A 288,358-nucleotide genomic window follows, 5' to 3' on the forward strand; every position below is an offset into this window, starting at 1 on the left:
GGCTTTGCTACAGAGAAAGCCATGTTAGATGTACCCATGTTACTTCTCAAAGTATTGGGACGCACAACAGAGCTTCATCTGAAGATCACAAATTTCTAGCAGGCTTTTATGGGAGGAGGCAATTTTTCAGATATCTTGACCCCAAGTCATTTAATGGTGTGTAGGTCAACAGCAGCAGCCTGAATTGAACTTGGAAGTCAGTGCAGTTCTTGCAAAACTGATATTATAAGGTCTCTAAAATTCACACCTGACACCAGTCTGGCTGTTGCATTTTGCTCTAGCTGTGGCTTCTAAGTACTTTTCAAAGGCAGCCGTACATAAAGTGCATTACAATAGTCTAATTGAGAGGTAACTGGGGCATGAACCACCGCAGTTATATCTATCTTCCCCAAGGAAGGAGGCAGCTGGTATATCAACAGAAGATGAGCAAGGGTGCTTCTGGCCACTGCAGCAATCTGGCTTTCCAGACGTAGTGCTAGGTCCAAGTGTACCTCTAACTAAAAACCGAATCTTTCAAAGGAAGAAAAATCCCATCATAGAATCATAGAGTTGGAAAAGACCTCATGGGCCATCCAGACCAACCCCCAAATAGGCTGCCTGGATAGTTTTTCCTAGTTATTAATAGCACTTCCATCCTACCTGGATGAAACTCAGTCCATTCACCCACATCCAGTCCTTTACTGCTTTCCAGGTAATAATTTAATGGCTACTACAGCCTCCTTGGCATCAATTGTAAAGAAGAGAGAAAACTGGGTATCTTCAACTCTGAATGACCTCTCCCACAAGCTTTAAGTAGATGTTGAAGAGTGCAGAAGACATTATCAATTCCTATGTAACCCCACTAGATAATGGCCCACATTCAGCCAGGAAAGACTGGAACCACTGCAAAGCAATGCCCCCAAGTCCCATATCAGCCAGGTGACTCAAAAGGAATACCATGATTGATGCTGTCAAATGCTGATGCAAGAACCAGGAAGACCAAGACAGACTCACTTCACCTGCCCAGTCCCCAGTGTAGATCATCCACCAAGGTAACCAAAACTGCTTCTGTCCCATCACCATGTCTGAATCCAGATTGGAGTGGGTCCAGGTAATCTGTTTCATACAAACATCCTAGAGTTCTGTTGCCACCACTCACTACAGAGCTTACTTAAAATTTAATTATTTTTTTAAAAAATTAAATAACATTTATATCCCACCTTTCTCAACCCTGAAGGGGACTCAAGGTGGCCTTACAAAGGCAACAATTTAATGCCTTTGTAAGATAATAAATATAAACATTAAAATTTAACCCATTAAAAGATAGCATTAAAACCTCATTTAAAATCACATGCTCCAAATCATATTCCAGGGCTGGTCCGAGCTGTCATTATGTTGATTTTTAGTCACATATTGCACTAGTTCCATTACTGACTGAAAGCCTGATTCAAGAGCCATGTTTTCAGGGTTTTTTCCTGAAGGTCAGAAGGGATGGGGCATTTAACTTCACTGGGGAGGGAGTTCCAAAGATTAAGGATCACCACTGAGAAGGCCCTGTCTCTCATCCCCACCAGTCGTGCTTGCAAGCGGGGTGGGAATGGGAGCAAGGTCTCTCCAATGATAAAACCTCCAAGGGGAGATTAGAGACTGGCCAATAGTTATCTATGGAGGTGGGGTCCAATGAAGGTGTTTTTTTTATTTAAAAAAAGCATAGCACTTTTTCAAGAAAGCATCAGTACTTTTAAGACAGCTTTAATTAACAAGGATGGACATGAGTCTAACAGACAAGTGGTTGACCTTACTTGTCCAAGCAGTTTGTTCACATAATCAATCATGTTGAACAAACTGAAACTAATTCATCCAGACTGGACAGGTGCATGCCACAGTTACTCTCCCTTCAATGCAGAGTCCAATAGTGAATGATGAGTTAACTTTTAGGTGAATCCCATTCATCCAGTGGGCCTACTCTAGAAAAGACTACCAACAGGATCCAAATCACTAGTTTTAAAATCTCAATATGTGCAACCTGAGAGGGATTGTAGCTTGGTTATCAAATATATGTGCAAAAACTCCATAGTTCAATCTCAACAACTCTGGGTAGGACTAGTAGAGAATCCTACATGAGATTTGGAAAAACGTTTCCAGTCACTGTTGACAATCCTGAACAACACAAACCAATAGTCTGACTCACTGTAAGGCAACTTCCTATGTTACAATAATTTACCAAGAATGAGTGCAGAAAACAGGGACAGCTGGAGTGTTTGGCTTTCTGGAGTGGAGTATCAAATTGGAGATTATTATTTCTGGCAAAATGGACACTCTCTTCCTGCCATTAAAGCATTTTCTCCTTTATTTTTGTTCTGAAGAAACTGGGTTCCCATGTCAAAAAAAATGTCCACTTATTCATTTGGCAGGCCGAGGAACAAAGAACCATCCTCTCATGATCAACAGGAAGAGAAGCACTCTTGCCATTCTGATATCATCTGCAAAGTGTTATTGTTGCTGTTGCTCCAGATAATAGGATTCTGGTAGCAAGACTATAAATCTTCAATGCTTTGCATTGTCTCATGCTCGGATCAAGGTCCTTGTTGCTGATTGACTCATGCATTTTTCATTCGCCTACCTAACCAATATGCTTCATGTGAAATAGACAGAAAAGTGCTGAAACTCCAGCTGATCTTCTCCCTTCCCTTAACAGGATCTTAGCCTCTGAGCTGTAGAAATTACTCATCCCGTAGGAAGTGCCGTTGATTGAAACCTGTGATCTTTATTCAGTTCAAGAATAATTTCCCTTTTCAGCAAATGGAAAGGTGTTGAGTGCACTCTAGCCGAGAGGCTGCCTTACACAAAGAGGTTTCTTGTGCTTGGAAATAAATGAGAAAAATTCAAATAGCAAAGTACAGGATGAGTGAAAGTCCTGTGCTGTTGTTAGTGACTAGTATGAAACTCCTGCACTATTCTAATGTCCCCAAAACTGCAACAAGAAAAGCATTGTATATAGCAATGCTAATTAGATAAGAAACCTTTAATTATATTCATGCAATTAACACTTTAATTACATTCACACAATTAATGTCATGATTAGTTTAGCTCATAAATTGATATCTTATTTTCCGGAAAATATTTTCACTACATTGTGTCTCACTATAATGTCTCGTAATTTAGAAACATGTTCCCTGTACAACTGAAAGTACTTCATTTAGGAACTCTTCCCAAACCACTCAAATCTCCAAAACATTTCCCTATTTCGGTGGATTTGGCCTTCTGGTCGATTCAGAAGTAACTGTAACTAGATGGTGGAAAATTGAAATACCTGTGTTTGTATGTTAGCTATGTAATTGTGAATCCAATGTAGTTGCATAGAATCTGTATGTCTGAATGTCTAATGTCATTCTTTGTATAAAAGTTCTGTAATCTAATATACCCTCTCACACTGGAAATTGCAATAAAAATAATCTATGCTTTAAAATTATTGAAAAGTTATTCATGACAAATTGGTGTCAGATGTGGGATATTCTTGTCTAGTGTGGGAAGTTATTCATAACAAGAGGAGGTCCATAGGTGGTGACGCAATGAACTTCTGCAGTGGGTGACACCAACCCTAGTGACGCCATTATTAATAATGCTTGAATAGGACTACAGGCTCTAGTTTCATTCTTCATCAATATTATGAAGAAAGACGGGCCCTCTCAAAACATTTCTCTGCCTGAAGCAGAGCATAAAATGGCTTCTCCTGTCCTAGTGTGCACAGAAGTGAAGGCTAGAGTTGTTTCTAGATTGGTTGAGAGACCCCAGGTGCCTTAAACCTATACAAAATCTGGATCTCTTTTCTAGGATGTGCCAGGTGCCACCTGGTATGTGTGTGTGTCTTTTTTTCATCCATGCTTACTCTTGTTTTATTTATTCTTTTCATCACTCTCCTGCTACATGCTTAGCTTTAAAAAGGCCCAGGGCTGCAGAGCTAGAGAGCTCTTCTATTACCGTACAAAAGCTTAACACTGTAGGAGACAGCCTGGCAGCAAACAACCTGATGAGGCTGTTTCTATTGAGATTTGCTCATCACTATTAATTTCTCCCCTGCTTCTGACTGATTCAAGAGCGACTTATTGAAATTCTTCTTCTCCCGCCTTAGTGGAATCCAGCTCAGCTGCTGTCAAACCTGCCAACAGACGCAGCAATGCCACTGTGATAAAATAGGTCCAATTCTCTCCCAATCTTACTTTCCTGGGAAAGAACAGAACTCATTAAATAATTATCAACTGTGACAAGAAAGTAGCCAGCCAAACACTTGCCGCTAATCTAAGCATGACAGCAGGACTATACCTTTCAAAACGGTAATTAGCTAGATGAACAACAACATAAGTACCAGACAATGACATGGAAAGAACTGTCCCTAAAGGACAGATTCATTATACATAGGGTTTAGTGTTTGCATGACTTATGAATAGTATTTTGCATTACACAATGACACTTTATCTCCCTCCCCCCTCCAACCTTCTGTGTTTCTACCTGTTCAGTGTATGCAAAGGAGGAAAGGCAGAATATGGAGCTATAGGTGAGACCAGACATCAGGAGAAGTGACCCAGGTTCATCACATTTATGATGGGACAGAGAGCAATCACCGGTCATGCAATGATGTACCAAAAAAGTACTTAACTATCAACTTTCCAAAATTAATTATTGCTTCAAAAAGGACTGAGGCCAAATGCAACTCCTAATGTCAACTGGCAAAGATCCACAAAGTGAATGAAGGGTAATGCCAGCAGAAGACTTTCCTTAATAATTCATATGATATTTACTTTTAGTTTATGGGGCATTCACATCTATATTGCAGTGATTTACTTGTGTCCGTTTCCTTGTTAAGTTCCATTTTTGTTTGTGTATCTCAGCTGATTTTGGACAACTGTAAACAACCGGAAAGGTTGATGTAGCTACTCTCTGGTCAAAGAATCAAACATAATATCAGATAGTTTCCAGAGATTCCTTTTTAAAAATAAATCTTTATTGGATGTATATTCCACTCCCCCCCCCCCACCCCCATAGATGGGATTCAAGGTGAGTTCAAGCATTAGCTTGTTAGTATAATTTTTTTTTCAGCAGTGTGACCTCAGCTTCATCTATTCCTGGTTGAGACACACTGGTCTCTGGAAGGGGTGAGCACCTGCCATTAGCCGCAGCTCACCTCCCAACCTAGCAGGTTGAAAGCAGAAATGCGAGTAGATAAATAGGTACCTCTTTTAGCAGGGAGGTAATAAAGAGGCCCTTAAGGATATCAATTGGAGGAGAGCTCCTCCACGTGGAAGATGGAGCGGCAGCACACACACACATGTGGCTGAAGTCGAACACAGCCTCCAAGGTGCCAGAAATAAGATGGGAAAACTGCCTTTATCTCTGTTTTTGTTGTCTGTCCTTGTTAATTGAATAATCAGTATTGAATGTTTGTCATATGTGTGTTCTGTAAGCCACTCTGAGTCCCCTTTGGGGTAAGAAAGGCGGGGTATAAATACTGTAAATTATAGATAGATAAACAAACAAATAAATAAATAAATAAATAGTAGGCTATTCCCTGAGATTTCAGGGTCCAAAGCTGAGACAAAAGGTTGGACTTTGTGAAATCACAGGTGAAGGTCTTTGGGATGTCATATTTGAGAGTGCTTATGAAGTCACAAAAGAGAAACAGGAATGGTCAGGAGACATGCTGAGACTGCTTTTTGTGGAAACAGGTATCACGTAAACATCAGAATCTACGTAAAACTTGGCTAATCAAGAATTATAGCACCCATGATAGGTAAAAGCTAAAGTTTTCCCCTGACATTGAGTCCAGTCATGCCTGATTGGAGGTTGGTACTCATCTTCATTTTTAAGCCAAAGAGCCGGTGTTGTCTGTAGACACCTCCAAAGTCATGTGACCGGCATACTGCATGGAGCATCGTTACCTTCCTGCCTGAGAGGTTCCTATTGATCTACTCACATTTGCATGTTTTCAAATTGCTAGGTTGGCAAAAGCTGGGGCCAATAACGGGACCTCACGCCGCTACCCGGATTCAAACCTGTGACTTTTCGGTCAGCAAGTTCAGCAGCTCAGTGCTTTAACTCACTTCACCACCGGGGGCTCCAGCACCCATAGTGAAATGGACAATATTTTTCTAATACCCACCCAGGTAGCAAAATGTGGCCAATAGCTGCAGCAATCGCAACTGTTATTGCTTTGAGTCTCCTAGCCACTTTGAGATTCCTTGTGAGGAGAAAAGGTAAGGTATAAATAAAGATCATCATCATACTGTTTGGTTAGGGCTTGCATTTCACATATCTTAATTACAGCATATATGGCAAATAGGGAATATTTCTTTTCGCTATGTTGTGGCTAAGGCTTGTGCAAAGCTCACTGTTCAGGCCTCAGGGAGCTTTCTCCCTTGTTCTCCATGGCTTTGTGTTACCATTGTCCGGCTTGTGCAATAAGAAGGCCCAATCCCTTCCTTCTTCCAAAGGCACAGAAGATCTAAAGGCATGTAACCACCAATAACCCTTTCCCTGCTCCTCTACCCTGGCTCCTTGCTTTGTGGTGCACTGATGTTGCACAAGAGCAACACATATATAAGCACCTTTGTACTGACTGAAACATCCTAGAAGTAAGCAGAAAATGGGTAAAGATAAGTAAACAAAATTAAAATCCATTAGATTTATCAAAAGAGGGGGAGGGGAAAGGAATGGGGGCGGGGAGCAGCAGCTATGGCAGTTTCTTCACTTCCAGTGTTCCTTAGCTTGAAGTTTCTGTCTCTCGCTAGAGGCCAAGAGAATGATCACAATTCTCTGACCTCTGTTAGTGCCCTGATGCCTGGCAAGCCTAGCTGCATCTCCATTTGTTTTGATGCTTGGCCATAAAAATAACAGTGATAACATGAGAAAATAGCCAGGCAAACCCAGCTCAAAGGCTGAAATCCTTATATGTCTGCCTCCTTTTCCCTCCTCTGCCCCTGAGTCATAGCAATACCAATTACATCCTTTTTTCTGTTCACAAAATCAAAATTAAATGCTGCATAAATATTTGCCTAACTGGAATGGTTGGGGTGAGTCTAGGAAGGATTCATTTGTTGTGTTTGAATAAACCCAAGTTGAGATGGATTAGCCAGCGAAAGAGACCAAGAGACATATACAGTTTATCACACAAACCTGGTTATTTATCATATGATTATCACAAACAAATATTTGGTACAGAGATATAGATACACACATGCACGCAGATCCGGAGAGAGCCAAAGTTTTCCTGGCATGTGAGCCATGCATTCATTGCAAATTGTGAGTCTGTGGCCTGTGCTTGTTCCAGAATTGCTTCTCAGCTGCCAGCGCACTGAAGCGCCTATGGCTCCGGCCTCATCCTTTGTTTGCTTGCCCATTAAAGTTCTTATCCCTCACTCCCTTTTGGCAGAAGATGCCATTATTTCCGCCTTATGCTGGCCTAGGTCCTTCTCCTGCCTTGGTTTCTATTAACCTACAGCAGCAATAGCCAAGAGTAAACTGAAGCAGCTGGTTACAGATTTCTGCTATCAGTTTGTAAAATGGCCGTTTTTGTAGAAGGGTGTCCTGCAAAATGTACACTGTTTAAAGTTGGGTCATATTGTAAAGATCTGCCTAGATGAAGGATAAGCAAAAGATGGGATTTTTTCACGTTTTTCTATTCTGTTGTTGGTCTGTATGCCATTTAAGTGGCATAAATCACTCTTCTTGGATGCCATGCCCAAGTTGTGCTTTCCAGGTATGTTCTTGGCATCGCATGCTAGCATTATCTATCTGTGCACCAGTGTCCATTGGCTTGCTTTCATTACTTGGGGTGAAAATGGTTTCAGGATTTTCAGTATAAATTAATATTTACTGGTTGGTTATTTTTGGCAAGATGGTCTCTTTGACAGCATTTAATAGAAATGGCAAACAGGGGAACCAGATTCAGGGCTGTGAACATTTACACTCAAATAACTTCATTTAGGTGAAGGTAATTGAGAATAAAATCAGATTCAGAGTTGGCTAGTTGTTGTTTTTAATTCTCTTGCAAAATCTCCCTTTTTCATCCTTTATGAATTACAGCCATGACACCATCAGCTCCTTGTGTTTCAGATTGCTTAATAAACAATTGAACTGAGAAGAAAAAAAATAACCATTTCAACTCTAAGCATGTATAAATCTTATAATGTTATCACACAATTATCTAGTCATTGTGCCACAGTAACCTTCTGCTGAATACTAATATTGTACAAACAATTATTTGCCAGTGTACATGCCTATTGCCCTGTCATGCAAAAAGGGAGAGGACTGTAGCTGTTTCTCTGCTCCCACTGAATAAGATGGTACAGTAGGTTCTCGGTATCCACTGGTTCCAGGACCCCTGTGGATATAAAAATCTGTGGATGCTCAAGTCCCATTACAGTCAGCCCTCCACATTTACGATTGTGACATTTGCAGATCTGTTTTTTCATGGATTTGATTAAAACCCGTTTAGATTGATTGCATTTATTGATTCTATTTATAGTTTGCCTTTTCTGAGTGAACTCAAACTGACAGAACTTGAACTCAAGGTCATATGACTCCCGAGTCTCCCAAATGTCAGCTGAATGTGAATTTGAATCTGTGTCATGGTAGTCCTGTTTTGACATTCTCACCAATTCACCACTTTGGCTCAGATGTAAGGCAAAATAATGATGTATAAAGCGTAAGAAAAGTTGCCAAGCTGCTCATATTACATTCCAATTCTTGCAGTTTCTGTGAGAACTGTCTTCAGCCTATAAAAAATGCAAAGAACCTTGACCTGTTTACTCATTGTACAAGAAGCAGATTTTTCTTCATTTAAGCAGGACATTAGGCTATTTTTTCAGTAAAACTGGATGGAATACATAATTTGAATTTGAATTTTTGTTCAAATAAAGTGCAGTAATACAAAGCCAACAGTCTTGCCAGTTATTCTAGTTTTATATAGGAAGCTCAGTTCTTGGAAGGTTTACCTTCAACAGAGTTGCCAGGTCACTTGCTGAAATTTTAATGCCTGAAACTGAGGGCAGGTCCTTATGAGGTCATAGGGCCAAGATAGGTGGTTCCCTTGATATGTGGTAAGAATGCTCTTCCTCTAGTAGCTTGTTCTTGGTCTTGCAGCTCCTCTGATATCTGTTGTATAATACTCATGGACCTGTAGAGCACATTTTGGTGGTTCAGTTCACCTTGGAGGTGGTGGTGTTGGAAATGACAACCATCTTCAAGCCTTCTCTGGTAATGTTTATCTAATATCCTGTTGCTTACTGCTTGTATGTATGTTCTGCTATGCAGCTTCCTTTACTCTATCATTCCTGAGAAGTTAAAGAAGGGGCTGCTGACCACATGATCAAAGGCAGACTACTCCAGACTGCAGAACACATGCTTGCTCTTTTTTTTGTAAGAGATGTCCTGTTCAGATAGCATAGAGAATTATGTCAAACATATCTGAAACTGGACTGATAAGTTTTGCACCTGTGTATACTGAACACATGAAGGTTGTGAGTAAACCAAAGTTTTTTTTTTCAAAGCCTGGTTCATTTTTGTCTCTTCAGTGCATGCTACAAAACAAGTTGTTTTGTGTGTGTGTGTGTGTGTGTGTGTGTGTGTGTGTGTATAGAGTTGAAAAACACTTTTAAAGCTCTGTTTTCACACACTGGTAAATCTCTGTTTTCCTAACAGATCAGAGATAACAGGTTATTCAGTCTAACAACTGAAACCATTGCCTAGCATAATTATATCTGGTTGTATACCACAAGAGAGGATTCTACTCTAAAGGATTTTTGGCTCTTCTCTGAAAGGTCATGCTTTTCTAAAAGTTATGATCTCCAAAAGGTTATAAATGCGATTTTCCAAAAGTGGGGTGGGCAGATCTGGTTTGCACAGTCTTCCAGGGCTTTGATTGATTCTCTAGTTCACTGCTTACAACACCATGCCCTCTTACTCTCCAGATCTGACAATTGCAGTTCTGATTAATTGTCTCCTGTTCCACTTTTTATCTACTTTTAAAATGTCCCAGTTTCTCTCACCTCCTCCTACCTCCTTTGTATTCAGCTTACTTCAATTGCTGCAAACTGCATTTAAAGTGTGGCTTCCATTTTTAAAAAAAGCACAATAAAACTTTATTTTTTGAAAATGTTAAAACTTTAAAAATCAGCCAACTTCCAAAGTAATAAATCTACCATCAGGAGTCACATCACTGAACTCCAGCACTTAGCCTCAACTTTTGCAGTCCACATTCAGGTGAAGTGGTCTTCCCATTGCCAATAGTTTGATGAGCCCCATTAGATTACAAGTGCAGAAGCAGCACTCGTGAAAGTAACCTGCAAGACGAATAGTCCTCCCGAGGGAGAGAAAGAGAAAGAGGTGTATTACACTAAGTGCCTTCATCATACTGAGTTGGATTATAATCACTTAGGAAACCCTTCAGTCACTTCTAAAATGAAAGAAATGTAATTGTTCAGCAGGACCAAGCATGGAAGGAATGACTACCTCATACAAATTCATTGCACAAAAGCAGCCCCAAGAATGTCACTCTCTTTCAAATGCTTTTGTGCAATGTAACAACTCCAAGTTACTTCCTCCTCCTCTTGCTATTATAACAAATGCTTATTTGTATCTCTGTTGCCCTGCTGTGTCAACACTTGGAAGCAACAAGTCACAAATAATGTTTCTATCCATGTCAAATTGTTTTTCCTGGTGATGTGGGTGTCACAAAGTTACATTCCCATATCCTCCAACACTTCACAGATGAAAACAAGCCTGGCCAAGCAACACCAGATTGTGTTCAAGAAGGCAAACATTATAAATGAAGAAGATGCAAGGTAGGACAGACAGCAGCAATTTGCTTTTCATGCAGGGTGCACCTATACTGTACAATTATTGCATGACCCAATCCTATAGAATCATGGGAGTTGTAGTTTGACAAGGTTTTTAGTCTTCTGGTATGTCACCAAAGTACAAATCCCAGGATTCCATAGCAGGCAGCCATAGCAGTTAAGGTGTTGTCAACCTGCATTAGCATAAAAGGTAAAGGTTTTCCCTTGACATTAAGTCTAGTTGTGTACGACTCTGAGGGGTGGTGCTCATCTCCATTTCTAAGCTGAAGAACTGGCTTTGCCCATAGACACCTTGCAAGGTCATGTGGCTGGCATGACTGCATGGAGCACTGTTACCTTCCTGCTGAAGTGGTATCTGTTAATCTATTCAATTTGCATGCTTTTGAACTGCTAGGTTGGCAGAAGCTGGGGCTAACAATGGGAGCTCACCCTGCTCTCTGGATTTGAACCGGCATCCTTTCAGTCAGCAAGTTCAGCAGCTCAGCAGTTTAACCGGCTGTGTCACCAGGGGCTTTAGAGTAGATGCAATTAAGTCTACTGGGAAGGGGAAAATTCCATCCCTTTCTGCTTTCCTCTTTGTTTTGCTGAGTTGGGTACAATTTTGCACTATAAGCCACTTTGACACAATTGAATTAAACTAGGCCCAAAGAGTAAAAGGAGAAAGGGAGAGAGAAGCTGGGATATAGAAGCAGTTGAAAAATGGGATGACATTTTCATTTGTTTTTCAAAACGAATGTAATGAGTTGAACTGCACTTTTTAGTGCAATATATGTATAATATTGGGAAATATATGTATAATATGTACAAGATTGGGAAAGGCGTACAGCAGGGTTGTATACTCTCACCCAACCTATTCAACTTGTATGCAGAATACATCATGTGATGTGCGGGGCTTGACAAATGCAAGGCTGGGGTAAAATTGCTGGAAGAAACATTAACAACCTTAGATATGTAGATGATACCACTTTGATGGTCAAAAGTGAGGAGGAGCTGAGGAGCCTTCTAATCAAGGGGAAAGAAGAAAGTCCAAAAGATGGGTTGCAGCTAAACATAAAAAAAACCAAGATTGTGGTAACAAGAATGATTGATAACTGGGAAACAGAGGGAGAAAACTTGGAGGCCGTGACAGACTTTGTATTTCTAGGTGCAAAGATTACTGCAGATGCAGACTACAGCCAGGAAATCAAGAGATGCTTACTACTTGGGAGGAGAGCAATGACCAATCTCAATAAAATAGTGAAGAGTAGAGACATCACACTGTCAATGAAGGTCCGCAATATAAAGCCATGGTATTCCCCTTAGCCACCTATGGATGTGAGAGCTGGACCATAGGGAAGGCTGAGTGAAGGAAGATCGATGCTTTTGAATTGTGGTGTTGGAGGAAAGTTTTGAGAATGCCTTGGACTCAGGAAATAAAGCCCAACTGCTCATTGGAGGGAAGGATATTAGAGGCAAAGATGAAGTACTTTGGTCACATCATGAGAGGAAAGGAAAGCTTAGAGAAGACAATGATGCTGGGGAAAATGGAAGGAAAAAGGAAGAGGGGCTGACCAAGGGCAAGATGGATGGATGGCATCCTTGAAGTGACTGGATTGACCTTGAAGGAGTTGGGGGTGGTGACGGCCGACAGGGAGCTCTGGGGTGGGCTGGTCCATGAGGTCACGAAGAGTCAGAAATGACTGAATAAATGAACAACAAAAGTATAATATTTTTAAGATAATTTTTAAAGAACACTTTCAAGTCAGCCCTTATCTATCTTTTTAAAGGCATATAGTGAAGTTGAAAACAATGAAAAGTAACAAAGCAATGAAAAGGAACCTGCAAATTAAAGAATACTTTTGCAAACATCAATACACCCCATCACACCATACACATATAGTACTATAATTCCATTTCAACTGTAATGGTAACATCCTATAGAATTCAGGGATTTGCAGTTTAGGGACAGAAATTTGTAAGTATCAGCCAGATAGTTCTAGTACTGCCTAAAGTGATAATCCATAGGATGTAGTCCTTTCAGTTAAACTGGAATGATGGTGTGAAATTTTAGCAAGCAGAAACCACAGATTATTTTGTCTACACCATGATGAGAAATAAGAATGAATAAATGAGGTTGATAAAATGACTTTCTGACCACAGCTTTACCACTAAAATAATATTTCACTGTAAGAGATCCATAATCACATGTCCACACATGTGAGGCCTTTCACATGCAAACCAAGTGTACTCTAGTTTTTGTGCCATTTTCCTGTTTATCATCTTCAAGGCAGGGAAACTTAGCAACTGAAACAAGGTCGCTGAGCTCATAGTGACACTGATAAATATTCAAGCCCATGTCTTTCAAATGTTATTGTGATTCACCTTCCCCTCCTTCCTTCCCCTGCTTCAGTCATCTTGCTGGCTCAGAATTTTTGACTTTTGTCTCAAACCTCAGCTGCCTTCGGTTTATTGCAGATGACTGCTATTGTCTTTGTCTCTTTTATCCGCTTCGCTGTGTCTCATTTTCCTAAAGTACCTGGCACCCATTTTTCCATAACATTGTTCCTTTGTTTCAGGAAGAGCATAATTTCAGGAGACAGCAGAAATACGGTTCCAAAGGCCGGGAGGTGACTTCCTCTCTCACCTGATCTTTATTCATATCTACTTTTAATTGCATTCTTTTTTATTTTCCATTTCTCAAGCACCTTGCAACTCCCTTCCTCCCTGACAGGAAGATGCGTTTTTTTTGTTTCTCATCAAATTGCTTTCCAACAGCTTTTCTCCTCTTCAGAGATTCAAAACCCACCCGGTCTCCCTGAACTATTAGCCTTACTGTTATAACTTTTGAGATTCTTCACTTTCTTCCATTGCACAGCTTTTGCAGCCTGCCACAGTTCTCTTCAGGGCTCTGGCTATTCTGTTCAAATGAATCTTCCTCATCTATACATTTGGGGGGGGGGGGGGGGACAGTGTTGAAAAAACATAGAGTTTGGAGATTTTGTGTGTGTGTGTGTCAAGTTTATAATTCTTTATCCAAGCAAACTTCCTCTGAATTACCATATAAACTCATATATAAGTTGACTTCATGTATAAGTCAGGGGCAGGTTTGGGGGCCAAAATTATGGATTTTGACATTAGTTGAGGGTAATTCTACAAAAATGAGAAAGTACCAATGCTGCCTCAGTTGGCCAGCTGTCCCTGGCCATCACCATCTTCTCCTCATGCAAATATTCAAAAAGGCCAGATGTGATGCCACACCAGAGAGGATAGATGAACATCTGAAAGAGCTGGGTTTGTCTAACATGCAGTAAAGAAGGTTGAGAGGGAACATGCAACCTCATCAGATGGCTGTTGACATTGCTTTACTTCATAGAGGGGCATCGGGAATCCGGTGTCCCATGCTATGCGCATCACTTGGATCCAAGTGAGGGCAGTCAGATGGGGGGAAACTTTAGTGTGCATGGTGTGCGTGGCTTCCGCCCATGGATTCTACAGCAAGATGGGAGCCCTCCCGTGTTGCCCTAGTGGCGGCATGCACTGGCTCCAACCTCCTTCATCAAAGGAGCTGTGCAGACATTGTCTGATAGGAGCCAATTTTAGCCCTTAGTGATGAGGTAGATGATAGCCATGTATAAATATGTGAAAGGATGTCATAAGGAAAAGGGAGCAGGGTTGTTTTTTGCTGCCCAGTAAACAAGGAGCAGTGGCTTCAAATTACAGGAAAGGAGATTCCAACTGAACATGAGGAAAAACTTCCTGACAGTAAGAACTATTCAACAGTGGAGCTCTCTGCTTCAGATTGTGGTAGAAGCTCCTTCCATGGAAGCTTGTAAACAGAGGCTGAATGGCCATGTGTCAGGGATACTTTGATTATGTTTCTCCTGCATGGCAGGGGGTTGCATTAGATGACCCATGTGGTCTCTTGCAACTCTATTATTCTATGATGCTATGATTCAAAGCTAAAGGATATACATTTTTGGCTGGAGTTACACTTTAAAAAATCACATGTTCTGACTTACATAAAATTCAGCTTAAGAACAAAATCTATCTTGTTCATAACTTGGGGACTCCTGTATTTAATATATGATCTGCCCTCCTCAAAGGGCACGGATGACATCTAGAAATCTGAAGCTACCATTGGATGGAATCCTTGTATACATCTTATTGTGCCAGTCTTGAAAGAATTGAATTGGCTGCCAATACATGTCTTGGCTGAATCCAAGGTGTTTGTGATGACAATTAATGTTCTAAGCAGTTTTGGACAAAGATATTTGAGAAAGTGCCTCTCCTTATATGGGCCTGCCTCAGGATTGAAGTTTTCTGGAAATGGTTCTTCCTTTGCACCCCACCTGGGAGATTGATACATTGTGTGAGAATATATCAAAGGGCTTCATCAAGTATACCACCTAAATGGAAATGCAGTGGTTGTCATGTTTAAACCTGTTTTAACCCAGGACCTCATCACATTGTTTTCTGGCTCCATTCTAAGATGCTTCAAGGGTAGAGCCAGGACGGAGACCTCTGGAGCTCTTCACATAATGCAGGGCTGCTTCCTGTGAGGCTCCATCCTGGACGTGTCCTAGGACAGAGTCCAGAGAACTTGTTTTCCTTTCAATTATGGTAAATAAATGTTCAAGTTCAGTCAGTGGCAGCTGGTAGCTTCCATCTCAGCAGTTTTGTGAATCTGCTGCAGATTTTAGTCCAAATCTTAGATAAGCTACCCAAGGAACCAAATCTAATTTGCAGATGGAGTTCCATATCTTGAACAGGTTTTTCAAATGGAACAGACTTAAACAGGGAAATAATGGTATTTCAGATAGTCAGGAACTAAGTAGATATGTCTACTGATTCTTACAAGGCAGTTTTCTTTTTGGCTGCTCCTTTGCAGGGGAACTCAGGTTCGGGTCCAGGCTCTTTGGCCGACTGCATCCCCTTGTATGAACCTGTCCGGGCCCTGGGATCTTCAGGAGAGGCTCTTCTCTCAGTCCCTTCATCTCAAACTCTTTTGGTTGGAATGAGAGGGGGCCTTTTCAGTGGCCACCTCACAACTTTGGAACGCCTTGCCCAGGGAATCCCTGCTATCCTTCCAGTGGCAGACTAAAAAAATTTTTTTATTCAGACAGGCTTTTAAAGAAGGTTTTTAAGATCAAGTCAGGGGGCGCTGTGATTTTTAACTTTGAATATGTTTTAATGGATTTTTAACTGTGAATGTTTTAGTGCTGTTTGTGTTTAATTCTGTTTTAATGTTTGTATATTGTAAATTGTATATTAATGCTTTTATGTCAAGCAGCTTTGAGTCCCCTTTGGGGAGATAAAGCAGGGTATAAATAAGTAATAAATAATAACTCACTCCCATGGGAATCTTGGTTACCTCCCTTCCCCCCCCCCCCCCCCCCACTTATTTCTTTTTACAGCCAAATAAAAATCTTCATATTTAAATATGCTTTTACATTGCTGCACACCTTGGCCTTATGTCTGGGTTTTAACATGAGTTTTATTCCTTGTCTATGGTTGAGCTAATCATGCCAACACAGCTCCTAATGATTATCTAGAATTATTGTGTTTTCCATTCTATAGCTCCTTGTATTAGCTAAGAATCTGTGGATGACACTGGTACCAGCTTTCTATTATGTGTGACTCTTTGTTTGTGATGGAGATGGGAGATTGTATCATGTCAACAAGAAGATCTGTCTCTCTGACCACCAATTCTTTACACAAAGAGACACCAGCTTTTGTGGTTTGCACTTAATGTATCACATCATCTTAGAAATCTCAGGCAGTGTGAAAGTGATTCAAAGATGAATAAAGCAAATGGTAGCTTAAAAGATGCGCCCTTGAAGAAACAACACAATAAAATGCCAAATACCCATCAGTATGGTTGCCTAGAATAATCAAGAGCTTTCCCTCTTAATGGAGCTGTCCTTGACAGAGATAAAGTGCTATGTGTAAGGAATGTCATGCTAACCATGACCTACTCATTAATATCCCCTCATTTTTTTCCTAAGCAACTAGCAAGTGTGAAGCTAAGTAGAAGCTCCTCAGTATATTATGCCATTCTACACTCATCTATAACAGATTTTTGAAACAACAACAATAATGCAGCATTTCAACACCATAGCACACAGAAAGAGTATGGTACATGAGTAAAATGACTGTAACGATGCACTCCTCTGCAATTATTTTGTTTATAAAGTATCCTATAACATTACATATTTATTATTATTATTATTGACTGGCATCCTATTTAGTAGTTAGGATATTGTAAACTAGACTCTAGATCTCATAACTATTGGGGAATTCACATTTATAGTTATTAATGAATAAACATGACTCCCAACTCCCACTTTTTTAGCATCTTAAATGTTTTTTGATTGGGGGTACTGGGAAGACAACTGCAATGTTCTCCCAGCCATAGGATGCATTGAGACAAGCAGTTGGGCAGGACAAGGATCTTTCCAGCTGCTTGTTCACAAAGTGTTTTGTGACTGGTAGAACACAGCAGGTCCCATTTGTCACTACCCTGTAGTTCCTGACAAACCCTTTGGTTGGTGTGCTGCCAGAATGAAAAAGAGTGGTTTCATCAGCATAGCAACAAAGGTGGAGCTCAGCCCTTGTAACTGTGTCTGACACTTGCATTGTCATCACTGTCATCATCATCATCATTATTAGTAATATTACCATTGATTAATAAGGAATCAAAAATATATCAGATTATTTCCAAGAATTAAAAAATAATAATGGGGGGGGGGGGGAGAGGGAGAATGGAGGCAAATTGATGATTTTCAAAACTGAAAAATAATATGAGTTGATAAATTGAAAAGTGATAAAATCTAGATTGCAGAGAGAGTGGATGGAATGTAGGAGATCAGTCAGTACTTCACATTCATTTGGGTTAGGGGCATATACTCCCGTGAAAGTGAAAAACTGAGATTTGTAAAATTTGCTCTTTACCCTTTCTATGTTCTCCAGCATAACTCTATAGGCAATGCCCACTGGAAACCAATCATAGAATTGCACTGGAAGATCTAGGGATTCCTAGAGAAAGCATTTAAATCAAATCCATGAATAATCAAATCTGAGATAGTAAAACTCACATGTGTGGAGATAAGGAGATGGAAAAGGAAGGAAAGAAACAGCGATGAAGAAATAACTAGCGAGGAGTCACTTTTACATATAATAGCATTTTAATTTGCAGACTTTTTGTTTATTTTTGTATTTTTGGTGTGTGTTTTTTCTTGTGTATTGCTTCTTTTGACTTTTTTCTGTGCATGTTTTGCTTTTACAATATCTATGTAATTTTTTAACAGAAATCTCTTTCAAAAAGAAAGCAAGAGAGAGCAACAAACAAGCAAACAGGGCAAATTATGTTGGTACCTAGTGCAGAAAATCCACTACCTCTCCCTCTTTCTATACATATTGATAAATTATAATTGAACATTTGCTGCTTTTTCAAAACAATGAACAATTGATGTCTGAGTTGAACACATAACTCTGGGTAGATCTACACTTCCATATAATGCAGTTTCAGAATGCAGATAGTCACCCTGTGTCCCTTCAGGGAGAGGGGTGGGATATAAATAAAGATTATTATTATTCTTATAACTGAATTTGGATGGATTATATGAGTCTACACCTTCATATAATCCAGTTCAATGCAGTTAATCTTCATTCTATAACTGCATTATTATGGCAGTGTGGATCCTGCCTCAGTCTAAATGTAGGGCCAGCCCCGTCGAAGAGGATTTATGACAGTCCAGTTTCTCAGCCAAATGCTGTCAGAGGCTTCAACAGCGATTATATTCCTTAGCAGCATGTTGCTTTGCAGATAGGACCCCACTGAAATAGCAGCATTAAGGTGTCCTCTATAAAATGTGTGCATTCGAAGGAAAAGTGACCATGGTGCAATTTTGTCTATAGTGCCTGGTATTTTCTGCAATTTTCATGGGCTTTATAGCATTTTGTTCATCAGTTTTATCTTTATGATCCTGTTTTTAATGCTTTTATATTGCGAGAAAACTTGGAGGCACTTCTGAGATGCTTGTTAAAATTTAATTTTAATGAGATGTTAAAACAGACAACTTTATTAGATTGGAACTCTTTGTTCAGGGGCTTTTAGAAAACAAAGCCACCATGCCCAGTCCTGCTCATCTATATTTCCCCAACTTTTAACAATCCCTGTCTCTGTTAATTATGACCATGGGTAGGTAGTCAAACTAATGACTCAGGAGATTTGACATGAGTAATACAATTAGTGGTATTTAAGTTGATTTAATAGCATTAATGGAAAAAAGTAAACAATAACAGAAGACTAGCTGATTGACTATGACCTCATTCATACTTTGTTCTAGTATGAATAAGGTGTCTGATTATTCTAATGTTGTGCTAACATAGTTTGAAAAATCTAATTTGTTTGGGGAAAGGTTTACTGACCTAGATAATAAGACCTTCCACCTGATTTTTATATAATTTTAATATAGTTTAATATATTAATTAAATTTGAATTCCCTAAATTCAACCAGAGTGAATTCACATATACACAACCTATGAACATGGAAGCCACCGGCTGCCACTGGCTTTTGGTGAACACTGATATTGAGCACCAACCTTCTCCCCCCCCCCCCCCCAGGGGGGTCAAATTAATAATAAAATTATATTGCTGGAACCACAGCAGGAGAAGCTACAGAGAGTGGGAGCCTGGAGACCCACAGGAATCGGTTCTATGAAGGATCGGAGATATGAAGGAGTCCAGCAGCAGCTACCAGCACCTTGGATACATTCTATCCTCCCCATTTTATTACAAAACAACCCTTTAATAAATGTGCAGTGTGTTATCTTCTATATTTGATTCTTTGTATCTTCTTTGCCTCCTGTGTCTTTTTCTCTCCCTTTCACCTCTCGCAGCCAGCCCTGCTAACCTCACGGCCCCATAGCAACCATGGCCCTTGGAGCACGACTCCCTTCCTTCTTTTCCCCTCTAGATAACCTCCCTGCACCCCTACCAGCCTCTTTGCCAACCCTCGCCTCTGTGGGTACCCTGATTCCCGTGGTTGGGAGTCCCTAGTATCCAAGGACCCCTTTGTATGTATAAAATGATATTTGGTGTTTCCTATAAAATTATTTGAAGATCAATCCACCAATCAAGCTCAGTTAACCTTTCCCCTGCACCCCTTGACCCGGGAGTCACAATCAAAGCTTCCTGATCATCATCACAATTGGCTCCAAGCACCCATCATCACTGGGATCAATCCATAGAATGGCAAGCAATATGTTCAGTGTTTACAAAGCTCAGCTGGCACTAGACTTTTGATATTTTTGATATGTTTTAATCATTTGAAAGACTATTTTAATTGATATATATGTTTTTTTTACAGTTTTATAATATTGTGTTTTACTGATATTGTTATTGTCTGAGTCTGGCATTGAATTATTGCCAGTTTGTAAGCTGCCCTGAGTCCCCCTTTGGGGGTGAGAAGGGCAGGGTATAAGTACAGTAAATAAATAAATAAATATGATTTGGAGAAAGCTATAGGACATATGGGCTTTTGAGTGGCAACTTGCTAGTCATTGGATAAATAAAATGTTAAGCTAGGTAGGCTTCTGGTCATACCCAGCAGGATTCTTATGCATTCATCTAATGAGTTATTAATCAAAGATAAGCCATACTTCTAACAGCTTTCCAAAGGTGGATCATGTAATGACATTTAGAACTGTAAATAAAAGATTCATCCCGACATATTGGCCATATGCACAGTCAGCTGGTCCCAAAGCAAAAAGCAAAAGGCATAGAAGGGAGTGGGTATTCAAATATGGCCAAAGTTAACACTTGAGGGAAGTCTGAAAAGTATTCCATTAATTTAGAATGATTCATGCAGACAAAAGTTTGCAGCCCTCCATTCTGCATAATTGAAAGAAAGTCAAGTCAATGATCTTGAGCTATGCCCTTAGATTATCTTATACTTCAGCAGTACTTCCTTTGTAAATCTTTCTTCTCATGCCTCCAGGCAATAATCAGCAAGTGTAAAATGCCCGCTACTTATAGCCATTGAGAGTTTTTGACATGTTAAGAATATTCCCCCCTGTGATTCATGATTCACATTTGCCTCCTGGGATTTATTTCATCTTCTCTTCCTTTTGTTTTGGCTTGATTAACATCTTACAGCTTTAATAAAATGTCCATATTCAAGTTTTAAGGCCCAAACACATTATCAGAAATTCCAGATGCAAAGGTGCTATGCTGAATATTTGTTCGCACATGTTTACAATGTGAAGCAGGGATCAGCAACTATATTTCCCAGTTGTACAGTATATAATGTATGTATGTAGGTGTGTGTATGATCTCAACACCCATAATCCCTCAGAAATGTATATGCTAACTAAGGCTAATGAGTTTTAGGTGAAAAATATCTGGACAACAAATGCCTTTGCTATAAAATAAGCACTTATTGTGGGCTTGGAAGTAATGTTTTTCCCTGGGTCTTAATAATTACAGACCAATGTATAACGTTCCTTTTTAAGGCAAGGTGATTGAGAAGGCAGTAGTAGTCCAACTTCAGGTAGATGAGCACCACCCCCCAGAGTCAGGCACAAGTAGACTTAATGTCAAGGGGAAATGTTTACCTTTACCATACATAGTAGAATGGGGTTGGACTGGGTGGTCCTTGTGACCTCTCCCAACATTTATGAGTTTATCGGTCTATGAGAATAGAGATGTATTGAAGGGACCCTCATCTATTCTCCCAGTAGAGATAATCCATTGAGGGAGAACAAGGAGAAGGCCTTCTCAATGACCTTTTTAAAATGCCTTTGGGCCTAACTAATTCTATCCGGGATGCAAGTCTCATGGTTGCACTGTTTCAAATTGTTGTAACTGGTTTTCAATTATCTGGTTTTAATTGATAAATGATATAATATGTTTTAAATAGTTGCTTTTTAAAAAGTGACCCTGAGAGCATTGAATATAGGGCAGGATATAAATAGCTTAATAAATAACATAAAGTAGGCCAGATAAGTGCAGTTTATATATAGCAAGTCCCTTGAGTCAGGGAATTGTTCTCACATTCTTCATAAAGTACCCACTTGTAATCGTCATGATTTTATTTAATTTTTTTCAGGATACAAATATTTCTGAGGTAGTTTACAACAAAACATATTCAATTCTCTCTTTGCATTTGCAGTTTTGACTTTTGTGCATTTGATTATTCACAAATTTGATTTCTAGTATTCTCTCTAGCAGTTTCTTGATCTTCCAGTGCAACTCTCTGGGAATCTTGAAGTCCTCCAGTGTGATTCTATGGTCATCTTCCACCAGTCATACTGCCAGACCTAGAGACTTCTAAAGAAAACGCTTTGCTAGAAATCTCGAGATCCTCCAATGTGAGTCTATGGTCTGCTTCCAGCCCTGATTAGTACTTGGATGGGAGATTCCTAGTGAATACCAAGTGCTGAAGGCTACTACTATTGGAATTGGTTAAGGTGAGGAGTAACACCCCCCCCCAAATTATAAGGTGTTATGGGTGTATTTGGGTGAATCTCAGCCAGTTAAATGGTAAATGTAGTTAATGCAGTTAAACGGCATTATATCAGTCAATGATATGGGTGCCCTAGTGGTGCCATAAGACAACAATGACTTGAAGGTACATAACAGGGTGTACAATCCACCCTTCACATTCGCTGGGGTTAGGGGATTCCTGTGAAAATCAAAAACATTAGCTAGAAGTGGACTTGTAATAGCATTGGAAGACCTGGAAATTCCTACAGAGGACACCTCTCTTATGTTTCCCCTCATGACTAGAGTAACTTAATCATATAATTGAACTAAAGGACCTAGATTTTCTTAAAGAACATTTTAATGAAATCCATGACCAATCAAATATGCAAAAGTCAAAACCCTAAATGTACACACAGACAAACCCATACATATATACAGGGCAAACTGCTTTCATGCTTTACATTGTTTTTATTATAATATGTATATTTATGCTTGTTTTTCTCTGTTGTTGGCACTGTGCTGTGCTGGTTGTTAGCTGCCCTAAGTCCCCCTGCGGTGGTTGAGATAGGACAGGATATAAATGCCTTAAATAAAATAAATAAATAAATAAAATGTGCCCTAAAATGTATGCAACCTTGTTATTGAATATATTTCTGTGTGTATGTGTGTATATGTGTGTGTATGTATGCGTATGTGTGTGTGTAGATGTGTGTGTGTGCACAGACACATACCTATATACAGATTTATACACTTTGTTATTGTATAACTCCTATGTGTATATGTGAATGTATGTATATATATATATCTATGTATATATAGGATTGTGTACACTGGAATGTATACAACAAGGATGCATACCTTTTAGTGAACACCTTGTATTATGACAAGAGTCCAAAAATGTTGGCAGCTAGGATGACACACACATATACATACATATATACTTATACCTACATACCCACACAGGGCTAGCTGCCCATATTTCTGCACTTTTTGTCCTGTCCCTTTAATTTTTTCCCCCTTATACCACTTGCTTAATGTCAATCTGGTCTCCTTTCTGAGCGAGGAGCTGGACCCCATCTACACAGACCATTTAATTTAGTTTCAAACCAGTATTGAAGAAAGTGGTTTCGCTGTGCAAATGATTACACCAGAAATCCTGGAATCAGTTTGGGGCCCCAGATGGTGATGACATGAGCACCACCTATGCTGCCATATAATGCAGTTTGAAACTACCTTATATGGCCAGTGTAGACTCATAATACTGTTTAAATGGATTGAACCACACTGTGAGCCTACACTGACTACATAATGCAGTTTCAGGTTGGTGTAGATTCATATAATGCCATTTAAATGCACTGAACCACACTTTGAGCATACACTGACTACATAATACAGTTTCAGGTCAGTGTAGACTCATATAATAACATTTCACTGCATTGAATAGCACTGCGCGCCTACACCGACTTCATAAAGTAATTTCAGGTGAGTGTAGACTCATATAATGCAGTTGAACAGCATTATGAGCCAACACTGACTACATAATGCAGTTTCAGGTCGATATAGACTCATATAATGCCGTTTAACTGCATAGAACCGCACTGTGAGCCTGCACTGACCACATAATGCAGTTTCTGGTCAGTATAGACTCATGTAATGCCGTTTAACTGCATTGAACAGCACTGTGAGTCTACACCGATGACATAAAGTAGATTCAGATCAGTTTAGACTCATATAATGAAGTTGAACAGAGTTATGCGCCAATACTGACTACATAATTCAGTTTCAGGTTGGTGTAGACTCATATAATGCCATTCAACTGCATTGAACCACACTGTGAGCCTACGCTGACTAAATAATGGAGTTTCAGGTCAGTGTAGACTCATAAAATGCCGTTTATCTGCACTGAACCGCACTGTGCGCCTATGCTGACTAGACTACATAATACAATTTCAGGTTGGTGTAGACTTATAGAATGCCATTTAACTGCATTGAACGACACTGTGAACCTACGCTGACTACATAATACAATTTCAGGTTTGTGTGGACTCATATAATGCAGTTGAATAGCATTATGAGCCAACACTGACTACATAGCACAATTCCAGGTTGGTGTTGACTCATATAATGCCATTCAACTGCATTGTGAGCCTACACTAACTACATAATGCAGTTTCAAAACTCCATTACATGGCAGAGGAGATGGAACCGCAAACCATGAAGCACTGAAGCGTTTCATTTTGCACTCTTTTGTGGGTGTTTCTTGCTCTGTGGCCCCATCTACAATGGCATATAATGCAGTTGAACAGGACTGCATGAATCTAGGCTGCTATATCGTTCACCCAGACTCAGGGCCCTTCCACACAGCCCTATATCCCAGAATATCAAGGCAAGAAATCCCATATTATCTCAGTGTGGACTCAGGTAACCCAGTTCAAAGCAGATATTGTGGGACTTTCTGCCTTGATATTCTGGGTTATAGGCCTGTGTGGAAATCCCCTCAGGCACCATAGGAAGCAGCTTTGCACAGGAGTTCAGACAATGCGGTTTGCAGCTAGCTTCAAACTGCATTGAATGCATGGTCAGCACAGACGAGGTGGTGATAGTACAATAGCTGGGTCCGAAAGCGCCAAGTGTTATGGAGATGCCCCAATGGCGACTCTGAATAAGGGAAGAGAAGAGGCGGAGTGAGAGTAGGGAGAGCAAAGGATAAAAAGCGGGGGGTGCTTAGGGTAAGGGTTGGGGTAAGGTTTAGGGTTTGGGTTATGGTTAGGGTAAGGGGTTATGGTTTAGGGTAAGGTTTAGGGTTTGGGTTAGCATTCAGAGTAAGGATTTGGGTAAAGTTTAGGGTTTGGGTAAGAGTTTGGGTAAAGAGTTAGGCTTAGGTTTACAGTATGGTCCAGGGTGATAGTAAGATAGCTGGGTCTGGAAGCTCCGAGCATTACGGAGATGCCGCAAAGGCGGCTGTGAATAAGGGAAGAGAGGGGGCGGAGTGAGCATGGGGAGAGCGAAGGAAGGATAAAAAGGAGGGGGTGCTTAGGGTAAGGGTTAGGGCAAGGTTTAGGGTTTGGGTTACGGTACAGTTTAGGGTTTGGGTTAGGGTATGGTTTAGGGCAGGGGTCCTCAAACTAAGGCCCGGGGCCCCTCCAAGGTCATTTACCCGGCCCTCGCTCAGGGTCATCCTAAATTTGAAATGACTTGAAAGCACACAACAACAATCCAATCTAATCAGCCAAAAGCAGACCCACACTTCCCATTGAAATACTAATAAGTTTATATATGTTAAAATTGTTCCTCATTTTACTTTTTGTATTGTTTTTAAGTGGTTTTTGCACTACAAATAAGATAGGTGCAGTGTGCATGCGAATCCTTTTTTTTACTTCAAATTATAATCCGGCCCTCCAACAGTTTGAGGGACTGTGACCTGGCCTTCTGTTTACAAAGTTTGAAGACCCCTGGTTTAGGGTTTGGGTAAAGGGTTAGGCTTATGGTACAGTTCAGGGTTAGGATTAGTGTTATGGTAAGGGTTAGGGCAGGCCCGTAACCAGGATTTTGTTTCGGGGGGGCGGGGGGGGGGGGCTGAGTCTGAGTGAAAGAGGGTCTAGCCTAGCAAACCTTTTGTATCATTACCCCAATACCCCCATGCAAATGGGATATATTGAGTATGGTGGTCAGATCATGATATGAATAAACATAACAGTTTAAATAATGTACCAGTAAGAACGTTTCGCGAACCACCATGAGAATTTGGGGGGGGGGGGGGGGCTGAAGCCGGCTACCCTCAGGGGTCCCGACCACCAGGTTGAGAAACACTGGGTTAGGGCAAGATTTAGGGTTTGAGTTAGGGTTTTGGTTAGGGTAAGGTTTAGGGTTTGTGTAAGGGTTTGGGTAAAGGTTAGGGTATGGTTTTGGGTAAAGGCTTAGGCTTACGGTACGGTTCAGGGTTAGAGTAAGGGTTATGGTAAGGGTTAGGGTAAGGGCTTCACCGGGATTGTGGTGCAGCTGGCTGAGTGTCAGCTGCATTAAGATCACTCTGACCAAAAAAAGGTCATGAGTTCGAAGCCAGCCCGGGCTGGAGTGGGTGTCCAGCCATTGTGTAGCCCGTTGTCGACCTTTGCAACCCGGAAGACAGTTGCATCTGTCAAGTAGGAAAATAAGGTACCACCTTGTGTGGGAGGCTAAATTTAACTAATTTATGAGGCCATAAAGAAAAAAGACTCCGGGGAATGTGGAATGCGGAAGAACTTCATCGGTGTCGTTGATGGATGATGAAAAGCAGCAGCTCCCCTGGCGGCCAGAAAAAAGTTAAATAGCCTCAGTGTATTTGTGTGTTAAATGTTGTTTGTCAAACTGGCATTGAATGTTTGCCATATATGTGTTTACTGTAATCCGCCCTGAGTCCCCTGCGGGGTGAGAAGGGTGGAATATAAGAACTGTAAATAAACAAATAAATAAATAAATTAAAGAACTCCTTCATTCCTTCTATAGTATCTGTCTCCGGCCTGGCTTACATTAGCTAAGGCTCTCTTCCACAAACTGCGCTCCCGAAGGAGCGATGCGGCCTCTCCGTAACGCTCTGCACTTCCAGACCCAGCTATCATACTATTACCGACGAGGCCTACGCTTGACCTAGGCGGGGATGGAAACGCTGGGTCCTAGAGCGCGCATGTCTGCGGACGGGCTCTAGGACCCAGCGGGCTGGCGCGGCCCTCCTTCCCGTGGACGGCTGGCTGTGGTGCTGCTGCTGCTCCGCCTGCCCCTCTCGCTCTCTCTGCCCATGTATGTGCCTTGGGCTCTGGGGCCAGGCGCCGCTGCGGGTGACGGCGCGCCATTAATAGCAACGGGCCAGCCTCCTCCTCCTCCTCCTCTTTCTCTTCCTCGATCTCCTCCTCCTCCTCCTCGGCGGCACCGGCGCCATGCGCTCCTCCGAAAAGGAAGGCGAGGAGCTGGGTCTGGCGCGCTTCCAGAGCCCCGGCCGAGGCAGGGGTCTCCGAGCCCGGCGCCGCTTCGTCCCCGGGGAGCTGCTCTTCGCCTGCCCGGCCTTCACCTGCGTCCTCACCGTCAACGAGAGGGGCAACCACTGCGAGGGCTGCTTCGCCAGGTAAAGGCAAGGAAGGCGAGGAGAGGGAAGGAGCAGAGGCCGGCAGGAAGCCTCGGCCTGGGCGGCGTCAGCGCCCCAGGATTTCCCCCCGGGTCCTAGCGCCGGCATCCTCCATCTCAAGTGAAGGGCTGCTGCGGGATGAATGCGTCCTGGCTGACACTCTTCTTCCCTGCTCAATGCTCTTGGCACCCTGGCCAGTTATAGTTTGGCCTGGTAAAACTGCAACCCCCATAGCATTGAGCCCCATTGGTGTCAAGCTGCATTAACTCCCCAGCAGGCCTGCATAAACTGAAGCCCTTCCAGGTGTTTGGGGCGCCAATTCCCAAACACCCTTGTCCAATAGTGAGGAATTCTGGGAGCGGAAGTCCAGCAAAACACATGGAGGGCTACAAGTTGGGCAGGCCTGCTCTACAGTGTAGATCAGGCATGGGCAATATTCAGCTCTCCAGGTGTTTTTGGACTGCAACTCCCACAATTCCTAACAGCATAGGACAGTGGTTCTCAGGAGCCCCCAGTGGTGCAGTGGGTTAAACCCCTGTGCTGGCAGGACTGAAGGCCGACAGGTCGCAGGTTCGAATCCAGGGAGAGGCAGATGAGCTCCCTCTAACAGCTCCAGCTCTTCATGCAGGGACATGAGAGAAGCCTCCCACAAGGATGATAAAAACATCAAATCATCCAGGCGTCCCCTGGGCAATGTCCTTGCAGACGGCCAATTCTCTCACACCAGGAGTCACTCCTGACATGACCAAAAGTGGTTCTCAACCTGTGGGTGCCCAGGTGGTTTGGCCTACATCTCCCAGAAACCTCAACCAGTTCACAAGCTGTTAGGATTTCTGGGCGTTGAAGGCCAAAACATCTGGCAACCCACAGGTTGAAAACCATTGACCTACACTGTTAGGAATTGTGGGAGTTGAAGTGCAAAACACCTAGAGGACTGAAGTTTGCCCATGCCTGATGTGGAAGATGAATTCACCCTCTCAGCCACAGAAAACTCCATCATAGGGTTGTTCTGAGAGGAGGCACACAATAATATGAAGAACAACACACCCTATGCGGGGTTTGTAAGTGATTGTGTGAGTTCTGCTTCCATCCATTTCCTTTCTCCAACTTCTTTGCCATGTTTTGCATGCAGTTTCTTTGTGTTTTGAATCATCCAATGCGGAATTAAAACCCATCATAATCTTATCATTGATTATTTTCATCTATACACACAGAAACATGGATGAAGCAGGACATGGGTGCATCTACGCTGTAGAAATAATGCATTTTGACACCACTTTAAGTGCCATGGCATCATGCGACGGAATCCTGGGAGTTATAGTTTGGTGAGGCACCAGCAGACTTTGGCAGAGAAGAGTCAAGTCCTTGTAGAACTGTAACTCCATTGATTTCATAACATTGAGCCATAGCAGTTAAAGTGGTGTCAAACTGTGTTAATTCTACAGCGTAGATGCACCCATGTCCTGCTTCATCCATGTTTCTGTGTTGTTGGTTTTTTTTTCATGTCAGGAGCAACTTGAGAAACTGCAAGTTGCTTCTGGTGTGAGAGAACTGGAGACTGCAAGGACATTGCCCAGGGGACACCTGGATGTTTTGATGTTTTACCATCCTTGTGGGAGTTTCCCTCATGGGGAGCTGGAACTGACAGAGGGAGCTCATCTGCACCCTCCTGAATTCGAACCTCCAACCAGTCAGTCTTCAGTCCTGCCGGCACAAGGGTTTAACCCATGGCGCCACCAAGGGCTCCTTACAGTGCAGATGCACTCATGGTTGTTCGAGCTGGTTGTGTCTATTATTTGGGAATGTAGGAGAAAATGTGCACGGAAAACTGCAATTGAGTACTAAAGGCCTTAATATCTCAATAAGATTGTCCTTTCTTCCAGGTGTATATGTATGTGGCAGTGCAGGAGATAGTTTCAGCAACAAGATATTGCCATATTGTGAACTGTAAATACACTAAAAGCAACAAATTCTGTCTGATCTTGGTTCCTAAGCAGGATCAGCTCTGGTCACATCTTGAATGAGAAACTGATAATGAATATCAATGACTGCAATATCTCAGAAAAATAATACACAATCAGCCTGCTGTATCCATGGATTCGACCATCCATAGCTTTAAAATGGAAGCACCCCGTGGCGCAGTGGGTTAAACCGCTGAGCTGCTGAACTTGCTAACTGAAAGGTTGCAGGTTCAAATCCAGGGAGCAGCATGAGCCCCCGCTATTAGCCCCAGCTTCTGCCAAACTAGCAGTTCAAAAACATGCAAATGTGAGTAGATCAACAGGTACTGTTCTGACAGGAAGGTAACAGTGCTCCATGCAGTCCTGCCAACCACATGACTTTGAGCCAGTGTTGTCTACGGAAAACACTGGCTCGGAAACAGCTGGACTTAATGTCAGTGGAAAATCTTTATCTAGCTTGAAAAATATCTTCCCCCCCCCCCCCCCCCCCGGCAAATCCCAAAAGCAAATCTTGATTTTGTCTTTTTATATAAGGGACACTATTTTACTATGTCACTGTATAGTATGGGACTTGAGCATCCACAGATTTTGGTATCAACAGCAGGCCTGGAACCAAACCCTAATGACTCACAGTATTGTGAGTTGTGCATACTGCAAAGGCCCCAGATCCAGTCTCATCTAGGATGCTGAACAGGATCAGCACTGATTATCACTTGGATGGGAAACTACCAATGAATACCAGCTCAAAAAAGCATCTGTCTTCTTGTTTTCACCTTGTAGGTGGTTGTTGAATGTGCATCAGTAGGTGTGTATGCATGTGGCAGTGGGGGAGAGAAAGACATACAGTCTCAGCACCCTAAAGGGTTTGGATCCTATCCGATGTTGGAAGCTAAGCATGGTCAACCCTGGTTCATATTTGGTTGGGGACCACCATAACAGAGCAGATAAATCCAGTGAAACTAAGTGTGACCATGCATTCTAAAAAACTTTTGATTTTCAGGTTTGGAACTGGAGGCAAAAGGATGATGGAAATTCCATCTCAGTAGCATTTGTTTTGCATTTCAACAGAGATATATATAAAAAAACACTCAACGCACTATCTGACCTTGGAAGCTGATCAGGGTCAGCTCTGCTTAGGACTTGGATGGGAGACCCCTAGAGTACCAGGTACACTAGGCTATATTAGAGAGGAAGATTGTGTGCTGAAGGAAGATTTCATGGGGCAGAAGGGACCCTCTCTATTTTACTGTTATTTGTCTCACTCAGTAGCTTAGGGCAATCGTTCAAATGTTACACATCATAAAATTGTTGAGGTCAAATTGTGGCTTCTCCAAGTCCTCATTACCTAATCTCTCAGTCTGTGTTCTTTCCCTCATCCAGCTCCAGACAAGGTGATCTGGACTTTCAGAAGAAAACGTCAGCATTCATAAGGGTTCAGGGTGGTTTGAGACCAGAGCTTAATTCAAAGGTAGGGAGGATATGATCCTTCAAACATTGGACTCCAACTCCCATCAATGTTAGCTATCAGTCAGTTGCAAGGGGTGATGGGAGTTGTAATTCAGCCTGTGAAACATTACCATCTAAATCGGGTCTCCCTTCCTGTCAGACAGTTACTTCCATTGTTTAATTATACATAGCTCCATCACTGTGTGTGGCCTTTGAAATCAAGAAACCTAGGCTTGCTACATTTGCTTTGATCTGGACTGCTAGCTGCCCTAGTAAACACAATTGCTTCCATTTGTTTGCACCATCACATTATTATGGAGGAACATGTGCACCCCAGAAACTACAATTTATGCACTGTTGTCTCATTTCCAATAAGCTTTCTAATTAGTATAAGAAACACAACCACATTTTCTGTTTTCTGCTGTTTAAAAAAATGAGGGTAGGCTCAGTCATTACATGAGACTGTTTTTTTTTTCTTTAGCCAAACTTTGCTTTTGGCTCTCTTGTGACTTACAGTCAGGGCAGTGTGTGTGTGTGTGTGTGTGTGTGTGTGTGTGGTGTGTTTGTGCCTTCAAGTAACCTGTCAATTTATGGTGACCCAAACAATTTATTTATTTATTTAGCATATTTATACCCCACCTTTCTCTACCCCAGCAGGGGGACTAAAGGTGGCTTATAATGGCACATGCACAGTGCCTAAAAACAACAGCATTCACCTAAAAATAGTTTAAAATTACAACATATATGATTAAAATACATTCAAAGTAAAAAACATGCCAGCCAGAGTTCAAGGTCTAAGGCCATTCCAAGGACAAATTGCACATAATTCTATATTCGGAATACTGCATTGCCTTGATTTTCGAAAGCCTGCTCCCAGAGACAGGTTTTGACTCTCTTCCCGAAGGCTAGTAGGCAGGGGGCTGACCTGATGTTGCTAGGGAGGGAGATCCACAACCGAGGGACCACCGCTGAGAAGGCTCTGTCTCTTGTCCCCACCAACCATACTTGTGAGGCAGGCAGGACCGTGAGCAGGGCCTCCCCAGATGATCTTAATTTCTGAGCTGGTTTGTAGAGAAAGATACATTCAGACAGGTAGCCTGGGCCAGAACTGTTTAGGTCTTTATAGGCTAAAGCCAACACTTTGGATTTCATAGGGTTTTCCTTAGGCAAGGAATACTCAGAGATGATTTTGTGAGTTCTTCCTCTGAAATATAGGCTGGTATTCATTGGTAGTCTCCCATCCAACCTCTTAAATCCCTTCTACACTGCCATATAAAATCCAGAATATCTGCTTTGAACTGGATTATATCGCAGGGCAGACTCATATAATCCAGTTCAAAGCAGATAATGTGGACCTTAGTGTGGTAGAAGTGTTGTGGAGTACCTATAGTTTTGTCTTGGAGGATCTATGTGTCTTGAAGGTCCTATATATTACTAGGGAGGTGTTTTCTCATGTGAAAAAATAACACATTTTTATTTACAGTTTTTCACTTTTCAGGGTCTGGTGCCCCAGCGAATATGGAGTGCTGATTGTAGTTTATTGCTAAGCTTGAATTCACATACATTTGACAAGCTACTATTAAGGCTTTTAGTTTGTGTCTAGAGGCTGTTCCACCATAAAAGATGGAAGTGAAGATAAAAATCTGAGGGTTGAGCAGTGGGTGATATCACATGCAGATAAGAGCATCTAAACTGTGATTTGCCTATTATTTGTCTGGAAAATCAAACCACGTCTTGGGCTCTGTAGTTAGCTTAAATCATAGTTCTGCTTTACATCTGAACTCAGCCAGAGCTTGGCAAAACTGTCACTATAAATAGCTGTTCTAGAGAAAAATAGGGCAGGGAGTAATCATAACAAGTGAAAAAACACAATTACTGGTGGCAGCGGGATCAGGAGTAGCAGCAGCACCAACAACTTTTTTGTTTATTTAGCACCATCACTTTGCATGTGTATGAGCCTTCTAGTCACCTGTCTACTTATGGTGACCCCATGAATTTCTTAAGGATTTTTTAGGCAAGGAATATTGAGAGGTGGTTTTACCAGTTCCTTCTTATGCTTGCCATAGATGCAGGCGAAACGTCAGGAGAAATGCCTCTAGAACATGGCCATATGGCCCGAAAAAACCCACAAGAACTTATCCTACAACACATGGTATTCATTGGCAAGCTTCTTCCAAGCACTAACCAGGGCTGGCTTTGCTTGGCTTCCAGGCTCAAAAAAGATCTGACTTGGGATATTCAGGGCCCTGCACAAATCCAATGCTATGCTAGCATCATGAATGGCACTGTGATGAAATTTCCATTTGCTTCATCTTATTGTCCTCTAAGAGTGCATTGATGTTTCCACCCAATTCTACTGAATTCTTCTGCTCTGTCAGTAGATCTCACCTGTTGGATACTGCCAACTGTTGTTACTTGGGTGTTTTTGCTTTCTTCCAAGGAGTATAGGTTGCCCCTGTCTCTATTCTTTTCTTCTCAACAGGCGCTCTTACTGCCTATTACAGGGAAAACCATCTGATCCCTAATCCATCTAAAACACAGACATGCGCCTTTCACCTTAAGAACAGACAAGCATCCCGAGCTCTGAGGATTACCTGGGAAGGAATCTCACTGGAGCATTGCAGCACACCCAAATACCTGGGAGTCACTTTGGACCGTGCTCTGACCTACAAGAAGCATTGCCTGAACATCAAACAAAAAGTGGGCGCTAGAAACAACATCATACGAAAGCTGACTGGCACAACCTGGGGATCACAACCAGACACAGTGAAGACATCTGCCCTTGCGCTATGCTACTCTGCTGCTGAGTATGCATGCCCAGTGTGGAACACATCTCACCACACTAAAACAGTAGATGTGGCTCTTAACGAGACATGCCGCATTATCACAGGGTGTCTGCGACCCACACCACTGGAGAAATTACACTGCTTAGCCGGTATTGCACCACCTGACATCCGCCGGGAAGTAGCAGCCAATAGTGAAAGGACCAAGGCAGAGACATCTCCAGCTCATCCCCTGTTTGGGTATCAGCCAGCACGCCAACGACTTAAATCAAGACATAGTTTTCTTAGATCTACAGAGACACTCGCTGGAACACCCCAGCAAGCGAGAGTCCAAAAGTGGCAGGCCCAAACCCAGCACCTCAATTCATGGGTGATACCAGATGAGAGACTCCCCCCTGGGCACTCAGAAGACTGGGCGACTTGGAAGGCGCTGAACAGATTGCGCTCTGGCACCACGAGATGCAGAGCCAATCTTAAGAAATGGGGCTACAGGGTGGAATCCTCGGCATGCGAGTGCGGAGAAGAGCAAACCACTGACCACCTGCTGCAATGCACCCTGAGCCCTGCCACATGCACGATGGAGGACCTTCTTGCGGCAACCCCAGAGGCACTCCAAGTGGCCAGATACTGGTCAAAGGACATTTAACCAAATACCAAATTTTGCAAAATCTGTATGGTTTTTTTTCTCTTTCTTTCTTCTTTTTCCTTTTCTTTTTAATCTCTGTGTTTGTTTTGCTCTGTTAGAATTGTAATACAATGGTTGCTGATGACACGATAAATAAATTCTCAACATAGGTTAGGTTAGGCTGAAAGACTGTGACTGAAGATTGGTCCTGGTTCATTTTATCATTTTGAACAAATACTTGCTCACACTTTAAACACAGTCCTCTCTACAGTATAATTGATGGAGTTTTGAGATGTACAGTTTAAACAGGTTGTTGCTCCTAATTGATATTATGTGTCAGCATGTAAGAATAGTTAGAATTTCAGTTAGAGTCCTCTGGGTATATTGTGTTGTACACCCTTTCACAAGTACCACTGTAACACTTTAGTACTCCTATAGCAGTAATGCTTTATATTATAATAATGCAGAAACAATTGCAGTTCATTGTGAGGATCCATGTTTATGTCAGGGATGATGACAGAGACTAGATCTATGCTGCCATATAATGCAGTGTAGACCCATATAGGGTCTACACTGCATATAGGGGCCACAGTGGGTTAAACTGCTAAGCTGTAAAACTTGCTGACTGGAAGGTCAGTGGTTCAAATCCATGGAAAGGGGTGAGCTCCCATTGTTAGCCCCAGCTTCTGCCAATCTATTTATTTTATTTACCGTATTTATATCCCACCTTTCTCAGCCCGAAGGTGACTCAAGGCGGCTTACAAGTTGGCAGGAATTCAGTGCCACAACAAACATAAAGCAGTTCAAAACCTAGCAGTTCAAAAACATGCAAATGTGAATAGATAGGTACCGCTTTGGTGGGAAGGTAATGGCACTCCATGCAGTCTTGCTGGCCACATGACCTAGGAGGTGTCTATGGGCAACGCTGGCTCTTCGGCTTAGAAATGGAGATGAGCACCACCCCCCAGAGTCGGATTCAACTAGACTTATTGTCTTATCTTTACCTAGACCCATATAATGCAGTTTAATGCACTTCACACTGCATTATATGGGTCTACACTGACCATATAATGCAGATTCAAACTACATTATATAGCAGTGTAGATCTAGCCAGAGTTATTTTATAATGTTGATTTATGGAAGGAAGGATAGAGCACATCATGCTTTCGGTTTAGAAATTCTTAACTCTGGGTTTTGTTTTGTTTTTTACAATTAAAGTAAAGAATATTGTGGTTGGGAAATGAAAATTTTGCACCCTGGACATCTCAATTCCACATCAAGAAAAGGTGAAAAGTACAACAAATGAATAAATTATGGACTCCTGGCATTCTCCAGAATACAAGCAGGATAAAAATGCCATAAACCAAATACAGAAAATAAATCAGGCAAATTGTCAGGGATGATGACAGACTTGCAGAATACTGTCTTTTGTTACTTTGTGCAACTTACTTTGGTTGAGAAGGAAGAAGAAACATAAGTGTGTGTGTGTGTGTGTGTGTGTGTGTGTATATATATATATATATATATATATTCTTCTCTTTGGCTACTCTGGTTTTATCAGGGATTCCCCATGTCCCTTTAATCATATATTTATAGTCAAAAAAGTGGAAACATGGTTTTTCTTTGTGTATGAATTTTTAAACCAAAAGCGGAAAATCACTAATGTCTGTTGTGACATTCTCAGGCTTTCACAGAACTACCAGAGACCCATTTCCCTGGATAAAGATTATTAAAGACTTTGTGTAATCTAGAGTAGAGCTACTCAAGTGGTGGTCCAAAGACCAGGATCATAATAATAATATAATAATAACTTTATTTTTTATACCTTACCTCCATCTCTCCTAAGGGACTCAGGGCTGCTTACAAAGGGGCAAGCCCAGGGAGCACAAAGTTAAAAACATAACCCAACAAGACAGCATTAAAACAAAACAAAATAAAAACATATCACAATAAAAGTTCTGAGTTCAGAGGGCGTTTGTGCAAATTCCTAGATAGAGCTAAGGGAAAGTGCAAAATTTAGAAGGCAGGGCTGGGAGGACAATGTTCATGGGTCCCGACATTTCATGGGTCACAATCTTTCAGGCCTGGGCATCATAAATGGGTTTGTATTGCGTTATTTATCTACTAAACTGAGACTGTCATACTTTGGACTTATCATGAGACTACACGATTCATTAGAAAAAACAATAATTTTCAGCAAGGTAGAAGGCAATAGGAAAAAAAGATGGGCTGATTCATGTAAGAAAGCCATGGCCCTGAATATGCAGCCTTGAGCTGTTGGGAACAGGGAGACTTGAAGACTTCTCATTCATAGGGTTGCCAGAAGTCAAAATTGATTTCATGACATTTAGTTCAACAATTTATCTCTTGAGGTCATTTTAAAATGTTCTTTCCAAAATGTGCTTAAGGCCTTCCTTGAGTTCACCTAGTTAGAAAGGTCTGTTAATATAATTTCTTGTAGCATTACCATGCCTGTGGTGCATGGGTCTGTTGGTACTGCTTAAAACTCTGTTCATGAGATGCAGTATTTCTCAATGTGCTGTTTCTATTATCACAGAAGGGGTGAGGATGAGTATTGCAGTTTTCTCTCATATTTTTAGAAAATGTGGGTGTGGAGTGCAGCCACTTTTGTTCCATTCTTTCTACATGTAAGAAGTTGATTGATTATGCCGTGAATAGCACTTTCTTCTTATAACACTATGTTACATGATTTTTGTTCCTGGGTTATAAATGCCATTTCCTAATTAGTCTTATCATAAAACATGGGAAAATTTATAAACCATATAAACTTTAGGTTCTTGTGGGTTTTTTCGGGCTATAGAGCCATGTTCTAGAGGCATTTCTCCTGACGTTTCGCCTGCATCTATGGCAAGCATCCTCAGAGGTGTGAGGTCCTCACACCTCTGAGACCTCACACCTCTGAGGATGCTTGCCATAGATGCAGGCGAAACGTCAGGAGAAATGCCTCTAGAACATGGCTCTATAGCCCGAAAAAACCCACAAGAACCTAGTGATTCCAGCCATGAAAGCCTTCGACATATAAACTTTGTTTTTGCGGGACATCCTGAGGCACATTTTGCTATAGTTTTTCAGTAAATAATATCTCATAGAGTCTCAACAAAAAAGGAAGTTCCTGGAGTATGATAACTCCTTTCAAAGTAAGTAAGTAATAATAAACTTTATTCATACCCCACCACTATCTCCCCGAAGGGACTTGGGGTGGCTGCATATTAAACAGGAAATACCACTTTCAAACCAAGAACAGATTTTTTTTTCAAATTTTGTTACATAATGTCATGGAAGAGTTTACTTGCCAGTAAAATGAATCACAAAACCAAATTAAACCTGTATGGTATGAATCTTGCTCTTCACACTCATACAGCATATTCATGGACGTAAGTATATATCGAGAGATATTGCATTGTTGAAATGAATCTTCCAGATATATTGGTCAGTTTCCACTCACATAGGGTTGTACTGATTTTATTTTATCTTATTTATAAAGTATTCTGAATTGCTGCAAATTATATTAAGTAACACAGACCATCTGCTTAAGCTGACAATTTAAGAAATTGAAGGAAATATGACTGTAAACCTATTTAGATAGCAAAGAATCATAAAAATATAGTGTTGCAATGGACCACAGCAGGAGCCCCCAGTGGCACAATGGGTTAAATCCTTGTGCCAGCAGAACTGAAGACCGAGAGGTTGGAGGTTCGACTCTGGGGAGAGTGCAGATGAGCTCCCTCTGTCAGCTCAGCTCCCCATGTGGTGACATGAGAGAAGCCTCTCACAAGGATGGTGAAACATGAAAAACACCTGGGCATCCCTTGGACAGCATCCTTGCAGATGGCCAATTCTCTCACACCAGAAGCGACATGCAGTTTCTCAAGTCGCTCCTGACACACACACACACAAATGGACCATAGCTGTCATTTCATCAGACTCCCTGACTATGGAGTAATCCATGGCTGAAAAATCTTTGACAAATGGCCATCTAACCTCTGTTTAAAAACTTCTGAGAGAAAAAGAATCCAAAAAGAGTTTATAGTTGGTCCTCCACATTTGCAGATTTAACTTTTGTGGATTTGATTATTCATGGATTTGATAAGCATGTTCTCTCTAGAAATCACTAGGTCCTCCAGCATGACCCTATGACCAGCTTCTCACTGATGTTGACTATAGAGTTGGAGGACCTAGAAATTTCCAGAGAAGAACCCTAGGCATACAAATCCCATAGTCTCTAAATGCTTGTGCTTATCATAATCAGAAAGACATCATCCCATGTTTTAATCTTCCAGATGCATTGCACATCAGGAAACTTTACCTTTGATCTGCTTGTCTCTGTTCATTTTTCTTCATTTAGTGTGAAATGTTAAGATAGCATTGCTCATTGTAATGAGATACTGCATTTAAGGTAAACCCATAGTGTTAGTCCCACTGGCAGAAGTCACACAGTAGTTTCACAACAATACCATACATTTAGCAGTGCATTTTGGAGAGAAGTGAGAATGTTTTCTAAATATATCCTGGAGCAAGTGCAGTTCAGCCATTGGGAAATCCTTATACTTGCATTCAAATATAATGTGTTGCATTGCAGATGTTCTGCACAGCACGGTAGCTTTGCTGCAATGCAGTGTGCTTTGCAACTGAACCTGAGCACTTACTTTTAGTAGCCATTCTCTAGAAATGTCCCAAAGGGAGATGGTGCATATCGAAACAGCTGCAGGATTTGACAGTTATCAAAAACTGCTTAGAAGGGGGCTGCAGATTGATGCCTTAAGCTGCAAGAAACATAGTGTGTTAAATTGCTTTCTCTAGCTTTTAGTCTTCAGGGATATAGATTGTTTTAAAGCAGTATCTTGTTTGTCCCCGTATTAGACAGACATAAGAAAGAAGCATTTGAACATATTTCCAATTTAAAGTACTTGTTGAACCTTAAACATATTTGAGGTTCAAATATAGCACACTGTTTATTAGATTTGGCTAATTATGCTGCTCAGAATACAACCAAAAGGACACTATGGAAACTATGGATAACCATGATAATTTGGCAAATTACTTACCTCACTCCATCTCTTGCCCCATTAGTACATGTTAGTATAGTCATTTTTAAAGTACATTTTGAAATAATGAATGACATTCAACAGTTTTTGGCACACCTTTCCAGATTTATTCACTTATTCACTTACAACAACCAAATATTGTTATGGACCTATGCTCACATTGCTATAATGAGAGCATCTCTGTCTTCTCTCTTACACAGTGGGAGGAGCTATGTTATTCCTAGTTTATTCTGAATTCCAAGTCTCTAATTTTGTCTGGGGAATATTGACAAACTACAAATCAACAAACCAGGATAGCAAATTGGAAATGATTTTTTAAATTGTGTCAGAAGTGACTTGAGAAACTGCAAGTCATTTCTGGTGTGAGGGAATTGGCTGTCTGCAGGGACATTGCTCAGGGAACACCCGGATGTTTTATCATCCTGTGGGAGGCTTCTCTCATGTCCCCGCATGGGAAGCTGGAGCTGACAGACAGGCGCTCACCCTGTCTCCCAGATTCAGACCACCTATCTTCATGTAAGCAGTTCAGCTGGCATAAGGGCTTAACCCATTGCATCACTGCAGCTCCTACCAGAAATAATGAATCCATGTTTTGTTGCTATTTCTGAACTGTGGACTTTTCATACTCTTCTGCTTGGGAATTTGTCTGCTACTACTATTATCATCATTTATAATTATTAGATAGATTTTGTGGAAGTTGTTTCAGGCTGTCACAGTTTGATATCTGAAAAGTTCTCACATTTACAAAACAAATTGCGTTTTTGTTTGTGTGCCAATAACAATAGAATTTGATGTCTTGGCCCTCCATTTAAAAATATGACAGGGTGTGTATAATACAGTACTAGAGAGAGGAGATCATGAGAAGAGAAGAAACCTCAAAACATTTTGATAAAGACCTGTGTAAGAAGGCATATAAAATGTGAATAAGGATATGTATTTCAATCCTTATTTGAGTACATATATTCCCAGATTTTGAACTGTTGATAAATAATCTTTATTAAATGAAAAAGGACAATTTTTTAAAATCAAAATTGCTTTGAGATATCACAAATATATGCAATGTAAGTAAAAGGGCAACCCTAGCCATCAAATATGCTAGAATTGCTGCTGTGTTGCATTTAATCTTGAGCAACTTGTAGCAATACGAGGCAGCTAGTAACAGATTTAGAGTTACAATATTTATGATGACAAAGGGATTGAAACAGGGTAACCTTACTTTGTGGTTTATCACTAAACTCTTCACCCTATCAGTGTGCTTACTTGCCTCTGAATCCTCATAAGAATCATTGCCTCTTGATGAAACAGACCACAACTCCCATTAACACTTCACAGTATCACTAATGAAGAGGGATTATTGGGGTTGCAGCCCATTTACATTTTGAGAGAACTTGCTTTGTGTGCTGTATAGCTGAAGACTACCATTTAAAAAAATACATTTATTATCACTAAAAGGCACGAAAATTGTATAATAACAATCTCTCTCTTTTCTCTCTCTCTCTTTCTCTAAAGGAGAGAAGGCTTGTCCAAATGTGGAAAATGTAAGCAGGCTTTTTACTGCAACGTAGAATGCCAGGTGAGTATTTCTCCCACTATGAATGGAAAAGATAACTTCACATATGTTTATAGATTTATTTACATGGGGTGAGACCCTACATTATATTCATAGCTGGATAAATGTAGCTATAGCTTACTTAAAGCAACGGTTCTTAACCCGTGGATCCCCAGGTGTTTTGGCCTACAACTCCCAGAAATCCCATCCAGGGATTAGGATTTCTGGGAGTTGAAAGACAAAACATCTGGGGAACCACAGATTGAGAACCAATGACTTAAGGTATCCACCTCCAAAAGCTATCTTAAACTCCAGAGGACTGGTCGTGTCATCCTGAAGTGTTCACTCAATATGCCATAGACCTCTGTCGTTTACCGCAGCGCCCTGGTTTTTGGATGGTCTATACCAGGGGTCCTCAAACTTATTAAACAGAGGGTCAGGTCACAATCCTTCAAACTGTTGGAGGGCTGGATTATAATTTGGAAAAAAAAACCATGAATGAATTCCTATGCACACTGCACATATCTTATTTGAAGTGCAAAAAAAACCCCACACTTAAAATAATACAATAATTTTAACAAATATAAACTTATTGGTGTTTCAATGGGAAATGTGGGCCTACTTTTGGCTGATGAGATAGGATTGTTGTTGTTGTTGTGTGCTTTCAAGTCATTTCAGACTTAGGTTGACACTGAGCGAGAGCCAGGTAAATGATCTTGGAGAGCTGTATCTGGCCCTCGGGCTTTAGTTTGAGGACCCCTGGTCTATATGATCACAGTAACAGTGCCATGAACATGTAGAACTGAATATGGAACAGTTTTAGATCCACAACTCTAGATTATAAATTGGTCACCACAAAATGCCACCATCCTTTTTATATCGCCCTTCCATGAACAATCATCTTGGTAATTTTAACACAGGGCTTTGAGAAATTACCCTTGAGGGCTGAAACTTCTAAGATCCTACAACCCAGCATGGGCACAAAAAGTATGTATTTCTAGTTCACCATTGATAGAAGCTGATAGATAGCAGTAGGGAAAGGCAGGTGGGGGTCTATTGTGGCTGCAGAATTGGAGTTGTGTACTCAACCATTCTAGGAATTTGGAAATTGCCGTAATGAGAGCCTGCGGATCAGCTGTTCTGGGTCATGCTACTGCTGAGCCATTAGATTAGTAGACTGCTACATGGCCCTAATTGCTTCAGAAGCTCCTGCCTCCTTTTAAGCATACCAGATGGTTAAACATTATTTCACTAAGCTGGTGAAGAAGCCTGTGCCTAGCTGAGCAATCAGAAAGAAAGGCTGGATTTAGCTTTGGGGGTGGGAGAGAGAATCTGTTTGCAAATGTACTGTCACTGCTGCTAATAATAATAGCGTGGGTATAGAAACCAACCGTGCTTCCACAGGGTCGTCGTATATTTTCATTACAGCAGCAAAGGAAACAGCAAGTAGGCTGATTCCAATAATTTATAGTTCCTAAGAAAGCTTTAATGCACACAACAAAACCTTTTAACTATATTTTGTAAGTATGTCTGTGTTTTGCTAAATGGCACCCTTCTAGCTACTGTGGTTAGTCATGTCTAAGGACTTTCTCTGCCATAATGACAGCATGTGCCCATGTTTAAGTTTTCCCCTCCCACACTGTTTTGGAGTTGATTCATCAAGCCGCCCTTAAGGTTAGCAAGATCCCCACAGGGGGGATTGTTCTTAGAAAAGTGAGAAGGTGGCAGTTCTTGGGAAGAGATCACATGTTACCAGCAGGTGAAAACCGAGAAGGGCAAAGTTCCTTAATTGTAACTTGTGTAAAACAAGAATTTTTTAATGTGAACTGCCCTTTATGTTGATATCATGTTTATTTTAATTAAGATCACATGATAAAAATGTCAAAACCAGGTGTTCACAACTAAAGCATAATATGTAAGAATAATCTGAACTTAAGTTGGTTTAGATCATGACTGATAAGGTTTCTGTTTTAAACTAGATGATATGAGTCCGCACTGCCAGATAATTTGGGATAAACAGAAAATCTGGGATCAGATCTTTGGGAATAGGACCTGTCTGGAAGGGCCCTTAGTAGACCACAAGTTGAACATGAGTCAGTGGTGTGATATCAATGCAATGTTTAGTTGCATCAATAGAAGTATAATGTCTAGATTGAGGGAAGTAAACAGTATTGCTCTATTCTGCTTTAGTTAGACATCACCTAGAATACTGTGTCTAGTTCACAGTACCGCAATTCAAGAAGAATGTTGACAAGCAAAAGTGTCCAAAGAAGGGCAACCAAAATGCTAAAAGGTCTAGAAGCCAAGCCCTGTGAAGAGCAGCTTACTGTGCTGGATGTGTTAGCTTGGAAGAAAGTTAATAGAGCACATGTTTACCATGAAAGGATGTCATATTGAGAAGGTGGCAAGATAGTTGTTGTTTATTTTTTGTAGAGACTAGGGCATAGAACAATGGATTCAAATGGCAGGGAAAGAAATTCCAACTAAACATTAGAAGAACCTCTTGATGCTAAGGGCTATAGGTACTTTATTTTGCTTTGTTCAATTAAAATAATGTGTCCAGTTCTGGGCATCACAATTGAAAAGGGGAATTGACAAATGAGAACATATCCAGAGGAAGATTACCAAAGTGGTAAAAGATCTGGAAACCACGCCATGAGAAGCAGCATAAAGCAAGTGTTATGTATGTCTTTAATTGCTTTAGACATTTAATTTGTATACGTATTTGAATTTTTACATTTTTCTGTGGACACTATTTTAGGGACGCATTGGTTTATACATCAGTTAAGTAGTGCTTTGGAGTCTAGTCAAGATCGTCAACAACAGTAACTAAACTAAATTAACGGAATGCTTCTGTCATATGCATTTCTATCAGCCTGTTATACAGTTGTGCAACGTGGTTTTTTTTTTAAAAAAAACCAATGCATTTTATGCTAAGGTAGCAAAAAAAATCTTATAAGAGGGAAAGTAAGAATATCTGGACAGTAAAATTATGATGTATATTTCATTTTAAGATGAGCAGTTATCTAAGGGCTGCCTTCAGGTCATCGTGCAGAACTGAACGCTTTATTCAGTAGGGTTTTGAATGTCTTGATTTTTATATTTTGAATGCACCAACATTGATCCTGCCCTTTTCATCACTCTCTATAAAATGCTTGGGGCTTTTTAGCTCCTCACAGTACAAAATACTCCTCTTCATATATGTGGATATTCCAAAGTTCTTGCGTGAAAGACAGGTGCCTTGCTGAAGCTGAATTCTCATTCAAAGTTACCTTCAAGCATGATGCTCTTTAGAATCTAGTCTCTGCTGACTATATGTGCTTCACAGACAATATGTGTTCACATCTTCATCTTTGTCTTCTTCAAAGACATTTTTAAGTGGCTCAGCATTTCTGTCTAGAAGCTGAGAAGGACATTTGTGCCTTGATACTGAACATGTAGGACTGCAATCCATGATAAATGCTTTTTTGTTCGATTTCTTTGGGTGGGAACATTTCTTGCTTTGCTTTTATTTTACATCAAATCAATAATAACTAGACGTTGATGTAGGGATCTCTTGGGTTTCCTTCTTAACTTTTGGTTCCCTAGCTGAATCAAAATTTATTGGACCAAATCCAATGAAAAGCACAAGTTAAAATTAAAAATATGCTTTATTACTAGAGCTATAGGTACAGTACTTGCTAGCTTCATGTTAGCAACATATGCAAGTGTGACTGGATGTTGTGATGGCATGTTGCGCTTCTTCTGTTGCGCAGAAACAAATTCCATCCATTCCTCATACAATGTCCGAAAGCACCATAGGCACCAAAATAACTTCTTCCTGCTCATCACCTCAGTAGAAATTTAATTGGTGTAATGTGTGTGTGTTGGAGAAGTTTCTGACTGTGTCTTTGTACTCAAAATCAGTATAAGAAAGGCATCTTCCAAGAATCGTAGGAATTGGAAGAGACCACAAAGGCCATCCAGTCCAACCTCCTGCCACACAGGAAAACACAATCTAAGCACCCCAGACAGATGACCATCCATCCTCCACATAAAAACCTCCAAATTATTATTTATTTATTTCTGGTATTTCTATCCTGTCTCTTCTCTACCCCCAAAGAGGGACTCAGGATGGCTTACATATAGTAGTGATGCAATGCCGCTACATAACAATTACAATAGTAAAATCACAATTAAATATAAACATTAAATAGTAAATACATAAAACCAAAGAAGGGGACTTCACCATGCTCCAAGGCAGCTCTAACCATCAGGAAGTTATTCCTGTAAATTGAATCCATTGCTCCATGTCCTAGTCTCCAAAGCAGCAAAAAAACACTCTTGCCCCCTCCTCAATGTGACATCCATGCTATTGTGGCCCCTCTCAGCCTTTTATTCAAGCTAAACATACTCAGCTCCCTATTCCATTTCTCAGAACCAGAATAGAATGGTACTATTACTTCCCTCGATTTAGATATTATACTCATAGTGATGCAGCCTAGAATTGGCTTTTTTAGTTGCCGCGTCACACTGTTGACTAAAGCTCATAGTTTCCTAGGACTCCTAGATCCCTTTCACTTCTACGGTTTTCAGGCTAGGTGTCACCCATCATATAGCTGTACTTTTTGTCCTAATAACTATGTATCTTGTAAACATAATTTGCAAACACTAAAACATGGAAATCAGGAAGGAGTTCAACAGAAATCCAAATTCACACATAACATTTTGTTTATTGGTTTGATGTATAGGACTGGTTTAATCAGTTTTATCACATCTGAGCTTATGAGTTTATGAACATCCCTCATTTGAACCAAGGGCATGATGTCCCCCAGCCATAGTTAGCTTCAGCATGTCATCAAAACTACTTTTGGGTAAAGTCATGGAAAGTGGCCTCCCAACTCCAGGTGTTCTTAGATGAATGGATTATCTAGATCCAGCACAATCTGGCTTTGGGCCAGGACATGGAACTGAAACAACCTTGGTCGCCTTGGTAGATGATCTATGACGGGGAATGTGTGTGCCTGTTGGTTCTCTTTGACTTCTCAGTGGCCTTCAATACCATAGACCATGGTATCCTTATGGGACACCTCATGGGAATGGGGCTTGGAGGTAGTGGTTTGCAGTGGCTCCAGTCCTTCCTGGAGGGTCACTCCCAGAAGGTGTTGTTAGGGGACACCTGCTCGGCCCCACAGCCATTGTCTTGTGGGATCTTAAGGGTTCACTATTATTCCCCTATGTTGTTTAACATCTACATGAAGCCATTGGGAGAGATCATCTGGAGTTTTGGAGTTGGATGTCATCTGTATGCAGATGATGTTCAACTCTATGACTTCTTTTCACTTGCTACTAAGGAGGCTGTTCAGGTCCTGAACCAGTGCTTGGTAGCTATGATGGTCTGAATGAGGATGAACAAATTGAAATTAAAATTAGACAAAACAGAGGTACTCCTGGTCAGTCGAAAGGCTGACCAGGGTATAGGGTTACAACCTGTGTTGGATGGGGTTACACACCCTCTGAAACCACAGGTCCGCAGCTTGGGAGTTATCCTGGATTCATCGTTCAGCCTGGAGCCCCATGTCTCAGCAGTGGCCAGGAGAGCTTTTGCACAATTAAAACTTGGGCACCAGTTGTGTCCGTACCAGGATGCAACAAGACCCATGGTGGTTCATGCTCGTGTTGCATCCTGTATAGATTACTGCAATGGGGTTGCCTTTGAAGACTGTTTGGAAGCTTTAAATGGTCCAATGGGCAGCAGCAAGATTCCTTATTGGAGCAGCATACAGGGAACATACAATACCCCTTTTATGCAAGCTGCACTGGTGCTAGTCTGCTACTGAGCACAATTCAAAGTGCTGGCTTTAGCCTAAAAAGCTCAAATGGTTCCGGCCCAGCTTGCCTCCCTCTATGATCCACCTCGAAGGTTAAGATCTTCTGGGGGGGGGGGGGGCTGTCCTCGGTCCCCACTCCTTTGCAGGTGCAATTGGTGGGGATGAGAGACAACGTTTTCTCAATGGTAGCCCCTGAGCTTTGGAACTCCCTCTCCAGTGAAATCAGAGCAACCCCCTCCCCCTTGACCTTCAGGAAGAAAGTATAAAGCTGGTTATGGGACAAAGCTTTCGGCTAGCAAGTTAGTGCAATATGAGTATACGGAATTGTGAAATGACTAATGGAACAGCCTTGGATTTGACTCTGGATGATGTGATTTTAATAATTGGTTTAATATTGCTGCTGATTTTTAGTTTTAATGTATATGTCTATTTTTACTGTATGTATGTATGTATGTATGTATATGCATGGCATCAAATTTCTGCCTTTTTGTAAGGATGGTCTGAGTCCCCCTTTTAGGGTAAGAAGGGTGGGATATAAATGTCATATATAAATGTATAAATAAACCAGATTTGTGGAAAATATATATGAAAGTGTGTGTATATCTTTTGCCCTTGACTTTGCTAACTCTGTAGATCTGTCCAGCATGGCTGATGTGACTTTGAAGTCTTCTATGGAACATTCTGTTCCCCAGGCTCATCCACCTATTGAAGACTTTGCTTTTTGTTTGAGAATCCTTTAGGCCTCCTTAAGAGCATATCCACTGCTGACACCATCCATTCCCGAACAGCTTATTGTTTATTTATGTTTTGACTTCAGTTTTTTTTATATGAGAAAAGCAGTGTCCTAGAAAACTTCCTTTCTAGATGTTTTCGGATGCTGTCTTTAAATCAGAGAGAAATGTAGTCTGCCTGGTCCATCCATCTCCATCTACACAGTATCATTAATACAGCACTGGGGAGTTGGCTAGAACAATACTGCCTGCTACCAATCAAACAGCTTAGAGAAATTGTGGGAAAGAATGTTAAATGCGATCCTGCTGTGATCACTAAAAAGACCTCTATCAGAGTGTTTCCATGCCAGGTATTACTCAGACGCGGCTCCCCCATTCCTGCAACGTTCCTGGCTTTTATCTTGTTTTGCAAAATTCAGCCATATCTTGTCCCTTTAACCACCTTACTAGTTCACATAACTCAGTCGGATTCTGCCTGAGGAAAAATTTTAATTAACTGTGCTTAAAGAATAAAAGGGTCAGGACAGAATATTGGAAGGACATATTGGCACCGGCAGTTTTGCATCTTTCTTAACTGGGGTCTTTCCCCTTCTTTGGGGTATGAAGACAAGTCTATATGCTACCTTTCAAAATGTTATTTTTGACCTTGCAGGAGTAATAGTTAGATGTTTGATTAGGAATTTTTGTTATTATTTGGCAAGTCTGTTGGTCAGCATTCTTAGTTAGAAATACATGCATATACATATGTGTAGAGATGTTGTAGACATGAAGTTAAGCCTTTTCTATTAAATTTCAGTTGATATTTCCAGCTTTGTTTACTCTTATGATTGCTTTTTTGGCAAATATTAAGAGATTGCTGATAAACAGTTTCCAGTGAATCAGGTTTTTGGATTATCAGCATGTGTATTGAGGATACTTATTCCATGTTGCAAATTGTGAACTTCAGAACTGTGACTTTCAAAATATTGTTTATATTTAATTCTGTTTTAATGTTTGCATATTTGTATATTTTAAATTGTATGCTAATACTTTTATGTTAAGCCACTTTGAGTCTTCTTTGGGAGAGATAAAGTGGGTAATAATAATAATAATAATAATAATAATAATAATAATAATGGGTTGCTATGAATTTTCTGGACTGTATGGCCATGTTCCAGAAGCATTCACCCCTGACGTTTCGCTCACATCTATGGCAGGCATCCTCAGAGGTTGTGAAGTCTGTTGGAGTCCAGAAAACTCACAGCAACCCAGTCATTCTGTCCATGAGAGCCTTTGACAACATAATAATAATAATAATAGCACATTTATTCCAGCATTTCTTATTCTGGGGAAAATTTTCAGAGGGGAACTTAGTTTTTCTGGACATCAGAACGCCTGTTATCACTGTGATGTGAGACTTTTACATGGTAATAGATCTGCCCTTTCTTCAAATTCTGAGTACCAGCTTTAGGGTGGTACTCAGTGCACAATTATTTAAACTAGATAAAGTCCTTGATTTTCTTAATCTAAACTTTACCTTAAACTACAGCTTTATGGTCACAGTAACACAGGAAATTGCCCATCTATTGAACCAGACCATTCTCTAGCTAGCCAAATAGCATCTATGTGGACAGGCAATGACTTTCCAGAAATTCATGCAAGACAAGACTAAAGAAAATGTTTTAGGGTTTGTGGGGGAAGGGGGGTTGCATTTCTTGATTTTCAGGAATTCAGATAGGGCCTTTTCTTAATCCCTATCTGGAGAAAGCTTGAATCTTTACCTGGTTTTTTCTAAACAAAGTATTTGCTCTCACACCTCATCTTCAAAACAGTTTGCCAAGTTTTAATATCATGCTGTCAACACAAAGCTTGCAAATGCAGAGGAGTTTGGAATTTATTTCAGGTTCTTTTTTTTTAGACTTAGGTTTGTGAGGGTCCGAAAGTATTATGGGATTGAGAAAGTAGAGGCAAAGATTATGATTTATGGAGGAAGGAATAGAATGTATGCAGATACATCCTTTGTACTCACACAAGAAGATACATATCTGCTCAACAAAGGTATCAGTTAGGGGGGATACAGCTAAGATGTGTCTAAGATGATTGTATTATTGTTGTTTGGTGTATGGTGTTTGTGTCTAGTCTGAGTCTTGACAGTTTTCTGGTCTTCCAACCTATAACGGTGGCTGTTCTTGACCTCCATCCATTAAGAAAGATGCTGAAATATTATTGAGAGTTCATTTCCAAGCCAACTTTGGCACGTCAGAAACAACCATTCTTATTATTCCTCCTTGTTTTCTCATTTATTTATATAGCATCATGTATGTACATGTTGCTTTTCATGTGCAGTTTACAGTTGTTAATTTGACATTTCCCAGCCCCCTAAAAAGACAGGATACACAAGGGAAAGGGAATGGCAGTGGGCAAGGGAATGATATTCAGCAGATGGCTGCTATTGTTATGGTTTTATTATCCGATTGTGTTATTGTATTGATATTGTATTTTATGGTGTTGGTACCAACTATAAACCATTCCAAGTCGCCTGCAGGCTGAGAGGGATGGTATATAAATATAATAAATAAATATTGTTCTCTTCCTTTGAGACCAGTATAATGGTAGTTTGGATGGAGAGAGGGCCTTTTACCAGCTGCTGGTACCACGAGATGCACAGCCAACCTTAAGAAATTGGGCTACAAAGTGGAGTCCACAACATGCGAATGTGGAGAAGATCAAACCACAGACCACCTATTACAATGCAGCCTGAGCCTGCCACATGCATAATGGAGGACCTTCTTATAGCAACACCAGAGGCACTCCAAGTGGCCAGCTACTGGTCAAAGGACATTTAATAGAATGCCAAGTTCGCAAACTTTGTAGGGTTTCTTTGTATTTCTAAAATACAATACAACTGTTTGGTTCACTCCTGATATGATAAATAAATAACCAGCTGCTGAACCTTGAGATTTGTTCCATGTTTAGTTCACTTTGTTCGCTTCTACCAAGTGTCATCTTATGATTGTAAAGGAAACATATTTTGATTGACCTTCAGTCTTGGGTGAGGCACATGGCATCCTCTTCTCCTTTGCAAAATGCATATTCACAGGTTTTCTTTCTTTCCATGTTTTTATCTTCTAGAAACAGGACTGGCCGTTGCACAAGCTAGAATGTTCTGCGATGTGTGTGTTTGGGCAGAACTGGAATCCCTCAGAGACAGTGAGACTCACTGCGAGGATCCTTGCCAAACAGGTGAGCCAGGTCTAAAGATTTCTGTTTTTGTTAAAAGATTCATAAGAGAAAGCCAAGCAAGAGATTAAATTCTTCATGAACATTTTTTCTGGCTAGTATACTTTGCAACCTGCCATTTTTTTGTTTGTTTGCTTGCTTAATTTGAATTCCAGTATAGGACTCAAAGCAAGTTACAATATAGATCAGAGGTAGGCAAAGTGCACCCCACAGGCCACATGCATTTTTGAGGCCCCTAAGTGCAGCCCTTGAGGCTCCCAAAACATCTCAAACTACATCTTTTAAATATTTTTAAGCCTGAAAATTGCACAAAATCTCCCCAAATTTCTTAAAAATGCAGTCCAAATCCCATCATACCCCCAAAGAACATACAAAAAGAGGAAAATGTCAGAAAATAAGCCAGAATGGTAGTTGATATCATATCATGTCACATCACTTTGAATATGCCAAAATGCACTACATTGAGACAAGTCTAATATGAATACATACATGTATACATAGAGTGCTTATTTGTTTGTATAATATCCCACCTTCCTTCTTTTACAGGATATAAGTTGGCTTAAATGTAGACTAGTGCCATATGTAGTTGTATTAGGAAGAGATGTAGTACAATCCATAGGACTTGACTTAGTGAACTTGAAATGTCAATAGGTGGGCTATGTTTGGATCCAAACCAGTGAAATAATGTCAAAATGAAGAATAAACAAAACAAAACAAAAACATTTATGGGATAATGCAGTCAGAAAGTATAACAAATGTATCCTTGAAAATAGTGGTAGGTTACAGAAACTGGTTACTACAAAAAAGATACAAACTTATGATATCTCCTGGTAGATGCAAGTAGGCATGAAACCTATCATAGTCTATAGTGGTTCCCAACCTTTGCTACTCCAGGTGTTTTGGACTTCAACTCCCAGAGATCCCAGCCATCTTACCAGTTGTTAGGAATTGTGGGAGCTGAAGTCCAAAACACCTGGAGGGCAAAAGGTTGGGAACCACTGGTATGCAGGTTTGAGTGTTCTCTATGACACCAGTGTTAAAATCTCCATTCAAGAATTAAAGCCCACTGGGACACCTTAGGGAAGTCACGTTCTCTCAGCTTTAGAAGAAGGCTGGGGCAAAACTGGATAAAAGTGTCCCATGAAAAACCTATGGTGGGGTCACCCAAAGTTGGAGTTGAAGGCACTACCAGTCATGGCATTATGCCATATGAATACACAGGAGATACCTTCTCTCCTGTCACATCTCAACAGTAAAATACACTCCTCTTGGAGGCTGGATTGACAACAGTATTGTAATAATTCCAGCACCAAGTGAAAATATTGCTGTTGACTAAAACTTTTTGGGATTTCTGCCTTGCAGAAACCATGCACATATTTTAAAATATTTTTAAAACTCTTTTAAAAAGTCTAACTTGCCTTTTTTGCATTTGTTAAATGGTTCAATATATTTTAGCCTTTAAAATCATATTTAGTTTACAGTATTTTAAATGAGTCAGGTTGGTTTTGGCATACACTATCCTGAGGTCTTCAGCGGTGGGAAGGATATATAAAATAATTTTTAATACAGAATATGAAATAAAGCAAGTTGAGACCAAGACATCATGAAATTACTTTTCTTGAATACAATGAGTAAAATCCCTCAGGCAGGATGACCAAAGGGTATAAAAGAGACAGATTGAATATGCCTTATCCGAAATGCTTGGTACCAGAATTGTTTTGGAATTCATATTATTTTGGATTTTAGATTACTTGCATTTGCATATTTGTCCATCAAATCCTAACTCAAAAGTCATTTATGTTCCATATGTTATATTTCATATATTGCACCTTATACACATAACCTAAATGTAATTTTATACACAAGATATTTACTAATTTTGTGCATGAAACAAAGTTTGTGTACATCAACCCATCAGAAAGGAAAGGTGTCATCTGTGTGGACAATTTCGGATTTTGGAATGTTTCAGAATTCAATATAAGTAATATTCAACCTGCATTAAGAGTCTTTAGGCCCTGTGGTAGATCTGCTGATATATGTGTATGTGTGTGTGTGTGTGAATCCATGCTTGCTTTTGCTCCTGCTTCTTTGCATTGTATGGGAGGTTTCGCAGTGCTGGACCCCATCCCTTCAGTGGTTCAACACTGGCAGAATTTCCATTCAGTGTGAAGCAGGTGAGGGATGACTAGTGATAAAGAGTGGAGCAGATCCACTGGCTGCATGCAAAATGTTGGTTTATAGGAAGCGTGTCCCAGAAACGATTTACAGGGGAACAAAGTGGGAGCGGCAAGTTTCAAGGTCATTGAATCATATGCTATTGTAATGCTCTAACTTCTCTCCTGCTGCAATTAAAAAAAGACCCTAGCCCCCTCCCCCCAAACAATGGCCTTTGAAGAAAATCTGTACACTTGAGAGCCGCTTATGTGACAAGGGTGACCCAGATGCAGTATAGAGAGAGAACTCTGAAGGCCTGCTGGGATGGTGGCCTGCCCGCCTCCCCCGTGCGTCTTTTCTTTCCCCTTTTTTAAAATTAAAGCACAGTCTAGTGGTGATTCACAAACAAAATTAGATGTTTAATGATGAAAAGTCATTGGAATAAATTTGTGCTTTTATAGCTTGCAGGGAAGTGGGAGGGAGTCCTACATGGCATATGAAAGCTAAATATGCAAACCAGAGTCCCTGAACCTCAGCTGTTAGGCCACCTGCAAACCCGCATTTAATGGCCAAGCTTACAAAGAAGTGGCCTTAGGCCAGTGCTGGAGTGTTGCTTTTGAACTCTGTCAACATTGAGATTATTCACTTTCCTCAAAGCAAAGTCGGCCTTCTAACCGCTTGCTACTCTTAGTGGCTTTCAGAGAGTTTGCAGCTAAAACAAATGACAAATTCTAAAACCACTCGTTCTTTGGTGCATGTGTGTACTTATATAAATTTTGAACGAAGTTCTGGATCTAGTTAACTTTGAATTTATAGCACTGTTCATTGAGCTTCCCAAAGTCTTTAAAGGTTTAAGGGATGTATGTGTATTTTAGGAATGAATAAGATAACAAATGTGTGGAATTTTGGAAAAAAAGTGCATTTTCTTTTCTTTTCTTTAGAAAACACAAACAGAAAGAACTGAGTCAGAAAAACTCCTCTCCGTGAAAGAGTTTGAATCCCGTAAGTAGAAATAGTCAGCCCTTCACATTTGCTGCTGTTTGGGGCACAGGATCCCTGTGATGAATAAAGGAATTTGTATATTTTAATGTGAGGGAACACATTTGTAGGAATGTTTGTGTTTTCCAACATGACTCTGTGGTTGACTTCTGCTGGAAGCTGACCATAAAAATCACACCAGAGGACTAAGAGATTTATAGAGATTTATAGATTTCATTAGAAATCTCTAGGTCCTCCAGTGACACTGGAGAAAATTGGCTATGGGGTAACACTGGAGGACCTAAAGATACCTAGAGAAACATTTTAGTTAAATCTGTGAATAATCAAATCTGCAAAAGTTAAAAATGCAATTTGGGAGGGATAACTTTAAATACAACTGTTTCCTGAAGATTGTTCAGAAAGTATTTAGCACATTTTCATTGGATCGTGCCTGGTTTAGAGTGCTTGTGTGTTGTGGTTTGAATCAAGGCATCTTTCTGGGGAAGATGGATGTTCTGCAATCATACTTTCTAGCCCATTTCCACTCAACTGGATCCTAGAACCAACTGTATCAGGAAAACCTGTTCCATGGAGCAGATCATGAGGCAAAAGGAAAAGCCATGGGGCTTTGCATAAACAACTTTTAAAATTGAGCATAAGGTGTTTCCTTCCATTTTCTCAACATCTTCTCATTCCCTCTTAGACACCTTCACTGAGTCTAAGGGCATTTCCAGACAGCACAAAATGTGGGTTTTAAAGGTTGAATAAAGAAACCCGGGACCTGAGAACATGTCCCCACACAGACCTGTAGGTCTTGGGATTTCTTCTTCTGCTGTCCGCACAGCCCTCCATTATGCGCTGAACCATATATGTGCACATGCAAATACCTTAATATAAATAAAAACAGATTCGATTGTGTACATATGAGGTTCAGAACATAATAGTTATTTTTTTAAAAAAAAAATCCACTGGATTTCTCCTTTTACCTAATTATTTAAACTGTGTTCAATATTATACAGTTTAAAATACAGAGTTTCAGAAAGTACTGATTGTTCTCCATTCTTACTTTCTTTAAATCAGCTGTGTCCCATTTGACAGCCCAATCAGCTGATCAGCTGTTTGGGCTTTTTAAAAGTGGGCATGTGCTAGAGCAGTCTCCACAGAGGGGAGGGAAGAAAATCACGTGTTTTCGGTGAGTGCAGGGATATACAGTGATGTGAATATGCACATCTTTTTGGCCAAAATTGGAATAAAAGGGGAACTTTTTATCCTGTGTTTTAGATCCATTGCAGTGAATCAGTCTGCATTTAGTGCTAACTTCAGGTAGCCACCCAATTTTTAACATGGGAAATTCCATATTTTAGGTATTGTGTAGATGGGCCCATAGTCTCCTCTATATCTAGCCCCCTCAAGTCCTTGAAAATAGCAGCTCTCAACATGCCTTACCATTGACCATGCCAACTAAGGCTTCAAGGATTGCATCTGAAGGACCATAGGTGAGATTGAAGTAAATGCTTGGGGAAGCTGTTTTTTTTTAAAAAAACTTACTTTCATCCCCATTACCTTCCCCTCCTTCTCCAAGCCATTCTGTTCTCTGTCTCAACTTTAGAAGAGAGAGAATTAAAATCTGAGCCCATTAATTATGTTGTCTCTGCTGGTTACTTTTCCTGGCAAGTAGGGTGACTTTTGTAGATTCTAATGTTGTAAAATTTTAAAGCAGACAGCATTGTAACCAGGGGCCAATAAAATCAGAGATGGTGTGGTTACGTGATAGTGACAGTGTCTTTGGGGCTAATTGCAGGGCCCTCAGTGTTTGGTTGAGTATCTGTCACTGCCAGTCAAATATGACATGTCCTTCATGATTTCTGCACTCCGATGGTGAACTGAGGAAGGAGAGTAGGCCATTTGGTGTGTGTGTGTGTAAGTAATCCAGAGATGTAGAGAAATGTCAAGAACTTTTTTCTCCCCCTAAGGGCAGAATGAAAAACTGAGCAACTGTTATGAAGACTAAGCATGCTAGAATTATCGCAGCAGCATCACTCCCTTGCATTGCTCCCATTGTCATTCTCCTGCTTGCTGCTGATAAGATGAAAATCAGCTGATCCAATAATACATGTACTTGAAATCCTATAAAGGTTCTTCCCCCGTCCTAGTTGTTTTGCTCTGAACACATTTTTGTTGTGTGCCTTAAGGACATTTCTAGCTTGTGGTAAACCTAAAATGAACTTACGTGGGTTTTTAACAAGATTTGTTCAGAGAGGGGTTGTCTTTGCCTTCCTATGAGATTGAGAGTATGTGAATTACCCATGATCACACATTATATTTCCATGACTGAGTGGAAATTTGATCCTTGATGTTGTTGTTGTTGCCCAACATTCAAACCACTGCACCACACTGGCTGCCTCTGAAAAATACATTTAGTTTGAGCATTGAACTACAGTTGTGGAGAAAGGATTCAAAGCCCTGCTCAGCCCTGGGTGGCCTTGCGCAAATCACACACTCTCAGCCACAGGGAAAGGCAAACACAACCTTCTCTGAATTTTTTTTTGTTGCCAAAAATGCTGTAATAGGGTTGCCAATAGTCAGAAATGAATTTAAGGTGCACAACAACATTGTGTTCAGAGCAAAACTCTCTAAAACTTCACAAATGAAATCCTGGACACACATGATTGAACAACATCTCAGCGGGGCCAAGATGGCAAAAGTTATTAATAAGAAAAAACACACCAGCTAGGGAGACTGCAGCAGTTTGTTTGTGTCTGAGTTTACTGGAAAAGGAAAGATTCTGTGCTGTCTACTCCATGCTAAATGCATTTTGTGCAGACTACTTTTGCATTGAACTTAGTTTACAGCAATTCAGTAAACCAAGGATAAAGGGGGAAACTGACAGGAGAGAGAAACTGAGATATTTCAAAAGCAGCTGAAAATGTTGGAGACAGGATTAATTCACTCTGTTTGGGACAATTGGAGGATATGTGAACTCAACTGATCTCAGAAATTGAGTACAATAGTGTCTCGCTTATCCAACCATCACTCATCCAATGTTCTGTATTATCCAGCATAGTCTACCTCCCACCTGAATCCACAGCATTTCAATACATTGTGATGTTTTGGTGCTAAATTCATAAATACAGTAATTACTGCAAACATTACAGTGTATTGAACTTCTTTTTCTGTCAATTTGTTGTAAAATATGATGTTTTGGTGCTTATTTTGTAAAATCATAACGTAATTTGACATTTAATAGGCTTTTTCTTAATCCCTCCTTATTATCCAACATTTTTGCTGGCCTGTTTATGTTGGATAAGCAAGACTCTACTGTATGATTGGACCTGATTTAAATTTTGATGAGAGGGGATCTCTGTGTGTATATGTTTAAATTAAATTCTAGTTATATTAAGGTGAAAGAGAAACGATTACTGTTACTTTAGCTGTGTTTAACAGTTGAGCAGCCCAGAACCAAAAGGTGAATTCTACCATTGAGTAAGATGAACATGCCTCACAAAGTAATAATGTAATTTATTTTATGTAATCTGAATAAATAATCAAATGTGGCATATCTGAGGGGGCTGCTTAAAAGTAATGATACTATGTTATGCTATACCTTTCTAACATACTTTTTTGTGTGGTGCTCTAATTGTTTGTGGACAACAAAATATGAAGACAGGGGTGTCAAACATCAGTTTTCAAAACAAAAAGAAATGTGTAATGTGGGGAAATATGAAATAGCCATTCTTTTAGGTAATTAATAAAAGCTGTTTATTCTCTCTCTCGATATATATATGCACGCCGTATCTTTCTGTGGGTGAGCACCTTTATAGATTATAATGTTATCTATTTGAAAGCAAATATTATAATGTTATCTATTTGAAAGCAAATATTAGTTCAATTTCATATTCATTTATGAAGTATTAGCAAAAAAAAGCTTATTTTATCCATTTATAAACCCAATGGAATTACCCATCTGAAAGATCAAATTTCCCATATAACAGATGGGTAGAAATATTAGCTGTTATCATTCATTTCCAGAGGCCTTAGGACAGGAAGAATGACACTCGCTACTATTCAAACAAGTGTTCTTGTGCTTGACTTCCTTTCTTAGAAAAATCACCTATCTTGCCATTGACTTAATGGAGTTATTAACAAGCAAAGCAGTTCTTATATTGAAGAAGGATTTCTTTTCTTTTACAGATCTTGATAAGCTCGACAATGAAAAGATGGAATTGATTCAGAGTGATATTTCTGCTCTCCATCACTTTTATTCAAAGCATATAGAATATCCTGACAATGCAGCTCTTGTGGTCCTTTTTGCTCAAGTAAGATGGATGGGGGAAATGGCTTTGTTCTGATTAGGCTGAATTTAGATGGCAGCTCTGGCATTTACAATTTCCCATTGAACTGTTTTGCCTCCAAGTCAATACTGAAAGTGGGGTCACAATAAATAAATGAAGGCATAAACAATGTATTTATTTAACTATTACTTCCCCAAAAGCAGTAAGATAATTTAGATAAGCTAGAAACATTAAATAACATACTATTAGGCTCCACATTCACTGGAGTTAAGAGCACAGGACCTTCATGAAAGTGAAAAATCAGAAAGAAAGAAATTGCTATTTTTAAAACTATGAGATAACATTTCTCTAGGTTTTCTAGGTCTTCTGGTATAATTCTGAAAGTTGGCCATAGAATTGCATTGGAGGACCTAGAAATACCTAGAACCTGATCACACTTGAAAATGAATCAATGAATCCACTTTAAATCCAGTTTCTGCCTCCTGCAGAAATCTGGGGTTTGTAGTTTAGGGAAGAGCCTTTAACAGCCTCACTAAACTACAAACCCCAGAATTATGCAGGAGGCAGAAACCGGATGTGAAGTAGATTCATCCTCTAGTTTGATGAAGTAGCTAGATAGATATTCTCTCTAGAAATATTTAGATCATCCAGCATGACCAGAAAAAGTTGGCCATATAGTCATACTGGAGATTCCTGGAGAGAACATTTTAATCAAATCCATGAATAATCAAATCTGCAAAAGTCAAAAGCACAATGTGGAGGGATGATTAGAAACTTTTTTAAAAAAAATAGTTTTAAAACTATAACTGTATTTGGGTTGTATTAATAATGGCCAAAGGCTTTGTTGAAAAGACAAGTTGTAACGTGGTGATTACATGATTAAAATGTTGACTGGCATCAGTCAGGTCCACAGGGGAAAAGCATTGCACAGTTGTTGGAATGATGATGTTGGAAAGTGGCTAATAATCAAAGCAATATAATACTCAAATTTAGAACCCAAAGAAGTGCAAATATTAAAATAGAATTAAACATGAAACTATTAAAAAACCAGTTAAGACCATTTAAAACAATTAAAATTTACTTTGAACCCCTGGCTCGATCCTAAAAACTTTCTTTTTTTGAAGCCTATCTGAATAAAAAGGTTTTAGCCTGCAGCTGGAATGACAGCAGGGAGGGGGCCATTCTGTCTTCCTAGAAAGAATGTTCTAGAGTTGAGGAGCAGCCACCGAGAAGGCCCTCTCTTGTGTTCCTACCACATTATGGTGGGACTGAAAGAAGGGCCTCTCCTGAGGATCTCAGGACCCAGGTGGGATCGTACCAGGAGATGTGATCAGCCAAATACCTGGGATCTGAGTTGGAGTCCCACACTTGCAAGACCACTCTCCCAAATTCCAGTACAGTATATGGACCTTAGTTATCAGTAGAATGTCCTTATCTTGCCATAAACAAGCAGTTTCCTTGGCATTCCAAACAGCTTCAGAGTGATATTTCTGCTCTCCATAATTTTTAGTCAAAGCATATAGAATATCCTGACAATGCAGCTCTTGTGGTCCTTTTTGCTCAAATAAGATGGACAGCCAAACAGCTCAAACGGGCCATCAAGCTAAGCCAAATGCAAAGCTCAAAGCTTGCAAGTTCAGTGCCTTGTTATATGCTGTATCAGATAACACACCCAATTAACTTATGGCAACTGTAACAAAAAAGGTTCTGATCCTCCCTGTTACTTAGAAAAGCCTGTTGTAAACCTCTAGTAGCAACAAGTTCCACCCCCAGTTCTGTCTGCAAACACCCCATGTCACACACACACGCTGCCAATTCACTGTTTCAAGCATCCTAGTGGCTCTGAAATGTGTCTTGACAAACACATTATGACCCACATCCTGTCAGTGGCATTTGTTGCTGTTGTTATTTACCAGCAAGCTAACTTTGGCTTACAGTGATCCTATGAATGAGAGACCACCAAGATCCTTGGTCATCAGCTGCCCTGCTCAAGTCTTACAACTTAGGCTTACTTAGAATAATAGAATCAGTGAGTTGGAAGAGACCTTGTGGACCATCCAGTCCAACCCCCTGCCAAGAAACTTGATTGAGTAATCCACCTGTGATGGGGTCTCTCTCTTTTCATACTGCCTTTACTTTATCCAAAATTACTGCCTTTTCAAATGTGTCATGGTATCTCATGATCTGTCCAAAATACAACAGCTGCAGTTTACCCATCTTTTTTGTTAACTTTGTTAGTCATCTCATCCCCTCTCCCACTGTTCCACATCCTTTCCATAAATTGAGCTGAATTCCCTAATATATACTGTGTTATTTATTTTATTTGGAGTGCTTCTACCCCGCCCTTCTCAACCCCCTAGGGGGGGACTCAGGGCAGCTGTTGTAGTAATTTATGTTGTAGTAATTTAAGAAACAGGGTGAGGGAGACATAACTACTTTTGAGACCAAGCTGGGACTTTTACCATCTTTTTCATCATCCCAATCTCTGCGTCTTAAAGAGTCTTTTAGAAAGGCTTTTAGAAAATCACACACACTTCTCTTGTGGAAAGTGGAGACTATCTTTTGTGGTTCAACTCAGCTGCCTGATTCTTAATCTTTCTTAACACCATTAGGTAATAAACAAATGCTGACCTCTCTTCTTATAAAGCTAGTAGCTCAGTATCAAGACTTGATTAAGAATAAGCAGTGTCCTAATCTGATTAATCGGTGTGGCACAGATGAGTAGAGTCACTTATCCCCAGATTCTAAACAAGCCAGCGGATTTCAGTTTTTAACTTCTGATGGTTTCTGTTTCCTTTTCTCACAGGTTAACTGCAATGGATTCACAATTGAAGACGAAGAACTTTCACACTTAGGTTCAGCAATATTCCCTGAGTAAGTGTTTTGGATGTAGTGGCATATGTATAAAACATTATTGTATTTTAAAAATGCAAAAGACTTAAAAATTTGGACATGTAAAAATATGTATACAGACACATTTTAATCAGTGAGGAAAATGTGCACAAAAATCCAGTTGACTTTTTAAAATAAAGAAATAGACAAAATTGGTTCTTTTCCGTCTATATTTTACTTGTACATTAACAAAGTTCTCCCCACTTGTTATTAAGGAAAAATATCCCCGAATCATTCCTGATTAAATATCATGATACTTATATTTATATAAAATGAATCTTAAAATCACAAAAGAGATTTTAATTAATATCCTAGCTGCTGTGCTATGGCAATAAAATGCACTGGATTCAATTTGAATAGTCACTATCATAGCATTTGGTTCGTTTTGCCATTGACTATAGTTAGTGCAGTAGTTTATTACCAAGTCTTGGTAGCAATCATGATGCATGCACCCATATATACACATATGCTTTTGGGCTACAGAGAGGACTTCTTTATATAAGTAATCTGCATTTTGCCCACACTGCACTTGTATTAGAGGAACAGAGAGGCTGGAGACAAGGATTTTGATAGAAGATCAGGATTTGTTGATTAGGAATTAATAAAACTAGAATAACAACAACAGCAACACAACAACAACAACAAATAGATATTTATTGTCTCATCCCTGCTCTATATTCCTCCAGTGTATGGGGAAAAATGTTAACCCATTACAATAAATCTGAAACTTCCAAAAAAGTTAGAGGAAGAAATTAAATGTGGGTTGTTGAAGCTTGTCTTCTCAAAGCCTTGACTGGTGGTTTTACTATTTCAGCTTGCAAAATAATAAATGCCCTTCTCTTTTGTTAGTGTGGCACTCATGAACCACAGCTGTTGCCCCAATGTGATTGTTACCTACAAGGGAACCGTGGCAGAAGTCAGAGCTGTGCAGGAGATAGAACCTGGAGATGAGGTAACAATGTATAACTGATTTTTAATTACATTTCCACAATAAATACAATATTACAGTACAGCAACAATCTAAAATCTTGCCTTGCTGCATTCACCCCCCTCCTCTCCCTACATCATGTATGTAAGCAATGAATATGTGTTTAGACAGAATCTGCCAGTAACACCTGACATGAATACAGTCCCTAAGAAATGTGCAGAAGCTGGATGACTTAAATGTATCTCTCCATCCATCTTTGATGTATAATTATTCCTCCTTTCCTTCCATGATCTGCATTTTCCTAAAACAGTGGAAGAATATTGGCTGAAATCCTATGTGGGACACATAGTTATGATGACATAGCTATGCTACGTCTCCTGATATGAATCCCTGAAGCACTTTAAAATCCAGGTAGCTATACCAAGTAAAGGAGTTCTGTGGCACTTAGCCACATCCTGCCAGCTATTCCCTACTTGCGGGGTCCTGTCACAACTCATCTTACCCAAGTGTGCTCCCCAGAGAGGACTGGGTATGTCATCCTTTAGCAACCCTTTGGCCAGTGCCGTTGTTGTAGGTTAGTTTTGGCTGCATGGCCATGTTCTAGAAGCATTCTCTCCTGACGTTTCACCTGCATCTGTGGTAAGCATCCTCAGAGGTTGTGAGGTTTGAATGAGACCTCACAATCTCTGAGGATGCCTGCCATAGATGCAGGCGAAATGTCAGGAGAAAATGCTTCTAGAACATGGCCATACAGCCCAAAAAACCTGCAACAACCCAGTGATTCAGGCCATGAAAGCCTTCAACAATACATGCCATACTGGCCTTTCTTGTGTAGTCTGTGAGCTTTACCCTCGGAGTACTCACAGTCCGCTCCCAGTTAGTGGGAAGTGCATATACAGCTGCTCTCTAATTCATGTCTTTCTAAAATGTATGGCAAATAACCTTGGACCATAATATACATGTGTAATTGCAGCAAATTAATTAAATATGCAGCAGGGATATTTGCTGTGGCATGTTCCCGGCTCAAATGTAGTCAAAATAGAAGGTTTATCCACTGTTTCAGCTATCTACAAGGGACTTGGAAAGTATGTTGCACAGATAACGGGTCCTACTGTATACTGCTTTAGGTTATCAAAGCTAAGAAAATGAGAGGAACTAAAGGGACAGACAGTGTTATTGCAAAGTCGGAGCTAGCTGTGTTGGAGTAGGAATTGCAACCTTATATGTTCCTCCTTTATGGCTTTTTTTTTTTTTTTGCAGTCCTCCAAGTTACAGGGTAGAGGGATACTACATTTTCTCTAGCAACACTATGATGTTATGAACTGCCATTGTTGGGCAGGTTTTCTGCATTGTTCTTGAATAGGCATTCAATGAAGATACATTCACTTTACAAAATACTTGGCGGCGATGAAACTGCGAGATTTCACTTGATAAGAAACAACACAGTGTTTACATATTTGGAGTGTGGGTGTGTGACTAGAGAGAGTGTTCTGATTGTCTGCAGTCCAGAATTTACCTCTAAGCCATGGTAGGTAGCTAGATAGGTAGGCAAATAGATGATGTAAATGACAGATTATTTCACCTTGTAGAATATTCAGAGCCACCCCTGGTTTGTATGAGGGTGCATAACTGAACTATGCTTGCTGTGTACACAAATTACAATAGTGGTGACTGATAAAAGACCCCAAAATTTCTGTTGGGTTTGATAAAGTGCTTTTGCAAGCTTACTTTCCAACCTGGATGGACCTACAGTACCTTGTCCATGGCTGGTGTCGAGTGTCAATATCCCATTTTGGATGGCCACACAAAAGACAAATTCTTCTCTCGTTATGGAGAGTGAGGTATGTTTCCTAGCATACCAGAGATCCTGGACATAGTTTTATGGAGCACTGTCCTTTACCTCAGTTATATTCCAGATAGCTCTGTGCTCTTTAAAAAAAACAAAACTTTAGGTTCTCCTCAATAGTATGTCATTGGTTGCCAAGATCTTACATTGCCAACATGGTTAAAATGTGTTAATTAAGTATCGTCTTCTGGATTAGTTTCCCAAACCAGCCTTATATGTCAGCAGCTGCTCCAAGAAAAGGAGATTGTCCTGCTGACAGCACTCAGCAGGATAGTGTTGCCATCCCTCTCCCTCCAGAGATCTGTGAGGCAGTGAAGAATTGAAACAGGACTACCATATCTGCCAGGCACAATATTGCTCAGTGGTGGGAGACGGCTGGAAATGTCATTCTTTTGAACCCAAGTTGGCAGCAGAACAGACCACCATCACTTGGAGCAGCTTCTTGGAGCTTAAGGTGGGAATCAGGGGGCATTTTTGATTGTGGCTGTATTAGTAGAGATGAATTCAGATCATGTTCAAGAGTAGCCATGTTCACCCTACACACAAAAAACCAACAAAATCCAAAACCCACAAAATGTTGGTATCTATATTAGGCCAACTGAAAAACACAAAATACAGAATGTAGTTGATATCCTTCTAGAGAAAACCAGGGCTTCCTAACCTTTTCTCATTAGCAACCCCTTTTCCCCTGAGAATTTTTTACTTGACCCCAGGTATATAATAAGTATATAATGGTATAAAAATCAAACATGTACTGAAAATAATTAGCATTTGCAAGGCTTGCTAAACAGACTGATTTTCCTTTTGTGTGGAAACATCTGAAGCATTTTCTGCAAAGTTCACTATAAACATTGCATGTTGTTGCTAACAGATTTCACTGTTGCCAATTTTTTGTGATCCTAGCATTGAGCTGAGGGGCCCTCATCTGGGATCGGGACCCATAGTTTAAGAAGCAGTGCTCTAGACCATCTTAATTAAGAAAAAATGTGGGCCTGTGACTCTAATATTGTTCCTTTTCTTCTACAATCCACAAAACAGTGATACAGCAGAGTCTCGCTTATTTGACATAAACAGGCTGGTAGAATGTCAGATGAACAAAAATGTCGGATAATATGGCATCTCCTTATGTTTCCTGTCCAACATGGCACTAGACACCTAGAATACTAATAACAGAGACTCAAAGGGTTAAGGGAAGGCATTTCCAGATGTGGAAGAGGAGCGTGGAAATCACAGAGGGAAGGAGGAAGGATGCTTTCACTTCCGGTCCTGCCTCTTTTCCCCTTTCCCCCTCTTCTCTTCCCCCTTGTCTTGCCTTTTTTCACTTATTGGGAATGGAGAGAGATTTGGGGAGCGCTTCTTTAATTGAAGGGGAAATGCTGGAGGAAAGGGGGGGGGCATCAGATAAGACGGAATGTCGGATAAGGGAAGGCCAGATAACTGAGACTCTACTATACTTTCATTGGAAATCCAAAATGCACAAAATATGAACCCTAGCATAAACTGTTTTGTGGATTTTGGTTGGTTAATAAAGGTATTGCTCTTTTGCGGACATTCTTGAATACAGAACAGTTACAGATCAATAACTCTAAATTGCAAAAGTGCAGACTGCAGGATGCCCGCCAGCATTTATTTTTTTAAAGAAAGAAAGAAAATAACTATACCATTACGAAGAAATCACTAATGTGTCAATAGAAGATTTCAAATCAAGAAAATCTCACTGAACTCTTGGAAAAGGTTCTCTGCCATCCAGTCACTGCAGAACTGCGGTCTCTTCCGTGGCATGGTCTGTACCGCCACCTTCTGGTTCAACAAGGTTAATGCCACGAGCTGTCAAAATTTCCCACTTCATGGCTCTCATGTTTTCTGCTTGGAGAAAAGCAATTGAGAGGCACTCACTGTAGAATGAAAACAAGCAATGGCCAACACATAGAGCACATTGAGAGAAGGCGAAGGACGCAGTAAGAAAATGAGCATGCTGAATGAAAAAAGAAGAAGATATATACCACTAGTACGAACACTGTCTATTTTCCACCTTTTTAATAAACTATTCTATTTTAGGTGAATAATTTAAATTTTAGTTTAAATCCTCTTTCCTCCTTATTATTTTACTCTTATATTTTGAAAATTGTCTGCCAGTAGGTAGGATAGTTTTAGCTCTTGATATCACTGTGAATGTTAGGTCAGTCAATCATGTATTGTATTTGACTAAAAGCCATTCCAAATCCTATACCATCTTATAACATCCAGTAAAAAGAAAACTTGTATATTTGCTTCCATAAAGAAATCATATTAATAAATCACCAGCACAGACTATAGCAGGCATGAGCAAACTTTGGCCCTCCAGCTGTTTTGGACTCCAACTCCCACAATTCCTAACAGCCCGTAGGCTGTTAGGAATTGTGGAAGTTGGAGTCCAAAACACCCGGAGGGCTGAAGTTTGTTCATCCCTGGTCTATAGCAATCTCTTTCAAATAACCAACACAAATGTTTCTAGCAGTTTTAGGTAATAACACAGTTTTATATGTAACATGTGAGTCACAGTGTGAAACTAACCAGCATAGTTTCATGTCAGCGCTCTTACTCTGTAAGTAGGCCAGAATGTGTCCCAAGAAGAATTTCTTCCTGAGGTTTTGAGATGGTTCTTAATAAAGTAAGTAATGCAAGGTTTTCTCTACCTCATCCACACCATGCAGAGCCTTAAATTTCTCAGAATGTCTCTGTACCTGCCATCTAAAACAGATGTTGGCAAGATTTGAAAATGTAGTTCTGTAAATGTCGTTCTTTACAAGTGAATAGAAAATGTTACTCATTTTATAATTCAGCGCAGAAGAATGAGTTAGTGTGTGTTTATGTATGTATGTATTTATGTATGTGTGTGTATGTGTGTACGTGTGTGTGTGTGACTACAGCAACGTTCTTGTGTATTCTGGCATTGTGGTTCCTTTATGTATGTAGGTGTACATAATTGATACTTTGTCTAAAAGAGCAAGTCAAGCAACTGTTGCTTGCTAAAAAATTTATTATATCTACACCACGCATAAATTAACCAGTCTCTTTCACTTGGTTTTTAGATGTCTGCTGTAATATCTATTGGTGAAAAAAAATCTTTATAAACATACACAAGTGAAGAAAAATTGTTGTTTGTAAGAGGAAAAAAACCTCCTTGTGTTACATGATTTATGTATGCCTTTTTTCCTTTCTGTGATAAGATGGTGGCGTGTAGTCAATTATAATTGTAAATGTGACTTTCTGAAAGAATTTGATGTTTTTGCTACACAGTGGTCATGGATATTTAGAGGTTTATCCGTTTTTTACTTCATGAGTAAAGATAAGAATGTAGGTACTATGGACCTTTTGAAGCTGGTGTTGCAAAGTGTTTGTGTTTTCTAGAAATAGGATTTGAGTTGTTGTTCAAGCGTATGCAGACACTTTGTTAAATAACACATTAGGTCTTTAAATTGCTGTGATATAATTGGCCTCTACACTATAATCTGCATGTCTAGTCATATATACATTTAATTGCCTCACTGGTAAGTAGCTATAGGATTTCAGCCTTACCAGGTGATCCCATATAAATCCGTGGAACTCTGCAGGACTTCATGGATTGCATTGTCCTCTATGATGATAGCAGAGCAAAAACGATTTGAAAACTGCCTGTATGTGGGATGGGCATTAAAGAAGCAAAGCATACCTTTTGTTAGAAAATGAAAGGTGTGCTTTGTTGCTTCTATTAATTCCTGAAATGCATATTAATATTTGTGTGTGCTTTAAATAATTAAAAGGATACACAGAGTTTTAAATAGGTCTTGATCACACCTTCAGTTCTGGTTCAGAAATGAACATCTAGTTGTGTGGATAGCAGCAGGAATGTAGCTATTTGTAGTCTTCCTCCTCACATGCAAGAATGAATAGTTTCCATAGGCTTCTTCTCACTGCAAAAGAAAAAAAAACATTTCTATACATTTCTTGAGAGGTATTTGAACGTGGCAAAGTGTTTAAGGGAATTATTTTTCACAAAACATGTTGTTTTTTTCTCCCTGGGCAAAAAAAAAAAATTAAAAAAATCAGCTGGCATTCAGTATCACAATGAAGGATTTGCTGCTTTGGTTAGACCACATCTGGAATATTGTGTCCAATTCTGGGCACCACAATTCAAGAGAGATATTGACAAGCTGGAATGTGTCCAGAGGAGGGTGACTAAAATGATCAAGGGTCTGGAGAACAAGCCCTATGAGGAGCGGCTTAGGGAACTGGGCATGTTTAGGCTGAAGAAGAGAAGGCTGAGAGGAGAAATGATAGCCATGTATAAATATGTGAGAGGAAGCCACAGGGAGGAGGGAGCAAGCTTGTTTTCTGCTTCCTTGGAGACTAGGACGCGGAACAATGGCTTCAAACTACAAGAGAGGAGAATCCATCTGAACATTAGGAAGAACTTCCTGACTGTGAGAGCCGTTCAGCAGTGGAACTCTCTGCCCCGGAGTGTGGTGGAGGCTCCTTCTTTGGAAGCTTTTAAGCAGAGGCTGGATGGCCATTTGTCAGGGGTGATTTGAATGCAATATTCCTGCTTCTTGGCAGGGGGTTGGACTGGATGGCCCATGAGGTCTCTTCCAATTCTTTGATTCTATGATTCTAAGGTAGCGTTATGGATTCACAACTGCTCCATATTGAGTAGGAGCACAAAATCTCACTACTAACTATGAAAATGCTCACCTGGCCCACCTTAATAGCTATCAGCCAGATCAGGCAAAGGAGGTCTGCAGCTGCCAATCAGGGTGGAAGAAGGATGATCACAGTTCACATCCCAGAGTGAGACTGGGCCTTGTTGTATTCTCGTTCACTGCCAGGAATGAGTTGGAAATGTCACCCTCCTTGCACCCCAGTCAGCAGCTGAACAGAACTTTGCATAATTTGGCTGCTCGTTGTTAAATTGGGGTGGCAGAAGGAATTATATCAGGAGACATTAGTTAGTTACACAGAAATACCTAAGAAGTTAGCATTGGATATTAATATTCTTTTCTATAGAAAATGTATTTTCTATAGAAAACACATGTTAATCATGTACAATTTTTGTATAAGATTATCTGCAATAAGATGTTGATGTTTGATTCAAGAAGGTAGGTTAGAACAAAGCTTCTCAAACTTTTCCACTTACAACCCCTTTTGGCTCAAGAAATGTTTTTGTAATGGTAGATATTTAAAATAGCTTTAGAAATCAAACATTTACTGATAACAAATCAGCATTTGCAAGGCTTGCTAAATGGGCTGATATACCTTTCTATGAAGTACAGTTGAAGCATTTTCTGCAGAGTCCACCGTAAATACTGCACAATGGGTTTGTGTAAATGTCTAAAACAGCCACTAGGTGACAATCAGAAAACTTACCGCTGTCCCCAAAATTGAGCAAAGGGATCTTATTTGGGGTCGGGGCTCACAATTTGAGAAGCAGTGAGCAAGAAGAAAGGCTATATACACAATATGTCAAAATGCACACAAATAGTCTATGTAAGGAAAAAATGATACTCAAAGAGCATAAAGAATATAAATATTCAGTACAGTACAGTCACACATTGTCTGGCTCCCTTAAGCCATCTTAACAACCAGAAGCCACATGAAGTGATGCAGATATGTTCTGCTGGTAATTGGAACACCTTTCTAGCTCTCTCCCTCCATTGGTCTGCAATGCGGTGAGAACAGGTGGGAGAAGTCCTGCTTCTGATTGTAGCACTGCAAATCACTGTCAGGAGGAGAATTGGAAGTGCCACAATTGCATGCGGAATGGACCTCTGTCTCTGGGCATGGCTGCTGGGTGTTCACACAAATAGTTTTATTGTACAAGCCCAAATCCATGACAAAAAAGCAAAATAGTACCCTCAATGCAAACAAGAAACAGAAGACACCAAACAAAGGCCATCATCATGTTCAGCTGCTAGCTGTTAAGGTAGACTGCATGAAGAGAGGCATTTGCAATCATTGCAATAAGGCCATGATCATAAATACTTGAACAATAGAAATAATAATAATAATAATAATAATAATAATAAGGAGTGACAAACATAGTAATGCTTTTTGAATAAATTAAATGTGTTTTTGTCTGACCAGATGGTTGCACACAGGCAGATGGAGTTCTGAGAAGAACTAGCGAGATAAATTCTAAAAATGAATTGTACTGAGAAAGAAAATTAGATACCTAGCAACATCTAGGGCTACTTGGTGGTGGAGACCAAAAACACACAGAGCTTCGTGCACAATAAATAGTAGAAGTACTACTACTACTAGTAGTAGTAAATGCTAAATGTCACTTGATTGTTGTTTACCTGTTTTCTGGCAATTAATGTTTGCCATTTTTGTTATTTCTGTAAACTACCCTGAATCCCTTTGGGGAGAGAGGGTGGGTTATAAATAAAGTATTATTATTATTATTATTATTATTATTATTATTATTATTATTACCCCCTTCTCATGGCTCAAAGCAGGGCACAACATAGTTAAAATGTGCAGATAAAACAAAGGACAGTAAAATACATATATTAAAAACACAGAATAAATATTAAACCACCAATACTAATAACATTTACGTTTAAAATTGACTAGATAGACCTGCCAGAAGAGATAGATCTTCAATTGTGTCTTGAATTCTGACAGCTCATTTTGCTATCGAATCTCTTCCAACAGATCATTCCTCGGGGTGATAGTTGCCATTCAGGTTCTTGCTGGTTGAAGTAAATGTTTCCCAGAGGACCTAACTGTACAAGGTGGATTATATGGGAGAAGGCGATCCTGAAGAGAGATATTGACAAACTGGAATGTGTCCAGAGGAGGGCGACTAAAATGTTCATGTGTCTGGAGAACAAGCCCTATGAAGAGCGGCTTAAAAAGCTGGGCATGTTTAGCCTGAAGCAGAGAAGGCTGAGAGGAGACATGATAGCCATATATAAATATGTGAGAAGAAGTCACAGGGATGAGGGAGCAAGCTTGTTTTCTGCTTCCCTGGAGACTAGGACGCGGAACAATGGCTTCAAACTACAAGAAAGGAGATTCCATCTGAACATTAGGAAGACGTTCCTGACTGTGAGAGCTGTTCAGCAGTGGAACTCTCTGCCCCAGAGTGTGGTGGAGGCTCCTTCTTTGGAAGTTTTTAAACAGAGGCTGGATGGCCATCTGTCAGGGGTGCTTCGAATGCAATATTCCTGCTTCTAGGCAGGGGGTTAGACTGGATGGCCCATGAAGTCTCTTCCAACTCTATGATTCTATGTAGGTAACACAATACTACTCAAATTATCAAATGCCACTGGTGACTCAACAACAGAAAAGGTTGAAAAATAAAAGGAAATCATTCTGAAATGGTGACCAATCACCTGAATTCTTACTTCAGATCTTTCAAGTTCTTCTTCATGATCACTGTAATTCATACATACAGGTCATTCTGTGCCTCCTCTGAGATCTTTGGAAGCTATTAATAAGCCTCATAAAATGATGGCTTATGAATCTTGGCTTGATTGGCTGCAATAAACTAACCCCTGAATTAGATATCATGCTAACATTTCCTTTTATTGATCTGTGTACTTATTTTCAGAAGCAAGGAGCAAATAGACTGCCTACTCAAATCATGGTTCTTTACATAAGAAAATAGCCATTGCTTATGTAATTCATATACAGAAAGCAGAATTTGTGCAGATACACAAGCAGTGTATTAAGATTTGTACATTCTTATACAATTATTACTTTTCCTCCTCTAGATTTTCACCAGTTACATTGACCTGCTGTATCCCACAGAAGACAGAAATGACCGTTTAAGAGATTCCTATTTTTTTACCTGTGATTGCAGAGAGTGCATTACTAAAGTTAAGGTAAATATACTTAGTAACTTGTTTTCTTATTTAGATACACTATAATTTGACTGCAATAATATAGTACTCTTCATATTTTTGTCACCCTTCTACTGATAATGTATTTGCATCTAATATTTATGTAGGGATTAAATAAAACCTGTGATATAACATACATTTTATTTCCAATTTCTTTGGTATCACAGACTGATTTAATCAAGATCAACCATTCAGGTGATCTCTGAGATGAGTTTTGAACTTTGGCTGAGTGTCACCTCATTTTCTTTGGATCCCTTCCTACTATAGCTTTACTAGTTACTTTTTTTCTAAAGGAAAGGCACCTTTTTATATTAGAACCTCTCCTTCCATGCCCAGTTCAGTTTAGATTGATGGATTGGATGACTGAAAAAGCATGGGTGGACTACCTCTATCAATCCATGGGTCACATTCAATTTTAGCAAAGTGTTTGGTGGCTTCATTCCCATGCTGAAGGGGCTATTGAAAAAAGGGTAGGAAGAAGGATACAATAATTTTTAATTTATAGTTCTTTTCAATGATAAGGAGATGCATTTGAACATTTTAGAATGAAGAAAACAATTGGGAGAAAGCTGTGAGAATAACAAATGATGGTATATTGGGAAGGGAGGCATGACGGTTTGGCAAACTCCAAAGAACTGAGTTTTCCCTGGGGTTCCAACCCATGACCTAGAAAAAGACATAGGACAAGTCAAGATTTGGATATGACATATATGACAAGTTGTTTGGAAATCTACAAGTCAATTCTGGCAGCCTGAAAGCTCTGGGGAATACCATTAGAAGCCAATGCTGAGATCGGAACACTAGTATCTCAAATTCTCAGTAACCCTCCAATATCCACTTACCTTTCTTTCTGTCAAAGCCTAAAAGACAAACTGAATTAAATGTTCATTTCATTTTGAAATGTTATTCCTTAAGCATTTCTCTATGTCTTCCTCATTCAAAACTGGGTCAAGCTGACTGGGATGGGAGGAGTTGTACCATATCTGTGTAGGGCACCAGGTTGAGGATGATTGCTGTGTGTGAAAATGCCATAAAATCAAGCTCTCCGTTTTTTAAAGAAGCTGTTCTCAAGGTCCTAGTAGAGTTGCTTTTTGTGTTTCATTTGGAAGAGAGCTTGTAACTGCCTTGTAACCCTTCCCTCAGGACAAAGATAAACTGGAAATCCGCAAGTTGAATGAGCCTCCACCAGCAGAAGCTGTTCGAGATATGATCAAATATGCCAGAAATGTGATCGAGGAGTTCAGGAGGGCCAAACACTACAAATATATCCTTTGGTGTTCTGTCTTATCTAAATCTCTGTAAAGCTGAACTTTAAGTTCAATTCAGTTAGATTCAATTTAGCAGTCTGGTTCTGTTGAGGCATGTCCAAAAATCCATAAGCATGAAGATGACTGTTTTCAACTCTTCTTTTTTTATTCTGCTTTTTTAAAGACTGGTGTTTCTTTTTCAGGAAGTATGTGAACTTTAATTTACAATATAGTCTGGTGTTGTTTGTGATTGTATTGGCGGTGGGAGAGAGAAGGATGTTGGGAGCAGAGGTATAGCTATGAAGGAGAGGGGATAACAAAACGAGGCTAGTGCTTCCCAATAAGGATTTTTTTCCCCAGTTAATTTTGTTCAGTTCCCAAATTTAATATGCAGAAACTTAAAACTTTAGTGGTACATACACTCCAGGGATAGAAGAAAATATGGATTTTGAGGGAACGGATAATTCAGAAGAGTACCTCAAGCCACAAAGCTCTTTAATACTGAAATAATCTCTATTTAATTTAACCTTATTTGAGACTTTTAAAATAATGACCGGAATTCATGATTACAGTTACAGATGTGTCGCCTGCAGCTATGCATCTGTAACTTTTGTATTCCTACTTATTCATGATTGTGACATTATTACCACCAGCCATTGTGAATGATGGAGGCTCCCCGCCCCCTTTATTAGTCTGGGCATGGCATGCTGACTTTTTCACCCTTCTCCATCCAGCAATCCACAGTGCAAGAAGGAATTAGGAAAGTGATCTTTTTACTGATTGTTACTCCACAGATCTCTAGAGGGAGGGAGTGAAAATGCCCATCTGCTCCTCTCCAACTGACAGAACAGACCTGCATTGTTCATAGCAATTGCTGCCCAGTAGTAAAACAGGATTTGGGACAGGAGAATATGGACCAGAAGATGCCGCTTAGTTGAACTAAGTAGCTGATCTAGGATACCAGCCAAAAATATTTTTGTTCCTATGTCCTTTAATATAGTCCATTTCTTAAACAGTAACTCCTTATCACAAGCTGAGGAAATGATTTCTAATGCAGCATTGGCAGGTTCTTTTTCCATTTCATAAAATCTAGGACTCGTTCATGTTATTCATTTACAACATTTAGATTCCACTTTAACTGCCATGGCAACATCCTTTGGAATCTTTGGGTTTGTAGATTGGTGAGGTGCTACTCTAGCCAAGAATTCCAAATATGTTACCCACAACCAGGAAACCCTAGATTGCAAAGGATGGAACCATATCAAATGAAGTGGAATTATTTATTTTAAGGGCATATGATGTAGCAATAAAAGCTGCTCAGAAATCTTTTCTGGCAGCCAATATTGCGTCCACGAGGAACCGCCCGGCAGAGCTGTTTTGAGTTGTCAGAGGCCTATTAAATCCCACCTCTCAGGATGGGAGCCCTGACAGCTCAGCACCCTGCTATGAAGCATTTGCTCGGTTTTTTGCAGACAAAGTCGCTTTGATCCATTCTGGCCTGGACACCATGTTAACGGCAGTCTCTGTGGATGTAGCTAGAGCACCTGCTTGTCCAATTTTGATGGATTCATTTCAATTGATGAAAACCAAGGATGTGGACAAGATACTTGGAGGGATGAGGGGGACCACATGCATCCTAGACCCCTGCCCATCCTGGCTTTTGAAGGACGCCAGAGAGGGATCGGCCAAGTGGGTAAAAGTGGTGGTGAATGCCTCTCTCCGGGAAGGCAAATTTCCAACCAGCTTAAAACAAGCTGTAATAAAACCGCTGTTGAAAAACCATCACTGGACCCCACTCAATTGGACAACTATTGGCCTGTTTTCAATCTCCCCTTTATTGGGCAAAGTCCTGGAATGTGTGGTAACCTCTCAACTCTAGGTATTCTTGGAAGACACGGAATATCTGGACCCGACACAGTCTGGTTTTAGGCCGGGACATGGTACCGAGACAGCCTTGGTTGCCTTAGTAGATGATCTTCGCTGAGAGCTAGACAGGGGGAATGTGTCCCTGTTGGTTCTGCTGGACCCTTCAGCAGCCTTCGATACCATCGACCACGGTATCCTTCTGGGATGCCTCATGGGAATGGGCCTTGGGGGCACTGTTCTGCAGTAGCTCCAGTCCTTCCTAGAGGGTCATTCCCAGAAGGTGTAGTTGGGAGACTCCTGGTTGACTCCATTGTCTTGTGGAGTCTCGCAGGGTTCAATACAGTCTCCCATGTTGTTCAACATATTCATGAAGCTGTTGGGGGAGATCATCCAGAGTTTCGGGGTAGAGTGTCACCTGTACACAGATGACGTCCAACTCTTACTCCTTTCCACCTTTTACTAAGGAGGCTGTCCAGGTCCTGAACCGGTGCTTGGCCACTGTGACAGTCTGGATGAGGGCGAACAAATTGAAATTGAACCCAGACGAGACAGAGGTCCTCCTGGTAAGTTGTAAGGCCGAACAGGGCATAGGGTTACAATCTATGCTGGATGGGGTTATATTCCCCCTGAAGCCACAGGTTCGGAGCTTGGGTGTGATCCTGGATTCATCACTGAGCCTGGAACCCCAGGTGTCGGCTGCAACCAGGAGAGCATTCACACAATTAAAACTTGTGTGCCAGCTGCGCCCGTACCTTGGGAAGTTAAACCAAGTTACTGTGTTGTGAAATTATGCACATCTGAAAAGTGGGCCACCGACATGAAATGTTTGGAAAGCTCTGCTCTAGACAATCACATCCATGATGATTTGAAACAGCAAGAAGCACAAGATACATTCTAGTGGTATCGTGCAGGCTAAATCCTCGTGGTGGTCAAATGCAAAGCAATAGTTTAGCAGCTGTTGAGTTTCTAACTTGTGCCTATAAACAGAACAAGCATGTTTCATCAGGAAAAAAATGAATGTAGCCTCTTTTCTTACTCAGTGAGACCTGGCAAGTGGGTATCAACAAAAAAGCTTTTACTCCATGGCACTCCAATTGGGACATGTTCTCCTAGAGTTGCTTGCCAAACGTCTCTGTTGTGGGTTTTTTTTATTTAAAAATTCCAAGCATTTAAAAAGATGTTAAGATATGTTTAAGATTCTGCAATTGCTAGTTACTTTTTCTCTGTACATATTTTTAATTTTCTGGTTTATTTCTTTATCTAGTGTGTGCTGTATTGTTGGCTTTTAAAGATCTATCTTGTGAACAGCTTCTACATGTTTGATACGTAGTTTTTCTTAAAAAATGTCTTTTGTAAACTGTTGAGCTTCTACATTAAGTGGTCCCAAAGAAAGTACCAAATAATACAATCATATAGGAGAGCAGTTGCATCTTTAAAGGTCATAGATCTCTGAATGGTAGATAATGGAAACAAACCAAAGAGAAGAGTTCTGTGTTTTTTGTGCGCTCTGTGTACCTTTGTGGTTTCAGTTAGGAAACCGCAAAATACTCAGCTGTATAAAGAGCCTGAGGTTATAACTGGATGTTTTTCACTCTCTGTGTTCCTTGACTCTTAGCTTTACCCCCAAGCGAATTGCTAGAGATTTGTGAGCTTAGCCTGGAGAAGATGGGCTCCGTGTTTGCAGACAGTAATGTTTACATGTTGCACATGATGTATCAGGCCATGGGAGTCTGTCTGTACATGCAGGATTGGGAGGGTGCTCTACGTTATGGACAGAAGATTATCAAGCCATACAGGTAATGTCCTAAACTTTATTCTCCTTTTCTGTGGCATTTTAGAAGTACCTGCGAAGAAACACGCCCAGCAAAACACACCCTTGGTTTCCAGTCCAGTGAATAGATTTATGTCTTCAATCGAACACTCTCCCAGCAATTGAAGCCAAATAAGGATGTATAAAAGCACATGTCTATCTGTCCCTGATCACAAGATCTTGGGATAACCCTTTTTATTTATTTAGGAAGCAAAGCTATTATGTGTTATAGAGCAACATTTTAGCAGGTAGATTTCTAGGAGGTTTAATCTATTTAAATCTACATGTGAATATAACTAGATTAAAGGCGTTGGTGCAGTGGGTTAAACTGATTAGCTGCTGAACTTGCTGACCAAAAGGTTGGCAGTTTGAATCCGGGTAGCGGGGTGAGCTCTCACTGTTAGGCCAAGCTTCTGCCAAACTAGCAGTTTGAAAGCATGCAAATGTGAGTAGATCAGTAGTTACCGCTTCTACGGGAAGGTAACAGCACTCCATGCAGACATGCTGGCCACATGACCTTGGAGGTGTCTATGGACAATGTTGGCTCTTCAGCTTAGAAGTAGAGATGAGCACCACCCGCCAGAGTTGAACACAACTAGACTTAATGTCAGGGGAAACCTTTACCTTTACCTTCTACCTAAAGGAAAATGATTCTTTTAAAATTACCATGGTCTGTAGGTATTATGGAAAGTGTCATTTTAGACCTTTTTTGTAGCTTATCATAGCCCATCTAAATTAAGAATTGTGCTTATTTGAATGGTGGATTGGGTTACCCACACTCGAGAATCCCCTAACCTCTCTTCCCCACAAAAAGCTGAAAATCAGCTGAAAATGGTTAAAATGTATCCCCACTTCTCCTTGAGACAAAGCTTTACTTTGTGTATGACAGAAATGGGAGTACCTGCTACATAATCTTTTACAGTAAATGTAATTAATACTTTTTTTAAAAAAAGAGAGTTGCCTGGTGAATCAAAAATGTAAATTTGTGTGTGTGTTTAAAAGGTGGCTAATTGATAGGGAGGCTTCAACTATAAAGAATCAGTAATCCTGCCTTTTCTTTTTTGCTTCTGGCCACGCTACTAGTTGACCAACTTTTTAAATTAGGAAGTATTTCCAGTCTGGGAGCAAATGGAAAGAAAACTAAGAAATCCTGATAAAACCAGTGAATTATGTGTAGGAAGAAAGCAGTGTGGCAGTTTTTCAGCAATTTTATTTTTTCAAAAAATTTAATAAACCCAACAATTGATCTGATGCAACCTGCAAGAGATCAGTGCCAGCAGAGAATCAGGCACAATAATTTTTAGGGAAATATCAACAAGAATGTTGAGAAGTTCTTCATTACAGAAACAAGAACCATGTTATTTAAACTCAATTTTTGCTTGTCAATCTTGGGCATAAAGCTTGTCACCCAGAGCTTTGCTAATTAAGTATTGTAGTTGAGTTATTACGAATCAATTTTGCTAATTAACTTCTTGGGTTTTGGGAGTCGGGTGGGTTGGTAGGGATTTTTCTTTTCTGGATTTCTCAGTTTATGCTGAATTTAAACATAGGCAGGTGTACACACAACTGCACCCCACCATGGGCCAGATATGAAAGGGAAGTGTGAAGATTTTTTGGTTAGGAAGGATTACCCAGAACCATTTGTTTGGGAAGCACCATTTGCAAAGATGTGCCACTGTCAGCATTTTAAGCCTGGGGATGTTGTAGTTGCCTTGTGTTTGCCACTCTTGTGTGTCGGAAGGCTCTTCAGCAAATTATTATCTTCAGGCATGATTTTTTCTCCAGCTGGGGAGTGTGAACAAGTCTCTCTCTTTGAATTGGATGCCAGTATGAGGTCATAGATCAGCTGGCAGGGCGTGGTGATTGGGAAAACACAACGGCACACTCTTCCCCTGGGGCCTGAATCAGATTTATCACCCCAGTGATTTTCTGAGTTTTTACTGGCTTAGAGCCTGTCCTTCTAAGCTGGTTTGGGCTGGTTTGCACAACCGTGATAGTTTAGTGGGTTGATGCTTTACCTTGTAGGACTGCTTTTGGGTTACCACCCTTTCACTGAGCATTCATCCAAATGTGTACAATGCTTTGCAGAGAGGCCATGACATGTTGAAAGATCATCCGTTGACCAAAGGCTCTTTCATGAGAACTCCAGGAATTAAACATGACAATAATTTAAAAGAAAGGGAAAAATGAGCAGAGTTTTTGCCCAGTGTGATATCAGGGTCATGTCAGGCTGTGGCTTATGATCTTGAGCTGAGCTGCTGTAGAACTTTGTTTAACTGGGTTTTCAAGCTCTGGTGAAATCTAATATGTGTTTCTTTTCCCTTTCCTTTTTTCCTGACTTTTTTGTAGCAAACATTATCCTTTATATTCCCTCAACGTGGCCTCCATGTGGCTGAAACTGGGGAGACTATACATGGGCCTGGAAAACAGAACTGCTGGTGTTAAGGCTTTGAAGAAGGTATATATATTTAGAAAAATTGTACTTCAAATTAAGTTTCTTAAGTCATACACAGAAATGCTTTTCTTTGAAGTATATCTGTGTCTAGGTATATCATATATTCAGAATTATGGCTGCAACAATGTAATATGACATTTTCCAGGCCATCCTTATCTTGTATTAAAATATTAAATTAAATATGTGTTTCTCTACTAAAATGATAGATTTGGAAATCCTAGATCTATAGGGGTTGTTATGACTTCGGTGGTTTTGAATCTTCTTTTAGTTAAGGTGACTGCTATGAGCTGATCAGTTTGATTCATACACATGGTTTCCCCAAAAGGAGCCTTCCCTGAGAAGTCACTCTTTCTCTGATTTTGTGTACAAAGCTGCTCAGAAACTGAATGTTCTTGGCTCTGGTGGAAGCTGGCATATGGCTCAGAGCAGATTGCATTTCAGTAGCTAACTTGAATGTTAGTGCATATGGTAGTCAAAATATTTTCTCCTCTGTAGCTGGAAAATCCTACATGTTGAGATGGGGATGCAGCAGATGAATTGGGAATGGAAATAAAATAAATAGATAAATAAATAATATTTATTTATATTCTGCTTTTCTCCCGAAACATGACCCAGAGCAGCAAAATAAAATGCAGATCATTTCACCTTTTAAAAAACTTTTAACCACTGTTAGATTTTTGTCTTTGCGTGAGAGTCAAAAAAGACAAATTTGGTTTGTTTCAGTTCAGTTGGTTCTGTGCCAAACATATTTTCTTTGCTTGCAGTAGAATAGAGTAGACCCATTGACTCAGTGGTTGAGTGATGAGTCAACACAGAGGTAAATCCCATTGATTCTGTGATTCTATTCTAATTAGGATTGTTTCTGTGTGTAGTATCTGAAGCCTTAACCATTGTGTCAGAATTTCAGTCAAAAATTGGTTACAGGGGCCTCTCCAGGTTGTTTGGTGGCCATGCCAGGTAGGGGGTTATGGTTCTTCAAGCAATGGGTGAAACATCATCCACTCCTGTCGGCCACCCAGACTTCAGTCTGCCATATAACTTTTTTGAGTACAGACAGGCCTAAACCTGGCTTAGAGCAGCCCTGTGGGAAAGTCATTTTCTATTAAGATCGGAATAGAAAGGCAGAGAACAATGTCGTTTAACTTTTTGCTTGTCTGTGCTTTTCAAAAGAGCTTGGAGATCTCTTAGGATCAAAGGTGCTGTGTATATAATATGGTTTCATACTTACAATCAAATGGGCTGTTTTCAATTGGGTACATTTAAGGGGACAAAAACCAGCCAGAGGTTTCTGACTCTTTGGAATCCCCGACGAGAGTATTTTATAAACCCAGGCTATGTGAATCAATTGTATTTTTCCCCTTTTTTGCAGGCAATCGCTATCATGGAGATAGCACATGGGAAAGATCATCCATACGTTATAGAGATCAAAAAGGAATTAGAGGCCCACTGAGTCTTTGAATCTATGCAATCCTTCAACCTTTCTTTAAAAGCCTTGCTATGGAACCTTCAGGAGTGCTTTGAAAATTGATGTGGGATGAAAGCTTTTCTGTAAAATAATTGGAATGACAAACATGTGGTGCACTTGGGCCTTGCCTCTTGCATTCTCTGAGGTTTATGTGAAATATCTTGAGCCTTGATGAATTAATTTTTGAATGCTTTTTTCCCCCTAAGGAAATGCCACGGTTTCATACAGTTCACGCCTTTGATCAATCATGTGCAGAGATGACCAATTCTTTTCTTTATACATTTTAATGTGTTATGTACTTTCGCCATGCAAAGCAATTAATTAAATTGGGACAACATTGCTCGAGCCTTGATTGCTTGTTTGCCTTCACATTCTAATAACATGCATTTTGGCTTCAAAAATGTATTGTAGAGCACTCCTTTGAAATTAAGTCTTTAAAACTTTTTCATCTTTTGTATACTTACTGCCCCAGTGGTTATTATGACCTTTGCACGTTTCCTGTCTTCACCTGTCCAGTATTAATAGCACTAGATCATGTCATGATAAACCTAGAGTGAACAAAAAAGTATGTTGTGTATTCTGCTTGATCTTGTCTGCTTAACTGCTCTACCAATAGGAGTGGGCAAATGAGGAAGCTCCCCTTGTGATTTGTTTTCCTCTCTCAAAAAAGTCAAAGTCATTAACTAAGAACAAATCTTGGTTTATGTCTCTGCCTTCTTAGGAAAGGAACAACTCATGGAATCTGGCTTTCAACATCATAGCAAACAGAATTCAAATGGAAAAATTGCTAGGAAGAGTTCAACAGTAATTGAATAAATTTATTATAAAACAAAATGTCTGTGATTTCCAAATGCAGCCACTATCGACAAGGAATTAATGCATAATTCCTTGTAGTGCTGACATATCAATATTTTATTTTATTTATTTTTAGTATATCACTTGACTCAACAAATTGTCAAATCAACATATATCCATCTATCCAGTCAAGGCTGTGCTTCTTCTTCTGTACTATGCAAACACATTGGAGTAAACAAGTTGACCTGCATGTGAATGCCTTTTAAGAAGCATATGTTTGCCCAATGATCTGTGCTCTGCAGTTACTTCTGTATGCATTCTTTGCCTTCTGCCCAAAAAGTAGAAGCCAGTGCTGATGTAAAAGTGAAATACTTCGCTTTGTCTTGGTTGCCTATAAGTAGCACTATTCAGTGAAATGAGATGGCACAAATGACATAATAAAAATACTGAACTTAATTTTCCTCAACTTTTTTTCTCAGTGGTGTTATCAAAACCAATCTGTCATGTTTACATTTCAAAATGCAAGATTGAAATTAATATTTAAGATCACAATAGGCCTGTTTTAAGAGGAAATATATTAAGATGGGCCATTTCTTGATGTTTTCAAAGAGTACAGCTTCAGTCAAATCAGAACTTGGAAAAGTTGATTTTTTAAAATACGACTCTCATAATTCTGCATGGGCAATCTTAGCTGTGGGATTTAGGAATTATAATAAAATATTTTTTTCCAAGTTGAGTTAAGTGATTATTACAGAGGCATGCTGATTCAATCATCATAGGTAAGTAAGCCAGCCTGAGATCAGATTGCTGCTATAGGCTTAGATTCAGGGTGTCAAACTCATTTTCATCAAGGGTCACAGCAGCCTTATAGTTGTCTTCAAAAGGCTGTTGATTCAATTGATGGAGAATCTGTGGATACAGAGTTTCAACTAATTCTTTTACATAGTGATTGGTGCTCTTTAGTTTTTACCCAATTTGGGTCCCCAAATATTGTTGAATGACAACTCCCAGCACAGGAGTTGTCATTCTCATGATGAGAGTTGGCGATAATGGAAATTGCAACCCAGTAGCACTTGTGGCTCTGAGGTTGGGCAAAGGTTAAAGGACATTTCAATGTCAGACATCATATCCACAAGCCTTGTCTTTAAATTCAAAGTCTCTTATCCTGATGAAAGAGAACAAACTGCAGCTTTCCAGATGTTACTGTATCACAACTCGCGTTAGCTCCAGTTATGATGCCTAATGACAAGGAATACAGAAGCTGTACTCCAGTATCTGGAGGGCTCTGTAAAATGACATGGCAGGCCGTATGTTAAATCACCCAAGACAGGCAACCAGACTGCTCCTTTTCAATGGCTAGACCTCTGATCTTCAATTTTAATACAATGTCCTTGTTGTGCCCCATGAAGACCGTCACTGTTTACCCCTAGTTAAGCCTTTTTTTAGTTAGAGGGATTCATGTTTTATATACATTTTCTCGGGGGGGGGGGGGGGCTGTCAGTCTAGACACAACCTCTGCATCTGAGGCCTCGGACGCCCTGCCCCTTTAAGAATCTCCTTGGGGGCAGAGACTCAGGCAAGGCACTTCTGGTTCTTGAAAGAGTCAGCCTTTTCGTGACTAGAAAGTGAAAAGAGAGGAAGGCCGGAAGGTATACAAAATAGCACTTCCAGTTGGAGATGTATTCAAGTCCAGCCGGAGATGTATTCAAGTCTAGTCAGAACTGTGTTCACATCCAGTCGGAGCTGTATTAAAGTCCAGTCAGAGCTGTATTCAAGTTCATTCAGATCTATATTCAAGTCCAGTCACAGTTAAATATTGAGACCATCTTAAATATTGAGACCAGTTGAACACCATACAAGAAAGAGACGAGAAGTAGAGATTCAAGAGCCTCAGTTTGGCCAGAATTGTGTATCTCTCAAATACTTTACCTCTCTTCATAAAGACTTTGTAGTGAGACTCAGGAGGAGAGTCTAAAATTCTTGTCAGTTAATAAACTCTTTTTTGATTCAACTATATAGTCTCCAATCTGTTCCCTGCACAGCCAGTTCACCTTCCAAGTAGTTAAGATAGTGTGGGGACAGAACAGTCCTTATAATTTACATTTGTAGACTATGCTGTTTGAATCCTGAGCTAAGATTACTTTTGTTGTGATGCAGCTACAGGGCATACCCATATGGCAGGAAGCTTCTGTTGACTTAAACCATTGTGTTTGCAAATGAGTGAACATAATCTAGACTGTATGTTTTGTACTCTGATCCAGATACCTGTGTAGCCCATTCAGAAAATGTTCAGTCACCCAAATCAGTGGTGCTGAGAGTCAAAGTGGAATATTGAGTTTAGGTCATATCTTCCTTCCCTCTTCCACCATGCCAAGTGATTGGTGCATACAGACACTTTCTTGCCAGAGCTATGCCTGCACAGCTCTGGCTGCTGTTGAAATGCATATAGTTAGACAAAGCCCAGTTTTCAGTTTGTGAGGTTGCGATACTTTCTGAACTGTTTTTCATAAGTGGCTACCTTTCAACTATCTATACAGTGGAAAGTAAATGATTACTATAGAACATTGCTGTTAAGGTTGCATAAAGTAGAATTAAAGGATTCTAGATCGTAAAACATTGCAAATACTAGGTCAAGTTATTAGGTTTGTGTTTTTTCTTCTTGAACAATGGGCTAGTCAGTTCTTCCTTGCAAATGTAGGCAAATTCACCCACATCTCATCTAGTGATAGACAAATTATCAAACAGCAGTCTAGATTATGTTCACTCATTTATGTTGGATTTGGCCAAGCTGTTCAGGTTTGCACTAAATCTATGGAATTTACTGCACTGATAAACAGACCCAACATTGACTGTGTTTGTATGTAACTATAAATCAGGTTGCCAGTTGTTGAATTCTAGAAACAGTCCTGGTTCTAGAGTTACAAATCATCATTTAGTTTGCTATGATACATTTTTCCCCACTTTGCAATAGAAAATGACAACTGGGTAAGAAATACCAGAAATGGTGAAAACAAACTGGTTTCTTTGGGAGCATTGTTTCTAAAGCAACGTGCCATATCTAACACAAATCACAGCTTAATGTGATCATAGAAAGCGCAAGGAGAGAGCACAAGGCTATGCAGTCCAACCCCCTCCCATACAAGATGCACAAATCCCGTTTTCAAAATGATGAGAAAATAAACTGAATTTTCAGGAAAAGGGTTTTATTGCATAATACGGTTAAGCATCGTCTCTTACAAAAAGCTTGAGTCAAAACATTCTTACATTGCAAAAGACAGATATTTACACAAAGGCAGTGTAAGGTGTAAAAAAAATATTCCAATTATTATTGATGAAGAAAACATTTTTAAAAAGGGAAGAGAAAAAGTGCAAAAATACTGACAAAAGTCAATCGGTTCCATACAAAACAAAACCGACAAGCATAAGCTTATGTACTGATATGAATATACATTAGCGTACAAAATAGCATGCATAGATTTTTAGCCTTTCAGTGGTATAAAAAAAAGATTAATGACAGTCATAATCAATTTATGGAAATAATAACAGCTGAATTCAATTGTTTACAAAATGTATACATACGGAAGTACTTAAGTCTCTTCAATAATGGCTTTGGACTTGAGTTAACTAAATTCCAGCTGGTGCATAAAAAACTGTAGTAAAACCAAAATATGAACAATCCAGTGATACAAAACTGATTTACAGTGTAATAATTTTATACATGTCTACTCAGAAGTAAGCCACACGAAGTTCAATGGAAATTATTTCTTTGTTAAGTGTATAATAACACAGCCTTACAAGTGGAATCCTGTACACAGAAGAGAACTGATTTCCGTGGTGCTTACAATGAGGAAACTGGCTATAAGATTGCCATTTTAGTATGTAAATTTCTATAACACACTACTGATTTAATTATACTGGTCCTGTTCAGAATCATCTACACTGCAACCTTTTTGCAAAATACAGTAAGATATCTCTCTGTATATAGAGAATATTCCCATCAGAGCTGATCTCATCAGTCCTAATGCCTACTACCTTGCATTTTTACTTTAAAGTAATGCCTTTGGAAAAAAAAACTGGTCAGATGCAGAAGGAAGGAGCAAACATTTTTTTAAAAGGTGGTGGCGATGAATTAATTTCTCAACATTATTTCTCTCTTGCTCTACTCCCATTAGAGCAAAGAATAAATTGTTAAATGATAAATGGTAAGTAAAAACACAGATAACTCCCATTAATTCTATAGGTCTGTTGTAGTTGGGATTAACAGGATTCAAGCTAATATATTCTTCTGAGTAGCAGCAATTCCACCTATTATTCTAGCAGCAAGGTGTTTTGGGACTGTTTGGCCTCGAGATGGGACTTGTGTGTACGGTTTTGCTGTTTTTCATGACTTTGTAGAATTGACTACAGTAAGAATTACAATTTCGTCCAAAGCAGTAAATTTGCAGAATGACTAGAGTAGAGGTTACAATTTCATCCAAAGCAGAAACTACACAGGAATTTTTAAGACACGGAAATGACCCAGGAAGTCCTGATAATTCTGTGGTTGCCTTTGATGAATCCACAGAAGCATATAATGATTTGAACCAACCCAGGAATTTTCTTTGTACTTTGAGAAAAAAAAAACTTTGACCAGTTACTCCTATGTTGCACGGGAAAGTCAATTAAACTGCACTAGCCTTGTTTATCGAGTACATGATAAAGCATTTTGTTATGCCAGAGGAATATCATCTGTTGCTTGACATAGAAGCTGTAACCCGAGGGAAAAAGATGATAATGTGACAAGTGACTTTCCTTCTGGGAAGAGCGAATTATTTTTGGCTGCAGTCCCATACATGCTTACATAGGGTAAGCCTCACTATATTTAATGGGATTTAACCTCAGAAGGTATGTACAAAATCACAAGGTAGATTAATTTACCATCTCCCTAACTACTCATAGCTACTAATTATGATTTAAATAGCAATTAAAATGAGTAGCAAAGAAAGTACAATTGAATGCACAATCAGATTATTAGTAATGCTTAAAAAGGAAGATTATCATGACAAATTCCTGGGATTTTTTTTTCAAATATCAAGTTTCTGAAAGAAAATCATTAGCTGCCTTGCAAATTAAAATGGTTATATTTGCGTCCATGGCACATGTAATTTTTTTACAAGCTTGGGTTGAAAGATCCGCCCTGAGTCCCCTTGGGGAGAGAGGGTGGAATATTAATAAATTACTACTACTACTACTACTACTACTACTACATTATAAACATTCAACTTCCGGTACTGCTAATCATATGTTCCTAAATTATTTTTAAAAAATTCTAACAAAGGAACCGACAGTCACACCTTTCCTCACCCAACTAGGCACTGCTCACCATTTCAGCAATATGTAAATCATTTCTAAATATACAGCCATGATGCTTGCTATCCAATGTGGGCTTCAACCCCAGGCAGGGTCTCAAATAAGCTCTACTGTGTTGCATTAAATATATTGGTTGATACATGTAAGTATTGCATTAGGACAAGCACTTTTTATAGAGACAGAAGAATTTCAAACGATGCAGCCCAATAATGAGCTGAGTTGGTCTAAAGGCATTTTAAATTCTATATTTTATGGGGCAGCAGAGAGAATGTAAGATTATTGACTTCTGACATTATTAAATACTAAATGACTCTTTCATTTCTGAAATTCTCCAATTATTGTGTATGTGTAATGTATGGTGTAGATCAGGGCTTCTTCAACTGTGTGTGGGTCCCAACCCCAAATAGGGTCACCTTAGCTCAATATTAGGGTTCTGAAAAAATTAACAACAGTTAAAGTTCTCTGAACTTCAGACACTGTTTCAGACACTTACACAAATCTGTTGTGCAGAATTAACAGCGGACTCCATAGAAGATACTTCAGCTGTACTTCATAAAAAGCCTTGCAAATGCTGAGGGTTTTCTAAAATTTCTCCGACTGAAAGGGGTCACGAGTGGAAAAGTCTAAGATGCCCTGGTATAGATAATATAGTTTTGCTAAGAGATTTGTTATTGAAAGTTATCTGAAGGAAACAATTTCTTTAACAAACCTAGTAGCAATTATATTATAAAGCCAGTTGAACGAAAATACCGTACAACTCCTCTATATATGTGATTTCACTAATCCTGCTTTCATTTAGCCCCCTACTCCTTCAAAGCCTACTGTACAAGCTACAGTCTTTTCTCACTACCTCCAATCATCTGCCCCACTGAAAATAATAGGATTTGCTATTATCTTCAGTTTCCCATAACCATATGAAGTTCATATCTCTACAAGATATGCTGGCCGTACTGTAACTCATTCCGAAGGAGTAACTATACACTTTTCACTTGGAGAAAAATCTGTCAGAATATTAGAACTCATTAAGAACTGTCTTGATCAACCAATACTAGTCACCAGTGATCATCAATCACTTAAAACTAGGCTTTAAAATCATCACCAGCAGCTTGAACTTTGTCAAGAAACCAAGTAGGAACCAATGACATTGTTTCATTGTTTCAAAATTAGCATCAAGTGTTCTCTATCATCACCCCACAATCTGAACCATTTATTGTTTCAGAGTAATCTAATCGGACTGTTATATAGACATGGAGGTATTCACTTAAACAGCAACAAGCAAGTTGCACTCTCTCTCAGCCTCAGGGGAGAGCAACTGCAAACCTCTTCTGAACGAATCTTGCAAAAAAAAAAACCCTCTTAACACAAGTTTGCCTTAGCATTATCATACGTCAGAAAGCAAACAACAATAACATCAACAAAAGCAGCACCTGGGGATTAAATTTCGGAATGAAAATTCATGTGTTCTACCACTAAGGTATGGTCCCTCACATGCATATTTGTGATTTCCTCTGGGACTCATGAAAGATCAGATCAGATCAAAATCTCTCTTTCCCACCCTTGGATGCTGCTTAAAAGGCACTCTGGCTTGGTAACATTTTGCCATGAATTAAACACCCTGCTCTGCCACTCAATAAATCTTGAAATCACCATTGCAAATAAGGCCAAGGAGGAATCATTGAAGATACATAAGGATCTCTCATTTAGAGTAAGATGTTACACAAAGCCCATCAAGGTTAACTCTCCTGTGAAAACTGCAGTGAATGTTATATGCATTTTAACAGTAATTAAAAGAAAATAAGTAAGTCCCTTTCAGCACCATCAGCCATTTTAGGAATAGCATGAAAATGGTTGCTGATTATGCTATTAACAATTTGGCTTGCTTGTAGGCATTGTTCTTTGTTGCAGAAGGCTCTCCCCTAAAATTCTTTGTGCAAGATGAGCAGACACAGTGACAAATAGCCTTGGCAATACCTTGCCGACTTTTCCCTTTAAGCCTCCATTATTCCTGCTTATTAAATAAGTTCTTTTTGTTTGTGCACTTACAGAAAAGCCAAGAATAGACCCATTGCAATCCAGATCTCATAGTATTCAGACCTTGGAGCCGATTATTTCCCCTATCTTAATCTCTACCTGTCAGGCCAAATGGAGCAATGGGACTTGACAGTTCTGGGTTCAAACTTAATTCATCATTAGGAAATTATTCAAAAAGCTATAATGAGATCACTAATTTAATACACTTTGCTTCAAGGTTTATTCCTTGGCTGGCTTCCCAGATACAAAGCGTCTCTGTGCAATTATCACGCAGATGCCACTAAAAGACTTTAAATGGTTGCAGCTAATTTAACAAGAGATATGTTGGCATCGACAAGGAGACGCTGGACTGAAAACCGGAGTTCACTAAAACAGTAACAGCATCTCTAAAGGAGCATCAACAAGAGATATTTTTCACTGTATTTTCTATCCCCAGTCATTTGGGGAGGCTCGAATGTTCTCTTTCCCATGGAAAATCTGTTTGCATTTTATTATGCGTAGAAATTTCAACTGATTCATCAGCTACATTAATTGAAGAAACATGTTATTATAGTGCAATTGTATGCAAGTTTACTCAGAAGTAAGCCCCATTCTGTTCAATGCTGATTACATCCTTTTAGATATGATTGCAGCTTTATATCCAAAGACATTTCCATAGGACTGCAGCTTTTAAAATCTATTAGGATTAAAAGGCACCCACCAGTTCAACTAGTAGCAGATTTGTTTCATGTACGTGTGAGTATACCGATCTAAAACTGAGTATGTTCAAAGGTACACAGTAAGAGCCCTCCTGGATTAGGCTTATCCTTACTTATACAGTATTACTATCCAGTTACAGTCTGCAACAACAGATCAACATGAACATGAAAAGTTGTGGATAACTCATTTGAAGAGGGTGTGGTTGTCATGGTCAGTCATCAAGATGTCTAGTTAAAAGGATCTCAGGTAGTGCGGCACAGCCAGTCAGAACAGATAAAACTGGAGTACATGGTGTTGCTTATGACCTACATGGTCTGAGTCCCAGTTACCTACAGGATTGATTCTCCCATTTAATCAGTTCTGTACATTTAGGTCCTTTGGAGGATGTTTACTTCAACCAGCCAGAATCCTATTGGCCATTGTCACCCAGAGGACCTTTTCATAGGTCACTTCTGGACTGTGGAATGACCAGCCAGAGGAGCTCCAACAGCCAATGAACTGTCAGAATTTAAAACACAATTAAATACCTCTCTCTGCTGGCAAGCCTACCTAGTCCATTTTAAACTATGAATTTCAAATGTATATTCTATTAGCAATGTGTTTTCATTCTATGTACTATGTATTTTAATATATGTATTTTATGGTATTGTATTGAGCCAAAATGAGATGTGGGTAACAAATAAAATTATTATTATTATTATTATTATTATTATTATTATTATTATTGTATGGGAACATCTTAGGCAAATATGATAAAAACAAATTGTAACCACCAGACCAGATGGCAGAGAACAACACATCTTACATAGAAATACATGAGGCCCAAACTGCTACATTTTGGTGGATAAGAATTCTGCTGTCCAAATCTGAATGAAATGTGTGGAAGCTGCCATTTTCATTCATATTAATGGACTCCCACATAAAACATTGTAATAGCTTGTCTCCTATGAAACATACAATCAAAAAATGGCTAGGCTTGGGAGCTTCCCTTAGTTCCAGGTATTTCAGATTAGAGACCACGAATTTACACAGCCACATGAAAACATTTCCAAGAGTCAAAGCTCAGGCTCACATGTCGGAGAAGAGATTTTTGATTTTTCTGCCAAAGTATCTAGAAGTGAATCTCATACAGTAAATTAGTTGTGTATGTATGTATGTATGTATGTGTATGTATGTATGTATACACACATTCTATGTCCAACCATGGAATTATATTAATTCTTGCCCAACTGTAGGATCTGGAAAGTATACCAAAAGTTATCTAACATGCATCCTGCACAGCATCTTTCCACAACCTGATGCCCCTAGCCTGACTGGGAAAGACGGGAGCTGCAATTTAACACATCTGGACAGCATCAAGCTGGAGAATATGGACATAGGGCAACTGTTTGCTCTGTCGTAATAATATTATGGAAATGCTTCAATTGGTAAAACTTGGACAGAGGCCTTTTTCATCACAGTCTTTATGGTGTCAGCCCTGAAAAACAGGTTGTAAAACATTATTTCCTCAAATCCAAATATGCAAACAGCCTCACATGTCACACAGTAATGCAAAGGACAAGAGAACCTCTTTGGATGGGAACATCTCTTACACTTAAGGGCAGGTTGCAGTGAAGATGTGTCAATAAAAATCATTACATGTTTCACAAATTAAGGAAATTCACACATCATTTTGCAGGAAAATAATAATAACAATAAATTATCTTGCATAACAGAATCTGTAGGTCGAAGAAAGTCTTCCTACTCTTGAGGCAACAATGACCATGTGTCATAAAATATTGTAAAAAAAAAAACCAAACAAACAAACCCAACAACATATATTGTCAAAACAAAGACAGATTTTCAGCCAGAACCAAAGGCCATGTAACTGTGACTGAAGGACCTCTTCAGAGGTTGTCATATGAGTCTAGAGTTTTGAAGAAACAGGATGAGAACCTGATAGACAAATTTGTATTGAGCGATGGTCTGAATCATGAACATCCTCTGTTCTCTGAGATGCTGCAGCATCACTGGAACATCGACTTTCTGTAAAAATCAAAGGGAAAATTCATATAAATATTTGCATGTACTCCCTAAATGAATAGTTATATCGGTAAGGAAAAGATTATATAGTATTGTGTTAATTGTTTTTTCTCTTCTTTTTTTTGGATGGTAGAATCTACAATAGTGTTGATTCAATGGTATTGAGATGGAAATTTCCACTCTATGAAAACATGAATATCAGAGGGAGAAAGGGCAAATGCTTTTTTAGCACCTATTAAAATTTCCAGAATCATCATCCTATCACTCACAGCAATGGCTATTTGTATTTTTAAAACTATGTTAGTGCCAGAATTAAGGGGGTGGTGGTGGTGTGTGTTTTTATGGCTACCATTTCAAGAATTCCTCAGCCAACATGGACACTTCACTGTGGAAATACTGGAAATACAAGATCTCCACATAGCGAACAAGTTGAGTCTTAATCACATCATATAACTGCAGGGTTTGTGCAGGAATTACACTGTAGCATAAAATCTCAATCTGGTATTATCTCTATTCTCATGCATCACATATTAGGGTGGGGAGGGGAAGGAATTAGTAAACTGGGCTGTGATGTGCTTCCTTGGGAGTGCTTTTACCCTGAATAGCCAATTAATTTTTTAGAGAAGCAATAGGTAGCCGGAATCTGTGAAGCTGATATGACCCTAAGTCATGTGAACATATGAAGAATTGCTGGATCAGTTTTGACACTGGAAATAATATACAGCTAATGCAAAAATGTAGCTACAAATAGTCATTACCCTTACTGTTTAAAAATTCTATAATCTCCTTTTTAAGACACCAAGATGGCAGTCATCTTTGTCAGGAAGGTCTTTCACTCTTCCTGCCCTCATGATTTGGACATTCAAGTCCAGCACCTGAGATATTCTCCATATACTTTCAGAATGAGCTAGGTGCCCTCCTTAATGAGGTTGATAAACTCAAAACATCCCAAATACCTGCTTGTTATGTTCTCACTGGGGAGAGGGGCAATGATGTGTACATTGAGTTCCAAGAGACCATAAAGGCAATCCAGTTGAACATCCTGCCATGCAGGAATGCACAATCAAAGCACTCCAGGCAGATGGCAATCCAATCTTTTTAAAAACTTCCAAAGGAGACTCCACCACACTTTGAGGCAGAATATCCCATTGTGAAACAATATGTTTGTGTGGGTTGCTAGGAGTTTTCTGGGCTGTGTGGTCATGTTCCAGCAGTAATATGTTTAAGTTCTACTCAGAAAGCAAAATCCATGTCCCACTACCTAGAATCCAAAGGGTATGTTCCCTCTAAGTCTCTTTGTGGAGCAATCCATCCAAAGAACCAAACAGGACTACTCTCAGTTCAAATGTATGAAGCAGAAGGAGGCCTTTCTTTTTCCTTTCATGGTTTTGCTAAATGTCAACACTGCAGCAAAGAATGCAGTTGGGTGGAATCTGATCATCAACTCATGACCTAATTGCTTTGCTAAGCCTGTCAGAACATGGCCCTCTCTAAGCAGGGGAAAAATGCGGCTAGTTTAGACTCGCTCAGCTCAACCTTACTCTTAAATTGCTGAGCATCTGGCCTGATTTTTTCCCCCTTTTTTCTACTATATTTTTTCTACTATATCTTTCTTTCCCAAGTCAAGTTTTCATGTTATTAAGAGTTCTGGGACAGATATACTTTATCTAAACCATTGAAGTTGAAAACTTTGATTTTCAGTTAAAGCTAAAGATTTCCCCTAGATATTAAGTTTAATTGAGTCTGACTCTGGGAGATGGTGCTCATCTCCATTTCTAAGCCAAAGAGCTGGTGATCCATAGATGCCTCCTAGGTCATGTGGCCAGCATGACTGCATGAAGCACTGTTACCTTCCCATTACCTATTCATCTACTCACGTTTGCATGTTTTTAAACTTCTAGGTTGGCAGAAGCTGGTGCTAACAACAGGAGCACACCCCATCCTGCAGATTCTGTCAACCTTCCAGTCAGCAAGTTCTGCAGCTTAGCGGTTTAACCTGCTGCACCACTGTGCAGTTAGCACCTCAAAAAGTATTTTAAATATTGGCAGTCTATCTCTTGTTCAAATCCTTTATTTCTGAAAAAAATATTTTTCTGTTTAGGAGAAAATATGTTCCGCTGGACTGTAATTCTTACTTGAAATTTGATCCCTTTTGAAAGCACTGGGACTGCTTTTACACAATATAGTTAGGATCAGTTTTGAAAATTTATCTTATGCTGCTGGAATGCAACACTAAAGCTCTGTCTTTCTCCAACCTTCATTCCCACAATTCCAATGCTGCAAAAAAATTCCCAGACAGAAGATGAGAAAAGTGGTGATGGGGCTGTGCTTGTCAAAGGCTTTGTTAATTCCCTTCCCGCTCGCAGCATGGGGACGGGGAGGCGCTTTGTTCCCTTCCAGTGAAGAGAGAGACAAAACAGTCCCGTCTGGGACTTCTTGTGAGCAGGGCCAACTAGACTGCAGCCCCACTCACCTCACTTGTGCCCAAGATGCTGACTCACCAACCTGCCTCCAATGCAGTGTAATTTTCAAGGGTGGCCGTTAGGAGCTGGGTAGAAATTTTCCTCCCCTATGTTCTGGATTTTTTTTTTGGTCTACTCTACACTGTTCAGTACATGGCAAATTGACTTTACTGGATCTTTTGAAATCATTTAAAAGATCTAGTAAAAATGTTCAAACATGGAATTCATTTTTTCACTTGCCATTAAGAGCCAACAAAGATTCCAAAATAAAAGAAGGAACAGCTGTCAATTCATAAAAGGTCAAGAAGTATTTGGAAAATTGAAGAATGATAAAAATTAAGCTTGTGAACAGACATAGCATATGGCTAACGTTTCCAGAAAATCATCACTATTTGCCAGATTTCGAAATTTTAAATGCAACCAAAATATTTGCTTAAATATTTGGCAAAGATACAAGTCTGGGTCTTGCAGTAGACAAATACAGTATTGTGTAACGGTTTCTATCCAACACATGCAGTAAATCTGTAATGTATGAATGTATTCATTTTGAATAGGTCTTCAGTAGAGATTATCTGAATACATAATACAACACTGTGACATTGCCATGCAAGAAACAAGGCATTGCATGAATAAAAGATGCTTGGCAAGGTGTGAAGAAGTGTCTGCTAAAGAATAAAAATCTACAGATGGGCTGGGAAAGGCTTCCAGACTTGGCAATTTAATATGTCTCTCATGGGGTTGCCGTTCTCCAACTCTTTGCTCTAACCCTAGCACATCACCTCCCACTTTTCCTTCTTGCTCTAACCTCGCTTTGCTCTTCCTCCTGCTCCCCTGCCAGAAATGATTAAGAGAATGGCAAGATCCAGATCAGAACGGAGTGCCATAGTCAGAGGTAGGCAACTTGTAGGCCTGTCGGTTTTGTTTCGTTAATTCGTTTTTCGTTTTTTAATCGTTATTTTTTGAATATCCGACGCGATATCAAAACATATTTTTAAACCCGGAAGGGTTTAAAAATATCGAAGCAGCAGCCCCATGTATTTTACGAGCTTCAGCTCGTGTCGTTAATGGCATGGAGGCTGCTGCTGAGTGGTGCTGCAGTGCTGGTGCCTGGGAGCCAATCCGGCGCTCCCAAGAACCCCAGCAGTGCACCGTGGCAGAAGCCGGATGGCGCGCGGAGGCCGCTTGTGAGCGCGCGCGCGCCATCCAATGGGCTCCGGCTCCTGCGCCCCCCCTCCTCCTCCTCCTCCTCCCAGCTGGGAGGAGGAGGAGGAGGAGGAAGAGGAGGAGGAGGGGGGCGCAGAAGCCGGAGCCCATTGGATGGCGCGCGCGCTTACAAGCGGCCTCCGCGCGCCATCCGGCTCCGGTTCCTGCGCCCCCCCTCCTCCTCCTGGACTTCAACTCCCACAATTCCTAACAGCCTACCGGCTGTTAGGAATTGTGGGAGTTGAAGAGGAGGAGGAGGAGGGGGGGCGCAGGAACCGGAGCCGGATGGCGCGCGGAGGCCGCTTGTAAGCGCGCGCGCCATCCAATGGGCTCCGGCTTCTGCGCCCCCCTCCTCTTCTGCGCCAGCCCATTGGATGGCGCGCGCGCGCTCACAAGCGGCCTCCGCGCGCCATCCGGCTTGTGTGACTTTTCAGGGCTGTATATGACCATGTTCCAGAAGCATTCTCTCCTGACATTTTGCCCACATCTATGGCAGGCATCCTCAGAGGTCTGTTGGAAACTAGGCAAATGGTGAGTTATATATCATCTCTAATACTATGGAATGTCCAGGGTGGGAGAAAGCCATTCAATGCTAATCAAGGTGACCATTACTGCAACATTCACACTTAGCCTGTTTGATCAAGAAAATTTTTTTTTCTAAAATGTTTTGTAAATATTTACGAAAATTCGTAAATAACAAAACATTTTTTTGGTAAGTTTTGTAAATATTTTTAATATCGAAACAAAAAAACACCCCAATTAAGAATCGAATTTAGAAACAAATTTTTTCTTGATCAAACAGGCCTAGCAACTTGGTGACTTCTAGACACTTTGAATTACAAATCTCAGAAGTATGGAGCAGAAGCCATGAAGCTGCAGGACACGCCATATGTCTTTGGTTCTAAGACATCATCAATTGTAAAATGCACACTAATTTCAGTACTACCACTAACAAAAAAATACATAAGACCAGCTCACGGTTCTCAGACAAACCCTATTTTAAAACATTTCTACGAGGAGGAAACTGCATCTTAAAATCATAGAAATACAATATTGTTATTTTGACTGCCACACACCAAAAGGCCACCCCTCTGTAATCTGTGGTTCCCTGCCAGATGCTTCCAAGTTTACCTCTGCAGTAGTGCTTGGTTATCATTCTTTATTATTAGTGAGAAACAAGCACCTTTTAGGAGACAAGTCTACTTACTTCATTGTGCTCCAGGCAGCCAATCATGAGTTCTGTCAAAATAACCACACCTGTCCTTCCCACACCCGCACTGCAATGCACCACAATTGGGGGGTTGCAGTTGTTACTGCTGTCCAGAACGCTGTTGGTATGGCGCCGCACCGACTGGATCTCTTCCAAATAGGCTGCAAGATGGGGATAAAAAGAAAATTACATTCCCCCCACAGAACTGGATGTAGCTTCACATGAATGGAGACAAATGTATGGAGGAGTAAGTTCCTGCTTAAATTATGATAATTTACAGTTCTGAAAAGACACTAATTATTTGGCCTCCGGACAGCAAATGGCACTGAATCCAGCAAGTACCAGCAGGGTGTCAATTACTACTTGGGACTTTGGTCCTTTAAATTAAACAGCTCTTTTTAAAAACACACACAGGCACTCTTTCCCCCTCTGCAAATCCCTAGGTCCCTTAAGCAGATGACTGTAGACATTACTTACAGCAATTCCTCCTATTAACAGGCTGGGATCAGAACAGCAGCAAGGTCCCCTTGAAACAAATGCCTGTCAGAGCCAGAATCTAATGGGAAAGGAGCATCCATCTGGTCCTTGCATTACCTTGCATAGTAAGGTAGAATTTAAAGCATGTCTGCTTCTCAAGCAGGAACTCATGCTGCTTCAAACATAGTTTTTTTTTCTATGCAGAGAAAGATTCATCCATTATGGCAGTTTCCATGCATTGTCTTATGTTTACAGAAAATCTATTTTACTAATTACGTGGTTATGTTGTAATAAAGCCAACATGTTGTTTGCTTGCTCCTAGTGTAAGCAGGAAGAACTAAAGACACCACTGATCTTCTTACTATCTTTGTTTAGCATGAGAGCGGGAACCTAGAACATGAGACCTGACAGGAACTTGGTTACTCTGGGCTGTCTTTTCCCTGAATTGCCAGAGTGGGAAAATTATGGATTATTTCTCTGTCAAGGGATAGAAAAGCAAAAGTGCTGGGTTGTAGACATCATTTATTTATTTATTTATTTATTTATTTATTTCCATCACTTTTACCCCGCCCTTCTCACCCCCTAAGGGGGACTCAGGGCGGCTTACAGAGAAAGGCACAATTCGATGCCTTATCACATATACATACATATATAAAAACAATTAAGCAATTACAAATTAAATTAAATCATCAATACATAGTAACACCATAAACACAATAGTAGGCTAATCCTGAGCTCAGAGTTCGGAGTTCTGTAAATCCTCTTGTCCAGTTCCAGCTCGTCATCAAGTCTTTCTTTAACTGCCTGGGTGTCCAAACGCCTGGTCCCACATCCAGGTCTTCAGCCTCTTCCTAAATGAGAGAAGGGACGTTGCCGATCTAATCTCCCCGGGGAGCGAGTTCCACAGGCGGGGGGCCACCACCGAGAAGGCCCTGCTCCCCGTCCCCGCCAATCTCACTTGTGAAAGAGGCGGGGTCGCGAGCAGGGCCTCCCCAGAGGATCTTAGATTCCGAGGTGGGACGTAGAGGGAGATCCTAAACAAACAATTAAGTCTATGGCTTGTTCAGCTATTTATTATTATTCTGTGTATTTTACTATAAATTTTATAGAAATACATTTTACTATGTGCATTTATAAAAGTTTTACAGTGTTTATGGCTTTTAATTGTGCTGTAACTCACCTCGAGCCATAAGGAGAGGCAGGTAAGAAATAAAACTGTTGTTGTTATTGATGATGATGTTGTTGTTATCTACTCCTAATGTGAGCAATTGGGCAGTGTTTGTTATGACACTCCAATTGGTATGCATCAGAAGTTCACCAAAGCTTTTGCAAGAAACTTCTTTTTCTTGGTCTCAAAAGTGTTACAACTTTCCTTTATACACCGCTTTTATGCTGCAACGGAGTATTATGGCTTTACCTTTGAATGCTACTAGTGCTTCCTAATTTCTTTTTGTGGGGTGGTCATCGGCTCCTTTCAGAAACTATGAAAGCTATATGCCCCCCCCCCTCCAGAGCAATGAATTTAAGCACAACTAAGCACAACTTTCAAAGGAACAGGAAGGAAGCTAAGTCTTTATTCCCAGTTCAGATACTAACTCCCTCCCACCCACAAGAAGCTCATTCATGGATCCCTTGCTAGTTTAAGAGCCCCTACTTTAAGACATAGCCGGATGTCAGCTCTATGCATGTGTTTTGTTTTAGGGAATAATTAACAAGCAAGAGTGGAAAGCACCGCTATTCCTATTGCTCTAAATTCCATATATTAAACTTTCATGGAAAAGATTTAGAACTTGGAAAACCTGAATTCTAAATTATACTTTATTAACACAGGAACTGACACAACATTTATGAACGTATGATCTGGATTTAAACAGGTTCAGTAGACAACACAACCGAATTTGCAAAGGTTTCCATTTTGACTACCATTGCCAGCATAGCCAGGGAGGGATACTGGAAGTGATAGTTCAGAAGAAAATGAAAAGACTTCTAAGTTCTGATTATCTACTCTGACAAGGAGCAGCTCTCTGGAAAGAAATGTTCCACCCATGCGTTATGATTATCCTGCATAAGTCACTGAGCTATATCCACTCCTCGAGGGACCCCAATCACAATGTGTTCTCAGCAGGTCAGCAAACAATTCTTTTGCCAAGACATTGTGATCAATGTATGAGAGGCCAACATATCATTTCTCCATCCCATAAAGTGTTTGGTAGCATCTTGTTATGTTTGGCTCATTTCAGTTATTGTACTTCACAACTGCTTCCAGGTTAGGGCCTTGAGAGCCAGGCTGTGCCCTATGAGGGAATGAGCATTGTTTGCTAGCTTTGGGTCAGGATCCTATTGATATGTTGGTACAGAAAACGGCAGTGAGGTGTGTTGGTGGATATAGGTACAGTATATGTGACTGACACAAGCCACTAGAGAAATAGGCTAGTGACATCTGGCAGATTTTTTTCTGCCTTCCGCACTACCACTGCATGACTCTGGAAAAGGTCAATTATTAGCAAAATGCACAAACACTTTTGTGGCCTTCTTCTTGACTTATTCCTCAAAGCAAATTGAAAAACACCACTTCGCTTTTCAACTGCCTTTCTAGCAACATGCAAAAAATCTTACACAGAAAGCCTTGTTCTTCTGGACATCCGTGATCCGGCCAGTCGGTATATTGCAAATGCCACACTGTCTTCTCTTGTCCTAACAAGAGATGCTTCACCTTCAGACCTGTGGTGGCATAGCAGCCAGAATCAGTGCGGAATTTGGTGGTCACTTTAAACTTCCCATAAGTGGCAGAGCTGTGCTTGGAGCCAAGTTTGGGCCAGTAGCGATGGCTCTTGGTTCTTCCTCTTTCCTATTCCACAACACAAATAGAAAGGGAAGCAAAATCACCACAGCTGTACTATTATGATCATAGTTCTGCAGAAGAAGAAAGTGCCAGGGATTCTGATAGCTCAATTACAGAGTCAGTAATTTTTTAAAAGCTGAATACTTTTGTCACAGACAATGGTTGGAATCCTGTTGGTCAGTCCCTGTTCAGGATTAACAATCTGATTTAGGCCAATAACTCTCTGCCAAAAAAGAACACACAAAAATTGGCAACATCGAGTACTGCATGGCTCATAGCTATAAGAATAGGCATGCCTAGGCAGTGTATTATGCACACAATTGTATTTTTACTTATAACATCAAGCTTACATTTATTAACTTGACTAGTAGCCACAGAGAAAAAAATATTTTAGACAAACAAACAAGTGAACTGACAGAAGAAGGATAGAGTGCTCTACCATTTCTACACCAGGTGGCTTGGGAATAGGCAAATTTGCTATTTACTGGTCTGCATCTCTATGAAGGAAAGGGAAGTACTGTGGTTAGTACTGAAGGCTAGTAGAAAGTATCTGTAGGCAAATCTTTTTGTTATTATTGTTGTTGTTGGCATATTCTCAAAATTGTTTTACAAACAGAGAAGATTATATAAAAGAGAAACTAGACCAAATTCAGGAATATTCCTACTTTTCTTTTTTTGTACAAGCAAATTTGGTCAGGGTCAGAAAGGGCTAGAGAAAATTGCCCTTCAGTCTATCTCTAAGGCCAAACCCTCTCTACAGATAATATCACCAAAAAAAAAAGTCACAGCCTCAAGAAGCCAAGAAAATGAGGTATGGGGGAGATTCTACCAAGTATTGACATGGAAAGAAGCTAAGACAGTTGTTTATAATCATAGAATCATACAGTTGGAAGAAACTTTGTGGACCATCCAGTCCAATCCCCTGCCAAGAAGCAGGAAAATTGCATTCAAGGCACCCCCAACAGATTGCTATCCAGCCTCTGTTTAAAAGCTTCCAAAACAAGGAACCTCCCCCACCCTCTGGGGCACAGAATTCCGCTGCTGAACAGCTCCCACAGTTAGGAAATTCTTCCTACTGTTCAGCTGGAATCTCCTTTCCTCTAGTTTAAAGCCATTGTTCCACATCCATCTCCAGGGCAGCAGAAAACAAGCTTGCTCCATCCTTCCTATGACTTCACTTCACATATTTATTCATGGCTATTATGTCTCCTCTTAGCCTTCTCTTCTGAGAAGCTCAGCTCTTTACGCCACTCCTCATAGGGCTTGTTTTACAGACCCTTGATCATTTTAGTCGCCCTCTGCTGGACACATTCCAGCTTGTCAATATCTCCCTTCAATTGCAGTGCCCTGAATTGGATACAATATTCCAGGTGTAGTCTGAAGAATAGAGATCCCTGGATGTAGCCACTATACTCCTATTTATACAGCCCAAAATCCCTTTGGTATTTTTTGGTGCCACGTGACATTGTTGGCTCATGTTTAACTTGTTGTCCATGAGGACTCAAAGATCTTTTTCACACATACTGCTGTTGAGCCAGGCGTCCATCATTCTGTAGCTTTGCATTTCATTTTTTTCTGCATAAGTGGAGTATCTTGCATTTGTCCCTGTTGAAATTCATTTTGTTAGTTTTGACCCATCTCTCTAATCTGTTAAGATGGTTTTGAATTCTTCTCCTGTCTTCTGGAGTATTGGCTATCCCTCCCAATTTGGTGCCATCTGTAAACTTGATGATCCTGCCTTCTAACTCTTCATCTAAGTCATTAATAAAGATGTTGAACAGGACTGGGCCCAGGACAGAATTTTGCGACACTCCACTCATCACTTCTTTCCAGGATGAGGAAGCAGCATTGGGGAGCACCCTCTGGGTGCATTCACTTAACCAATTACAGCTCCACCTAACCATAGTTTTGCCTAGCCCACATTGGACTAGGTTTGTTTGCCAGAATGTCATGGGGGGCCTTGTCAATGGCCTTCCTAAAATCCATGTCATGAAGACATTTCATGGAAGAACAGTCTTCAAAGTGCCAGTACAAAGCTCTCGGGATATTTGAATCAGGGGGTTAAGAGGGAACAAAGAAATGTTGAGAGTATATTTCAAAACATTTTAGATTAGTGCTTAATTTTAGCCTGTGTGTGTTCAAATAATGGAGATATTGAACCACAGCATACAACAAATGATGCTGAGTACTTCAGTCAAACAATTTCCAGTACATGTTCACAGTGATGAGGTTTGGCATTTATCACAGATGCATTTTGTTGGGAGAAAACAAAATTTTCATGAGCAATCACACTAAGCATCCAACCCCCTCGGGGCTTCATTTCTGTAGTTTTCCAGAAAACAGCTGAATGAGGATATGGAGAAAGGGTGGTGAACTAATAATACTATTTAGTGGCTCACAGAACAGTTAGTGGTTTGGACAGAGACTATTTCCCTTGCTTCAAGGCATGTTGGCTTTCAGAATTACTCAAAATGTTTTTTTCTACATTCAGATTATCATTCCTAAGAAGAAATATCTACCATCTCAGAACATCAAAGAATCCCTGCTGTTCATATGTATTGGGGGGGGGGGGAGGTTTAGTACAAATAAATGCACATAGCCACAAATCAGTTCTTAAGACAGCCCCACTGTTTAGCAAGTTATGTTTTCCATGGTTAAATTATTCTGGAACTGTGCATTTAATGGACTCTTGCTCCCCCTTCTGAACAGCCGACAGTGGTAAATGTTTAAAACAGGAAAGCTCAGGCCATACTGCTAAAAAGAGAACATCTGCTCCAATGTCCCTGTAAAGGCTGGGTTGTTTTGAAGTGTATACAGGGTTGGTTACTAATACAACTTACAGTAATTGGATTTCAACAAGACCTATTGCTTTGCTTGGCATAGGACTGCAGGCTTTTTAAAAAATCTGGATACATGAATGAGAACAATAGTTTCTGGTCTCTTTGTAACTGATAAGGAAGCCAGTATGCAGAAGCGGCCTTGGATGAGTGGAGAATGTCACTCTTTGCAAATAAGAGCAGCTTTGTATTCTCAGAATTCACAGGAATTGTTTTTGCTTTGTTTGGCATGGCACAATCTTCTAATGGAGTTAAACTTCCATTCTTACACTCTCTGGCCAGCCGAATGTTAAAATATTACAGAATAAGGTTATAATAATTGAGTCGTTTCAGGGAAATCTTCAAAGGACTTTTAAAACAAAAGAAAATGAAAAGCAAACACCCTCACTTCCCATGTTCCTACCAAGTAAAACAAAAAAAAGGGGCTAGCAAAGACAAGCAGATACTGCAGGCTGGTTGTTGTACATCACAAAAACAAATATACAAATATTTAAGCCTCCTCAACTGTACCCAAGATAAACCAAGGTCTGACTGTAGAGCTGTTCTCACCTTTGTGCTCTGACAGAAGATAAATTAATCAAGAGGGAGAGGAAACACTTCACAAAAGATCAAGGTATGCAGTCTTCAAGGCTTAAAGATATGGGCTCAGAAGAAAAAATGTAAGCAATGTCTGGTTTTTTAATTTTTTGGGTTTTTTTGTGTTTGGAGCGACTTGAGAAACTGCAAGTCGCTTCTGGTGTGAGAGAATTGGACATCTGAAAGGATGTTGCCCAGGGGATGCCCAGATGTTTTGATGTTTTATCCTTGTGGGGGGCTTCTTTCATGTCCCCGCATGGGGAGCTGGAGCTGACAGAGGGAGCTCTTCCATGCTTTCCCCAGATTTGAACCTCTGACCTCTCGCACTTCAGTCCTGCTGGCACAGGGGTTTATATCTACTGCGTCATCAGGGGCTTGTAACAATGTCTGTGAGATACTATGTATTTGCACTATCAGTAATGAGAGCAGACATTGTGTGTTTGAACCAGAAGCTGAGAATGCTACTTTTTGCACTACAGTTCTCCAAATGCCTCTGCACACCATAGTGGCTGTGGGGATTCTGAGAGTTGTAGTCCAAAGAAGAAATATTTCCAGGCTCTGCTGAGAATTACATTCCAAGGATGCTGCCTCAGGGGATTGTTTATTGTTGCTGAAAGATAAGACATTCTGGAGCCAAGAAAGGACAGCTAGAAAACAGCCCCCTCTTCTGTTCCTCCATTGCCTAGTTCCCAGACTGGTTCGCCAAATAACAATCCCACTGGGTTGTTGTAGGTTTTTAGGGCTATATGGCCATGTTCTACAAGCATTCTCTCCTGACGTTTCACCTGCATCTAGGGCAGGCATCCTCAGAGGTTGTGACCTACAACAACCCAGTGAATCCAGTCATGAAAGCCTTCGACGACAATCCCACTGCCCACAACTATCAAGGACAAGGGTTGTATGTTAACAACATGTTTTGGGCCTCCCAGGTCTTCTGATTGATTACAAAAACAGAATGGTGGGCTAGACAGACATTCATTTGTCTGCTTGGTGCTTCTCATACTGAGTGTGGCATATGAAAAAGTTTTAAATCAGTTTTAAGGATTTAAACTGCTTATTTTTAATACTGTTGATATTTAATTCTATTTTAATGTTTGTGTATTTTTAGGTTTTGAATTGCATTGCATTGGTTGTATTGTAAGCCACTTTGAGTCTCTTTTTAGAGAGAAAAAGTGGGATACAGATAGTAAGAATAATGATGATTAAATTTTTTCATTTATATTTATTTGTTTGTTCTCTTTATATCCTGTCTTTCTCCCAGCAACTTAAGGATAAAGAATTATGTGTGAAACCTCTGCTTAACCATATAGCTACTGATTATTCTCTCTTAGCACAAGCTATAATTCTGAGGGTAAAATCAGACAAGGACAAAGTGTGCTGTCATGAGCTTTGCAAGAGGAACAGTAGGACAAAAAATGATTAAAAATACTATTTTTTTTGTGTGTGTGTCAGGAGAGAGTTGAAAAACTCCCAAGTTGTTTCTGGTGTGAGAGAATTGACCATCTGCAAGGATGTTGCCCAGGGGGTGCCCTGATGTTTTACCATCCTGTGGGAAGCTTCTCTCATGTCCCTGCATAGGAAGCTGGAGCTGACTGATGGGAGCTCATCCCACTCCCTAGATTTAAGCAGCTGACCTTTCAGTCAGCAGTTGTGCCGGCACAAAGGTTTAACCCATTGCATCACCAGGGGCTCTAATGCTATTGTTGAAAAACAAAGTAGTTGGAAGAAAAGCTTAGATCTTTCTTAAAGCCACAGTAGTTCCCCTGCTTCAGCAGCTCATACTTTCTTGTTTAATTAAAATACTTTCAGACAAGAAATAGAAACTTTCATTTTGTTTTGATGTCACACTAAACTATGACTTAATAACACATAAATGGGTCTAAACTTCCTTCTGGGTTTATGTTGCTGCTGCTCCCCTTGGTTCTTTATGCACAGTTGGGAATTATTTTGGTTAACTGTCGTTTGTTTTCCTGTCTAAACCAAGAAACTATTACTATCATTAATTATGGTCAAATTAAATCAAGCCAGCTCAAATTATAGTTCTAGGTTGAGATGACATGGTAAGTTGAGGTCAACAAAATGTAGAAAGTTTACAAACAGGAGGAAGAGAGTTAGGGAACATACTGGCCTGGGAAATTAGCCTATCACACAATGGGTCCTTAATCAATGTTCTTAGAGCTTATTTAACCTAACTACAATTTCCAGGAATTCTTGACCATGCGGCATGATATTTGCAGTTTCTGGGAAATGAAGTCAAATGCCAAAATTCTACATTTAAGTCATGAAAAACAAATGCACAGATACAAGATGGAGAAAACTTGGTTTCACAGTAATACATGTGAGAAAGACCTTGGGATTATTGTTGATCATACGATGAACATAAGCCAACCAACAGTGTGATGCTACAGCAAAGAAGGTGAATGTTTTGTTAGCTTGCATTGATAGAAGCATAGTTTCCAAGTCAAGGAAAATTACAGTCACACTATATTCTGCACAGGCCACATGTCATCTTCAAGTATTGTATTCAGTTCCGAGTGTCTTATTTTAAGAAGGTGAACAACAAGTTGGAGCATATTCAGGAAAGGTCAACAAGGATGACATGGTGAATGAAACAGACTGAAGGGTGACAGTCCTATGTAAAAGGTTGTCATAGATAGGAGGCTGCAGTTTTGTTCTCTACTGCCCCAGATTGTAAGATCAGGTCCAACCACTTTACATTACAAGAGGTTAACTCTTGACAGAATGTTAGAAGTAATTTCTTGAGGTAAGAGTGCTTCAGCAATTATTATATTAACCAAAGAGATGGTGGGATCTTTTTCTCTCGATATCTTAAAAAAGAATACAGACATCTATCTAAGGGGATAGTCAGAATTTCTGCACTGAGCAGGGGATTGGACGCAATGGTCTATGGAGTCCTCTATCACTCTATGAGTCGAAGGCCATCATCACCTGAGAACTTATTCACTCACTGGCATGATCTGTGATTCAACATACCTCTTCTGCTGTCACCATGGCTATCACATTCACTCCTTCTTCCCACACCATTTGCCAAAAGTCATGGCATGTTTGTGGTAATGGTCCCTGCGTAGCAATGTAGTGCCATTCCTCCCCGCCTACTGTAACCTGAGGAAGACAAAGACAAAGGAGTAAGTGGTAGGTTACTTCAAATGTACACCACCATCTCAGTTTGCCATCCTTCCTCTTTATGTACTCATAACATTTTGCTTTTACATGTAAAATTCATCCGTTCTTGTTACTGATACCCACAAGATATTGTTCTTTATTATTATACCTCTTTCCCATGTAAGAGCCCAAGCAAGATGTGTATGTATATCTATGCAAGTGCATATGTATTGCTTTAAACAATGTGTGCTGTAGAAATATTAGGTTAGAATTACAGCCTGGCCTCCCCATTTTCTAGGGTTAGGGGCACAGGATCCTCATGAAAGTGAAAAACCCTAAATAAAAAAAATTGTTAACCTGAGAGCACATTACTCATGGACTTTCTAAATTTGTGGTTCTCAACCTGTGGGTCCCCAGGTGTTTTGGCCTACAACTCCCAGTAATCCCAGCCAGTTTACCAGTTGTTAGGATTTCTGGAAGTTGAAGACCAAATATCTGGGGACCCACAGGTTGAGAACCATGATTCTAGATCCTCCAACATGACTCTATGGTCAACTTTCACTGGATACTGACCATGGAATTGAACTGGAGGAACCTAAAGAAGAAAGTTAACCATAGTTTCACTGGTGAATCTAAATATTCCTAAAGAACATTTTAATCAAATCTACAAATAATAAAAATCTGCAAAAGTCAAGCCTGCAGATGTAGAGGGTCATCCGTAGGAAAAAAAGGCATATACAGTAGTTGTTTACATGTCAGCATGGCAGTAAATCTTCTCTAGGTTTCAGTCTAAACTTTAAAAGAAATATCCTCAATGGAAAACCTATTCTGGAGCTAGAGTTCATCACTTTAGATAGCTTCTTTGAAGTTCAAACTAAATCCTGGAGCAGATTAATCACATCACTGTTGGAAGCCACCTTAATTTTATAAGTTATATTGAAATCTGTCAAAACTGAATATCCCTGTCAATTTCAATAACTTTTCAACTCAATACCTACATGTTGTAGTTAGTTAAAAATAAGAAGCAGAAAGTTATGTGCTGATCAGGAAAAAAGAGTGCACATGTTAAACACCAAAGCTATGCACAGGCAGAATTGCCGTCATCCTGAAATGCCCAGGACAGTGTTAAGGAAGCAAAATATGCAGACAAACCACCCAAAGACGACAAACTTGGTAGCACTGTAGGCATGATCTTATTGGAATGTTATGGGAGTTTTGCTTGGCCTGCTGTGTTGTGAGCCAACTGTTCCGCCTCCTTGGCAAGAGACACGAAGAAAACTCCATAAATAGTCTAGAGGGAGTGCACAGCTTGGAAAGTGGAAGCGTTCTACTGCCCTGAATGCAGGATATTAAAAATTGATAACTGGGCGAAAACCACTTGCTATGTAAGTGAAGGTAAAATGTGGAGAAGCAATTTCACCTTCAGAGCAAAAAGAACATCTGCTTGGCTCCGGTAGCAGCCCACTTGGAGTGAGGAAAGAAATGTGCTGGCAGCATATAGAGTCATATACTACAAAACACCAGCACACATCCCAACATGCGCTACAGAACAATGTGTGTGTGCCCAATGCTGACACACAAGGATGAAATATGAGCTCTTAAAACTGGCTTGGGAGAATTCTTTTTTGGCCCTTACCATCAAATGGGGTGAAATTGTGCTTTCAGAAATTATTTGTCCTCCCACAAATGGATGAAAAATGTTAGAGTCAATAATCAGTCATCCAAACAGAGACCGATAGTGCCAAAAACATGCAGTATCTTCTACCCACCAGTCTTTTGGCAGAAATCTGAATGAATTTTGGTTTACAAAGGTGTTTTGATTCAACATGGGTTCAGCATTGTAAATTATGACCAAAGTGTTCTTGGATCTCAGTAGAGATGTCTTGCAGCAAGATATGGTTGTAAATTAAAATTATGTTAGCAAGTATTGAAAAACTATTATAAAAGCAGGTATGACCAGAATATATTCAGCTAATGCAGTGAACTGCTGGAACAGCAACATGAAAGAGTTTTTCTCTAAACTTCCCCTCTGAAGTTTTTATTTGTGATTTAATGTTTTGAACGTTTTTATTCATTGTATAACACCTCAGAGCCCAGCAGATTAAGAAGGGATACACAAATGCTATAAACAAACAAATAAACTGTTTATATGAAACATATTCAGGGGCAGTCATGTTGGTCACACAGCAAAATACAATAAATTTCAAAATCCACAAAACAGTGACAGATTTATTTGGCAAATCCCAGAGAATGAAACATGTCGGCCAACCTTTTGATGCTTCACTGGCTTCATCATCTAAAGATTTTAAAATTCATAAAGAAAGGTAGCATGACATATGAAAAGCTATATGGAAGTGGCTGAATGTGACCTATAAACTGCATTCAGCCTCCCAAAGCCAAATGTGTCATCCCGAAAGACCTACCCCCACACATGTACACACATGTGCAAAATTGGCCAATTACACCCCAGAAGCCTCCATGGGGTCACAAGTTAATCATTTAAAAGGTCTACCTGGCTGTTTTATGGCTGAAAGGGCCCTCTAAATTTTGGTTTGGAAAAATGGATTGCCAAGGTATCTGGTAGATGTTTTAAAAACTGAAAGGGCAAATATCAATACAAAACTCATGCCGCATAAAGTCATTACTACATTTGTAATGGTAATAGGATATGTGCAAGGAGATGGTGGCAGGGTATAAATAAAGTAGTAGTAGTAGTAGTAGTTATTATTATTATTATTATTATTTATCTAGAGCTTAGAAAAATTACTTGCTTGAACTCACATTCCACAATTGAGTTCTTCCTAACATGGATTCAAATGTTGACATTAAAATCATTATTTTTCTTCAAGAGATATAACTGCAAACCAGGGGAAACTTTTTCACATTGAGGCCACACTGCAGGCCAGGCTGGGATAGAGGCCACTCGCCGGAGGTGGCAGGGCTGGATAGTGGCAGTTGCCCTGGTGGGTATACTATATGTGTTCGACCCCCCACTTTAACTGCCATGTTTAATCCCCACTTTAACTACAATCTGGGAGTTGTAGTTCTGGGAGGGAATTCTGAAAGGGCCATCCTCTCGGCAGGAGGGGTAGACACGTGGCTATGCAGAGCTCTTCCAAAAGTTTTCTGTAGCTGCATGTGACTGCCCTGGCCCTCTGCTCGACAGGTGGATGGTGAGACACGTGGCTGCCCTGATCTTCCTCTCAGCATGAAGCTGCAGTGGCTTCATGCTGAGAGGAGGGTCTGACAGAGGAGGGCCGAAGAAAAGAACCCAGCAGGCCTGATGTAGCCCGTGGCCCAGGGTTTGCCCATACCTGGTTCAAAACAATCCTGTTTACTCAGATTCATGTTCCAATGTATCTATTTTGTAGCTCAACAATGCAACCCTACACAGGTCAGCCCCTCTGGGCTTAATGGGAATTAACTTCAGATAAATGACAATATTACAGCCTAAGTGAATCAAAGCATCGTGTTACTGTACAGGTAAGGAATAAAAAGCATTTTGGAGTTACATTCAAACTTTGTCAATCTTAGATTGAAATTATTATTGTCATTTATTATATTTATTTATATTCTGCTTTATCTTCCTCAAAGGGGACTCAGTGCAGCTTAACATTTAAGCATCAGCATAACCATTTAAAATATACAAACGTTAAAACAGGATTAAATATAAATAGTATTAAAATAATAATGTTATGACTTTTATGTCTAATGAATGTGTCTACTCACAGATACAGACTAAATCTGGATCCAAATCTTTGTGATAAAAAAGGTTAACAAATCACAAGTAATGATTAACACTCCGGAAAATATAGTAACTCGTTAAATCTTGGTCACTTAAGCCAAACGAGAGTGACTTCTGACTGGTCTGATTAGATCTAAATATTGGTCTCTCAAGCTCACGTCCAATGTACATATCTACAAACTCTATTTTTTTTCATCAGTTGTGCTTGTTTCTGCCCATTTGCTGTTACCTTTATGTGTGAGGCATTGATATAGCCTGTGTTGTTTTCTTTGGTTGGCACTAGCTCCACTCGGTTCTCCTCATATGGAACTACTTCTCTGACACGGTTACGCTCTATGTTCTCAGGAAGAACTGCTGTAGTAAATATCCCGTCCACTTTCTTCTTTGGGATCTGCTCGTATTCAGTGAATACCATCCCATCTTCCAGTTTTCTTCTCAGAAGTCTGCACTTTAATTTATAATTTAAAAAGAGGGTAGGTTGGGATGGAGAGAAGATGTTACTTTCAAAGTTTTGCAAAAAGATCCTTATCCCCTAGTACTGGGATAGATGTATGTATTAATCACAATGGGGGAGAATAATTGATTATCTTTACTCAATAGTTATCATCTGGCCTTTTCAAAAAGTTACTTAATGCAGATTAATCTCCAGACTATACATTTTTCCAATTATGTAACATCATCCCATCTATCATCAGATAAAAGGTCTCAATTGCTTTCACAGTCTGACTGACTCCGACACTCCTGTCTTGTTTGCCTTAATTTTCATTCTTTTAAAAAGGTTATTTTAGGGTTGTTATATCAAGTTGAGAATTCTGGTTCTTAATTCTCATGAATGTTGGTTCCTAGTTGCCATGAAAAACAGTATCTTACCAATGCTTGAAGATGGGGGAAATTTTCTTTGATTGACATGTTGATTTAAACATCTCAGATTTTTTATTCTTTATATAAAGTTGAAAATGAAATGCTCCTATCCTATGATATTTGCACTTCTACAAACAAGAAACTGTGCAAAAATGTGTATATGAAAAGAAACTGTGCATAAAAATATGTGTGTGTGTATAGTTGTGAGTTAAATGTACAAAAAGAACATCAGATAAGGAAAAACTGCTTGCAAAAATGCATAATTAGGTAATTTCACTTATAATATTAGAAAAAATGTGCACAAAATGCATTGAAATGTTCATGAAATGTAATAAAATGCAAATTGAAAGCTATTTTGGATTTCCAAGTATTTCAGATTTCAGAATTATTGATAAGGGATGCTCAACCTGTATGTATATGTGTGTGTGTGTGTGTGTGTGTAATTAAAAGCTCTCATCTCTGGAGACAGAGAATTTTCTCAAGGGCTTGTGCACTGTGTAGGATTCCACACATTTATCTCCATGTTCCAATCTTATGCACAGAATCAAGATTTGGCAGTCAAGTGTACTTGCAGATGTATTATATGTTTACCTGGCTTTTTAACGCATCAAGAATGGTTGCCACTGACAAGACACCCAGACGGCATGCTTTGTTTGGAAAGGCCTATTCTTACCCGCTCATCCATTGGCACCTTGGCTCCTTCATCCTGGCTATCCTCAGGCACTGGAACTCGAGCAACTGAGAGACCATTGAGCGCTGCCAACATCAAGGGCCTCTTCTGGGCCTCCAGGCCTGCCATCTTCTGTTTCTCTAGATACTTTTGGCAAGAAAAGACACGCTTTCATCTCAGGGTGATTAGAAATCATGCCAGCAGAATGTTGGAATGTCTTTTTAATCTCCCCACAAAATCTACAATGCCAACTGAGAAGTGGAGATGATCGCCATTTGCAGAGTGGATTCAAATGCATCTCCTAGACTTTGTATTATTTCCCCAGGGAGCAGGGATGGGGTATTCTTACATGAGTACAGAATTTCAATTTCAAAGGAACAGTCGCCACAATGTTGAAGACTAGCCATCAAAGACAGGCCTGCTGGTCTCTCTCTTTCTCACACACACATGAACACATGTTCCCAGCCTGTGTAAATGTTAGGCAGAGTGTGCATAAACAGGCAAGGCAAGCCAACTGCAAAGACAATACATAAGCTCGGACTGGTAGTAGATTTTGAATAGTACTGTGATATAAAATGTAGGACAATGAGCTCCGTCAAGTATACACTGAATTACTACACTACTCCATCCCTACTTCACTCCTGGAGAAAAAAAAAGTGGAAATAATGTTTGCCATAGATGCAGGCAAAACGTCAGGAGAGAATGCCTCTAGAACATGGCCATGTAGCCCGAAAAAAACGACAACAACCCAGTGATTCCAGCCATGAAAGCCTTTGACAATAAAAGTGGAAATAATCTACAAAGAGTGGTATTTTCTAAAGGGACAAGCTATGAAATACAGAACTGGATTTTTTTTCCAGCCTCAAATGGAGTAAAATCAATTAGGATATTTCCTCTGCTGTTTTTTTTAATTACTAAATAGGGCTTCAAAAAAACAAAAAAACAAAACCACCATCCCAACTCACATGGTGCTTTTCTCACACTGATTCTGGATGCATGAACATTTCTGTGACATTTTGAATTGTCCCTCAAAACTAAAGGGAATCAAAGCTGAAGCAGCATTTCTTTTGCAAGCAATAGCTTGTTCCTGTTTGTCTGAATCTGCAGTCTACTGATAAACTACAGTAACTACTTCATGAGGCACAGTTATACCAAATAGTGGGAGTTAAGTTATGAAATGATATGACAGATAGCAAATAAGGATGGCTGAGGGAATGGAAAGTGAATTTTTTGGTCCAGAGCTCCCAGAATCCCCATCAGTATGGACATAGGCAAGCATGTCTATGCTGTCACTTGTTCATTATACATTTGTGAGGTCAAACTATTATTTAAATTATCTTATAGACAGCTCATTGACATGATGCATGAAAATAACTAGATGCTCTGAAAACCTACATGGTACAGCAAGACAGGGTGTGGCAAGAACCAAGCACCTTACGTGGGAATATGTGAATCTCAGCATTGTTCCTCAGTATAAGTTTGTAGCCAATACGATTAATACTGATATTTTTAGAAAAAGTGGTATTCTTAAGCCAACTTTCTTTATGAACACCTACTTGTCCAAAAAGAACATTTTTTTCACCTTTTAAATTAAGTTTTAAAAGAGATTTGCTTTATAACAGCACTACAAATCAGCTTGCTAAATGAAATGTACACTCAAACCACACCATCCTAGCTTAAAAATTCACTTACCTTCATCTCTCTTTCTATGATACTATCCTCAATAGAAAACATTTCGGATACAGGCCTCTCCTTCACTGGTTCTTTCTTGACTCTTTCCTTTACAATTGTGAGATCTGGCTCAGAGATTGATGGGCCAAGCGAAGACCCATTGACCAAATTTTGATCAGTTCGAGATATGCTAATGGCCCTTGCAGGCCCTGGCCTCATAGGCCTGACTCTGGACACAGTCAGCGGAACGTTCACCTGGTCATTCCGCAGAGCTCCGTTGCTCATGCTCTTCCTTGGTCCAGGATACTCAGGAGGAGGTTTATGTAATATTCTAGTCAAGGCAGCTTGGAGCTGAGCACTATATTCCATGTTTTCATGAAGTGCAACCATAGGAGGCACAGATTCTGCAGCTTCTTCTTCCTCTTCACTCTCACTGCTATGGATCAGCATGGTGGCATCTGAGAAGGTCTTTTTGTGATGGTAGTGGGGAAGCTGCTGGACCTCATGACTCCGTTGAACTACTTCCTCTGGTTGCACCTGCTCACGCAAAGTATTCCTGCGTGGTAAGGGTGCATTTAGACTCTTTAAAGCCATGGCTTCCATATCACGGACCATGTTGCTTATCAACTCCAAACTGTGGCGCTTATTGACACCTGTATGATGCTTGGTCACCATGAGAGGCTCACTGACTTCCTGGAGAGATTGGTGGACAACTGGTGAGCTATCCTCTTGAAAGGTCTTCACCGAGAGCTGGACCTTCCGAGTGACCAGGTCTGGACTGCTACCACTAACATATTTGTGGCGGTGACTTGCTAAGTCAGGTGTGCTGGTAGCAGGGCGGGGACGTGGATACGGAGGTGGTGGCCTGAAAAGATAGTTCTTTAGAATATGTATTGTACCACATCTTTGATTATTGGGGAGCTGCATGTTGGCTAGCTCTGGTGTGCTCACAGTGTGGGAAATAGCAGTTGCTGCTGTTTTTGTCTGTGCTGCACTGATGGGATTTACTTGCTCAGATGGAGCAATGTGTGTTTTGTAAGTGCCCTGAGGCCCGTAAGGAATGACATAAGGAGCTCTCTCCCGAATCTCTGGTTGGCTGTATACAAGATCTTTGGGTTGGTTGTAAGCATGAGTGTTCCCAATATTAAGATTTCTTAAAGATTGGCTTTGGCTGTCCGTGTGAATTACCCCTCTCTTCATTTGCCTCATTACGGTTTCATAGTCTGGTGTTGGCCGATAGGAAGGGACAATGATTGCACTATGTCTATGGCTTGGGATGTAGTCTGCTCTCATAATGTCACTTCCAGGTATGCTAAGGTTGGAGGACATTGGGGAAGCTTGGATAAAGTTTTGTGAGTGGTTAAGAGAGTTCATACTCTGAGCACTGCATACGCTTCCATTTGGCACATTGCCATTCAAGTAGCTGAAGTCCATTGCACACCTATCCAAACTAGTCTGAGATCGACAGTAAAACATTTCTTCATTTCCATGATAAATGCTGTCTGTGGACAAGCAAGAAACCAATGGAAAACATAATGAACAAACAGACAAATAGAATGAATAAGAAAGAAGAAAGAAACATTATGATATATGCACTTTACTCACTAGCTCTATCCTCTTGTTGTGGCACCAGTCTACCCACCCACGATGAGACATTCAATTTTACTATTGGCTGATTTTTTAAAATATATATTGCTTAATGTTGTTGTTTTTATCTTGTTATATTGCTTTTTGTTATTATTCTGTTGAAATGCTTTTAATGGCGCTGCTGGGCTTGGCCCTATGTAAGCAGCCTCGAGCCCCTTTGGGGAGATGGAGTATAAAAATAAAGTTGCTGTTGTTGTTATTATTATTATTGTTATTGTTATTATTGTTATTGTACCATCTTTTGATTTTTAAGGTTCTCCTGGCATAGACTAAGGTTTTTAAGATATTTAACATTCCCCTGGCACATCTACTCAGAAAATGGGATGGTTACATTTTTGATAAGGTAAAATGCTTACCTTGACCTGTGGATAAGTCAAACAGGTTTTTAACTTTGATTTTAGACTAAAATTTCCAGACTTATACATGCGCATATATAGTATATACAAAGCATTTTATTAATATTATTACATACCTTGTGAATTGTGAGTTTCAGTGTAATGTTCTCCACACTGGATGTGGATAGGAGGCATAATAAATGGCTGCTGCCTTGGCTAAAAGGTAATAAGAGAAACACAGTTTGGCATATATTACTCCTAATTTAGAAGCATTTTTATCATCTTTCCACAGCTACATCTAGGGAAAAAGATATACCTCCCTTCTTCAATGTTTTGAACATAAGTTTTTTTCTAGCAAATTCATAACTTGTTATTATGGGGTTTTTTTCCATTTATATCCTGTCTTTCTCATAATATGAGATCCAATGAGGACTAAAGAAAAAAAAGAATTAAAACAATCTATATTGTGTCATACATTTTTGAAAATATTATAATTAATTAAAAACAAAAAGTCTAGCAAATTCTATTAAAAAGCTCAAGTACCACCTTTTCTGCCACAACCAATTAAAAGTCAAAAGACTGGCCTAAGTAGAAAGGTCTTTCCCTGCAAAAAGAGAGCAGAGAAGGAGCTAGTTAAGTTTCCTATGGAAGGGAATTTCAGTTTGGAAGCAGCCATTGAGAAGGTATAGTGGAGAGTAGACTGGAGAAAGTCTGGTTACTCTGTAAGACAGTCAGAGGGACTGATCTTAGAAACACACTGTTTCAAAGAGTTGAATAGTGTGAAGAAGAGAACTCACTTCAAGTAAAAGCTACACCTTCTGTAGAAACTTTATGTCTAGTAAGCCTAAGCCTCAGTAACAACAATACGCGTGTGTACCACTCTTTTTATGAGTTGTCATCTTCTTGAAGTTCAATAAACCTGTTATTAGTTCATAGTTAACTGGTGTCTGCCTCGGTCTGTCATACTTAGTGAAACCAAATCAACCTAAATCTCTTTATAGTCCAGTCAACAAGCAAAGGAGCCCAAAAAGAAGAACCAGAAGCCTGGGTGCATATTACCTCAAACACATTCACACCTTTGTTTCCTCAAACAATAAAATTGAGGTGGTGGCGGCAAACATCTACCAGTATCATTGGTCTCTTACATCAATAGTCATTCCCTCATGCAATTTCCTGTCACACAGGTGTAATTAGAGACACCTTGTCTCGCGTTCTCCCTTACAGAAGGCTTTCTCCTGTGTCCTCCCAAAAACACGTCTGTCTCAAAGAAAACTTCTCCTGAAAATTTTAACACCTGGCAGATTCATATGGGGGGGGGGGGGGAGGGTGTCTCCTGAATACATGAATCTAGGCAATATAGGAATTTGTTAATCAAAACCAGCACAGACTTACCAAGGATGATTTGCTCCAGGTGGGTCGCCGTCTAATAGGAGGAGGAGAATTTGATTGTCTGTTGAGGAAAAAATTGAGAGATTCTTAATCATTCTGTAAAATTTATACTCTTATTCAAGGAACACAAAATGGATGCTGTATACCTTCAATTATCTACTTTGTAACTGCTATCAAAAACAAAACTAAATAATTAGAAAGGATTCAAATCCTCCTTCGTTTATAAAAATATTAAAATTCTGTAATCATCATGCTTTTTCAAAATTATGATAGCCTGAAAATGCGAGAAGGCAGAGGAAGGGAACTAAGAAATGAGAACTGCAGAAGTATCAAGGTGGTTAAACCTATTGCTCACCTGAATGTATGGACTATAGCTCCTGTCATCCAACACTGTCCTTGGCAGGATGACAGGAGTAAGTAGTCTAAAACATATGGAGGATACCAGAATTGAGATGACTCGTTTACACAGGGAAGCAAGAATAGTAAGAGACAGCATTAGCAAGTCACCAACGAGGCAATGCACAGAAACCAAATAAAAAAAGCAGGCAAAAGATGAAGGAAAATGCTGGTCTTTATGTTTTAGAATAGTAAGATGCAATGTGGTCACACATAAGAAGAAATAGACAAAAGTGAAGAAGCGGGAAAATACACACACATTCACAGGACACAGCAGGGGTAAGGTCCTTACGTGTAGAGAGGAAAGGTAGAATTTGTCCTCTTACAGTTTCTGATCTGGTGAATGATGTGATGTGCAATTAGAAAACACATGTTAAAAATGAAATGTGAATAGCAGGGCCGTTTTCAAAGTCATAAGCCAGGACAAATCTGCAGGTGGAAATGAGAGACCTTGCAAATTCCTCAGTGGTACCATCCTGGTAGTATTAAATTGATATATTTTTCTCCGGCTAGACACTCAACAATACCAAAAATGCAATGAATAACAAGCAATAAATAAGAGATACTGAAAAATGCAACCCAACAACCCAACAATTAATAGGAGACCGATGTCCTCACTGTGGGAGAACATGAGGATCAAGAATAGCCACCTATGGACCCACCGCCAAGACACTACACTTGGAGGACCATCATCCTCGGACTCCGAGGCATTGCCTGAGTAAACTTGAATCAGAAAATGACCCAGGAATGGCTAAGCACGATGGAACGGATGAGAATCAAACATGATGACATAGTTTTAAATTTTTTATTGTTCACCGTTTTTATGCTCTTAGATATATTGTGATGTTTTTCTTTGTTTTTATTGATGTATGTATTTTTATATGGCACTGAATTGTGCCGACTTGTTCGCCACCCTGAGTCACCTTCAGGCTGATATGGGTGGGGTAGAAATGGAGTAAATAAATAAATAAATAAATAAATAAGTAATAAGAATACAGTTGGCCCTTCACACTTGTGGGTTTGACATTTGCAGATCTGATTAATCATGAGTTTGATTCAAATGTTCTTTTTCAGAATCTCTAGTGCAACTTCCACTAGAGTCTCACTGGAGGACCTGGGCATTCCTACAGGGAACACTTCTCTAAGAATCTCTACGTTCTTGAGTATGACAATTTGGTTAACTTACAGCAGAAGCTGACAACAGAGTCATGCTAGAGGACTTAGAAATTCTAGAGAAGTGTTCTCTCGAGTAAAACAAATAGCAATTTTTTATTTGTGGTTTTTCCCTTTTGTGGGAAACGTGTGTTCCTAACCCTAGTGAATGTAGAGCAAACCTAGTTCAACTATTACAAAATACAGTAGTTACTAGCTCTCCAAATAACAAATCCCATCATGTTTTCATCCATCATCTAAAAATGTATTAAGGACAAGTAATTCACTATCTGGGCTTCTACTACTAATAGAGTCCTAGATCTGATGCTTAGAACTAGACTTCAGATGGCTGGAGCACATGATAGCTTGATATTTATTTATTTATTTACTTCATTTATACCCCGCCTTTCTCCCCCTCAGTGGACTCAAGGCGATTTACAACACTGGTACAATTCAATACCGGTAAAATCAACAGTAAAAACTATAACATACTATAAGATCAATGAAAGGTCTCACAAAGCATAAGCTTCTAGCAGGTTCTCAATACAGCCTTGCACTTAAGCATGAGTCTGATGGGCACAGGTTACAAGCAATTGCATGCCATCAAACCAAGCAGGCTGACAAACTGAGTATGTTCACAACTCCTGACTATGAATATTCAGTGACTTTGGAGCTCCACTTTCCACAACCCCCCCCCCCCCCCAAAAAAACCATATTGTTTTGTCTCCCTATGCCATTGCAGGGGCCTTTCCCCCAGCTTTTAGGGACTCAGATCTTGTTTGCTATGTACTAATCTTGTTGTGTATCTAATAATAATAATCATCATCATCATCGACAAACTCACGATCTGTCAACTGCAAAAGGCCACATTACTTGGAACTGTGCGCATCATTCGAAAATACATCACACAGTCCTAGACGCCTGGGAAGTGTTTGACTTGTGATTTTTTGATACGAAATCCAGCATATAGATCTTGTTTGCTGTTACATACTGTGCTTTTGTGTAAGTAAAATAATAATAATAATAATTATTATTATTATTATTATTATTATTATTATTATTCCTCTTCTTCTCCAATCTTCCTCCAATTATCTCAAGGTGCTGTACACAGATCTATAATTCCCCACTTATCTTCACAATAATTCTGACAAGTCAGACTGAGAGAAAGTAACTTCTCCAAGATCACCCAATTTCAAGACTACATGAGGACCTGCACTCAAATTACCTAAATCCCAGATCACCAATACCACCTGCACAAAAGCTGAGAAAGAGGGCATGATAATCTGGGATGTGCAGTTGGAGCTAAACTGGGACACAAACAGAATCAGACTGAGCCCCAGAGGACAGAGAGTTTTATTCGAGCAGCCAACCATATGAATTATCTGTATGGAATATCAATGCTGGGGCAGATTAAAATCAACCTTGTAAGTGAAGAGGTCCTCAGCTAATAAACTCTTAATACTTAAGTCAGCTCAACTACACTGCTGTGTCCTCAGCTTTTCCCTCAGTTATGCAAGCTCAACAGATGGCAACACTGATAAAGCAGATGCGGATGTTCAGTTTGTAAGTGGGGCATCAAGGTCATTGAGGGTTTCCTCTCAGCTGCTCCGTTAACTAATTAAATGCTAGAATATTGCTTGATATACTCTAACAAAAGGGATTTGCCTTTTGTGGAACAATAACTGGAGAGATGCTGAATGGCTCAAATGGTGTCTATCAGCTCAGAAGTAAGCCCAACTGAGTTCAATGTGACTTAGTCCCATGTAAAAGCATAAGATTGCACTTTTAATCAAGATGTGAGTAGCAGAAAATTACTTAATCCCACATTATCTGATTGTTGGCTCGGATAACCCAGTTCAAAACAGAAATTGTGGGATTTTCTGCCTTGATATTCTGGGATACAGGGCTCTGTGGAAGGGCCCTGGGAATATCTTGAAAGCCACAGGTTCCTCCCTCCTGATGTAAGGCATATTTTACTATTTTCTCCTTTCAATCCATTTGTTCATTCAGAGACAGAGAAACAAACAGATAGGCAACAGAGAAATATGGAGGGCCCTTCCACAGAGTTCTATATCCCAGAATATCAAGGCAGAAAAGCCCACATTATCTGAGTGTGGACTCAGATAACCCAGTTCAAAGCAGATATTGTGGGAGTTTCTGCCTTGATATTCTGGAATATAGGGCTGTGTGGGAGGGCCCCTAGATAGCGAGACAGGACCCTTCTATACTACCATATAATCCAGAATATCAAATCGGATAATCCACATTATCTGCTTTGAACTTGATTATCTGAGTCTGCGCTGTCAAATAATCCAGTTCAAAGCAGATAATCTGGATTCCATGCAGCTGTGTAGAAGGGGCCACAGATAGATTTCATATTATTTTCTGGAAAATCCTTTTAGTCCTTGTTAGCACTTTTTCCTTAAATAAAAAGGCAACATTTCAAGAGCATGTTCCTGAGAGCACAATGTGTAAAATAATGTTTGGGTATGATCTAGATTATGGCACATCTGGGATGAATGTAAGGATTTATCACACCCTGGAAAGCTCTCCAGATTCCTAGACAACAGTAATATGAAGTACAATTCATGAGCATAGAAGGTTTAAAAACTAGAGAGAGCAGAGCAGGCATCACTTCTCACTAAAGCCAAGATGTTTATTGTACCTCAATGAAAACATAAGAATGCTCAGTAAAGTGGAAGGCAATAGAATAAGAGGAAGACCACATTACAATAGATTACTTCAGTCAATAAAATCCCATCCCCGAGTTTCTATCTACACAGGAAACTGATAGAGAACAAGCCATAGAAATGCACAATAAAAGACCAAATAGAAATGACATTGCCTTATATTCAACACAGCAAACCATAATTTGTGTAGATATATACTCACTCTGTGCAGATTTTGTTTTGCTTGTAAAACTTGTGTTTTGCTGCAAACAGCCGTGAAATATACTTGGCATTTTCAATGTCATCCTTGAAAAGCAGAAAGTTGAGAGAGAGCGCAGAACATAAGAGGAGAAACACATTTAATTATACCATGACTTATATAGCAAAGAGTTACATAACACTGACCATGTCTTTCTAAAAAATTCATTAGAAATAATGCTATGCTCAGAATGATAAATGCAAAAAGTCAGTCACTAGACTCTAAATTGTGGAACTGTGGAGATGCTATTGCAAACTTGTAACACCACCTGGACTCAGTGAGTGATCTGATATGTAAATCATGCTAATATATTGTTAAACCTAAGAAGGTAAAGACTGCTATTTTATTCATTTATATCATTTATAGATTTTTAAAATAATTACAAATGAAAACATACAAAAGCATTTCTCTGTTTATGTTTCTTATGTGTTATTTTACAAATGACTGAACACCCACAGAGTTAAAAGTACTGTATTAAAAATTTTAAAAGACACAATATAAAAAGTTAACTATCATACCATTACAAGCACATCAAAGTCACTTGTAAAACATGTTGGAATAGGAACCTTTCCAGTTATCCACAGTTGGAAAGCAAGGAGAGACCCATTCTTGCCCCACTAAAGTCTGGGAACAGTCACCAGATAGGTCTTCTCCACTGTTCCACAAAACATGCTTTGGATGGTAGTGGGACAGACAAAAGGCATCTCTCAAATATCTTAGAGCTCAAATAGGCTCGTACAGGGAGATATGGTTATTCAATAGCCTGTGCCCCAACCATGCAGGACAATAGTTCTCAACCTGTGGGTCCCCAGGTGTTTTGGCCTACAACTCCCAGAAATCCCAGCCAGTTTACCAGCTGTTAGGATTTCTGGGACTTGAAGGCCAAAATACCTGGGACCCACAGGTTGAGAACCACTAATGTAGGGCTTATCAGTCAAAATCAGTTCTTTAAATTGCGCTTGGAAGCAGTGAAGTTGTTGCAATAAGAAGATTGTATGCTCACTGTGTGCTGCTTAATTTATTAATCTGGCTGCAGCACTTCAGGCGGTTTCTGAGCATTTTTTCATTTGTAATCCCACATAGACTGAGATACCATTAATCAAAATGGGATGTAACCAAGGCATGTGCTCCCGGATCAGACATCTCCAGAAACGGGTGCAACTGGTGCACTACTTTTACTTGTGCAAATGGCAAACCTATGCCTAAAGGCTTGCTGGCAGCTCTCCTGAAGTAGAAAGTGATGCATTCTGGAACGGCTGGACCAGACTGGGGAAATAGCAAGCTTGAAAGAACAGTAACAGCTATGACAATTTAGCAGCAGAGAAATAACTGGAAAGTAACTCTCCAGAGCCTGCCAGGCTGCCAACACCTGGTTCTGAGGAAAGATGCCTCAGATTAAGGTATTTGGGATTAAGGAAAAGATGAAAGTGACAGTGTAGGGGAAGTGCTGTAGGAGTGGTGGACCTCAAGTGGTGAGACACTTTTCACCTCCCATGGATATTGGCTTTTTAATGCTTTGCTTACCGTATGAAAAAACACTGTTTCTTCCTTGTTGAGCAGTTCCACAGTGATTGAAGACTTGTTGTGCGTTATATTGCCAATATCATTCCACCTATGGGGGGAAAAAAACTTTTGCTAAATCTAGCCAAACATTGCAAAACAATGTTCTACTTGGCATTGGGAGCTTTTAAAAAGTATTTCTGCTCATGAAACTTCCGTATATTGGTACTGTCGATTGTTTAGAATTTTTTACATGCTCCTCAAGGCGGAATTCTCTCCAGTCTGGAGGTTCTTCATTCAGCTGAAAGTGCAGCTGAAGAAAGGCGGAGGTTTCCCCTGACATTAAGTCTAGTTATGTCTGACTCTGGGGGTTGGTGCTCATCTCCATTTCTAAGCCGAAGAACCGGTATTGTCCATAGATGCCTCCAAAAGCATGTGGCCAGCAGGAATGCATGAAACGCCGTTACCTTTCCACAGAAGCATACCTAATGATCTACTCACATTTGCATGTTTTTGAACTGCTAGGTTAGCAGAAGCTGGGCCTAACAGGGGGAGCTCACCTCGCTCCACAGATTCGAACTGCCGACCTTTTGGTCAGCAAGTTCAGAAGCTCAGCAGTTTAACCTGCTGCGCCACCAGGGGGCCCTTCGAAAGTGTAGTTACAGCTATTTTAATAATAAATGAACAACCAATGTTGCTGTGCTTGTTTCATTGCAAAGAGAAACGTTAGGTGACCATCCCTAGGCATCTAGCTTATGCAGACATTAGGCCCTCCATTTTTGAAAGGGTTAGGAATGTAGACTTCCTGTGAAAGTGGAAGAAATGCAAATAAGAACACTTTTTTTTATCCCCAGACAACTTATCTAGATATCTGTTTGTCCTCCAAACTCTATGCCAAATCTCTCCAGAATGTTGACCACCAAGTTATCTTACAAAACCTAGCAACTCCTAGAAAGGACATACCAACCAAATTCATGAATAATCATATTTGCAAAAGTTAAACCTGCAAACCTGGATGACTGAGTGCATGAAGATGGGTGGGTTTATTGAAAGCACAGGGAAAACACAAAAGGTAAGGAAAGCAAAATCAATGTTGACCTACTTTGTTTCACATCAAGGCAGCTGATTGCTTCTGATAGAAAAAATCACATTATCTTTCAATTGGTAAAAAAATTCTGATACGCAAATGAAAATATTCACAATATTATGTTGATTGCATCTGACTTTGTTTCTTTTATATCCCACCTTTTCCCCCAACAAGGGACCCACTTGCTAGAGATAGCCCTATGTTCAGCGGACTGCAGAAGTCCAACCATGAGCAAAATCTGCATATCATTTCTCTTACATTGAGCTTGATATGAGTAGAAATCTGTGAGTGATTAGAAAGTTAACCTTCTCATATGGGTCTTCCACTGGAGTCAATGAAAATGCAGATAAATTAATATTAAAGTTTCCTGATTTTACCTGTAGATCACTGTGGTCCTTCCCATTCGGTTTTTCACAAAAATTCCCATACAGAAGATTCCAAGATGAATGTCATTTCCTTGATTGTCCTGTATGAAGAAAATAATATGAATGACCAAAAGCTTAATTCTACCAGAATTATGTAAAGAAATAATAATCATGCAAAGATAGCAAAGTCAATGTGTAACAAGTGTCTCAAGACACCCTACGTACAAAAGTAGCATCAACTGTGAGATCTTTGCTCCTCTCCAAAGGACCAGAGCATCCTCAAATAAATACCACAAATAAGTACATTTCAAGTACTTTTTATAACACAAAGTACATTTTATAACACAAAACTAACATAAGGAAAGCAATATCATGGAAGAAATTGTTGATAACAAGCACACAGATTCCTAGAAGCTGCAATTGTCACGATTCCTCCTCCTTTTTTTCATTAGAATGTTGCAGACCTTAGAAGGTTCATGCAAACACATGCCATGGAAGGTGTCTGAAATTATATTAAGCATTATTTTTGTCTATGTGTCACATGTGCTTATAGATGTTTTTACAGCTTTCTGATGTTATCCATATAAGGCCGGGGGAGCTTTCACACAATTAAAACTTGTGGGCCAGTTGCAACCGTACCTTGGGAAGTCAGACTTGGCCATGGTGGTTCATGCTCTTGTTACATCTCATATAGAATACTACAACACACTCTACATGGTGTTGCCTTTGAAGATGGCCGGGAAGCTTTAATTAGGTGGCAGCCAGATTCCTAACTGGGGCGGCGTACGCCTCTGTTATGTCAGCTCCACTGGCTGCTAGTCTGCTCCAAGTCCAATTCAAAGTGCTGGTCTTGGCCTATAAAGCCCTATACGGTTCTAGTCCAACTTACCTGTCCGAACAAATCTCCCTCTATGAGCACACAAGAGCTTTAAGATGGGCTGGGGTGGCCCTGTTCTCCATCCCAACCTCTTAGCAAGTGGGACTGGTGGGGACGAGAGACAGGGCCTTCTCAGTTGTGGCCCCTCAGCTATGGAACTCCCTTCCCAGTGACATCAAGAAGGCCCCACTCCTCCTGGCTTTTAAGGAAAAAACTTAAGACCTGGCTTTTTACAGAGGCGTTTGGTGAATAGGAAACTACAGAATGAGACTTCAACGGCTTGAATAATGGACTATGGATTTGGAAAATGATTTGGACATGAGAACATGACTCGGTATTTCATATGGTTTAAATCTCTTTGATTGATTGATATGTGTTTTAATGGCTTAAATATTTAGATTGCTTATATTTTGATGGGATGTGTTTTATTGTTTACCAGTGTGGCATTGAATTTTTCCCATATTTGTAAGCCACCTTGAATCCCCTTCAGGGTCGAGAAAGGCGGGGTAGAAATGACATTAATAATAAATAAATAATATGCATCCTTTACTGCTTTTAGAAAAGGGATGGTGAGGTATGGAGAATCAGTTACTGAGAATCTTAACTTCAAAGAACTGCTTAGCCCAGTTCATGCTACTGGATCCACTCTTAAATCAGTAGTTTAAATCATTGCTTTGCAGAAATTCAGGAGAAGTAGAATCGAGATAAATAATCAACTGGGTAGCATATTTTTTGCTGGCACAATCTCTCATTTAATTCATAAGTAACATAATTAATAACTTAATTATGCAAAAATGTTTATGCGAAAATTGTAACACAAGTCAACAGTTTTAATTTTTAAAATGTAATTAAGTTGGTCCTTTTCACTGCCAAATTTCTGTCATATTTTATAACTCAATTGCTTTTAATTAGCAGGTTCCTTTCAATGTAATTATGATATTTAATTATACAATGAAAGCAACAACAGCAACAACAAAAATCATATTTAGATTCTGCTTGAATTAGATAATTCCGGCCTAGATTTGGTCAAACTATTCATGAAAATATCTGCAACACTGATATAATAAACTGGCTCTATGTTTTGTTAAAATCAAACTCACAAGTTAAGCCTTTAAGAGGCCTGTTCAAACTACACATTGATACAGCCATTACTCCTTTTAAACCACTATGGCAGCATTCTATGAAAACCTAGTCTTTGAGATTTGTCATTTAGGGAATTATACTTAGAATTATCAATCAGAGAACTCCAGTGCCTCACCAAACTACACATTTCAGCATAACATAAGATGTTTCAATTGCAGTTAAAGAGGTTACACCATACTATAATATGCAATGTAAAAAAGATCTATAGTGTAATGTCATCAGCCAAAATAGCTTAGAACCAATTTAAAAACAATTTAATCTTAAGGCATTACCCAAAGCAAAAATCCAAAATCAAGTTAGTCATGAGAGAGCAAAGCATAGTCTTCAAATGGTAAACTCAAACTTCCATGAGCCCTAGCCAGCATAGGTAAATATCAGAAGAGTGGGAGTTGTAGCTCTATAACAGGGGTGCTCAAACTATGGCCCGGGGGCCAGATACAGCTCTCTGGCCCTCGCTCAGGGTCAACCTAAGTCTGAAACTACTTGAAAGCACACAACAAAAACAAAAACAACAATCCTATCTCATCAGCCAAAAGCAGGCACACACTTCCCATTGAAATACTAATAAGTTATGTGCAGTGTGCATTGGAATTCATTCATGCTTTTTTCAAATTATAATCCAGCCCTCCAACACTTTGAGGGACTGTGACCTGGCCCTCTGTTTAAAAAGTCTGAGGACCCCTGCTCTATAACATTTGGATAGCCACATGTTCCGTCTCCCAGGAGACTGGGTTTATTGTCTTTTTGGGTTGTTTAAATTGGTTGCCCCTTGCCTTTCTCCTAGGCCTCTGCAGCCTCTGCAAAGGCCTAAAAAGTTAGCAGCCAGAGGCAGGAAAGCCAGTTTTCAGGCCCTCTGCAATAATTGGCCAAAGAGTGGCTCTTTGGGCCCGCCCCTGTTTCCAGCAGTCATTTTGGAGTTCTCCCTGCTCCTTCAGTTTTAGAAAGAATCCATGATGTGCTGTTGGCAGACAAGGTACCTCAGAAAATATCATTGTAAAAACAATGGAGAAATTGAGTTTAATTTAGTTATAGATAGAGAGTAATTTAGTATAATTGAGTATTTGAGTTTAATTTAGTTATAGATAGATAGATTGAGTAATTTAGTTTAACTGAGACCTATAGATTATAGATAGATAGATAGATAGATAGATTATAGATAGATTATAGATAGATAGATAGATAGATAGATAGAGATAGATAGATAGATAGATAGAGTAATTGGGTTTAACTGAATATAGATAGAGTTTATTAATATAGATGCAATTTATTATTCATTGATTGTTTGGTAACATTAATATGGGCCAAGTCTACAAGGACTTTGTTAATAAATATCCTGTTTATTGTTTAAAATTGAAGTGGACTCAGTTATTCCAGAAAGCTCAATCTGCCTAAAGAAAGACCCCCGCAGTTTCGCCCAGACATAGATAGCAGCACGTCAAAGTTTTATTTTAAAGCGTCTGGGCGTAACGGCACACCACATATTCTTTGTCTTTGTTGTAAAAGCAGAACCAAGTTATGATCACTGAGACCCAGAAACCTAGCTATAGTTCCTATATTGGGAGAGAGTTGGGGCAAAAATAAATAAATAAATAAATAAATAAATATTTTTAAAAACAAGAGTTGTGTCTTGACTCTACAATGAGATGTACTCTATAACTATGGTGTTAAGCAAAGAAGAATCTTGCTCCCACAGTCCCATAGGCTGAGGTAATACTGCACTCTAGCTGAGAATAAAGCTCCATTAACATATCATGCTCAAGCTTTTGATAGTAAAGTCTACTCCTTTTGTTCCAAAAGGCACAATGGTGATTGTTGGAGTTCTGGGGGTGGAGTTGCCTTCTAGTGCTGTTCTAAAACCTGGAAAATACATTACTTGATACCTTCTTATGCAGTGGTGAACATACTTGAGTAATACTCCAGTATGCATGATTAAGAGTAATGAAGGTATAATATATATAGTAGAGTCATAGAATCATAGAACCACATATTATGTGTGGGATCCATCTGGTACCCAATGCATAATATGATTTTTGATGTAATCTGGAACTCTTTCCCCCCTACTTGAAATGAACAACATCTTCTTCATTTGTGCTTTTGGTGAAAGCATATTACAAAATCACCCTGGAAGACCTAGGGATGCCTAGAGAAGTGTTTTATTCCAGGCATCCAGTGCAAATCTATGGTAAACTTCCTGCAGAACCTCAGATATAAATGAAACCACTTTCATAATAAGTGAGCCCACTGAACTCCCAACAGTGGGAATTTTCAATATTTTGTCTTGAATATACAGCTATGATGCATCAGATATAATATTCATACAAACTTTAGAAAGGATATACAGCAGTGGTTCTCAACTTGTGTCCCCCCAGATATTGGCTTTCAACTCCCAGAAATCCTAACAGCTGGTAAACTGACTGGGATTTCTGGGAGTTGTAGACCAAAACTCCTGGGGACCCACAGGTTGAGAATCACTGATATACAGTATCATCAAGGCCGAGGCAAAGCAACACTTAAACTTCTCAATGTTCTTATCTTCCTAACACAACATGCTGGATTAATTTTTACACCTACAATCAGCACTTCCTCTACTAATGTAAACATGCTTTGGTGCTTGCCAAAAGGTATAAATGGGAATCAGGATAAAAAGCCTTTGTAACAATGATCACTTTGGTACATCACAGACCTTCAAATATGGTATAAACTTTTGATTTCTCCCTGTTGAAAGGCTGGACACAGAAAAACACATGCCTTCCCATAAAGAAAAGTCATTCACTTTGATGCGGACTGTCACAAGATAGAGAATGCAGAAGCTAGCCAAAATTGTTTATTTCCTTCTGTCCCCCTCTCCCTTCTGGCAAATTTGAGAGTTTTCCTCCTTCAGCTGCAGCAGAGACAGGTTCTTGAGATCCTAAGCTGGGACATGCCTCAGGGTACAAATGGAATTGCTCATGGCACATAAAGCTGTAGAACAGCTCGACATTCAGTACACAGATGGGAGGTGGGGGCAAAGGGACTTTTTACAGCTGAAAGCACAATATTTTGTGCTATTCTGCAGGTTAGAATATATCACTACTGCCTACAGGGTCATTAATATGTGAATCATATGAGTCTGCCCCAGGAGAAAAAAATGGATCCAGGTGGCTTTCTTATGGCCATTGAATAGGTTCCTGTTGTATTGACAGGTGATTGTGTCAAAAGCATCCCTTCCCACAAAGCAGAGCCAAGTAGGAGCTGTTGTAGCTGGATTGGATGACTACTAGAAGGGAGATGGCAGGAAAAAAAGACAGTTTTGACTAAATACAGGCAAGAACTCATTAGAACATTTACGCTTTCCTTTTTCTTTTCTTTTTCCCCTTGGAATAGCATGTGTGGCCTCACAGATCCATGGGATTCTGGATGAAACTGGTTTTACATTATAACAGCTTTAGCTCTATGTATTGTCGAAGGCTTTCATGGCCGGAATCACTGGGTTGTTGTAGGTTTTTCGGGCTGTATGGCCATGTTCTAGAAGCATTCTCTCCTGATGTTTTGCCTGCATCTATGGCAGGCATCCTCTGACCTCACAACCTCTGAGGATGACTGCCATAGATTCAGGTGAAACGTCAAGAGAGAATGCTTCTAGAACATAGCCATATAGCCCGAAAAACCTACAACAACTCAGCTTTAGCTCTCTTGCTGGAAAACCAACATTCAGAACTGTACAGGGAAGTGTGTCCCTGTTGGCTCTGCTGCACCCCACCAATATGGATGGGTCACCTTTCTTGGACAGCACTTGTGGACACTGTTTGGGGATTTGCCATCACTAACATACTTATTAAAGCTCTTTCTCTCTTTTCCATTTAACTTCAAGGAAGTAGCTTAAGTGCAAAACAAGATCTGCCAGGATGATTTGAAACATAATCAACACAAAAATTGACTCTTGGTCAATTGAAGAACAGATCAGGGAATTCAGCCTGTGTTGGGATGGGAAGCCAAGTGTTCAGCATAGGAGTACTTCTGGACTTAGCTTTGAGCACAAGCATGATATGAAAACAGTTAAAATTGTCCATTGCCAATCCTCAACACAATACCTCCAGGTAGAAGAATTTATATTTCAACATAGAGGCAAACTGCTAAAACTGGCTGCACCAGGGTCTTACACAGAGAATCCTAATACATAAAGGATAAAAATATTTCCCTCCTCCTAATGTTCTTTTGTTAATGATAATAGCATTGCCATCTAGTGTTATCAAGTTGACACTGGGTAATACTAATGCAGACATTACTAAGACTGGTGAATTATGTTTCGGCAGCCCTGCACTAATGATAAATGTCTTTGCTGGGGGGAGAAAAATCACAGCTTCTAGTGTAGCACCTTACCTTCACAGGGAAAGTTTCCTGCCCAAACCCATCTAATCGTTCCACTTCACTTATGTATTGAAGTTCCGCTTTTGCAGCAGACATCCCACTGTGAATGAAGAAAACAGAAACATGGCTCAACATTATAGATGACTAAAGATTCTAGTCTGATTTGCTGGTTTGGCGTTCTCTTTAGATCATTCTCTCTGGATCATTGGGCAAAATGGATCAGAAGCACCTATCTGCCCTGCCCCCATCCCAATGTTTCACTCCATAGTGCATTTGGGGGCATTCTGGGAGTATTATTACAAAAAATCCCTCATTTTTGGCCCTGGGGAATCTGGATATAAAAATGGCCCAAGGAGCTACATGTGGCCTATGAGCACACTGTGCCCATCCCTTACCAAGATGATTCACTTCATCCAGAAACTCCTAGTTCTAGGAGCCCCACATACATATTTCAGTCCCTCATCCAAATACGTAATGTTGGAAACTAGCTAAATTATCTAATAGGGAGGGCTTTTTCAAAATAGTGTCATAACTGCCCCATGTAGGCAAGCCTGAAATTTTCAATGTATTGTTGACAACTTTCATGGCCAGGATCACTGGGTTGTTGTAAGTTTTTTGGGCTGTATGGCCATGTTCTAGAACCATTTTCTCCTGAATGGTTTTGCCTGAATCTATGGCAGGCTTCCATAGATGACAAAAAGGCTCAGGCTGTTAAAATTGTCAGGTTTTACAATGTATTGTAATGTAATATAGCTGAGTCATGCACTGCTAATGGGCTTCTATCGGAAATGCTGAGTCATGCATTAACTGTATACAGAACTTCATTTGGGGAATGTGTTCTGGTCTAGTCCAGGTGATTGTGAATGATGCAATCCTGGGTCTGAGTTGAGTTAATGAGTTGGGAGCCAATCAGGGATTTCTATGTGTAATTGTATAGAATTGTATATAAGGAAGTCATGTACAGTGTATATTTCTCCTTGTGCTGTGATGTTGTTTATTGAAGGCTATATGTAATTAAAAGAACCTGTCTGCTAAGACAAGATATAACTGTGTGCTGTGGTAACTCTGTATATTATCTAGACTGGGGGAAAGACAATGGTAAAACTGACAGTGGCCGGGCATGTGCTGAAGTGTCTGTAAAAGGTTCCAGCCTGGCTGCAGGCTGTGGGAGCAGTTGACTGAAAATACTGTGCAGGAAGAAGCTACTGGAAAGTGCTGAAGTTGTGCAACTGATCTGCTGCTGAATTGTGAAGTTAATCTCAACATTAAATGCTACTGTTTATCACTGAACAAGGATGGAACAACATAACATTAACTGCACTTTTCTTATCCCTATAATAAGGGATAAAGTGAATAATAGAATCATAGAATAATAGTGTTGGAAGAGACCATGTGGATTATCTACTCCAATCCCCTGCCATGCAGAAAAAAGCACAATCAAAACATCCCTGACAGATGGCCACACAGCCTCTATTTAAAAGCCTCCACATAATAATTACACGTGATACCCATATTTTGGTAATTATCTGTGTATCGATATATTTATGACTCACCAATTGTTTTTGTGCTCCTGGGCTACTTTTTGTGTCAGTTCCTCGAGGACTGCTTCATCTTGGGTCAAATCCTACAGAAAAGAACAAAAAATCACAGTTACTCAAAGAATACATATGTAACAACGAACTGTTTGTAATAAGAGGAGGACATACAGAGAATTACATTTTCACTTCCAGTACTTTGAGTTTTGTGGTTAATATTGGACTTTGCACCTGAGTTTGGTGGGGATAGTTGCAGCAAATCTAATTGTTGGATACCAAGTACATTCCATGAAGCAAATATGGTTTTGTTCCCATCCCCTAACTATCGATTATCAGAAACTTTATCAACTCTAAACAAAATTATCTTATTAATAGTATTGCTCAGGTTGAGCATCCCTTATCTGAAATGTTTGGGATCAGAATTGTTTTGAATTTTAATAATAATAATAATAATAATAACTCAGGGACTCAGGGCGGCTAACATGGGGCTATGCCCAAGCAATTACAATAAGGCAATATAAAATACAGATAAGACAGATGATAACATCAAGTAAAATACTATACAATAATTGAATAATACAGTAAAATAGTGACAATAATATAATAAAACAGAGCTTTGACATTTTTCGGATTCTGGAATAACTGTATTTGCATATACATACACAATTAATAAACTAAAATGTTTAACTATATAAATTGTTTTTAAAAGTAATTTAGAGATTTTATTGACAGTTAAGTATACTTTCTCAAATCAGTACTGCTTTTAAATGTGTTGTTAGCAGCCTTGAATCTTGCCTTATTGTAATTGCTTGGGCTTGACCCCAGCCTTGAGAGAAAGGCAGGATATAACATTGATGACAATGTATAAAGAACAGTTTGAGGTTAGTAGAAGAAAGATTCCTAAGTTCTTCACACTGGTGAATTGTCCTCTACGACTTGCTTTCTATTCATTTTAATTTAGGTCTCAGTCTAGTTTCTAGACTCAATCAGATACACTGATTCTACTACTGAATGGTAAGTTAACACTCATGCAAGTCTCACTAATTCAGTTTATCTCTTGTTGTGTGCTCCAAAGTTTTAGCTCCAAAGTTTTATGGTTCAAAATGAGAAATAAAACATACTTGTATTATTCCGCTACCCGGGTACCAAGAGACAGGGAAGGGCAGACAGATTAATTTGGAACCTTTCAAAGTATGCAAACTTCCTTTCGTGAGTCTGACCATTTGCCCATCTAGCCCAATACTGTCAATTCAGACTGTCAGTAGTTCTCCAAAGCTTTGAGACAGTATGCCTTCCTAGCTCTACCACAAGATTCCTGGTGATCTCCTATCCAACACAGCTTTCCTTCCAAAATCAGATGATTTTCGGTGTTTTTGGGGATGTTGCGGTGCAAAGAAATCTTTTAAAACAATCCATTACAATAGTACAAATGAACTCTCTTCCTGGTTTCAAAGCTTAGTACTCATAAAAATAAACACTAGCTCACTTTCTGAGTGGAATGCCTCAAGGCTATGCGTATTTATACTTAACTGAACTGCCTTGCTTCTTATTCACTGGGGGCCTCCCTGGTATTATTTGTTCCTGACACTGAAAAATGTGAAAGCGGTAGCGTGTAATGAAAAATAGCATGGTACGTGCCTATACACAGCTACACACCTGCAAGGCGTTCTGTATACATACCTTTGTTCTTTTCACTGTTGAAAAAAAATGACGTTTGACACATATTGTAGCTGCACAAGATCAGACACAGTCTCAATGCAGCAACCCTCTCTAGGGGCCCTTCCATACAGCCCTATATCCCAGAATATCAAGGAGAAAAATCCCACAATATCTGCTTTGAACTGGGTTATCTGAGTCCACACTGCCATACATTCCAGTTCAAATCAGATAATGTGGGATTTTCTGCCTTGATATTCTGGGATATTGGGCTGTATGGAAGGGCCCTGGCAGTCCCTAAGCAAAATGGTCCAGTAGTCCTCCCATCCTGCAGTAAAGTCCTCAATCCATGCACTAAGAAATTAGTAAGAATGGTGTATTAGCTAATTAATTTATATACTCATGTGTAACTTCAGACATTTTAAAATTTCTAAATTTTAAAACTCAACCTAAGGCTTTATCAAAATGTACAGCATTATGATTATCCAAGCTTGGTATATGGCTTACACAATGGACAGGTCACTAGCTTGTGAAGCACAAACTGCCCAAGATATTTATTATAGGTAAGGCTAAGCCACCAATGCATAAATTGAGGTTTCTTTCTTTCTTGCTTGCTTGCTTGCTTTTTTTTTTTTTTTTGTTTGCCTTCAGTTTTAGGGACATATAAGATGTTTGTGCTCACAGAGCTGTACCACTGAGCTATAGCCACAATAGACTGTAATACAATTTTTCAAAATACCTTCAAAAATATAAGTTGATAGTGACTGGTAAAAAACAAGGATATCTGAGTCTTAATTAACACATCCACATTCTAGAAATTGCCTACTTATACTAGGAAAAATGAAATAACCAAGATTTCTGGACCATTGTTAAATGCTAGATTAAGACTAGAGAAAATTAGACATGACCTTATAAAGGTTGTATAGGAGAATATCATGCAGATTGGAATCCCCAAACAAAGAAATGTAAGCAAAGTAAGTGCACGAATCACATTGAATTTAAGGATTACTGATACCATTTTACATTAGAATGCAATGTTTCCTGAAATTTTGAAGATATGGAGGAGAAAGGCTTTTTATTTTTATTTTAAGTTGAAAATATGCAATATTTGCACCTCTGAATGTTACGTTGTTCATTTAGGAATTTAAAATCCTTTATGAGTTACCATAAAATGATTGTGTCTTTATTAAAAGCACAGTTCATTCAGAGTATAATAGCAAATTGATCTTACTGATTTAAAAGTTTATTTGTTGTTCATTCTAAATTGAGATATAATATCTTGAACTGTAAGGAACATGTAAACAAGAAAGAATCTTTTTGATTTTTCCAGTTTGAGAAACAGGCAAAAAATCCCTCCAAAACAATAGAAATAGAGGAAATTAACGACATTAGTAAATAGAAAATATATATTGTCTCCAAAATGTCAATCAGAGATAACATACATGTTCCCATAAAAAGAACTGGGAAAATAAAATCTAAGTCAAGTATTGTATTGATTCAATACTGTCATAATAAAAGACTTCATCTCATGGAGTTTTTAAAAATGAATTTGGAGTATTAATGGCATTTTCTTCTCTACTCCATTTTTGGGGTAATTTTTTTCCATAATCTTCCAATTTCTAGTTAGGATGAAATATTTACTGAATTAATAAGAAAACCTGTTATGATGCAAGAAGATGACACATAAAATCAGTGGGGAAAAGAATTTGATGATAACGTACTTACCATAGGAAACAAAACATATTCCCGGAGGAAATCGTGAGATTTAAATTGACCGTAGTCCCCAAAATCAGCTGGATGTGAGTAAGGAAAAGACAAGATAAAATACATGAATTCGCCTTACACAAATAATTTTATTGTGCATCAAATTTGCTTAGTGAAGATCATTGTGGAAGCAACATCTCAAATCTTAAAGCTTAAAAAAGCCCAAAGTATTTGTCCAACTGGAGAGAAGACTTTGGAACAAAGGGAATGGAGGATGTGGTTGCTCTGAAATTATTGCAATAGTCAATTACTCGCAAATGTATAATAATGTCCTAGGGTACAGTTCTTACTGAAGTAGAAGGAGGAAGATGAAGATTATTTATATATGTATGTCTCAGGCACCTTCTCCACTACCATATAAAATCCAGATTATGTGCTTTGAATTGGGTTATATGGCAGTGTAGAAGGGGCTTCTGATACGGTAAGGAGCTGGACCTCTTTTCCTCTCATAAGTCAGAAAATACCCGGAGACATGCCCATATCAATTGATATCATCCTGTCCCCAGTCAGAGACACATTTGAGTTTGTCCACTTCATGGTTTGGAAGGAGACTGGTCCCATTGCTCCTCTGCCTTCATTAAATGGGTAAAGCGGGTGATCAATGAAGTGAAGACTGACAATGGCCTGCTTCATTTCTCCTCTTCCTTTTCTGCACGGAAGTGGGACAATGCCAGGAAAGGACTCCCCAGTACAGTCTGACCTGCATACCTGCAAGGCTGCAGTTTCATCTATCTGCATCCAACAAAATAAATCCTTTCTAGGAATTTCCTAAGTCGTCAACCAATGGTATGCTTCCACCCAAAATTACTGTAAAGTCGGAGGACCTAGCAAATTCTCTCTAGGAATATTCTAGGTCTTCCGGGATGACTCTATTAGTAACATCTATAAGTTCAGGAATGTATCCCTCCCCCCTCCCCCCGCCCCAATGGACTATATCTCTGCACCTCTGATCAGTGATGGGGCTGGGTGGGATACCTCCACAATTGGGCTGGTAGAGTCCAGACTCCCTCTCCTCTGCCCCACTCCAACCTATCCATTTCCCTTCCTGCTCACACATCTGCCTCTCCCCTTACTCCCCCATGATTCATATTAGGCCTGCAAAATTTCTCACTCACCAAAGTAATCACAGCACATCAGGAGCATGATAACATTTTAATTTGTGCTGTCATGCCTTGGAGATTGGCAAGCTGCTCACAGGCCACAATATATGAATGGTGGGCTATGCTCAGTTAGTTACAGTCTATGTGGGCCACTTAACTACCCAACTTGGGAAAGTCATTTCTTTGAACTGCAGCTCCCTGAATCTCACTCAATGGAAGAATTCTGTGAGCTGCAATATAAGAAGTAATTTCCAAGCTCTAGTTCACTGGTATGAGAACCCAATCCATCCACCCTGAAAACCGAACTTTCTATTGAAAGTTTAGAAACTCAGTTTCGTTAAACTAGAGCACTTTCTTCTCTAAAGAAACAAAGGCCCTCACCTGTGGATGGGTTGAATAAATAACAGACAAGATTCCCAGATATTTTATTAACTGGAGGGGGAGCATAATTTCCTCTAGGAAATTATAGAGACTGTTGCTAATTTCTTCCTAAAATGAATCTATTCTTTTAAGTGGCCAGAGGGTGTTCTCCTTTGAGTGCTTTCAGTTCAAATGCCTCTGCCATCTGAAGTTAACAATATGCAATATGGGAACTCTGCTTGTAGTGTGCCCTCTAACAGGTTGTCTACCTTGGATAAAATACATACTCACTTAAAATCTGGTGCTGTGGCAACACAGGATGCATAACTATTTTGGAAGTGAATCTGCATTTTAGAGACTATGATGAGGGAGTAGCCTGACCTGTGGCTGGGGAGCAGGTGAAAGCCCCAAAGAGGGGAGAAGGAGGAAAAAGGAGTCCCAACTTGCATTTGGCAAAAGAAATATGCTGCCATCAACACAATGTCATTGTGGTGTATTAGAAGAAAGTAGTTGTTTGATGGGTCTAGGAGTGCTCTGCAGCAAAACACTCTGAATTGCACCAGATTTATTTTACTGGTGGAAACATCCCCTGGTAGGAGGGGAAAATATTTTGTAATGTCTAGAACAAGTTTTTTTTCACTAATGGCTCAAAGGCTGTGCAATTGATTTATTCCTGAAGTCTATCATTGACAACACATCAATTGCATCAATTAAATGAAAAGCCGCACAGAATAATAGAATAATAGTAAGTATAAATAAGAATAATAGAATAATAAGAGTTGGAAGAGACCACATGGGTCATCTAGTCCAACCTCCTGCTATGCAAGAAAAGCACAATCAAAATATGCACAGAAATGTTTCAATTTTCACAATGTTTTTGAATAAGACCATGAAGTCAGAAGTATTTCCTGAAGTCTGTAACAATATTTGTCAAAGACTCGCCTATGTTTCAGCTGCATTGCTTGAAAGAAGAAGAAAAAAGAATGCCCAAGAGCCTTTATTCCACAAAATAACACCAAACACTTCTGACAAGATTCTCAAGATGCTGGAAATTCCCCTCATAAATTATCCCACCCAAATAGTCTTGCAAACCTTTCAGAACCATTTCATGTTATTACTGGGTGCCAAAAATCTTGTTTCATTTTATGTCACATTGCTAATGTATGTTTATCACGAAACCAGGGAACATGGACAAATAAAAAGTCATTGCATATGCTTTTGAGAAAAAAATTCCACATATCAAGGTTTTTTAAAAAAAAATGTTTACTAGGGAATATAAACAAATCAAAAATATGTTCTTTGTCTTTCTTTCTCTGTATAGACACCCACACAGAGATAGTTAATATTCTGTACACTGAGATTAACAGAGCTCAGTTTGAATAGTATGCAAGAATCCAAGAATCTGAGAGATCCATGTCCATGCCACTCCTATTTCCAAATGATACAATATCAAATTTTCAAATAACCTAAATCAATGATTCTCATCTAAATTATTAAGAATCATGTCAGTTTTATGGGGGTTGTCATCTCTAATTAGAATGTATTCTTGTATTGCTTAAATAAACAGATAAGAGAAGAAAGTGTTAGCAGGTGTGCTCACAAACCTTGAACTGCTAGTGCAGCCAACCTTATCCCTTGCTCAAATGAAGATCGCAATCGTCCATCAAGAACATCCTTTTTCACCTGCAGGTAATACTGATACCTGTAAACAAGAGATGCCGCAAAATGAAACTGAGAGCACCTATAGTGGACTCTTCTCTACCCCACTCTGGTAAAAGTACATGATTGCTGAGAGATTAAACTTATATACAGACACACATGGGTCCTTATCACATAAGGAAATCCTCTGTTTCTGAGACTGTTTGAGAATGATTTCAAACGGGTCTCATCACATGACATTTGCCCCATCACATCAGTATTCTGTTGGAATCTGTCTGCAAAGTGTCTGTCTGATTATTTGCAGATGAAAATCTAATCATGTTTTTTGAAATACTACAGATTCTTCCATTGCTGAAGTACTGCTTTTGTGCATGATAGGAAAATCTGTGAGCATCCCAGCAGCAACAATACTTTTTAAATGGTCATAGAGTGATGTAGGAGGTGTTTTGAATCTGTGGTGTGATGAGTCAAAGCACAGTATTTTCAAATCATAAGAATCGTAATAATATTCCTTCCATGCCATAAGCCGTGATCCTTGATTTCTTATACACAATTATTTAGAACAAGAATACTAAAGACTTTATCACTTTGAGATATAATCCATTTGTATCAGTATGCATCCAGTATTTTCTTAGGACTGGATGCATACTGTGTTGAGATGGGATGCATACTCTCCTCATCACACTTGATTCTCATTCTGTGATTTGTAGTGTTCTGGTGGCATATCTATGTGAAGTAATGTAGGGATAAAATATGAAGCACAGACACCCTTTGTAATTGATCCCCTTGCCCCAAAGAGGTGATGTAGACTGATATCGATCCACATATATGACCTAGATCTAGCATTTTACATCTTTTCAAGAGCAGGTCTCTTATAAAGGCAATGAGTCTTCATTGTCAATTCAAGACCAAACCATCCCACTGCATAATGCTTTGCATAATAACAAAGATAGCTCATAGAAATACGCGGTTGCTGAGAAAATATTCACATAAAATGCATATTGTATCATGATGATGAATTTCACTGAGAAAAGTAAAGTTGGGGTGGCAAAGCAGATGTTGTAATTGTCCTGATAATGGCAAAGTCCTGATGCTTTTACCCTATCAATCTTATGCACATTTAGGTTTCAGATATCAATTATGGTGTTATTTATGAACTCTGTAATACAAGCAGTCACCAAGTTACAAACATCCGACTCACAAATGACTCATTGTTAAGAACGGGGTGAGACAACAGAATGTGAAATATATATGCCCCAGGAAGGGAAATTCACTCCTGGAAGGGTTATCATGGGGAAATGGTGTCTCTACCAAAGTTTTATCACCAATCCTTGTTTCTACAACAAGCTACATTTTTCAAAATCCAATTATCACAGGAACAGAAAGTGAGGTGAAATCTTCTGAAAAGGGGTGCAGACAGCAAAGCAAATGCCACAGGGGTGTTAGCCCTTCTTTATGCTATGCAAAGTTTTATATGTAGCCCCACTAAAATCAATGGGTGTTACTCTGAAGAAAGGATGTGTAGGACTATGCTGTTAATCAATTGAATAGATTATACATATTTTAAAACAATTGTTTTAAAAAGGCTGATGTACAAAACTTGAAAAATTATTTCATAACTTTCTAAGATTTTATACTAAATTCTGTTATTAATCACATCTAGAGTGGTTCTGTTGAATCAATGTGAACAACATGGGGATCACAATCAGACACTGAAGACAACTGCCCTTGTGCTTTGCTACTCTGCTGCTGAATACACATGCCCAGTGTGGAATACATCTCACCACGTTAAAACAGTGGATGTGGCTCTTAATGAGACATGACGCATCATCACAGGATGTCTATGTCCTACACCACTGTCCTTCTGTCAGGAAGTAGCAGCCAATAATGAAAGGACCAAGTCATTGACATCTCCAGCCCATCCTCTGTTTGGCTATCAGCCATCATGGCAATGCCTTAAATCAAGAAACAGCTTCCTGAGATTGACAGAGATACTCGAAGAACATCTCAGCAAGCAAGAGTCCAAAAGTGGCAGGCCTAAACCTGGAAACTCAATCAGAGGCTGAGGCTGGATGAGAAACTCCCTCCTGGACACACAGAAGACTGGACAACTTGGAAGGCGCTGAACAGGCTGCGCTGTGGCACCATGAGATTCAGAGCTAACCTTAAGAAATGGGGCTACAAAGTGGAGTGCACAACATGCAAGTACGGAGAAGAGCAAACCACAGACCACCTACTACAATGCAGTCTGAGCCCTGCCACATGCATAATGGAGGACCTTCTCACACCAACACCAGAGGCATGCCAAGTGGCCAGCTTCTAGTCAAAGGAAATTTAGCATAATGTCAAGTTTTTAACTTTGCTTGTGTTTTAAACACATTTTACCTGTACCCTAGATTCACTTCTGACATGATAAATAAATAATGTGAACTTGGCAAATAGACATGTCTGTTCTACTGATTCAGCTTATCTACACTAGTTGGGCCTAACCATAGGATCCAGATTTCAAAAATTACCTTAGTAAAAATTAGTTATATATACACACATTTTGAAATTATACTTATAAAGTCACAATTTCCTTAATTTATTGATGGTACTCCAGATTGAGCAATAGAAATCTAACCTATGTTTGGTGATTCACTCTTCCCAGATATTAACACCATAATTTCATTTATGCTCATCCAAAAGTAAGTTCCCCTGAGCTCAGATATATGACTGGCTCAGAAGTTATTCTGAGATGTAAGCAATTTTCAGTGATTTTATCCCCCCCCCCCCCCCCCGCCCCCAATGTATCAAAATCCAACAAGCTCTTTGAGACAAACACCAAATAAAACCATATGCTCAATCTTCCGTGAAGACCTATTGCAATTATTTATGGAACTTTTGAAACTATTTATATTTTAATGACTTCTGTATTGTTGCTGCACTATGGAAACCATGAATCTAAATTTCAGAAGGTTAAAAGAGCTTTGTTTCCATTCCTTTCTTAGAGGACAAAAACCCACGTCATCTTTTGGATTTAACAAAGGTGACTGCCATGGAAAGAAAAAGAGATACAGAAGCCTGCCGCTAGACAGCACCAACGTTCCGACCAAATCTTAATTCTCCCGTCTGTAGCAAAGCCGTGGCACTATAATTAACAAACCACTTTAAATGATTACAGTATATAATACAGCAAGAGCAGCACTGTGTGCTTCAAAAGGCTGAAAAGTTTGCCTAGATCATAAATTTTGAAGGCAGGATGTCCATCACAAGAAAATATAAATCCAGGAATCTATGGACACAAGACTAGCATGAGAGGAAGTTCCAAAGTTCCAAAGAATTGGCCCAATGTTACCTAAGTTCCAGCTCTATCTAGGAATTTGCACAAACCAAGAGCCCTCTGAACTCAGTGCTTTTATCGTTCTGTATGGTACTGTTTTTATGGTGTTATGTTTTATTGTGATAATTTTTTAAAATTTGTTTTGATGCTATCTTATTGTGTTATGTTTTTAAACTTTGTGCTCCCTGGGCCTGTCCCTTTGTAAGCCGCCCCGTCTCTTAGGGGAGGTGGAGGCGGGGTATAAAACTAAATTATTATTATTATTATTATTATTATTATTATTATTATTATTATGTTCATACATGCACAGAGTATTACCAGAGCCGACGGACTAGAATCATTACATCTTCTATTCCTGTGAATACCATGTTATCTCAAGAAGTTGCAGGGAAATGGTTGAACATTTTAAATTGTGTAATGCTATTTCTATTCCTGTGCTTTTTAAGGGACTTTTTTTTTGGGGGGGGGGGCTCTCATAATACAGTAAGCCCTCCACTTTGGTGTAGATTATGACACAAGATCCCCACAAAAGTGAATAGATGCAAATGAAAAAAAAAGTTTTTTAAAAATCTGACAGAACACAATTTAGTAATTTCTAGGTAATCCAGGGAAACTCTGTGGTCAACGGAAACAGAAAGTTGACAGTGGAGTAAGCTGGGAGACCTAGAGATTCCCAGAGAGAACATATTAATTAAATCTCCAAATAATCATATCATGAAAGTTTAAAACCACAAGTATATTCATACTTCGGTTTCTGGGAATTCCTTGTTATTCAGACAAACATGGGAAGATTCCTGGAATCCTTACTTTAGAGTAGTGGCTTCCTGAAAAGCTGTGTATAATATTTGTGCTAAGAATAGATTATTAACACTCTAAAGCACACAGGTTAGAGTGACTCATATTCACATGGAGATATTTCTCAGGATTTTTTTTTAAATGAACATATAACTATTATAATAAGTTAATAACTACATTCAGGATTGGCAGATGCTAATTTAGAAATTCCAAGAGGAGTCATAGAGGATAGTTTAGTAAGTACTGCGAAAGGAACAACTAGACAGACCGAAAGCAATTACACTAACTAGTTTTTGCTAAAAGAAAGAAAAGCTAGATTTTGCTAGTTTACATGGACAACTTGTTGCAAAAACACCTAACATTATAGGATTATAGGGACCAGGTCATGATAGTAAGCGCTGTGCAAGTTATAGTATAGCTAGCATTGCAGAGGTTGGGGATACTGTTCTAGTATCCCGGAGCCAATATGGACATTTTAAATCAAAATAACTTTTGAAGCTATATAAAAATTATGGGCAACCCCAATGCAACTAGGTTTTTGTAAAAGTCCTCAAATACTTCACTACCAATTTTAATAAAGCACAGAAACTTCTTCTAATTTCTCATCCAGCACACAATGCTTCCCTGACTATGAAAAAGTAGTAAACCAAGGTTTACATCTCTGCTAGTCAGCGAAAATAGTTAGTGTTTTGGTCCTGGCCTAGAAAGGCTTGAATTTAAAGATGTAAATTTAAGCCCTTCTAGTTCAGGACCAAAACACTAACTACTACATTACAAAATAGAAGAGCTTCTCTCCTTATTTTACTCTTAAAAACAGAAATAGTTTTTAGCTTTTACAGTCTATACAGGCAGATTGCCAATCTCATTCCAAGGGGTAAGGATGGGAGTGGAGAACAAGTCCAGGCAAAGACGTAATTACAAGATGGTTTCTTCTTTTCAGTAGAAAAACATGAGTTGTAACCTTGAGTATTATCTAATGCATACCACTGTGTTTACAACTGAGTGGTATGATTGTGCTTGAGAATTTAATAAGGAACCATGGGCATGCAACAAAATCCAAAACCCACAAAGTGTTGGTATTTTTATTGGGCCAACTGAAAAGCACAAAACACAGCATGCAATTGATGTCTTTTTGGACCAGGCCTGCACAACTTGGAAATTCTAAAGAGCCATATTTAAAATTAAAATATAATTTCTGTGAGCCACTCCTCTTCCTCCATTTCTTCCTGCCTGCCTTTCCTTTTAGGTAGGCAGGGGAAGGGCTGACCAGTGGAGGTTAAGGCTGGTCTTGTGCAGGCCTGGTCTAGACTATCTCAATCAGGCATGGGCAAACTTCAGCCCTCCAGGTGTTTTAGACTCCAATTCCCACAATACCTAACAGCCTACTGGCTGTTTGCCCATACCTAATCTTTACTGACAACAGTTAAGACAAATTGTAGACCTGTAACTCTAACATCATCACATTTCTTCTCTTGTACAATTTCTAACATCTTTGCTTGGTGAAGAAACCCAAGAAGCTTTAAAAGCTTACATGGTGTAGATTTTGCTTCTTCTTTTTTAGTTGGCCAAATGACTGAAGTAACTGAAGGAAATGAAAAAAATTGTGGACTATTAGGAGGAGTTAGGAGAAGTTCATAAATTATGTATAGTGTCAAGAAAGTATGCAGGGTGAAAATCTTCTTGGTGTCTCATATTCAACCCAGAATCATCTGCTAAAGCCAAGTAGGAGGAACCAGGCCAAAATAAACGGAAGCACATAGTTGAACCGTGGCATCGAATGCCACAAGAAGTAGTGATGGCTGCCAACTTGGAGAACTCTAAAGGGGGATTAAATAAATACATGGAGATTAGAACCTGCCATCATTATTTGTCAGCTTGACTATACATTTCCTCCAGTATGAAAGACAGCATGCCTCTGAGGAACATGAGGTGAGAGTATAGTAGCATTCATGTCCAGGCAGCAGGCTTCCACAGGCAACTGGGTTAGTCACTGTGTAAATATAACGTCAAGCTTCAGTCTCATCCAGCATTGCTCCTCTTAGTAGTAGTGATTTTCCCCATTGCATTGCACTCCAGGACAGAAGAGGAGATGGATTACGGAGGTTCAACTTGAGTGAGCCCAAGGGGACAAAGTGCAACCTGGAAGTTAGTGGGCTGATACATGCTTCTGACATCCTGACTTGAAGAGGAGGATGGTAGATTGCCTTGGAAACAAATTAAATCATACTTCTGAACAAGATTCTACATGACACATAAGGAAGACGATAAAGAGCATGGCTTCCAGAGCAACTAGTAGTAGAAAGGAAGCAGAGAAAGACGCCTCTGGGGGAAATCTTAGAATTGTTCATATTTTGCCCTGGAAGATATGCATATGTTGTCTGTATTGTTGTCATGTGCCTATAGATTGACTCTGATTTATGACAAGCATATCATAGAATTTTCCTGGCCAGATTTATTCAGTGGCAGTTTGCCAATGCTTTCCTCTGAGAGAGTGTGACCTTGCGCAAAGACACCCAGTAGACTTTCATTGCTGGATAAAAAAAAGGGATTTGCAGAGTTTAAGTCCAGCACTCCAGCCACCATGCTTATTATTTCAAGTTCATATACACATTGAACGGCTTATAAGAAAAAAGTCAATGTACTGATTATTTAAATTACCAAGTACACCTATCTTAGGGAGGCAGTTACCTCCTGTTCACATGAAAGACTTTATTCTCACTCTGTTCACATGGCCAGGATCATACGAAGTTACTTGCTTTGACACACACACTTGCAAGAGCAGTTATTTCAGTTATTTTAGCTAGCTCTGAATCACCATCACAATCATTTTACGCAACCCTCACCCCCAAAGAGTGTTCACCTTCCTGAACTAATTTTATGAAGATGGTTCATGTGCAGAATCACAGAATCGTAAGAGTTAAGGAGACCACAAGGGCCAACCAGTTCAACCCCTTGTCATATGGGAATACACATTCAATTCATGAGTAGAATCATAGAATCACAGAGTTGGATGAGACCTCGTGGGCTATCCAGTCCAACCCCATTCTGTCAAGAAGCAGGAAAATCGCATTCAAAGCACCCCTGACAGATGGCCATCCAGACTCTGCTTAAAAGCCTCCAAAGAAGAAGCCTCCACTACACTCCAGGACAGAGATTTCCACTGCTGAACAGTTCTCACAGTCAGGAAGTTCTTTCTAATGTTCAGGTGGAATCTCCTTTCTTGTAGTTTGAAGCCATTGTTTCATGTTCTAGTCTCCAGGGCAGCAGAAAACAAGCTTGCTTCCTCCTCCCTATGAATTCCCCTCATATATTTATACATGGCCATCATGCCTCCTCTCACCTTTCTCTTCTGCAGGCTAAACATGCCCAGCTCTTTAAGCCGCTCCTCATAGGGATTGTTCTCCAGACCCTTGATTATTTTAGTCACCTTTCTCTGGGCACATTCCAGCTTGTCAACATCTCCCTTCAATTGCGGTGCCCAGAATTGGACACAGTATTCCAGGTATGGTCTGACCAAGGCGCGGCTGGAATCTATAGTTCACACTACCCCCTAATTATACCGTGCTAACATATATTTAAATATAAATATTTAAATAACAGGAATGCTAATAAGCCAAAGAGAAACAAACTTCTCATATTACTGTAATTCATTACTTTAGGGAAGACATTTTGGATTGGGTGGAAGGGGTCATTATTAACAATATTAACTGACTTCTTTTTCAGAATTTAAAATGAACATGATATTAACATATTATAAATGATTAAAGCCCTGAATTAATTTTATTATTTTCATTCTAATAATGAACATTCATTCATTAATGTCCAAATTAATGTTAGCATTAATAGATTAATGGTAGCACTAATGTTTTCAACCTCTGCATTATACCGATTCCCCCGCGGATGACTGACAAGGGAAAGCTAAGATGTCTGACTTCCAGAATCTGGATCATTAGGCTTGAAAATTAATTTGTTAATGTCGATAGTTGGAAAGGAGGAAATTTATTCAATGTAGTTCATGCCTGGAATGCAGAATTTAAATTTGTTGCATTAATTATAATTTCTGAGACACTGCAGGAAAAATAGTATTTTCTGCTTTTCCCTACCTTATGAAAATAACACACCATAAACAAAAACAAATGAACATGCTTCAGTTTTCACATCCATCAATTAAAATTGTCCTACACTGATTAATGAATCCAAGCTTTTTTGTTCTCCAATTTGCCAAATTGGGAGACAAAGATGTATAGCCCCTATCATGAATAGACTGGGCACGTGTGACCCCATGTTTGCTGACTGCCTTCAATAGGGTATAACTGGGAAATGTGAACAGTAAATTATAAAATGCATACACTAATGGTCAGTGATTTACTCTATCATTTTACCATTGGATTAAACAGCACACTTCTTATATAACAGCCTGGATAAGTTTCCTTCTTTCTGGAAACATATCAATTACATGGGCAATTTTTAAAAAAATGAATTAGTGTAAACATGAAATTTTGATTCAGTTAAACATAGGAGCATTTCTAATAAACATTGCAGAATTGAAGGACAGACACTGCAGTTCCCATTGACTCTAATTAAGTATTAATTCCAAATGCAGCAAATCAGAATGCAGAAATGACAAGACAGGAGAAGCTTCCATGGGATTTTTTTAGTTGCCCTGCCAGATACCACCCACCCATCCACTAGGCTCCCCAAATTAGGGGAACACACTACCATTTTTGGCAGTTAGGCCAAGACTGACCTAAAGCAAAATTATATCCTCTCTAGTTCCAATATAAAAACAATTCCCAGACCAAAATTGTTTAGTTTTCATTATTTTTGGCTGATGAAAAAACTCCTTCAGGAGGTAATCATTGATTCACCCCTGTCTCCATTTGCCACCCCTGAAGGCGCAGGTTTGCAGCTTGGGAGTTATTCTGGACTCATCGCTGATCCTGGAACCCCAGGTCTCGGCAGTGGCTGGGAGAGCTTTTGCACAATTAAAGCTTGTGCACCAGCTGCACCTGTACCTTGGGAAGTTTGACTTGGCCACGGTGGTCCACACTCTGGTTACATTTCGTATTGACTACTGCAACGCTCTCTACGTGGGATTGCCTCTGAAGACTGCCCGGAAGCTGCAATTCGTCCAACGTTTGGCAGCCAGATTACTAACGGGAGCGGGGTACAGGGAGCGCACAACTCTGTTGTGCCAGCTCCACTGGCTGCCAGTTAGCTTCTGAGCACAATTCAAAGGGCTGGTTTTAATCTACAAAACCCTATATGGTTCCGGCCCAGTTTACCTGTCCAGTTGTATTCTCCCCTATGAACCATCAAGACAATTAAGATCTTCTGGTGGGCCCCTGCTCTCGGTCCCGCCACTTTTGCAATCACATCTGGCGGGAACGAGAGACAGGGCCTTTTCTGTGGTGGCCCCTCGGCTATGGAACTGTCTCCCTAATGAGATCTGCCCCCTCCATCCTGTCCTTCAGGAGGCTGGTGAAATCCTGGCTATGGAAGGAAGCATTCCCAGAGTAATGGTTGAAACCGGCTACAGAACAAATTTATCGACCACACATACAAACTGAGATGGACATTATTTTATTTTGGAGATTTGGCTTATTTGTAATTTTAATCAATATGTATTTTAACTTGTTATTAAATGATATTTTTAGACTGTACTATTAGCATTGAATCCTTGCTGTAATCCGGTCTGAGTCCCTCTACGGAGGTTGAGAAGATCAAGATATAAAAGTTTTAAATAAAATAAATTAAATAATAAATATGAACTATAAGGCAAGTAATAAAAATAATCCAGAGGTAAGGTCATTGGACGAAAATCAAGGAAAACATATAGTTACTATTTCAGAAGGTGTCTGTCTACCTTCCGAACTTCAGCAACCAAAATAACTTAAAATTATTAAAAATCATTCCTAAACATAATCATCCGATAGGATGAGACACAGCATGAATAAACGCTTGAGACATCTGAAATTCCCATCCATCATTTAGTAAGGCTAAACTGCTATAATTATCACTTACTAAAACTGAAATTATAATAAAAAGATAAAGTTGTAATACGTTTTTAAAAACCCACACATTTGCCTAAAGGAGTTTCAGGTCTTTAGCCTATTGTTCTGATGACAATGGTTTTTAACTTTATTTCTAATAGTAACTGACACTACAATTTTATTTCTATTATTCCTTACAGCTGGGATGCACATCCTTTGGTCTTACATAGATCATCAGTTGTCTCCCAGGAGTTTTATGGCTCAGATATCTCCAACAATAGAGTAGACTCTCCAGAATTGTGAAATCCAAACCCAAGATTTCTTGTGAACACAGATCATTGTGTCCTATGTTGATAGATGATGATGGTGTGAATATATAGTCTGGATTGTGAACATACAGTCTAGACTGTGAATATATAGCCTAGATTGGACTATTGCAACACACTCTATGTGGAGCTGCCCTTGAAGACAGAAACGTCAATTGGTCCAATGTTCGGCAGCCAGATTGCTAACTGGAACGAATTACAGGGAGCGGTCTACCCCCCTGTTTAAGGAGCTCCATTGGCTGCCATTCACTTTCCGGTCCCAATTCAAGGTGTAGGTTATCACCTACAAAGTCCTGAATGGTTTGGGACCTGCCTACCTGCACGATCGCATTTCCTTCTACAAACCTGCATGACTTCTTTGATCTTCCAGGGAGGCCCTCCTCTCTCTCCCACTCCCGTTGCAAGTGCGGCTTGTGGGGATGAGGGAGAGAGCCTTCTTGGTGGTGGCCCCCTGGCTTTGGAACTCGCTACCTGGGGAGATTAGGCAAGCACCCACCTTGTCAGCCTTTAGGAAAAGCTTAAAAACTTGGTTGTTCTGCCTTGCTTTTGATGAATGAAAAACAAATCCTCATACCATGACTGACTGTCTCATCATAAACTTGTCCTCTCGATGCACTTTCCCTCATCCCCTAGTGGGAAAATTAAACCCCATCCATATCTCCCACCAGATAAACTACTTCATTTTCTTATCTCATCCAATCCCCCCTGTTTTTATCCTTGCATTTGGCCCAGTCCATTTAGTTAAACTCTTTGTTTTTAACTTTTTATCTTGCCTCATACCCGGTGTTTTATCCCACTGTGTTATTTTTCTTTTATTGTTTGTATTTTATTTGAGTTATTATCTGCTATATGTATTTCATTTTGTTTATTGTATTCGTTGAGCTTGGCCTCACATTAGCCGCCCCGAGTCCCTGAGGGGAGATAGTGGCAGGGTATAAATAAAGTTTAATAATAATAATAATAATAATAATAATAATAATAATGACATGATGAAGCATGAATGTTCAGATCACTGCCATTTAATAATACAGGGCATGACTCTCCACATTTCTTTGTATCCACAGAGGATCCCTTAACTGAGCACACACAGATAAGACAGTGCTACCTTGCTGCTTTCTTTTGTATCTCTCAGTGCCTCTAACTTGGTACTGGTGCTTTCTCTTCCTTACACTTTTCTACACCGCAAAATATATAGCAGGCATATGTGAAAGCAATCTGTATCAACGTCACTGTATGAGTGGAGATAAAAATGTAAAGCCCATCAAGTCAACATCTTGTTGTGGAACATCTTCCATTGTACTTTAGTTTTATACAACCAGTTATACAGCTGGCAATGCTGTCTTGTTTAGAATGGTCCAAAAAATCATGGACTTAAAATGAACAAGACTTAAAAGAAATGCATTAAGTTAAAAACCCTGGATTTTCAAAGAGGGGAATAATAACATGTCTTTGCAACAAAAGAAGACATGCCTGAACCCAGACCTTAACAGTTTGCCCTTGGATTCTTGCATTAATTACAGAAAATTATAGGGGGACCAAGTGCAATTGTTAAGCACAACAAAATCACTTCGTAGTCATCTATAATTTAATTACGGATAATCTAAAATAGCAGGAGAATCATTTGACATAATACCACAAATACATGAAGAGCTGAAATAAATAAATGTCAGAAGGTAACAAAGATGGTGACATGGCCTCTTTAAATTTCTGACCATTAAATCTGTGAGTACAACCCCAAATGTTTGGTAACCGTTTTTTTCAAAAGAAAAGAAGAAAATAGAGCAACATAAAAAGTTAGCCTTTGTCCAATTGAGGAACAGGAGCAGAAGTTTCTATGTGGTTTGAAAAACAGGTTGCTTACCTGTAATTGTGGTCATCTTCAAGTGGTCATCTGTGAACTCACACAAATGGCTCATCTATAGTGCATCACACAGAACCTTTTAGAGTTATGCAAATGTATTTTACTGATAGATCCCTTATAACCCAATCCAGTACACTTCTCATTTAAACCCTCAGTTCCATGGATGCCAAACCAGCAAATATCTAAGAAGAGCTAGAATAGGATGGAGGTTGAACAGAGCTGGGTGAGTTCACAGATGACCATTTGAAGAACCACAGTTACAGGTAAGCAACATTTTCTTCTTCATAGTCTCTGTGATGCACACATGGAGGCTTGATGCTAGTAGAAATTCAAGAGATTAAAAAAAACCAGATGGAAATTCAAAAGGATTCTGACAGTGAGTTAAATATATATTTTGTAAGGAAGTGTGTTGAATCTATTACTGCTTAATTGTATTTATTAACTGTTGTGAGTTCTCTTTGGTACAATTGCTTAACTGTTAAAATGTTGCTTTTATTTTTATATTTTGTCATCTATTTGTAGCAGCTCAGTGTTGGAAGTGAAAAGGTAGGTGCAAAATCAATCAATTATACTTTTTCCTTATTTCTAAATTAATGTTCGACTTGTGATTTTGTGATCCAGCATATATGTATCTCATTTGCTGTGACATACTATCACTATCTAAGCACCCATTTGGATTTTGCAGCATTCTGGATTTCAGATTTCCTATAAGGGATGCTCAGTTTGTATTTATGGTACTCTTAACAATTTTCTTTAATAAGCCCCTTTTCAACCCATGGATCCATTTCCTTTAGCCCTTCAGATATTCTTGCCCATGTCTCCTATAACCTCATATATTTGACTATACTGAAAGCTAAAAGTTCTTCAATCTCAATTTAAGAAGTCCAATATTTGCCCACCTGTTCCTGCATTTGTTCATAATAACACGTGCGAGGAACTAAGTCCCACCATTTTCAGCAGGGCTTATGCCAACATATAGTGCAGGGGCTTTGCACTCTTGAGTAAGTACAGGTCCACTCTCAAAGGGGATTATGATAACTGACATCTCCTCACTCAGCAGTTCAACTCAGGTATGTCTTTATAGCTCATTTACAGAAACCCCACAGGTCTGGACAAGTGAACAGAATTTTTTTCTGACTTGTAAGTCAACAGTGTTGTTAACTTAATCCCAATCCCAGAGTCACCTGTGCAACAAGATAATTTTCAAATTATGCATTCAATTAGCCTCCAGTGACCTGATTTCTTTCAGGGGTAGTCAAGACACGGTTGAGAAGTGTGAGTTGTAAAGTGTACACTGAAAAAGAAGTCTGTCAAAAGTAATTTGTTACTGATGCAGTTGTGGAGTGCTTGCATGGCATTTTTTAAAAAAGCATATTTTACAATATGTTGTAAATTCTGAATTCTCTTAACAGGCATGTAAAATTGAGAGTCATAAAACTTTTTTAAAAATGTGCAATATCTGTTGTGTTTTCAGAATAGACCATTGCATTATGAATTGTGAGTTTGAGTATTTTGTGCTGCTCAGGCCTCATCTGGAATACTGAATTCAGTTCTGGCCACCTCATTTTAGGAAGGATATAGATGAGTTGGCACAAGTTCAGAGAAGGGCAACCCGGATGATAAAGGAGAAGTCAAAGAATCTGGGGATGTTCAGCTTGGTAAGAGAAGATTGTGAAGTGAAGTGATTTCACTCTTTAAATACCTCAAGATCTGGCACAAAGAGGGTGTTGGCTTATTCTGCTGCCTCAGAGAGCAGAACTAAGTCTAATAGTCTTGCTACATGAGGGGAAATTTTGATTGAACATTAGATGTAACTTCTTGTCAGTGGGAGCACTTCAACAATAGAATCAATTGTTTAGAGAGATGCTGGAGTCTACTATGAATGTCTACAGAAAGAGGCTGGAAAACTATTTGCTGTAGATGGCCTAACTAAAGATCCTGCATTGAGCAGTGGAAATGCCCTGAACCTATACATAGGTCACATCACAATACGTAATTTCACCCTCAAGAAATAGTTCTTTGAAATATACATGAAGCAGGTATCAAGTTTTTTTTAAAAGAAGAAAGCAAATCTCACTTTTTTCTTAGTACTAACATATCTTGTGTAAAATCATATCAAGGCACTACAGTGTTTTCTTATTACACAGTAAGGTGGGACTAGTCAACAGATTACATCTCTAAAGGAATATCAGCCCTCTATTTTCCAATGATTGAATGATAAGCAACTCTCCATTCTTCCTTGCTTATGCAAACGTGGCTTCCTTTGATAAATTGCAGAGGAAGGAAATTATACAGCATATGGTATGATCAGACCTGTTGATGACAGTGAAAGTGAAGAGATTTTACAGAGTGTTTGTTTATAATGAATTTTGTATTTAATACAGAGCAAGGTCTCTCTAACTTGTCTATGATCTAGATTCTTGCCCTTGTTTCCAAGTATCTTCGCCATCTTTTGAACCTCCAATGAACTGGAATCACTTCTTAAATATTTAAGAAAACATATTAAAATGCAAGAAGGTTTGCAAAGAGATAGATAACCATAAGCATGGCATTCTTGTGTAACAGAAATGCAGTATAGTGTTACCAGCATGGCATAGTTATATGAATTGGATGCCCTGACAAATTTGTGAACATCCTGTGGCTCCTCCATGACGACATGATGGCAACAGTCTTAGAGAGCAGTGGCTCCCAAAGTGACCCATTTAAGGTGGAATCAGGCGTCAAACAGGGATGTGTTATTGCCCCAACATTATTCTCCATCTTCGTCGCTATGATACTGTACCTTGTTGATGGGAAATCATCTATTGGAAAGATGGCAAGCTATTTAACCTCAGCAGACTGAAAACCAAAACCAAGGTCACAACAACATTTGTTATAGAACTCGAATATGCTGATGATAATGTAGTCTGTGCTCATTCAGAAGAAGACCTAGAAGCCACGCTAAACACCTTTATAGAAGCATATGAAAAATATAAGAATAGACCTCTAGAGTCACCTACAGTCCTACCATTAAGACCCTACACTTGGAAGGCGATCATATTCAGACAAGAGTGATCACTGATGATGAGTTATATGAATGTGGGGCTAAGATTCCAAGATAGCAGGGTCTGAATTCCTATCCAGCCATAAAAATCCACTTGGTGACTTAGAGCAGACTCAAAGAAGGGCAATGCCAAACTTCATTTGAGCAAATATTGCTAAGAAATCTTCAGGTAGGTTGGAAATTACTTAAAGGAACACACCATTATTACAACCATCATGACACATCAGATGTGGTGAGGAGTCAAATATCAGAAAATGAAATGGGCACCTATGCAATCCTGCATAGAATCCATTAGTATGGTTTAAGGAAAATAATTTGCTCACTGGTTCACAACTGAGGGTTCCCAAGCTATGACATATAGCTTCACTAACGTTCCATGAACATGCACATTGACATCCAGGCCTGTGTGACTTCAACATCTGGCATACATGTAAAACTTCTCCGCAACTCAATCACTACAGATATGGATTTTGCATCATATCACAACAAATGCAAGACTCTTTTTGGCAAAGTTACATGTATTGTTACAAACCACCAAGGGATGACTCATGTTATACATGTGCCTGCTTTTTGCATAATTTACAAATTCTACTACAATAACCTGAGAATTCCCTGAGAAAAATAGTTTTCTGCAGAAGTGAAACTTAGGGTATTCTCCTGTATACTTTGTAGGGGTGTCTCCCAAATAGTGAGTGTGTTTAGGATTGCAATATTAAAACAGAAAATTCTAAACAAGTCATTTTGTTTTGAACAGTTTTTAATCTCACCACAAAATGTTTTGTTTTCTTCTACAGACTATATCAATTTGGCACAGTTGTCATATCACTACCTCCCTGTGCAGCTTTCTGTTTATACATCCCTGAGGCTACTCTTTTCAAAGTTCATTCAGTAACAAGTTTTCTTATAAAGGTATTTAAAGTACAGTGTTGTTTTCCATTATATTTTCATTGTAAAGCTAGGTAAACATTACAAAAAAAAATTCAGTCAAGCACTGCAGAAAATTGTAGAAAGTACCAAGGTATATGCATATTTTTGTTCAATTTAATATTTTAAAATAAAACGCAAATATCTGCCATCTCAACCAAGCATAAAGCAATTTATACAAAGGCTCCCATTCATTCAATCATATACACAGCCATTACTTGCAAACTTTCTGGAAACACATGGCATTGACAAGAATTGGAATGAATGGATGAAATCTGGATCAAACTTCTGATTTCATTAGGTCATTTTTCTTTTCTGTGGTGTTGGGTTAAATTCAGACTGCCTTGGTCTTCCACAAGGAGAAAAGCAGGATATAAACCAAGAAAAGAAAACAAAGAGGAAGGAAAAGTTTCTTCATCAATTGATTTACTTTCAGGCCCTATACTGATTTCCTCTGCCCAACAATCCTGATTGGTTATAGAGGGAATAGATGGGGACACATTTGTATAAAAACCTGAATCTATTAGGAGTTATGTAAAACTAACTTTAAAATGCCCAACTCTGAAGTAAATTGGTGGCAAAGCTACACATAGTGCATGAAGATGTGTACAAAAATATACACAGCAGAGCAAAATAAACACAACAATGCAAAGTTCTAATGCAGAGGATTTTTTTAAAAAAACATAACCAAATCAATCTTGAAAAATGGAAAATGGAGAAAAACAGACATTGACAACCCTTACAAAAAGCTTATTGTTCCAACTAAGCTTCACTTGACCAACAAAGCTCTGTCAGATTTTGCCTTGTTTCCAGTTTGCTTTTCAGCCCTTTCTTGCATTTTTTTTCCAGTCCTGCCTCGTTCTTTGGTCCTGACTTCTAGCTTGTCCTTTCTAGCATCCGTTTCACAGTTCTTGGCTTATCTCAATTAGATATCAAGGAGATAAATCCTGAGGCCTCTACAAGCTTCTTGTCTGGCTCTTGATTTGTTTTGCTCCAAAAGACGTATTTTCATTCCATCATCCATTCCCATTGCCTTCTCAGTGGTGCCCCACTGCCTCTGGAACACCCTTCCATGGGAAATAAGACAGGCCCCATTCCTCTTCTCTTTTTGTAAGAGCTTGAAGACATGGCGGTTTCACCAAGCCTTTGAGAACGGCTAGTGCCAGGCCCTGGACACTATTAGAATCTGGACTCGCATCCCCATCTTCTATCCTGGACAGTCCTCCAATAGGCCCTGGAATTGAGCAGCCACAGGCCCCACTATTACTATGGCTGGGACTGCTTATTGCACATTGCCCATTCCCCCCATGTCCTGTTTTGGCATTAGTCTCAATCAGACCCTTTTAATTTACCTGTGCCCATTTTTGAAATTCTTGCCCTAACAGTAATTTTTGCACAAAGATTTGGGTGGGATTGGTTTTTAATCTATTTGTGTTGTTTTGATAATTCTATGCTTATGTTTTGCATACTCTGTATGTTGGTGTTTTGCTATTTGGAAACCGCCCTGAGTCCCCTCGGGGAGATAGAGTGGTATATAAATAAAGTATTATTATTATTATTATTATTATTATTATTATTATCAGATACCCAACTCATTTCCTGCACTTCCTTCTGTATATGGTACATGAGTCAGGCAGATGCATACATGTGATAAATATTGCTATTACCATCATCCTACTGTATAGTACTACAAAATACAGCTGTAAGTTAAATAATGTGAATTTCATAATTTTCCTTCTACACATAATCTGGTTGTGCCTCCACAAGATAGAAAAAACACTGATTTTCCCCTCCAAGACTGAGTGTCTAGCAAAGCCTCGATGGCGTCTTAAAATATCTGGAGCAAAGAGTTCAGTTTTCAATCATCAACACAATGAGAACAAGCTCTCCATTCACTAGAAGGAGTCTGTGGGGAGAAGAGTTTGCTATCCTCAGCAATTTATTTTATAAACAAGGAATTAAAGCCTTGGAGGCCCTTTCGTTCTGAGGCCCATGAGAGAAAGTTCTGACCCTTACCACATCACAAGTCAAAGTAGTGAAAACAAATAATGTGAAGGCACTGGATCAAGTTTAACATGTCACCAACTCCTTTCTTCCACTCAGTAAACACCCACTATAAACATGCCCAAATAATATGCAAAAGAAAACAGGACCAAACTATTGTTTTGCAGGTTTCACAATAGTAGTTTTGTTTAGGGGTTTGGGATTTGGGGGAAGGGGTGGTAATATTAGTTCAATTTCTCTTCCTCTGAGGTTAAGGGAATATTTATTACTGACCCAAGGTCATCCAGGGTGTATCTAAACAACTGCACTAAATGAGTGCAGTTGGATACTACTTTAGCTGCCATGACTTAATGCTATGAAATCATGGAAGTTGTAGTTTTGTGAAGCATCAGCACTCTTTGGCAGAAAAAAATGAAAGATCTTCTAAAACTACAATTCCCATGATTCCATAGCACTGAATCATGGCCCTTCAAGTGGTGAGAAACTGCATTATTTCTACAGTGTAGATGTACCCCCAGTGAGTTTCCAACAGGGATTCGAAATTTCCAGAATTAGTTGAAACTGAAACCACTACACTGTAATGGCTCTCTGTCATTTGTTTACTTAACCAAAGTTAAATTCGAGCATACATTCACTAAAAACTATTACATAAGAAAACTTCAGTTTCAAGTGCAAGTAAAGAGAATTGAACTCTGTCAATTCTCATGCCTGGAAACCTGGGGAGTTCACCATTCAATTGGGTCTTCTCCATATATCCACAAAACCAGCCCCTCAGCTTCTGTAACAGACTTTGAGAGGTGGGAAATAAAATGCATCAGCACAAATCTAAGGCAGATTAAATGTTAACATAAACTTGGTATTTTTTTTCCTTATTGGAAAACTGGGGAGGGGACAAAAGTTTGTTTGTTTTCCCTTCTTGGTTTATGTCCCTCCCCACATTGGCATCGCAAACATGATTGTCATCCTGCATCAATTTCCAGGAAAGTTAGACTCACAGGATGAGAACAACATGCTGATACATAAATGATGGCAGAACATTTAGCACATTATAAATTCCTCACTTTATCTTACTTTGCTCAGGATGCCAAGTGAAGAAGGAAGTGAAATCTGGGGAAACTGATCCCGGTTAGAAACATGAACAATGAGACTGGTAAGAAAAGTACAAATAAAATAAAATCTGCAAAGATGGATTAGAAAAATCAGTATAGTTCAGAAAAACTTTAAAGTAATCCATGACATAAAAAAATTACCATCAACTGCTTATGTTCTATTGTCAGTCCTAAATAGAGGATACTCACTGACTCGATAAATTTGACATAAATGCAAACTCACCTATATTTGATTCCATAGAGCTACTCTATTTATGACTAAATAACAGGATACAGACCAATATCACTATGGAGTTTTCTTTGCTCTTAGGGTAATTTCTGTCAGTCCCAGAAAACCCTCTGATAAGAGTTGACTTATCAAAACTTGAAAGCACACAACCACAACAAACACACACTGCTTCCCTCCTTCTATACAGTAAAAATCATAACAGAACAATAATCCACGAATATTGTGTAGATAAGATATTGTTAAATAAGGTATCTCCCTCTACAATCCACCACAAAGGTTAAGATTTTCTTGGGAGGAGCTGCTCCTGATCCCACCTTCTTCGCAGGTGCATTTGGCAAGGACGAGAGACACAGCCTTCTCAGTGGTGGCCCCTCAGCTATGGAACTCCCTCCCCAGCGAAATTAGAACAGCTTCCTCCCTCCTAACCTTCAGAAAGGAAGTTAAAACCTGGTTATAGGACCAAGCTTTAGGCTAACTAGCTAGTGCAATATGAGTATATGGAATTGTGAAATGACTAATGGAATGGCCTTGGATTTGACCCTAGATAATGTGATTTTAATAATTGTTTTAATGTTGCTATTTTTTTTTTGAGTTTTAATGCATATGTTTATTTTTATTGTATCTATGTATATGTATGGAATCAAACTGCTGCTTTTGGGAGCCACTCTGAGTCTCCCTGTTGGGATGAGAAGAGTGGGATATAAATGTAGTAAATAAATACATAAATAAATAATACAGAAAGAGTCCAAAAAACAACTTTAAAAGTTTATTGGAAAATGCAGTAAATTGCAAGGCAACAGAAATAGTGAAGATAACATCAGTATTTGGAGTAGGAATTGTTATATATTTTGATATGGAGAAGAGAGCACTTAGGAGAGATTATATTGGTTGCCTAAATCATCTTAATATTCCATGTTTCAAAGGAATGGGAAGAATTCACCATCATATCAGCTACAAAAAATCTTAGGAATCCATCTAAATCCATCAGTTTCTAAGATTTAGCCATATAAATAACTCTCTATTGCTGCAGACCTAACAGGATCATTAAAAAGAGAGTCCTTTAACCTCTCCAGTTCTGGGTCAATTTTCACCAAACCAATAGGTCTGCTTACTTAGCTCTGAAATCTTGAGCTGTCCCTGCCAGCATAGCATCAACAGACATATGAAATGACAAAAAGCCTCAAGGCTCCAGTACAACTTGTTAGGTCACACCAAGAGATTGCTGAATAGCCAGGTGGATGGTTCACAAAAATAATCTCATCCTATTCCAATGTGGTATTATACTTATTTTACTACAATATTATCTGAGACAAACCTTGAGTGAATAGAACAAGTGATAAAATCACTCAACTGCATTTGTGTTATATTACAGGAAATTATTTTAGATATTTGCTACTTTCAGATCTTTGTGATCTAAAATTCATGATTATGTTTTTATGTGAGATTATAAATCACACTGATCTTTTGTGAGGAGGGGAAGGTGTGAAATAAATCAACATACAAACAAGTTGAAACCAAGATTAGGAAGGAATCTAAATATTAACACACATTAGCATGGAATGGGAGCAAGAATTCACCAGCAGAGGCAAAGGAGGAGTACACATTGAAATCTGTACTAAGCCTTGGTAGTGCAAGAATAAATGAGTCAAGAAGTCACCCCAGGCAACAGAATGCTTTCCAAGTCCTGTAGTAAGTTTTAAAACTTAATATATTATATACATATAATATTGATAATATTATAATGTAATACAATATAATACTACTACTAATAATAATACGATATTATAATTATATATTTTATATTACATGTTATATTACAAATAATATTACAGTATAATTGTATAGTACAATGTAGTAATATATAATACTAATATTGTGCTATGGTAATAATATAATATATTGTATTTACATATTACTTGTAAGCTGCTCTGAGTACCTTTCAGGGTGAGAAGGGCGGCATATAAATGTCGTAAATAAATAAATATATTTGGATGCTTGTGAGCAGACTTTGGCCACCAAGATAAGTTTGGTCATACTGGGTTAGCATGTTTCAGTGAATTCATCTGTGCCACTATTTAGGAAATAAGTGAATTATTGTTAGAGGCAAGCATGATTTAAATGTATACTTTATTTTAACCAGTGATTGAGACTGCTTTACTTTCAAGTGCTCCATCTTACAATAATAGCACATTTTAGAAACCATCCTGCATTGCCTACAGCAAACTTGACCAAAGCAAATTTGGGATATATCAGACTATATTGCTCATACAACAACATATGGTGGATTTGGTCCATGCAACAAGAGAATGGTGATGACACTGCTGTTTGATCAGTAAACATCACAAAAGGGATCTATTTCAGCATCAAGGGGTGCATTATAGTGGAAGAGCTGACTTAAATTATCAATCCATGCAAATATGTATCCTTCAGAGGGTCACAAAGGTTGTTTGACATCAGGTAACTATTCAAACTGCAGGTGCTTCAGTTTCACCAAACAACTGCTGCACTTCCACCTGTGACAGCTGGCAATGCAGGCAACAGCTGGAGAGGCACAAAGTTGCTGTTTAACAGGGCTGTAATTAAAAGCACTGACTTCCAAGGGAAAAATGCTTCCAGAAGCAAAGATGCCCATGCCCCCCTCATTCTTGGAGAGTACTGCTGTAATTCCAAATCAAAATAAAAACCTGTATTATCAATGATGCCATGCTAAGTGAAGCACAGCAACTTGTTACACCAGCCACCATAGCCGTACCTACAAAGAGAGTCCAAGAATTCAGGATGCACATTTTGACCAAGCATAAATTCAGGATGCACATTTTGGAAGAAAGAAATGAAAGGGAGGGAGGACGAGAGTGAGAAAGAGAGTGAAAGAACATGTATACTCTCATGTGTACACATATACCTAACGTGACAGCATCTGTGTTTGAGAGAGTGCACATGGCCATGTGTCAGAGTTAACTTCTCTCCCTCCAATCCCCTGCCTGCCTTCAAGTTACCTGTTGACTTATGGTGACCCCAAAAATTTCTTACAACATTCTTACGCAAGGAGCAATCAGGGTTGTTTTGCCATTTCCCTGAAATGCAACTTCTGGCACTTGGTATTCCTTGGCTATCCCTTCTTCAAGTGCCTGATTCTGCTTAGTTTCCAAGAGACAAAGGGATCTGGTGCTTTAAGGTTTTTAAAGCCTCCTGTGTTTTCTCCACCCATTAAACTTAATGTATGGCTTTGGAACTGTCACTTTCTCACCCTAGCCTTATTAGTTCCTTGACCAATCCTGTCTGTGAATCCCATTCCCCACAATTCAAAAACTGGAGAATATTGCTTTAGCATTGCTCCTACCGTGAAACACAAAAGTACAGGAGCTGTGCTCCCCTCACGCTCATGTTTCACTATGTCACTGTTTAATAACTCTCATTCTGTGGATTTTTGGTTACTTTCCAAACAGAACTCTGAAGCTGTGAAGCCTCTACCAGGGCACAGTTTGTAATGTTTTACGAGGGACACTGACACATAGCCAAATGCTCTCTCAAATACAGATACTCTTCTCTGTCTTGTTGTATATGTGTCCTCCGCTGATTCTCTTTTTTCTCCCTTCCTTTGCATAATAAACTCTGTTAGCACATTTGCTAACAGAGTTTATTGATTAAAACTGATATCCTTCCCTTCTGCCACCCAAGGTCTTACAACATTCAAATCAAAATCAAAGAAAGACAAACAATTTAAACTTACAAAAATATTTAAAAGAACAACAGGAAGAAATAACCGCATCCAAACATTTCAAGCTTCATTCAACAACGACCCAGGTGAAGTGCCAAAGCCTACCTGAATAAAACAATTTCTGATTGTTGGCAGAAGGACAAGAGAAAGGAGGCTACCCTAGTCTTCATTGGCAGGGAGTTATACACTCAAAATAAAAAAATCTATTGCCAGAATTTCCAAACATGCAGAAAAAACTATAATCTTTGATTCCTCCAGGTTTAGAGGCATCAGAACAGAGTCTTGGTGATCTTGAAGAATAATAGATTGTGTTCACTGAAGCTCATGCAATTTTTGTTCAAAGCTTCATTTCGTCCTACTTAGAATGTGCTTTCCTGGAATCCCGGCTGCTGAAATAGTTTGCTTCATAATTTTTACTTCATGACTGCTCATAATCTTGTAGAATGAAAAGGTGAAATAAGGAATTTAACTTACGCTTATTCTCTTTTTAAAGCTCACTTGCAATCTAGCTGAGTCACCTCATTTTTGGTTATTGGCTTTCTCCTATTCTACAGCATTTACTCATCAGAACTGGCAAACAAAGGATTCATTGACACTGTAATTTGGCGAGGCATTATTTGGTAGTAAAGACCTTATAAAATGAAAACTCCCACAATTCCATGATATTGAGTCATGGCATTTAAAGTTGTGTCAAATTGCAATAATTCTGCAGTGTCAATGAATCTGGACCATAGTTGCAACTTTATATCTATCATATTACTATGTCACATCAATGATGATGTGGAAGGAAGGGTTTTTTTTTTAATAATATGCTTTTATTGCATTTCTATTCATTTCATTAAAAAAACCATCTCTACAATTCATATAAATACTTCTTCTCCTTTCCCCCGTTGTGCTACCCATTGTGCTTCCCATCTCCAGAGTTCTTCTTTTCTTTAGGTTCCCACCATAACTTCATTTCTTCTGGTAAGGGTTAGTTCCCATCTTCTTTCTTTAATGTTTCTTCAATAAATATTTTCCATATACTTTCAAAATCATTATCCTTCCTTAGGCCTTTTTTAACCTTTAGATTGCATGTTAGTTTATAATTTATTACTAATTTCCAAATTTCCTTGTACCATTCTTCTATCTTAATTTCCACCTCTCCTTTCCAATATTTTGCTATTAGTAGCCTTGCAGCCATTAACAACATCATTATCAAATTATTTTCATTTTCCTTCCATTCATCTGTATTATAAATAGATAACAGTACAGTCACTGGATTTATATTAATTTTTTTCTCAATTATACTTTCTATTTCTACTATAACTTTTCCCCAGAACCTCTGTACATATTTGCTTTGCCACCACATATGAATATACATTCCTCTTTCTTGGCAATCCCTCCAACATTTTTCTGAATGACAGCAAGTGTTTTAATTTGAACCTTAGACTGAAAATAATATTGAAATCATAAAACCATTTTTAAAAGCCCACTGTTTTTTCTTTTAAAAAGGAAGAATGGGAAACAAGGAATTAAGGCAGAATGTATAGCAATGCAGAAAGGAATTGTTTTGATCCTTAGATTGGTTTCCAATTGCAATCATGCATTGCAGTAACCCTATGTCATGTCTATTGACATCCTCTGGAGAGGCCACATGTGATCCAGAGGGGGTCCAAAACAAGACATTATTTCAGACCACAGGTGTCGTCCCCCCACACACATACTTTTTAACAGCTAGACGATTTTAACTAGACAAAGTGTGAGGAAATAAGAATTCTGTGTACCTTGTGACTTCTTGCTGCAGACGAGTAACACTTGGCACGTAGAACATGACCCCAAAGAAAAGTAGAGGCTCACTGGCAAACTTGTCCAGTTGCTTTTTGAGTGGTTTCTCCAGTTCCACCCATCGCACTTGCTGGCTCTTGCTGTGAAACCAAAGGCCAAAATAGTGTGTCTAGAAAGAGGGAGTAAAAAGAGTTCAAAGAGAAACATTTATTCTCAGGGCAAGTTTACAAAAACAAAACAAAACACATACTCTTTCACCTACTGCTACTACCATTTAATTAATCATAAGAAAATAGCTGATATCATGTTAGTTTTTGACTCCTCCAGAACAGGTATCAAAGGTACACAGAGGAGTTGCATGGAGAATGACCAATAACACACCTCAAGATTTTCTAGTGGCCACCAATCTAGTTGATTCAGATAGTGGACCTACAAATTTGCATCTAAAACAGAGATGCAGAAAACAATATGTGTATGAAGGAGACCTGTACAGCAAAGTTGCTAAATGTTACCGTAATTTTACTTGCATAATTTTACTATTCTTAATCAAATCTTAAAATCTACTGGTAGTACATTTTGTTCTTAATACTGAACAGCAAAGATACCTTTGTGGAGCATATACATAGTAACAAATATTATCAAAGATATAAGTTTCTTTTCTCAGATATGCTAAAATGATTTCAGTTAGCTGAAGTGATTTGTGGTTTACATTTACATCAGTTGGAAATAGACTAGAATACTATAGTAATTACTAACAGCTTTTAACAGAAGCATTTTTAGTGGTTTGACACAAGTAAGGAAATAATTAAAATTCTTTAAAATTAAGTTCCAGAAAAAAAGCAAACACACAGAGAATAATTACTATCTAAATTTTATCCCATGTTACAAATAATTATGAGTGATCACAAACTTATTTTCTTGGCAAGCGGAAGAGGTTGCATAGAAAGATGTTTCTGTGATGATTCTATCAGAGTTGGCAGGAAAAAAAAATCTGACTTCATGGTGACTTATCTCACATTAATGCTAAAGCCTGAAAGTTTTACCTTTTTAGATTGTAAGTGACCATTTTGGCTATGGGAGAATTGCAGTTTAGAACGTTTTCACTGAAGTGAACTTTGAATAAAATACCACATTAAAATAGTGAATACAAAATTGAACTGTACTGAAAAATTATATCCAGCAGTAACACAACAGCTAATTTACAAGAGATATTAAAATTAGTGAGAAGTCATTAACACATTTGAGTGAATTGTTAATAAACCATGAAATCCAATTTGATCACATTTACATTGAAAGTGGGATGCTTTTAACAATTATATCAATTTTTGAATTGATATTTATATTTCCATCACAGTGCTACACAAAAAAAACCTGATCAGAAAAAAATGATTTTAAAAGTCCATCCATAACTTTACTGCTCCCCTCTCTCAATTTTTCAGAAAAGGAAATATTTGGGTCAACTTTTGAAAACCCCATTTCTCATGCACATAAAGAAACCTTCTCTTTATTCTTCCTTCTTTTCTTATATTCTCATTTGCTTATTCTTCTGCGTTCTTTATCTTACATTGTTCTTGTTGAGCCTAGTTAAAAGTCAGAAGCTTAAAAGCTTCGGCAACCATTTTCTTGGGACAAATAAAGAGCTTATGTGCAGTACAGGAGGCCCATTTCAATGCAAAGACCAACTCTCCTTCTCAAGGTCCCATATTACTTGGGATGTAATGGGGAAAGTAGTAGGCTTGTGCATTTTGGCTGAGGCGGGGACAGTTCCATTTTCAAGTGCCTCCTGAAAATGGGCTGCCAGCCAAATGGATCCCACCTACTGGCAGCAATGGGAGGGCTTCACGTCATTTTCAGGGCTATCAGGATGAAAATGGGTACACTTGGAGGACACATCTACCACTGATGACCCATCAAGTTTCAGAATGTTTGGGTTATCCCCTGATTTTTAGGAATTTCTTTTATTTCTATAAATAAAATCTCATTTGTGGTATCCCCCACTGGTCCTTGCTGTTACGGCCAGCCGTAGAAGTCAAAGAAGCCAAAGAAAAATGGCTAAAACAGATCCATGCATACGCCTACTAATACAAACCCTACAGTAAAGGCAGGAAACATCTACACTGACCATGTAATGCATCTTCAAACTGCCATTGAAGAAGGTGGTTTTGTGGTGCAGGTGATTATTTAGGAAATCCTGGAACCAGTTTGAGTCAAACTACATTTAGGGCTTACTTTCACTTACTTTTATATGTGTTTGTTATCTGGCTTTGAAGAACATTAAATATTCAGTGTAAATGGGGCCTGAATTTGTTATCATTCTGTCTGTCCCAAAGGGACACACTCCACTATGGAAAATCAGTGACATGCTGTCCTCCTGACCAAAATATTTAGGCTGAATAGAAAATGGAAAATTAAATTAGGGAAGCATTTAATTACTACAGTTAACATAGTAACAGGTGATGTTAATTATCCTACTAAGATAAGGGTGAGTCACATAGAGATTATAAAGTGAAACTAAGCAAGATGACAAAATGGAGGCACTGTGGCTATTTCATTTCTTCATCTGGGGGATCATTAAGGGAACTGTTAGGTTCTGCTACTAGGTACTCAGATGGCCTTGGTTTCTTGCACTGGTTTTAGTTGTTTCACGACGTGTGACCCCTCTTGTGTTGGGACAGTTTTGGCATGGTGACCCAATTTCTGGTAACTGCCCAACTAGAGCACAGTAGTAATACATGACGTGAGGGTCTACCCTTGAGGGTCTTAGAATCTTCAACTATGCTTGCTAGAACTTCAACATGTACAGCCACATTTATTTAAATCAAGCCAGATTTAGCAATGCTGCACGGGCTGCCAACTGACATCAGCATCCAAGTTAAGATGTTGTTACAAGCCATAATTCACTTGGCAGTCAAATGCATAGAAGTGTGCATCTCCCTATACTAGCCTCCTCTGTTTTGAGACATTCCACTAGTGTGATATACTCAATTACATTTTAAAAATCAGATATGAGTGATATTAAAGCAATGGAAAGAGCTGGTTTGGTAGTGGGTCCCAGGTGTCTGAATGAATTAGTTTGACCATTTCAGCTGCATCAGGTTCAGACATGTTCATTTTCAAAGACCTTTTGACTGAGAAAATTGTGTTTTGGTTATTTTTTTACTGTTAGAATAATCTTTTCCAGTATTTTACCAAATAAATACATTATTTTGCATATTTCCCATTTGCCATCTGAGAATCTATTGAAAAAAGGCAATATACAAATGTCAAAAGTTCAAGAAACAAAATAAAAGCAAAAACATAATAGATCTAGGTTCTTGTGGGTTTTTTCCGGGCTATATGGCCATGTTCTAGAGGCATTTCTCCTGACGTTTCGCCTGCATCTATGGCAAGCATCCTCAGAGGTGGCTATAGAACTACTCTCTGCAGTGGGAACATCCTCCCCTCAGAATCCTAACTGGAGTAATTGTTGGTGTTCTTCTGGCACTAAGTCATAAAAGCCCTTGGGCTTTATGATTTTATCCTCATGCAGTAATATTATAAATTGTTATAACCAGGTTGACATTGTTTTATAAGGTGGAAAATGATTTAAAATTATTTTTTTTAATACTGTAATAGTTTTGAAATGTTCTAAATCAATTTCTAGATGTCACCCTAAAATCCTTGGATAAAGAGAGGAATATAAAGGTTTTAATAAACAAATAAATAAATAACAAAGTGAAAAGAAAAAGCAGAGCCAACCCATATGGAAAAACTAGCATTATCTGATCCTTGTTGTGCATTTTTTCTGCTGAAACAAGCAGTTGCTATCTAACCAAATTCCAAAGAACACCCACCTGTTCTACAAACAAAATGTTAAAAATGAATTCTCCTGGCAATAACCCCAATGCTGAGAATGGTGTGTGGCAAACAGGAAAATATACAGAGACTAGAAGGGGGTGGAACAGCCAACTTGTGCTTTTTAATAGATGTTAATGACTAAATTGCCTCTGTGACTCACAAGAGAAAGAGGACACTAAGCGTGGCTGAATGCTGGAAAACCTCTAACCCTCTAGGGCTTTAGTTTCCAGATGTTTCATATATGATGGCCAATTATGGAATCTTTAAAAACCTAGAAGGCCAAAGGTTCCCAGCTTCTGAGGTAGGTCACTCAGGGAGGACTAGATTCACTTAATTTTATTAGGACAAATTAATCTACAGATTACAAGCTATTTGGCAAATTCATTCAGACCAACAATTCACTTGCTTTTGAATCTCAAAACTAAAGTTTAGGAAGCATGGGCAGAGAAGTGGAGAGTGCAGATGAGCTCCCTCTGTCAGCTCCAGCTCCCCATGTGGGGACATGAGAGAAGCCTCCCATAAGGATGGTAAAACATCAAAACATCTGGGCATCCCCTGGGCAACATCCTTACAGACGGCCAATTCTCTCACACCAGAAGCGACTTGCAGTTTCTCAAGTCGCTCCTGACATGGGGGAAAAAAATCTGGAATTGTGCTCAATGTGAAATCATTTAGCTGTCTGCTGAAAATGCAGAGACAGCACTCAGTTGACAGAGAAAATAGACTAAGCATTTATGTTCAGTTAGAGTTTATCCTGATAGGAAGTAACAGTGAATCACAGTCCAACATATAGGTAATGGATTGTCTGTGCCTCTTATATAAGCAGGATACATTTGCAAATGTTCCCCTGACTGATAACATCCAGCCACTTCCAACAATAACATGATACTAATAAACAGGTTTCAAATGACAAATGGCTTTTGCTAAAGAAAAAATGCCAAATTGCAGGCAGCAGATGGTCTTTTCCTGCTTTTCCCTCACCTCTCGCAATTCCAACCTCTGAGCCACGGCCTCCAAGCATTCTTGACCAGTGCTCTCCACTGAGAACGTACACTCAATCACGTTGTTGTCCAATAAGCGAATCCGCGTCATGAAACAGTTCTTGCTCCGGACATTGTAGCGCCTGGTCCTTCGCAATTTCAGTCCAAAAGGCATGACTGCTAGAAGAAAATTGTCTCTCTCCTTTTCACACTTGAGGTCTTCTTAGGGCGGGAGCTTGGAATACTGCTCCTCTGAGGGCCACTCTTCTCCTCCTCCAAATTTGGCCCATGCCAAATGCAGATCCAAAAAGCTATCCCTGAAACACATCAAGAAATATGGTTCATTTCCATGCAGACATCAAGGACATTTTTTCCTTCTCATAAGTATCATTCATTGGCTCCCAAAACTCAATTTAGACTAGTTTGCTGCATGCATGCAATACCCAGCATCATTGCTGCATGAAGAAAGAGAAGGAAAAAAGGGAAAGTGGAGGAAGAGGAGGAGAAGAAACACCCCCACCGATGTTTCTAATATTTAATAGCTTTAGTATACTCAGGAATTGAAGTTTTCTTCCCCCCTTTTTTTTTGGGGGGGGGGGGGGAAATCTATCCTTTTTTCTGCATTCTCTTACTTTCAGTCTTCTCAAGCCTACCCTTGGTTTACACTACGTTCTACAAATCCAAGCAAAACTCATTTTTTCCTGTTTGAACTCACATTCCTTCCAGCCCACCAATTTATTTCTTAGGTTCTGCTAAGACAAAAGAGTACTGCTAAGATAAAAGGACAGAAAAAGAAATAAAATATTGTTACAAATACAGATACTTTATAACATACTATCTAGGAGCCCCTAGTGGTGCAATGGGTTAAACCCTTGTGCCCGCAGGACTGCAGACTGAAAGGCCAGTGGTTCAAATCCGGGAACAGGGTGAGCTCCCATCTGTCAGCTCCATCTTCCCATGAGGGAACATGAGAGAAGCCTCCCACAGGATGGTAAAATATTTGGGCATCCTCTGGGCAATGTCCTTGCAGACCGCCAATTCTCTCACACCAGAAGCGACTTGCAGTTTCTCAAGTCGCTCCTGACACGGAAAAAAACACCATGCTATCTGATCCTGCAAAGGCTTAATGAAAGGCCAGACTATTACATACAAAGAGGTCATAATTCTATGCAAAGCCTCCTGAAAGCAAACCCCACTGAACACTGTGGACCTTACTTCTGAGTAAACATGTAGAGAATGGACACCACATAATACAACATATTAAATACTTTTCAAATCAGAAAGATTGAAGTATCCTTCATTACTGACTAATTTTATGCCACCTGCTATAGCCCTTATTCTTATTCTTTTAAAGCCCCCAGGCAATATGGCAGCCTTATCTATTCTACAATATTCTCAACTTAAACAGTAGGAAGAATGGAAGGAAACTAAATGAAGGTCACAGAGAGTAGGAGCTAAGTCTGAATGCTACTTTTGGAAACAGCGTTCTACTTATCTAATTTGATTGTTTCTTTAAAATACATTTCCTTTCACTAGCGTAGCCACTCCCTTAAGTGTAATTCAATTCTGTAAATAGAATTAACATAAATAAATCCTATTTTTCTTTTGTGTATGTTAGGACTTAAAAGGAGGGGGAGTAAAACTCTAATCAACAAAATCAGTATACAAAATAGAAAGGGAAAGTGAACTATGGATAAAGAAAGCACTGCGGAAATTAGAATAAGATGCCAGTATTACTCCTATTTTTCACACTTATTTCTACAAGTTCTTGAAAATACTGAAGCAGGCTCCCTCTCCAAACACACAATTACCAAATTACATTTATTTCAGTAATAAATTCAGAAGCTTCTTTTCAAGACCATCATGAGATTTACTAATCTAGATTCTCAAAAGGGAATATACAGTACAGCCCCCATATCTTCAAGGAATGTATTTCTGGGATTTACCATGGAAATGTGAATTTGCAGATAACAGTGAACCCTATTGAAACAGACAACTTTCAGGGAGGGCATACCATAGAATCACAATGGAGAACCTAGAAAATTCCTAGAGAACATTTATCTAGAATTTCTAGATCCTCCAGTATGACTCTTCCTGTGAAGGACCTAGAAAATAAATGCCTAGAGCAGTGGTTCTCAACCTGTGGGTCCCCAGGTGTTTTGGCCTTCAACTTCCTGAAATCTTGACCAATTTACCAGCTGTTAGGATTTTTGAGAGTTGAAGGCCAAAACATCTGGGGACCCAGAAGTTGAGAACCACTGGCCTAAAGGGAACATTATATTTTTGGACATGGTTAATTGAAATCATGCATACTGGTCTCATGGATACAGGGACTGTACTGTAGTTCAGAACTTCTAATGCAAAGTAAATATAATTCAAATAAATGTTTCTTTTTTAAAGGACACTTCTTTATTTTGCTAGCTTTGCCCACATGTTTCATGCATCTGTTCACAAGGAAGACATGAGGTACAATATTACTAAAAATAGCATAAGAAAAAAAATTCTTGTGAAACAAGCTGCATTTGTAAAGTATAGAATGTAGCACTGATTTGGGGGCAAATACCAGTATTATTCTATACATAAACACTCAGAATAAGTTCAATTAAAAGGTGCAGGCATAGGATCGACAGGCACACACACACAAGTGGGAAACTTTCAATGGAGAGAAGAATGGGAGCACTAGTTTTCAAACTCACCAGGGGTTATAGCGTTGCTGCCACAGCTATGGTTCTCACCAGTGAAATATTATGGCCAATATGGTATGTGTCTCTGATATAAAACAGTGCCATAGTTCAAGTGAACACATGTCCCGGAATCAAATGTTGTACTATGATCTGTATGTCTGTAATTCCTTTTCCTTGCATAAGATCACTCTGAACTACTCCTAATACTGTACTCAGCCTCTTCTATGGCTAGCCTAAAAGCCAAGTCCTATTTCTACTACACTAGCAGTGAGATTTATTTATTTATTTGCCACACTTGTATGTACCCCACCCTTCTCACCACAAAGGGGATTCATATTGCCCTTCCAATGGCAACAATTCATGCCACACAGAATCATAGAATTGGAAGAGACCTAGTGCGCCATCCAATCCAACCCCTGCCAAGAAGCAGGAAAATCACATTCAAAGCACCCCGACAGATGGCCATCCAGCCTCTGTTTAAAAGCCTCCAAAGAAGGAGCCTCCACCACACATACATATACATAAAAATGCATTAATATCCAAAACAGCAAACAGTTTCAGATAGCAGAAGGCACAGACAAATAACCTTAGCACATTGCCGCATCTTCCATGTTATTAAAGTGACAGCTTCCAAATCCCAGCAAATTCTCAGCAGTCAGCATTCACTGCAGTCACATCATTGGACTGAGGCTGTCTAACAGAGACACTACAGTATATGGTGACCTTTGCAAACCAAGTGATGATCCCAAGATCTTTTCATATGGCACAATTACAGCACTTCAATGACTTTGATCCCATTTTATAGAATTCTAGGATCTGTAGTTTATGAAGGAGCTTTCAGACTTCTCAGCGAAAAGCTCTAGTAACTCATCAAAGGCCCACATTTCCATGGAATGAAGCCAAGGCAGGTAACATGGAAACCTAGAGTATACGTTCTGTAATGTGAAAGAGCTGCTGAAGAAACAGGGTTAGAAACAGTGCTACCACAGTTTCACTGTCACTATCAGAGTTAACTATGCCCTCCATAAATATGAATATTACATCTGAGCAGAAATTCAATATGTTTTGGCTCTACTATAAGAAACTTCTGTGGAAAAACACTGTTCAAATAGCATGACCAGCCCATTATGGTAAGCTCTTGGTATCCCATTGGGATTTGATTCCAGAACTAACCTGCCTTGAGCCATGAGGAGAGGTAAGAAATAAAATTATTATTATTATTATTACCCATGGATACAAAAATCCATGGATGTTTGATTCCCATTGTGTACAGTGGCATAGTAAAATAGTATCACATATACTACATGGCAAAAGCAATGTTTGCTTTCTGAATATTTTCAGGCTGTGGATCACTGGATTCATGCATATACAATCCATGGAGGCTGAATGGTGGCAGCTATTTATAATTTCTTCCACTTTATTGAGCAACATATGTAAGGAAGTCTGGGTTGCCTAGGCAAATGGGCATCTCCCCACTCTTCCGTTATGTGAACAAGTGGGAAAGATTAAATGGCAGTGATCATCATAGCAATGAACAACTTTGGTAAAAGACACTGTACATGATATAGGGAAATCAGGGAGAAATTCACACTCCAGAAATATGCACCCAAGTTTTCTACCAGATTCTAAATTCTCTATAAGTTCTAACACTAAGTTGAAACATGGCACTGGCAGCTCCTGGGAATCCTCAAATTGGACAACATAGTAAAGCCTTCCTATTTATTTTGAGACCTGTGATAGTAGAAATGGCTTATAAATTTCAAATGAAGCTGCATTCCTGAGCAGGAAATGTGCACCCAGGTAGAAGACACAAGGCCATGAACACTTAGCACTATGCCAAATCTTCCTTTGTGCACCACCTTTCCTCTTACTGTTTTTGACCCTAGCAGAGAATATGCGAAGAGGACTTCAAAGCTGAAAATGACTTTTCCAAATTCTTATTTTAGAGGGTTTCTATACCTTGTCCTTTAACCACAAAGTCTCATGGCACGGCTTACAAATTGTACATTTGACAGTTCTCTCCCATTAGGAGTACAGGCAGTCTCTAAGTTATAAATAAAATAGGTTTGTAGGTTTGTTCTTAAGTTGAATTTGTTTTGTAAGTCAGAACTCTTGCATTTTGAAAGTGTAACTCCAGCCATATATATAGCATAGACACAAGCATAGGAAAGGATCAACACTCATATGGTGTTTGTTTTGCTGCCTGTGCCCCTATTCTGAAGATTTCACCTCTCTTTCTGTGCCTTGGATATTGAAAAATTTGGCTCATTGTGGAAACAAGGAATGGTAATAAAGCTTTAACTGAGACAACTTTTCCCATAATAACTGTTTCAGGAGTGAGTTTCCCTTCCTAGGGGTAGATTTCTCACACTTCCTGTAGTATCACATCAATTCTTAACTATGGGTCATTTGTAAATAGGATGTTTGTAACTTGGGGATTGCCTGTAGGCATTAGGACTGAAAATGTGCAAATAACCATTTTTGATTTGAACTGGACCTTGGGATGTCTAACTTTTTATCATCCATATCTACATATCAAACAGAAAAATAGCCAAAACCATCATGATAGCAAGACATTCCTTTTATGCCACCAAATCCAGGTAATTTAGCGCATCATGATGTGTGACAAAGGCAGCAAAGTTAATTTCATCTATCACATTAATATATTTTCACCCACATTTTTGGAACTCATTTTTACCTACAGTCTTTCTGGAGTTCTTCCAGCATTCCACAATGTTAAAGCACACCTTGCAAAACTATGCAATTCTGGGCTGGGCATGGATAAGGGGATAATTAGCCTAACTTGCTGGATGAGGTGCAAGCCTGCACTTTTGAGAAAGGGCATTAGCTAAGTGCCAAATACCAAAGACAGGTCTCATCTGGAAAGATTCACTGACTTACCTGCTGTTGTACCTGCAGAATATGCAGAAAAAAGAACCACATTTCCCACTAACTGGCTATAAACAAAATGTGTTTCCAGAGGTGCCAGTTTTGAGCTTCTGGTGGTACTACCACTACTATTGAATGTGTTTGTCCCTATGTGTGTGACTTATAATTTAAGTTTTAATTTGATTTATCAGTGTTCGTGTATGTATTGTTTGTGCATGTGTTGCTTGCTCTTACCACACATACACATGCACTAACATTCACATACACATGCACTAACACTAACAAATCAACTTGAAACTTCAGTCACAATTTACATACACACAGGTAGAATGATACACGTAGATCCAAGTAAGGTGGCCTTTTGCAGTTGACAGATTGCGATTTTGTCAACGTTTATTGTTTTCAAATGCCGGCTGAGATCTTTTGGCATGGCACCCAATGTGCCGATTACCACTGAGACCACCTGTACTGGTTTATGCCAGAGCCTTTGCAGTTTGATATTGAGGTCTTGGTAATGGCAGAGTTATTATTGTTGTTGATATGTGTACCTGTATTCCACAGGCAAAGTAAATAGCCCCTTAAGGTTTTGTTACCAAACATGCAAGAACAAAACAGTAGTATAAGCCTAACTCACCAAAGATTTATGACTATTTTTAAAAAACCCAGAGATCTTAGCCATCAAAAGAAAATTAGAAACAGAGGCTAGTGAAATAAAGCCAACCAACTGTAGATCTAATTTGGATTAAGCTTTCAAACAGTATCCAGAAGGTTCATTATGTTTTTAGTTACGGAAGATTTAGCAGACCTGATTATTTCATTTCACACGTGCCTATTATTAGTTTAGGATAAAAAGTCTCCTGAAATATGTTGACTTGCACTTCTTTTTCATAGTATATTTATCCCTATTCTTGCCATGATATTTCTGCTATGGGTACCAAATTTTCTGCTGAAGGGAAACCTTTACCTTTTTAGCATCTAGGAATGCGCACATCTACTTCATTAACTTTACTTACAGTGAAAACTTGCTTGCACAGGAAAGAAGTTGTAGCAAAAATGTGTGAGGAGTGGGCAAGGCTAACACAGTAATTTCTGCTCTTCCTCCTCACATTTTTATTTTCTGCAATCAAGTACAACTGAATAGGATTATTATTACATTTAAATCTATCCTGATTTAAAATAGACAATATAAGATAACTATTTAATGTTGTGAAGTTCACTGTGGACGAATGCAAATTGCTGCTAATTTACATTGTTGTTGCGCTCATTGTGACCATGGCAAACTTAGTATTGGCCAGGGTCCTAGTGATAAATGTTTCCATACCTAGCTAGCCTCCTGAAAACACGCAGGCAGTCTGCCTCAATAATCTGATAGAATATGTTGGAGCTTGCCCTTTGTTGGCAAAACCCAACAAAATCTAGAATCACCTTCATGCTGTAACACGTTGGCAGAGTACGACTTTGCAAAGGCCAGGGGATTTATAGACTAGAACATTAAGCTTAATTTAACCACATCACTGACTGGAATAAAAGGCTGTTATTTGTAAGAAGCTCTCAAGCCTCTATGAATGCCCTATGGAAGCCATTTTAATCCTATTTCCATTTACTTTCCAACTTTTACTCAGCAAAGGTTTTATGCCACAACTACTTCTTTCTTGATTAATCAGCTGGGGCTTTTTGGCATAGCATTGCCTCAATCACTACAATACATCAAGTACAGTCATGTAACTATATTATCAAATCAGCTATGAATATGTACATGATTATTAACACCTGATTTGATACTGTAGGTACATGATTGTACTTGATATATTGTATTGCACTGTGGTGGCTGTTTAGATAGATAGATAGATAGATAGATAGATAGATAGATAGATAGTGAAAATTTACAAAACAATAACAGTCATTTGATTTAATTATTTCTAGACATTTTAAAAGGAGTATAGTCAGGGTAAGGGAGCTTTTCTGTTTTGGCACCTCTAAATTGTGCAACAACAACACCCCTATATCTTTTCTAAAATGTATTCATTGATTCTAAGATACTTTCCTCTTAATAGCTCAAATACTTCTCATCTTAAGACTGGGAGAAAGACAAGATTAAGAAACTATAATGAGCACTTCACAGTCACCCATTAGGGACAGGATCTTACTGATTTCCAACTGCTCATGCAATGGAACATTTTGACAGTTATATAGTCAGGCATCCAGGACTTTTGTTATGTGCATCGAAATCACAATTTCGATGCACATCGCCGCATGCACTATGACAAGAAGTAGTCGAGTTGTACTTGGCATAAACAACAGCTCCGATATGATGAAGTAAAATGGATCACATCATTTCAAGTAGAATGAGTGTTCAATGGCCAGGTCAAGATACACAACTGAGTCAGATCTCATAGTAAGCCCATAATCTTGATTTCAACTAATTTATTAAACACAGTTCATCCTTGACTGGTTTTAAATCTTCCAGAGGGCCATACTGACTGTACTGCATCTTTCTTGACTTAGAAAGCATCTTGTCCCTATCCTACTGTCCCTATCCTACTGATGTGTGGTAAGGAAATAGGTGAAGGTCTTTGTGAAGGCATGCCCAAGCATTTGGAGAAACTATAGTGTCTGGCTTTACTCAGGAGCTATCTGTATACCTTCTGTTAAAATTCAGACCCTTAGCAGGAAGAGGCACTTTAGGCAAGGTGAAAAAATAACCAAAATTAGTTTACTGTAACAAGATGAATAAAGGGTTAACTCCACCTGGGACTATTATAAGGTAACTTAAAACAATACATTACAAAGGGAGCCTTTGCTGGAAAAGGCAGAGCTGAGACTTCACAGTCCTCTCTGTATTTGTTTATTTACAGAATTTACTTTCCATTCTTCTTACCCCTGTAGATACTCCAAACTCTGGAATTTCCTCCATAGGAAACTCAGAATGAGTCCTTCTTTGCTGTTCCTTTGCTTGTTCCTAATTTAATACTGTTCTAACATCAGTTTTTGCATGCTTTAATGATATATATTATTGCCATTTTACTCTTTTGTGAGCCACATTGAATCCCAGTCCTTGAGAAATATGCTTTGAGGCCTCGAGTAAAAGGCATTCTCTAAATAGTAACCCTGTTTTGAACAGTATATCTAAGATACCCACAGTACAATTCTGAACATGTTTACACAGAAGAAGGTTCAACAGGACTTAGTACTAAGATAGTGTATACAAAAATATGGTCTTTAAAACATTACAGAATAACAGGATGCTTTCCAGGGCATGAAAGATGTAATACATTTATTACTTGTTAGTTAAGTAGCAACGAACCAGTTTGGACATCAAAAGCTGTGGTCTGTTTATTACAAGAATTATCCAATGGTTTGATTTACAAGCTCTTTCTTGTTCTTTAGTTTACCCAAAAATTGTTATATTTCCATTTTGATTAACCACAGGTGGTTATTTCATACAGATCTTGTTACCTCAGTCAGTCCATCCAATTATGTTTAATCTAATGTACAATTTGTTTTAAAAGCTAAAGGCATACAAAAGAAAGTCAACTGACCCTGGTTATGATCGGACACAGTGTAGAAGAGCATTAACAACCCAAGAAAAGCAAAATTTTCCTATCTGCTGTCATTCACAATGGGAGAAAGAGAGCCCAAACTAGTTTAATAAATTATATAATATTAATGCTGATGTAAATTGGCACTGAAGTCCACTGCTGGTTTTAGCAATCAGCTATAAAAAGGAGGCAGCTTTCAGAGCTGTTAAGCCAGGCAACAATCAACAGATGAAGGTTTGTGAGAATATACTGTTAACATCCCTTCTAACGTGTTGATAGAAGACTCTATATTTCTGGTTGCCTTCTATCAAAAAATGAAGCTTCAATGCATTTAGAATGCTGCGCACCCCCCAGCATGAACACTACAAAGCGCATGGAAGGCAATCATTAAAATCTTTTCCAAGCAACTTTGCTTGCATGCCAGTATGGAATGACATTCTTAGCTTTAATTCACAATAAGCCTTGATATAAATCACATAGCTAACAGCTTATGAATAAGTGTTCTTGTTTCAAAGGCAAACCAGAATGCCACCTCTTCTGAGAAACAAAGCCACAGTTCAGAAATGAGCTAATATCCTTGTCTCCACCCCCACTGTAGTATTATAGCTTTGATTTTCAGTGCATGATGTGTGGGCTTAACTAGCGGGATTCAATCTGTATACTAACAAGCAAGACTTATTACTGGAACGAGGAGGGCCAAGAGTTTCCCTTTGAAATGATGGCTCCTTCGGCTGATACCAATGAACAGGAATGCTTTAGAAGGGTATTCAGAACACTTTATTCTTTATTGCAAATGAATGCGGATGTACCAATAATCCTTGAAAATAATGAGACGGACATTAATAAAGATAAAAAGCATGTACTCAGATACAAAAATAGGAATATGGACCTGTATAGGAGAATAAGGCAGGGATCCTGGTAGTGACTTACACAAGTAAAACCAGGGTCGACCTATCAACTGGTAAATGAGGATAAATCTTAAGTCTTATAAAAAAGGCACCAAAAGCTATCTCCATCACATGAGAAACAGGTCGGTTTTCTACTGCTGCCCCCTCATAATCACAGCACCTACAGACAGTTTACAGTGAACCCTCTGTATCCACGCATTCAACATCAAAGGATTTGACCATCCACATCTTAAGAACACACCCCTTAAAACAAATCCAAGAGGCAACTCTTTGGTATTGTACATAAGAGGTACCATTTTACTACACCATTGTATGCAATGGGATTTGAGCATTCACAGATTTTGGTATCCACAGCGAGCCTGGAAACAAACATTACTAGATGCCAAGGGTTCACTGTACTTTCCAGTTGATGTCACCTCTTTTTACACTGGTGCAGTTAAGCAAATGTAGTTATGGCAATGGTAGAGCCAACGTTGTGCAGTAGTTTGAGAATTGGGCTATTACCCTTGAAACCAGAGTTCGATTCCTTGGCCAGCCATGGAAACCCATGGGGTGACTTTGACCAGGCCATGAAATCTCAGCCCCAGGAACCTTATGATAGGGTGACCCTGAGGAGAACTTAAGTCAGAAACAACTTGAAGACACACCAACAATACCACTACTTAATGCAACACTACCCTGTTGTACAGTGTTAAATCCACCACATTATATGTATATAATTCATCTCCTTCTAATTGTGAAACAGCTGTCTGCAAATGTTGAAATAAATAAACCAAATCAAAAATTAGATCATACCTCTCTTCCATTTCGACCCCCTATTTCTAAACATAACTTTTATGTATGTGGAATTGTTTACAGTTACTATTTTCCAACAATTACACTTTTGTAATCATATTTTTTTCTCCACCTATACAGAAGTATCAAACAAGCAGAGGTTCCTTACTATCACTTTCTCTATTTTATGCTGCAACCGAAAGAAGAATTGTTTCCCTTTCTAAATTTAGATATCCATGGATACATATAATATTTTTCTCTGTTTAAGCTTGGCAGTTTAAACCGATATGGAAAAGAAAAGTATGCTTCATTACAGGAAACCAACTCTGCTCTTGATTTATTAAAGAAGAAAACCATGAATAATATTGCACTTTTTCTTGGTTGTAGGATGAATTGCTCCCCAAAATGTTTTCAAGAGTTTAATTCTGACCAATTCAATTTCTCTCTCTGCTAATATATTTTAAAGAAGGACAACCATTAAGGCCTGATGTTTTTTTCTCCCTCATTCCATACAAATGACATTTTTTTCAAAAAAAAAAAAAAAGATTCTTTCATTAATAAAATAAGCACTTGTGAAATATGGAGATGATAATGTGAGAGAGAAAGATATAATGTTCTGTTTTAAAAATTGAAATGGTATTAGAAAAGATAAATGGGTTATTCAAGGTAAATTTGTACATTGCGCTGGGATTGTTGGAAATTAGAACGTTGGGTCTACAAATGCTGAAGAAAGAAGACCAACAAACGTTGATGGTGATGGTTAAAGCTGCCCATGCTGCAATAGCATTGGGATGGAAGGATACAAAATGGACAATGGACAGATGGAATAAATACATTTATGACCAAGTACAATTGGATATTATGGGACTAATACAACAAGATATCCCATGGAATATAAAAATGCAAAGAATAAAAGAGAACTGGTTAATATATGTGAAATGGGTTGAAGAAGGGAAAGTTAATGATCAGATAAAGGACTCCTGGACTGACTGCACTTAAAAATGCTTTGTAAACTTGGAGGGAGGGGGGAGGGAAAATAAAAGGGACAAAAATGCAATGGTTTATGGATGTAAATAGAATAAACTTATTTCGGTGTACTAGATGGATACCATTGCAATAAAAAATGTTTTTTAAAAAACTGAAAAAAATCTTGAAAGGATAACCTGAGAGTGCCTCTAAAGTACGCAATGGTTTATGGATGTATATAGAGTAAGCTTATTTCGGTGTACTAGATGGATACCATTGCAATAATTTTTTTTAAAAAAACTTGAAAAAAACTGAAAGGATAACCTGAGAGTGCCTCTAAAGTACGTATTCTGAGACCAATGTTATAACCCCATTCTATGGAATCCTAGAATGTGTATTTTGATAAAATATTTACAATTCTTTGCTAGAGTTCTTGGATGCATCTACATTGAAAAAGTAATGCAGTTTGACACAACTTTAAAGTCCAATGGCTCAATCCTATGAAATCCTGGGAGTTGCAGTTTGGTGAGGCACCAGCACTCTTTGACACAGAAAGTTAAAAGGCCTTGTAAAGAACTATGAATACTTAGAGCAGCGTTTCTCAATCTAGGGGTTGGGACCCCTTGGGGGGTCATGTGGGGGTTTCAGCGGTGTCACCAAAGACGATCAGAAAACATATTTCTGATGGTCTTAGGAACCCCTTTGGCAGAGAAGATTGAAGATCTCTCCTGCTGTCCATCTCTTCCTTTTTGAAAACAGATGGCAAATCCTCCCACCAAAAGCCCTCCTCCACTGTGATTGGCCGGCCTCTTAGCCAAGGGGAGGGCTGTTTCTGGGACTGCAAGCAAGGAGGGGAGAGCAGGCATATTCGGTGCATGGCAGCGTGGTGTGCATGTGTGGGTGAGGGAGAACATCGGAGGTGGGTGGGAGGCTTGTACCAGCGAGTCCCTTCAAGACATGGGGATTCTGTGTGGGAAGTTTGGTTTAATTCCATTGTTGGTGGGGTTCAGAGTGCTCTTTAATTGTAGTAAACTATAAATCCCAGCAACTACAACTGCAAAATGATTAATTCAAATTTGGTCCAGTGAATGAAAATACATCCTACATATCAGATATTTACATTACGATTCACAACAGTAGCAAAATTACAGTTATGAAGTAGCAACGAAAATAACATTATGATTGGGGGTCACGACAAATGAGGAATTGTACCAAGGGGTCGTGGCATTAGGAAGATTGAGAAACATTGACTTAGAGTGAGTACTCTCTCCAAGTTTCCATAGGATAGAACCCAAACAGTTAAATTTTATACTAAACTAGCTTATCTGGGTAGAAGAAACACATTCTATTCTATCATTCCAACTGATACAAGCAACTATTCAATCAACATGTTCTCAAGCCTAAGGAGACAGACTAAAACTATCATCTGACACAGGTGGCACGTCTAGACTTATGTTGTACTGACAGGCTTAAAATAAGCATGTATGAAATGTGGCCAATACTGGAAATCCCCTTCTTGTGGCAACTGAAATGTCTGGTAGACCAATATAATTCTGACATCTTGACACTCTTTTCCAAGTGTGGTTTTCCTTCCCAGCCCTTATACCTAATGCACTTAAATGAAAATTGGTTAACTTTCTGAAATGTTTTTTTAATGTTTTAAAATTGTCTTCCTTGCCAAGAAAACCTGAGAAAATTTGGTTCACATTATCAAGAAAGCACACTGGCAACACTGAATGGACACTAGATCACTAGTAGCCAAATGTATGAACAGTTCTAGAACTTATGATTAGTGTGTATAGCCAACTGTAACAATATTTGCTGTTGCTGATCTGTAAACCATGCAAACAGAGTGTACTGCAGGGTTTTCCCCTGGGGCTCATGCCCCATTTTCCACTATTGTACCAAGGTTTCCAATTTCATAGGAAGAGAATGTCAAAGTCCCAACTTAACATGGATTTTACAAACCCAGGAACTATGTAAATTGGATTTTGATGTTTACAATTTATTGGATAATTAAGCAACACCAGATCAAGTTGGTTTCAATTCAAAGTAGTCCCAGGAGCCATCTGGCACTGATTCCCAAAGAGTAATAGTCTATCCACTCAGTCCACTCAGGTGTAAGAAGGCAGTAATCAGGACCTTGGCAGGGGATACTTTGGCTGGAGATCCTGCATTAGGCAGGGGATAGAATGGGTGGCCACCTCTATGATTCCACAATTCTACAGTAAATGCAGGTTCAAGAACATGGAATAAAACTGGACAATATAGGAACAAGATTCTGATAATATGTTATTCCAGTATCTCATATACTTTATTAAAGAATGAGGTAAACAAGCATTATAATAGAGGAAGGAACTGTACAGCCTATCTGTAACTATAGCTGGGCTGCAACACTCAGCACTCCCCATCATGCTCACTAGGACTGTTGGGACCTGCAGTACAACATATGATGAGCTGTGCTATTTTTAGCTTTTTGAAATAAACAATAAACCAAAAGTGACATTTCTTTGACCTAGAAGCAGGAGAGAGAAACATGTAAACTCTGCACTGATTTTGGTGGAACCATCCATAAAGATGTCCTGGGACTATATAACAGAGTAGAAGATGCCCTAGATCAGTGGTTCCCAACCTTTTTTTGACCAGGGACCACTCTCCAACAGTTTTGGGGCAACTTTAGATTTTGTTTGGTTATTTGGGATGCAAACTCAGAGAATTGCATTGGATAGACCACATCGGCTCTAGTTTCTGATACAGAACATATGCCATCCAGTAGTCGCCATCTGCTCACCCACAGAAAACCATATTTAATAATCTAGAGCTGATGTAGGAGTAGTAATCTTTCATGGATAGTCAGCCTCTCCCCTCCCAACATCCCCACTCACGTCACAATATGCTCATACAAAAGTAAGTAGTTTAATAAACAGTGCAATATACAGTATATTGCAGACATTGGGCATGTGTCTGCAATGTATATTGCTATGTTTATTGAACTACTTACAAACAGGAACACATTATACTGATTTTGTTACATATCCTCGCGAGCTGTTTCAAGCAGTTTGTGCTTAATTCCAAGTAGCTCTGGGTATCTGCTTGGGCATGATCACATTCTACACTGTAGGCTGAATATGTACTTTGGAAAGTGAGTAAGCTAGCATGATAATTCAACCCCAGAAGATATTATTTTGTGAACATTCAGAAACAGAATCACATTCTTCCCTCTAAAGTGGAGATAATTACTAGTTTGCAAGTATATGAGACCACACAGTCCTGTTACCAGAGTTTCCAAATTATCAAACCATTTATTTATGTTGGATGCTGACAAGGATCTACTAGAATGCCCAGCTATGGCCATCACTTTGCAACATTTCTCTTCTGCATGCTAAAAGCAGAAAACCCTGATGGGAACAATCTTTTTGTATGGCATTTACATGCCTTTAATTAAGGTAGGAATGTTTTGGGCAATTCCAACCAGCCTAGCAACTAATAAATTCTAATTATACAAATATTATGCTGTTGTAACTATTCATTTTAACCCAATTCAGGCAGTATAAGGCCCATAGGCCAAATACAGACCTCCACTGAAGATTTATTCTCAAAAGAAGCGAGATAGGGAAATGTTTGGCAGACTGGTTATACCACAGATTCAAATGCCTTTGGACTGCTAGAAATGTTTTCTTCTAAGAACTACTTTTCTGTTGCTTTAACACTGACTAGGTGGTGATTTAGGGTACATTCTTATTTTACTCAGCAACTCAGAAAGACACTGATAACATAAGAGTAGATTTAAGCCGTCCTCTGATGTCTGTGATAGCTTATCACCGAACTGGAGGCCCTTTTCATTGAATCATGCCTGCTGTCCTTTACTTTTATGTGTTTTTCAAATTGAGATCTTATTTTTATTGTTTGTCTGATTGATTTAAAGTTAAGTATTTTAAACTGGAAGACACCACAAGTAAGCCTTGTCTGGTAATGGGGGTATTTCTATATTTATATACATAAAATATGACCTCCATATCCTTGGGGGATATGTTCTGTAACTTACTGCAGAAACGGAAAGCCATGGATAACAGCAAAGCATTTTGAAATGAATGTGTTCTGCCAGAAGTTGGTCCTGTAAACACTGGAGTCATGCTGCACTTTTTTTTCTTTTATCATGTCAGAAACAACTTGAGAAACTGCAAGTCGCTTCTGGTGTGAGAGAATTCACCATCTGCAATGACACTGCCCAGAGGATGCCTGGATGTGTTATCATCCTGTGAGAGGCTTCTCTCATGTCCCCACATTAGAAGCTGGAGCTGACAGACAGGAGCTCACCCGGTCTCGCAAATTCAAACAGCCAACCTTCAGGCTGGCAGCTCAGCCAGAACAAGGATTTAACTCATTGCACCACCATGGCTCCTCATACTGCACTATTAAGTCATTTGAAGAATAGAAGAGGAACTGAAACCTGTGACATTAAAGCCCTCTGCAGGCATTTTGTTTCCTGCAATCATAATTTGATGGAGAAAAAGAGAATGCTGTGCCTTTTGGGTTTGTCTCATCCAATATTATCTTCACCTTCTTTGACTACATGTCTAAAATAGTATGAACTCAGTATCCACAGAAGATACATGCCTAATCTTACTGTGTAAATAGGAAAGCATGACAACAATAAATCCTATTCAAAGCAATGGCTTCCGTTGGAAGTTAGCAGAGTCTTTGGAAAACACGATATAAATGTTGTACCACACATGGCTATTTCACAAATTCAATATTTTTTATCAATTCCATTATTCCTCCATTTTGATTAAGTGTAGATACTAATGTTCTAGTGCTTGTGAAGGGGTTTTAGTGTTTCATATCAGCAAATTAAAATGTTTAAAAAGTCTATTAGACAAGCCTCCCCGAGTGGGAAATGGGATGGGATATAAATACAGTATTAATATTAACTGTAATTCCTTTCTTACTGTTTCCTCTTTATCCCCCCCCCCCAAATCTTTATCACAGCTAGAGACCTTATTAATCACAAATTATCTCCTCTTTAGTGATTTTCTAGGCCCTAAAATGGGACTCTATGGCATGCTGCTGCCAGAAACCAAGGATAGAGCCACACTAGAGGACCCCTAGGTGCAGCTGTAGAATTAATGCAGTTTGATAGCACTTTAACTGCCATGGCTAAATATTATGAAATAATGGGCTTTGTAGTTTTGCAAGGTCTTTAACCTTCTCTGTCAATGAGTTCTGGTGCCTCAATGAACTACAAATCCCATGATTACACAGCATTAAGTCAAACTGCATTAGTTCTAAAGTGTTTATCAGTAGTTCCCAACCTTTGGTCCCCTATATGTTTTGGACTTCAGTTCCCAGAAATCCCAGCCAGTTTACCAAATGTAAAGAATTGTGAGAGCTGAAGTCCAAAACACCTGGAGGATTAAAGGTTGGGAACCACTGGTGTATATGCATCCTTAGTGATCCCTAGAGAAGTGTTGTTATTGGATATGTCCTAGGTTCTTCAGCACAGCTCTATGGTATGCTTCTGCTGGAAGATGTACATTCAATGGTATCCATGTTTTTTCTAACTTCAGTAAGCCCAGGAATATACTGTAGTCCATAACTGTGCATTGTCAATGAAACCCTGGTTACTGCCTGCCATCCTTTATACCAGAAGTTCCCAAGCTTTGGTCCTCCAGGTGTTTTGAACTTCAGATTCCACAATTCCTAACAGCTTTGTTAAGCTGGCTGGGATTTCTGGGAGTTGAAGTTCGAAAACACCTAGAGGACCAAAGGTCGAGAACCACTGCTTTATACAAATCAATTATTCTAGACACTTCTCCTTTCATCCCCACTTTCTACTTAAAACCAATAGGTCTTTGGGCACAGTAAACAAGGTATTCTTTTTTAAATGTTGCAGAGGGTTTAAAGAGAAAAAAAACAATTCTGTAATAATCTACGAAATATCAGCTTCAGATCTATAATTCTCACTTTCCACAGAGCTATAAGAGGTTACAGACCACGAGTAAGTATTGCTGCCTTTTTTTTATCTTGCCCATTCCTCTCAAAACCTTCCAAAAGTTAGTCCCACCATTGCCAAAGCCTTCTTCTCTGCATTTGAAAAAAAGTTATAAAAATTAGTTTCATTTGGTGACAAATTTTGTCAAAACTGAAAAACCTACTCTGTTTACTCAGTTCAGAAGCTGTTCCTAAGAACAATCTGAAAAACTGACATACTAAAGGAGAATCGCAAGAGATGTGACCAAGCAAGATCCCTTACTCATGATTTCCTCTATAATGAGAGATCAATCTGAGTCCCATCCTTCATGACCTTACTCCTTCTTCTTGAAATACTGGTCCAGAAAGAAATAATAGTTGATATAACCAAGATCTGTAGTTATAAAATTATTCTGGAAAATAACCTTATTTATATACAGCTTTGTTTCTGTTGTTTCCCATTCAAAACGTGCCCTAGAAACATACATTTATTTGAGCAGTACTTAGATCATTTTGCTCAAGAATCCAATGTCTAAAGCAGCAGTTCTCAAAGTGTACTCCACAGAGCTCTTGGGGCTCCGCGAAGCATACTGAGGGGCTCCACAGTTTATTCCTCCTCCAAGCTCTCCCTCCTTTTTCCTGCTCCTCCCCCCATCACCAAAAGCTTTTTCAACCTGCTGCCCTCACCCCTAAAAGTGTTTTTTTCTTGGCCCATATCCTTTCCCCTCACCTTCCTTGATTCCAAAACCCTATTTCCCTTTATCACTCAAGGGGTGCTTTGACTGTGCTTTTCCAGCATGGTAGAAGGGGGTTGAACTGGGTGTCCCCGGGGTCTTCCACTGAAATATTGTTAGGTTTATGTTGGCCCTTAGGGTTTCTACTATTATAATTACTACTTTTACAAAAGCTGAATGGCCATCTGTTGAAGGTGCTTTGATTGTGCTTTTCCTGCATGGCAGAAGGGGGTTGGACGGGGAGGCCCTGGGGTCTTCCACTGAAATACTGTTAGGTTTGTGTTGGTAAAAAAGTTTGCCCATGCCTGAGAGAGAGATATAGATAGCTACACACATGATATATAATATATATGTAATAATATGTAAATATTACTTGGGGCTCCATGAGAAACTTTTGTTTCAAAAAGGTCTCAGCAGCTGAAAAAGTTTAAGAACCCCTGGTCTAAAGTACCAATCAAATAAATGAGAGTTGAGCAATCTAACACATCGTTTAGTTCTACTTAAACATCATGTTAATTGTATTAATATGTATTAATTCATCACAGCATACAAGGAAAAAACTCCGATAAAAATACATTTTGGGAAAGAGCCAAAGGGGAGAGAGAAGTTTTGAGCACAAGGCTAAAGCTATTTGATCCCAGAAGGTCTGCAATACTTTTAAAAGGAAAAAGTGGTTATTTTATGGTCTTTTCAAGGTCAGAGGCCTAAAAATAAGTTTACAGATGGTACATAAATATCTCAGTTTTGCTGACATTGTATAAAGATACTCCCTCTTCTTTCTTTTCTTTCTTTTCTTTTTTTTTTTTTTTTTTTTTTTGAGAAAAAGAATATTGTTTTGTCTACTGGGGAAAACTATTATCAGTTTTTCAACAAGTCAAATTGCCTCAAAAGTATCCAAATTCTCAGACAAGGAAACATTTCTGTGTCCTCAAATAACTCCCCTGGTGCTTGGAACTCCCCCCCCCCCCGCCCCCGGTCTTTGAATCTTTACCTAAAAGGGGGTGTATTTATTTTATTTATAGTGCCAGCAAAAATTCTCATCCTAGATGGCATTTACTCAGGTTAATCCCTTGCTTTAAAATGTTTTTCCTCCCTTCCCTATCTCTCTTTTTTCCCATTTTCAACCTTTTGACAATACATCAGGCATAAGCAAACTTCAGCCTTCCAGGTGTTTTCGACTTCAACTCCCATAATTCCTAACTAGTAGGCTATTGGGAATTGTGGGAGTTGAATTCCAAAACACATGGAAGGCTGAAGTTTGTCCATGCCTGCTGTAAATTATATGAAAACAAAGGTCAATTTTTGTGCTCTTGGACCTTCTTACACTTAAGCACTTTGTGCAAGAAAGGCAGAATAAAAATAGGAACCATCAGTACACAGAAATAGATGTATGTGTTGTATGCTTACGAGTTGTTTCACTCTTAAGGGGAACCTCAGGCAAACTTATCATGGGATTTTTTAGAGCCAGTTAACTTTTGCCTTCTTCTTTTAGGTTGAGAGAGTATGACTTGCATAAGGTCTCCCAGTGGGGTTTCCATGGCCAAGAAGAGACTCAAACCGTGGTCTCCTGAACTCCTAGTCCAATACTCAAACCACTGAACCATGATGGTTCCTATATGTATATATGTATGTGTGTGTTCAAGTTGCCTGTTGACTTATGGAGACCCCATGGATTTAATAGAGTTTTCTTAGATAAGGAACACCTCAAGAGGTGATTTTACCAGGTCGTTCCTCTGAAATATAACCTACAAAACCTCTTATCTGTTGCTGGTTTCTCATCCAAGGACTAACCCAAGACAAACTCTCTTTAGTTTCTAGAATCAGACAAAATCTGGTGCTTTAAGGATGTTTATGCCAATTGTAAAAGATGTAGAGGTACACAAAGGGATCTTAAGAGGTCCTTAGTACTAAAGACAGGAGTTTATCAATGGGAAGGTACTGTTTTACATGGGAGAAAAAGCAAAAAATATTGCACTTGCCTTTTGGGGCTATTTAAAAAGTCATGTTGGCATAACTTGTCTTAAAAAGTGAGCTAACCTGCCTTTAGAACTGTGGGTTTCTCTTGGAGTCTTTGTCATCCTCCCTACCTCCTGGCCATGAATCAAACTTCATCCCCTTCTCAACTTTGGAGAGCTGAGAAGAGGAGTTATTGGGCTACACTGTTTGCTTCAGTATAATGAAAACTTTCATTTGCATTTCAGAGGTGGAAGAAACAAAGTAACCTCTTGTTAATTGGATTAAGCTTCAAAGCAGGCAGTGGCAAACTTGCTTCTAGACCCAAGATAATATGAGAGACCTCTAACCCCCCCCCCCCAAAAAAAAACCTCCCAAAAAACTAAAACAGGACTAAGATTATCTTATGGCAGCACTTTTGAAAGACATTGGGGGTATTTACACTGCAAATGAATGCAGTTTGACACTACTTCTAATGCCATGGTATTACGTGTGCTATGAAATCATGGTAGGTGTAGTTTGGTGAAGCAGCAACACTATTTGGCAGAGAAAGCTAAAGACTTTGTAAAACTATTAGTCCTGTGATTCCGTAGGATTCCACGCAGTAGAAGTGGTCTCAAGCTGCATTAGTTTTACAGTGTAGATACACCCTTTGTTCCAGTAGCACTGAAACTCAGAATAGCATGAAACTCTCTCTCCCTGAAGTTCTCTGGTTTACATGGGATTTCATGAAAGCAGAATACCAGTGACAACCACAAATTATGTGTACCTGATAACCAAGCCAAAATATATAGAACACCCTGATAATTACAAAGGTATTTTTATTTAAACCATATACAATTGTTATTACAGACTGCCATTTGTTCCTTTAATCTCTCTCTCATTTACAGAGACAAATAATAGATTGCTTTAGCAATCTATCACATTTTTTTGTCTCACTATGAGCATACCAAATACTGGGAGCTACTCCGGTTTCCAGGACAAGAATTTGGGGTGATGTTTGGGATAACATTTTCACTCTCCACCTAAAACAGGAAGCAGGTTTCAAGAGATTATCACAAGCACAAGCTCTATCCAAGCTCTCATTATTTTGACAGGAAGAAAAACCTGTTTACTTCAAGGGGACTACCGTGAGTGTGGTCCATCTCTGTTGGCATTGCAAACAAAGGTACAGGATATGTATCTGTTATCCAAAATGCTATGAACCAGAAGCAAAGGAGTCACTATATCAGGCACTCATGTGAATGATTTTGGATTTCGGAAATCCAGATAAGGATACCAGACCTTCCTACATGGAATTCTCAGTCAGCCTACCAAGGATGCTGTTTATGAGATGAGTAAACAATTGTTCCTGTCAATGGATATTATAACCCTCATGACCCTATCAATTTAAATTTTGAAAAGATACCAAAAACAGTGAGTATACCTTATCTCAGGCATGGGTAAACTTTGGTCCTCCAGGTATTTTGGACTTCAACTTCCACAATTCCTAACAGCTGGTTAGGAATTCTTGAAGTCCAAAACCCCTGGAAGGCTGAAGTTTACCCATGCCTTCCTTAAGCAAAATAGTAAGTCCACGTTGTGGGTACAAAATTGATTTTCTGTGTACTGTTAACGTTTTTCTTCATTTCCAAGACAGATTTCATTCCAAAGAAATTAGTCATCTACAGCATTATAGAAGGACCAAGTCATTAACAGCTTGTCATTGGGAGATTGAGGCTATTTCAAGGGATAGAAATCTCCATTGCTTTTACAATTAGCAAAGTCATTAATGATACATTGTTCTAAAAAAGACTAATTAGCAGCCCAGAGCTAAGGGAGATGGAATTATTTCCTACATTTTTTTTTCAGAAACACTGGGATTGAGAATGCAGGAGGGTTACATTTATCCACGTTAAGAAAAATGACACACATTGCCTATATGTTAGCCTAATGAAGTGTGTGTAATTTTACAAACAAATATTACTAATGAGCCAAGAGAAAAAAACAGTATGTGGTGGACAGAATATAACTGACCAGCTGCAAAACCTATTCTTTTTTCTACATACTCTTTATAATCCTGCATTTAGAGAAGTTTTGTATGTAATTTAGCTTAACACATTCCCTTACAACAAAGGCAGACGGCCCATAAACTATAGATTCAAAGCTAGATTAAGGTTGTCTCTCTCTAGGAGAGCTTCGATGGTCATCTGTTGGAGTGCTCTGATAGTATTTTTGTTTTTTTGTTTGTTTTTTTTTTTGCGTGGCAGGGACTTGGACTGGATGGCCTTTGTGGTGTCTTCCAACTCCATGATTCTATGTGGAAACTCCTACACTGGAGACTGATGTTTGCACTGATGAAATATGGCTTAGTGGTTTGCGCATTGGACTATAACTCTGGCTCCGGTGTTTAAATCCCTGCTCAGCCATAAAAATGCACTGGGTGACCTTAGGCAATTCACTCTCTCTCTCTCAGCTTCAGAGATTAAAGCAAATGCAAACCCTGTGATAGGTTCATCTTAAGGTCACCTAAAGTCATAAATTACTTGAAGGCACACAATAACAAGATTAAACTTGATGGCACTGCTGGCCAAAAGAAATCTTCCATGGGTCCAGAGCTTTCAGGCCTGGGAGAGTGGGACAGTTCAAGGCATCCTCCGACTTTTTTTTCCCTAAGGGCCCTTCCACAATGCCCTTTATCCCAGGATCTGATCCCAGATTATCCATTTTAAACTGATTATATGAGTCCCCACTGCCAGATAACCTGGGACAAACAGATAATCTGGGATCAGATCCTAGGATATAGGGCCAGTGTGGAAGGGGCCCTAGAGACAGTGAAACCAATGCACTACTAGCCTATTCAAACACTCCGCAGCCGGGAAACAGAGGTAATAAAATGTAGTAGACCCTCCACATTTGTGAATTTGACTTTTACAGATTTGATTATTTGTGGATTTGAGTAAAACGTTATTTCTGCAAGTAAAGACCATGACTGAGATTAATCACTGAGCTCAATTAAGTAGTTTGTGCGATTTTTCAGTCTATAAATAAAATAAATCCATACAAATATGATTTTTTTTAAAAAAATGCATAAATTGCTACTAAGAAAATGAAACATTAGACAGCAGTAAACCCTTCCTATTCAGACCTTCTATGGCACTCCCTTCTTATATGCCAACCAGCTGCTTCTGAGTATTAGCACTGGAAGAGAGAGCTGATAGTCTGATTGACCTTGGTAGCACTTGCTCTTACTTCCCTTCCAATGATGAAGTGGGGCCGTTATTAACTTATTTGCAAAGGGCCTCCTGATTTATAAACTGTGGCCACAGTCCCCATTCCTTATCATTTACTCTTTGTGTAGCAATGGCCACATCTGTCTTCACAGATGTGATCCCATGCAAATGAGACATATGGGCTTGAGCTGGCACTGGCTTGCTCATAGAAAGAGCTTCTGGCAAGAGGAGCCTGCATATAAACAGTTCTCCAGTCTGCCCCTCTTAACCCACCGTTGGTTGGCGGCTGGGCACTGTTGGAAACCAGTAGGCTGCATTCTCAATGGGCCCAGATCCAGCCTAACAGATGGCTGGCCAGAAAGGCATGCCAGAGGACCAGAATGTGCATCTAATTTGATAATTAAGGGCTGTATTCCCCTCTAGACACACAGAAACGGAAGGCCACACATCACTCTTGGCTTATAGTTAGGAGAGCAACCCTCTTGTTCAAAATGGAGCTAAATTTTTAAATTAACAGCTGGAGGAGGAAAGAGATAATAAACAGTTGATTGGCCATCAAGAAAGAATTATAAGATTTTTTGCCTCGAGGAAAAGATTTGAGGCAGAGAGGAAAAGGGAAGAGCAGGGAAACACAGAGGCCTTCGCCAAACGTTGATTTTTCCATCTAAGGTGCCTGGATTGTTTCCAAGGCAGTCCTCACTGAGTTGCCATTGTCCTCACTGAACTGCCATTGTAAATTTTTAAAAAAAACAGACAAGAAACTTTGTAAACCCAATACAGAGATCTAAACTCAGGTTTCTTGTTGGGTTACAGACTGTAAAGATGGTTTCAACATACTGTAATTATTTTAATTTCTAAGTTGCCTTAAGTCCCATCTGGAAGAAAGTTGGAGTACTAAATAGATCATCATCAACAACAGTTATTTTAAAAACTAAAAAATGCACACCACATTTTGATTAAATAACACAATCAATGGCTTGGACAGATGCTGAACCAACCTGACATTGGATATCAATGTGGTATCGTTTCAAGTATTTTAGACCTGGTACACATATGTCTTTCTATTCTTAAGACACTTGAAGTATACCGCCAGCACAACCATGGAGCAATTCTATGTACTGTACTGTTAATGGTACTTTAATATCACTAGATAACAGCCTGAAAAGCAAAGATGTATTTATTTATTTATTTATTTATTTATTTGCTATATTTATATCCTGACCTTCTCAACCCCAAAGGGGACTCAAGGCGGCTTCCAGCAGAGGCAAATTTCAATGCCTTAACAATTCAACAGTTAAATAACATTTAGTTCAAAATCTAAACAAGGTTAAAAGCGATCAAAACATAAACAATACCTCTTACAGCTATAAAATCACGTTATCCACAATTAAGGTCGGGCTATTCCAATGATCGTTACACATAAATCCAAGAAATCTTTTGCACTGTATTAGTTGCTGAAGTGTTGGTCACAAAGCTATGTTTTTACCTTTTTTCTAAAAGTCAGGAGGGAAGGGGCTGATCTAATATCACTGGGGAGGAAGTTCCATAGCTGAGGAGCTACCACTGAAAAGGCCATGTCTCTCGTCCCTACCAACGGCGCCTGCAAAGGAAGCGGGTCCGAGAGCAGGGCCTCTCCAGATGATCTCAATCTCTGAGATAGTTCATAGGGGGAGAGTTACGTTCGGACAGGTAAGCTGGGCCAGAACTGTTTAGGGCTTTATAGGCTAAAGACAGCACTTTGAATAAATGATTGAATACTAAAATTAGGCTCACCCATGCTTTTGTATTGCCAGTTCCTCTGTATGGTTGTGAAAGTTGGGCAATTAAAGGTGAGAGAAAAAAAAATCAATTGAACTGTAATGTGTTAGAGAAGAGTTCTATGGATACTGTTGTCTGTAAAAAAAAAAAAGGGGGGGGGGGTCCTATAGCAAATAAAGTCTTATGGGAGTGTAATAGAAATAGGATCCAGAAAGATGCAAATCATGTCCCTTGTTGTGAAATTTTCAAAAGGTTGGATAAGGTGATACACAACTTTGCAGTGGTTGGTTAGTGTCAATGTTGAAAAGCAATACATTTGTTTAAAAAACTTCAATTTCTTTAGGTTCAAAAATGAGATCAAAAAGGTAGAGAATAAGTTTTAGGGTGCGTGCGCTAAGGATGTGTTGTTTCAGATCAGCCATGAAGATGTTTGCTCACAGTGGTGCCCTGTGGGTGCCCATGACAATGCCACTGACTCAGAGGTACATGTAATTCCCAAAGGTGAAGGAATTATGAACAAAGTATAAAATAGCAGAGCTTTATTACTAGGTTGGCTGCAGCCTCATTCAAGATGGTATATTTGATGGCTTGTAGTCCATCCTGGTGTGGAATGTGGGTGGAGTGGCTAGTGCTACGATTGTGTTCTCTGGAAAGCAGTACATGGCTGGTATTTTTCCCAGGATACGAGTTATAGTCTTCATGTAGCTTGAATTATTGTTGGCATATGGTCTCAGAACTGAGTTCATATATTCAGATACTATATGTAAAAAAATTGAAAGCATTTTAGCTAAATATCTTTACATGCATTATAACAGCGGTTCCCAACCTGTGGTCCGTGGAACACCAGTGGTCTGCAAGAACTAAAATATAGTCCACAGCCTCACCACTATTACACTGTTGCAATAAGAGGGGCGAATCTTGCAAAACCCTCTTATATACTGCTGAGACTTATTAAAAATGGTTTACTGTGGGCAATTACTGGATGGCATATGTTCTGTATCGGAAACTAGAACTGATGTGGTCTATGCTATGCAGTTTTCTGAATCAGCACCACAAATAACCAAACCAAATCTAAAATTGCCCAAAGACTGATTTGTAAGCCTTGGTAGTAATGGTGGAGAGCACTCCCTGGTCAAAGTGGTCCCTGGTGAAAAAAAGATTGAGAGCCGCTGCATTATACAAACAACAGCAACATTTTACACACTTACTTTATCCCAATATCATGTAGTTACAATATTATATTGCTAGGTGTCTTTAGGTTTATCACTTGAAGGACCTTCCTGATCAAAAACGTGGCTCATAATTATTCGTAAAAATGAAATGGAAAAATAACAGGATTTCGGAAGCTCTATTATTTGTATTTACACTTCATCAAAAATGCTGGATTTATCCATCCCTAGATGCAAGATACTCAGACAAAAGGCTGGGAAGTTGCCTGAGTTCCTAATCCACCCAACAGCAGGATTTTAAATGCTAAATGTAAATGTAGCCCTGTAAGGTACACCACCACCGCCCGCCTCCAACCTGCCTTTCATTGTGAAATGAAGCTTTCTGTGACATAAATCCAAATAACTAGTCCCAAACAGAGAAAATCCAATGGGAACCTGCTAAGTCAACACTTAAATAAACTACTGTTGGATTTAGGCCTCTAACAGCCAAACAGATTTGGATAATCCCATGGGCATAATGTAAGGCTGCCTTTGGTTGAAAAGGCTAGCTTTGGAAGATTACAATGAACAATTATGCCTAAAATGCATATCAGACACTAGGTTTTCAGCTTGGAAAATGAAATTATTGGTTTTCAAAATAGTTGTTTCAGACAGATCAGTTATAAAACAAAAAACGGAAACCATTATAGAATGCAGTTATTAACTAAAAGAAATGTTTCCTATATATATGCATTATCATCATCATCATCATCATGTGTCCATATCAACAGTCAGGCAACAACAGAAACCAGGTTTCAGCTACAAATCTTTTTATAATCTCTAAATTATATATGAGCAGTCGCAAACATGTTAAAAGCTACTGAAACCTGAGAAATTACTGGTATGATCCACACTCCTTCCTCACAAAAACCTCCTTATCTACAGGCTAATGAACAAAAATTCTCATTTAGTACACCTGAAAATGTAACTCTTCTAGCAACAAATCTAACTTTGCACCCATTTTAATGGTAGATACCTTCACATACACACCTCCCCTGAATAAAATTTGCTGGAAAAGTCTTCACAATCTGTTTTTAACAAAATGCATGAAAAAACCAAAAGGATCTTGTAAAATTGGAGAAATTGCAGAAAGTACAGCCTAAATCAGGGGTCCTCAAACTAAGGCCCGGGGGCCAGATACAGCCCCCAAGGTCATTTACTCGGCCCTCGCTCAGGGTCAACCTAAGTCTGAAACGACTTGAAAGCACACAACAAAAACAACAATTCTATCTCATCAACCAGAAGCAGGCCCACACTTTCCATTGAAATATTAATAAGTTTATATTTGTTAAAACTGTTCTTCATTTTAATTATAGTATTGTTTTAAAGTGTTTTTTGCACTACAAATAAGATATATGCAGTGAGCATAGGAATTCATTCATGTTGTTTTTTTTTCAAATTATAATCCGGCCCCTCAACAGTTTGATGGACTGTGACCTGGCCCTTTGTTTAAAAGGTTTGAGGACCCCTGGCCTAAATCATGGAAGAAATTGAACAGCTCTCCTACTATGAAATGTTATATCATTTCAGAATGTTTTGTTTAGCAAGGACAGGACAAGGATGATGTCCATAAAATTATACATACTCCGGGGGGGGGGGGGGGGGGAAACTCTCTCATAATACCAGGACCTGCAATTAACCAGTGAGAAATTAGTTTTATGGAGATATAGGATAAACGTTACTGACTTGTTATTTGAATGTTGCATACCCTGTTGAATTTGCCCACAATGTGATGAGCACAACTTAAAGACAATTTGATAAATTACCCAATAAGTCAAGGTTATCAATAGCTACTTGCCATGACTAATTGCTACCAAAAAAGACCACAAAACTATGAATCCTATGGAACCTGACAATAGATGATAAAGGTGCTTACACCACTGGGGCAATGAGTCAGCCTTGGATTTAACTCCATATTTTAAAGGAGGAATTCAAGGTTCTGAAACATATCAGAGATAGGTTTAAGAACCATGGATAGCTCCTTCAACATACGGCCTAAAATGTTGAGCAGATTCACCACTCCACTGACATCACAGACATTACACTCTACTAGAAGAGGGCTACTGGGCTTATGTGTTTTTGAGGTGATTTAAATTAGCACTACTTAGGCACTGTCAAAACAGAAAGTTGAACTAGATGGACTTCTCATCTAATCTGGCATGTTTCTTTTTTATGTTCAAGCAATGGACACCAACATATCTGTCTTCATATACAGGCGTACAGTTAACGTAGTAGATATGTTCTTTGTTTTACTTCTTTGCCATAAATATTAGTACCTGGTGTAAAGATAAAGTGGAAAGAATATATTCCTCGATCACAAAAATGATTGGCAGTTCAACATACTTAGGTAAACTTCTTCTTAAAGGCACACAAACCCATCTGATCTTAGTACCAAATTCTATCTCATCTTGGAAGCTAAGCAGGATAAACCCTGACTGGATGGGAAACCATCAACAAATCTAAGGTCCTGTAGGCTATATTTCAGAGGAAGGAACTGGCAAACCTATCCCTGCATATTCCTTGCATATGAAAACTCTATAAAATTAATGGAGTTGCCATATGTCAACAGGCAATGTGAAGGCACAATCACACACAGTATTATGAAATATAATGTTCAGACCAGGAAACACTTGTATAAGTAACTAGAAATACCAAATCTTCTAGAGGCCACCTGAAATGTTTTTCTGAAATGTATCCTGGGGTGATTGGGGCCAATGTGGTCCCAATCTTCAAGAAGGGAAAAAAGGATGACCCAAACAACTACCGTCCGGTCAGCCTCACGTCGATACCGGGCAAGATTTTGGAAAAGATTGTTAAGGAAGCGGTCTGCAAACACTTAGAAACAAATGCAGTCATTGCTAATAGTCAACATGGATTTATCAAAAACAAGTCATGCCAGACTAATCTGATCTCTTTCTTCGATAGAGTTACAAGCTGGGTAGATGCGGGGAATGCCGTGGATGTGGCGTACCTGGATTTCAGTAAGGCCTTCGACAAGGTCCCCCATGACCTTCTGGCAAGGAAACTAGTCCAATGTGGGCTAGGCAAAACTACGGTGAGGTGGATCCGTAATTGGTTAAGTGGACGAACACAGAGAGTGCTCACTAATGCTTCCTCCTCATCTTGGAAAGAAGTGACAAGTGGAGTGCCGCAGGGTTCCGTCCTGGGCCCGGTCCTGTTCAACATCTTTATTAATGACTTAGATGAAGGGCTAGAAGGCATGATCATCAAGTTTGCAGACGACACCAAATTGGGAGGGATAGCCAATAGTCCAGAGGACAGGAGCAGAATTCAAAACGATCTTGACAGATTAGAGAGATGGGCCAAAACTAACAAAATGAAGTTCAACAGTGACAAATGCAAGATACTCCACTTTGGCAGAAAAAATGAAATGCAAAGATACAGAATGGGGGACGCCTGGCTCGAGAGCAGTACATGTGAAAAAGATCTTGGAGTCCTCGTGGACAACAAGTTAAACATGAGCCAACAATGTGATGTGACGGCAAAAAAAGCCAATGGGATTTTGGCCTGCATCAATAGGAGCATAGTGTCTAGATCTAAGGAAGTAATGCTACCCCTCTATTCTGCTTTGGTTAGACCACATCTGGAATATTGTGTCCAATTCTGGGCACCACAATTCAAGAGAGATATTGACAAGCTGGAATGTGTCCAGAGGAGGGCGACTAAAATGATCAAGGGTCTGGAGAACAAGCCCTATGAGGAGCGGCTTAGCCTGAAGAAGAGAAGGCTGAGAGGAGATATGATAGCCATGTATAAATATGTGAGAGGAAGCCACAGGGAGGAGGGAGCAAGCTTGTTTTCTGCTTCCTTGGAGACTAGGACGCGGAACAATGGCTTCAAACTACAAGAGAGGAGATTCCATCTGAACATTAGGAAGAACTTCCTGACTGTGAGAGCCGTTCAGCAGTGGAACTCTCTGCCCCGGAGTGTGGTGGAGGCTCCTTCTTTGGAAGCTTTTAAGCAGAGGCTGGATGGCCATCTGTCAGGGGTGATTTGAATGCAATATTCCTGCTTCTTGGCAGGGGGTTGGACTGGATGGCCCATGAGGTCTCTTCCAACTCTTTGATTCTATGATTCTATGATTCTATGATTCTATGATTTTTTTCTCTCTCTACCAATAACCTCTACATTTCTTCCACTTTGGTAGCAAAACATACAGCTCTATACAGTTTCAGCTTGTCGGGGTAGCTGGTGAGGTAGGCTAATGTGTTTTCCACCCATTTTTTGCATTTTCATATCAGAAGTGACTTGAGAAACTGCAAGTCACTTCTGGTGTGAGACAATTGGCTGTCTGCAAGGACATTGCCTAGGGGGCGCTGGAATGACTGATGTTTTACCATCCTGTGGGAGGCTTCTCTTGTGTTCCCGCATGAGAAGCTAGAGCTTGACAGATGGGAGTTTACCCCACTCCCTGGATTTGAATCGCCAACCTGTCAGTCAACCAATCTCGTCTACACAAGGTTTAACCCATTGTGCCACTGGGGTAATGTGACTTTTTGCATGTTCAGTACATTATTCCAGGGGCTGCTTTTTAACTTGCCTGTTGTATATAGGAATACACAGCTATAGTAGAATCAGTTAGAAAGACTACCATTCTTTTCCAGAACGGGAAAAACTTCATTGCATTGTGTATTGCATATAAACTAATGCAACCCAACACTGAAAATCGTTCTCCAGACCTCCTTCAGCATCCTCTTGCAAAAATAAAACTGGGTTCCTGTAAAAGACCTTGTACAAATGAATACTTTGTCAAGGCTTGTGTTAACTTTCTGCTTTCAAAGTAAAGGCATAGCTCAGTCAACAAAGGCCTTGACAAAGTTTTACATTTTACAAGGCCTCTTTACAACAACCCAGTTTTATTTTTGTCAGGAGAAACATTCTGCTTTCAAAATATCAGATCTTTCTCCTGAAGTCCAATTGATCTCTTTAAAGCCCTACCTGAAAATAAAAACACAAGTACTGAAGCTACAAAATGACTTCAGTTTAACCTTTTTTAAAAAAGCTTCATGTTACTTTTCAAAATACAGCATAACAAGAACTACACAATGTTAACTCTTTTTTTGTAACACACAACTTGTCAAGCATAATATGTGACTCAAGAAAACATACAATTCCACTAATACATCAACACCATCACTAGGTTATCAGGAAGTCTTATAACGGGGAGGGAGATAGAAAAGAAAGCAAAAAGTAACTTAGTGCTTGAAACATAAGAAATACCAAACAAAAAAAATCTGAGATGAAATGTCAAGATGAAGTACTGAGTCTATAATTTATTTATTTTTTCGTGTCAGGAGCAACTTGAGAAACTGCGAAATTAATTTATATTAATTATTAAATTGAGAAATTGATTTATAAATAATTAATATAGATTATATTAAATAATACAAAGCTCATTGTACATCAACATCCCAGTAAATAATATTACAAATAAGAAAGACGTTTGCACTACAAAGTGTTAATTCCAATGCCAGGTAAAGCCAACTTGGTAAAGAATTAATAAAATAAGATAATAAAATTTATTCTGGTAGTTTCTTGTTGTGGTTTGGAACATGCAGGCTAGTGTAAACTTAAGAATAAACAAGATCTATTCCAGGACTCTTGAAAGTGTGCAATCAAAACACAGTTATATACTTTATGATGAAATACTGAGTTATCCTGTTTTAAGAAAATGATGGAACAGAATGTATCCCATTCCCCTCAATCAATACAGGTATTCAGTTTCCCATTCATTGCTTCAGCTTAATTGGGATCCTTGCTAGCTCAAATAATAAAACAAGTAAAAAGTACTGTATATACTCAGGTATAAGCCTAGTTTTTCAGCCTTTTTTTAGGCTGAAAACATCCCCCTCAGCTTATACTCAAGGTTATTTATTATTTTACTCTGTTATTATTATTCTTATTACATTTATTATTTTATTATTATTATTACATTTATAATTTGACTTTATTATTGTTATTATATTTATTATTTTACTGTTTATTATTCTTATTATTACAGTCATTACTTTTCTCTATTATTGCTGTTATTACATTTCCATTACTTACTCTATTATTATTACATTTATTATTTTATTCTCTTTATTATTATTGGAAGGATAAGCATGCACATTGACATTGAAGAAGGTTAGAATGGTTTAATCTGGGTTGGACAGTCTTATCATAAATTACAGTTTTATGTAAACATTCAAAAACATTTAACCTACTGATGCCTCAATTAATATAATTGTATTGTTATCTATTTTTATTTTGAAATTTACCAGTAGATGCTGCATTTTCCATCCTCAGCTTATACTCAAATCAATCAATTTTCACATATTTTTTTCTAATAAAATTAGGTGCCTCAGCTTATATTCGGATCGGCTTAAACTCAAGTATTCATGGTATGCACACATAAAATATCACAAGACAATTAATCCTGTATCTGTGGGAAAGCACAGGTAACATCCAGAAACTCCCAAATTGTTATGCTGTCATCTGACATACCATGCAAGAATGATATGCCCAGGTTATCAGTACGGTGGCTCCATTCAGGAGAAATGGAATTCAAAGGAAGGGAAAGTGGTGGAATTATCACAGGAGATGTATGAGGTGACATGCTTCCCTAATACTAACCCACATTGCTTTCAAATTCTCATGGAGTGAGAAAATAACTCAAAACTAATGAAATGCAAAGTTTTTGTTGTTTTTATTTTAAAGATCTTGCCCATCAGGGTTAAAAGAACACTGGAGGTTGTGAGCAAATTAAAAAGAGTTTAGAAGATGGGTGTATATATGTTCTGGGAGGAAAGCGGAGGAGACTAAAGGAATGTATCTCTGGAGCTCTCCAATGTCATTAACTGAAATCTCAGAGACTGATCTCCTGCAGACATCTCAGAATCTCCCAGGATCACTTAATGCCAACATTTTTTTTTATTTTGGAATTCCCATTCAAAAGATTAAAGATAAAGAAGCTTGCCAGAATTGCTTGAATGTTTTGTTAGACAAAAATTTCACAGGAAAGCATGGAATCACATTTCTCAGAGTGGTTTTATGGTCTGTTAGTGGTAGTTGTCAAATGAGCTAAATATTCAAGAAGTGCCAGGTGACTTAGGTAACAGTTAACTCATTCCCATTACATCACAACCTTAAAATCCAAAATTACCATTTGTGAGTCTGGCATAAAAATCCTTTATATTCATAATCACAAGGCTTAACATTGATGGCTAAAGCAACAAAGAAGCGTAAATTGCCTCCACCCCTTCTCAGTTAAACTAACAGAGTAATTATCCGTTGGCTGACAAACCCTGGGATCAATTTCTGATGCAAAAAGCAAACTAATGTTTATCTACCTGTATGTTTAAAGCACAAATTTGGACAAAAAGAACTATTCCAAAAGTTAAAATATGATGGATGAATGAATGAATGAATGAATGAAACTTTATTTATAGCCTGCCCTATCTCCTCCACGAGGGGACTCAGAGTGGCTTACACAAAATATACAGTGGCAAACATTCAATGTCAGCAGTAATATATAAACAAATAAAAAACAACTCAGTATAAATTATAAAACAACTTAAATAAACAAGACATAACACACTCCACATAATAACAAACATATTTAATCTTTAAAATCTTATTAAAATCTCTAAAATTAGTCTAACATTGTTGGAGGGGAGATTGTAAATAGCAGATTAACAGGGTGGACATTAACAGCTAGGTGAGAATGCATATAGATGTAATTAATCCTCCGCCTCTTCATAAGCTAAATCGCATAGATGCTTTTTAATAGCTTTTTAAAGGAGAGGAGCGAGGGGGGCATTTTTAATTCTTTAGGGGGGAGTTCCAGAGATGGGGAGTGATGACGAATAAGGCCCTATCATTAATACTGACCAACAATGGTTAGCTGTGAGTATTATATTATTTTTATTTCATAGATATTATATTTCTTTATGTATGGCTTATAATTCATGTCACAATGCAATACTACCTTTAGACACTATGTATGTCCCCTTAGGATCCACCTCTCAAGAACATTGTTGGTGAATCACTTACCTCAAAAGTTGAGCCCTTTTTTAAATAGATTAACCTTTTTTGATAAATGAGTAAGTAGAGTATCTGTATTTATACTTACAAACTTGATGTAACAAATTGTTAAACTGTATGTGTGTATTAATGATATGTGTTGTTTGTAGACCCAACCGCCTGATGAAGGCTCTTGTGAGTCGAAACCGGTTGCAGGTTGGAGTCGACTTATGTGTAACGAAGGGAATAGAACACCTATTGTGATTACTGGAGTCTACTCGTATGCAATAAAGAATAGGACATTTATTGATATTCAAGGACTATTCTTACTCACATGAAGGTTTTGTTTCATACTTCAAGAGAAGAACCTATTGTTTCTGCTTAATGTGAATGTGACAGCTCTGTATTTTGATTATATGTGTATTTGTAATGTATACATTGAGTTAATTTAGATACATTTGCATTACCACAATCAGTGGATTTTGGTCTCCACAGTTTTAGGGGAACCCATTTTTCTTTTCAGGATAAGGCCCTCTCACCAGCTGCACTTGAGATGGGGGTGGGACTGAGAGAAGGGCCTCCTCAGCCGACTGCAGCACTTGTGTTGGTTTGTATACAGCAGTGCTTCATAACCTTTGGGTCTTCAGGTGTTTTGGACTTCAACTCCCAGAAATCCCAGCCAGCTTACCAGCTGTTATGAAACGTGGGAGCTGAAGTCCAAAACACCTGAAGGCCCAAAGATTGGGAACCACTGGCATATGGAGATGCAGTCTTTCAAATAGTCTGGGCCTGAACTGTTTAGGCTTTTATAGGTAATGACCGGTACTTTGCATTTAGCCCGGAAGCAGATCGGCAGCCAGTGGAGCTGCCGTAACATAGTAGTTGTCCACTCCTTGTACGGCACTTCAGTTAGTAATCTGGCTGCCGATCTCTGAACCAGTTGCAGCTTCTGAACTGTCTTCAAAGACAGCCCCACATAGAGAACATTGCAGTAGTTGCATGTCAGAAATATGCATTTTTATACACGTAAAAACATGGGGTTGCCTGGTCAACCAACTATCAGACTAACTCTGCATCAATATAAAAGCATTATGTTTGGACTTCCAAGGGAAGATAAGAGTAAAGAATATTAAGTAAAACAAACAGTACTAAGAAAACAGTATGAGACATTAAAATATTAACAGGTTAAAAGACATTCCAAAAAGTCATTCCATTTTGAAAGTCTCCAGGGATCTCACCAAAAAAAGATGATTATGGACAAATTTTTATGTATGCATTTTTAGATACGTTATCACCTGAAATGCAAAGATCCTCAGGAATGTGCTATTCACAGCAAACACTTTGAAAGATTGAGGTAGAAAGTTCAAAGGCAGGATTTATACTTTAATATCAAGAAAAAGTGAATAATGACCACAGATTATTTACATAGCTTTTAAAATGGTAGCAAAAGCACTGAAATTGTAAAAGACGGAAGACAGCTATGAAGGAACTAGGCAAGATTCTGAAGTGCAAAGATATATCATTAAATACCAAATTTAGAATAATCTATACAGAATAATCTGTGCGGTTATGAAAGATAGACAGTGAAGAAACTCGACACAAAATGAATCAGCTCATTTAAAATTTGGAGCTGGAGGAAAATTCTACAGGTACCACGGACCACTAAAATGATGAATTATTCCTCAACCAAAGCTGGCCTGAACTTTCCTCAAGAGCCAAGATGACTAAAATGAAGTTGTTATATCTTGGACATGTCATTAAAAAAGATTACTTACCAAGAAAGACAAGAAAATTTAGTACTACAGGTGGACTGATTCAATCAAGGAAGCCAAAGCCCTAAATAGGACAGGTAATGATCAGGGATCTGATCAGGGATCGTGGAGGTCTCTCATTCCTAGAGTTATCACAAGGGTAAGCCAATTTACATTTAATAAATAATAACAAATTTGTGCCAACATAGTTCCAAACCTAAATTTAGAATATAAGAACAAAACTAAAAATATCTAAAGCAAGTGTTTTGTTTCCTGCCCTTTAAGTAGAAAAATTCTGCCACCACATCACAAAGGTACTTTGCAAAGTGGAGACAGATTAAAGGAGACAGTTTTGAAAATGACAATCGCTAGGAAATTTGGAAGCATTGCCTCTGCGAAGTATGTTCCAGCCCCTGAAAACCAAAGTCATTCTAACTTCGCAAACAAATCTGTGTCACTGGCAAGCATACAGACCTTCTATTATGGAATGTATATGTGGATATGTTAAGCAAACAAAAGATCACAATCTCAGGAATCCACATTCTTCAAACAGTTCATATTTACATAAACAAATGGAATGGCAAACATCGATCTACAGTGGTATCTACGATAAGCTAAAGACAACCTCAAATAATTGGTGGTGTGCCTAAAATACAGTGGAAGAGCTTCCGGTTACAGGGATTGCAGTGCACTGAAAGAACACATTTTGTCTCCAAAACTCCTTTATTCAGTCCCTTGGTCAGTTACATTAAAAGATCAGGTAGCAGGTGATAGGAATGACTCTTAAGGCAGATATTCACAGTAATAACTCATTGTAAGAACTTTTCAACAGTGGAACTCTCTACTTCAGAGTGTAGTGGAGGCTTCTTCTTTGGAAGCTTTTAAACAAAGGCTGAATGGCCATCTGTTGACGGTGCTTTGATTGTGCTTTTCCTGCACAATAGTGGGTTGGACTAAATGGTACATGCGGTCTCTTCCAAATCTATGATTCAATGACTATTGGAATTGACTGTTTTCATACAGAAACAATTAAACATAAGAGCCATAGCTCAGTTGTAGAGCACGTGGCTTTGTATACTGATGATTCCCTGGTTCAATCTCAGCATCTCTTTAGGTTTCTTTCCAGTGACAAATATGACTTGTTAAGGAGATACTTGAAGATCTAAGAATTGACTCATTTTATTCAAATTATCTACCCAAATCAAGTTCTAAATGGTTGAAATGTATTTCAGTTATTAATTGTTCAATGTTGTAATAGTTAAATTGTTTAATGCAGCCTTTGATTTTCTAAATAACTCCATATGGTTTTGTATTTCAATTGTTCTGAATTGTTTTCAGTGGATTTTGCTCCATCACTGCTCTGGGGTTCTGCAATATCAGGCATAATATTTTAATGTCTATTTTAATAAATGAATAAAATTGCCAGAATCCAACAACAACAACAACTCAGGGCAACTTACAGAGCAGCACATGACGGTGCCACACAAAACACATAAAATACATAAGTATTTATAAATATCAGTAACAACACCAATTGACATAAAACAACACTTACAAAAATTAACAAAAAAAAAGCCCAACTCAACTTAAATAAGACCCTCACTAAAAATGCAGCAGTAGCTACTAGTTAATATGAGCTATAAAACCAAGTTGAACAACCAAGTTTAAATGTCAACATTAAAGTGCGAAAGTAGAACAGCCATCTGTTTTGGTCATCTAATTTAGCTGGGGCCTTAACAACTGCTTGAAAAGACATGTTTTCAACTCTCTATGAAAGCACTGAAGTGTGGTGGCTGGCCCGATTTCCCTGGGGAGGGCCTTCTAAAGCCACGGGGTCACCACCAAGATGGTCCTCTCCCTTGTTGCCACAACCATGCTTGAGATGGAGGTGGGCCTACCCAGCCTCCTTAGAAAGCCAATGAATGTCGATGTTTGACCTTGTCATGTATTGAGACAAATGGGCCCATGGCTTTATTCAAGACAACTTCGTTTCTTTATTATCCCCTCCATGCAGGTTTGAATTTCAACATCTGCAGCTGAAAAAGACCTTTCTGAGCGCTTCTAGACAGATACTGCTAGTCAGAATCAACAATACTAGAGTATACTGAGCCATGTTTGACTCAGCATAAAGTAGGTCTGCATACTCAAAGAACTCTGTGCAATATGGAACATTGGCTTGTTCCCAAGTCTTATTGAACCTCACCAGAATATAATATTTCAGCACTCCTGAAATTATGCACAATTGTGAAGAGAAGGATTTAAATCTAGCTATAAAATATCACCAATCTCCACAATGAAGAGGTGTTTTTGTCTGAAGAATATAATTGACTTATGTAAGTGAATGGTGTGCATATTTATCATGAACTGAAAATAGAGGAAGACCAAGTTTAAACTCTGGTGAACTTAAGCACGTGAGACATAGCAGGCATTGTTGTTCATTCATTCAGTCATTTCCGACTCTTCGTGACTTCATGGACCAGCCCCCGCCAGAGCTCCCTGTCGGCCATCACCACCCCCAGCTCTTTCAAGGTCAAGCCAGTCACTTCAAGGATGCCATCCATCCATCTTGCCCTTGGTCGGCTCCGCTTCCTTTTTCCTTCCATTTTCCCCAGCATAATTGTTTTCTCTAAGCTTTCCTTTCTTCTCATGATGTGGCCAAAGTACTTCATCTTGGCCTCTACTATCCTTCCTTCCAATGAGCAGTTGGGCTTTATTTCCTGAAGTATGGACAGGCATTAGAGAGCATGAAATCTCTTTGCATTAAGTATGAATAATTAGGTTAGCACAGGCCTTCTTATTTGTTTAAAGATATAGTTAAACAACCACAGTTCCCTGAAGTTCAGGACAATTCCTTCCTCCACAATTCTGGGCATGTATGTATCTCCATAAAAGAAGAGGAGCTGATAAGAGCTAATCTCAGAAACTTAAAGAATGTAAAGCATTCTCCCTTGGAATGAAACACACACATACAAGCAGAGAGCTAACAAGATTGCCACTGACCTTGCTTTCTTGTAGTAAAGAAAGGGTCATCACAGGTTAGAGTCCATCAACCAATGGATAAGCTTAGGAATGTCTAAGGGGAGATAGGACTAAATGAAAACAAAATGCCTTTCATATTTTAGACACCTGCATCCCCTCCCAAATCCTAAGAACAAGACACAGACACACATACTACCTGAGCATCCAGATATTTGAGGTTATTCTACCTTCCTGCATTAAAAGTTCCATCTTCTCTTTCAAAAGAATAAGAAAATACAGGTGCCAAGATTAGATCAGACATTACCTCCCGCTTGACATACACAAAGCCTTAGATATAAATTAGTTCCTGTAAATCATTAAAACTAGATGAGGCATTGGTACCACCACTAAAGAAAGCCTTCTCCAACCAGGTGTCCCTTCAATGTGTGTTTGGATATTATTACTTGCCAACTTGCTCAGTTTGGGATATAGTGCTAGCAAACAACTATTTAGGTTCTGAGACAGCAGAACCTAAATATATTCTGGTATATGAATTTGTTTTCATTTATTGTATACATATGGGAGCACTGGAAATGTTAAATACATTTAAAAACATTTCAATTCACTTCTTCTATTGTCAAGGAAGAAAAATGTTTACAAGAAACAATTCAATTAAATTTAATTGGAGCAATTAAAGTAAAAATAAATTAAAGTAATAAATGAAAAAGCAACAGATAAATGAAAAGAACCCACAAACCACTCCTCCATGGTAAGGACTGAACTTGATGCCTAAAGGATACAAATCTTTATGTCTCATAAACCAATTTGGGAGAAAAGTATTAGATAAATGAGGTGCCTACAGGTTAAAGTATTAGATAAACAAGGTGCCTACAACAACTATTATAATTACTACCATCATCCTTTACTTATTTAGTGCCATCTCTGTGCAAGATACTTTGCAAATAAAAGAATGAAAAAACTATTCCAAGTCATCAGGCTTACAATCTAATTAAGACATGATACAAAAGCAACAGGGGATGGCAGTGTGGGAGGCCACTAAGTCCTGCCTCTTATCTTCCTCTGAGTCCAGGGCAGTGGCAGTTAGGATAGAGCAGGCATGGGGAAAGGAAAGGGCCCGAGGCCGTTAGGAATTGTGGGAGTTGAAGTCCAAAAAACCTGTAGGGCTGAAGTTTGCCCATGCTTGGGATAAAGGGAAGGCCTTTCATCTACTTCTGGGTGAGTGTAAGGAAGAATTGTGCCTGCATCTTCTTTTCTCCTCCAAGGATAAGCAGTGGCAGTTGGGATGGAGAAGCTTTCATCTACTTCTGCACCTAGGTGTGATAGAGCTATGCTCTACAATGCAATTTAAGTAATGTATTCATTTTCTTATAAATGTCTTCATGAAATGTATTGATATCTACAATATATCACTTCAATACTTGCACCCATGTGTGCCATAACCAGTCTCCATATGGAAAGAAAAAGCAGAATATAAACAACAACAACAACAACAACAACAACAATATGCTGGAAGATCAGAAATAGTGGCAGATGGCAGCTACTATCCCAGTGGGGTGGATAAATCTACCCAAGGCTTTGGTTCAGACTTAGAAAGAGCTATCCAAATGCTGAACTGTATCCCAGTGGTTCTCAACCTGTGGGTCCCCAGATATTTTGGCCTTCAACTCCGAGGAATCCTAACAGCTGGTAAACTGGCTGGGATTTCTGGGAATTGTAGGCCAAAACACCTGGGGACCCACAGGTTGAGAACAGCTGCATTATAGATTCATGAAGTATGGACAGATCCATTTGAGTTTAGATTACAACCCAAAACAGAATCATGCTGCCACTAACATTAGAGACACCTACTGCCACAGATCAGAAACCCTCCCAATCAATATGGAATTGGGTATGGAGGGCTGCTAGAATAGGACAGGAATAAAAAAAACCTTTTCTTCATCCATTTCTTCAACTTAACAAACACCAGGATTGAAGTCCAATTTGGAAGGACTGTAATCCTTCAAACACAGTTTCCCCTGCATTACTGGAGGCATCCAACCACCAGAGAGACTTATTTGGAACAATACGGGGCAATAGAGGTAACAATATATTTTTCTTCCACTGACTTCTTTTAGTTACTTTATTTCAGAATCAAGACCATGACAATGAAAAAAATGTGTACTCTTTCGCTACTTCATCACACTACAGAATGAATCCACTTAAAATCTGGTTTCTGTCTTCTGCAGAATTCTGGGGTTTGTAGTTTAGTGAGGCTGTTAAAGTATCCTCCTTAAACTACAAACCTCAGAAATCTGCAGGAGGCAGCAACCGGATTTAAAGTGTATTCATTTTGTAGTGTGATGAGGTCCTGGTGTATAACATCTGTAACATTAAAGCAGAAAGATCTCCCACTCATTTAGGCCACTCATCTAAGGAATTCACAAATATATCAGTGAGAGTTAAGCAAGCTTATGATTATTTTCCACATTACAGCAATTTCCCAGTGGTGGGGCAAATACCAAAATGAGTCATAAATACCTTGGAAATGGACAGTTGACTGCCCACTTTTGCCATAGTGGGGAAATATGGAACAAGGACCTACAGGAAGGACCTGTGATAGTGTAATTGTATCAGAAAGCATGTCTTTTAAACTGAATGGAGGTTTTTTTTTTTTTGAGTCTTTAAGACTCTGCTGCAAGTTGAAAGCCATAATCCGGTGTATACGTTACCTGGCAATAAATCCAAAATCCAATAATGAATTGCTCGTAACTATTACTTCTTAATATTTAGGAAGTTACAGCCTGGTGACTTACTCACAACTACATTCTGATGTTTGCGGTCAGTCTGTTATCAAGCACATTTCAAAGTGCTGGCTTTGGCCTATAAAGCCAAAAACAATTCTGGCCCAGTTTACCTGTCCAAATGTATCTCCTCCTATGAAGCATCTCAGACATTAAGATCGTCTCGGTCCCACCTCCTTTGCAGGTGCGATTGGTGGGAACGACAGACAGGGCCTTCTTAGTGTTGGTCCCTCCGCTGTGGAACTCCCTCAAAGGAGGCATGAATTACAGTAGTCAAATCCAGAGGTAAATAAGATATAAACTATAACAGCAGAATTTGTTTTTCCTAGGAAAGTGCAAAGCTGGTGCACCAGCTAAAGCTGGGTAGAGGAACTCTTGACCACAACAGCAACCTGGCTTTCTAAAAGCAGAGCTGGATCCAACCACATCCCCAAGCTATGAATCTAATCTTTCAGAGAGAGTGTAAACCCATTCTAATCTCAGACTGGGTTTCTTATTAACTAGCAACATTTCTGTCTTGTCTGGATTAAGCCTCAGCTTGCTCAGCCACATCCAATCCTTAACTGCATCCAGACATCAACAGTGAGTCCCAGAGTTACAAACATCTGATTTATAAATGACTCATAGATAAGAATGAGGTTAAGATAACAGGAAGAGAGAGAAATCTTGGAAAGGAAATTCACTCCTGGAAAAGTTATCATGGGGAAAAGGGGTCTCAACTGAAGCTTTATCACCAATTCTTGTTTCCATAACAAGCCAATTTTTTCAAGGTTCAGTTATCAAAGGGATATAAAGTGTGGTGAAATCTTTCTAACAGAGGTACGGACAGCAAAACAAACACCACAGAGGTTTGCTCCCCCCACCCCAATGTATATATGGCTGGAATTACACTGGAAAAAAATGTACCTGTTCTGACTGACAAACAAATTCAACTTAAGAACAAACCTACAGCACATTTTTGTTTGTACCTTAGAGACTGCCTGTACTACCACAGCCTCCCTGGTATCGCTTGTAAAGGAGAGATAGAGCTAGGTATCATCAATATTATACCTGACCTGAAAGTTCCAATGACTTCTCCCAAGTGGCTTCATGTACATGTAAAAAGCATATGTGAACATATAAACTTCTTGTGGATTTCACTTACAACTTATCCAGAGGTTGGTTTTTTCTTAGAAAACATCATCTAACCAAAATTAGTTGGATTTACTCATTAATTGGAAACATGTATGATTTCAAAGTTTTCTTTTTAAAGCAAGCATCTCTAAAAGGAATTACAGAGTTGAATAGAACAGTAGCGTAAGTTTGAATAATTGACAAGGCCAAAAAAAACTCACCATGTACTATTTTAAACAATTCAATTTAATTTTCCATTCTCTGTGAGCCCCAAAGCAGGTCTTATTAATTGTAAAGGTCTTAAAAGGAGGATAGCCGACCAATCTTTTCCCCCTTTTGAATTGAACAAGGCTGCGCAAAGACTGATGCCTTCACAAAGAAATTAATCTGAGGTGTAATGATATCAAGAAACAACTCAGATGAGTGGCACAAATTACACAAAGAAATGGATAAGAAAATATCTGTAAAGTTTTCAGACCAAGCCAAGGAGAGAAACAAGTGTGGCTTTAGAACATGGGCCTGTGATGATCTCTTGAAAAGACTCACATTTATTTGAAACAAAATAAATATATAGACACTCCATAGAACACACTGGCACTGTTTTCCACAAAGTGCTATTCCCAAATGATGAATACCAACCAAACCATACCAGAAAGTACTCTTCAGCCAAGTTTTATAGTTGAGCCAAATATTTTTCACAATCCCACTAACCACACAGAGTCTCTGAATCATATTCCAACTTAGCAGAATGTATGTGTAAGTTAATTTAATCAACTCAGGTCCAGTAGAGGAGGCAGAAAGCAAAACTTTGCTTCAGTAAGGAGACATGAAGTACTTCCCTAACGTTTACAGGGATTCTTGCAAACTATTGCTTGCAAAAGGTAAGACAAATTTTCAGACATATCCTTGTTTGTTTCTATATTTTCCCAGGACATCTTGCTACCTGCATTTTCATATACCCATGTTTTACTTGATAACATGATATAAAGTAATGTGACAATACATACACCAATGAAAGCCACAGTTAATAAAATCCAGGTCCCCTCTTTTTGCCAAACAACATCATAAGTTGCTGGTCAAAGATACCCAGAAACAGGGCTAACATTTGAAGCACCAAAATGTGTGTTGGCCACTGTTACAGTATCTAACACTTTTGCTTAACACTTTTTTTATCAGGTCAGAAGCACTTGTGAACACACTGCAAGTCGCTTCTGGTGTGAGAGAATTGGCTGTCTACAGAGATGTTGCCCAGGGGACGCTCAGATGTGTTACCATCCTGCTTGGAGGCTTCTCTCATGTCCCTGCAAGCAAGAGCTGACAGACAGGAGCTCACTCCATCTCATGAGCTCCTGTCTGGTCAACAATCCAACCTTCAGGTTAGCAGTCCAGCCGTCACAAGAGTTTGGAACCTATTGTGCCAACGAGGCTTAACACTGAGAGCAGAAGAAGTGAGAAACATTCAAGAGAGGAGAAATGACATGCATATTCCTGAAGACATATCATTTCTTATCCATGGTTCACTGGTAGATGATATTATGTCTACAATGGATTGGTGTTTTCCCATGTACACAGTTACAATTCTCTTTTCTTCCTATTTTGGAGTTGTTTATGCTCTAGCTTAAACACTTGTAGACTACTCAAAACTGATCAGTTTCACAGAAGCCTGTCCTAAATTGAAGCACCAACAGTAGAAGCACAAAGCATCTGCTGTCAATTAATAGCCAACTGAGAGGAGCAATGAGAAGAGCATTAACACCAGCTGCCAATTAATTGCTCCCATGAACAAAGTTACACCTAAACCATTACTGGTACTTTAAATGATTATCAAAAAACAAACATCCTTATTTTAACGCCTTGTTACAAACCAAATTCATCATTGGGTAATACCATTTGTTTTTCAAAGAGGTTTTAATTCTACAATCAGATATTCACGTTATAATCCTATGCACACTTACCTAGGATTTGGAAGCAAGGGAGTTGCATTAGTCCTTTGCAGCAAAAACAACAAATGGGTTTTCTGGCACCCTGCAGTCTACCAAGTTTTAGTTGGCATAGGATTCCCTTGGCTTCAGCCCACTTCATCAGGTGTATGGATTACCTGGGAGTAAAACTCACTGAACTCATCTGAACTTCCTTCTGAAATCATGCCTAAAACTGCACAGTTGGTCCTGATATTGTCATAGTTTTCGACAGTAATAAACTGCTGGCACATTTAGATGGCCCACTAATCTGAAAACATCAACCTATTTTTAAGACAGTGTTAAATAAACCAGGCCATATATCACTTCACTTAACTAGCTGTGGGTTTCTTTCCCAGGTATCAGGGCAGGCACAAAAACAGCACATGCACTGCTAAAAGGCTAACTTATTTATGTACTCTCTGAACTCCCCAGCTGCAAAATACAGGCTGCTAGATATAATTACCTGTGCTTTTCTTTCGATCTCCCCTGCCCTTCAGTCAAACTCTCCTGCAGTAAGGCTACATGGAATTCCTGAGTCCGAGCTATTTAGAACAAATCATATTTTTCAGCCCTTCTTACAGGAGTATGGCTCCAAAGTGCACTTATATAGCACCATGGAGGCTACAGCAAAGGCATCTTACTGTCAACAGGCATAAATCTCTTGGTAATGATCCGATACATTTAAAATATGTGAACCTGAACTCTATATCTATGCTTGATAAAGAAACATCACATTTCAATATATTAACTTCTTAGGCTGCTAAGTGAGGGAACACAAGAGACAGGGACTTTTCAGCAGAGGCACCAAGATGTTCCCTGGGGATCCATCATATTTGATATTATTTCATGCTGTGCTAGAAACAGGTCTTTTTCAATGCATTTTAAAATATTTAATATGCTGGTACTGTCATCCTTTATATTTTAGTTCATATATGAATGAATGCAATTTATTGTGTTGGTTGTCATTGTGTCAGTTTGTGCTAAGCTTCTTATGTGGTGAACCATGTTGTGTACCTTAAGGCCACAAAAGCATAGAGTAAATCTGCCATGGATATCTGTGTAGTGACAGGTTTGGTTTTTCAGTTTCCAAACCCCCAAAAACCATATACCCCCAAATTTCTCAAAATACAGTAGAGTCTCGCTTATCCAACATAAACAGGCAAGCAAAACGTTGGATAAGCGAAAACGCTGGATAATAAGGAGGGATTAAGGAAAATCCTATTAAATGTCAAATTAAGTTATGTTACAAATTTAGCAGCAAAACCCCATGTTTTACAACAAATTGACAGAAAAGCAGTTCAATATATGGTAACATAATGTACAGTAAATAATTACTGTATTTACAAATTTAGCACCAAAACATCGCAATGTATTGAAATGGCTGTGGATCCGGGTGGGAAGCAGACTGCGTTGGATAATACAGAATGTTGGATGAGCGAAGGTTGGACAAGTGAGACTCTACTGTAACTGTTTTTGTATTTTCTTCTGTACTAAAATGGCAACCAAAAGTGGAACATTGATCTTTCTCAAATAAGGACAAAAACGATATGAGTGGAAGATATGTTCCTGAACATACTATGGATTCTAGCAAACCCTATGAAATGAATAACTCCTTCCGGAAGTTACCATAAAGTCACACTAGAGGACCTAAAACATTCCTAGAGATGTATCTTCTAAGAATTTGCAAGATCATAAAATGTGACTCTGTGGTAACCTCCAGGAGAAGCATACTACAGAGTTGCCTAGAGGATCTAAAATGTTCGGGGGGGGGGGGGGGGGGGTTGCCTTTGCCTTCCTCTAAGTATGAGAAAGTGTGACTTGCTCACGGTCACTCAGTGGGTTTTCATAACGAAGGAGTGATTCAAACCCTGGTCGAGGGTTTGATGGTAAGACATGGGATAGGGGCTTTCTTTGTAGCAGCACCCTGATTATGGAATTCATCCCCAAGAGAGGCCTGTCTAACTCCATCCCTTGAGAGTTTCTGCCAGACACTGAATTCTGTATTGTTTCAAATGGCCTTTGCTAATATAAATTGAAGCATTTTCTCTGGCTGTTTGTTTTGGTTTAGGATTATTTAAAAGATGAATTTGGACAGTTTTAATGGGTTTTAGCTATTTGTTTAATATCTTTAAAGCATTTCTCAATTGTTCTTCAAGGATGAGTCAAGTGGCAGCAAATACACTAAATACCGTTACTGAATAAACAAACATTAGGCTGTTGGCAGCTTTCTATCAATTATGTTCCTAGTAATGCCCCACATCACTTTTTTAACAGTAGTATATTGGCCAGTTAAGATTTTCATCTAGTTCTTAATCACAATGTCAATTTTCCTTTACTGGACAATCAGCCCTGCCTGAGGTGCCATCAGCATATATTTATGGTAGGGTGCTTTGTCCCAGTAAGCAACTGAACTGTCTTTGTCAACTTAATAGTTTGAAGAAATTGGGGCGGGGGGGGGGGGGGGGCTCACACATGTTGTGTTTACTTGTCTTAATGAGATAATTGTTTTATTTTAAATAATTTGAGACAGGGAGGAAAGAGTGTGAAATATAATGATAAACAAAAAGGAAGAGGGGCTTCCTAGTTCACAGTTTGTCCCAAATGAGAACACTCTGCCTGATCCACAGACATAACTGAGAAATCCATAATTGCACTTCATTCCACCACGCCTCATCAGGAGGGGGAAAGTCCCAAAACAGGTAAACAAGAACTGAGCATGCTCAATGGAGATGGAATGCTGTCTGCCGAAGGGGGAGAATGGAACCCAAAAAGGGGGGGGGGGGAGAGAAATCTCAGATCCGAACAAAGCACTTTGTTTTGCAACATTATATTTCAGGGTAATATTTATATCCATTTGCAGTGCTTTGATTGACAAAGCACATGTTTAAAAGGTTTGCATCAAAAACTGAATCCCACCTAACCTTTGTAGTCCTCTTACTACTTCATCACACTAGAGAATAAATCCACTTTAAATCCAGTTGCTGCCTTCTGCAGAATTCTGGGGTTTGTAGTTTAGTCAGACTGTTAAAGGCTCCTCCCTAAACTACAAACCTCAGAATGCTGCAGGAGGCAGCAACCAGATTTAAAGTGGAATCATTCTCTAGTGTGATGAGGTCCTTAAAACTAAATTTTAGTATTTCATCTGAACTAGAATATGACTTAGGTTGCAATCCTCTTCTACCGCCAGTAATCATACTTAGAACAAAAACTGCCTTATATTCTGAAATAGTCAAATCAGACTTTGCACATGGAGCAAGTAAAGTTATATTCACTCTTGTTCCTCAAGTTGGGCAGGAATGCCTCTCTAGCAGCCATGATAGTTATTTTAAAAGCACATATTAACAGGGCTTTTAAAACCACTCTTCAGAAAATACTGTAAATTGGTATGCAAGATATTCTTAACCTCAGCTATTTCTTTTAAAAACTACTTATATGGCCAATTCATTTTTCATTTGCAGCCAAACTTCTATCATTAATCTATTAATTTTTTTACAGTTTTGGTCAGATAAGAATTTGTTGTGTTGGAAGCTCAAGAAGATTTCCAGCTACTGCATTCTGAAACTCACAATTGCAAATGGGTTGCTGTGAGTTTTCTGGCCTGTATGACCATGTTCCAGAAGCATTCTCTCCTGACATTTCACCTCCAATCCATCTATGACAGGCATTCTCTGAAACATCAGGAGAGAATGATTCTGGAACATGGCCATAGAGCCCGGAAAATTCACAGCAACCTAATGATTCCAACTATGAAAGCCTTCAATAATACATTGAACCTATCTACAGGGAGAAACTGTTTCAAAACACATAGAAAAAAACGTTCACCTTACCCCACAAGCTCCGAAGATGCCTGCCATAGATGCAGGTGAAACATCAGAAGAGAATGCTTCTGGAACATGGCCATACAGCCTGGAAAACTTAAAGCAACCCAATTATTCTAGCCATGAAAGCCTTTGATGATACAATTGCAAATGATGTAGTCCCTATACCACAGCCTTCATCCACTATAGTAGTAAATCCCATTTACCAAGTTGTAAATGATCCCAAAGACTGTTAACCTGCTTTAGACTAGATACCACTTTCAATACTATGTTACCCCACATCTAATTGGCCCATCACACGACAGCTACTTGCAACATCAACAGCATGCACAGCCCTGGACACATCACAAGATTCAACAAAAGTTTTAGATTGCTTGAGACACATTATTTTCACCAGAAACAGTTGAGACATTCATCATCCAGTCATCTGGCAAGCTTCAAGCACAAAACAATCCAATGTTTGTGAGTATTTGCCCTTGTAAGAGTAAATTTGCTAAGGAGTGATCACATAAAAAGAAAACTATTGTGTTTGAGTTCTCACTGTAAGGAAGAAAGTCAAATCAACACATTCTTCCCATACTTCTCTCCTTCATGCACAACCGGAATCCAACGGAAATACGTCTTATATTCACTAGGTAAATTGGGGCAAACAGTCGAGCAAACAAACACATGGAATCTATATGGAGCTGCCAACAACAAGGAGCAGAGGACTGTTGTGTTCTTACTCTATTTTGGGGGACTTCCCAGAAGCATGGGACTGACTCCATTTGGAAACAGGATGCTGAATAGACAGACCTTTGTTCTAAAAAAGCAGTGCTCTTTTTTAGTGTCTTTGATCCCTTCTGAGTCCAAGAACATTACCTTAGAGAAGTTTTCAAAACTGTAATGCCCAAAAAAAGGTCTATCATAACACACTTAGGGTTTACTTAAAAAAAAAAATACACTCACCATAGATGCAGGCGAAACGTCAGGAGAAATGCTGACCATAGATGCAGCTTGCCATAGATGCAGGTGAAACGTCAGGAGAAATGCCTCTAGAACATGGCCATATAGCCCGAAAAAACCCACAAGAACTGAATACACTCACACATTGCACAAACCTTTCTTGTGTGCATTTCACAAGTCATCATAAAGGAGGAAGGGATGGGATTTTCAGCATAAGAGTTCATATTTGATACCATCCTTTCATTCCTTGCAACACCCCTCATTAGAGATACATAGCTGGAGAGAATACAAAGAAAGAGACTTATAATCATCAGGGCCCTTTGCCCACAGAAGTTCAAAACCAGCAAACCTCATCCCCTTTACCCTCTTTAAATACACATCTATGTTGTGTGCACTGTAGGCAAACAAATGACTCATTCCTTAAAAGGCAGCTTCTTTTGCAAACTTAAAAAAAAGATTAATAGATTTTGTCAGGCAGGGAGCAGGAGAAACTGCCACCACATTCCTTCCTTCTTGTCACAACATCTGCCAGAGAGGAATGGCCGGTATAGACTTGACTAGTAGCTAACAAAGAGCAGGAAGATAAAATCCACCCAGCCAAAAGAGTGGGAGTTGGGTTGTTGTGAGTTCCATGGCCATGTTCCAGAAGCATTCTCTCCTGACGTTTCGCCCACATCTATGGCAGGCATCCTCAGAGGTGTGAGGTCTGTTGGAAACTAGGCAAGTGAAGTATATATATCAGTGGAATGTCCAGGGTGGGAGAAAGAACTCTTGTCTGCTTGAGAGAAGTGTGAATGTTTTAATTGTCCACCTTGGTTACCATTTATAGCTTCAAAGCCTGGCTGGCTGCTGCCTGGGGGAATCCTTTGTTGGGAGGTGTTAGCTGGCCCTCATAGATTCTTGTCTGGAATTTCCCTGCTTTTTAAGTGTTGCTCTTTATTTACTGCCCTGATTTTAGAGTTTTTAAAAATACTAGTAGCCAGATTTTGTTCATTTGAGCTGGCTGAAACATGGACCCAAAGAGAAATCACACCACAACACTGAGAAGCTGGACACACAAAGTTTAGTAAAGTTTTTCAAGGCACCCCATGCCATTGCAACAGGACAAGTTGAAAAAGGGAAAGTCATGTGAGGCTAATGCTTTCAAAGGGTCACTTATTTTCAGAACTCCTTTTGCATGCTCAACCTTTCCATTTAACTGAGCAGATCTGAAATACAATTTTCAGGCAGTGAGGGATGGGCATAAGTCTCCAAAACCGCCCATTAACTGTTCCTGCATTATACGTTTTGTATTTTTTTCAAAAATGCAAAAGCAAGTTAGTCCAAAAACACAAACCTCAGAACAGAGCTGTGCCAAGATAATTGACCAAAGAGCCTTACTTACACCAACGCCTGAGTCAGAAACTTCCAAACTGGACATAAACTGTTCCTGTGCTTTTCAAATTGCAAAAACAAAAATCCCAAAACACACACACACCTCCGGGGGTGTTGTGCCAAGTTTACTGACCAGAGAACCTTGTTTACACAAAGAGACTCAAAAACTGCCCAACTGCACACGAACTATGTGTTGTCGAAGGCTTTCATAGCCAGGAATCACTGGTTGCTGTGAGTTTTCTGGGCTGTATGGCCATGTACCAGAAGAATTCTCTCCTGACGTTTCACCCACATCTATGGCAGGCATCCTCAGAGATTGTGAGGTCTGTTGGAATTAGAACGAGTGAGGTTTATATATCTGTGGAATGCCCAGGGTGGGAGAAAGAACTCTTGTCTGTTGGAGGTAGGTGTGAATGCTGCAATCGATCACCTTGATTAGCATTGAAAAGCCTTGCAGCTTCAAGGCTTGGCTGCTTCCTGTCTGGGGGATTCCTTTGTTGGGATGATGAGTATGGTCTACATACTTGCATTATGTTTTTATTAGGCGTTTTAAGTATTATATTTCATGTTTTAAATGTCCTTATATCTTATGATGAATTGTCTTATTGATTTTATGCTCAGTTATATGGTGTTGATTGTGATTTAGGGTAAGGCATTGAATTTTGTCACTATTTCTATGGAAACCACTTTGTGTCCCCCCAGGGGTAAAAAAAGTGGTATATAAATACTGTAAATAAATAAATAGCTGGCCCTGTTCCTGTATTTTTTAAAAATGCAAATCAAAATAACCCCAAAACCACACACCTCACAGAGAAGTTCTGCCAAGATTACTGAAGAACTCATCAAACTAGAGAATGAATTCAATTTAAATCCGGTTGCTGCCTCCTGCAGAATTCTGGGGATTATAGTTTAGGGGGGAACCTTCAACTAAACTGCAAACCCCAGAATTCTGCTGAAGGCAGAAACCAGATTTAAAGTGGATTCATGCTCTAGTCTTGGCTTATATCAACTTCAAACCCAGAAACTCCCAAACTGTACCTAAACTAATAATAATAATAATAACAACAACAACAACTTTATTTTTATATCCCACCTCCATCTCCCCAAGGGACTTGGGGCAGCTTATAAAGGGACAAGCCCAGGGAGTACAAAGTTAAAAACATAACACAATAAGATAGCATCAAAACAAAATCAAATAAAACATATCACAATAAAACATATCATAAAACAATACCATACAGAACAGAACGATAACAGTACTGAGTTCAGAGGGCTCTGGGTTTGTGTGCATTCTTCCTGTATTATAGGTTTTGCATTTTTTTTTAAATCAAAAGCAAAACAATAACAACCTCAAAACACTCACACTGCAGAGCGAAGTTGTACGAAGTTTACTGACCAGAGAGGAGCCTTACTAATGCTTACACCAACTCCAAACTCAAAAAGTCCAAGCCAACTCACTCAAGCATCCCAACTGTTGCATCTCAGGCTTACCTGCTTTCACATGAGTTTGGGACCCCTTCGAGGCAGCTGCGTCTCCTCAAGGTATAGTTCTCAAAGATCTCCTCCTTTCCTTCCTCTAGGCCTTGATTTCTTTTTTTTAAATCCGCAAGATTCACCGGTGATGGATGAAGGAGGCTTCCGCTTTAGCCAAGGAATCCAAACAAGGGGACAGGGCAAGTTGGAGCCGACAGAATTTGCCAAAATTAGGAAGGAAAGGGGAGAAAGAGGAAGGGGAGAAAAGGAGGATGGTGGGGAATGAAGAGGACTGAGTGATATTGGGGTGCTAAGGAGTCAGCAGCAAAAAAGGGGGGCTCTTCTTTCTTTCTTTTCCCCCTCCCGAAGAAGCAACACGCAAGGCTCTCCAAAGGAAAGTTTGTAGGAAGTTTGAGCTTCAGGAAGGGAGGGTGCTGGAGGAGGGAAGAAGTTCGGGAGCCTGGAGGGAGGAGAGAGCCAAGCAGAGAGGAGGGGATTGGTGCCTAGATGGAGAAAGGCAGGCGTCCAGAGCGTGTGGGTCCTCCCTCCCTCCCTCCCTCCCTCCCTCCCGCGTGGCTCTTCCTCGGCCCCGGTCCTGCGTGGAGCTGCTGCTTGGAGAAGCAAGAGCCCTCCCGCCTGCCTCCTTGCCGTCGCCGACCTCGGAGTCACAGCCCAGGAATGCCAAGAATGCGGAGCAGCCACTGCAGGGCAGGAGGCGGCGGGGACTTGCCTGGAGGGAGCACTTCTCTCTTGCTTGCTTGCTTGCTTTCTCTCTCCGTATTTTTACGCACAGGCGACTCAAAGAAGGGGCGCTCCAAAAGGAGCCCAAATCCAGGATGCCTTTCGGAGTTTGACTCTGTTCCAAGGCGGGCCAAGCCTCCCCCAAATGCCAAGGGGAAGAAGGGGAGGAGGAGGGAAGGAACTCGGGACCAACTAGGAATCCAAATGCCCGAGAGCTCCTTTCCCTCTTTCTTTCTTTCTGTACTTGCTGGAGCGCAACTCTAGTGGCGAGCCTGACGCACAGCTTGGAGAGAAGTTGGAAGAAGACGAGGAGGCGCGCCGGAGTGACTCCGTTTTACACGGAGAGGAGGGACTAGCGAGGCAGTTCTCAGTAGGGAAGGGAGGACCAAGCCGGGGAAAGGGTTGGGGGGCAAGGAATAGAGGCTTTGGGGAGGTTCCCCTTGACTGCGCGCAGAGGAGAGGGAGAGCCCGGAGGTATCAGGGAAGGAGGAGCTACTTCTGGGTTGGTTTGTGTTTTTGGGGATTTCAGTTGGAGAGGAAGATGGAGGAAGGCGCCCCATAGGAAGGGGGTTTCCCGCCCTCCGTGAAGGGCGGGGAAACCCATTTGGAGGAAGGGGCGGAGAGCCAGCCGGGGGAAATCTTTCCGACCAGCCTTTTGCGCAAAGGCCTGGAGTGGCTGGCTGGCTTGCTTGCACGATTTCTTTGCCCCAGCTCTCCTCTTTCACCAACTTTCTCTTCTCCTTTCTCCAACTTTAGCCCCTTTGGTTCTCAACCTTCTTAATGCCGCGACCCCTTAATACAGTTCCTCATGTTGTGAACCCCAACCATAAAATTATTTTCCTTGCTACTTCATAACTGTCATTTTGCTACTGTTTGGAATCGTAATGTAAATATCTGATATGCAGAATGCATTTTCATTCACTGGACCAAATTTTGCACAAATACCCAATACACCCAAATTTGAATTCTGGTAGGGTTTGGGCGGGGGGGGGGGGTTGATTTTGTCTTTTGGGAGTTGTAGTTGCTGGGATTTATAGTTCACCTACAATCAAAGAGCATTCTGAACTCCATCAAAGGTGGAATTGAACCAAATTTGGCACACACAACTCCCATGCCCAACAGAGGATACTGGACATTGACCTTGAGTTTGGGAGTTGTAGTTCACCTACATCCAGAGCACACTGTGGACTCAAATAATGATGGATCTGAACCAAACTTGGCACTAATATTCAATATGCCCAAATGTGAACACTGGTGGAGTTTGACTGAAATCAACTTGATATTTTGGAGTTGTAGTTGCTGGGATTTATAGTATATCTACAACCAAAGAGCATTCTGAATCCCACCAAGGAGAGTTTGGCCCAATTCTCTCCACCAAGGAGAGAATTGGGCCAAACTTCCCACACGAAACCCCTATGACCAACAGAAAATATTATGTTTTCTGATGGTCTTTGGCAACACCTCTGACGCCCCCTCACAACCCCCCCAGGGGTCCCAACCCCCAGGTTGAGAAACACTGGGTTAGAGAGATTTATCAAGTTTTGTTGCCCTGCCTTACTTACGTAGAAGTAAAACCGAGTTTTAAAAGTTGTTTCTCCCACCCTAGACATTCCACAGATATATAAACCTCACTTGCTTAGTTTCCAACAGTCCTCGCAATGTATGAAGATGCCTGCCATAGATGTGGGTGAAACGTAAGGAGAGAATGTTTCTGGAACATGGCTATACAGGCCAAAAAACTCAAAGCAACCCAGTGATTCCAGCCATGAAAGTCTTTGACAACACATTTCATTGTAGCAATTGAGCTTGAATACATTTAGGACCATCCAGATCAGAGTGGCATTTCTGAAACTCAGCTTTCATCATAAGTTTTCATGGACTTCCATTTATTTTATTAGATGTTGAGCAAGGATGTAGAGGTTCAAGTGCAAACATTACCTTCCATATAATAATTCTCCCTCCCTTATGAAATACTCCTCCAGTCTCATAAATTCTAGCAATGTAGTAATTTCAAAATTAAGCATATAGAAATAGTTTAGGCATCCAAAATAAGATATTATGGGCCTTCTGTATCCATGGATTCAACAATTTACAGCTTGAAAACTTTTCATTCCCAGAATTCCAGAAAGCAAACCTTTATTTTAGCATGTTATAGAAGGCTTTCATGGCTGGAATCACTGGGTTGCTGAGAGTTTTTTGGACTGTATGGCCATGTTTCGACACTCAGAATACAGGGGAATTCCAGACAGGAAACAATCAGCATCAGCTAACACTTCCCAACAAAGCATTCCCCCAGGCAGGAAGCAGCAAGGCTTTGAAGCTGCAAGCCTATTCAATGCTAATCAAGGTGGCCAATTGCAACATTCACAATTACTGGGTTGTTGTAGGTTTTTTTCGGGCTATATGGCCATGTTCTAGAGGCATTCTCTTTTGACATTTCACATGCATCTATGGCAAGCATCCTCAGAGGTAGTGAGGATCACCTCACTACCTCTGAAGATGCTTGCCATAGATGCAGGTGAAACATCAGGAGAGAATGCCTCCAGAACATGGCCATATAGCCCAAAAAAACCTACAACAACCCAGTGATTCTGGCCATGAAAGCCTTCAACAATACATATTCACAATTGCCTTAAACAGACAAGAGTTCTTTCTCCTACCATGGACATTCCATGGATATATAAACCCCATTTGCCTAGTTTCCACAGACCTCACAATCTCTGAGGATGCCTGTCGTAGATGTGAGTGAAACATCAGGAGAGAATACATCTGGAACATGGTCATACAACCCACTTTATTTGAGCATTTTATATAAGGGGTACAATTTTACTATGCCATTACATATAATGGGACTAGGAGCATCCTTGGATTTTAAACCCGAACATATACAAGGACCATATAGGCAAAGTTGTCAAGGGAATGCAGACAGCAAATTCTAGAGTCCTAGTTGTGAGTGCATTTTAGTGTCATTTTCTGCAATGCTAGAAATGCACACAATGAAGGAAAATCATAAAGGGCAGAACTCCTATTTTGCCTTCATCTCCTGGTAACTATACACCTGTATATGGGCCCAGCAGATGCAGATGATTAGCAATCTGGAATTCATGAAAGTTTATGATGGAATATCACTCTCCAAAGTGTTGCTAGATCATTTCCTCATATTAGTCTTATGTTACAACACACTAACAAGAGTCTTCCCTTGAAAACTCTCCTCTAGTGTCCCTGGTCTATGAAGTATAGTCCTTACCTCCTTTGCAGTGAGTCCTCCAGACTCCCCAAACCACCCTTTTTCTCTCTGCTCCATTATGTGTCCCAGGAGAAGCAACAACATTTTAAAATGTTACAGGCACACACATCCCATTTTGTTTAATGTCAGTAAATAATAAATGGATACACATTTTCTTTTTTAGTAGTTTTGCAGGGGTCTAGAGACAAAAACACAAATTCCAGCCATATAGTTGACCATCCTTGTCAAAGACCCTTACATTTTTAATAGTTGGTTGTTTAAATAAGGCATGCTCTCCCCTATATCACTATCAATTTCTCCCAAATCCCTCCAATATTTTCTGTTGGTCATGGGGATTCTGTGTGGGAAGTTTGACCCAATTGTATTGTTGGTGGAGTTCAGAATGCTCTTTGATTGTAGGTGAACTATAAATCTCAGCAACTACAGCTTCCAAATGTCAAGGTCTATTTTCCCCAAACTTCATATTTGAGCATATTGAGTATTTGTGCCAAGCTTAGTCCAGATCCATCATTGTTTGTGTCCACAGTGCTCTTTGGATGTAGCTGAACTACAACTCTGAAACCCAAGATCAAGCCCACCAAACCCTTCCAGTATTTTCTGTTGGTCATGGGAGTTCTGTATGCCAAGTTTGGTTCATTTCCATCATTGGTGGAGTTCAGAATGCTCTTTGATTGTAGGTGAACTATAAATCCCAGCAATTACAACTCCCTAATGACAAAATCAATCCCCCCAACCCCACCAGTATTCAAATGTGGGCGTATGGGGTATTTGTGCCAAATTTGGTCCAGTGAATGAAAGTACATCCTGCATAACACATATTTACATTACGATTCATATGAATAGTAAAGTTGCAATTATGAAGTAGCAACCAAAATAATTTTATGGTTGGGGTTCACCACAACATGAAGAACTATATTAAGGGGTACGGCATTAGGAAGGTTGAGAAACACTGTTCTAATGCAAGGAGCCAACTCATTTCCAACACTCTGAACAACAGTATTTTGTTGCTAGGAAAATGTTTTTCCCCCTCTACTGTGCCAGCACTGCACAGGAAATCTTCCTGAAAAGAGAGAAAGATGGAAAAATTGATTTCACAAAATCAGTAGAGCCCTGCAACAAAGTCATTCCCTGGCCCTAGTCTGTATCCTAGTCTGTGGAAATTGGATAATGCAGGATGACGGTAGTGTGGAACAATCACTGCATGTTTGCCAACATTTTCATAGATTAAAACAGGGATAGGCTCTCAGCACACATCTCTGATAGTGAGTTGCCCACACATACTCATTGTTGAAGGTTCTGTTTTGCCAGTTGTGCGCTATATTTATTTGTTTTACAGGAACCTGTACTCTGCTCACTTAAAAGCCAAACACAATGGTATTTGTTGTGAAAGATAAACTTGGAAAATGCTATTGTAACATAGGATGCCACGTGTTCAAAATATATTTGACACTTTAGCATCCCCACACTTGCATTTACATGTGTATGCACAGCAGGACTAAATTTACGACTCAAGAGATATGCAGTGCAGTGCTGTAAGATCTACTTAGAAGTCAGTCTATTGAGGTTAATGGAATTTTCAGGGTAAATGGTAGTTAGAACTGTAGCCATAACTTACAAAAATTCTTTGGAAATGTGAATTATAAGAATCACTGAGTTGTTGTAGGTTTTTCAGGCTGTGTGGCCATGTTCTAGAAGCATTCCATCCTGACGTTTCACCTGCATCTGTGGCAGGCATCCTCAGAAGTTGTGAGGTCCTCACAACATCTGAGGATGCCTGTCACAGATGCAGGCGAAACATCAGGAGAGAATGCCTCTAAAATATGGCCATACAGACAAAAAACCCTACAGCAACCCAGTGATTCAGGCCATGAAAGCCTTCGACGATAAGAATAAAGTTGAAGATTACAACTTTAAGGTAGGCATAATTACGCAGAAGCAAATCCTATTAAAGCATTACAGTACTGAATGTAAGATGATAGAATTACAAATTGTAGGGCTTTCCTTTCAAGCAACTTCTTGCTAAACTCATCCCAAAGAGTAAAAGAGTAATTTAGGGCAACTTTGGGCCAGGAGTAGGGAACCTTGGACGTTCCAGATGCTGACAAACTATTAGGCTCACTACCAGGCTGGATAGATCAGGCTGATGGGAACTAGAGTGAACAACTGAATGACCATAAACTCATCAGCCATGTTTTAGTCACTACTGTTTCTACAGGCCTATACTCATCACCATTATTATTATTATTATTATTATTATTATTATTATTATTATTTCATTTATATTACACCCTTCTCAAAACCAAAAGAGACTCAGAGCGGCCTTACAAATTAGGCAGCAATTTGATGCATATATATATATATATATATATATATATATATATATATATACATACATACACACACACACACACACACACATACATACAGACACACACACACACAACAAAATAAACATTTACATTAAAACCAAAGCATTAACAATTTAAAACCACTTATTAAAATCACACCATCCAAAATCTGAAGCTGTTCCATTTGTCATTTCACTATTCCTTATTCTCTTGTTGCACTAAAAACTTGCTCTCCAAAAGCCTGGTCACATAACCACATTTTTACTTTCTTCCTGAAGGGGGCTGCTCTAATTTCACTAGGGAGGAAGTTCCATAGCCAAGGGGCCACCACTGATAAGGCCCTGCCCCTCATTCCCACCAGCCCCACATGCAAAGAAGATGGGACTGAGAGCAGGACCTCCCGAGAAGATATTAATCTCTGAGGTGTATCATAGAGGGAGATACATTCAGACAGGTAAGCTGGGCTGGAACCATTAAGGGCTTTATAGGCTAACGTCAGCACTTTGAATTGTGCTCGGTAGCAGACTGGCAGTCAGTGGAGCAGACGTAACAGGGATCTTGTACGCTCCCTGTGCGCTGCCCCAGTGAGGAGTCCAGCTGCCGCCTGTTGGATCCCTTGAAGCTTCTGAACAGTCTTCAAATGCAACCCCATGGAGAGCGTGTAGCAGTAATCTATCATTGATGTAACAAGAGCATGGTCCACCGTGGCCATGCTTTTATTACTTATGCGCACATACATCCTATGCCAATACTCTATGACTGGCACAGTGTTTAAAATGTCAGTAGTGTAAACTTTTGACCATATAGTCTGCATCCAATACCCCCCCCCCCAACTCCAAAGAAAATTCTAGAAAGCAACCTTTTATTTTGCCATTTTATATTAGAGATGCCATTTACTGTGCCACTGTATATTATGGGTCTTGGGCATCCACAGATTTTGGTATCCATGGCAGGGCTGTTAATCAACCCCCAGTGGTTATCAGGGCCCACTGTATTTGCACTGAAAGCTGGTGCAGAGTAGTAGACTAAGGTATTCCACTATAAATTTGGAAATCCCAAACATAAAGAAAAACATAAAATGTAAATACTGTATACAGCAACTCACATTCATTTCAAGAACAATCAACATCATACAATACATAAAAATGTCCTTCCAAAATCTGTCTGAATTGTCCACTGCTATTAGCTATTAGGATGATAGTTATAATTCAAAAACACCTGGAGATCCCACTCAGTGGACAAGTTGCCCACTGAATTCTGCTAAAGAGAACAGTTGCCACATAGGTGCCTTCATATTCAATCTGGTCCACAGAAATTCATCCAGGACATTTACTTTTGGAAACATTAAACATTTGAGGGGGAAGGTTTTCAAAATAACCTCACTAAAGTTATTCTAATGATCCCATACCATAGAAGTTTTCAGGCTGTATGGCCATGTTCCAGTAGCATTCTCTCCCAACGTTTCACTTGCATCTGTGGCAGGTATCTTCAGAGGTTCTGTTGACAGTGAGGTAAGTGGAGTATATATACCCGTGGAATGTCCAGGGTGGGAGAAAGAACCCTTGTCTGTTTAAGGAAATGTGAATGTTGCAATTAGTAAGCATAGTTTGGAACACTTGAAAGTGCTGCTACAGTAACCACAACTGAGTGTTTCAGGAACAATCAACATCTTATGAATCATAGAGTTGGAGGAGACCTCATGGGCCATCTAGTCCAACCCCCTGCCAAGAAGCAGAAATATTGCATTCAAAGCACCCCTGACAGATGGCCATCCAGCCTCTGTTTAAAAGCTTCCAAAGAAGGACCCTCCACCACACTCCGGGGCAGAGAGTTCCACTGCTGAACGGCTCTCGCAGTCAGAAAGTTCTTCCTGATGTTCAGATAGAATCTCCTTTTTTTGTAGTTTGAATCCATTGTTCCGTGTCCTAGTCTCCAGGGAAGCAGAAAATAAGCTTGCTCCCTCCTCCCTGTGACTTCCTCTCATATTTATACATGGCTATCATATCTCCTCTCAGCCTTCTCCAGGCTAAACATGCCCAGCTCCTTAAGCCGCTCTTCATAGGGCTTGTTCTCCAGACCCTTGATCATTTTAGTCGCCCTCTTTTGGACAAATTCCAGCTTGTCAATAGCTGGAATGTGTCCAGAGGAGGGCTACTAAAAGTCTCCATATGAATTTCATCAGTTTTTCTTAGTCAAGGAATACTCAGGTGTGGTTTTGCCAGTACTTTCCTCTGAAATGTGGTCTGCTACACCTAGCATTCATTGGCAGTCTCCTATCCAAGTACTCACCAAACTGACCCTAGTTTCCAAGATCAGATTGGATCTGAAGCTTTAAGGATATTTAAAACACTTTGCAGTAATGTTTATCTGGTTATATTTTTGTTTCTCCTTTATAGCATACCAGTAGTTTCCTCGGATGCTTTACATGTCACACACTTAGCTGGTAAGAGAAAGGAAAGGGAGACACATTCCAGTGGTTGGCTGGACCATCTGCAAAGAGCATAGATAAGATTTTGATAATCAGGACTCTGTGAAGCCATAGACAGTTTTTTCAAAAATGTAATGTTTTTGGAAATACCCAGCAACATGCCTCAAAGCTGTGAGTGCTGTAACCATTTTTTTGGGAGAATAGATCTAAGAAAAGTTACTTTTTTCAATGGTAACTCTATGATTTTTCCATGACAGGATAACCACTAGCCATAAATGTTGAGAAAATCTTTGACAGTGATTCTTAATCTGTGAGTCCCCAGATGTTTTGGCCTTTAACTCCCAGAAATCCTAACAGCTGGTAAACTGGCTGGGGTTTCTGGGAGTTGTAGGCTAAAACACCTGGGGACCCAAAAGTTGAGAATCACTGATCTAGGAGATCAAGCCCAAAAAATGAATGACTAGATATAACTTCTCCAAACTTTGTACTAAAGGTGGGGATGGATGCCCTCCCTAATCGTTGGGGGCTGTTGTTTTGTAGTAAGAAAAATGGTGGAAAGATTATTAATAAAATGAGGATTATGGGGAGGAAACAAAAAAAAATCTGAACTCTCCATACTGTGAACAAGGCAATAATAATCTTAGATTATGCCATGTTGTTGTTCATTCATTCAGTTGTTTCCAACTTTTCGTGACCTCATTGACCAGCCCACGCCAGAGCTCCCTGTCAGCCATCACCACCCCCAGCTCCTTCAAGGTCAGTCCAGTCACTTCAAGGATGCCATCCATCCATCTTGCCCTTGGTCGGCCCCTCTTCCTTTTTCCTTCCATTTTCCCCAGCATCATTGTCTTCTCTAAGCTTTCTTTTCTTCTCATGATGTGGCCAAAGTACTTCATCTTTGCTTCTACTATCCTTTCCTCCAATCAGCAGTCGGGCTTTATTGATTATACCATAATGCATGCATTTAGTCTGCCATTTTAGTATTTCTTTTCTTGTTTACTCCAATAAAGAGTATTTTAAAATGTCTGCATATTACTTTGTTGAAAAATGCCTTAGATCTTTACCTCAAATAAAGTCTATTGAATAAAACTACATATCACCAATTTCCTTGGTAACAGGCTAAAGTATTGGATTTTAAACACATTCAGGGCATGCCATTTTTGAGTGAAGAGAACTTGAGATAAGAAGAAAATGTTAATTGATTATAGAATTCCGTTTTCAGATCTTCAGTAAGACAATGGTATGCTGCTAAAGTTGCAAAGGGCAATCAAACTGACTGCAAATTTCTGTTTTCATATATAATTTTATTTTTTTGTACATGTATAATTTAGGTAGCATGTTTACTGTAGAATAATGCAACTTGATGCTACTTTAATTGTTATAGCCCATTTCTATGAAATCATGAGACTTGTAGCTTGGTAAGGCACTGGCATTGGCAGAGAAGTCTAAAGTGCTTGTAAAACTATGGAATCATGTGACTTGTAGTTTGATGAAGCACCAGTATTCTTTGGCAGATAAGGCTACAGACCTTGTAAAACTACAACTCCCTTGATTTCATAGACATGGAAGACAATGTTTTTCCTGAGATAAGGAATCTAAGAGACTAATCCCAATTCTGCGATTCTGCATTAATCCCATAGAAATATAGAATTTATATTTTCAAGAGCAAGAAATCCCTGACAATTCAGATTTAGTTATCATAGGGCACATTAACACTGACCACTTAGGTTTGTTTGGGAGGAACCAGTTTAACCGTGCAGGTAATTAAATTGATATGTCTGGAACTGGTCTGAGACCACATTTACCATGAAATTTGGTCTCAAATTGCTCTGTGGTTATTTTCCCCATTTCTGAGATCAATATGCACCAGTACTCCAGAGGCTTAGGAGTTGAAAAAGAGAAAGTGACAGGACTAATCAGTTACCTGTTATCCCCCTGCTAGCCAGCCATGCCCTTGGGGCATTTCTCAGCAGCCCCCTCATTCTGAATTCAACAAAGCACTTCAGTGAAGCCAGGTGCCACTGCCTAGTGCCTACAATGCATATCACATTTTGCAGAACTGATTTCGCCCTGCAATCTGGGATATACTGGGATCTGCTTTAATGCATTAAAGGGCATCTCTTTGACTTTTCTCTGACTTCATTTATTTTGCTGTAACCCATTTAATATGTGCTGCAACACATGCTAGAGGCATGCAATTTGTAGCCAATGCAGTTTCATTTCATCCTGAAGTTCATTAAATGGTCAGTGTAAGTGAGGCCTTAGATGGAGATCCAAATAGGACACAGGTTGTTGTGCACAGAAGTTTGAGTTATGCCAGGCATTAAACAGAAAAGTTTCAGAGGCAAATAGAACCAATTAGAAAAATATACAAGTTCCTATATAGGCCATTCCATGGAAATTGCCTATGGAATTTCTGGATGACTAAACATTGGTGTTCAGCGAGCTGCTACAGCAACTTATTCTATGTCATTTGTCTTACTGGAGAAAATGTGCCACCATTTTAAACTAGCATATCTACACTGCAATTTTGGACAAAGCAGAATAGGTCTATCCTGGAAGAGAAAAACCCAGGTAATGTCTCCAGGGAGAAAAAACATTCTCAAACATAGGAAGCAGATATTTGGAAGAATGTAGCATTATCCAAAACCATGCCATGAGTTGGATCTATATGATTAAGTCCCACCTCTCCAGCTGCTTGGTGATTATGAGCCATGGAGAAAGGGACAACACACTCAGGCCCATTTCACACAGCTGTATAAAACCCCACATTATCTGCTTTGAACTGGGTTATATGGCAGTGTGGACTCAAATAACCCAGCTCAAAGCAGATGTTGTGGATTATCTGTCTTGATATTTGGGGTTGTATGGCTGTGTGGAAGGGCCCTCAGTCCTCAAAGAACTTGGGTGTGGCCTGAGTATTTCTGTGGATGGAAGAGCTCTTGACAGCTCCCAAAGGAAGAAAAGACACATACTGGTAGTGGTATGTGATTGCTGAGATGAGCAGATGCAGTGGTGTGTTGGCATAACGTCTTGAGAGGTTGGTTGTCCTCCAGGGACAAAGATCAATGTCACTGCAGAAAGCTGATCAATTACCAGTTTTCCCTCTTTTCGTGATCCATGGAGAAACAATTGATACTGTAAGATATAGCCTTTAACATTAACAACAGGGGACAGTGAGGTTATATATAGAAGACTTGAATACCTTATACCACAGATTGTTAATGCATCACTCCATGTTGAAAAATTTGGCCCATGACATGAATAGTAGCCCCACAGATAATCTTATTGGGAAAAATTTGGTTTCTTCGATAATCGTCTGCTGCTTCATGAAAAAGGATTTCTGGCAAGGGATAGATTGCACCTCATCACAATTGGTAAGAATATGTTTTCTAGGAAACTTGTAAACCTGTTTAGGAGGGTTTTGAATTGAGTTATGCATGACACTATTCCAGAGGACAGGGGAATGGCAAGTGCTGAGGACAACAGCTTCAATAATACAGAACAAATGGGCCTGAATCTACCAAAAGATGGAAAAAAGCAATGAAAAGATACCAAGAGAGCATGGTCTAACATAGCAGGGGTTGTTCTGGATGACCTTTGTTGTCTCTTCCAACTCTGTGATTCTAATGCACAGAGCATGGGAAATAAACAAAACGAGCTTGAACTCTCAATATGGGAAGACAAAAACAATTTAATAGGTATCACTGGTGGGATGAAACACACCAAACAAGGAGAAAGAAGAGTATTGTAATTCAAGGATGTATACACCTATGATGAGATTTATTATTAAGAACGTAAAAGGTGTGAGTACATATGAGTAAAAATGAAAGAGAAAGGAAACCACTGACATCATTACGGGCATCTACTATAGACCCCCAAACCAAACTGTAGACTTCGGTGATGTCTTTTTGAACAAAACCAGACATTCCAAAAGGAGAGATACTGTAATAATGGGAGATTTCAACCACTCTGGTATTTGTTGCAAGTCAAACTGTGCCAAGAATGTAAGATCAAACAAATTCCTCACTTGTCTTGTTGACAGTTTCATTATCCAGAAGGTGGACGAAGCAAAAAGAAGAATGACTACCTTGGATCTGATCATAATCAATAGAGAAAAATGGTCAACAGAGAAGAAATAGTGAGATCCTTTAGGAAGGATCACATTTTCTTTGGATTTCTTAAGCACTGGAAAGGTGAAAATACACTGGATTGTAAGGAAAAAAAAGTTTTAGAAAATATTGGGTGAGATCTCATTGTAAGAAATGCTCAAAGGGAAGGATGTTCATGATGGATGAGTGTTCCTTAAAGAGGGGCACAGAAAGCACAATAACAATTAATTCTAATGAGAAAGAAAAGTGGGAGATGTCTGAAAAAATCAGTGTGAGTATATAAGGAATTTTTGAACAAGCTGTAATTTAAAAGGAATATTTAAAAAATGGAAGAAAGGGAAATCACCAAAGATGAATGCAGACAAATAGCCAGTACTTGTAGGAAGAGAATCGGAAAGCTAAAACTCAAAACAATGTCAAGCTTGTTAGAAAGGTTACAAATTATTATTACTATTTTTTTTAAAAAAGCAATTTGAAGAAAAAACAAACTAATTGTAATCTTTTTTTTTAAGTTACTGGCTTGATAGATCAGGAGAACATTGTAGATGTAGCCGCTTGTTTTCAGTTAGGCTTGACAAGGTCCCTGATGAAGTTCTAGCAGACGAGTTGGTAAAATATGGTGTAGACAACAAGGTTGTTATTAGAGGATTTTTAAGAAGTTGATAAACTGAACTCAAAACAGCATTCACCAATGGTTCCTCCTAATCCTAAAATAGACTAATGACACATCACAGAATTCTGTCTTGAATTTGATACTATGATATTGTTCAACATTTCTGTAAATGATTTGGATGACCAAATAGACGGAGTCCTGGATTAGGAAAAGTGGAATATAAATATAATAGTACATTTAAACTGGAAAAAATCAAACATGCACATATAGGAGGATAACATTTGGCTTGACAGCAGTATGCATACAAGAGATGTAGAGGTCTCAGTAGACCATTAGCTAAACATATATCAGCAGTGTGATTCAAAATTTTAAAATCCAGTGCAATTCTTGACCATATCAACAAGAGTATAGGGAAATCATAGTATCACTTTATACTGCTTTAGTCAGTCTTACTTAAAATATTGTGTTGAATTCTGAATATTACCATTCAAGAAGGATAATGACAAGCAGAAACATGTCTAGGGGAAAGTGGCAAAGATTATAAAAGATCTGTAAGCCAGGCCCTGTGAGGAATAGTTTACTGAGATCGGTATCTTTTTGCTTAAAGAGAAGACTCATGTCATCATAACTATCTTTTAAGAATGTACCAAGATATCATTTAGATATCATTTAGATTAGATGATGGAACGTGTTTGTTTTCTGCTTTTCCAGAGACTAAGGCATGAACCAATGGAAGTCATAGCATCCAGAGAAGCAAATTTGGAAACCACGTCCTTTCCATAGTATTTCTATATAATTTACTGTGCATCAGTATTTTTTTCTGCACTCTTGGTGTGCTGTCTTTTATGTGCATTACTTCACAGCTGTTGTAAAACTTTCAGGTATTCATCTATAAAATAGAAAATCTTTGCAATGAGAATATGTTCAGGTTTGCTGTCTGCTGTTATTACTAATGCAATACTCAATGGGGCTTAATTTAAGTCTGTACTTTGTCTCTTCATAAGTGACTAATCCCATCACAGTAAGGCAACTCAGAAGGATACCATGGTCAATGGTCTCAAAGCCCTCTGAGACATCCCAAAAAACAAACAGAGAGACAATCCCCCATCTGCCTAATTCTCAGTATACACTATTTGAGCATTCTCTGCCCCATAGCCTTACCTAAAATCAGACTGAAATGGATTTTTAATAATAATCTCATTTATAAATTCCTTGTGCTGCGGGCATGCCATATGCTCCTGAACCTTATCCAAAAATGGAACACCAGAAACTGATAATTATCCTCCTTTAAGTAAGCTGGAATTCAGCCTTTTTTAAAGCTTGGGTATTAACCATATCATTTAAGCCAGGACTTCTTAAACTTTTTCCACTTGTGACCCCTCTCCAACTGAGAAAGTTATATGTGATCCCAAATATATTGGTATATAAAATAGGTATCAAATAAAACATTTACTGGTAATAAATCAGCATTAGTAAAGTCTGCTAAACAGACTGACTTTCCTTTCTGTGGAGTGCAGCTGAAGCATTTTCTGGAGAGTTCACTGTAAACACTGTAAATTGCTGCTAATTTGTGTAAATGGATGGCATTCAGAAATGGATGGCTTTTATTGTTGCCAAAATGTTCATGACCACAACATTGAGCCAAGGGGACCCCATTTGAAGTTATGTCCCCCATTTGAATATAGGACCCCCACTTGAATTTGGGACCCCCATTTGGAGTTTGAACAGTGCTAAAACATACAACTGCCCTCCTCTTGGCATTTTTAACTAGCCAGGAAAGGCAAGGATCTAAATTATATGTCTCACCTCTCTAAGAATCTTGTCCACACAAGTTGTGTGCACTGCCCTGTCCATTTCCCCATGCCAAAGCTGATCAAGATTTTGACGGAATCACCAGCTGAGAAACAGGAAACTCTCCAAGAGCCACAAGGTATTGCAAAGCTTTCTGGAGCAGATCATCTTTATGGGTCTCCTGCTCCCTGTAGACGTTGAGTGTCCCAGGAAGTATAAAGTTCATCAGCAAGTGAGAGCAAAATGATCAACTCTTCTTCTATTCCAACCACTATCTCATACAGAAATGAGATCCAGAGTTTGCTAGTGGCATGAATAGGATCAGACCCATGGATGTCATGGCACAAGTGAAGTCACAAGTGCCACAAGTGGAGTTACTACTGAGAGGGCAATGTCAAAATGGATGTTGAAATTCCCTAGCACTACAAGCCAGAGGACTTCAACACCAATCCTGTGGCCACATAAGTTAGTGCCATGTTTCTTAACCTCTGGGTCCCCAGATGTTTTGGCCTTCAACTCCCAGAAATCCTAACAGCTGGTAAACAGGCTCGGATTTCTGGGAGTTGTAGCCCCAAACACCTGGGGACCCACAGGCTGAGAACCACTGATTAAGTGTAAGAAGAAAGACAGTTGAGCAATGGGGAGAATATCTCAGTGCCAGATATCCAACTTCAGGTACACACATTGAAAAAATCTCAAGATAAATGCCTGGTCAAGGATAGGAATCTTGATAGCCCTGTACAACACTATTGCCGCATTCCTCATATCGTATTTGTTGCTGCATAGAGAACCTGGTGGACAACACTGAGAGACATCTCAACCTTATCTGATAAAGATTCTGTAAAATATGTCATAGGCCATATAAAAAGAGAATTTGCCACCCATAGCATTTCTACATTGCAAAATTATGTTACATTTACCTAAATTGCAGCAAAGGCCATTGCTCTACTATGTGATGTACACAGTTATAGAGCCCTTCCAGGCAGGAACTGCATCTCAGAATCTGATACCAGGTCAGGAGCCCCCGGTAGCACAATGGGTTAAACCTTTGTGCTGACAGGACTGCTGATCAAAAGGTTGGCGGTTTGAATCCGGGGAGAGGAGTGAGCTCCCATTTATCAGCTCCAACTCCTCATGTGGGGACATGACAGAAGCCTCCCACAGGATGGTAAAACATCTGGACATCCCCTGGGTTACGTCATTGCAGACGGCCAATTCTCTCACACCAGAAGCTACTTGGAGTTTCTCAAGTCACTCCTGACACACACACACACACACACACACATACAAATCCCAGGTTTTCTGTTTATCCCATACTATCTGTCATTGCAGACTCATACAATCCTTTTTAAAGCAGAAAACCTGGGATCATATCCTGGGATATGTGGCCTGTCTGGAAGGGCCTATAGTTACATACTAACAGCCATACTTGCCAATCTTTTTTTTTCTTTTGGAAAAGGAATTTGGATTACACAATCCTGGAAAACAAACCTGTTATGAAGCATGATCTAACTTGTTAAAATAACTTTGTGGCTCACAATTACTAAGACAGCATTGGAAGCCAAAAAGTTTTCCAGCAGGTTCCCCGTCTATATAAAAAAAGAGAAAGTATGGACTGTAGTTACAATGTGGATATTTAAGTGAAAAAATAATTATTTTGCTGACAATTTTGTACATCAATAAAATTCTTATTCAGTGAGGACTCTCTTTTTAAGTATCAGAAACAGATCACACACCTCTGCTCTGAAATGTAGTACTTTCTACAGTACATTTTTCCAAATATGTGCAGCAAAGTGGTAGAAATTGCTTCAAGCTAGAAGGCCCAAACTGCATGTTAACAGGCAAGAACCACATTTATAATGTGTTTGAGAGTGATTTTAAACTTTCTAAACCTATTAGTTAACAATTATTAGAGAATAGAATACCTCAGTGCATGTATAAAATGCATAGGTTTATTGCCTCTGAAAACAAGGAGTCACGTCTTACCACTATTCTGATTATACTTAGCTGTATTACTCTGTTCCACCTATTTCGAAGGAAGCTGTATTGTTATTTGTATTGTTTGCTGCTTGGAGTCTCTTTTAAGAGTGAAAACGTAAGATATTATTATTATTATTATTATTATTATTATTATTATTATTAGATATAAATAATTCACATACAAAGTTTTAAGTTTCTAAACCTATTGGTTAACAATTATTAGAGAATAGAATACCTCAATGCATGTATAAAATGCATAGGTTTATTGCCTCTGAAAACAAGGAGTCATGTCTTACCACTATTCTGATTACACTCAGTTCTATTACTCTCTTCCACTATTTCCAAGGAAACTGTATTGTTTTGAGTATTGTTTGCTGCTTGGAGTCTCTTTTAAGTGTGAAAATGCAGGATATTATTATTATTCATAGTAATAATAATAACAGATATAAATAAATCACATACAGGAAGATTTTAGTATTTACTGAGGTTTGGTTCTAGGATCCCAGCTAATGCTGAAATCCGAGTCTCATTTCATACAATGGTGCAGTAAAATAGTAAAATTGTTTGTCTCTCTAAACATCTCCAAAAATGGGGTGCATCTATATATGAACTGGTGCTCGGCAGCCGTGATGGTCTGGATGAGGGTGAACAACTTGAAACACAATCCAGACAAGACAGAGGTACTTCTGGTCAGTCGTAAGGCTGAACAGAGTATAGGGTTACAGCCTGTGCTGGACGGGGTTACACTCCCCGTGAATTCACAGGTTCACAGCTTGGGAGTTCTCCTGGATTCATTGCTGAGCCTGGAATCCCAGGTTTCAGTGGTGGCCAAGGGAGCGTTTGTGCAATTAAAACTTGTGTGCCATTTGCACCTGTAACTTGGGAAGTCAGGCTAGGCCATGGTGGTCCAAGCTCTTGTTACATCTCGAATAGACTACAGTGTTCCCTTGCTACTTCATGGTTTGCTTTTAGTGGACTCGCTGTTTCACGGGTTTTTTAAAGTATTAATATAAAATATTCACAGTGGAGGACAGGGACCTCAGAAGTGTGGCAGTCAGAGGTGTGACAGGGAAGGCCTGCCTCCCTGGCCTCCACAGATCCCGGAAGTGTGGTGGCCTGAGGTGCAGTGGGGAATGCCTGCCTCCCTGGCATGCTGCTGCCTGCGTGGCTCCGAAGCCTCTGCCGGGGTCTGCGGAGGCAAGGGAAGCAGGCAGGCACGTGCCCTTGGGATGGGCTGGGAGGCGGGTAAGAAAGCACAGGTAATAAAATAAAATATGATATATATATAAAATAATGTATAAATATTAAAATTAATATGGCATCCCTACTTCGTGGATTTTCACTTATCGTAGGTGGTCCTGGAACGGAACCCCCGCAATAAGTGAGGGAACACTGTACTGCAATACATTCTACGTGGGGTTGCCTTTGAAGACTGTTTGGAAGCTTCAAGTAGTCCAATGGGTAGCAGCCAGGTTTCTTACTGGAGAGGCGGGAGCAGATAACCCCCTGCTGAGCCACCTCTATTGGCTGCCAGTCTGCTACCCAGCATAATTCAAAGTGCTGGCTTTAGCCGATGAATCGCTAAGTGGTTCTAGTCCAGCTTATCTGTTTGAACGCATCTCTCTTTATGAGCCAGTTTGAACATTAAGAGGTCCTGTTCTCGGTCCTGTCACTTTCACAGGTGCGACTGGTGGGAACGAGATACAAGGCTTTCTCGGTGGTGGCCCCTTGGCTGTAGAACTCCCTTCCCAGCAAGATGAGATCGGTCCCCTCCGTCCTGGAGTTCAGACAACTACTTAAAACTTGGCTATTCAAGCTAGCATTTGGGGAGTGGCAGCAATACTGAATTAGTCAAATGACAACCTCAGGATCGTTACAATGTTTATGTTTGATGTTTTTATAGTTTTAATCGTTTTAATTTATAGTCATATTTATTGATTTGATAGGTGATGTATATGCACTGAATTTTGCCATTTATTATGCTGCACACCGCTTTGAATCCCCACAGGTGAGAAAAGCGGAATATAAATGCAATATATAATTAAATATTGTTCATGGTACTGAAATCAGTGTGCATCTTATAATCAATGACACCTTAGATTAGAAAAAAAATGATTATAGTAAGAATATATCCAGCTAATTATCTTTAAATGCATTTGGGAGCTGTTTAACAATCCTGCTTAAATGGGGAAGCTCACAGCACAGTTAATGCTGGTGCTAATATATTGCTCAGCTTTAAGAACCTCCATACAAATATTTGCATAAAAAGACAGAAATAACATCATTTTTTTTAAAAAGAAGTGGGAAAATGTTAAAATCAGGCAACCCTGAACAAAAGCTTGAAAACACTACTCATAGATTTCTTGATTTTTCCCTGGAAAACTAATTATCATATCGGCCTTTTTCTTGGAAAAGGGAATCACCTAGTGGCAAGAACAGAAAAGGGATTCCGATCTTTCTGGGTTTTTTTTAACAGCCTGAGAAACTTGTCCATACAGTCCTCAGCTGGATGCCAGGTAGAAATGTAATTTCTATTTGCTCAAGAGTTAACACCAAAAATAGGCCTAATACTATGCCACACCATAACCTCTGTATTGCCTTGATATTAATATTGAAATACAGTAATTAAAAGTAAATAAAGACAAACTTAATATAACATTGGGTTGTTGTGAGTTTTCTGGGCTGTATGGCCATGTTCCAGAAGCATTCTCTCCTGACATTTCACCTGCATCTATGGCAGGCATCTCCAGAAGAACAAGGCCATACAGCCTGGGAAACTCACAACAATCCAGTGATTCCAGCCATGAAAGCCTTCGACAATACATTAATACAACATTTCCACTAAAATTGATTTTATTTGAATTTCTGTTTAAAGTATTATTTTGTCGAAGGCTTTCATGGCTGGATTCACTGGGTTGTTGTAAGGTTTTCGGGCTATATGGCCATGTCCTAGAAGCATTCTCTCCTGACGTTTCACCTGCATCTATGCCAAGCATCCTCAGAGGTTGTGAGGTCAGGCGAAACGTCAGGAGAGAATGCTTCTAGAACATGGCCATATAGCCCAAAAAACCTACAACCCAAAGTTTTATTTCTTTAATGTTTTTGCCAGTTGCTTGAGTTTTGTTTGCTTGCGTTTCATTTAACCAAGAGTCTAGTATATAAAGAAGTAAATTTATTCTTGTGTGAGGTTTCTGTAAATCTTTCGGGCTGTATGGCTATGTCCCAGAAGCATTCTCTCCTGACATTTTGCCTGCCTCAATGGCAGGCATCCTCAGAGGTTGTGAGGTCTGTGTGAGTTCCTCTTCCTTCCCCTTTATATTATTTTTCTAGTTACCAGTTACAGTTCTCCTGTCTACATTTTTCTTCCCTTGTGTGTATTTTTCCTCTCTCCTCCAATTCCAGGGTGCATCCACTCTGTAGAATTAGTGCAGTTTGACACCACTTTAACTGACAGTGCTATGAAAGATGTCGTTTTACAACTTTGGCCTACTCATCCAGAGTAGGCTGCTGCTTTAGGGTAAATATTTCTCCTGACATTAAGTCCAGTCGTGTCCGATTCTGGGGGTTGGTACTCATCTCCACTTCTAAGCCAAAGAGCCAGCGTTGTCTGTAGTCACCTCCAAGGTCATGTGGCCAGCATGAGTCGCCTGCGGGCTGATATGGGCGGGATATAAATAATGTAAATAAAATGTAAATAAAAAAATGATTGCATGGAGCACAGTTACATTCCCGCCAGAGCGGTACCTATTGATCTACTCACATTTGCATGTTTTTGAACTGCTAGGTTGGCAGAAGCTGGGGCTAACAGCAGGAGATCACCCTGCTCCCCAGATTCGAGCTTTTAGTCAGCAAGTTCAGCAGCTCAGCGGTTTAACCCACTGCGTTGCTGGGGGCTGGTGCTTTACCAAACTACAATTCCCAGGATTCCATAGCATTGAGCCATGGCAGTTAAAGTGGTGTTAAACTGCATTACTTTGACAGTGTAGATCAGGCATGGGCAAACTTGGGTCCTCCCTCCAGGTGTTTTGGACTTCAACTCCCACAATTCCTAACAGGCTGTTAGGAATTGTGGGAGTTGAAGTCCAAAACACCTGGAGGGAGGACCCAAGTTTGCCCATGCCTGGTGTAGCTGCACCCAGTCTAGGCAAAAGCAATCTCTAATTGACAAGCATGTCTAATTTCCCGGCAAACGGACAAAAGACTGCAGGCTGGACGCCAAAAAAGCGCGCCCTTCCTTGCATGACAATTCCCAACCAGCTCCAAGTAGACAAAGCAAGCCACGCTCCCGCCTCCCTTCTCTCCTCGCCCAATTAGCTTCCAAAAGAGCCCAGTTTCCCGCTTGGCAGGGAGACGTCACGCGTTTGGGGGGCTCCTATTGGTCCAACTGAAGCACGCCAAGGAAACTTGGTCTTCTCGGGCGACCAATCACGTCCAGCGTGGTGCCAGCAATAGAACGTTTGCGGGAGATGGTGGCAGGTTTGAATCTTCAGCGGTTCTGGAGGGAAAGCGAAAGAGAGGACTTCCCTGGAGAAGAAAGGTAGGGATCTAGACTAAAGGAGAGATAGATAGATCTAGACTTAAGGATAGATAGATCTAGACTTAAGGATAGATATAGATATAGATCTAGTCTTAAGGAGGTGTGTGTGTGTGTGTGTGTGTGTGTATATATATATATAGATCTAGACTTAAGGATATATAGATAGATCTAGACTTAAGGAAATATATAGATATAGATATAGATCTAGTCTTAAGGAGATATATATGTGTGCGTGTGTGTGTGTGTATAGATAGATAGATCTAGATTTAAGGATATATATATATATATATATATAGATAGATAGATAGATATAGATAGATAGATATAGACTTAAGGAGATATATAGATATAGATCTAGTCTTAAGGAGGTGTGTGTGTGTATATATATATATAGAGAGAGATTTAGTCTTAAGGATATGTATATATAGATCTAGACTTAAGGATATTTAGATAGATAGACAGATAGATAGATCTAGACTTAAGGAAATATATAGATATAGATATAGATCTAGTCTTAAGGAGATATGTGTGTGTGTGTGTGTGTATAGATAAATAGATAGATAGATAGATCTAGACTTAAGGATATGTATATATAGATCTAGATTTAAGGATATATATAGATAGATAGATCTAGACTTAAGGATATATATCCTTAATTCTAGATCTGTATACATAGTGGCTGTCAAATGTTTGTGCCTATTGAGTGCAACTGATGTGCAACATCTTAATGCCTTGGCTTTTGTAAACCACCCCAGGTGCATCTACACTGCAGAATGAATGCAGTTCGATACTACTTTAGCTGCCATAACTCAATGCTACAGGATCCTACATTTGTCGTTTGCTGAGGAGCCAGCAGTCTTTGGCAGAAGAGGGTGTGTAGATCTCACAAAACTACAACTCCCAGGATCCCATAGCATTGAGCAATGGCAGTTAAAGTTGGGGTCAAAACTGCATTAACTATAGTGTTGATCAGGCATGGGCACAATTTGGAGTTGAACAATGGCTTCAAACTACAAGAAAGGAGATTCCATCTGAACATTAGGAAAAAATTCCTGTCTGTGAGAGCTGTTCAGCAGTGGAACTCTCTGCCCCGGAGTGTGATGGAGGCTCCTTCTTTGGAAGCTTTTAAACAGCGGCTGGATTGCCCTCTGTCGGGGGGTGCTTTGAATGCAGTATTCCTGCTTCTTGGCAGGGGGTTGGACTGGATGGCCCATGAGGTCTCTTCCAACTCTATGATTCTATGACTCTAAGTCCAAAACACCTGGAGGGCTGAAGTTTGGCCATGTCAGGTGTAGATGTATATCATCCTTGCTCTAAGAGTTTTCTAAGCATTGACTAAACTGGCAATTTTGCCAAAGGTGTCTGTAATTCGGGGACTGCCTGTAGTTTATCTATTGGAAGATTTCAAGGACATCCTTTTGCACTGAAATACCAGTGGTGATCGGCAAACCTTGGACTGCACTTAAACACAATCGGCGCTGACAAAATTACCATCTGTCAGCTGCAAAAGGCCACCCTACTTGGATCTCCACGCATTATTCGCCGATACATCACACAGTCCTAGACATTTGGGAAGTGTCTGATGTGTGATCCAGTACAACAGCCAGGAGAGTGATCTTTCTTGCTGTGTACTAATCTTGTGTTTCAAATAACAACAACAACAACAACAATAAAGGATGGTCAATGGGGTGAAGAAGATGCAGGGGAATATGTGCCAATATATGACAGGTGCCGTTCACTAGACTTCACTGGGAAGAAGAAGGAGATTTTTGTTTTTGTCAAAACTGGAAACAGTAAAATGTAAATAACTGGCAGATACACAGTATATATAAGCTAAGGAAAACACTGACACATATTGAGAAATAATTGGTATATTGCCACAGTCTCTCTCTGTTTTGGCATGATATGATTGCATTCGTTCATTTTTTTCAGTGGTTCCCAACCTGTGGTCCATGGACCACCAGTGGTCTCCAAGAACTAAAATATTGTCCACAGCCTCACCATTACTACACTGTTGCAACTAGAGCAACGGGTCTCGTGAAACCCTCATATAGTACTGTGCCTTATTAAATATGGTTTTCTGTGGATGAGCAGATGGTGACCACTGGATGGCATATGTTCTGTATCGGAAACTAGAGCTGATGTGGTCTAACCATTGTAGTTTTTTGAATCAGCACCCCAAATAATAAACTGAATCTAAACTTGACCAAAAACTGATTTGTAACCCTTTTGGTACTAATGTTAGAGAGTGCTCCCTAGCCAAGTGGTCCCTGGTCAAAAATGGTTGGGAACCACTGGTTTATTTTAATTGTTGTGTTTTCCTGTTTAATGGTTGAGTACATAGCAGAGGCTAATGCACTTTCAGGAGAGGACTGCATAAAGTACTAATAGTAAATAGGCCTGCCTAAATGCAGAAATCCAAGATGTTCCTGCATGGCAAGAGGTTGGACTGGATGTCCCTTGCAGTCTCTTCTAACTATGATTGTAAGGGCTCTTCCAGACAGGCCCTGTATCCCGGGATCCGATCCCAGGTTTTCTGCTTCAAACTGGATTATATGAGTCCCCTCTGCCAGATAATCTGGGATAAATAGAAAATCTGGGATCAGATCCTTAGATATAGGGCCTGTCTGGAAGGGCCCTTACAATCATAGAGTTAGAAGAAACTGCAAGGGCCATCTAGTCCAACCTCTTGCCATGCAAGAACAGAAAATTAAAGCACTCTCAACAGTTGGCCATTAAAAACCTCCAGAGAAGGAGACTTTATCACAACCCAAGGCAGCATATTCCACTACTGAACAACTCTTGTACCATCAGGAAATTCTTCCTAATATTTTGGTAAAATCTCTTTCCCTGCAGTTTGAATCCATTGCTCTGTGTACTAGTCTCTAGAGCAGCAGAAGACAAACTTGTCCTCTTTTCTTCCTCTTAGGACCCTTCCACATATGCCAGAATATCAAGGCAGAAAATCCCACATTATCTGAGTGCAGACACAGATAACCCAATTCAAAGCAGATATTGTGAAATTTTCTGCCTTGATATTCTAGGATACAGGGCTGTGTGGAAGGGCCTTGAGTTCCCCCACCAGCAAAGAAACATTTGGTGAGGATGCAGAGGAGAGCCTTCTTGGTGGTTGCTCCCAGTTTGTGGAATTTCCTCTCATGTGAACCTTTTTCTCTTTCCCCTTTTACCAAGGACTTTAAGTGCTTATTGTTTGTTACCAAAAGGCTTTTAATTGAATTGTTTTGTATTGGTATTATTACTATTATTAGATTTCAGCAGCTTTTTAAATCAAGGTTTTGACGTGGTTGTTCAACTCTTCTCTTGTATAATCAATCAGATGTGTGTCTGAGGATCAAGACATGATCCAGAAGTGTACAGATATATAACTGAACGTTAACGTTAGAATTTTCTGGGTCATCTTATTTCCCACTTTGGTGTATGGATGTGAAAAATTGAACAGTGAACTGGATTTGCTTGGCATTACGTGTAGTCATGTTCAACTACATGTAATGCTCATCTCCATTTCTAAGCCGAAGAGTCAGAGCTGTCCGTAGACACCTCCAAGGTCATGTGGCCAGCATGACTGCATGGAGTGCTGTTACCTTCTTGTCGAAGCGGTACCTATTGATCTACTCACATGTGCATGTTTTCGAACTGTTAGGTTGGCAGAAGCTGGGGCTGACAGTGGGAGCTCACGCCGCTCCCCAGATTCAAACCATTGACCTTTCAGTCAACAAGTTCAGCAGCTCAGTGGTTTACCCACTGCAGCACTGGGGGCTCCATGAGGTTGGCAGAAGCTGAGGCTAACAGTAGGAGCTCACTTCACTCCCTGAATTTGAACTGCCAACCTTTCGGTTAAGCAAGTTCAACAGCTTAGTGGTTTAACCCGATATGCACCGGGGGGGGGGGGGGGCAATTAGGGGAAAGATATTAATTTATGAACAAAACTCAATAAGCCCAATAAGCACTCAAGTGATCCTAGTTATTATATTATGCTGACTCCCCTCTCAATCCCACATATGCAATTGAGGAATAAGACTTGCTGAGCAGTCTGTACACATTTTGCTCAGAAGTAAGTTTTCTTAAAACTAGTGAGACTCACACTGAGGCATACACATCTAATATTCCAGCCTGAAGCACAAACATATTTCTTTAATGCAATGAAAAATAAGAATAGTTTTACATGTTTTAAGGGCAGTGCCTTTCTGTATAATTCTTCTCTTTTCTTCACTTTGTGATGTTTTTTTATGTCTTTAAGAAAGTGAACGCAGATAAAATGAGCTGGGTTGTGGAAGAATGGAAAGAAGGCCTTTCCACAAAAGTCCTTCACAAGATTCAAGAACTTGAAAGTCAACTAGAGAAGTTGAAAAAAGAACGGCAACAAAAGCAGTTTCAGCTGGAATCTCTAGAGGCGGCTTTACAAAAACAAAAACAGAAGGTAATCTAAGAATGTATAAAATGTTATACTAATTTAGGCTGAATTATGGTGTTCTTTTTAATCAATAATTTAGAACACACTCTCGTAATTTTAATAGCTTTTATTATAAAAGAATGAGCATACTAGAAATATCTGCTTAGCTATTTCTAGCAATCTTTTTTTGCTATTAAGACCTATTTAAATGACTGTAATTTGTATGATCTGAGAATAGAAGCCCCCAGTAACCAGGTCTGTAATTAATGAATGTTGTTTTGGGGTTACTTGAAAAGAGCAAATGAGCGTATAAAATAGTTGATAGATCTTGCAAATATACAAACATCTGACTTACAAATGACTCATAGTTAACAACAGGGGTGAGACATCAGGATGGGAGAGAGAACTACCCCTAGGAAGGGAAATTCACTCCTGAAAGACTTATCATGGGGGAAAAGTGTCTCAACTGAAGCTTTCTCACCAATTCTTGTTTCTACAACAAGCCAAATTTTTCAAAATTCAATTATAACAGGGACAGAAAGTGGTGAAATCTTCTGAAGAGGCACACAGACAGTAAAACAAAAAATAGGGGTAGTAAACATTTCCATATGTTATCCAAAGCTTTGATAGATAGATAGATAGATAGATAGATAGATAGATAGAACAGGGACATTTTAAAGTGTAACTCCACCTATATATGTGTGTGTGTGTGTGTGTGTGTGTGTGTGTGTGTATATATATATATATATATATATATATATATATATATATATATATGGAGTTACACTTAAAAATATCCCTGTTCTGACTAACATACAAATCCAGCTCAAGGACAAACCTACAGAACCTATGTTGTTTGTAACTTGGGGAGTGCCTATATTTAAGATGACATGTCAGAGTTTTTAAAAGTATGTGAACTCTTGTTTAGAGACTGCATGCTGCTTCTAAGACAGTTTGGGAGCCACAATTATTTTTTGTGTCAGTAGCGACTTGAGAAAATGCAAGTTGCTTTTCGTATGAGAGAATTGGCTGTCTGCAGGGACATTGCCCAGGGGACATCTGGATGTTTTACTATCCTATGGGAGGTTTCTCTCATGTCCCCACATGGGAAGCTGGAGCTGACAAATGAGAGCTCACCCTGTCTTGTGGATTCAAACCGCTGATCTTCAGGTCAGCAGTTCACCTGGCACAAGGGTTTAACCCAGTGGTTGTCAACCTGTGGGTCCCCAGATGTTTTGGCTTACAATTTCCAGAAATCCCAGCCAGTCTACCAGGTGTTAGGATTTCTGGGAGTTGAAGGCCAACACATCTGGTGACTCACAGGTTGAGAAACCAGGTTCCTAAGAGAGACTGAAACTAAGTACTCCATAAGTCTCCTGCTCTATCAAACTTTATTGAAGGCTCCAGCCAGTGTTGGTCAAGATCAGTAGAGCAACCATTGTATTGAATTTAGTCAACTGTTCTTCAACCAAGAACTGTATAAGATGAAATAATTTGACTAAAAATAATATTGCACATTTGGTCAATGTTATTTGGATATTAACTAATAAGTAGATATGTAGGACTGTGTTAATATTCTTAAGCCATACATTGAATGGGGCTGCTTCTGATGATTTGGGGCTACACCTGAGATGATTCCTCATCATTAGCAATGTTGGCAAAGATGGGTGGAAGTTGCAGTCAAACACACACTGGTTTACATTATGCTTCCAAACACCCTTTGAATGTTAGACAAAGGTATTGAAAAGAGTTCATTCTTTTCCAGAACCAAGTGAGGTATTTTTATGAAGTAGAAAATTGGAATCAAGCCAAATGTGATTAAGTAATTATGGGCTCTTTTGATAAGGTTGATCAAGAAAAAAATGAAGGATCAACTCTGAAGAGAGAGAACCAGAACTTGATGGAACTATGTGATAACTTAGAAAATACAAGGCAGAAACTTGCTCATGACCTTCAAGTGAAAGAATCTCAAGTTAACTTTCAAGAAGGACAGCTCATTTCAAGCAAGAAGCAAATTGAAAACCTAGAACAAGAACTTAAAAGGTGAGAATGACTTCTTTGAGGAGAAACCCAACACATAAGGAGATTACAAGGTTGTGCTGGCTACCAGCAAAGGGCTGCCTAGGCACAATGAGAAGAATTACTCTGGATCTAGTCCCATGTCATTGAAGCCATCCAGTTTGATTGGCAATTGTTGTGTGCCTTCAAGTTATTCCCAACCTATGGCAACCCAAAGCGAGTATGCCTTGGGTTTTTCCTGGTAGGATTTGTTTATTGCGGCTTTGCCTTCGTCTAAAGCTGAGAGTATGACTTGCCGAAGGACACCCAGTGGGTTTTCATCACTGAGCAGAGATTTGAACACTAGTTTCCAGAGTTGAGGTCTCATCCTGCTCATGGTTTTACTTTGGGCACAATGTTGGCCATGGTAGGGATGGATTTCTAGAACAGGTAATCTTCGGTTTGCTCCAGTAGACTGTCCTCATGTCATTCCTTCAAAGTCTGAAACAATGCAATTTTAAAATATTTGTTGTCGAAGGCTTTCATGGCTGGAATCACTGGGTTGCTGTGAGTTTTCTGGGATGTATGGCCATGTTCCGGAATCATTCTCTCCTGACTAATAAAAATAAAAAACCCATAGAACTGTACCCATCTTGTTCTGTTTTTACTGGCTCTAAACAAAATTGAGGAAACGTTCTGAATCTTGAAACCTTTTAGTTTTGGAAGGCAGTATTACATAGCAAATGTGTAAGAATTTATGTGTGAAAGAAAATAAATCCTATGCTTTAATGGCTCAAATAGACACATCTAGACTAATTTCTTGACCATTTGAAGATTATAAAGAGTTTTCGGTTGAGAGATCAGTTTTGTTTGTATTCTGTGCACATTTTCTTCTCCAAAACCTCACCCATTGACATGAATTTCTCATTAGGATTTGTGGAAACAACAGAAGTTAGTGAAACATTGCTGTGTCTTGATTATTATATAAACCACATCTTTCAGTGTGGATTGTGGTTTTCAGACTAAGAGATACAAATTAGGGCAGCAAAAGTATATTGATTTAAGCAGAGGCTGCATGGCCATCTGTCGGGAGTCCTTTGAATGTGATTTTCCTGCTTCTTGGGAGGGGGTTGGACTGGATGGCCCAACGAGGTCTCTTCCAATTCTATGATATATTAGGAAGCAAACTACATTTGGCTTACTTCCTATGGAGCAGTGGGACTTACGAGTAAACATAAATGAAATCATTCTGTAAATTAGTTGAGTTTCCACTGAATTCAGCAAGACCTAATTTATTCATTAAGTTGTCACATTTGTTTCAACTAACTCAATAAGGATACAATATTATTTTTGTTGATGCTCAGCTAAGTTCTTTTCCCTTTTTAAAACACAAAAAACAGATACAAATCTGAATTGGAAAAAACCCAGAAGATCCATGTTGCCGGAGATGCATCTTTCAATAGCACACCACAGAAGAACCTCATTACTCCTTCAACACCAAGTCTCAACGGTACATTCTGTTCTTTTCTAAAAATGTATGAATGTAATTCTTAACCTTAACAAAAATCTCAGTTTTTACTGAAAATGACCACAGTTGTGTCTTCTTCTTTGTTTATTATGTCTTGCATTCATCCTGAGGGCAAATCTCCAAGACATTGTGTTCTGTAAAGGAAGTTCTTATTTCCGAACAATACCATTCCATAATCCTAGATACTGTAAAAATGTACTTTAAATATCTTCATTGTTCCATGTACATCATTAGGTGTGCTACTGTGTGTATAAGATCATAAATGAAAATAAGATTATTTTTAAAAAATAAGATCACAATGGACTTTTATTCCGCATTGGCAGAGTCAAAATATGAAGAACTGCAAGCAAAATACAGTAAAGAAGTCGAAGAAAGGAGAAGACTGGAAGCAGAACTGAAGAGTTTGAAATCTCAAGTAATTGTTTGTCGTGTATTTCCAAATCATATATGACATACAACAACCTTATGATGGGGTTTTCTGGGGCTGAAAGTATGGATGCAGCTACATTATAGAATTGATGCAATATAACATCCCTTTAAATGGCATGGAATCATGTGAGTTGTAGTTTTATAAGGTCTTCAGCCTTCTTTGCCAAAAGGTGCTGGCTGCTCAAGAAATTACAACTCCCATGATTCCATAGCATTGAGCCATGATAGTTAAAGTGGTGTCAAACTGCATTACTTATGCAGTGTAGATCAGTGGTTCTCAACCTGTTTTGGCCTACAACTCCCAGAAATCCCAGCCAGTTTACCAGATGTTATGCTTTCTGGGAGTTGAAGCCCGAAACATCTGAGGACCCACTGGTATAGATGAACTCCAGGTGATTTAGCCAAGGCCATTTAGTGAGTTTCTCTAGCTAAGCCACCTCCAGAGTTGTAGTCCAATACTGAAAACACAATACCATGTTGGCTCGCATTATGTAGAATATTTACACGTAAAATATTGATTCAGGATGAAAAAAGGTAACATCATAGCTTGTCCTATGACAGAACAGTTCTGGCCCAGCTTACCTGTCCAAATGAATTTCCCTCTATGAGCCAGCTAGGAGATTAAGATTTTCTGGTAGGCCCTGCTCTTGGTCCCACCTCCTTCATAGGTGAGATTGGTGGGGACAAGAGGCAGGGCCTTCTCAGTGGTGGCCCCTCAGCTGTGGAATTCCCTAGTGAAATAAGATCAGCCCCCTCCGTCCTGACATTTAGAAAAAAACTAAAAATAGGCATGTGGGACCAAGCTTTCAATCAGTGATTTATCAGTACAATAAGTGAACGGAATAGTGCAATGACAGCTGGAACGGCCTCAAACTGTGATATTGGAATACGTGATTTTAAATAAGTAGTTTTTAATGTTTGACATGTTTTAAGCAGTTGGTTTCACTGTACATGTTTATTTTGTTGGATGTTTGTTTGTGTGGCATCAAATTTCTACCTTTATGTAAGCCGCTCTAAGAAGGGTGGGATATAAATATGGTATATAAATAAATAAAATAACAGGAAGCAGCTCTAGGCTAGCATTAAATTGAAAAAAAAAATGTATGAAACCACATATGAGTTTTGACTTGTTGATAGATGAATGGATAGTGAGCTTTGTTGTTTGTTTGATCTAAACTAGCAAATTCTTATTCTCTGAAGCATTTCCCAAAATGGGTTCAATCCAATTAAGAAAATGTTTATTTTCTCTCTTCTTTTGTTCTGAAAAGAAAACAAATACCACGTGTCCTGAAAGTATGATAAGTCGTAGACAAATTGCTCGGCAGCAAGCTTCCTCGTCTGTATTCTCATGGCAACAAGAGAAAACGCCAAGCCGCTTCTCATCCAGTCCCCAGGAAACTCCTGTAAGCAGTGGGTCAGTGACATCACATCGCTCTCAGGAATTTGGGGCAACTCCAAGTTACAGATATCTGAAATCAGCAAAGAAAGAAATGAGCAATTCCAGCATCTTCAGTTCAAAGAACTCTCCGTTACTTAAGATGAAAGCTCAGAACCAAGGTAGCTTGGAAATACCTGTTGTGCTTCTATCTATTTGTTAATATCCGGCTCTATTTTTGTCAACAGCATGAATTACAGTTTTAAATACTTATTGGACTTGCAGTATTGTTAACTGCTTGTCACACCACTCAGAAGCAATAAAAATTATATTACTATTTGTAGTTTCATATATAGAAGCCCCCGGTGGTGCAGCGGGTTAACCCGCTGAGGTGCTGAATTTGCTGACTGAAAGGTTGGCTCCCACTGTTAGCACCAGCTTCTGCCTACCTAGCAATTTGAAAACATACAAATGTGAGTAGGTCAATATGTACTGGTCCAGCAGGAAAGTAATGGTACTGCATGCAGTCATGCCGGCCACATGACCTTGGAGGTGTCTATGGACAATGCCAGCTCTTTGGCTTAGAAATTGACATGAGCATCACCCCCCAGAGTTGGATATGACTAGACTTCATGTCAGGGGAAAACCTTAAATAAATAAGTAAGTAAGTAAGCAAGCAAGTAAATTTACCTTTATTGTTGTAAATAAGTCATTGCATGCACATATTCCTTTGATGCAGGTTGGGCTTCCTAACAATGCACGATATGCTCATTTTCTAACACTTGTTTGTTAAGCCACGTTGACGGACTTAGAATCATAGAATCAAAGAGTTGGAAGAGACCTCATGGGCCATCCAGTCCAACCCCCTGCCAAGAAGCAGGAATATTGCATTCAAATCACCCCTGACAGATGGCCATCCAGCCTCTGTTTAAAAGCTTCCAAAGAAGGAGCCTCCACCACACTCCGGGGCAGAGAGTTCCACTGCTGAACAGCTTTCACAGTCAGGAAGTTCTTCCTCATGTTCAGATGGAATCTCCTCTCTTGCAGTTTGAAGCCATTGTTCCATTGCGTCCTAGTCTCCAGGGAAGCAGAAAACAAGCTTGCTCCCTCCTCCCTGTGGCTTCTTCTCACATATTTATACATGGCTATCATATCTCCTCTCAGTCTTCACTTCTTCAGGCTAAACATGCCCAGGTCCTTAAGCCGCTCCTCATAGGGCTTGTTTTCCAGACCCTTGATCATTTTAGTCGCCCTCCTCTGGACACATTCCAGCTTGTCAATATCTCTCTTGAATTGTGGTGCCCAGAATTGGACACAATATTCCAGGTGTGGTCTAACCAAAGCAGAATAGAGGGGTAGCATTACTTCCTTAGATCTAGACACTATGCTCCTATTGATGCAGGCCAAAATCCCATTGGCTTTTTTTGCCGCCACATCACATTGTTGGCTCATGTTTAACTAGTTGTCCACGAGGACTCCAAGACTTGACTACTGATCAGTTGAAACTTACATTGTGGGTGTTCACCTGGAAAATAAAGTAATCAATATAATTTAACTCCAGATGAAATATGTATGAACAGTTTTACAAAATGTTCCTGTCCTATTTCTTTATGTTTCCACCTCCCCTGTATTTTTATTCCGCACTTCCCAATTGCACTCCAGACTACTAATGCTCTCCACTCCGGATCATACAAGCCTCTCTCCCTGCCCCCCAAAAGGAGCAATATTGCCCACTGGCTTAGTATGAAATTCTGTTCTTTGACAGTCTCAAAGGACAAAAAGGAAAAATGTGGCCTGGGGGCATAAAAAGACTAAATATGAACTTACTTTTGATGAGTCTAAAATAAATGAAGTAATGCTATATTTTTATGTTTTTCACATACAGAGTTAAGATCCAGAATTCAAGAACTGGAGCACAAACAGCAAAGTCAAACACAAGATATGAAACTGAGTCTTACCAAACTTCAAGAAGCTCAGCTGCAACTGGAAAATCTAAAAATGGAATTAACAGAAAAAGATAAAGCTCTGAACAAAACCAGAAATGAGATGAGCAGAATTGTAGCGCAATTTGATCAAGCAACTGATCAGGTGTAGTGCTTTCTCAGATCCCATGTGAATACCCTTACAATTCTAACATCTGTTCCATGCAGTCATGTCCAACAATAATTGGCGCATTATACAGCACATGTCAGTTGGATTTACAGAAATTTTTTTTCATATAATTTGATATCTATTCAGACAGTATTTTCACACTAATGACTTATCATCAAATGAGACTGTCATCTAATGAATCTGTGATTAAATCCGCAGAACCTTTCCTGTTAAGAAGCATGGCCCATATCTTCTATATAGTTTATTTGTGGAGTCAGGAATAGAGAGAGCTGGCATATTGCTGAGTGGGATCATTGCTGCCTTTGATCTCCCTTTGAGAGAAAGCAGGCATATAAAATAAATCAATCAATAGCTTCAAATAGTCCAATATTGTGAATTTTGACTTATAGCAGTTCTCTAGGTTACAGGCAGCATTGTTTTCCAGGCCCTACCTGGAGATGCTAAGGATTTAACCTTGGAACCTTGTATATGCAAAGCATCTGGCCCAACACTGAACTGCAGCTTCTTCCCACAACAATGCACAGTGTTTGCCATAAGGAAGAGGGAGCAGACTTATTTTCTGCTGCCCTAGAGACTTGGAGCAATGGGTTCTAATTAAAGAAAAGGAGATTCCACCTGAACGTTAGGAAGAACCTCTTGACTGTCAGAGTTGTTCAACAGTGGAACTCACTGCTTTGGAGTGTGGTAGAGGTTCCTTCTTTGGAGGCTTTTAAACAGGCTGGATGGCCATCTGTCGGGGGTGCTTTGATTGTGTTTTCCTGCATGGCAGGGGTTGGGCTGGATCATAAATAACAACAACAACAACAATAATAATAATAATAATAATAATAATAAAACTTTATATTCAGCCCTATCTCTTTGAAAGGACTCAGGGTGGATTCCAGTCACAAAAAAGGCAAAAATTCAACACCTGAACATAACAACTAATAGACACATAATAACAAAAATTAAACTCCAGAATATAAACAAATTATAACTTAGAAAATTAGAATAAAATTTAAACAACCTATCATATCAGGATGGTTCATGTGCTCTCTTCCAACTCTATAATTCCGTGATGGTCATTTATCCAAGTACTAACCAAGTATGATCAACATGCAATGGTGGTTGGGTGGGGCAGATTCATGAAATCCTATGTATTATATTTCTAGTGACCTCTGAGTGCCCACTTGTGCAGTATAGGAGGGCAGTAGCTGTAGGCACTGGGCACTTGGAGTACAAAGAATCTTTTCCAATAAGATTCCCAAGAGAGCTGGCTGAAACTCAGCGTACACAATGTCCAGAGAATGCTGACTAATTTGTAGTTGGGGAAAATTGAAAGCCAATGGGAGAGGGAATAGAAAATCTTGCGGCATTGTGTTGGAGATCCCACTTGGAAGGTTGTGTATCCTTTGTAAGCAGCTTGTTTAGATATTATGGTGGTCTAAAGTTGGTTCAGACTTAAGTGTGTTTTTCTTCCCATGTCTTTTCTTCAGCCATGTTTCTGTATATCTGTTTGCTTCTCAGTTTGTTCCCAGTGAGTGTAATGAAAAGCTGTTACTCTTTATTTTTTTCTTCCTATCATTATCATTTTTTTTCATACATGGAGACTGTCAAGCTGATTCTTTCACCCGCCTTGATGCTGCCAGTTCTGCCTATGTATACCCAGCAGCAAATTCTTCCCTGCTGGCTGATAGTTTAGTAAATAGTTTTAGAAATAAAAACAAAACCATCTGTGGTCCTAGGGATGTGTCCCAGATTCCCTTGCAGTGTTGCAAAAGATGCTGGCAGCTTTTTCTGTTGCCTCTAGAGAGGAAGCAGGTACATTTTCCCTCTTGCTTCAGTTTCTTCAGGGGAAAACAGACCTTGGAAAAGGGTTAATGAACCAACAATGTCATGTGGCAGCTTAAAAAGCCAATGGAATTTTGGCCTGCATAAATAGGAGACTAGTGTCCAGGGAAGTCATGGTATCCCCCCTATTCTGCCTTGGTCAGACCACACTTGGAATATTGTCTCCAATTCTGTGAACCGCAATTGAAGGGAGATGTTGACAAGCTGGAATGTGTCCTGAGGTGGGCAAATAAAATGATCAAGGGTCTCTAGAACAAGCCCTATGAGGAGCGGTTTAAAGAACTGGGCATGTTTAGCCTGCAGAAGAGAAGGCTGAGAGGAGACGTTATAGCCATGTATAAATATGTGAGGGGAAGTCATAGGGAAGAGGGAATAAGCTTTTTTTTTTTTTTTTTTTGCTGCTCTAGAGACTAGGATGCAGAACAATGGCTTCAAACTGCAGGAAAGGAGTTCCATCTGAGCATTAGAAATGACTTCCTAACAGAGCTGTTCAGCAGTGGAACTTTCTGCCCCAGAGTGTGGTGGAGGCTCCTTCTTTGGAGGCTTTTAAACAGAGGCTGGATGGCCATCTGTCAGGGGTGCTTTGAATGTGATTTTCCTGCTTCTTGGCAGGGAGTTGGACTGGATGGCCCATGAAGTCTCTTCCAACTCTATGATTCCCCAGCATGGTGTCCTTTATGTTGTATTGGAGTGCAACTTCCATTATCCCAGTTGCCTGGTTGGAAGATATAAAGCTGAAGAAGACTGCATTATTGACCTAGATCATTTTGAATAACACAAATTTAAATTTCTGCCAAGATATTTCAGTTCTTGTATCACCGAGGTGTCCATTTTGTTTCATATTGCATTTTCTTGTTCTTGCCCTCTGTCTCCATCCATAGGTATTCATTCACCTTTTATGCTATCAGCTATTGACCTCCTCTCTTTGAGTGTCTTTGCCCGCAAAGGGTTAAAATTCAAAGAGATAGCCATGTTACTTTGGAATATCAATATGCAAAGAAATCTTGTAGCACCTTAGAAATCTAGAGAACGAAGTTTGAAACAAACGTTCATAGACAAGAGTCTGCTTCCTTGAATGTATTGAATGAAGTGCCTAGGAGCAGACCTTTTTAGCTAGACCATGTGTGAATATTCAATAAAATGCAAAACTTATGGGTATGATGATGAGCTTACAAGTTCAGTTTGAATGACGGGAGATAAAGACAGGAAGGAAGATGTTGCCTAAATGCAAGATGAGTAGATAACCATACAAATGGCAGAGGGAATTATTGGACAGTAGCGTGATTCCAGAGGGAGATGCAGCCAGTTTTCGCATCTTCTTTTGGGCATTACACTACTTTCCTGTAACTCCCTCAACCATTCATATGGTTATCTACTCATTTTGTCTTAACATCCCCTGTTTTTGTTCCCCAGCAACCTTGGCCTTTTTGTTTATAATTTGTCATTAATTTGAGCTTAATGAAGCTTTTGGCTACCCTGAGACCTGTGGTAGCCACCCTTTTTTAGTGGAAAGTCCCAATAGAAATGAAAATGAAAAATAATAAATAAATTCTAAGCCCATATCAAAATCAAATGCCAAATCTTTTCAACCTTAGAAATATTTCATTTCATTTCTTTATCTTTTTTTTAGTGTGCTGTAAAAGAGGAAAAGGTGAAAAGGCTTTCAGAGGAGCTTCACTGTCAGAGACAAAATTTCGAAAGTGCGCAACATACTTTACAAGAGAAAATAAAAGAGAAGGAAAAAGAATGCCAAAAGGTAAAGGCACTGTCACTGTAACTAACACTAAACAGGGAAGACAGGGGAACTTCACAAAGGTTAAGAACGGAATTTGGTAGTACTGCTATACATATTGAGCGGATTACTAATGTTGTATTTCTACAATTCGGCCAAAAAGCATTTCGTTTCGGGGTCCATTTTTTGGCTAACCCCTCATTCTGTTTATGGGAGGAATGTTGACATTTTCTGGGTTGTTGTAGGTTTTTCAGGCTGTATGGCCTGTTCTAGAAGCATTCTCTCCTGACGTTTTGCCTGCATCTATAGCAGGCACCCTCAGAGGTTGTGAGTTCTGTTGGAAACTAGGAAATTTGGGTTTATATATTTGTGGAATGTCCAGGTTGGGAGAAAGAACTCTTGTCTGTCAGAGCTAGGTGTGAATGTTTCAATTGGCCACTTTGATTAGCATTTGATGGCCTGGCAGTTTTTAGGTGTGGCTTATTACTGCCTGGGGAAAACTTTTATTGAGAGGTGATTGGCTGTCCCTGATTGTTTCCTCTCTGGAGTTCCCCTGTGTTTGAGTGTTGTTTTACTGTTATAATTTTAGACTTATTTAATATTGGTAGTCAGATTTTGTTCATTTTCATGGTTTCCTCCTTTCTGTTGAAATTGTCCACATGCTTATGGATTTCAATGGCTTCTCTATGAAGTCTGGCATGGTGGTTGTTAGAGTGGTCCAGCATTTCTGTGTTCTCAAAGACTACTTCAACCAGAGAAGTCAGCCATAGCAGAGTACCTGATGAACCAACCTGGACACAGCATATTATTTGAGAACACAGAAAACTGCCAGGCCATCAAATGCTAATTAATGTGGCCAGTTGAAACATTCACACCTAGCTCCAACAGACAAGAGTTCTTTCTCCCACCCTGGACATTCCACAGATACATAAACCTAAATTTCCTAGTTTCCAACAGACCTCACAACCTCTGAGGATGCCTGCCATAGATGCAGGTAAAACATCAGGAGGGAATGCTTCTAGAACATGGCCATACAGCTCGATAAACCTACAACAACCCAGCCAGTGATTCCAGCCATGAAAGCCTTTGACAATACGTTGACATATTCATTTGGCAAAGATTCGACCAATTGGCTACAATGGGAAACTTTAAAGCCCCAGTCCTCAGTCATTTTAAGGCTACAGGTTAGCATTAGTTACAGTTGCACTCTGTTTCCAGTTCCACAGGATTCACACCACAATTTTGATTGTTTGCAAGCTTTGCCCCACCTCCCAATGTTCTGGGTGCTGTGTGAGTACAGTTGCCCTGTTCTCAAGAGGTGAGTTTAGGACTGCATGGGGGGTATTCAGAAAGTGCACATGCTTCATGTTCCTGTTTTGCCTGGCACCGTCGCTTCCTTTATCCAGACAGAACAGACATGGAAGCCAGGAAGAGGAACAGCTAGCCCTGCAAACCACTTCATTTACCCTGCAGATCCAGCTTCTCTTCCTGTGTGCTAGGAATATTTCTTTCACTCAAGGAAAAGTTCATGTTTGTTAGGCAGAACATGAACACAGCACAAAGAAGAAGAGGAGGAACCCGACCCACAGGAGAAGTGATGTTGTGGGCACCGTGATTCCATTTCTTCACAGATGCAGAAAGAGGGTGAAAAGCCAGAAGTAGTATGTAGACTGGTTCCTCTTCTTGCCGGGACCATGGTGGTAGGCCGCCCCAAAGGCTGTAGTGGTCAGGGCCCCATTTCTCTCTTGCCCTAATTTTCCGTTCCAAATGCCTACATAGGTTTGCATAAAAAGACCTATTTAAGCTCACACATGGCATATTAACCCAGTATAATTTTTGCTATTTTGTTTGTTTCTTTGAACAGCTTACCTCCATGCCATATCACAAGCTGCTTTTGAAACTCCACTATTTCTAAAGCAATTGGCTGTTTGTCATGGAGGGAAAGCTAATCGAGATGTCAATTGTGAGAGCTCCACAGAGTTGATATAATTGGTTTTACAGTTCTTGGGTCACAGGCATTGTTCAGTATATTGTAAGATACACACACACATATACTTCAAGACTTAATGTCTGTAGTCCTTAGAAAAGCATTTACAGCCCTGAGCTTCCAAACAATGTCATCAGGATGGTTAGAGGGAAGATATAGAGGTATCCCTCATGCCCAATGATTTTGTATTTGTGGGTCTGGAGAAAGAGAAGATTTAATACATTATCTGTTACATTGCCCTTTGTATAATGACCCCCGAAACAATCTTCTGGGAGCCTTTTGAAAGAAAGGGCAGCATGGCAACAGTCAGCAGTGATCTGTGACTTGTTAGCAGATTATTAAAAAACACAACATTAAACATTTGCAGTCGCAGCCAAAAAAATCCGAGCGAAATTAGTAAAGTCCATAGCAGAAGCTAGAAATTGAAATGGAGATAGTTTGGGGTGATACAAATCAAACATTTGTTATGGTTATAGTGTCACTGTTACTATAATTTTAAAGAGCCTGTATATGGAATAAGTCTTAATATTTATATTTGAAACTGCTTATTGTACTTTTAAAGGTTGTATATTTTATATCATGGCTTATGGCTAGTACAATAAACCATTCATTCATATACACAGGGCCGTAGCCAGAAAAAAATTTCGGGGAGGGTTGACAATTTCAGGGAGGGGGGGTTGAAAATTTCGGGGAGGGTTGAAAATTTCGGGGGGGGGGGGTTGAAACCTGCCTCCTAGCTCACGCTGAAGCAAAGAGCACAGCAGGGGGCAGAGCAGCCTTCAATAGCCTGCAGCCCTGCCCCTGTCAACCACCTCCACCAAGTCTGGCCTCCTTAATGAGAGCATTCAACACACACATCCCCAACTTGGTTGCTTCACTACATCGGCTATTGCTGCAAGTAATGACAGTGTGAATTGTCAATATTTGCTTGAGTTAGTGCTTGCTTACAGTTCTGGAGGGACTCTTAATTTTTTGCATCTTATAGACTTAGAATGGGGATTTGGTTAACCAGTTAAAATTCATGAGTAAACCAGGTTTTTTAAATAAATCTGAAACATTTCAGGGGGGGGGGTTGAACCCCTAAAACCACCCCCTCGCTACAGGCCTGCATATACATACACATACACACAAACACACACACACATATATACACACCTATCAGCAACATCAAGCATAGTAACTAAAAAGTTTCATAGTTAAAAACACACAACATCAATCCTGGAATCAGGCTAGGATTTTTTGGGAACTTATCATATTTCTTGTTTATGAGTATTTTATTTTCTCCGTCACTATTCTAGGAATTCACTCTCCAGCTCGGTCAGGTCAGAGCCAGTCTACAAGGGGAATTGCATCAAGCCAAGGATAGCTACAATGTTCTTAAAGCCAAACTGGAGAAAGTAAGTATCTCATATGGAACATTCAAACATATATAGAAACCAGCAAGGCTGAAATTCAGAGCATGTTGCAACAGAATGCAACTGAATGTTTTCCAGTGTGCTACATTGTGCAGCTGGCTGCAGAGATTGATAAAACATGTACAAACTTCATGGTTAATTTCAATATCAAGGGTGGTGCCACATACCCATGGATATAAATAAACTGCACAATAAATCACATGTTAAAATTGGGGAAACAATTGCATATACTATTATAATGCGATGTGTAAAGAAAAGTGTAATTTTTTTAAAAAAACAAGAGTGAGATTGGTCAGAGTAGTTCAAGCCACCCAGGTAACACCCTCAAATGTTTTCAGCACTTTGGATACCTATTTCATTTGAGAGAAAAGCCTGGAGAGGATTCATGTCCTTGTGATATGGAGTCACCAGTGGTTAAAATGTATAAGTTTGAATAATAAATATATGCAATGGGCTTACTTTTTATTTTCTACTGTGCTGTAGTTGCTTTTGCAAGATTGTGTTCAATATAGATCACTGAAAGATTATTTTGATGCCTTGTTGAATGACTGTATGGGAAAAATGTTAGTCAACAAAGGCAGTACATGTAATGTCTCATGAATTTCAAAGTAAATATGAAATTATAAATTAAGGAGTAGAGTATCCAAAGGCAGTCCCTAAGTTATAAATATATGAATTATGAACAATTTATAGTTATGAACATGCCTCTCCCCACCCTCCCTGTCATGAAATCTTAGCACCAAGCCAAAGCATGTTTGTATCTCTCCACCCACCCCCTGCTTTCCCTTTTCTTCCTATCGATATCTCTCCAAACCCTTTTTTATTTTCTTCCTATGAATCTCTTAAGACCCCTTTTCCCTTTTCTTCCTATTGATATCTCCAAACCCTCTTTCCTCCAATCGATCTTTCCAAACCACGTTTTCTATCTATCTCTCCATCCCTTCATGTCTGACATTTTAATTGTCCTGGCTAAATCCTATGCAATGTTGGGATTTGTAGTTTGGTGAGGCAGCAGCATTCTTTGGCAGAGAAGGCTAAAGACCTTGTAAAACTACAGCTTCCAAAATCCCATAGGTATGAATCAGTGCCGTTAAAGTGGTGTCAAACTGCATTCATTCCACAGAATAGCGCAACCAAAGGAAGCTGGAGCAGGATAAACGACAGAGTCTCCTTGAGGAAAGGGTTATCTATTTCTGTGGTTTCCCTTTCTATTGCTTGGAAGCTTTGGCGTTTTTTTTTAAAAAAAAGGAGATTCTAATCACACGGGAATTGTAGTGTGCACGTTTTTGGACAAATAACAAAAAGTGCACCTTTTGCTGGACCTGTTCCAACTTACAAATTAATTCAACTTAAGAATGAACCTATGAAACCTACTGTATATACTTGAGTATAAGCCGACCTGAATATAAGCTAAGGCACCTAATTTTACCACAAAATACTGGGAAAACATATTGGCTCGAGTATAAGCCGCGGGTGAGAAATAAATAAAAATAGATACCAATAAAATTACATTAATTGAGGCATAAGTAATGTAAATGTTCTTACGTATCCTTCCAATAATCACCATAGTTTATTTTAACTGTATGTTTTAGGGGAAATGCTGTGTGTATATGAATAAGGAAAAGTGGGAAAGACTGGCACCGGGAGAGGAGGAGAGAGGTGTGTGCTGCATGAGAGAGGAGGAAGGAAAGGAGAGCTGGGTTGCTGGGCAAAGAGGTGAGAGTCCTGGCAAGAAGGCATGAAACTGAAAGAAGCCCTTCTTTCAGCCCCACACCTTCCTGCAGGACCCTTACCCAAGTAGAAGCCGAGGGGGGCTTTTTCAGCTTAAACAAAGGCTGAAAAACTAGGCTTATACTCGAGTATATATAGTATCTTATTTGTAACTTGGGGACTGTCTGTACTAACATTTTACTTCCTTAACATGTGTCTATTTTCTAAATCTTGATTTCTGGACCTTTGAATTGAGGAAGGGAATACCTACACTGTACACAATCATTCACGTTATTTATTTTCCATCATTTTTCCAACAGTGGAACTCAAGATGGTTGCCGTTTTGATCTAGAGCTTTCTTTAGTAGTGTATTTCATATATGGCTGTTCTTAGCACTAGTTCGGGTAGTAAATAACCTTAATGCTAGTAGATGTTTGTGTTTCTAGATGTTTGGAATTTTTTTCCTTTTTATTTTAAAAAGTAACGTTGGCCTGTCGTATGAATTCCGATCTACAGCAGTCCTATCTACAACAGTACTATTTTTCTATCTTTTTATGTTGTGCAGGCCATGTATTAAAATAAAACTATATTTTCCTTGATAGATCCTCTCAGCAAAAGAAGAATTTGAAAACAAGACCAATGAATTGACTCAAAAATTGAATCAAGCAGAGCGGACTAGGCAGACAATGCAGTTGAAGGAAAATGAGCTAAAGAATATGTGTGATGTAAGTAAAATTATAGAAATAAATTATATATGTAGTTACACAACAGTTACTAGTGTGATGTATCTGACATCTTCACCAACTGTCTGTACTCTGATGTAATATAGGTGTATTTAGGGACTAAGATACTTTATGGTCATACAGTTCTTCAAGTTTTTATTTATTTTGAATCAAAAGCATTGCATAAATAAGTATAAAAGTGATAAAAATAGAAGGAGCACAAGTGGTCAAATATTTTTTTGACCAAAAACAGGCAACAGTGACTGCACTGTCTGTAGCTTTAAACAATTTTTTCTCAGTACATGAGGGAGGACATGATGGACAAGCACATGGATGCAGAGTTGTTTCTTCTGCTCCACAGTCACACAAGGTGGAGGATTCTTTTAGGTAGTGCCATTTTGCCAGATTGTCTTTTGATCTGCCCACTCCACTTCTGTGTCTGTTCAGGGACTTCCAAAAACATTGCTTTTAAACAATTCTTCAAGTCACTAGTAAAAAACAGTCAAAGTGGCTTCTAGCCAAGATCTACATTCAATATGTAGCGTGGTGGAGTTGTCTTCTCTATATTGTTTTTGATTGTATTTTCTTGCATGGCAGAATGGGCTTGAACTGAACTGAATGGCCCTTGTGGTCTCTTCCAAACTGATGATTCTATACAGGTCTATTAGTTAAAACATAGATGGAGCAAAATGAGGCAACACGTGACTGTCAACCAGATTTTGTAGCTTCCAAAAGTCCCACACAGGATTTAAAGGATTTTTTTTCCTGCAGCAGATTGTGGTAGGGCAGAATTAGACCCTAGACTCAGCAAACGTATCCACCCCTATTGTAAAGCCAGAGAGGGCAAAAACAAACTTCTGCTATATGTAATAGGAGTTTGTTAAACAACATATCAATGTAGGTTCTTGTGGGTTTTTTCGGGCTATAGGGCTATAGGCGAAACGTCAGGAGAAATGCCTCTAGAACATGGCCCTATAGCCCGAAAAAACCCACAAGAACCTAGTGATTCCAGCCATGAAAACCTTCGACAATACATTGAACATATAAATGCCTTTTGAACAACATGTAGGAAGCAGTCTGAAAAGCTGTCAGGAACAATGGTTATGTGAATTGATAGCAGCTGGGTCTATTTTTCCAAGTGTAGAACGAATGAGCAGTTCCATTTTACAAAAAAAGTGAGATAAACAAAAGATCACAATTTCCCCTCTATTTTATACTGGCATTACCCAAATATCACAGCTAAAATTTGATTCCTGTTTTGACTGTTCGGTTCTTCCTTGTTTTGAAAGAAAGGGTGTTGAAAGATGTTATGGAATATTTAGAGTAAAAACCACCAGTATTAGCGGCCTTCAGAAATAGCAATCAACATTCTTCACTATAAAATGCTAAAAAAAAAAAGGAGCACATACAGTCTGTTGTAGGTGATGCAGTGTTCCAAATTCCAGATATGAAGGTGTTTGGCCAGTTCTTGGCTACTTAAGCTGAAGAAGAAAAGGATGCTATTGTTGTTCATTAGATTTGTAGGTCCTGTCTTGAATGGCACACAACAGCAGATGGTATAATCTTAAGCAGCTTTTCCTAACCTAGTTCTCAGCGAATATGTTGGACTATAGTTTCCTAGCCAACATAGCTATTGCTGGATATTGTTGTGAGCTATAGTCCAGGTACCAAAAGTAGTGTGCCAGGTTAGAAAAGTCTGCTTTAGAATTGCAGATTGAGTATCCTTTATCTGAAATGCTTGGATCGGAAATGTTTTGGACCTCAATTTTATTTATTTATTTTTTTGCATTTTGGAATATCTGTATTTGTATATATTTTCTGTATCTTAGAGGTGGGATCCAAGTTTAAACAGGAAATTCAATTATGTTTCATGTGCACCTTATATTCCTAGTCTGAAGGTAATTTTATTCACAATATTTTGGTGCATGAAACTAAGCTTGTGTACATTGAACTGTGCACAAAGCAGAGGTGTCACGATCTCATCCATCCATGTGAACAATTTTGGATTTTGGAGTATATCATATTTTGGAATTTTGAATAAGCGATGCTCAACCCGTACTTGCATCTGTTGTCTCAAAAGAATGATTAGTTTATTTATGTCATCTCTAGATGAAATCAGAGTTTAGGAAAGCCCACACACTGTAGAACAGGGGTCCACAAACCTTTTAAATAGAGGGCCAGGTCACAATCCCTCAAGCTGTTGGAGGGTCGGATTATAATTTGAAAAAAAAAAACATGAATGAATTCCTATGCACACTGTACATATCTTATTTGTAATGGAAAAAAAAAACCAACTTAAAACAATACAATAATTAAAATGAATAACATTTTTTACAAATATAAACTTATTAGTATTTCAATGGGAAGTCTGGGCCTGCTTTTGGCTGATGAGATAGGATTATTGTTGTTGTTGTGTGCCTTCAAATCGTTTCAGACTTAGGTTGACCCTGAACGAGGGCCGGGTAAATGAGCTTGGAGGGCCGTATCCGGCCCCCGGGCCTTAGTTTGAGGACCCCTGCTGTAGAAGTTCCACAATATTTATAAATATCTAAATGACAGCAATACTAAAATCAACTTAGTTTTGAGTAGATATTCATGAGGCCATTAGCATCATCATTATTCCTGAACTATGAAAAGGACTTCTACACGATATCAGTTCCAAAACTTGGCTGGAGCATTCTGGGACTTGTAGTAACTTTCCTAAGCTCTGGGTAAAACAAGTATTCTGAGAGAGTAGCTGTAGTGAACTCATACCTTTGCTTCGTAGGCCACAGCATGGGAGTCAGTGAGCGGGCCTCCATGTTGAGAAGGCAAATCAGGATAGCTGACATGTTGGTAAGGCAGAGGCAAGGGGAGGAGTCAGCTAACTCCTGATAGGCTCAGACCCCTAGGGGAGGAGTTGAAGGAGTGGGTAAAAGGCTGTACTTTCTGTCAGAGAAGAGAAAATGATTTGATCTTAGAGAGAGATGGTTGATATCTGAAAGAGATAGGATTAGGATTTTCAGGCAGGGAGAAGTGAGTTTCTGAGTGGGTTTAGAAAGTAGACTGATAGGGAATAATAGAGGGCAAGTGCTCCAGTGTACTTTGGCTTGGGTAGTCAAAGGGAAGACTTGCTGACTTGTATTAAGAGAGAATACAAGTGGGTTTATTTCCCTACAGTGCAGAGTAGGCTAGAAGGAACCTAGTTACTCTTGCAGGCAGCCAGGGCAGCTGGTCTAAGAAACACACTGTTACTTGTTATAGGGATAGTGTGAGAAAAGTAACTCACGTTAAAGAGAAGTTACTCCTTCTATAGAAACCCTTTGTTTTCATAAGTCTGTGCCTCAGTAACCAACTAAGCATATGTACCTCTCAGTAATGAGTTGTTTGTTTCGAATATTTCAATAAACCTGTTCTTTAGTTTACTTTTAATCTGCCTCAGCCTTGTTTTGTCCTATAAAGCTAGTTCCAGCCAGCCTCTACATCTCTGCAGCTTGAAAAAGAAAGGGAGTCAAAACAGAAGAACCGGTGTATAGGGACATATTACCTCAAGTACTACAACCAGTTAATTCCTCAAACTGATTGAGGTGGTGGCAGCAAACCTACCATATCCCTGTCACACATGCAATAAGGGAGCCCTCGTTCCTTAGCCCTCTTTACAGTAGCCTAGATGAGAATTACCTCATTGCTTCCCAGTAAACAAGCGGAGCAGTGAAGGACTGCCCCTTGGCTTTGATGCAGAAGTGTTTCAGGAGCTTATTGATCCAATTTTTATCCAAGAGGTCTGTAATTATAATCATAGAGGCTGCGAACCCCACTGCACACTCCATCCTCTTGAAACCACTTGACCTTGATCATATCATAGGAGAGTTTCTAAAATGCTTGGCTAATGGCCCTTATGCTTGAGCTGAAAACTGTGTTAAGAAGTCTTTAAACTGTAGGATACTCATTATATGGGTGAACATCAGAAATTGCCAGAGAACCTTGAGCGTTTCAATTTGGGCACTTGCAAGGAATATTGGCACAGTAGCCTACCTCTTTTTCCTCCCTCTTTCATTGAAGCTTAAAGGATGGCATTGTAGGAGTGGAGGAGGATAGGATGACAATGAACCGAAGCAACAACAAGTTTAATCTTCCTTTTGGGCTGATCTGCTTGAATAGCTGGAAATGCAAACCAGCTTTGCCAGCAAATTTCCAGCTTATGCTTCCCATCCTGGTTGTCCCTTCTCTTAAATTTGGCTTTGGTGCACCGGTGCCCATCTGCTAGGAGTAACTAGATGGATAATTGAGGGCTCGAGACCAACGAAGCCCTGCCAATGCCATCTGTTATCTTAGCGGTTCAAGAGTGGGCGGTGTGGGCCTCTGCGTGCCATTTTCTTTAGGAACAACTCTTTCATTTTTCGTTGCTGTCATAGAATTGTGGCGAGAAGGCCAGATTTCAACAAAAAGAAGCTTTGAAGTTCAATGAAGGGAGCCCTGAACTCTTTCAAATCCCCTGCTGGTTTAAATAAAATAAAATTAGATGCCAGACACTCATGCTTCCAGTATGTGCTGTGAAAGAGGATGCCAATCTTTGGCTTACTTATCCCCAAGATACCAGCTATTTGTGTGAAAGGCCTGGCCCCCAAATCTCCCTAAATTCTAACCCTGTCTCAATGATTTTTTTTTTACTGGGGGACCCTTGGCTGTGGTTTTGGTTTTTCTTTCTCACTAAGCTCAAAAAGAATTGTACATGGTTGTGGTTTTCTAGTATTTTTGCCTTGCAAAAGCCTTGTCATAGCGTAATTTATAACAGGCCAGAGATTTACTAAATTAGTATATGTTGACTAGTAGCTGTTCAGAAACCACTGTCCTACTGCCATTCTCTTGGTCAGAGTGTTGGGAAAGTTACATTTTTGAACTACATCTCCTACCATGTCCCAACAAGCATGACCAAAAAGCAGCTTTTTCAAGCTCTGTTCTTGGTATGTAAGGCCAAACAAAGGCATCCATGTTTTCTTGGTAAGACTTGTTCAGAGTGGGTTTGCTGTTGCCTTCTTCTAAGGCTGAGAGAATGTGACTTGCCCAATGTCACGCTGTGGCAAATCCTGTTCTGCAGTCATAGTCCAGTGCTCAAACCACTATACTACATTGTCATTATCGAAAGATCTTAAGGGCAGGATGCAATAAAGCCAAATGGACTAATGCCAAAGAATAGAAGTAAAAAATGATTATTGAAGGCTAAACACGTATTAGACCATTTAACAATATAAAAGACAGACTGAGATCGGTTAGAATAGTGTAGAATTATGTAACATCATACATAAACCCTAGTGCCAGCAGGACTGAACATCCAGGTTGGAGGTTCAAATCCGGGAAGAGCACAGATGAGCTCCCATCTGTCTGCTCCAGCTTCCCATGTGGGGACATGAGAGAAGCCTCCCACAGGATGGTAAAACATCCGGGTGTCCCCTGGGCAATGTCCTTGGAGCCTGTCAATTCTCTCACACCAGAAGTGACTTGCAGTTTCTCAAGTTGCTCCTGACACGAAAAGAAAGTTCAGAACAATAAATGTGAATTCATAAGGTACTTGGAGTTTGACGTCAGGGAAAGAGGTCTGACACACATAACCTGATGAACTAGGATATACTGCCTGTATGTCTTGAGCAGCTTCAAAGGTGTAACACACCAAGAATGAGACTAAGCATTGGGAAACAAGTTATTTTCTTCAGAGGTCAACGACCATTCTGGCAAAGTGTATGCCAAGTAAACAAAGAAAATCTTGCATAAGGGCGCAGTGATACGACTTTTGTGAATCTGACTAATATGTTCTCTCTAGGAATCACTAGGTCCTCCAACACAATTATACTGTCAATGTCCGATGGAGTCATGTTGGAGAATTTCTCTGACTTTGAAAAAAAATGTGTGTGTTTTTTCCTGTTTGTGTCTTTTACACTTTCGCAGGGGTCCTGCACTCCGAACCCTCACAAAATAGAGAGCCTACTGTATATGAATAAAGAAATGTTCATATGATATAGCGGGTTTGAGTTCTAGACTAAGACTCAAGAAGGTTAGGATTTTGGAAACCCACTCAATAACTTTGCACATATTACTTCAGCTCTGTATGACTCTTACTGAGAAAACCTCACAGGAGGCTGCCATATGTCAGTCAATTTGAACACATTTAAAACATATGAACTGATCCTATGAATCAGAATACATAGAAATGGCTTCCATAACATTTCTCTCACTGTTTGTTGTCAAATGTTTGTGTCATAGGAAGTAAAGAAGCAAAACAGCCTTATCAGCAGCCAGGCAGCTCAGCAACTGCAAGAAATTCGCCAGCTAAAAGATGAGCTTTGTATAGCCAAACAGCTTCTGCAGGAGAGTCAACATGTTTCTGAAGTCATGAAAAGTGAGTCCTCAATTGATTAATTTAATCATGTTTAATAGCCATTCCAAACCATTCTAAAGTTCAAAATGTATAGCGCATGCTGAGCAAACTCTAGTTTGGATTGTGTGTCATAGGATATTTGGGAGTACCTTTCAAAAGTACACATTGTATTGAAATCTTTATAGATCAAAGAAAGGCAAAAGTCATGCTTGCTTTCAAAGCTCACTGTCCTCTCATCAGGCAGTGATGGTTTTAATAAAATAACGAGAGAGGAAAGAATCACAGATCTGCTAGCATAATGATTTGAAAGTTAGCATAATGGCTTTTGCACCTTCTGGTTGGTGTCATGCCCCCCGCTCTCAAAACCTCTTCTTCATTGGAAGCAACAGCAGCAGAATTATTTATAGAGGTCTAATAGTCACCTGATAACAAGCCAATCCCTCTTTCTCTCAAATTTGCCTCCTATAAATGACCTTTTACAAACATTAGCTACCTCACTGAGAACAACTTTGGTCTTCCTTTTTAATTGCTCAGTTTGTGAAGATGTTTCTGATAGTATTACAAACCCTGGACTGTATAGTGCGCCTGTATTACTCTTTGGAATTCTGACTCGTGATTTAATTTTCTTGACCCTGGACTGTTTGGCACAGTTTATTTCTTATCCTTGAGGACAGTTACTGGCTCTTCACTTACCTCTCTTCACGGCTCACAAATTCTGGTTCCAGGAGCCAGGCTTAGCACAGTGAGTTAAACCACTAAGCTGGAGAAAATCCTGCCGATCAAAAGGTTGGCAGTTCAAACCTGGGTCGGGGTAAGCTCCTGCCATCAACCCCAGCTTCTGATCATCTAGCAGATTGAAAACAGCAATGTGAGTAGATAAATAGGTACCGCTTTAAATGGGGAGGTATGAAAAGGCACCCATAAGGACATTTCCTCGGAGACTCAATCGAGAGGATGTCTGTGGACAACAAAGCTCCTTTGCATGGAATATGTAGCGACAGCACTCCAGCCCCGATGGCTGGAGTTGAGCACAGCCTCCAGATGCCAGAAATGGAAAAAGATGGAAACGCCTTTACCTCTGTTTATGTATCGTCTGTCCTTGTTAATTGTATAATAGCATTTAATGTTTGCCATATATGTGTTCTGTTATCTACCCTCAGAGAGAGAGTGGAATATAAATAAACTATATTATTATTATTATTATTATTATTAGCTGGACAAATGACTCAAGAAAAATAGCAGCTGAGCTTGCAATAGGATTTTATCATGGTCAACATCCCTGCTTTTTTGGAGGACTATGTATTGGCACAGAAATTCTGATATATAATTGGGATGTACCAATGTAAGCCTAGTCATCTTGGAAGCCAAAGAGGTGATATATAAATTAAGTGCAGGAAGATCTGGTTTATGAGGAATGCTGTGAAGAGGGTTTGCCACAATTATTACTCCTGAACATTTCTCTTTGGTGGCTCTTCTTCTCTGGAGGGTGACCGAGCAAGATCTGAACCATCTGATTTAGTGAAGAGGTCCTATATTTTTGAGGTATTATGGTCAAGTGCTCGTCTGTGACCAAAAAAGCACAGATTCAAACCTCCTCACAATCATGAAATTCACTTGGTAACTTGATTGAGCTCTTTGGAGGAACGAAGCTATTTAAACGTAAATCTATTTTTTATTAATATAATACTTTATAACTATTCTCCCTAATCTTTCTATTCACAGATAAAAATTGCTCTTTGGAAAATGAGTTAAAGTTACTGGAAGAGAAACTGAATAAGCAATATAATCCAGTCACTTTAGAGAATATGAAACTTGCAATTTCAGACTTGGAAAATCAACGAGATTCTCTCCAACAGCTCTTGAAACATAAAGAAAATGCAGTTGAAGAGCTTAGTGTGAAGGTGTCAGAACTAGAAATGTTGCAAAAAGTTTATGCAGAGTGTGAAGGACTTAAAAAAGAGGTTGAGATTCTTTCTCGACAGAAAAAAGAAAATGAACAACTCTTGAATGAGCTTGATTTAGAAAAAGGAGGATTGCAGCGCAAAATTTCCAGCCTGGAAAGTGCTCTAAAGACTGAACAGCTTAGAAGTCAGGAGAGGCTAAGAGCTCTTGAAGATGAAAAGGAGAGCCTCAGTCTGGAGGTGAAAAATCTCAAATGTGTGGTGGAAGACCGAACAAGACAGCTAGAGGCACAACGAAAAACCAACGCTGATCTTCAGGAAAAAAATGCAACATCTGAAGCAAAACATATGAAAGAGAGAGAAAACAGTTCACTGAAATTAGCTGGGTTCGTTAAGCACTTAGATGCCCTACAAGAAGAGCTAGAGACATGCAGAAGTGAGGAGTTAGAAAAGGACAAGCGTATTGCATCTCTTGAAGCATCGCTCGCTTCATATGCACAGTTAGACATAAACTTCCAAAAACAATCAGAGGAACTGTCACAAGCCAGAGATGAAATGCACAGAAAATTGGTAGAAGCTGAGCAAAAACATACAGATTTTGTAGAGGAAATTAATAAGCTACAAACAGCTCTATCTAACAAACAAGATTTGCTTACTAAAGCATTGGCATCTCTTAAGGAAAGAGATGAGAAATTGCAAATGTTGATAAAAGAATCAGATAGGCAAGAAGCAGTCATTCAGGATTTTAAAAAGAAGGCGATATTGTATGAGGATCCAAAACAACATCTGAAAGTTCTCTCTCCAACAATAAGCCAAAAGGAACTTGATCTGACTGTGACATTATCCTTAAATGAGAAGGAAAATGAACAACCTACAGAGGAGAATGCCATCTTTGAAAGTACGATCAATAGTTTAGAACCAAAAAATCTGGCTGTTATGCAAAGAAAACTGTCAGTCTCCAATAATTTGAGTGAAAGGGAGGAAAACCTCTTGGAGCTGTCAGAAAAGAATAGGGAGAAGACCTCTTTGCTGTCAGTAGCCAAAGAGAATTTGGAAAGAAAATGTATATCGCTCGAAGCAAAGATTGAGAACCTAGAATGTGTTTTAAGGGAAGAAACTTACCATCTTGAAGTGAAGGAAGCCAAATCTGAAATCCAAGAGAAACAACTTACAAGCAAATGTGAGGAACTGGAGATAAAGCTTATGTCTTTGGACAAGAAAAATAATGCCTTGCTTTGGCAACTTGAAAAAAATCAGCTAGTGCCTGAAGTAGATGAGATTTTAAGACAGAAGGGGGCAGCACTAAATAAAATACAATATTCCGACAGTATATTGCTGCAAGAGAAAGAGGAACAGATTGAAAATGTGAAAATAAGAAGTGAGCATGCAACAAGTGACTTGGCTTTGGAACAACTCAAAGTATCAATGAAAGAAAAGGAGGATGAATTGCATAGATGTCAAGTTAAACTGGAGATGCTTCAAATGGATTTTGATGATAATGAAGTTGCTGTAGAAAACTACATTGTGCAAGTAAACCAATTGGAGACAGTTTTAAGAACTATGGAAATGAAACTGGAAGAAAATGAAACAGAAAAAGAAAGCTTGAGACAAGAACTGAAAGCTTTTAAAAAATTAGAAAATCAGACTTCAGAAACATCAGAGGTAGATGGGAATAATAAGTCACCAATACATTTTGATGCTGATACCAAGGTCAGCTTAAACCAAGAGATAGATGCCAGCTGTTCATCAGTTCCTCACAATTTGATCTCTGGGCAAAATGATCATATCCGATTAGTATCTTGCTTACACATGACAATGAACAAGCTAAATGATTTGGAGAAAATATGTGAATGCGTCCAGATAGAAAAGTCACAGCTGAAAGATCTACAATTGGAATGCATCATGAACTCAGATACTATGGCACAAAACCTCATGGACAAAATTAATAAGGTTGAAGGGGGAGCCACTTTCTCTGATGCATTAATAGATGAAAAAGCAGCACAATCTGATATGGAGCACATAATCTTTCCAAGATGTTGTGATGGAATTGACTGTGAAGGGTTGAAACTATCCAACGAAGAAATTAAAGCAGATTTTGATCACGTCAAGGAAAAAATGCTCTCTTTGAACAATTTGTATCAGGGGCAGAGTTGGAATCTGACTTCCAAAATATCAGAACTACAAAGCTATATTGAAATGCTGACAGAAAAGAATATTGCACTGTCAACAAGTCTTTATCAAGTTGATATGGTTTCATTTGCAGTTGAGATGACCCCAAGCCCAGTGAATGAAGAGTGTCAGTCAGATGAAAGATTTTGCATGGAGTTTCCATACTATGATGCAATCTCCTGTTCTACAAATGTTACTCCTATGGAGTCCAGTTTTGATAGTGTTCTGTCCACACCAAGCAAAAAAGCTGGGCTACATAATAAAAAACAAGCTGATCTAGAAGGGGCAGCTGACCAGCACTGCCATTCTCTGCCAGAGCTCTGCAACAATGATAGATGGACCTCTCTTGATGGGCAAGAGCATCTCTTTACCAACAGCCCTAATCTAAAAAATAAAATAAAACACTTGCTCTGTGAGCCTCTTGAGAAGTCTTTCAAGATGCTTGAAGAATCATTTCAGTCTCATAGAAACGTGGAAGACAAGGAGATTCAAAAGATCCAAGAGCTGCTTCTGTCTGTGAGACAGGAGGTAGATGGTCTCCAAAAGCAAGCTGTATCAGACAACAAACTGTGGCAACAGAAACTTCATAATGTGATCCTGCAGGTAGCTTCTACATTGACAAATGAGAAGGAATATCCTGAGCCGTTGCCTCAAGAACAAGAAGGACCACAGCCCAAAATGGAAGACCCTGATTTCAGTTGTGAGCCACTACTTTGCACTGACAGCAAACATGTAAGTTTGACAATTTTCTTAACATTTGGACCTCTTATTGGGGAAGAAAACCCTCTTTAGTTGTACTCAAACAATAGCTCCTATTCTCTAGGTTTGCTTAAAACTTGGGGAAATTATTTTTGAACTATAGTTCCCAGTCTCCCCAATAGGATGTGGCAGTTGTACTTGGAAAAAAAAATAAGCTCTGTGTGTTTCTTTTAAGATAAATGAAGTTTTTTTTATGGAAGCACAAAAAGTTTCTTATAGAAACCACAATCACACAAACACATAATATAGTCACCATGAAGCCCTTCATGTTGGGATCTGATGGCTTTACTAAAAAGTATTTCCTTCACAGCTAGCCCAGTTTGAAATTATTTTGAAATTTTGTATACTATGCACTAGAATCTTGTATATTTTATTATAATAATTAGAGTTGAAAATAATGTTTTTAGAACATAGAATTTTGAATGAACTCATACGTGCATTCGAAAGTTGTTTTTGTGTGACCGTTCAAATTGTTTGTTAACTTATTAATTTCATAGGGGTCCTAAGTTAAGGATGCTGAAGTGGTTTTGCTAGTCCCTCTAAAATGTAGCCTATAACATATTGGTATTCAGTGATGGTCTCCCATCCAAGTACTAATCAGTGCTGGTCCTGTTTATCATCCAAGATCATATGGGATCTGGTGCCTTTAGGACAGTATATCACTTCAGGTAAACCTTTTAGACCTATCAATTCAGGTCCTGCTACATACACGCGCAAATACACAGTATGTAGTATGTATGCTGTTTGATCAAAGACAGTTTTTGACAGTAAAATGCAATATTTTCATTATTTCCATTGAGTTTTCACAATTGTATTGTTGTTTAAGAGCTAGAGTCTTCCAGTAGTAAATCTTCCAATATGTAAGAATATATAAGAACAGTCTGTAATGTATTCAGTGAAAACATCAGTCGGCATGAACAGTGTCTCAGGATAACAACTGACGACACATGAATATACAGAATATGGAATAGTTTTCTAGTCACAATATGTCCTACACATAACATAAAAATAACATTTCATTACTATGTCAAAGATTCTATTCATCTTCTGTTATCTGTTTTATTAGTCTGAATCATTGAGTAGAGTCTGATAGTTATTTGTGGTTATGGAAGACTTTCATGACTGGAATCACTGGGCTATTGTAAGTTTTTCGGGCTGTGTGGCCATCTTCTAGAAGCACTCTGGAACATGGCCACATAGCCCGGAAAACTTACAACAAGCCATTTATAGTTAGATTTGTTCCATGTATCCAAGCTGTAAATATTTATTCAGTTTAAATTATCTGCCTTCAACAACACCATGTTCCCAAGTTAGCTATCAAAATACAATATAAAAATACAGTAATTAAACAACTGCTATGTAAATATGAAAACTAAGAATACATTTATATTGATAAGATGATAAAAAACTCAAGCTACTTAAGATTAAATGTATGAAAGAACAAATTGAACATTCATGTAAAATTAATGTTTTTTTTAAAAATGACAAATTTTAAACTTCCACTTTATGTCTAATTTTTGTTTGTGTATTTTGTGGAAATAGGTTTTAAGATTAGTATGTGTATTCTACAGAGTATTTTAAAATGATTGTGTGCTTTGATTGTGCATTTTAGCAACATTGTAACCTTTCTTGAGCCATGAGGAGAGGTGGGGAAGAAATAAAATAATAATTATTTTGTCTAGCTCCCTAAAGCAGGGTTGACAGCCCTTGGTCCTAGGCTTGCATGTGACTTTCGATCTAATTGGTAACCTTTGCTACTTTGGGTTCCCAATTAGGAGAAAAGCAGAAGAAATAAAAAAATATTAAATACTTACGAAGCTGCCTTTAAGGAATCTTGAGACCACTGATAAAATGGTCTGTCACAATTTCTAAAGTATTTAGTGCTTATTATTATTTTGTAGCCTTGTTGTAAGTTGCTCCGAATCCCCTAGGAGAGAGGGGCGAGATATAAATAATGTTTTTATTAAATTATTATTATTATTATTATTATTATTATTATTATTATCTCATTATACTAGTAAGTTGGAAGAAAGAAAGAGGTACTAGACAGGCAGACAGAAAGAAAGAGAGAGCATATATTACCTACCCACCTCTCATTTTTGTAGATTATCCCCAGAGAATGTGATTCTTACAGAAAAATGTTTTCCCACCCTGCTTTAAAGGAGGAGAGGAGAAGAAAGGGCTATGTCTCTGTGCTTTTGATGGAGGACACATACAATAAAAAGTCTTAAATGATGATCTCAATAAATAGGCAGATTGGTGAAGGGGAATGTAATCCTACAATTGTATACATTGCTGATCTATTGGATTTAAGGAGAGAAATATATTTCTAGTATCGTTCATATATACAAATAGCTATTTCCTTACCAATTATAAAAGTTATATTAAGTAATATTAAAGCATTCAGTTATGGATATCTATTGTGCACAATCCAGCAAAAACCTAGCATTTGCTCATTAGCATTGAACTTACAAGATTATTTGTTTTCTACCCATTTTTAGCAAGCGTGGATTCCTGCTGAGCAAGCAAATCATCCCTCGTGCCAATTGGAAGTATATAATTCCTGTAATGAGATCTCAGAACTTGAATCAGTGAATAGTAAAGAAACAACAAGGGCCTGTGAAGCAAATGGAATAGGAAACAAGGAATTGGCTTCTGAAGCAAAAGTTAGTTTAAATTCTTCAGAAAAACTGCTTTCAGACATAGATTTGGAAACCGGAAATGCATCAAATAAATCTATAGTTCCTACAAATTGTTCCAATGTGTTATCACTTCCTCCAAGTCACAGCATAAGTGCTGTGCCTATGGATTTCTTGGACATCCATCGTTCAGAAATAAAGCATAGTAAAAATTCAAAGCTTTCCTGTGATTTAGAGGAAACTAGTAAAAACATTGATTCTATGCTCATGGAAATCCAAAATTTAAATTCAAATTTGATTGCAAAGGATGAAGAGTTGGCTGAAAGGATAAATGCTTGTGCAGAGCTGGACAAAACAGTTGCAGTACTCAAACAAGAAAAGATTGACTTAAGCGAAGCACTTAAATCTGTTACTTTTGATAACCAGCAATTATCTTACAACCTTATGACACTTGGGATAGAACTCAACAAGGCAAAAGCTGATCTGGAGATGTACAAAGTAAGACTCTGCGATGCAACAGATGCTCTTGATGATTTAGAAATGACCAAAGCCGACTGGACTGAGAAGCTTCTTGAAGCTGAGAATGAACTGAGAAGGATAAAATCAGAGAAAGCTAATGTTGAGAACCATGTGCTATTCATGGAGGCCGATATTGAAGAGCTTCAGTCAAAAAATGAGCAGTTAGAAAGGGAAAAGGAAAATGAATTGAAAACCATTTTTGGCCTTCAAGATCAGCTTTGTATGATCACAGCTAAGAGAAACCAATTTACCCAAGATCTGAGCGCTTTGTCAAAGGATAAAGAGGAATTAGATCAAAAGTGCCAAAAAATGCAGGAGACGATAAAAGAGCTTGAGTCAAGGCGAGTGGATTCTACTGAGTTTATCAGGATATTGGAAGCTGAAGCTAAAACCCAGGCAAAATTGCTCCAAGCTGCCAAGGCTGCAAGTAGTCAGTTATCAACAGAAAAGGAGGGCCTTACATTGCAATTACAGAATTTGGATAAGGTTGTGAGGGATCTCGTGTTGGAAAAAGAGGCAGCACAAAGCCAACTAGAGCATTTGAGAGAAGAAAAAGAAGCACGCCTCCAGGAATATGAAACCCTACACAGCAAGTTAAGCATCTCTGAAATGGAAAATTCCAAAATATCTAAGTCTCTGGAAGGGTCACTTATAGAAAAGGGTGAACTTGCAGCGAGACTGAATTCTGCCCAGGAAGAGGTGGATCAGCTGCGACGGGGCATCGAGAAACTAAAGATAAAAATAGAAGCCGACGAAAAGAGCAAGCATCGCCTGGCTGAAAAGTGGAAAGAAACTCAGCGGAAAGCTGACTCTCTGGTAGACAAAATTGAGAGCCTTGAAAGGGAATTGCAGATGTCAGAAGAGAATTTGGAGGGTGCGATTCTTCAAGCAGAGGCGGCTAAAGAAGAGACGGAAATAGCAAATGCTGAAATGGAAAAGATGCGTGTGACCTTGCAAAGGTTAGAACATGAAATAAGTGACTTAAAGTCAGAAAAAGATTGTTTAGAGAGCATGCTGGAGGAAAAACAAGTCAAAGTGTCCAATTTAGAAAGTTCTCATGCCATCCTTTTGAAACAGCTGAAAGAAGAAGAGCAGGAAATGGTGAAAATCAGAGGTGAATATGAAAGGGAACTTTTGTCAATGCAATCCCAATTGAACCAGGCCCATGAGGAAATTAAACTGTCTTTCAGCAAGCAAGAAATTCTCAAGGCGAATGAACAAGATCAGATTAATACAGTGGCTTCCCTCAGGCAAGAGAATACACAGCTAGTTCATCAATTGGAAGAAGAAAAATACAAAAATTCTGAAATAGAGCAACTTATAGAAGCCCTGATCCAGGCATTCGAAGACATTGTGCAAAAAATGGATGAAAACTCTTCTTTTTGTGAGCAGTTGCCAATAAGCGAAAGCTTGCAAGCTATTTCTCAGGAACCACAAGGGTCTTTTAAACTTCCTGGAGAGGAATTGGAAGCCATAACATCAGGAAAATGTGCCTCCCTTGGAAAGGTAATGTACAGCAAGCACGTAAACTATCCTGTAAAAAAAAAATCTTGCATGAAGTAGAAGACTGGTTTCAGTTTTTGCACTGAGGGAAGTTTAGTAATTGTTATACTGTATACGGGACTGTGAAGGTAAATGTATTTCAGTTTTATAGTTAAACAAAGATGACATGATCAACTTCAAATGTGAGTCCAAATAAAGTGAAGTTGTCCCTCTGTGAAGAGTAGATGAGATTATTTTGAATTCAGTTTTAAAATGTAAATATGATTAAAAATACATTCTACTCACACCCTTATAATTAATTATAAAATTGTGTGTGCATGCATATACATCTCAGTTTACTCCTACTCTATTTAGTAGAGGTTGTCCTTATGTCACTATACATAACATTGAAGCTGTAGTCTATCCTTTTCCAACATCTAATACTGTTGTTTCTATCATTTCTGGCAGGAGATGCTGGGAGGCCATGGGATAGAAAAAGCTAGATTCAACTATAATGAGCTTACTAAACAGTCCCTGGAATTAATTGAAGAGTCTGGGTTTTTTTTATTTCTGTATTTCCTTCATTAAAATGTTTCTGTGTTGATCTTTCAAAAGATTCCAAGCCAATACAGATAATACATTATTTTAAAAAATGGGTTTTTTTAACTTGTGAGAACTTCTCTTGGATTCTCTAGGTCTTCCATTGCAACTCGGTTGCAGAAGTTGACTGCAAAGTCACATTGGAGGACCTGGAGAGAACATATTAATCACATCTGCAAAAGTGAAACCAGCAAATATAGAAGGCTAACTGTATTTAAAACATAGTATCTTGATGAGCCATGATAATAATACTAATAATAATTATGCTGAATTTTTTTCGTGTCAGGAGCGACTTGAGAAACTGCAAGTCTCTTCTGGTGTGAGAGAATTGGCCATCTGCAAGGACGTTGCCCAGGGGATGCCTGGATGTTTTACCATCCTTGTGGAAAGCTTTTCTGATATCCCTGCATGGAGAGCTGGAGCTGACAGAGGGAGCTCATCCACACTCTCCCCTGATTTGGACCTGCAACCTTTCAGTCTTCAGTCCTGCCAGCACAAGGGTTTAACCCACTGTGCCACTGGGGGCTCCTATATAATACTGATACTAATAGACTAATACTAATAATGATAATAAAACTTAATTTATATTCGGCCCTATCTCCCCAAGGGGACTCAGTGTGGATTCCAAGCAAATAAGGCAAACATTGAATGCCTCAGTACAATACCAGATAAAACATGATCACTCAAAATAACCCCGCTTATAAAAACAAGTTATAACATGATACTTACAGATTAAGTCAAGCATGACCTAATAATTTCATTGGTGTAGTAATGTCTCAACAGCCATGCCATCTACCAACAGAGCTATATGCAAAACCTCACCAACCCACTTCTAAAACCCAATATGGTGTTAAAATCTAATTTTAGTGCATGCGCCCAGTTAGGAAGCCAATTCAAGTGAGATCTCAATGGAAGATTTTAAAATTACAGGAAAATTGGTATGGGAAAAACTTATGTTCCAGTAATTTAGGTTTCAAGATGTTTAAGGTGTTAAAGAAAAGTTCCCAGACCTTGTACTAGGTCTAAAAACAAAGAGGTGAACAGGGCAGTATGCTTATTATCTGTGACATTTACGTGGCAATAACAACTTGTGTGCTTTTTCAAAAATGTTTTTCAGGAGGAGCATCTTAAAAAAGCATATGTTGCTTTGCATCATAAATTTCAGCAATGGTTAGGAAATTATAGAGAACTGAAGCAGGAAAAAGAGCTCATGATGGACAAGATTCACAAGCTTGAGATGCAGCTGAACATGAGAGATCTATGTAAGTAGTAGGCAAAGGTAAAGATATCAGAAAAATATGCATTCAGCAACATCTTGCCTGGAGAATAGCAAGATGCATCTTCACAGGAGGAGACAAAAGGCAGAAGAGAGAGAAAATAGAGGCCGACCATGTGGTTGCAGTCCAAGCCCAATCAAAATGGCAGTACCTCAAAGAGATCACATTACTACTACTTCAAATGGAGAGGAGATAGCGGCAAACAGGAAGAGAGGAATAGAGACAGAAAGCCCCTTCTGGGAAGGCATGCATTGGAATAGAGAAAGGAATCCCTCATTCTATTCTTGCTTTCTTAGTCCAACTACTCATTGGGTACTTAAGACTTGTGAAGTCCAGGATGACACCCAACAGGCAGAGAAGGCTCAAGGCCTTGTAAAACTATAGTCCCTATGACTCTATAGCATTGATCCAGAGAAGTTAAAGTGGACCCTATATAAACTCCTGCACTTTAGTTGGGCCAACCTCCCATTAATCTCGACACTTTATGGCCAAAGATCTTCCCTTTAATTTGGCACATTTGAATTTTTGCACTTTCCCTCGCCTCTACTTAGGAGTTCACTGCACTTACTTGAGCCTGGATTTTGTTTTCAGCCATTATATTGTTTTTATAATGTTGTTGTTCTGTTTGTGTTATGTTTTTATTTGATTGATTTTAATGTGGTTGTTTTTATCTGTAATTTGCAGCTTGTCCCTTGTAAGCTGCCTTGAGTTGTTGTTCTTGTTGTTATTTGAATCACAAGATTAGTACACAGCAAACAAGATCACTATGCTGGCTGTTTTATTGGATCGCACGTTGGACACTTCCCAAGTGTCTAGGACTATGTGATGTATTGGTGAATAATGCGTGCAGATCCCAGTAGGGTGGCCTTTTGCAGCTGAGAGATGGTAATTTTGTCAGCGCCAATTGTGTTTAAGTGCAGGCCAAGGTCTTTAGGTTCTGCACCCTGTGTGCCGATCACCACTGGGCCCATCTTGACTGGCTTGTGCCAGAGACTTTGCAATTCGATCTTTAAATCCTCGCATCTTGTCAGCTTTTCCAGTTGTTTCTCTTCAATCCAGCTGTTGCCTGGGATTGCAAGTTACTATTATTATTATTATTAATTCTACAGCATAAATGCACCCCAAAGTTTTCTTTTCCATTGCTGAAAGCTTTTGAGTTTTTGTTTTTAAATAAATAATTCTAAGCAGACAGCAACAGTAATGGCCATATTAGAAAGAGTGCACTTTTTGCCGCTGCAAATTACATTTGGCAGCAAATTCTTGTTTTGGTTTCAGGGTTTTGAAAATTGAGGTTCACATTACATTCAATGGCACATTAGACTCAAGTAATATGGGTATATATATCTGAAAAAGTAGGTGACATTTCTGGTGTTCTTGGCTTTTTGAAACAGACTTTTCAAATGTGTTTAGCACTTTTTGAGACATTTTCTCATTTGAATCCAATGTACTTCACCTGAAAATATTGTGAAGGCTTTGTTTACAATCCTCCAGAGACAGTAACAGCTTGTTTTCTGTAGGTTGTCATAAGGATATTGGTACAGAAGAGATGGAAGAGCTGCAGGGATCATTTGAAGAGAGAACTGTGGAGGCAGATAACACCCAGGAAATGGAAAAATTGAGAAATTCCCTTGAAGATAATACTATAGAGGCAGATCGGGACCTCGACAGGTTCTGTGCCCTGCTCATTGATCACCACAAATTAGAGCAAGAAAACGAGATGTTGAGAACACAAGTCTCTTTATTGAATGCTCGGCTGAAGCAAACCAACGTCCCAGGTTCTCCCTGCAAACACTGTCACAATCCAGTGCAAAGTAATGATAGGAACCCTATCAAACAGGCTTCATCTGATGAGGTTACTGAGATTACTACAAAGAAATGCATAATCCAAGAAAACAGAAGCATTGGTGAAGAGACCACATCTCCTTTAAGAGATGCTGTTAATGAAAAAGAAACTGCATTTCAGCATTGCAGCTCGATGGTTCTCCAAGACAGAACACAATGCGAGTCTGTTGTCTCCCCAGAGGTGGGGGGAAAGGGTGAGTCCAATTTAAAGTAATATTTGCCTTTATTTGGTATAATCAGCCCTAGGGGTGAAGGACCCACACAAAACTGGAAAAACAAAACAAAAACTCACTGATTTTATTTTCCTGAGAGAACACTTCTTATTTATTTTTTATTGCATTTCTATACCGCTTTTCTCACCCCTAGGGGAATACAAAGTGGTTTACAATGTAATAAATGGCAAAATTCAATGCCTCACAAATACGTAAAAATACATAACATATCAAAAAATAATGTGTAACTGGATTAAAACCATTAAAACTATAAAATATCAAAAATAGACATAAAACCGCACAACCTCTGAGGATGCCTGCCATAGATGTAGGTGAAACATCAGGAGAGAATGCTTCTGGCACATGGCCATACAGCCCGAGAAACCTACAACCACCCAGACATGAAACACTTTAGACATTGCACCACTCCCGAGGTTGCTATTTAACTACTTCATTATTGCTATCACTCACTGAATGCTTGCTTGAATAGCCAAGTTCTAAGTTGTTTTCTAAATGCCAGGAGGGAGGGGATCGACCTAATTTGGCTAAGGAGGGAGTTCTACAGCTGAAGGGCCACCACTGAGAAGGCCCTGTCTCTTGTCCTCACCAGTCGCATCTGCGAGGATGGCAGGACTGAGAGCAGGGCCTCCCCCAGCCGATCTTAGTGCTCCAGTTGGCTCATAAAGGGAGATGCATTTGGTCAGGTAACCTGGACCAGATCCATTCTTAGGAATCTCTAGATTTTCCAGCACAATTTTATGGTCAACTTCTGGTTGTCAGAGGGTCGGAGACACTGCTTTTTAATATCACTTGTCTGGAGCACATGGCAAGGGTTATAACTAAAAGAAGGAAAATATTATTCACATAGGCTATGGCCATCGGTGAGATTAAAAATATTTTCACATCATTAGAGAAATGAAACATAGATCACAATTGTGAGCATTTTATTCACCAAAATGGTGGAGGGGTTGATTGTATTATATTAACCAATGCAGGTGTAATGGAGAACTTTTTTTATAGGGAGAAGTGCATTACTAATTACTGCAGGGGAGAGTTATTGTTACAGATTTTTAATAATGGAATTGAAAGTGATGAATGTGACACTTTTCTTCAGGATTTTCTCATTTTTTTTCCAGAAAATGGTATCCTCTGTCTAACTGTTCGAGGGATGACTCCCTGTCATCAAAATTTGAGAACCTCACAATTTTCTATTAACTCGGTAGAACTTGCTGATCTGGCTGAGAACCTTGAAGCACCAGCAGAGGGCAGCAAACTACAAAAGGTAATTGATATAACGAACCATGTACTTGAATTTATCAAAGCTTAGGAAAGTCATGGAGTAAGAATGAAACATATCTGCCTGAGTCCTTATACATGTGTCTTCAGCTTATTGTACAACTTTTAAAGAAACCAGTATGAAGATGGAAAAAGTTAAGATGTAACCCCATTCAGATTTAAGAAACCTTACATATTCAGCTAATTGAGCACAGAGCCACAGGTTTTTACCAAGGGACATATGTACATTTTTGTTTCTTGGACAGTTCATTATAGCGGGAATGAGGAAAAAATGCATTTAAGATCACCTTTTCCCCCAGCTTTCAAGGGCTTCAAAGCCCCAAAATGAACCTTTGTCTGGCATATTATTCTATTAGCCAACAAAGAGGGTGCCTGGATCATCTGCTTTGGTACTACTAGAAACTGGAGGGTGGAAAAAAAACCTTTCTGATACTTCAGGAAGGAAATGCCAGCTACCCATTTGTGTGTGTGTGTGTGTCAGGAGTGATTTGAGAAACTGCAAGTCGCTACCGGTGTGATACAGTTGGCTGTCTGCAAGGATGTTGCCCAGAGGAACATCCAGATGTTTTAATATCTTTACTATCCTGTGGGAGACTTCTCTCATGTCCCTGCATGGGAAGCTAGAGCTGAAGCAGGAGCTCACCTTGCTCCCTGGATTCAAACTGGCAACTGTCGGTCAGCAGTCCTGCCGGCACAAGAGTTTAATTCATTGCGCCACCAGGGGCTCCTGGTATTTGTCCAAGGGAGGAGTTTTTTGCTACTTTAAACTTGGAAGTGAAATGCATCCTTGCCTTAACTAAATATCTTTCTTGTTTCTCTAATATCTAATTTCGATGTGTTTTCCAGGTAAAAAATTCTCACCTGCAAGAAGAAGTTGTTGCCTCACTGGACTTTACCCCAAGATCTCCCCTTTCTGCCTTTAACCAACCAATCCAAGCAGATGCTGAACGATCTGCTGAATGTCTCCACAGCATTCCAACCAAATGTCCCCTAAATTCAGAAGAAAATGAGCTGGATGAAGCCTGCCATGTACAGTGAATTTCGGACATAAAACGTTGAGTTCGAGGACTTGTTTAGACACAAAAGTGTGACGACAAGTTCTGCTTGTGATCATCCTTCAGGATCATTTTATATCTCTTCCAGTGGGAAATGGGTATTTAATCCATGCATGACAGCAGGAAGTCAAAGAACCACCAGCTATATGACCCATTACTTTGTTTTCTGCTGGTATTTCATTTTTACAAATGAAGATACATTTCTATTGTGTATAGGATCAGGGAACTACTGATACCTGTGGCATCTACCCAGTATTCAAGGATATCATGTTTTTCACTTCAGGCCTTCTGCAACAGTTTATTTCCAACTACATCTCATGCTCCTATTTTATTAGGGTGCTTCAGATTGAAAGTTGCCAACCAGAATTATGCATCTATCCTGGCTTTCCCACATTAACTTATTTTTCTTGTTTTTAAAATGAAAGGCATGGTAGGAAAATATCCCATGCTACACCTGTACAGGTACCCCTTTAACCTGAGGTACAGATAACTTGGGCATGTTCTTTTCTGTTGGGTACATGCAGCTGCAAAACAATCTTTGCAATGCTCAAAGCCCCTCCAGTACCCTAGAGAAATTGACAAAAAACTGACAAAACCATCTCTGAGTATTCCTTGCCTTTAAAAACTAATATTCATGGGATTGCCAGTTGGAGGCTTGCAAACACATACACATGTAGGCCTAAGAAAGGTGATCAAGATGCTTAACATTGGTAAAATTGCCAGAAACATCCCCTAAAGCCTACAAGATTCTTGGCCATTTTGGTGCACAAATATCTCTCAAATGGTGATGTTATGTGTAAGATCCTCTGAGAGAACAATACTGTCCCACGCTAACGTCTGGCAGTTGCCTTTCTCTGCTATGTAGCCCTGTAAAATTATATGAATGAGACAAGATATTTGCAGGATCCGCTGGAAGGTCCCCAAATGTCACTTGTGACAGTTTCAGGGCATGGGAGGCAAGTTACTAATCTAGTTCAGGAAGAAAAATCTAGAAACAAAGTAAAATGTGCTTGAATTTGTTCTGCCTCTGGAAGGAATTGAGTTTTGCACTGGCTTTTTCTCCGGAAATGACATGTCTGTACTGCAGCCTTCTCATTTCTTTCCTACAATGTTGTGTTTCTTGGGGCTGAGGAGTGACAGCTTCCATTAAAAGACATAACATTCCTTTCTTTAAAAGCTTTAGTACCTTTCTAAAGTCTTGGAGAATTCTCTCAACAATACATTGTGGATTAACACTTAGCATGAAGGAACAAAACGAGGAGCTCACAATGTCTTTTCTCTGAGAATAGAAAGAGGTGTTTTGATTGTAAAATTCAGCTTTGCTTTGCCTAAAATCCCCCCCCCCCCCCCCGCCCTGGCGAAAGTATGATAGCTGGGACCCAGTGCTGGTAGCACTACACTGGTTGCATAACGTGGCTCTGAATTACAGAAGGGAACACGTGTGTCACACACAGCACCACATGCGCGAGAGACGCAGCTACAACAGAGTTGACAAGGTAGTTCAGTAGAAAGGAGGGGGGAACAGCCAAGCATACTGATATAGGCTATCCAGAGATCCTATGCAAGGTAGTTTGGTAGAAAGGCAGAGGGGAAACAGCCAGGCATACTGATGTAGGCTATCCGGAGATATTCAAAAACGTTTTGCATTGGAAGGAAGGATAAAAAGGAGGGGGGAAATACAAGCAGTGGTGAAAAATGAATGAAATCCAGCCAGTCTTACATTACTTCACTGTTATCCTGTCCTACCTGTGTTACATTACTTCACTGGTATCCTGCCGCAACTGCGTCTTTCACTGGGTGCAGTGTGTGGCACATGTGTTCCCTTCTCTAATTCAGAGCTGCATTGCGCAACCAGCATAGCGCTACCAGCACTGGGTCCCAGTTATACTTTTACCCCCTCCCCCCAACATGTAAATTTGGGACCATTGTACCTGAAAAACTTGATTCAATTTCTAAATGATTTCAAACAATGGACAAACTAGGGTTTCTCATTTCTTGTGGGGTTTTTCGGGCTATATGGCCATGTTCTAGAAGCATTTCTCCTGACGTTTCGCCTGCATCTATGGCAAGCTTCCTCAGAGGTGAGGAACAACAAGAAAGGAATCAACTAAAGTGAGGTGAAAGTCTGATGTATTCTTCCTTGTTAATTGGAAGAGAAGAGGGTGGGGAAGAGACCACCAAAATGTAGCACCGTGTGGAGTTGCTTCCTTTATGTACATAATACTCAACAGAGGTTCATTGTTATAGGGAAACACAGTGACTGCCTCCTTTCTTACCGTAATTTGCTTA

At 39.3% G+C, this 288,358-nt stretch overlaps 3 protein-coding genes across 3 annotated transcripts; 2 read left to right on the forward strand and 1 right to left on the reverse strand.

The window, feature by feature from the left end:
• Window positions 1-27,123: 27,123 nt before the first annotated feature.
• SMYD2 (SET and MYND domain containing 2) lies at window positions 27,124-81,636 on the forward strand. The gene is made up of 12 exons (XM_060754282.2): window positions 27,124-27,397; window positions 40,788-40,851; window positions 50,480-50,590; window positions 53,683-53,743; window positions 57,911-58,035; window positions 60,818-60,885; window positions 61,753-61,855; window positions 71,414-71,524; window positions 72,686-72,806; window positions 76,277-76,451; window positions 78,815-78,923; window positions 80,290-81,636. Exons 1-12 carry the CDS (start codon window positions 27,213-27,215, stop codon window positions 80,368-80,370), a joined length of 1,314 nt encoding a protein of 437 aa, XP_060610265.2. The 5' UTR covers window positions 27,124-27,212; the 3' UTR covers window positions 80,371-81,636.
• A 2,730-nt stretch (window positions 81,637-84,366) lies between these two features.
• On the reverse strand, window positions 84,367-222,188 carry PTPN14 (protein tyrosine phosphatase non-receptor type 14). Its single transcript, XM_060754280.2, has 19 exons — window positions 220,939-222,188; window positions 168,108-168,423; window positions 163,289-163,458; window positions 138,144-138,241; window positions 135,041-135,108; window positions 131,678-131,748; window positions 130,137-130,224; window positions 123,770-123,858; window positions 122,330-122,417; window positions 120,770-120,852; window positions 116,333-116,390; window positions 115,078-115,156; window positions 112,980-114,460; window positions 111,291-111,434; window positions 109,986-110,204; window positions 105,883-106,011; window positions 99,250-99,481; window positions 96,154-96,317; window positions 84,367-91,284 (listed from the first exon to the last, which is right to left on the reverse strand). Exons 2-19 carry the CDS (start codon window positions 168,279-168,281, stop codon window positions 91,156-91,158), a joined length of 3,564 nt encoding a protein of 1,187 aa, XP_060610263.2. The 5' UTR covers window positions 168,282-168,423; window positions 220,939-222,188; the 3' UTR covers window positions 84,367-91,155.
• Window positions 222,189-242,597: 20,409 nt separating this feature from the next.
• Window positions 242,598-287,245, forward strand: CENPF (centromere protein F). Its single transcript, XM_067463744.1, has 17 exons — window positions 242,598-242,717; window positions 246,976-247,155; window positions 248,975-249,171; window positions 250,527-250,636; window positions 250,978-251,069; window positions 252,352-252,640; window positions 254,344-254,546; window positions 258,031-258,156; window positions 261,418-261,516; window positions 263,847-263,969; window positions 270,204-270,339; window positions 272,041-275,120; window positions 277,649-279,811; window positions 281,505-281,649; window positions 283,182-283,700; window positions 284,855-285,000; window positions 285,861-287,245. Exons 2-17 carry the CDS (start codon window positions 246,994-246,996, stop codon window positions 286,050-286,052), a joined length of 7,782 nt encoding a protein of 2,593 aa, XP_067319845.1. The 5' UTR covers window positions 242,598-242,717; window positions 246,976-246,993; the 3' UTR covers window positions 286,053-287,245.
• The last annotated feature ends 1,113 nt before the right edge of the window (window positions 287,246-288,358 follow it).

The sequence above is a fragment of the Anolis sagrei genome, chromosome 1 (genome assembly GCF_037176765.1).
Source record: "Anolis sagrei isolate rAnoSag1 chromosome 1, rAnoSag1.mat, whole genome shotgun sequence".
Classification (NCBI taxonomy): Eukaryota; Metazoa; Chordata; class Lepidosauria; order Squamata; family Dactyloidae; genus Anolis; species Anolis sagrei.

Excerpts from the sequence above, each read along its gene's own strand:
- CENPF (XM_067463744.1), top strand. The coding sequence starts at position 246,994 with ATGAGCTGGGTTGTGGAAGAATGGAAAGAAGGCCTTTCCACAAAAGTC. Across the intron at positions 279,812-281,504 it reads AATGTGCCTCCCTTGGAAAG|GAGGAGCATCTTAAAAAAGC; the intron begins GTAATGTACAGC and ends AATGTTTTTCAG. Across the intron at positions 283,701-284,854 it reads CCCAGAGGTGGGGGGAAAGG|AAAATGGTATCCTCTGTCTA; the intron begins GTGAGTCCAATT and ends TTTTTTTTCCAG.
- SMYD2 (XM_060754282.2), top strand. The coding sequence starts at position 27,213 with ATGCGCTCCTCCGAAAAGGAAGGCGAGGAGCTGGGTCTGGCGCGCTTC. Across the intron at positions 27,398-40,787 it reads TGCGAGGGCTGCTTCGCCAG|GAGAGAAGGCTTGTCCAAAT; the intron begins GTAAAGGCAAGG and ends CTTTCTCTAAAG. Across the intron at positions 78,924-80,289 it reads GTGTTAAGGCTTTGAAGAAG|GCAATCGCTATCATGGAGAT; the intron begins GTATATATATTT and ends CCTTTTTTGCAG.
- PTPN14 (XM_060754280.2), bottom strand. The coding sequence starts at position 168,281 with ATGCCTTTTGGACTGAAATTGCGAAGGACCAGGCGCTACAATGTCCGG. Across the intron at positions 115,157-116,332 it reads CCTGGAGCAAATCATCCTTG|CCAAGGCAGCAGCCATTTAT; the intron begins GTAAGTCTGTGC and ends ATTACCTTTTAG. Across the intron at positions 99,482-105,882 it reads CCATGGTGACAGCAGAAGAG|GAAAGAGGAAGAACCAAGAG; the intron begins GTATGTTGAATC and ends GTTGTGGAATAG.